Below are 288,358 nucleotides of genomic sequence, written 5' to 3'. Positions count from 1 at the left end.
TTGCTTGTTTTATTTGTTAATAAACCCCATGGATCTCAGCGTTTTAAAGATGTCTTATGTGGTTGTTTTGGGTCAGTGGTGGAGTTTTGTTTGTCCCATAGGGCCACCCAAGCATGGGGAGTAAGAGGGAAACATTTGAAATGGGGAGTTTGGGGATCCTTCCCCAGGAAACATCCTCAGACACTTCATTTCCTGCATTGTGGTAAAATTTTATGTAACAATTTGTGATTTTTCCACATCAGTTTATGGTGGAAATGTGTTTTAAATTCATCAAAATTAAAGTTTCCTGCCACATTGATGTTTTTTTCATTTATATTTTATGGGGAGTATAAATGTACATGTTTTAAATATTGAGACAGACCAATTAAATCGATGCCTATGGGAAGCAGCATATTACCTACATCTCAACAAAAAATTGTAAAAAGTATTCGAATTATAAGGTGGAAATCCCAAATGTTTCCGACACTTAATTATAACTTACTATATCCATTTCTTTCCAATTGTTATATTGTATGGACCAACACATTTATCACCCGCATCAAGTCACCGTTTCTTCCTCTACATCTTCTAACTTAAGGCAGCCATCTATCCCACTCAAAAACTGAAAATCCCAGCCCTGTCACCAGAAGAAAAATGTTCATGATGTTCGTTCCCACAAACCACACACATGTTACATTACACGTTACGTTTCCAGTGTGTCTTATCAATGTTTCTAATGTGACGTAATATATAAGATAACATCGTCGTCAAGAGATGGACTGTAACGTTTCCCGGCAGCATTTCAGCCACTTCACGTGGGTGTTTTAAACCAGAACATATTTTTCTAACTATGACCAGGTGGGTTTTGTGCCTAAATCTAACCACACCTTCACCACAGTGCTGTTGAAAAGTTTCACTGTATCTGCTACAAAATAATACCCAAATGTGAAGTGGGTTGCAGAAACAGACAGTGCAAACTTTTTTCTGGCACAATTTTTAACATTAATAGAATTTAAATGTGTCTTTGTTTACAAAGCTGTTCATAAGATTAAAAGCTTGCCTTAATTTTCCTGGAAATGTTTTCAGTTCAACTCAGATCCTCCTCTTATCAGACCAGACAGCAGAATCACCCTCACATTCTTCTTGTTAAAAACCGGCTCAGTCATTTTTCTGTAAGATATACAGAGCTCAATGTGGAACACTAGCCATGTTTCCATCAGCCTGTTTAGATGCGCATCTAGAAGTATCGCATCGGAAAATTATGCTGGAAACGCCACAATTCGATTTAAGATGCCCTGATTCGCACAAACTAAAATACGCTCACTTTAGCTGGGTTTTGGTTGATTCGAAAAAATGTTGATTCACAAAACAGAGGATGGAAACAGTTATGTTCGGATTAAGTCTGACGTAGCGCACCTCTCTCCATGGTGATATCCACACTCCGGGTCGGGAAGGCAGTAACACATTTACAAGCTGGTTGCCAACCGCCAGAAAACGTAGAAGAGGAAGAATGCGAGACTTGTTTTGTTTACGGTTCTGCGGAAAACTCGCGCGAGTTCGTAGTTTTCACCAAGGTCTGTACATTTAATGGTAACACAGGATTCGTATTTCTTTTAATACGCATTTCCCAATGATTCGAATCACTTTTGGATGGAAACATAGCTACTGTTAGCAGCTCTAAGGTCAGTTCCTGTCAGTGTTTAAAAAACATCTACAAAAAAAACACACACTTTTGAGATAATCCTGGAACTGGCACTATTCCATTTATAATTATTTAGGTACATATATCTTTTTATAATGTGTGACTTTTTCTTACAGGACAATGCCTTTATTGAATTCAAAGGTATATACAGTTTACGTTTCCTCTATTTGATTGTTAAAATCAAAACGAAGGAAGACCTGTGATGACAACCCAGTTACCAGGAAAAGTGTTAGCATTATACTTTTCTGCAAACCACAGATACAATACATTTGCATGTCATTATGTAGCGGATACATTAAAACATAGTTGTGTTTAGGCACAAAAAATACTTGATTTTTGGTAGGAAGAGATCACGTTTTGGCTTATAATACACTGTTTGTTGGGCACAGCACTTGCCAGGAAAGCAGCGATGCGCCGGGAAAAAACAAACACTTTTTGTACAACTATCCCAGCTAGAACACCAGTGATATCTCAGCAAAAAACAATCGCTTTTTGTGCCTTTATCTCAGCCAGAAGAGCAGCAATGTCTCAGTAAAAATAACCTTTTCTCACGCCTTTTAAAAGCTGCTCAAAACACAGTGACAAGTCCTTAAAAAACCCCACACTGGGGGCGGAAAGCTACTGGAAAAAAAGTACATCCACATTTTGTGTCAATAAGGCCACTGGGAAAACATCAATGATTCACTAAATCTCAACCCATTTTGTTGCTTATTGGTCATGAACTGTGGTCTGCAGCTTTGCAGTCATCTTGCCAAAGTAACACAAGATCCACTGACATCATCATCACATATGAATCATGTAAATGTAATGTATTCAGGGTTTGCATAAATGTACAAGGCTAACTTTTTCTGACCAGGCTTTAAGGCTTTTGGCTTTTCTTGCATCTTCTGTTATGTTTGTTTATACTGCTCTTTTTTATGTGCTACACTAAACAGATCAAATGCATCTATACGTCTCCACAACAGCCACGTGTCATGGCAAAACTGCCTCCTCATTCTTTTATAAGCGGCCTGCTTTCCGTCATCTGCCAAGTATCGAAGGATGCAGGCAGATTTTTCTCCTCTCGATCACATATTTGTAAAATATGCCAGGTGTGATCTCATGGTTTGTGTAAGACACCTGCTTCTATCCAACACTTCACATCATGCTGTAATCCTCCTGGCCTCTGACCTTTTTCCATGCTAGTGTTTTCCGTCCATCTGTGGACTCAATTGGAGCTTCTCTAAGTCTGTTATGAATTACTTCAGCCCCGGGTGACAAAATGCAAGTTAGCTAAGGTCATTATTTTCTACAATGCCCTGAAAAAAAGGCGTAGTGCTTTTAAAATAAGAGTCTTCTTAAGGCAGAGATGGACCGTTTCAACACACTCTGGGACACCACTTGTGTGGTCTGCCCTTTGCCTTCCTTTGGGAGAGACAGACAAGTTAAGGGAGGAAAAGCAAGGCAGGATGAAACCTGCTCTTTTGCTATCTGATCCTTTTTAGTCTTGAAGAGAGAGTGAAAGACGAGAGAAAGCAGAGAAGAGAGCAGCCGAGGGTCTTTCTTCCAAGCTGAAACTGTCCTTTTGATCCGAGTGGTGATCAAAATCAAGAGCTTAAGAAGAAAAGTGCTGAGACGCTGATGTTTGTGGATCAAATGGGATTTAGAAAGATGTCACTCAAATGTGCCACCATCAGTTACTGCAGTTCATGACACACATCCATGAGTGATGAGAGTATGGAAACTTCAGACTAGAGAATAGAGATTACTAATACATGTATCATCATTTCCATTCGAAGTTCAATAGTTGGTTTAATGACCCAGAGGGAACTACAATAAGGAAGCAGATAGAGGCCGGGACTTGCTCGCCAACTGAACACATGGCTGCTGATGGGAGACATTGGCTTATGCAGAAGTTAAACTTGTGACCTTCCTGCAACAGCACGACACGGTCAAAACACTCAGCCACCCCCGACTCCTTCCAGTCACGATGATAAGGTGAGGTCTGGGTCGCTTGAGGTTAAAAAACAGACCCCCGCCACCCCCACACTTGCCCTGATTGGATCCAGCTTTGGCAGGTTCGGTCCAGTCCAGCAAGCGCAAAGTCCAGATTCAAAACACTTCTACTTATTGAAGAATGAAAATAACACACGGTACATTTTTTAAAAAGCAGCCAAGTGTCCCCATACACTCATCCATATTGCTCAAGTCTGCACCTTGTGATTTCCGTCCAATGCCAACATTTAACAGAGGAAGTGGGGCCCTTGTGACTTCTATTTATCCTCACCACAAGGTCAAAGCTTTCGCTCATCCAATGAAATATCTCAACATCCATTATATCACTTAACTGAAAAATGGTACACACTTTAATGGCTTCCAGAGGATGGATCCTGATGCCTTAAATGAACCCCTGACTTTTCCTCTAGTGTCACCACGAGGTGATTTTGGGTGAAACATCTAGAAAACTATCAGAAGGATTCTAATGAAATAAGGTACAAACAGTCATGCCTCCCCTTAGGATGATTTGTCATACCATTTGTGACTCCCTGACATTTTATTTAGTGGCATCATCAAGTAAAATTTTCCATTTGTTCAATACTTGTTTAAGATGTAATACCTGCAAAACTAATGAAATTCCATCAACCACAGATGAACTTAGTGCTAGTTAAGAAATCACCGACTAAAAGCCTTAACAACCAAGCTCGGATTTTTCACGTGAATTCGTGGCACGTTTAAAAACAACCTCACATGCTATCAGTCATGTTTAGACACTATTGAGGTTTCCATCCACCTATTTTTATTCACATTTTCAAAAATTGTGGAAAAAAACTTGCATGGAAATGCCAGAAATTTGAAAAAAGGACGAAAATTCGCAAAAAAGTTTTTTACGCTTGGAGGGGGTGGATTTGTCAGCATATCAGTAAAAGGAAAATGCAACTTTTTGCTATGGAAACAGGTTTTGCGAATAAACGATGACGTACCGGATATCACGCCGAAAGTTTCACAGACGACCCAGTACTCCGCACATGATGCAAGCATATATACAGCAATGGCGATCCTTTTCTCTGTTGGCACAGGTGGTCGATGGCTTGGAACAAGTGGTCCTACAAATGATCCGATTGTGGCACACAGATCCTCAAATGTGGCCCTTGACATACGGAAATGTTTCAGCCAGAGTTCGTGAGTGAAATGCTGCTGGACAACTACTTCCCAAAAGTCCTTCACACACTTACGTTCCCATATACACGGAGTACCACGTGGTGGTCTCCTTCCAGCTATTTCCGACAGTACTCTTAACATTAAACTTGTTCTTTGTGGTCTCTTCTTCAAGACGGTTAGGTACGTCGTGAACGCTGACAAAATGCTAACCAGAGTTCTCCCAAGAGCCGACAGGTTTATCAGTCCTTTTATCTATCCATGGTCAGTTGTTGAGTGTCAGTTGGTCAGTTGTTGAGTGTCAGTTGAGTGTGTTGTTGTTTATTAGTGGGCATAAGACGCTCTCTTATGACGTCATCTCATGGCGCACTCTTCTTCTACGGGGGTGTTTTTATTTTGTTCATTTTTCACGAGAAGCACCACCTACTGCTCTTCGTGTTGACTCCCAATAATTGCAAAGCAATAACGAATGGAAACGGGCATAAATTCGCATTTTCTTTTGCGCATTTTCACAAAACTCGCCAGAACGCTTCCCCGCCATTGACGAGATATTCCGGCAATCCCTGTTTTCACTGTTGTAAGATAGAGGGCGCTGTTACACTTTTTGTGAAATAGAACAACACTGCCGTGTCCAAAAACAAACAAAGGTGATGGAAATGTAGTAGCTTGTAAACCACATGAAAATGCCAACTCCGACGGAAATGGTTATGGTTGCGCAAGCCATGAAAATATTGATGGACCCAGACTCCGACAATTCCTGTTTTGATCAACATTCAGAATTCCATTTGGACGAAGAAGTAAATGAGTTTGGTGGGACGAAATGGGATCGCCATGATGGTGACAGTGACACACGGACAAGACAACCACAGAGAAGGCGGAGACAATAGAACACTAAATAATCACTGAATGTGACAAAGTGTTCCGCTATACCTCAAAGAGAACAGCGTTAATAAAAAAGGAATGATATAATGTTTTTTTGTGTGTGTGTGTGTAAAAACAGAAGGTCTCTTCTTTAGTTTTATGTATATACTGTTCACATATTCATAGAACAAATTATTGGTCTTGAAAGATTAGTGAATACGATCAAAAATGCTGGCGGGGAAAGTGTTAAAGTTTACGGAACAGGTTTGATTTTCTGCATTTTTTTTTTTACACAAAGCCTTTACAGAGCTGTTTGACCAAGAACCAGTGAAGAAAATGTGGCAGCAACAAGAGAGAAGAACGGGGTGTACCGCACGGTATAATTTCCTAACTCAGATAATCTACCAAGATAGTAATATTCAGGTGGATGATGATAACGAGAAGGATGTAATAGAGTATGAAGACCGCAGAGAGACATACAGACAGAGAGAGAATGACAGTGTTGAGACACAGAGGGAGGACAGCTCAGCCCATTCAGGTGGCCACAGTGCCAAATGCAAGATGTGGGCAGAGAGTGGCAACAGCCAGGGAGGTAAGTCCACTGGAGAGGGAAGAAATGTGTCTCTCCATTTTGTCTCGTACTGTAATTTTTTTGCAATTAATAGAACACATTCGACTTGGGGTGAAAGGTGTCTGTGCATAACAATTTTTATCGGATTAAAAATCACAAAAAAACATCAGATTTGGTGTGAAAAGGTCTTTAGATGGTGAACATGGTGAACGTTATGGCCTCTAAACATCAGCATGTTAACTTTGTCATTGGGAGTATGGTAGCATGCTGACATTAGCATTCAGCTCAAAGCACCACTGTAGCTAAGTACAGCCTTACAGAGCTCAAAGCATGGCTGCAGACTCTTATACCGCATTTGTAACACATTCTCACTGCAACCTCGTCACATATTGACGTTTGGTCGTGGACTTTCCATGTCCAGATATAAGGTGAAAAGTATCCCGGGTGCGTTGGTTGTTGATGTTCTGGGATGCTGTGTCAAGTTCTGCCTGTTACATGCATTGTCTTCTTTCAAAGTACATTTACATACAGTCAGGTTGGGATTTCCATTGCATTATACGAACAACTCAACACTACTTGATTCAATCATTTTGGTTTTCAATTAGCCAAAGTTGTGGATAGTACCTGGTACTTACCTGGTGGATTAAAAAACTGCTGACGATTGACTGTTTGAAGAAAATCATCACTTCTTTGACACAGGACATCCTGTATAACCCTCACATTTTTGAATAGCCAAGCTACCGTGACTAGCAACCACTATTCTTTTATTTACATGACGCAGATTTTTTTTTTTTTTTTTAAATGGCAGCCTGTACACTAGGACATACACTACACCCTGTCATTGACGAAGGGCAGACGTTCTTCTGTTTGGCTGCTGATGAAAGGATTCAGCGAGTGTCGCATTAAAGATGATGTCATGGCAGATTTGCGCGGTCTCTCTATCAGCTGAAATTCCACTAACACTGAGGGAGTACGATCCGCATTGGTAAACGAAGTTGAGAAAAGGACCTGGTACCAAACCTGAATTGAAATGAGGCATCAGTCTTATTAACCATAACAACAACCTTTTCGGCGATGGTAATAGCCGCATAAATCTTTAAATACCAGTGTTATTTTCTGGTGATACGATTGAACAAAACACCATGAGGACTACCTTCCACATAGTCCCCCAAAATGCCTCCTTTGCTGTTTCAGGCCAATAAATGCTAATAAACCCAGGACTCCATTAAGGCAACCTAAACAACCTTAATCAAGGTTTGGGGAATGGGGTTAAAACAGATGGAAGTTTACTGAGAGGAGGTGCCAATCTGAACAGATTAGACAAAAGTGTGTGTGTGTGTGTGTGTGTGCGCGTGTGTGTGTGTGTGTGTGTGTGTGTGTGTGTGTGTGTGTGTTTTTGTTTTTTCCTGGGGGTAGTCGGTGTCGAGGCTGAATGAGGATGAATGACAGAGAGAGTGTGAAAGAGGGAGAAAGGGAGTTTGTGTGCAGCATTCTCTGCAAAGCTCCACACAGGACCTATCATTACCAGATGTCACAGTGAGGGTGGCTGCCAGCCGAATCACTGCTTATTGCTTTAAACTCCAACTCTCTGCCTCTCTCTTTCTCTTCTTCTTCTTCTCCTTCCTCTTTTCTTCTTTCCCCCCCTCCCTTGTCTCTCATCTCCTCCTCTTTCTCTCCTTCTGCCTTTTTTTTCTTCTTCCTCCCTTCTCCATTTCCAGCTGTTTTTGGAGCACGCAGCGAGAACGGGGGAAGTTCTCCACCAATTGTTTCGGTCCTGAGAGGAGCTCGGCGGTCGGACCCTCCCTCCTCCTATCTCTCTCCCCTCTCTCCTCCTCTGTTTCTCTCTCCTCCCCTTGTTGTGACAGAGCACACCTGCTTGATCTTGGCCGCACGCGCTCCGAGTCCAATTACCCCACAGGCCCTCGCAGCCACTTCACAGTCTCATCCCCCCACTCGACTGGATTTTTGGGAGTCAAGCTCATCTCGCACACTTCTGCTCTCTTCGCCTTGCTTCTACTGAGAACAGGTAGGTTGATACTTTAACTCTGAGAGAGGAGGAAAGTATGGGTATCATGGATGAAGTGTGGTTAGGAATAAGAAGATAGGTGTCATTATGGATTCATTTTTACAGAGATAGAGAATACTCTTGAGAGGATTGCATGCTTTTTGCTGGATTTTGACTTTTATCATGATAAAATCATTCAATCATTGGTGATTTTAAAAAGTCACATAATTTGCTGATGATGTTATTTTATAAAGAAACAAATACTGCTTGTCTTTTGTTTGCAGTTGAGTTTGTTAAGCTGGATTTGCTGACGTCTGACTCACTTCGTCACACATTCATTTATGCTGTGTATATTCCAGATATGTTGCCAGGTCTTGTTCCCACAGCTCTCTCTGGCTTTGTGATGAGAGACCTTTAATCATTTCCAGTCCAATCTGCATGCAGCTCGGTGAAAAGAGCAGCAGGCTGGAGAAGGGGGTGTGGTAGTGCAGTTGATGCTGGTACCTCACTCCTCTGCCAAAAAAAGACTTATTCTCCTGGCCCATCATTAATCTCCTGGGTATTCACCTTGGTTCCATGTGATCTTTTCAGGGCTTTGTACGTTTACAATTTCAGCTTGTAGAGTTTTGTAATTTGTTGCATTTAGTGGCAGTAGACCAAGTGTTTGGACACTTGTTTGTTGATTGTTTGGATGTAACCCATATGGAGGTGAATTGCTCAAGCTAGTTTTGTGGCAAGTGACTCAGATTTGTAATGCTTACATAAAGAGAAGGGGTTGGGTAAGGGGGGAGGCAGAAAAATTTTGATTTTGTGAAGTTGTTTGCTTCTTCTGCTGGTCAGCATTTGCTAACGTAAGTGGAAAATGCATTAATTTGTTCCTTTTCTCTCTTTGTTTAGCTTTCTTTCCCTCTCTTTTTTTCTTTCCCTGTGGCGTTGGGCAGTCTACAAACAAATGAGGGGGGAAAAAAGCTGAAACAACAGTGAGGATTTCTTTGTGTTGATTCAGCCCATTATTGCTTGTCAAGACTTCGATTTGGAGGAGTTGTTTCTGCTGCTTCTCACACTTTTCCATTTCAGCAGTTCATCTGAGACCGCCACCAGACCGTTTTAACCCCAATTTCTTATCTGTCTGCTCTGCGGGGCCTGTTTCTTCTCAACCTCCTCTGCCCACTGTGGCGTTTGCTGCTGTGTTTTCACAGGAGCAGAACAGGACCCAAATTGCTAGGGGCAACTTAAAGTGAGAGGCTTTGAAGAGGAGATGAAGAAGAAGGAAAAAAAAAAAAAAAAAAGGCCGTACCTGGCAACGCACAGCGCCATTAATCCCGTAATGGTACAGCTTCCTCTATCAAAGAGAGGTCTGAAGGCTTCCCGGCAAGCCACCACACAACTCTTAGCTAACTCATTACATCCTTTTTGCCAGAAGGGGAAAAAAGCTAATAAGGCTCAGCTGCACTGAATTGCATTGAGTGGACTGGAGTGAAAAGGAAAAACAAGACAAACAAAACAGAATGAAAAGTGGGACTTAGAATAGAATAGACGCTAAAAGAGGCATAAACAGTGCACTGACATACATTCAGTGCAATAAAAGTACTTCAGCAGTTCATATTTTTGAGTTCAGCTGAGCAGATGTTGAACCAGAGAGGGAAGGTTAGGAGGAGACAAGGCCCAGATTTGCACTCAGGGGCTGCATTTTTTCCATCTGGACTTCAACTCTTTGGGTCAAAAAGAGCAAAAGAACAATGGAATTGAATGGACATCAGCCATCCAGTCATTTTCCCCCCTTTGCTCACTGGAATACCAGAAAGTTCCACGTCAGTCTTTCAAGCCAAAGTTTTAAGGGTCAGACAGAGAAAGAAAATACCATAAGCTATGGGAGAGAAGCCGGGGAAGGAAGGAAAAGAGCACAAAAAGGGAGGAGGAGATGGAAAGAGAAGAAAGGGCGAGAAGGTTGGGCAGTTCGTCCACGTCTGTGCAGCGCAGACTGTTGATAATGGGACTGAGGTTGATGGCAGGCCGACAGCTCTTCTCATGGAACAGCTGAAATGTGGTTAAACCGCTCACTGGCTTTCTCGTGCCATGGCTCCAAACAACATGCTTTCGAGACCCTAAAATGATTTTTCAATAATAGTTATGGCTCTGACACGTATTCCCTTTTTCTGCGTTGAGAAATGACATTGATTGTAGTGGTCAAATAAGTGTCTCGGGCATTCTTTGGAGCCAAAAAACGCCCCATGCAGACATACGTGGGAGCATGGACGGCTATTTTCCAGACGAGACTGATTTCGCCAAAGTCCTATTACGAGAACGTTTTGGCTCTGAAAATGTTTGTTGGCCGTGCCTTTGCATATTTTCAGATACACATGTTCTTGCTCCCCAAAATCCCCTGATATATCAGAAATTTGTTGAAAATAACGACTGATGACTCCTCACACCACCGCCAAAGGAAGAGCATCACTCGTGTTTTTACATTTCAGCATCGTTATCGATCATGCTTATGTGTGCAACTGTGTGGGAGGGGAGCTCACATTCATTTGCTGGTGAGTTAAAAGGGCCACACGTGTTTTAAACGTCCTGTGGCCTTGTAAATACCTTCCAGTGATTCATTGCTGACAGACGCTCTGCAGAGGCAGACGAAGGCCTGTGGAGAGTTAGAAGGGAGGGGTGTGGGGGTTGCGGACAGAGGTGGAGGGTGGGATGGTAGTTGGTGTCTGCTTTATATTGTTCCTTTCACTGCAACATGGTTTGATTTCCTTAAATCACGACACTGTGGTGTGTTCCCTTCATGCTGCAGAAGTTCAAGTGAAAGAATTTGTTGATATGGTAATGGTGCTACGGGTATCTCATTGATTTTCTAAGCTCGAACGTTTCAATGAAAGGCAGTGACAAAGAGGAGAAAGTGACAAAGCAAAGGAGGGAAAATTACTTTACTCCCTCATGCGAGCTCTGCTTCCTGTCTGGGAATCATTAGTAATGCTGGGGCCAGACGTAGGGGGAAGAGTGTAGGGAGGGAGGGAGGGAGTAAGAAGGATGAGACAAAAGAGGGACACTGGAGAATTGACAAGGATGCCGCCGCCACAGGAAATGTCAACCTCCACCCCTTTTTTCTTGGTCTGACATGGGATGATGAATCGCAGGTTTGGGAGACACGAGAGAAGAAGATAGAGATGGTTCCTGTGCCATGTACCACATGTCCTTTTCTGGGATGCGGTAGATTGTAAATCTTTTTGAAAATACAGACTAAACTTTCTCACAGCGTCTTGGGCTTTCATACTTTTTGATAGATCTTTTGTATACCCACTATCACTCTATGCACAGTGCTTCAACCAGGGCCCCTGACAGTGTGTCAGGCTTTGAAGCCAATTTTCGTAGTGGCCAAACAGTGGAATTACAACTTCCGTGGTCTGTTATGTGATGCCACTGAGCCCTGAAACAAGACTTTTCCCCACAGACTTACATTGTGAAAGAGATGTCTGTTTCTTTGAACATCACAACCCCTGCAAATGACTTGTTTCACTTTCTGAATTTGATCCATTTGGTCTGACAACAAGTCTAGAAAAGCCTAACAATTAAATCATTCAGTCATTCAATTAAGCGAAGGGCTAAACCGGAAGTTAGCTGCTTGGCTTGCAAACGTCTGTACCACAGATCTGACAAATTTTACACCCAGGAAGTCAAACTTTTTTTTTGGCTTATTGTGCCACTGAGCAACTTTCACAGAAATCAATGGGGCCACGCCTTGAACTCTGTATCCAGCTGTCTATGTATCCATGGTTTCAACAAGCATCTGCTGACCATTCAAAGCCCTTTGGCACTCTTTGGAAGGCCTTGAATCTTCATTTAACCTTTGTTTTCCTGGTTCACCATTGATTAAAGTTCAGATAAGAACTTTCGTGAACTTAATTCACTAGTACATGAACATCGTCACCCAGATTTCACAGAAGTCACCATATACGTCTTTAAAGTTAAGTCAAAAATGGCTAAATGCATCACCCTAAAAGTCCATCAGTGGGAAGCTGAATTAGGTATAAATGTCTTCCACGTTTGCACTGATTAGTGTCAGTCCACTTCTTGTGAATAAAGCCTGTCCAATTTTCGTCTTGTAAACTAGCATACAGCTGTACCACAATGTGATAACTGGCCAAGTTCCCCAGTGAAGCCATGCTGACTTGATACATTGTAAAACCAACTCTGGAGACTGGAATTTATAATGGTTCAATGGGTACACCCAATTGCCCAGTTAGTGAGGTATCAGGTGAACATGCTCTGTCTGAAAGGTTATTAAAAAGAAGTGGGGATACAAACAAGAATCATCTGCAAAAACAACAAAGTTTCATCTCAGCAATGAGTCAGTTTTGGGAAAAGGTCGTAAAGAGTCAGATCATGTTCCTGAGCTGCAGGGCACCAAATGAAGTTTGATTTCCAGCTTGGTGTGATCACTGAACATGAAAATGATAAGGGGAATACCTTTAACCCATAACACAAATCGTCTTTGAAGAGATAAGCAATGCTGATACTGGCAAGGTGTGAAGTTTGCATGGTCAAGTCATGTTCCAGCATGCTCTGTTGGCAGCCCTCTGGATTCAGCACACACACAAACACACGTGTGTGTTTGAAGAGCTTCAGGTGTCTGTATGAAGGTGGGGGCATCTTTTTAGAGCAGGGCCGTCCTGCAGGGCCGGTGGACACATCTGAGCACACTGGTAATGAAAGAACCGACGCCTGGGGCACAGCAGGTTGTCTCATGCATCGTCCTCAGAGGCTCATACCTGCTGTGAAAGGCATTGAATTTCAACTTTTTAAGAAAAGATTGCATTTTGACCACAGTTCCTTGTTCTGTTTTGAATTTAAAGTGACCCCCATGTTCGCAAAGAGCTGTCGGTTGCCCACTATGTTGACACACGGCAATAAATCTCCACAATGTACAGCCCTCCATCTCCAAATCCAAAATCCCCTGACCCAAAAATATTGATACCAATTATAGTTTATTGTGCAGCTGTGGTTACAAATTGTTAGTTAATGTACCCAACAATAATTCCTGACAATCCCTTATATCCCTTTTTCCTGGTAGTGTTTCAAAATCTTGTTTCAATCTCATCATCAACAACTCCTGGGCCTGATTATGACTCACAAAGTAGCAGTAATTCTTGTCTTTGCAGTAATGCTGCAGACATTAAATGCCCATAGAGCTTAGTTTAAGTTCACTCTCTTCTTCTTCTTCTTCTTTTTGCCCGTCTGGCTCACATTAAAGCTGCTGAAGAGTTTATGGACAAAGGTTGATGGATATATGGCAGGACACCTAAAGGGCCATTTGAAATCCTGCACCAATGCACATGTGCATGTACATACGTTTATGTGCTAGTGGTCATGGGTCAAAGCGGGGAGATAAGGCTCAGTAATCGGCAGTGAAACTTGTGTTATTTTGTGCACATTGCTGTGCCTTTAAACAGAGCTGGTACACTTTGCTTTGAAGATAAATCTGAATGTTCCAGCCTGCAAGATGTGCCAGATGTGAGGAGTTCACAACACTAGTACCTCCTGTGAAAAGTGATAAACTGACTTTCAAATACTTTCCAGTATTGGCGATTAACATAACATACTACGAGACGAACGCATCTGGCATCCAAGCAGGATAAAACACACCATCAAAGGCATCTACAAGCACTTTTTAACCCAGGAGTGCTTTGCATCCCTAAATCCAAAATGACGGCAGAACAGTTCTGCCAAGTCTGCAGACAAGGTTTTTGTTGGATTGAGCTTTTTGTTGCGCTTAGATAAGAGAACTTGACACAGCCAAGTTTACTCAGTCTGTCGAAGACTGGAACAAAGTGTACTCTGGATCTACTGTATGTTCAGAATCTTTGTCTCAACGCCTCCCGCTACAGTACGTACTCCATGTTTCCAAGTGAGACAAAATGGCAAAAGTTTTACACGGAAAACTGCATCTACACATAAAACATGGTGTGACACAATTCCAGGCTCTAAGTGCCGACTTATGAAATCACCCCTTTTGAATGTTTTTCAGGTTTTTCCACTTCGTAGCGACAGAACGAGTGAAAAAGAAACTAAGAGAGGCAGAGCCATTCCATCCAACACAATTCCCTTCTGAATGGATGTGATTTCAAGCTTGGTCGTACTGTATGCAAGCACTGTAACCACTGGACTGGAGCTGTACAGTGTGTCAAAGTGGTGGCTGTTTTGTGGACAGGCACTATAATTACTGCTTGTGTTGAGAGTCCCTCTGAGCCGTGATCCCGTGACCTGACGTAACCCTAACCTAGATTTACTCTAGCATCAGCACATCTCTTTCTCTTGCTTTCTCTCACTTTTTTAAATATTAAAACCTTTTTCATTTACTATTTTTATTCGCACATGCAGACTGTACAATTTAAAGGTGCACATACAACATGTGCACTTGCTTTAATGCATTTAAAAACACAATTTATTGCTTTTTTTTTACACCTTAAAACATGCAAATGTACACTCAAATGACAGAAAGAGAAAAAAAAAATACGTCACATAAGCATCAAACACATACACACAGACCATATAAACCAGCCCAGAGTCACTTTCAACTTTGGCCAACTTATGGTTTTGGGTCAGTTTCATCATCCTGGTCAAGATGTTCAGGTCAAGGTCCGCTACAGACCAGCTACTCCCAAATCATTTGTTAGCAGCTGCGGCTCCAATCCGCCCTTCAATTATTGTGGCACCAAGAGGGAAGGAGCAACTTTTGGCTATACGCATGACAAGCAGATTGCTGGGTCTTTGAGACTCTGTGTGTGTGTGTGTGTGTGTGTGTGTGTGTGTTGCTGTGTATAAGGTCAGGGAGTTTTGTGGATCTCCACTGTTTGAGTATGAGAGAGTGCGTGGATGTGTCAACTGGTTTGTGGTTGTGTTTAGAAATAGAAGACAGCATAAGGAAGCAGGATTCTCCCAGTGACTCCACGAGTACAGTTGACGCGTCCTCCTTAAAATACTTTAATGGCAAACAAATGATACTGTGATTTATTACTTTTGAATAGAAAATATAGCACAGTGGTGTACAGAGTGGCAGCTGTGAAATTTCCCACGATGCATCCCCTATGTAACACTAAACGCTGACGCAGATGTTTTTTGTGCATTAGTCAATGTTTCATTGTCTTTTCCAAAAGCAAATTACATAGGCGCATTGTATTATGGAATTTAGCTCAGTGGACCAACAACAAAATATATGAACACTGTTATAGTACAGTGACTTCCGAACAGGGGTACGTCTCCAGTTGTAGGGGGAAGGTGAAAAGGTTGTTGACTAGATTGAAAAAAAAAAAATACAATTTTGATTAAAAAATGTACCTGTAGTCACCTATTGTGATTGAGAGTGTTTTAAAATGACCATATAGAAAGCAAAAAAAAGCTAATGCCGAAGCTAAAATGATAATGGGTAAATGGTTAAAATAGATAATTACAAGTAGACTAATGGATACATTGTTGGATTGGTTAGCTAAAGATTGATACATGGTGACTAAATGGTAACTAAAATGAATGGACAAATGTTCAAATAGCTAGTTAAAAGTAACGTACAGTATAAGTGGTTGAAATAGTTAGCTAAAAGAGATGGATGGTTGAAATAGTTAGCTAAAATTTACAGATAATTGGTTGTAATAGTTAGCTAAAAGCAACAGATAATTGGATGAAATAGCTAGCTTAAAGTAACAGATAACTGGTTACAATAGCTAGCTAAAAGTAACAGATAACTGGTTACAATAGTTAGCTAGAAGTAACAGATAACTGGTTACAATAGTTAGCTAAAAGCAACAGATAATTGGATGAAATAGCTAGCTTAAAGTAACAGATAACTGGTTACAATAGTTTGCTAAAAGCAACAGATAATTGGACGAAATAGTTAGCTAAAAGTGACAGATAGATGGTAAAAATAGTTAGCTTAAATTAAGAGATAAATGATTTAACCAAGAGTAATGGACAACCAGTTACAATAGTTAGCTAAAAGTAACAGATAATTGGATGAAATAGTAAGCTAAAAGTACAGGATAAATGGTTAAAACACCTAAAAGTAGCCTAATGGATTCATTCTTAAATAAAAATGGATGAATGGTGACTAAATGGTAACTAAAATTAATTGATAAATGGCTGAAATAGTTAGCTAAAAGTAATGATTGATGATTGAAACACAGTAATATTAGATATCTAATGGTAGCTTAATGGACAAATGGTTAATAGTGAAAATAAGCTGTTTAAATAGTGAGCTAAAAGTAATAATAAATGGTCGGAACCTCCAGCTTTTGCCATTCCAATGCAAATGGTAAGAATGTAAACTGGCCGTAATGTTGACAATGGTTTCTATTCCTAAACATAATCATTAGGCACCCCTGGGACTTGTCCCTTCTTGACTGAGTAAAGTCGTGTCATTTTCTCATTTTTCTTACACTGACCCCAGCTTTATCACCTTTCACCTTCTGCCTAAAACTGACCAGTTAAATAGCTTATTTGGCCAACCTCATTAAATTGTTACACCCAAGTGTTTAACCCTGTAGCCTTTAGCCCTCCACCTCTCACCTTTGCCCTTTGCTTCTCTAGACTTCAATCAATGTCTCTTGTTTGTGTCTTTCTCTCATTGCGTCCTTCTCCCTGCCCTGTGAAAATCAACCTACTTTTCTCCTGAATATCACAGTGAAGGAGAAACGAGCAGTTAAACAGAAAATGGTAGTTTCAAAACTAATCATAGACAGACTTTTTTGAAAGTGTATCCACCCAAATCTTTGAACTGTGTCTTCTTGTCCTCCAGGCTTCCTGCTAGCAGCACCATGAGGTCAGCCTGTCTCTCTTTGCTCCTGGTCACGGCCTGCTGGGCTCTGCCCTTCCGCCAGTCCGGTTTCCTAGACTTCATGATGGAGGATGAGGCAGGATCGGGTTTGCCTGAAGATAAAATAGATGTAAGCTTCCCTCCCATGCCTGAAGGACCCAAGTGCCCCTTCAGATGCCAATGCCACCTGCGAGTGATCCAGTGCTCTGACCTCGGTAAGAGAAGACATTTCCCATCAGTGGTTCACATGGTTGTGCATAATTCAACATGTTCTCACTCCCAACTTGTCAAATGTGGCAGCTTGGTCGGTGGCCCTACTCTGCAAACTATGATGCTCTAGGTCAGTGGTTCCCAACTTGTGGGCCGTGGTCCAAAAGTGGGTTTGGGGTCCATTTTAAATGGACCACAAGTGACTAAAGTTTGTAAAGAAAAAACACATTTTATTTTGAAGCTCAGCACAGCTACTTGACAGAGGGGGCAAACTAGCTCAACGACATCACAAGTATGATGCTGAATATATTAAACTATGTGGAGTTTGAACAACAGAGAAATCTAGACCCCGTACCTAGACCAGTTGGGTACCGCTCTAGTATCAGTTTTGGATGCTAAGGGATGCCGTGTCAATCTCTGCTTGTTACATGCATAGAGTATTTTCAAAATAAATGCCTGTGTACACAGGAAATGCATTTTGTCACCAAAATGAACTCAGGTTAAGGCAATAAGACTTCTCACTAAGGTTTAGAAAAATTATGGCGTGGGTTACATGACTTTAGCTTGTTAATGATTATGTGACACATGTAACATAACACATATGTAATGTAGTTTGAAAAAACTCAGCGTTTCACACAAACAATTGTCACTTAGGTAAATTTAATACATTGTTTATATTGTGAAATGGTCATGTTTAGGCAATAAAACTACAAAAAAAATCAGGTATTGGCTTAAAATAAGTGTTTGTTACATAACGTTGCGCAAATATGTCAGGTTGTGACATCAGAGCCCAACAACTATACGTAAATCTGTAACATTATGTTAAAACAGTGGTGACTGTTGGTACGTAGTTGCTAAACGTTACGTAAACAGCGCATTCTCATTCCCACCTCGTTAAATATCTTTGTCTATCCATCTACTGGGCGGGCGATACCAATGCAGAAAGGAACCTTTTGAAGCAATGTTTTATGTTGCATCAGCTTGTAACGGCACCATAACTATGCAATATGAATGGTGTATTTTGAAAAAGACTGTACGCATCTATGAAGTGACTTTTGAAAAGACACAATTCATGTAACAAGCGTAAATGGACACACCATCCCATAACGTCAACAACAGACGCAGTAGGTAACCTAGCATGTCATATTTAGACCTGAAAGTCCACTGACAAAGCGGCATTATTTGACGAGTTGGGACGAAAAAGTGTTGGTCAAAACAACACTGACTTGTGGTTTCACATGTCCCTCTTGGGTGAAAGTCTGTTAATGTTTGACCAATCCACCTCCCCTTCCTTGCCAACCGGAATCAGGTACCTACGGCCACTGTGCAAGCGGCTAATTTTGACGTCCTTGGAATTAGAACAAGCTGTAATCCACGGTCATCATCACCATCGGTTATCATGGTTGACTGTACAGATGCTGTACATAGCCAGTAATTCCTACAGTTACTTCAAACTAAATGTAACAAGCTTCTTGTTCACATCCATTTTCTTCATCTGCTCCATTTGGTGTTCTGGCCTGGATTTTTAAACAGATGAGCTCACTTTGAGGATAAGATGAGGTCAGATGGGTGTCTGCAGTAGTTTTACTGTATTTTTATTGTGCTGAGTGATTTTACTGGTTGTTAAGAGCAGAAAAAAGTCCCTGACTTTACTAACCGTCTCCACCGTCCACCCAAACCCACTGGGTCATTCCAGGGGTATGTTATGTTACACATTATTGCAAAGTCTTCCAGAGAACATGACGCCGGTGTCGACACCTTAAATGCTCGCAGATGCTGTGAGCCTTATGTCACTTCCTGTTACAATTACATTACTTGCTCTTTCTGGCCAAACTGTTTGTCAAGCAGTGGTGAAGATTAAAGGTTAGATTAATCATATGAAAGTCCTGGACAAAACTTCCAAATCTCAATGTAAAGCTTGCTCACCAAGGTTTGGAAGACTACAATTACTTTATCGGCTTTTAATTCAGCACAGTCACAACAATTTACTTGGCTGTCGACTTCATTGTTTGGAGCGGATCCACTCTGTTTGTCTAATCTGATGTATAGCATATACAGCCACTTGAGTCATCTCACAAACCTTGACACAGAAAAGTCCCTGACCTCATTTATTCTTCTAGACTGCGCAGTTGGATTTGATAGTTTTTTGGCTCTGCTTTTATTTGGAAAGGATGGGGCACAAGCTTCAAGGAGGCAGATGAAGGAGTGGGGGGAGTGACACAGATGGACAAACTGGGAGGATGAAATAAAAAGAGGAGCAGACAGACAAAACCACTTTGGTTTTTGTAAGCTTAACAGGACCGGGGTTGAGCGTATCGCAGATTCAGGATGTAGTATAAGCACAAGCAGAGCACGCAGACAGGCAGGTGGCTCGACAGTCAGAACGACAGACAGTTGGAGAGAGTGATGTTCAGGAAAAGACCGGTTCCATTACATCAGTCCTCCAGCCGGGGCCCCAGTCAGCAGCGGCACTTTCCCCAGAGAGGCAGCTCCATGGCTGGATTCTCAACTCCTGCATCAGCACTGTTGGCCCCGCGCCTCCATCTGTTCTCCAGACCTGCTGGCCTGCACGCAAACACACACACTCGCACGTTGAGACACACACAGGATTGATACTTATATGTATATATGTGGGCACACACACACAGGCCCGGGCATGAAAGAAGAGTCTGCTCACCATCCTGAAGCACCCTGTCATTTTTGTAGATGTGGATTTTTCTCCCTGCAGCTGGTGGGATGACAGCTAAAATATTCAGGAGAGGAAAATTCAGCACAGGGTTCAAATGAGTTGTGATTATATTTGCCAACTCTGTCAGAGTTTCTTACACAGCGGCCTTTTGTTCCTACAAGTACTACAATTAATTGCACAATCAGCAGCTCCTCTAACTGAAACATTATTTTTATAGATAGTGATTGTATAAGGTGTGTAGCTGGCGGGTGCACACATCATATCTACCCACACTTTCGAACTGACTTACCAAAAACTCCAAGCTTACTCACATCCCATGAGGTAATCAGGCCTTTGATGATGCAGCCAGGTCAACTTTGTGCCCGACCACAGCGCCAGACAACGAGAGGACATTACATAAACACTGTCATTAATACTTGGAAGTGCTCAAAATGAGTCCAGTCCAATCCAGAGCAATCATACGCTTCATATCCCAATCACTTTGCTTTAAACTGGAGTGATTAATAGTGACTGTAATATTTTGGGGGGGCAAGACTTCGAGCCCTGTTTGTCTTGTTCACTTCCTGCCAAGTGGCTATCAGCTGAAAAGTGAGATGCTGACCCAAACATGTCATTCGAATAGTTTATTTGCACTTGTCAGTTTGTGTTATTATCACCATCACACTGATTACAGCGCTAATCGTTTTGCTTCATACGACCCACCAAAAGATAGCTTTCTTTGTATGAGACTTCCCCTTTGTCATACCAGAGGGAGTATTACAACCAGGTGGGTCTTGGTTTTGGTTCTTAATTTTAAAAAATGCAGCAATTATCTCTTTTTTAATGCTAGCAACCTTATATTTAAATTAATCTGAAGCATATTAAGTTTGTTTTTAATGTATTTTAAGAAACCCTGGGGTATAATCAACAGCTCATTTGTGTTTTCCACCAATTCTTCCCCAGATTTCCTGTTACAGGAAGCAATTTTGGAGCCATGTTTGTCACAAGATCATTTAGTTTACTGTGAAACTGTTGTGAAGAGTGTGTTCTTGCATCAGGAAATGCAATAAATTGGATGTAAGAGGGCAAAAATCTGGGTGAAAAATTGGTTGTAAAACATTTTTCTTTAAAGGTCCAGTGCGTAGGAATTTGGGAGGATAAATGGAACATAATATAATGTTTCTTTAGTGTATAATCACCTGAAAATAAGTACTCTAGTTTGTATTTACTTAGGTTTGGAGTCCTCATCTGCAGAGATCATCATGTTGCACCGCCATGTTTGGTTGGTGCACTGGCTCTAGATAGGGCCATTCTTGTTAGTTTGCAGCCCCTCCGCAACAAGCAGTGTTAAAAAAAAATGTTGGTGAAGATTCTCAGTCATCCAGGTCATGGTAATCATAAGTGCTAATATCGTAGGCAACTGGACTTGCTTGCGTTTCTTGAAGACGTTTCACCTCTCATCCAAGAAGCTTCTTCAGTTCTAAATGACTGGTACGAAGTTGCAGGCTTCAAACCCTGTGTGGGTGGGAACCCTCGCAGAGTCGTAGGGATCACGTGAGCTCTTCGTTTCAGAGTCGTTAAGGTCACCATGTGAATCGTTGACCCACCTGGCCACCAAGTAATGCAAGCAAGTCTAGTTGCGTACGATATTAGCACGTACGATGTTAAGTGAAACTGCTTTGTTCAGTGTTTTTCCTGGTTTAAATCAACGGATCCATGTTTTTTTTTGGAGAGGACGAAACCTCTGCAAATAATTCAGCTCATGGTAAAAACTCCTGAACGTATGGATCCTAAGTTATCAGAGCAAAAAGTTGAGCGCACATTAGCACGTGCTAAGCTAGCAGCTCAGCACGTGTCAGAGAAACACTAAATAAAGTAGTTTCACATTACATATCAGTGTTTTTACTGGCCTAAATTATTGAGTCCATTTGTTTTGGAGACTTTCACCGATAATTCAGCTCCTGGTGAAAACCTCCTGAACATCTGGATCACAAAAAAGAGGTTAGCTCACATTAGCAAGTGCTGAGCTAGTGACCTGTCTGCGAAGTGCCAAATAGCATAAGAGAGAGTCTGATTTTTACTGTGAAACTACTTTATTCAGTGGTTTAACCATTTTTTAATCACCCAGTCTGTCAGATTTAGAGAGGAAAAATTCTAACAGGGAGAAGTTTCAGCTGGTTGCAATCTGCAGTCCTCACTGCTAGATGCCTCTAAATCTTACACACTGGACCTTTAAACAAATGAATGAGTGTGAATGTGTAAAAACTGAAACAATTACCCATAAACCCTTAAAAGGGCATTACAGCATTTACTTTTGCAGGGTGGTGCAAGCTGGGGTGGTTGCAATACACACATTTTTAAAAGTGCATTGAAACTGATGTAGCAAATGTTGAGATAGTCTGACTTTTATAGATGAAAGTTAAGAAAGAATGTGTGTGCAAGTATAGAGGTGTACCGCGTGGTGCTGCAATGATGGTGGCAACCACAAACAGCTGTGATGGTTTGTGGGTCATTCACTGCTGAGTTGGAAAAGCTGACAGAGGAGCAAACCTAGCTGGAGGCAATGTTTGGGTGAGCCGAACAGACGTCGTCGTCACCAAGCTTTTAGGACAGAATGTGTGCAGGCGTACGTATGCGGACTGGAGATGCAGAATGTAAGCTTCTTTGTTAAACAGTTTATTCTACGCCTCTTCCTCTGAAATGTAAACTGCCCATTATGAATCTCAGTGTATTTTTTGGGTTACCACGGATGCAGAGAAGCTTACACTATGACTCCCAGCTGTCTTCGCTCATGTTTTTTAAAAGCAAGTCCACTCAACCAGCGAGTCTGCTCACTGCAGATGCCATTTTCTGTGTCACATTAGCCATTACGTGCCATGATAAAGACCCAGCAAGGGGATTCAGGGTGAGCTCAGTGTCCAGGTATGCAGTCACTTACTTTCTCTGAAAGGAAATTTGTTTTAAAGTCCATTTCCACCATGTGCGCCCCAGAACACATCAAACACTTATTTGGTCCCTTTGGAATGTCACTATAAACCCATTCTGCCCTACGTCCCTATCATTGAGACTTTATGGAGCATGTGTGTTAACAAAGCAGACTTTGTTATTTCAGAGTGTCGCTACTGTGAACTTGCTTTCTCTTGCCTGTTTATTCAGCCTTGATTTGCCATCATAACAGTTCTCAAGAGCTTGTTGCCTCTGAAATCTTGGTTTCACAGCATTGAATATATTTATAACTTCATTAGCAACAAACAGTTTAAATACAGAAAAAAAGGTCCTTAGTTACTACTGGTTTGCATTAAAACAAAAAAAACAAAAAACAAACAAAAAAAAACAACTGTCATCAGATTTTGACCCGGATGCTGCTGAACTCTAATTGGTGCACAGGAAATATGTGACATCATCTTTTTTTAGCTGAGAACTGCCCTCTTCAAAGTGGTGTTGGCACAATATGAGAGTTTTACAAAACGATTTTCACGGCCAAAAGAATTCATAAGGGCAATATAGCAATATCTATTGATTATTAGAAATTTTGGTTAACTTTATATATTGTGCATTTTGTCTCTCTTTGGTTTATGACTTACACTTAACATTCGAATATGGGGAAGTAGAGAGGAAGTGGAGACAAAGTGACAATGGGAAAAAATGGAAATGATTTAAGAGGTGCTGGATTATGTACACAATATTACCATTTGTATTATAAACATGATACGATATTTTATTTATTAAAATAACATATATCATACTGGTGTATATGGCGACACCGCTACTTCGAACCCAGTCCTCAGGAACAGCGCTGGGCTTTGAAGCCAAAAAGGATGTAGATGCAGACTTGCAGACAACTCACTTTACAACATGACATTCCTGCCCTGAACATCTTCTCCTAACCCGAACAATAGTGTGTCTGCATCCGTAGCTAGACGGACATAGTGGCCAATCCGTGGAATTACAACTTCCAGATCCGTCATGTGATGCCTTGGCCCCAAAAAAGACTTTTTCCCATAGACGTACATTGTAAAAGAGATGTCTGTAAATCAGCAGATTATTATTTTCAACTTCCTCGTGCAAGTGCTCAATTAGCCCTTATTTAAATCATATCATAAAAGCTGTGAAATTTATTAATAGCCGAATGCAGAGTTATTTCCTACTGTCATTCATGTGAAAGAGCCTGAGACCAGAGGCTGAGAACTGAGTTCTGTTCGGGTCTGATTTTCAAGACCCGCTCCCAAACCAGAATATACCGTAACTGTGCTACCACCCACACATATAACCAATTCCTTCCACAACCCAACTCGCCAATACAAGATCTTCAGCCCAAAACCGCCAATCCTATATTAAAAGCGGCACAACTAAAGTCATAATTTTGGGACATATTATACATGTGAAACTGGAAATATATTCTATAAAGCGCTGAGGGCCTTGCCTCCAATGCTATCCAGTTCTAATACATCCATGCTTTGAAGTAATGAGGTGAGGACATAAACACCATTACTAAAACATCTTAAACTAAATCCCCAAAACTGTTCCAACTTCAGCAAATGATTTTGTGTTTGAGGAAATGGGTTTTCAGGGCCTTTAACAAGAGAACTGATTTATATCTCTTCAGTATCTAGTTTAAACCCCACAATTGACGGAAACTGACCATCAAACACTCTAACTATGGTCATAGAGACGAGTAGGTAACCATTTTGTATCCATTTCCTGTTGAGGTCAGAGTGTGGTTACCCAGGACTGTCATCACCTCACCTCAAACTCACTTTCCCATTATCCATCATTCTGATAGATGTATTACTTCTGCATGCTTCTAACCTTCATACCCTACGTCTGATTGAACAATGTCTCATAAAAATTCCCTGTCAGGTCTGAAGGCTGTTCCTGGAGACATCCCAGACGACACCACTCTGCTGGACCTGCAGAACAACAAGATCACTGAGATCAAGGAGAATGACTTCAAGAACCTCAAAGGCCTGCATGTAAGACACATTTCACTCCATCTGCAGAGCTTCATGTCTGTGTATTATTACGAATGTTATGTAATGTGTTGTTGCGTAACTGTAACACCAACTGCAACCCTTCTTCAACATGAACCTCGGCGAGCCTTTTGGGGAAACATCTTGTCTTTAAATGATTTGTTGCTTATTAGGTTGTTTCTAGTTTGTTCCCAGCTCGTTTCTTATTAACTAACTCATTGCTCATTCTAAAACCATGGACCGTGCATAGACTCCCATCCCAAAACCCTCTTCCACATATCCTCCACTCCCCCAGTCCCCAGGTGCATGGAAACTATTCACCCGAAGGCCTTACACCATCCCGCCTTCAAACTCCTTTAGCTTTCTTGTTTGCAATAAATACCTCCGTCTGACGGCCAGAGCTGTTTCCACTGTAATGTAACTGGCCTCTCAAGGGAGTGGACCACATACTTCACATAACCTCATGTCTGCCTTACATGAGAGTGGAACAGCAGGAGTGAGAGTCCTCTGAAAATGCATTAGGGATCACTCCAGAATGGACTTGAACTTGGCCCTCCATCTTGACAGCTCAGGCACCTGCATGGCTGAAACAGCTGCTGAGCTCAGTGTCCTGTTTTCATAGAAACTCATCTGGAAAGTACAGATTTTTAACTGTCCCATGATGCGTTTTGTAGCAGGAAATGTTTCTGAGTGGAAGAAAAAACAGTGAAAGCCACCACACTGTAAAGTTTCGAATAAAGTTCAAATTCCATAGGAAAAGATTTTTAGACACTGATGTGAATTTAAACAAGAACAGACATAAACAGACTAGCACAAACTGTGGTGGAGATGGTGGTCAATGCTCTACTTCAACATGCAGCAAGAATGAAATCATATTTAAAGGTCCAGCGTGTAAAATTTAGGGGGATTTAGTGGCATCTAGTGGTGAGAACTGCAGATTACAAACAGCTGAAGCTTCCCCTGGTGAGAAATCCTTCAGTCTTCACTGTTCAGGAGGTTTTTAGCAGCAGCCGAATTAAGCTGTTTGGCACATTGCAGATGGCCTGCTTGCCCAGCACCTGAAAATGTCTGCTCTGATAACTTAGTGTGTGCTCACCTTATTTCTGATCCGGACGTTCAGGGGAGTTTTAGAGGAAGCCGAATTATCCACAGAGGTCTCCTCCTCTCCTAAACGAACAGACCCAGTGACTCAAATCAGTTAAAACACTGAATAAAGCAGTTTCATGCTACAAAAGAATGTTTCACCAAAGCTATTTGACGTGTCGGAGATAACCTAGCTCCAGCTAATGTGTGCTCACCTTTTTTCTCTGATAACTTAAGAACCTGAGGTTTAGGAAGGTTTAACGGAAAAGCCGAATTATCAAAACCTGTGTTCTTCTGAAACTCTGGTCGCAAGGAGCTGCTAACTACTGTGCCCAATGCGAAAATGCGAATGTCCCTATCTAGAGCCAATGTTTAGTTTGTCCATTCTGGGCTACTGTCGAAACATGAGGGTGCAACATGGTGATCTCTATAGACAAGGACCCGCTCCCTGTGTAGATATAACAGCTCATTTTAAGATAACAAAACGACAATTCTTATTTTCAGGTGAACAAAACTTCTTATCGTATTACATTATGTTTCTGCCAATATATCCACCAAGTCCTACATACTGGATCTTTAACATTTGTATCTTATTCCCCTGGTATTCTTCCTTAAAGGCTCTGATCCTTGTGAACAACAAAATCACCATCATCCACGCCAAGGCCCTCAGCCCTCTGACCAAGCTGCAGCGTCTCTACCTGTCTAAGAACATGCTGAAGGACGTGCCCGCCAACATGCCCAAGAGCCTGCAGGAGCTGCGCATCCACGAGAACGAGATCACCAAGATCAAGAAGGCCTCCTTCCAGGGCATGGGCCACATGATCGTCATGGGTATGACAATAAAAACACTCTCTGACTCCCTTAAAAATGCAAATGTTTATTTGGATAGCACTAGCGGTTTCAAGAGGTATGAGGTGCATTTTTCAGCAGTAGGTCACATCTCCGGATGTGTGTCCGTGACTTTGCGGATGGCTGCAGAGTTCTGCTGGAGTGATAAAAATATTTACCCAAAGTTAAACTGGTGTTTAAACTTAATGTTTCCACAGTCTGTGCTGAATTTTCTAGTACTATCATGAAAAACAAGATTCTCTTCTAGCGTTTGTTCAGTGTTGATCAAAGTGCTGCAGAAATAAATTGAAATACACCTCTAGGTACAGTCAGAGGTGGGAGTAAGTTACACATGTGCAAGTCATGAGCAAGTCTTAACCCTCAAGTCTCAAGCAAGTACCAAGTTTCTGTGGAAAGAATCAAGTTAGTCCCTGTTAAAAGGCAAGCAATCCGTAAGTCAAGTCATGAAATTCTGATGATCTGAGCCAATAAGCTAATATGTTAGCTAAAAAGACACGTTTGTACCTTTCTTTGTAGTGACAGATGAAGATGGATGTTGTGATGGTTGTGCCATAGATTTTTATAGCTGCAGACCTTGTATACTGATCTTCTCTTCTTACTATCATCATCAGAACATGATCCTTAAAACCAAATTTTATCATTTTTAGACTACCCCCTCAGTGATATCTGCTTGGAGCATTGGCCTCAGGCCCCCAGGCTTTGAAGCCAATTTTTGTAGTGGCCAAAAAGTATAACTACAACTTCAGAGTACATCAGGTGATGGCAGTGGGCCCAAAAACACTTCCACATAAATCAGATCGTGAAAGAGACGTCTGGAAATCAGTGGACACATATTTTTTTTAGCGTCACAACCCCAGCAAAATTAGTTGTTTTACTATCAGAATTTAATCCACTCAGTCTGATAATTATTGGAAAGTCTAGAAAAGTCTAGCAAGAATTTAATCATTGATAATAATTCAAGTTAGCGCAGAACTAAACCAGAAGTAGCCAGGCTCGGCCGTTGGAAGTCTCCACTGTACCCAATCAATGGGCCCAATGATGCGGAAGCAGAACTGATCATTCATGTAACTTTATACGTTACAGTTAAACGTTTTTTGGCTTCAATGCACCACCTCGCAACTTTCATAGAAATGAATTGGATCCCGCCTCCAATACTAGCCTATATCCACTTCTCTTTATACATCGTTGGTCTCTTCTGGTCTGCTGGCCCTAGTAGGTTGCCAGGTTTTCGTGCAGACCTGAAGGCCTGAAAAGTTGCTACTCAAATCTGACTTCTGACCCCCTCCTCTGCATTCAATAGAGCTCCAAATTTACCAAAGCAAACAATGGACCCACTCGACGGGTGAAAATAAGTGCTTGGAAACACTGTGCCTCAGGTTACAGCGGTCCCTCCTCACCAGCTGTGATGGATGAAAACTGTCATTTTATTCAGTAATTTTATTTATTGTTTCAGTGAGTGTTGTGTGGGAAAGATAAATTTAATTGATTTTGATTTGGAAAGACCAGAGGGAAAATCTGCTTTATGACATTTTACTGTTGAGACAAGATTTACACATCACAGTCGGGTGGTGATGAGACTGGTATAGCCTGTTAATGCATGATTACACAGCACATGTTTTGGATTTCACAAAAGAATGAAAGATTATTTGTCCTTCATCCTCCCACTGCTGCTTTTTGCTTTACTTGTCACTTTGACAACTCATCTCTGACTTGTAAAACTTCCTGCTCCACAAATTAAAAAGTGTCATTTTGTCCTTGCTAAGCTAAAGCTCAAAGTTTGGATTCAGTCACTTAAAATGCAAAATGATAAAAGAATTGTGATCCGTGACAAATCAGGGAATCTGGCGTGGAGAATGGTTATGTTGCAAACACAAGCTATTCTCTTGCCCAAGACTTTGTTTACTCATGACTCAGCTCCGTGTTCCCGTAACACACCAGGAAAGGAATTAACTTCACAGACGTGATCCAGTACTGCTGTTCTCTTTCTTTCTCTTTCTTTTTGTCTGTGTTCACAATTCATTCATTTTTTTTCAGAGCTCGGGTCCAACCCTCTGAAGAGCGCTGGAATTGAGGCCAACGCTTTTGTTGACCTGAAAAGGGTCTCTTACATTCGCATCGCAGACACCAACATCACAGACATTCCCAAAGGTAGAGCTCCGATATCTATTTCCACAAATAATTTGGCTTAATCCAAGTTTTATCCAGTCAAGGTCAGCCAAAAACAACCTTCATCTATGAAAAGAATGCATGCTTGGATTTAAGTGTACAGCAAAACAATGAGCTCAGTGTGACAAAAACAATCTGTGCTGCATAGTAATTAAAAAACTAGTCTATTTCAGGGTGGGAACATGTCTGGTGTATTTAGTAAAATGACACATGGAATAATCTTCTGGATTTCATAGACTTGGAAACAGCCACTCCTTGATACTTGATCTTTGCTAACTATCCATTTATACATAAAAGTGCCTTCTTAATGTAATACAAGCTACAAAGGTACATTATTACTCAAGTCATCAAGTAATGCTTGTTTTGTGGGTTGTCAGGTCTGCCCAGCTCTCTGTCTGAGCTCCACCTGGATAGCAACAAGATCACCAAGGTGACGGCTGCCAACCTCCAGGGCCTGAAGAACCTGGCCAAGTAATAAGAATTATGAATCACTCTTAACATTAACCCATATTAACCCTATCATTTCCTTTTTTGTTTAGAAGTAAAGCAAGACTATGAGCCTGTTTATACCCAGTATTAACATGCGTTCTGGTGATCTGAACACAAGTGGACAGTCGTGACACATCACCCGTCACACCTGTGTCTATCATTGGTCTCCAGCTGGCCACTTCAGATTTTGCTACACTAGAACCATGGTTCCCAACAGGTCCAGCCAAATTTCTCCTCAGTCATTAGTTCAAGGTCCACACAGTTAAATATATTCAGCATCATACTTGCGTTTGGCCATGCATTTGAGTCAGTTTGCTGTCTCTGTTAAGGAGCTGTCGTTACTCAATCCCAGAAAACAGTATTTCAAAATAAAAGCTCTGTGCCAGAAATTCACTCTACTTCAAAATAAAGCATGGTTCATTCAGAATGGACCAGCGACCCACTTTTGGGCTGCAACCCACCAGTTGGGAACCACTGCACTGGCACGTCAAAGGGCCCCACACACAGTTATTCCATTCCCTCACCAGTCACGTTGGCACAACTGGAGATATCACTGTCAGCAGAATTTAACACGTCTCCTTCCATAGGGCAAAACGGATGGTCATGCAACACTTTATCCAAATTACTGTAAAACGGACACGTTATAGTGTTAGCACTTAAACAACCACCATGTCCTGCAGTGATGTAGTCCTTGTCTGGGCTGCAGCAGGACACAGTTACACTACATAAGATATGTGGACAAATGTGTCCTAGTGGCTTGACTGATCAGATCACATCTTGGTGGTTGTTTACCCCTGTATAATGCTGTCCACTCAAGATTGGATCACAGATGCTGCATGTTAATATGAAGTTTAAACAAGGTCTTTGTTAAACAGCAGCCACTATCGCATTAGCAATGGCAATTACAATAGCACTGTGCAGTATATTTCCCTTAATTTATTAAGATTCCCTTGAGTCATGTTTCCTGGTGACATACACTGTATTAACTTATTATTTTTGATATTACCATTTAAATGTTGCAGTGGGAAAAATTGTTGGCAAGAGGAAAGTCTATGTAGCAAGTTGTGTTTTATTGCTAATGAATTTAGCCTTTCATTAGGAAGACTGCCTTTTTTCACCTTCAGGAGTTAGCTTACATGGTCTCCCCTTTGAAAACATGAGCTACATCTCTTATTCTGTTAAGTTCTTCATGCCGTACTGTGTTTTCATTCTCTGGTTTGACGTGTAGTAGATATACTTTGGTATTACCATTTAAAGGATTAACTGTATAAAAAAAACCTGAGACCTAAACAGTAGTTTTTAGATAATCAAAATAAGTGGTTTGCTTATAAAGTGTGGACACACTGTATTTATAAGATTACTGCTCAGATTGAGCTGAAGATGGCATACCAAACCAGAACAAAGACGGCTTTGATGCATAATGAGTGGAGTATGTTGGAGAGGATGTGAGCAAAGGATGGTTTTTATTTTCCACCCACTCATAATTAAGAAATAGACTGGGAAAGTACTGGCCTTAATGGCAGGTGTGGATTCTTTTCTGTATCCTCATTTCCTCAGATCTTTTTTTTTTTTTTTTTCTGTACTACATGATTGGCGAATGTGAATTTTGGCAGCCGGAGAGAAACACTGATGTCACCATCTTGGTTTCTCCGCTCATGCAATTTAAATGCTCATGTTCCTTGCTCCTCTACATATTTGCATATTTCCATGTCTCATGCTTGCTGATTTTTCCTGCAGGCTGGGTCTGAGCTACAATGAGATCAGCTCTGTGGAAAATGGCACTCTGGCTAACGTCCCCCACCTGAGAGAGCTGCACCTCGACAACAACGCTCTGACCAGCGTTCCCGCTGGCCTGCCTGACCACAAGTACATCCAGGTACATATTGGTTTTATTAACATTATAATTACAGCTCTTTGTCCCAGCGTCATTAATGCAGGTTTGAATCCCCTGGAGGAATTATTAGTGCAACCATTTAGTTCCAGCACATTAACCCTGCTTGAGCATTATAGTTACAAGTCTCATTTTCTTATGTTCAAACAAACAGTTCATTTTCTCTGATCTCAATCATACTGGAAAAGTTTACTTTGTCGCATTCTTTGCGTTTGGTGTGTTTAGGTTCACGCTGCCTGATTACAAGTCAACCAAGGCTTCCATAACAAAAGTCACATGGATTCATTTAGATTGTTTATTGAGAAGTGTGTTGGTAGCCTGTCATACGATAATGTTACATATTTTGGCAGCAGGGGGGAGTGTAAACAGACCTGATTCAAGACCCTTTAACTTTAGTGTGGCCTCAGTTTATTTAATCATTCATTTGGCTTCCCAAGGCTGAGTAACTGAGTCCCCAGAAACCCTTTATGGGGTAATTTGTTGGAGTTGGTGGGGATTAAATGTTCACTCTGAGTGAACCGCAGCGCTGTACACCTGTCAGCCATTTTTTTAGCTGGTATATCGTGAGCACCCATGTGTTAATGGCAATGGGCCTCATTCACCAATCATTCTTATAAAGAAATATCTTCTTAAAATCCACTTATCTGCACCAATGTTTTCTTATTTGGGATTTGTTCTGGGTAAGAACAGAATCCCAGCACACTTGTGCACAATTTGTGCTGACATGTTTGAGCAAAATAACTGGTTGTTGTGTTGTCTTCAGTTAATAACAATTATCGTATAGTTAATTGAATTAATTGCAATTGTTGTTCAGAGTTAGAAATTGTCACACTCTATTCAACAAAAAGCATCATGGTTTTTTCGAAAATAAACACTACATTAACACTTCAGCTCACATCAGTTATGTTAACGGGACCATGCCATATAACAATTAGTGAATGATTATGCTAGAAAATATTACGGCAGGTCAACTAGGTGGGGACAAAAAGTGACAAAGCACACAGAAACATTGTGTGAAATAGTCCACCTTCCACCTTCTCTCTGTTGCTCTCTGTCATTCTCTCTCAAACACACAAACACATACACACACCTTGGACTGTAATACATAAAGTTTTTGGTTCATGGGTTGGGGGGTTGATTATCACGTATTTTTCACATCCAATGCATCTTTTGTTATTTTATATCCATTCCTGACGCTACCTAATATTACAGCTAGTTTGGCGTTCACTTCCTGCAAAAATACTTCCACTGTAGTTTAGGCATTCTTGACAAAAGTCTCTCATCTTTTCTTCTTAATGATCAATTTCTTTGTGCACACAGCCCTGCAGTCTCGGTCTCCCCTTTCATGGGGATTTGTAGGGCTTTTTACATATGCTAATTACTAGCTAATCAACTGGCAAGGGCTTTAAACTTACAAGGACAATGGGATTCATTGTTATTATTAGAGCGCAGGTGCGACCAATTCTGCAGTTTAAGATCGTCATGAATCTGTTGTAGACTCGTATGACCTTTGATATGAACACATTTAAAAAGAAACTAACTAAAATAGCGGTGAATGAGGCCCATTGTTCTCAAAAGCCATAACAACTAAATCTATGGGAAGAAAAATTTGGAGGAAAAGCTCCCAACAAGCTGATGTGCTAAATTTAAGTTTGTCCCCGTACAGACTGGGTCACTGCAGTAGAAGTAACAAGATATACCAAAAACAGCAGGGAATATTAGTATATAAATACTAACACTTTCAAATTTGGGATGTTTTTTAAGAAAACAAAAGAATATAAAACTTTAAAAAAGAACGATGACATCATAATAATAATAGTGATGGTCAAGTCTCCCCTAAGAGACTACAACATGCTCATTTAATGTAGGAATTACAAACCAAAGGGACTTAATGAGGTGCTTTATTCAGGTTTTCATGCCTTTTTTAATATATTTTTAGGTCTTTTTGTTTATTGTCTTCTGTCCTTTGCATGTTCTATTGTACATAATGGCCATTGTAGTTCGTTAAGACCTGTGTAGTTTGGTGTTTTTGGACTTAGCGGCTTTGGAATCTGTAATTATTGTCTGACCCAGTGAGTTCCCTCCTTTTGTCCTTACTTCTAGGACAGTGCTGCATGACAAGGGCTACTGCCCTCTACTACTGCGCTCAGATGCATGGATGTTTTTAGCCACTCTCATGTTCATGTATGCTTTTTATATGCTTCTGTTTTATATGCATCTAAAGCTGTGCTTGTCCTCAAGTACCAAGCAGCGTAAGCTTGTAGTTATTTTTAAGTATGATCATATAGGAAGTCCTTTTCCCCTACTGTTTTTAGTTAAACATCCTGAAGAGGGAAAAAAATCTATTTGGCTGTCCTGAGCTATTATTATTCATTTGGTGACTTATGATTATCTTTATCTGCTTTATTTTGGAAAAACTAAATTATTGCCATGCACATCCCACTCAGTGACCAAAGGTTGTCATTATTTAAATCCCTTCTCTAGGTGGTCTACCTCCACGCCAACAAGATTGCTGCTGTGGGAACAGGGGACTTCTGTCCTCCTGGCCTCAACCACAAGAAGGCCATGTACTCTGGCATCAGCCTGTTCAGCAACCCCGTGCCTTACTGGGAAGTCCAGCCCATCACCTTCCGCTGCGTCTTCGACCGCTCCGCCATCCAGCTCGGCAACTACAGGAAGAAGTAGAGCGACCCTGCGCGCCTCTGCGAGGAAGTGTGTGTTTGTAAATGAGTGTGTGAAAGTTTTCTAAGTGTGCGTGTTTGACCGCAGCCCCACAACACTGACGCCCTGCCAACACTGCCTCCCCGCCCCCTCCACAAATGATGATGTCATTAATCCACGCGCTCATTTCAAAATCTTAGTGGACATGGACCTCAAACGCAACATATCATTTTCATTATTTAGCTTCAAGGTTGGTGCAACAGTAGTACACACGGCTTACAAGCACACACCAGCGTACGGCGGTGATGCTCTCACACACAGCACATCATTTCATAGACACAGTTTAGCAAAGTATTAACAAACAGCCATTTTTATTCAGTGGACAAATTAAAAATCCTGAGGTGGTCCCTAACCAAAAGGATTCGACACCTCACACAGTGGAAAATCTCCCAAATCCCACGTTGATAAACTTCCTCCACCTTTAGCCATTGTATGAATTCTAAGAGAGCTGGCCTGTAGAGCAGGCAGCAAGGGGTTAACTTGTGTTTTACAATACCTTTAACAACTGGTATCCTAGAATGTACTAGATATTACCTGTGTACTAGGATTAGCATTTAGAGTGTAACATTACCACGCTGCACTCCTTGAAAGAACTCCTAGTTTCTATTTGTATTGTACTCAATTCAAGTAGAGATAAAAAGCAACCGTGACTTCTCTCACATTGTGATTTCTTGTGCTTACTTCAGTGTTGATTTAGTCCTGGGTGTTTCCACTCTTTCTTTTCATCACATTTCCTCTCCTGTTCCTAGTGTATGTTGTTCAATTTAAAAAAAACAAGGTGAAAATAGCTTATAAAAAAATGTAGAATAAACCATATATGTTTTAAACAGAAGCCATTCCCAAAGATTTATATGCATGCTCTTTTTATTTTATTTTTTTCCTTTCAACTTGAACCTGGTGCTTTCTGGAATCTCTTGTTAATGCGTGTATGTATTTCTCTCCATGTTTCCCTGCCCTTTATTTCTTTTTTTTTCTTTTTTAAAAGTCAAGAATAATTGGACGGTGTATGTGGACCGGCATGCCCACTGCAACCATGTTGGTGTGAATGTTGTATGTATAGACGCTGTATATAAATGCTGTATAAAAACCTCTCATTTGCTTAAAGGCACAAGCACTTATCATAGCTCAGACTTAATATATCAGCAACAAAAGGTGTTCCTCTTTTTTTTTCCGGAGCAGGGGCTCCAGCTAAGGTGTCCTGAACAAAATAAAAATACTAATGGAAAAAGTAGCCGTTTTTGATGGGTGTAATGACAAGATCTTGCTTTATTATCGATAATGTAAATGGAGATTTAAGCTTGTGGTCACTGCAATGGTGCGGCAAAAGCTACAGCACATATACAAAGAGGGCAGCAACATTCTGGCGAACAAGGTCAAGAGGAGGCACAGGTAAAAACAGGTGAGGTACCGTTGCCATTCACATAATAGGTGAAAGTTATACAGGCACATATTAATGACAGAAAACCTCGACAAAGACTTGAAATATCCGAAAAAGTTGTCCTTAATATTCAAATGTTTGGAAGACTTCATGCAAATTCATGCATATAAATGTTTTAGTTTGGGTAAGGACTTGTTTAATGCACCCAGATAACATCTATACAGTAGATTTCTTGCCATATTTTAACAGATATTTCATGAAACGCCCGGTTCAGTGCCGGCCATAGCACATTTGGTGCCCTAGACAAGTCTCCCCCCAAAAAACATGTCACTTTCTGCAGCTCAGCAGTCAAAGTACTGCACATGAATTACCTAAATGCAAATAAACTACCTAGATAATGAAAAATAAGATTTATATATGTGCTTATTTGCTTTCAGTAGCATGTTATACATGTGCTATAATAAATATATAAATTAATAATTAAATTTAAAAAACAATCACAAATTAACTTTTTCAGAAAAATAAACAATAAGCTCATAAATGACCTTGTAAAAAATAATAATAATAATAAAATGTACAAATTAACTTTGTAATTGAACTAGGGATGCACTGATTTGAAATTCTGGGCCGATACCAATGTTTAAAATAATACTTTCGCCAACATTAGATACTGCTGTTTATATATTGGTGTTTCTTTTGTTTTTAGTTTTGTTCTTTCTTTTGTGCCAAGGAAACACAGAAATCTACACTATAAAAAATATTAACAGTTTTAAAGTGATTCATTTCTTACCTTTGAATGAGCACAAATTCAATAATACACATTTATTAAACAACCTTTAACATGACCTTCTCTCAAATGGAAAAACATATTTTAGAAAATAATCAAAAAGCCTTTTTGCTGCATATGACACATCATAATTCCCTCTAATATATATTTTATAGTGATGTGAAAACATCAACAATTTTCTCCCTCAAACAGCTGATTTATTCACGTTTCTTGACAAAAGCTACGTTTTACGGAATAACATTGAACACATCATGAGAACGTTACAATTTACCTTCGCTCAATGCTCATTTTTACTGAATAGAGCTTGAACGCTTCACAATATAAATCAATCAATGATTTTTTTTAAAAAAATTTTTTTTACTTACCCCATTTGTGGCACCCCCTATGGACGATGGCGCCCTTAGCATTCGCCTGCCTATGCCCAGGGCCGGCACTCGCCCAGTTGATGGCTGCACTATGAAATAAATGCACACTCAAAAAACAGGCTTTAAACATTTGCACGGAGCCCTTAAAGTCCTGAAAGGTGATATTATTTTCTCGTGTGCACAAGTTATTTTCTTGTGTGACAAAATATTAACATGCGCTCAAAAATAAATCACTTTTTTCATACATTTTATCCGGTTTCTCTTAACAAAGCAGTGGTTTCCTGTCATCTGGTGGCGATGAGTCACATCACAGATGTTAAAAGACACAATCAAGGTTCCTGTTAGAGAGTAAATGTGGGTCTGATTCTTCTTCTATGTATGTAACACAGGGGCCATTCATCAAGTTTATCTCTCAGGATGTGAGTGTCATGGAGCAGCAAGTATCAGTCCTGTCAGCAGTGGCGGATCTTCCTGTGGGCGACATAAGCACCCTCCCCACCAAAAATAAATAAATACTTGGAAATGGAAATGGTGGATAGAGTCTATGATGAGATTATTACAGGAAGAGAAAAATTAAAAAGCAAAAGTCATTCAAGGCACAGTATACTAACTAAACTAAACTATTTTTCATAAAAGAATAAATAATGAAAACATGCAGTTCTTGTTCCGAGCCCACCCTCCCATTTATTTTCTATTTTCCCTTATCCTGTGCAGGGTCCAGGGGGTGGAGCCATTCCCAGCATGCACTGGCCAAGAGACAGGGTACATCACAGAATGTACTGTATACATTTACAGGACGTATATGCATCTATATATACAAACAGACACACAACGCATTCAGTTTCGAGTCTCCAGTCTGCCGTGTCCATGGTTTGTGGAGGCAAACCGGAGCTCCCTGAGGAAATCACACTGACACAGGGAGAACACACAGGTTTGATAAGCTAATAGACTCTCATGGTGTGAGGAGACAATGTGAATCAGTGAGTCATTGTATCAACACATTCAGGTCCCATGTGGAGTGGAAACAGCTGGGTGGGGGGTCGAGAGAAAGTTATAAACTCAGACTTATGGTGGATTAATTTGAGTCTAGCTGCCTCTGCAGCCTCCAGCTCATATTGATGGGTTTGTGGTCTGAGGTAAAGAAAAAAATATTTGCACAAGCACCATTTCAGGCCTCTGAGCCACCAGTGATTTATAATCCTGCAGTCATTTAAGAGACTGTAATGGGAATATTTAGGTTAAAGAAATAAGAACTGAACTCCCTGGAGACCTGTAGTGGCCCAGACTCCTGCCTGTGGAGGCAGGTTGTAGCCTACGGTGTCTAATGATCAATGATAAGAATCTAGTTTTGCAACAGAAAAAATGTTCATGCTACCTGAAGTGAAAACAAGTAGAAAACAGTGATGTACAGAGTCATGGTCAGGAATTCATTACTAGTACATATTGCTCAAGAGAATATTAGAATATACATAACATATTGAGGAACTATAATTGAGTTGAGTGTTTGTATATTAAGAAAAAAAGTGTAAGAATCAAACATAACTTTGGGTGGATAATTAAATATGTTTTATACCCTATTTTCTTAGAATTAAATATGTGAAAAATAAGGATGAATACATTTGTTTTATTATTTTATTTTATTTTATATTATTTGTTATTTAATTTAATTTTATTTTATTTATTTTATTTTATTTTATTTTATTTTATATTATTTTATTTCATTTGTTATTTAATTTTATTTTACCAGGAATAGTCCCATTGAAATTCAAAATGTCTTTCAAGGGAGTCCTGACCAAGTAGCATGAAAATTTTAACATAAAAGAAAAAAAAAAAAACAGACTAAATACACCACAGCAAAAAGTTAAGACAATCAACATGAAATTTTCACAAACAAGACAAACAGACTTAAAACAAACAGCCAATTTACAACAAGCATTTGACATTAGCAGCGTTCAGTCACCTGACATGCTGTGCATTCAGTGATCAAAAAGTCCCTAATCCTGTTTTTAAAATGTCCCATGCTTACAATACAATCCAGTTTAAGGTGACTCAATATATGTATAATATAGTATAGTAATAAATTCAAGGTTATTTAGACAAGGTTTTATATTTATTAAGAATTGCTTGTTAAGAAGATCAAAATCAAGTCTGTTATAAATTCTTGAGGATTTGGGATTTATTAATAATTTTGTGTTTGGCTTAATGTTTGCTACAAGGATGATTTTGTTGTTTTTTTCATATTTTATGTTAAACCAGTTTCCACCATACCATATCAACCCCTGTTTCTATGTCATCATATAAATAATTAAAATTAAACTTAGCAGAAAAGGGAACACGAACATGATAAGAACTACCTAACACCAAAGAAACCGTATTTGGGAAAAATTAATTTGACCTGTTGGTATTTTAATCTTTTAGTTCTGCCCACGTTCCATCTGCTAACATGGAAGGGGCAGGATTTATGAGCTATACTGCAGCCAGCCAACAGGGGGCGACTAAGATTTTTTGGCTTCACTTTTGTGGAGCTTTTCTGTCATCCATCTTTATTATACAATCTATAGTTTGCACGTGGCAGACATTTTCCTTGTTGGCTATTCTCCAAGAAAGCCCCTTCTGTCAGAAATCTATTCATATTAACCGAAACCACAGCTTTTTTACCTAACCTTAACTACGAGATACCTTTCTGGTAGAAAAATTCTCCCAACTGTTTATGGCAAAGACCTTAGGAAATATAGGCAATGCTTTTTCAGGTGCTAATGGAGATCCTAATGGGGAAAGAAAGAGTAGATGTGCAATTTAAAACAATCACAGTCGACCAAAGTCTTGAACAAATTAAAAGAATGAAAACACAAATGTATAGCAATATATCAAGTACACAAATATAAAACAGAATAACACAAGTATGAACAATTACATATGTAAAAAGATTATAAATTACTAAAATATTAAAACCACTACAAACATGTACAGCTTAAGATTTGTTTTAACAGTGCATTACAGCCACCAGCTGTTTAATTTCAACACACTCCTTTCTGTTTCTCTATTTTTTGTATGACACTTATGTTACAGACACACTAAATTTACACACCAATTTAACAACTTTTAGTATCATATAAGCAAGAACAAAGTTGGGAAGTTTGAGATAAACTGAAAGTTTTAAGAGGAAAATGTGGAAAATAAATAAAACAAATGCTCAAATGTGACCTTGGACCAAAAAGAATACAGTTTTCATTAATTTAATCGACTGTACTGATAAAATAAGCAGTGAATGTTGTCACTTTGGAGCCTCCATAGAAAAATGCTCTCCTCACTTAAAATGCAAACTGTGTGGCATTAAATTACAAATAATGCAAACAGCCTCCCCCCAAAAAAGACGCTATGAAAAAAACATTTAAGAGTTATGATTGGCTCACAATCCTCCCCCTCTGATATGACTTTTTTTCAGACAAGGACAAACTGAAAAGCATCAGTGTTTGAGCGCTGGCTCCCATCCCAGCACCTCCGAGGCAGTTTAACACAGCGGCGTGAATGTACTTCAATCTGTTGCCCCCATGTGGTGGATACTAGTACTGCATTTTCTATTCTTTGTCTCTGCCCTGCTCAGACACACACGCAGTGCAACTTGATCTCCTCAACAGACGTCTATCTTCTAGACCATGAGCACTTAGATGTATTGCTGTAGGCGTGTTGCCAGTGTGTGTGTGTTGGTGTGTAGGTGTGTGTGTGAGGTTTCAGTTAATGTGTAAAAAGCTTGAGAAAAGAGACTGGAGAAAATCACTTGTGTGCAAATGTGTTTCCATTGACTTAATTCAGAGCATATTTGCACATACCGTACGCTCATTGCTTAGTGTGTTCTCACATGCACATGCGAGTGTGTGTGTGTGTGTGTAGGTGAAGAGCCTGTCTTGTGGCGCTTATGCAACCAAAGTAAGCTGAGCTGCTTCACCGTGTCGAAAGCAAAGAGTGGTGCTGGAGAGCAGATGTGTCACAGATTTATCCAGAAGGTTGTTTCAATCTTCAAACTACATTAATCAAATGTAGCCTGCGCTCAGACACCTGAGCTTATACCTGTTTAACCTGCAATATGATACTTAATTCGTCAATCAAATCCTCCTATCAACACCACGACAGCGTCTTAAACCCTATTATTACCATGCATGAGACGTTATATGAAAGCAATACACTTTAGCTTCATCCTTTAATTTAGGGGCTGTAAGAAAATGTGATTTGTGTGATGCAGGTAATTTAACACACATATACAGAGCTCTGTTGTGTAAAGCAGATCGTAGTGCCGCTCCATTCCTACAGCACATGTGAGCCCATGAGAGACAAGGTGAGAGAATCACTTGGCCTGCCTTGGGGATGAGTCTCTCTGGTTTTAAGCGCACTGCTTATACCACATGGCCACATGGTAGGAACAGAAGGTGGTGTCTGGGTGCTGTCTGAGATTTTATTAGCCTGTGTGTGTCGGTGCCAAGAAGTCCAAGAATATCCCTGTTTGCTAATATGCTTGCTTGGATCTCCATCTGTGTACCTCTGACAGAGCGTGTGTGTGTGTGCGTGTGTTAGTTGTAAAGGATTTTTGTTAACTCATGTGTTGGTATTTATCTGTAGATGTCTGTGTGTGGTGCTGACAAGAAAGAAGAATCTGGAGGAGGTAGTTTGCACCGAGCTTTTACACGTGCCAGATACAGCTTTATTTTTTTATCTTTTATGTTTCATCTATATATAAACCTTGCAAAACAGAGCTGCATTGAAGCAGATGTGTTTCACTGGGACAAAGGTCAAACCTTTCAGTTGAAATCATCAGATGGTGATGTTTTGTTTAAGGACAACACATTCCCACTCCAGTGTCCTCACATATCACTGCTATGTTTTGGACTTTCCACGTCGACATATGACGTGCAAGGTAGCCTGGGTGTGTCTGTGGTTGGTGCTCTGGATAGCTGAATCAGCTTCAGCCTGTTACATGCATTGTATCTTTTTAAAATACACCTCTGTTTTCATAGGAAATGGACAGTTTGCACACAGTCTCTTACAAAATAAACACACTGCGTTGGTGCAGGTGACGTTTTTTCCTTCAACAACACAACAACAAAGTGTAATCACATTTACGCCTCGTTTCCACTTCTGTATGTGACTAGGGTCCATAATATGGATGATGCCTCTAGTGTCCAACGCAAGGAAGTGCATTTCTTCACTCACTTGACCTCCTCAGCTGTTATTGGCTGCGAAGCTATGATTGGTTGCTAAGTTAAGACTGGCCAGTTGCTTCTCAGATGAAGGATTAAATTGACGATTGATAATTCAAGCGGCAACCTCCAGAGCTGAAAAATGAAGCCAACATGGAAAAGTGCAGTTCTTTGAATGGCCACTTGAAGCTGGTTCAAGAGCGAGTCAATCCCCATAGACCCCCATGTTAAAATGCCCAAATTTACAGCAGAATTTACAGGTCTCTATAGCTTATTTCCCAAATCATGACAGGAGATGAATTTTGATTTAAAGGCGCTGTATGTAAAATGTGGCCAAAACGGTTACTGCACTCAAATTCAAAATATTGCCGCAAGTCGTGTCCGCCCCCCCTCCCCTACAGATTCGAGGTTGTTGGACAGCGGCACGCGTCACCGCGTCCTTGATCTTCGGTTTTCCAGCGGACCATTCGAGCAAGTCTGGCTTCTCTGCTGCTAACGCTGCTGCCGGGATGCAGCTGAGGAGAAGCCAGCTGCTAATGCTATGTACTGGGACACTGCTAACGCTGCTGCTGGGATGCAGCTGAGGAGAAGCCAGCTGCTAATGCTATGTACCGGGACACTGCTAACACTGCTGCTGGGATGCAGCTGAGGAGAAGCCAGCTGCTAATGCTATGTACCGGGACATGTACCGGGACACTGCTAACGCTGCTGCCGGGGTACAGCTGAGGAGGAACCGGCTGCTAATGCTATGTACCGGGACACTGCTAACGCTGCTGCCAGGATACAGCTGAGGAGAAGCCGGCTGCTAATGCTATGTACCGGGACACTGCTAACGCTGCTGCCGGGGTACAGCTGAGGAGGAACCGGCTGCTAATGCTATGTACCGGGACACTGCTAACGCTGCTGCCGGGGTACAGCTGAGGAGAAGCCGGCTGCTAATGCCATGTACTGGGACACTGCTAATGCTGCTTGCCATGCTGCTGTAGCTCAGTCCTAACTGTAACTGATGCTGAGACTCTACTGACTGTGTGACTGGTAGACGGCGGTGGGTGGCGCAACAGGCCAAAACACAAATTTAAAACATAAACATGATTTGCAGACTGCACAAAAAAAAAAATTTAGATGCAAATATTCTGGCTGTACTATTGTTGTCGGTGAGATCAGTATGTTATATGAACATTATTCCTTAGTCTCTGTGACATATTAGGAGGATTTTACGACTATTTGTTTTAGATTTCTTACATATAGCTCCTTTAACTCACCCATTCACATTTTATTAAGGCTTAAAGTTACACATAATTAAGGGTGTGGCCACTTTGAGTGACAGTGCTGTCTGCCGATAGTGTCATCGGCTTCTCAGACAGATCCACCTCCTTGCTCCTCTACGGCGCCAGCCTCCCGTCGAATTATGGTCTGTTCTGGCTCCAAAAACCAAGATGACGACGGCTGAATTGCCAGACTTGAGGCTTTAAAACGGGAGTCCACAAACTAATGAGGGATGTCACGGTGACTACGTCCATTATTTTTAACAGTGTATGGACCAGTCATATTTACAGTATAGCTCTGTGATGTTTTCTGCCTTTGATTACAATTAATTGAAAAGGTTTTTCCATTTCTTTTTGGGTGAATTTCCCTGATTATTTTTATGTTATGTAAGTTTATTGTTTTTTTCTCAGATGCTTCAATCTATAAAATCAATATTTTGCTTATAATTTCAGATATATCACACGTATTTTGACTTAAGATGATAAGTTTGCAATCAAATATGTATTGGAGAATATAACAAAAGTGGATTGCTGTGAGCACAACTCTTCATCTGTGCAGAAAGGATGGCAGCAATCAGCCTTGAAACATGAGTGGGTTTATAACCCCAGAAATGTAAACCTCTACCACTTTATTTCGAGGGTGTCATCCATTACTTGGCGTTATTACAAGGGACTCAACTAAATTACTGTAATACGATGAATAAATTACGAGAAAAGCGGCGGTAAAAGTCAGTCAAAACACACATGAGCAGAGTAAGCAGGATGACTAAGCGAAATGTCAGGATGTGTGTTTCCCAGCCTCCGCAGAAACATTAGTTTGGAACAAATTCACTCTGGTTCACAAAAACACTGCCAGGAACACAGTTAAATACCACCACCCCTCAAAGAAACAAACATTCTGGGCAAGTTACAGAGGAAGGGCAAAATGTGGACGAGTGTACACTAGTGGAAAACACTGTCTTTTCTCCTTTACCTGAAAGTTTTGTCTATAATTTACCTCATTGCACATGTAGAACATGTAGAAAAACAGCTCCTAGTCAGTGTTGTCCAATTTTAAGAGTTGATTCAAACATGGAAATCATTCCTAAAATCATGAGGAAATTTGCAACAGCACCTTTTGTATTACTGGACATTCTAGGACACAGTTAAAGTAAAATGATGTCCTTTAAAGGGGACCTCTTGATCTCATTTCAGTTTTATACTTGTATTTGGGGTTTCTGTGAAACAAAAACACTTTATTTTCCTCATGCTGTCTGTGCTGGAACATCTGTATTCACCCTTGTCTCTTTACGTCCCCATCCCAAAAAAGCCCAGTCTGCTCTGTTTGATCAGTGTTTCCAGGTCTTGCGTATCTCTGCGTCTGTGCACTGTCATTACAGCCAGGGGAATGACTATAACAAAGTAGAGCTGCAGTTTTCACCGTTAAAAATAACCAATAAAACCCTCCTAAACCAAAACCTTCACAACCAGATGTTTTCCAGCAGGAGTATCATCTGAAGTCTGAGAGAAATTGACATTGGTTACCAAGTTTATGTGTTTTCCTGATGTTAGCATGGAGCTACATGTAGCAGTGTCATTACAGCCAGGGGAATGACTATAACATAGTAGAGCTGCAGTTTTTACTGTTAGAAATAACCGATAAAACCCTCCTAAACCAAAACCTTCACAACCAGATATTTTCCGGCAGGAATGTGATCTGAAATCTGAGAGAAATTGACATTGGTTACCAAGTTTTTATGTTTTCCTGATGTTAGCATGGAGCTACATGTAGCAGTGTCAATGTAGCCGGGTGAATGAATGTAACAGAGTGTAGCAGTAATTTCTACACTGAAAAATCAAAAATAAGAGCTTCTAAACCAAAGCAGGAATATAATCTGAAATCAGGGAGAAATTAAAAACACTGGCAACCAAGATTACTTGTTTTCCTGACGTTAGCAGGTAGCTACAAGTAGCAGTGTAGCCTACTTGCAGCCAGGGAATGACTGTAACGGAGTACAGCGACACTTTCTACCATGAAAACTCACCAATAAAAGCATCCAAATAAAAGTCTTCACAATTGGACACCCTACGCAGGCGACCAAGTTTACATGTTTCCCTGATGTTAACATGTAGCTACAAGTGGTAGTATAGCGTTCTTGCAGCCAGGGAATGACTATAACGGACTAAAGCAACACTTTCTACCATGTAAAATCACCAATAAAAGCTTCTAAAGCCCAGTTCAGGCCAAAGATTCACGACAAGACGAGTTGAAACAAGCAACTACTTGCAATGCACTGTTCTGCAACATTCTAAAAACCTGCCGGTTCACACTAATGCAACTAGATGAGACAGTGTATCATCTCTATGCAACAATTCTCTGTACTTCCGTTCTGAGTTGCAGGTGACACCATCAGCCAGTGGAGCTCAGACCAGCCATAGACATATTTCAGCAGGAATATGATCTGAAATCAAGGAAAAATAAAATATCAATCAAGTTACCTTGTTTCCCTGATGTTAGCATGTAGCTACATGTAGCAATTTAAGCTACATAATATAAACACTTGCAGTAGCATGTCTGGAGCAGATGCCCTTATATAGAAATCAGTCACGAGCTGACGTCAGCTTGTATCGTAATTAAAGTATTCAGTACAGTCTGAAGCCTTATTGCTCACAGGGATTCATTTTGCATATGTTTACCTCATTATTTGAAACTTTGTCCATGTTTAAGAAGAACATCCAGTATTGTAGCATTATATTTATGACAGTTTATGAAAATAAGGAAAAGCATATTTGGTACTTTAAAAGAACACAAAATTACTACAGCCAAACTTCACTTAATGATATACACTAACAAGAAAAGCTCCAACACTAATGACTTTCATGCATTTCCTGCTTTTTTTGGTTGATTTAGCTATTATGGTCTGAAGTTGTCGTGTGGAAAAGCTGGCCTCATTTGACCTCAACATCCCAATTTTGTTTTCTCTCTGCAGATCACTGGTTAAAAGCAGGACACCACATGATTAATGCATCTGTTTTTTCTTTTTCACCAGCAGTTAAAAGTTGCACACAGCTGCAGACTGAGATGTTGATTCTCAGTCAGTACTACCCTCTCCTGTTTTAGGAAGTTATTTGATTTAATGAAATATATTGGACAATGTTTTAAATCATATCAGTAACATTACAGGCCTTCTTTTAATTACCAGTGATAAACACACTTAGGTCAAAAGAGAGCAAAGAAGGGCTGATGACAAACTGCTTTTATTGAATATTACTTATGCTTTGACTTTTAAACAGCAAAATAAAGTGAAATAAAAGTCTAAATCTATGTGGGTCAAATATTTTCATTGCATGGGAAACAGCTGAATCCATGTTTTCTTGCTCCATGAATTTATGTTTTAAAGTAATTCATTACTTGGCATTACTTTGGGGAAATTAAACAAGTTACAGTTGAGTACAAACAAAAGTATTAGAAAAACAGCGCTGGAAGCCAGCGTCTGCCATCTGGCCTAATGGAAAGGACGTGAAAGCATAAGGCAGACATCAACACACTGGAGGAGAAGAAGCACAGTGACTAAGCAAAATGACAAAATGTCTGTTTTCCAGCTTCCACTCTACGAACAGTCTGGAACAATTTAAGTCTGGGTTGACACAAAAACACAGCCAGTAACAGAGGTAAAAACACACCAGCCTCAGAAAAATAAATATTTTGAGCAGTGTCCTGATGAAGGGCACAAATGTGTGTATGGACTGATGAAATGCTGTTTTTATTCTGTATGAGGGGTTTGTCCATTCTTTGCCCTTCAAAATGCACTGGGGGAGGCAGTATTTAGGGTATTTTTATACTTGTGCACTTAAATTAGAGATTCCTGCACCTAAAGTGGCTCTAATCGGTAGTTTGACAACAATGGGTTAAATGTATAACAATAAAAGTGCGCAGTGTGTTAAAACATTGGGAGAGAAAAGAGAGAAAGAATTGCTAAGAACCTTAATGAGCCACCTGTGCAGCGTGGTCCTGTGAAACCAGGTGTGGCTCATTGATTATAATGAAAGACTAGCTACACATGCAGGCAGCATATCTCTGCATAGGTGTATATCAAGGGTTAGGGTTGTGAAATTTACCCTCCTTTTGCCTTAATTTGGAGGATTTAAATTCAACAACAATGCATGCTTTGCAGCCTTTAGTATCCCACAGTCCAATGCGCGACAAGATATTAAAGTTGTAAGTAATAGCAGACATGAACACCACTGTGGGTTCTTGCCCTTCGAACATTGAAATGGTTTTGAGTCGGGACCAAATTCACCCATGCAAGCTTGTTGCCACGTCATTATTCAATGTGACATAGCATTATTGTAGTACCAAATGTACTTCCCCACATCCCCATGGACCAGTGGTTCCCAGCTGGTGGGTTGTGGTCCAAAAGTGGGTCACTGGTCCATTCTGAAAGGACCGCAAGTGACTGGCAAACATGTCAAATTTCTAAAAAAACAAACAAACAAAAAAAAAACAACTTTATTTTGAAGTACAGTGAGTTTCTGGCATGTTTTAAAGTGCCATTTCTTGCTGTAGAGTGAGTAACTAACAGACAGCTACTTGACAGAGACAGCAAACTAGCTTGACAACATGGCCAAACACAAGTATGACACTGAATGTATTAATCTGTGTGGACCTTGAACTAATGACTAAAGAGAAATCTGGACCCTGTACCCGTTGGGAACCACTGCCATAAGCCATGTTTCCATCAGCCTGTTTAGATGCGCATCTAGAAGTATTGCATCGCAAAATTATGATGGAAACGGCAAAATTCGAATTAAAATCCCCTGATTCGCACAAACTAAAATACACTCGCTTTAGCCAGGTTTTGGCTGATTCGAAAAAATGTTGATTCGGAAAACGGGGGATGGAAACAGTTATGTTCGAATTAAGTCTGACATAGCCCGCCTCTCTCCATGGTGATATCCACACTCCAGGTCAGGAAGGCGGTAATACATTTACAAGCTGGTTGCCAACCGCCAGAAAACGTAGAAGAAGAAGAATGCGAGACTTGTTTTGTTTACAGTTCTGCGGAAAACTCGCGCAAGTTCGTAGTTTTCACCAAAGTCTGTACATTTAATGGAAACACACAGGATTCGTATTTCTTTTAATGCGCATTTCCCAATGATTCAAATCACTTTTGGATGGAAACACAGCTATAGACCTCTGTCAAAATGCCCAACTTTACAACGGAACAGTCTTAGCAATGGATTAAATGTGTAACATAAAATTGTTGCTCACAGTGTGCTAAAACAGAGTGCAGTGCATGGGAATAAAAAGCGGAAGAATCGATAAGCACCTTAATGAGCCACCTGGGATGCATTGCCCTGTGACACCAGATGTGGCTCACTGATTATAATAAAAGACTAGCTACAAATTTAATTTATTTGACACTTTATACTGACCAGGCAGCATGTCCCTGTATCGGTGTATATCAAGGGTTGGATCTTTGAAAGGGCAGCCTTTTCTTTAATTAATTACGAGAATTTAATTCAATAGCAGTGCATCCTTTGCAGTCGTCAGTGTCCCACAGTCTAATGTCCAACAGTCAGTTATTTAAGATCTTAAATCAGTGAATCCACTGCAAGTTGCAAATAATAGCAGACATGAACTCCATTGTTTTTTCCTGCCATTCGAACACTGCATTGGTTTTCAGTATAGAACAAATTAACCTAGGCAAGCTTGTGGTCTGCGGCTACCTTCTTATGGTTTTATAGGCCTATCCCAGCTGACATTGGGTGAGAGGCAGGGTACACCCTTGGCCAGTCGCCAGACTATCACAGGGCTGACACATAGAGACAGACAACCATTCACACTCACATTCACACCTACGAACAATTTAGAGTCACTTATTAACCTGCATGTCTTTGGACTGTGGGAGGAAGCTGGAGTACCTGGAGAAAACCCACACTGACACGGGGAGAACATGCAAACTCCGCACAGAAGGGCTCCCCCACCCCGGAGTTCAAATCAGGAGCCCTCTTGCTGCACCACCATACCTAGTTAACCAAAAAGAGCTTGAGAGTCCCAACTGATTGCTTGAGGTGTGTCCAGAGCATCATACTGTGGCTACATAAGGCTATTTGAAGAGTTGGGAGTGAGATTGTGTTGACCCCAGTGGGTTTTAGGGTTTGCCTATATTCTAAAAAAGTTTTTGGCACATGCCTTACTGTATGTGACCTAAACTACTGACCCAACAATACTAATGGCTTGTTTACACAGCCTTTGGGGCATTTACTGTAACTCTAAAGTCATCTATCACTGACTGTCAGTAGAGACACACGGGGGAGTAAAAGAAGGGAGTTATCTCTTATCTACAGTATTTTTCAGAAACAAAGCTTGCAGGAGAGAAATGACTAAGAAAGAGAAATAATACAGTAATACAGTAAATTCAGGGCTTTGGTGAAAGGGCCAAAACTGGCTACAGAGAGAGGAAATAGTTGTAGGACATTTTTCACTTTCCCACAACAAAAATCTGAGACGCATTAAGTTTGCTTAGATGACTAACTGATGGAAATGACTACTTGCTTTCTCATTGTGCAGGTTTCTGAATGTGCTGTGTACTTAAATGACAAACTGTTTGTTTTGGACTTCATATTGTTTCCATCCACTTTTCCCGTGTTTGAAAAATACCCCGTCTACATTAAAGTAACATCGCATTCTCTTTCATCCCCATTGGTTTGTGCAGTTTTACTCAGTGAGGCATGGGTAGTCTACAAAAGCATCATTTGGGCCAATCAACACAAGCCCTAAACCCTCCCTTCATGCCTCATTCTTCTTCCATTTTGTTTCACTCTATCTGTGTATTCAGGTTAAAATAAGCGTAGGAGGCCATGAAAACGAAATGACTCATGAAATTCCTTGCAGTGCTGTGTTGGATTATTAATCACTGCATCACTTCGACTAAGATTTTGAGCTCAGTAGACCCAATTGTTAAAATGTCAAAAGATCGAGTGAGTAATATGTTATCAAAACCAAGTGGCCAAAGCTACAAACTAAAGACATTTTGTTCTTTTAAATGAAACAAAACTCCTCAATAAGGTGTTTTAAGATCGATGAGATTGAGGTTGCTATTTCTTACAAATGCAAAAAGATGATCCATTGGGTTAAGCGAGTCTGCAGATGCAATCAAGGACATAGGGACTCTAAAAAGGCAGTCCAATAACTCAAACTGTGCTAAACTGATTGTCTGCTGTGGGAGAAATATTTTGGAAATCAGATATGTTGAGTTAGAATGTGAGGTATGAAAGTTTTCCACACACAAGAAATGCATCCAAAAAGGTCTCTAAGAATGTTCTGTGAGTAGAGTAACAGACCGCACTGCGACCAATTAAATCCAGGCGTCAATTCCCGGCATGCTGTGATGGTGTGATGGACGTCCACCAACAAATGAGAGAAACATTTGGCCATTTATCTCCCCCACCCCCTTGCCTCATGTGCACCTATCAGAGGATCCACTCGGGTCATTTGTCTCCTTATTTGTATAGAGAGAGGTTTATAGTACATAGGGTGATTTCGGGGTTGTGGAAGGGAAAAATGTTGAGGTACAGGAGTGAAAAACAATTCATAGAAAGACATATGGGATGAATTTGAGATCTGCGTTAACCTACCCTCACCCCATACAGGGCCATGCCTTTGGTCAAAAAACAAAGGCAGGAGAAGAAATGTTTGCGTCAAGTGTTATGCAAGTCTTTTCTGGCCGTCTTATAACCTTCTTGTCAGATTTTCCAAAGCCTTATTCGCAGCTCAAGAGGTACGGCTGAATTTATTCCTCTTCACAACCAGCGTCTGGGTTAAATGGCTGCCAGAGATCGTTTTCACATTTTTCCACCCATAGCTTCTCCTACTCTTTAGATTTTTCCACAAACAGCCTCCCCAGCTTTGACTTTAAATTCCTGCTTGCACACGATTTAGGGTTGTTGTTTTCGGGGTAATTACTAGGAGAACTCTGTAAAGGTGATAAACATTAGAAAAGGTGGGGGTAACATGAAGAGCATCATACATTTTTTATTTTATTTTTTAAGTGTAATTGCACCTGCTCTTGGTTAGATAACAGCAGTATTTGGATGATGCTCATACTTCATACTAATGACACCTTTAATTTACATGACGTCCTAACTCCTTCCAGTATGCTGAAGAAGCCTCCCCTCCTCCCTCTTTGTCTCTCCATCTACCCCCTCTCCCTTTCTCTCTCCTCCCCCTCTCTCCTTCTCTCTCTGTGTTTTTCTCCAGAGACCTCCAGTTTTTGAACACCACACTGTTCTTACCTACTGGCCCTCCACCCCACACACACGAGAAGAGAGAACCACAGGTAAGCTTGCATGCGCAGGCATGGATTTGTGATTTCCTGTTTGATTATTCCTCTTTATTTCTGTTTTCCGGATGGGATTATCAGCTGTCACTGGCTAGGCTTTTGGGGCAGAGGCTAGTGCTGCACAGAGCAGGCAAGAATAGCAGAGCAACGAACCAAAAAATAAGAGGTGGAATTATTTAGGAAAATCGTGTATTAGCCTAGATTTTACATGTTTATACAGATCTGCTGTGCCTTTTTAGGACGGTATTATAGATTTCAATGACTTTAAGACTCTGGAAACAATCTGTTGCACTTGGATCAAGTTTCCGTCTGCATTTTTCATGTGTCTGGAATTAATCATTCTGGTTTTGCATTGTCTGCAGGGTCGATGTTGTACAGTCATGATCCTAAACTAGCTGCTTTTAGTTCCTTGCTTGCTCAATTGTTTCTCAACTTAAAAGTTGAATACAGTTTAGTGTTTCAGATACATAACACATGCTGAGCTCTTGTGTATACTGATGTACCGGTATGTGTATATATACTGTGTACTCTTGGAACATCTGTGTTGCATTATTGCTCCCATTGCTGGTTTATGTAAAAATGAAGTTGACAGATGAAGTGGGAGCAATGCAGTTTGTTTGAAGCTGCAGCTGTATCGATGTGGCTTGACAGAGATAATTGAATCAAGGAATCTAGGACTCATAGGTCTCCAGTCAGTTGACATGAACTCTTGACCGATTATATAATACTCTGGGGGGTGGGTGTGGTGATACAGTGTATGCATGGGGACAGTGGGGGTACAACTGACATGGTTTTAGCATAATAGTTTAAAAGTTTTGTTTTATAATTCCTCTGTCCTTCAGTTTCTTCATTTTATTAATAAACCCCATTTAACATTTTGTTGCTCTTGTATCTTATTCCCTGCCTCTTCTTCCCTTCTTGTCTGTTGGCTCTCCAGAAGTCATGTTCCCTCTCCGTGTACCCCTGTTGATTGCATTGGTCGGTGTGGCCCTGTGCCAGTATTATGACTACGACTACCAGCCTGTTTCCATGCTAGGACCCTCAGGGCCCAACTGTAATCAAGAATGTGACTGCCCAATCAACTTCCCCAGTGCCATGTACTGTGACAGCCGCAAGCTCAAGTTTGTTCCCATAGTCCCAACAGGGATCAAGTACCTGTACCTCCAGAACAACCAGATAGAAGAGATCAAGGGCGGAGTGTTTGATAATGTTACTGACGGACTTCGCTGGCTGGTACTTGACAACAACCAGATCACCAATGGTAAGATAGCAAAGGGCACAATCGACAAACTCACAGGTCTGGAGAAGCTATTCTTCAGCAACAACGAACTGACAGAGCCAGTCATCCCTCCCTCAAAGGCCCTTGATGAGTTGAAGATGATGCACAACAAGTTGACCAAGTTCCCGTCTGGACTCTTGAATGACAAGGAGAACTTGACCTCCATCAGCCTCCAGCACAATCAGCTAAGCTCCGACGGCATCAGTGGTGCATTCAAAGGCCTGAAGAAGCTGCTGTCCCTGGACGTGAGCCACAACAAGCTGAAGAAGCTGCCGGCCGGTGTCCCAAGTTCACTGGAAATCCTCTACGCCGACTACAACGATATCGACAGCGTAGGAGCAGGATACCTGAACAAGCTGCCTGCGCTGCAGTACCTGAGGATCTCCCACAACAAGCTGGTGGACTCCGGAATCCCTGCGGGAGTCTTCAATGTGACGTCACTGGTGGAGTTGGACCTGTCTTTCAACAAACTGCAATCAATCCCTGAGATCAACCAGCAGCTGGAGCAACTCTACCTGCAGGCCAACGAGATCAACAGTGAGTGGCAACCAGCGATCTTTACTCTATTAAAAGTATTGGCAAAGCCTACTTTTTCAGTACTTTAAACCAGGCACTGTTTCCATCCATGGTGGCTAGCTTGCAGTCTTCTTGTTCACCACCTTTGCAGGCACTTTGCTGCACTTTGAGCGTTATTGCCAACAACTGTCAGAATAACCTGACCACGGGAATGTGTAGTGCATGCGTCCTTGTACTAGTGGTCAAAATCTTGAGGTTGGAAGGTATATAGTGATTTTTGAGTATTGTTTTTCTTCCAACTTTAATAACTTTCTCTCAAATTTTGATTCTTCGTAGAGTTCGATCTGGCAAGTTTCTGCAAGTACGTCGATCCCCTCAACTTTTCCCGCCTGAAGCATCTGCGTCTGGACGCCAACAATGTCACACACAGCAGCATGCCCCCTGAATACACCAACTGCCTGCGCCAAGCTGCAGATATCATGTTTGAATAAGAACGTCTCTCAAATCGACGCCCCTTCCATGACCCCTGCTCTCTACTACCATAACACAGCCCAGCCCAAAGCCTTCTGGATTTAAATGGCCTAATATCCCTCCTGTCATAGTACTCTATACTCATATGTCCTTGCACATAAGTAGTATGCAAATCTGAGGTACTGTAATGGCATCTTCATCAATTAAATATATATCTTGATTGAATCAAGAGTGGGCCAAATTTGAGATACGATGAATGGCAGGACAAGCTATCGACAATTTTGCAAATCTTTTCACAACGTATCTCGACAAACATGCAATTAGATTCAACAAACATCAAACATCTGGCTCTAGATATGAATATTCACATAGTTCACAAACACATGAAGGAAAAAAAACAATAAAAATTATATAAAAGAGACCAAAAGTTTTATGAATAAAAATAAATTCATATGCTTTGATTAAAACCACACACTTTAAACATTCCAAACTTTTATTTGATGGCATTGAATACAGACACAATGGGGTAAACAATGGCTCCAATGTCTCAATTCAGTCATCATTTTGTTGTCTGTCTTGTATGTTCCAGTGTTTAGCATGTATAATATAATGTGGGTACAATAATTAATCCATTGCTGTGCAAAGGACCAGCAAAGAAGGACTGCATAGTCTGATTTCAGTGTATAATGCCTAATGTGAGATGATGGACAAATGTAAAGTAGCAGTTACATAGCAGTCACATTTTTCAACATCTTCGACGAATCAAAGTGGCTTTAAGGAAAATACTAACGTCATTTACTCCTGTGTGCCTTTTTCACAAATGGTGCCTTGGTGCAAATAGCACTGATTGACTTCTTTGAGCTATAAAGTAAAAAATAATAATATTGGGAGAAGAAATAACTTCCCAATAAAAGTAGGATTTAGCTGTAACTGAAGTATATGGTAGTATGAAGTACAATGAATTAAAAAAGACATTGGTATGATCCTTAAAGCTACTTTCTCTTCTCAGTTCAACCTTGAGATGATAGGATGATGTTTTCTAGAAATCACGAGTCAAATTGTTTCTTTACGTTACCTAATTCCTAGCTGTCATGCGCATTGCTGATTTGTATACATTTGCATTACTTGCATGCACCCAATGGTACCATTCTTTGATAATAAACTACAGCTTTTGCAGTTAAGGCGCTCTCATTGTTACGTTGTTGTTCACCATGTTTGATGAATGCTTCTCACAGGTACAAAGTCGACGTGGCAGCAGTGTCATGTTGACTGAAATTATGTTCTTAGAATATCACATTTTGTTTAGGTCATTTTATCGTGATTTCTTATGTGGCTTTTGACTCGGTAACTGCTCTTGGATTTGCTGTGAGGAAACCAAACACAGTTGAATAAACTATGTTTCCAACATATTTGTATGATATCGCTTTTTAAGCCTGCTGCAATTAATTTGAAACGTGTATGGAAACAAGTAGATAAAGCCATCTCGTTACGGTCAGGATACATGTAATTAAAGGGGACCTGTTTTGCTTTTCCTTATTTTCTGTCACATGTAAACATGGCCAAAATTTCAAATATCGAGCTACTTGTATCGTAAAACTACTACCTGTCAGTAAAAACTTCAGGCTTAGACTGTTCTGAATATTCTCTTTCCAACATTTTTCTACTTTCAAGACAAGCTGACAATTATTTGTGATATGGTAATCTTCTCCAGGCAAGCTATTGCAAGTGTTGACATTATGTAGCCTACACTGCTACATGTAGCTACATGCTAACGTCAGGGAAACATGTAATCTTGGTTGACAATGTTGTTTATTCCTCCCTAATTTTGGATCAGACCATTCTGAATATTCTGGGTTTTGGGTCCATGTCACTGGTTTGACAGCCCATTGGTTCGACATCCCATTAGTCCGACTGTCCGCGGTGCTGAACGGCTTGCGGCGGGCGTATGGTGCACCGCGACCGGCTTGAGGCGGAGCAGGTTCACGGTTTATGTGTTTGTCACTTTCTTTTTCATTTTAACCCACACCATGATATTTTCCTGACCCTAACCAAGTGGTTTTTATGCCTAAACCTAACCAGAACTTAACCACAGGGCATCATGATGATTTCGGAACGGACTTAGGAACAATGGGTTTAATATGGTCGGAACAATGGGATGTCGAACCAATGGGCAGTTCCCTGGGTTTTTTCCTACTTTCAAGACAAGCTGACGTCAGCTTGTTGCTACATGCTAACATCAGGGAAAGGGGTTATCTTTGTTACCGATGGTAATTTCTCCGTAATTTTGAATCAGACCATTCTGATGAGTTTGTTCCAAAATTCTTTAGATGGTCATCTGCTCCAGGCACGTCATAGAGAGTTACATTCACTGCTACATGCAGCTACATGCTAACATCAGGAAAACAGGTAATCTTAGCTGCCAGTGTTGGTAATTCTTTCTGATTACGGATAATTTTCGTCTGATTTTCAATGTAGAAAGTGCAGCTGTACCCCAGCTGCAGGTCCACTGCTACATATAGCTACACACTAATGTAAGGGAAACTTTAGTCTTGGTTGCAAACGTTTTTAATTTCTCTCTGAATTTTGGAACATAATCTTGCTCGAACATGTCAGGTTGTGAAGATTTTGGTTAAGAAGCTTTAATTGGTGATTTTTTTCACAGTACAAAGTGCTGCTATACTCTATAACAGTAATTTCCCAGCTGCAATGACAGTGCACAGACACCAAGAGTGCAAATGTGTTAGATCCGGAAACACTGACCAATCAAAGCAGAGGTAAAAAAATAAGACATTTTTTGGACGTTAAAACATCTAAAGACGTTCTAGCAGGAACCCAAGCCCAAAGTAGTAGTATGAATCTAAGTATGAGTAGTATGAATCTAAAAAAAAATAGTGTAATAGGTCCCCTTTACGGATGGCCTTTTATATTGAATTTATTTGCTGACACAAACATAGTGTTTAAAGGAAACTGAATTTCTGTATTATTTTCCACAAGACATCCTGTAGTAAGGGTTTATATGATTTCTTTGTAAATCCATATCTAATAAAGACAACTTGGGATTGGAAAAATAATTTTGGTGGTACACTGTATACTTTTTTATTGAGTATGGTTTATTATAAAGTGATACCTGCAAAGGTATGCTGTAAATGACATAACCGAATTTGGGTATTACCTTCAAATCTCTAAAGTCACACACACAGACTACACAGTGAATTCATTGTACACAAAGAATATTAAGAATCTTATTGCTTTATCATGGTTCAAAACACATGGGTGACAAGATGACTAATAAAAACCAGGAACAAGCCGAAATCAAGTAAAAAGAGCAAAGTTAAAAAAAAAAAAAAACACACACACAATGTATAGTCCTGTCCACAGAGATAATACAGTATATCAAGCTATTTGTTGAATATTATGTTATATCAGAATTCTCCTGTGCATTATGAGAGAGCATGATTAGTTGCAGATTACTTGCTCTATGAAGTGTGCAGTCACATTTGGCAGCCACCATTTTACTTTCTGGCCTTTCAGATGAAGTCACCATGATTTACAAAAGGGGGAAAAAAGTGTTTGTAAGATTGATAGACAATGCCTGTATTTATTCTCCAGGGCCTGGTGGTGTGTTTCAGATATACTGTTTACACTTGTGGTCTTCTTCTGTACCTTGAATTCCCCACTTTGTGTCTCTCGACTCATTAATTAACCGTAGTTACACAGTGAACCTATCATCTTTGTTCTGTCCTGCATTTCCATGTAGCTGCGGAGTGAAACAAAACCCTGCTGGTCCTGGAGGGATGCAGGGGTTGCAGGGTTCTGCTCAATACCGCAGCTTTAAGATATTTTCTCCCTAAAAATACCCTTCCAGCTGTCTCAGACAAAACCACAAATATCCCCTGATGATTTCAAAGTACTTTATTTTGCAAGATAGCTTCCCCGTGGAGCTTCAAGACAAACACTTAAAGTTTCCTTAAGAGAGGACTATCCTAGTGTACTGTTTCCAGTAAGATACTTTTTAGTCTGCATATTTGGCTTGTCAGGCTTGTTGCCACCACTTGTGGTCGACAGTGAAAAAATGTTATCATTTCTCAAAAACCCTCTGACATTTACAGCCAATATCGGACTGTTTTTGAATGTACTGTTGACTGTACTAGGACTTTACAAAGAAAAACTGTGTATAGACTAACATACAAAATTAATCCTTAGGCAATCATCACTGATGATCCACTAGAAGTGTGTAGCGGTGTATTTATCTGCAAAGACTGCCTGTATTTTCTTATCTTCTTTTAATTTTGCTGGGGTGTTTATGGGCATGTAGCCCCCACCCAATCACACATAGCTGCCAACTCTCACACATGGTAGTCATTCCACTCCTGTACGGTAGGTGGCGCCACTTTACATAACTAGGCTACTACTACTACCTACAATGACGAATTATGCCCTCCTGCTAGTAAGAACTTGTGAGAGCATGTAAAGGTATTTGGAGAGCTTTGTAAATGTCAAAAATGAAATGAAATGGCCTAGGTCTAGGCACTCTCCCCTAAACCAACCAGAATGCAGGAAATCACATCTACAACTTCCAAAATTTTCTGGGGGAGAATGCCCAGGCCCCCACTATACCACCATTGTCTCTCTCTGTGTGGTATTTGTATGTAAGGTATTAGGCCCTATCCATCTCCAGCAGGCGTCCCAAAACTCCGTTAGGATGCAGGGGATCAGGATCGCATCTACCAAATCAGTTTACAAACAAAAATTTTATGTGTAGGCCTACACGACGAAATTGTGGTCGGCCCCGCCGAATCTCACTCCAAGGTTTTTTGAAAAGTTGACAGCCCTGATAACAACATGTAGTATAAGACAGGAATTTATAAGGTAGCAATCAGGTAGTAGCACAATCAAATCACCAGAATACATGTTGGCATTGTGCATTTTGCAAACCATGGATACATTACATTTGTACATAATTATGTAGTGAATACACTGAATGCTGTGTTTAACATATGGTTACGTTTAAACACAAAAACCACTGGACAGAGGAAGCAGTGATTCATTTTTGGACACGTCACCAGACTATCACAGGGCTCATACATAGAGACAAACAACCATCACGGTCACATCCACACCTACGGGCAATGAGTCACCAGTTAACCTGCATGCCTTTGGACTGTGGGAGGAGGCCAGAGTACCCAGAAAGAACCCACCCTGACACAGGGAGAACATGCAAACTCCCCAAAGAAGGGATCTCCCACCCCAGGTTCAAATCCCCCACCCTGAGTTTGAACCAGGAACCCTCTTGCTGTGAGGCTACAATGCTAACCACTGCATCACTATGTAAAAACAGTTGCTTCTTGTGTCACTACCTGACAGGAAACACAGTGATGTCTAAGTAATAAGCAACCAGGCAAGACACAGTGACAGGCCACTGAAAATGGGAACTGCCCATTGGTTCAACAGCCCATTGGTTCGACATCCCATTGTTCCGACCATATTAAACTCATTGTTCCGAAGTCCGTTCCGAAATCATCATGATGCCCTGTGGTTAAGGTCTGGTTAGGTTTAGGCACAAAAACCACTTGGTTAGGGTCAGGAAAAGATCATGGTGTGGGTTAAAATGAAAAAGAAAGTGACAAACACATAAGCCGTGAACCTGCTCCGCCTCAAGCCGGTCGCGGCGCACCATACACCCGCCGCAAGCCGTTCAGCACCGCGGACAGTCGGACTAATGGGATGTCGAACCAATGGGCTGTCGAACCAATGACACGGACCCACTGAAAATTACCCACTTGTTGGCTAAAAAGCTGCCGGAAACACAGTGATGCCTTGCTAATAAACAACCATTTTGTTGCTGTTGTTGGTCTTGAACAGTAGTCTGTAGCCTGGCAGGTGTCTTGTCTAGGTGACACGCTATCCACCATCCCCTTCACCTCTAGATGACAAGGTAAGCTCATATACTACATGACTTTCAGCACATTGACATAATACTATGAAACATGCAAATGTGATGTGTCTGTGCGTAGCAGAAGCGGACAATGCCAACATTTTCTTCTGGCAACTGGAACGAGTAACAGCACATATCCAAGAAGAAGCTAGGAAAATCACGGAAACATGAATAGAGTGAGACTCCAAGCAGACAACGCTCGCTCCCAAATGAGAGTGAATCTGGACTTGGAATTCACTTTCAGTTTCACTGGCGAGCACTGAAGGAGAGGATAAAGCCAGTGATTAGCTTAGTTAGCTTGATTAAGTACTGGTTTTTCCATTACAACAAATGTAACATTCAATAGTGTAGAGAGAGGCCAGGTTGTTGTGTTGTTGGTTTACAAAACAGTAACCAACAATTCCTGCATGGTATACCTTTAAGAATGATTCATGCAGCTTCATTAAAAGGCCTTTTGGGCTATTTTTCTGCTAAATATTTATTTCTCTACTGTTTTGCAATAGATTATATCAAATCAAGATAGGAATAAGACTACTAGAGATTTCTGATCAGGATTTTGGCTCCTTCGTAGGAGTGAAGTTCTTTTAGTCTGATGATTGGAGGAGACTGAGAAATGTTTCCTTGTGTGCCAGAGGGAAATAAAACTATAAAATCAGCACATTCCTTTGTGTTTCTGCATCATCTTTCAAAAATTACCATCCAGTTTATCAGAAGGCCAAATCTTCACATGGATATGATGCTGGTGTTTGGAATATTTTTTGGCTTTTTTATTTATAAGACCACAGTGAATTAGGGATGATAATGCTGTCCCATATGTGTTAGCATCTGTATTTCAGACTTTTTATATACATTTATCCATAATGTTCCAGATCCTTGGCTCAAAAAAAGCTATTGTGCATGCTGTGTTGTATTATTTAGTAATAATGGCCACTAAACTGGACCATATTGTGCCTACATCATCAGAAAAAGGCTCTGGATACTGTCAGAGCTTAAAAGGTCTGCTACTCATTATCAGTCCATGTGCTCCAGTAAAGTCTGGGAGCAGCAGACTATTCCCAAAAAACAAGAGTGCAAGAGTTGTACACTTTTTGGAATCATAAGATTTGAAATAAAGCAGTTTGCTTTCTTTAACTGTGTTCTCTACTTGCATAATGTCATGTGACGTATCTTTTCTAAAAGCTACACGCCTTTTTACTGCCTGTCAGTGCTAACGTTACCTTCACCTCCATGCTTAGTGAGCACATTGTTTTTCATCCTTAAGTTAGCTAAAGGTACTTTACTTTTCAGTTAGCTTCGTACATATTGTTCAAAGTATTTACCATTCGTTTTTTAACATTTTGTTTATCACCTCAGTGTCCTAGATAATCATTAGCAACGTTAGCTAGTCACTCAGTGTAGCGCCAACGTGATTTTCGGACCTTAGCTAACGTTGGATTGATATAGCTCTTTTTTCACACTTAGGCAGTGCTTAATTTGAGCTGGAACGTACAGGAATGCATACCAGGAACTTTTCAGAAAAGGCCCTGGTGCATTCCGGAACTAATTTGCATGGGTCGAACTTTTCACATCTTAAAAACTACATACAGTATTGGCTTATGTCACTAGTGTTGCAAGGTGGAGGGGTCCATGTCATTGGTTCAACAGCCCATTGGTTCGACATCCCATTGGTCCGACTGTCCGCGGTACTGAACGTCTCGCAGTGGGCGTATGGCGCGCCGCGACTGGCTTGAGGCTCATGGCTTATGTGTTTGTCACTTTCTTTTTCATTTTAACCCGCACCATCATCTTTTCCTGACCCTAACCAAGTGGTTTTTGTGCCTAAACCTAACCAGACCTTAACCACAGGGCATCATGATGATTTCGGAACGGACTTAGGAACAATGAGTTTAATATGGTTGGAACAAAGGACCCGAACCCTATGTACATAAGCAGCTCATTCTAAAGTAACGAAAACACAAGGTGATTACACACTGAACAAAACCTACTTATTATATTATATTCCATTTATGCTGATATATCTCCCTAATCCTGCACACTGGACCTTTTAAGGATGAAAAAGTACTGTGATCAAAAGTAGGAGGCAACAGCAGGAAGTCTGTGGAAGTTTATAAAACAGATACGTCCAACTACATTGTCCAAGTAGATAATATAGTAAAAGACAAGACAGCTAACTGTCATCACTGCAAGAACTTAGAGAGAAAAATATGCTCCTATGATCCCCTTTTAAATGTCTTTTGTGATATATGAATGCACGGATTCTGTGGACAATAAATCAGGAGCCAAGATTCATAGTCACTGTCTTTCGGTGTATTACTCGACATTTACTTGTCACTTCTCTTTTCAGTATCAAGAGCGTCTTTGCAGAGCTCTGCACTAACTGTAACATCACCACTAATCCTGACTGATGTGTACCACATGTGCTGGAACCACTAGTTTCTTCTGAGAGTATTAGTCAAGAGTTCCTTATTAGAGCAGACACCATTTAAAGACCGTAGGTTAGTTGATTAGATTCGTGGCATTTATAGTTATTATGTTAATGGCTTCCAGATGTCCCATTTGATTCCTGCTAGGTGTTTGTAATTAGATCCAGCTGTAAAGTTCAGTTATACTTACAATTTGACCCACTTATGTAAATGAAAGTCAGGAGTCTGCGTCTCTGTAGGTGCAGGGAGGTAATTTATATACCCAGCACTTCCATATGCCATCCAATACAAGTCGGGAGGTAAAAATATTAGCAGTCTGCTCGCTAACACTGCCATTACAACGTGTTACATGTTTGTTTTAACAGCTTTTTTCTCATTCCACGTGTTTTTATATGATCATTTGTACCGATTCCCAATCTGGGACAATTTCCTCCTCTTCCTCCTGGGTCGCCCTTATTTAAATCCTGAGTGGAGCTCCCGCTGCCCGTGTCTAGACAATAAAGTCCTTTTATAAAGCCTTAAGCTTCACATCCTCCTGCTGGAGACGGTGAGTGAAAGTATAATCAGCTGTTGCAGCCTGGCGGCCCAACTCCAAAGGTCATCCCTCAGTCCAGACCGTCTCCAGCTGTTCTATCTTTTTATCTCTGTTTTTCCTACTCCATGTTTTTTACTTTTCCCTACAAATTGCCGCTCAACTGACACTTTTCAGTTCTCTCCTAATTGGTGCTGGGTATTTCCCTTCCTTCTTTAATTTCAGTGTCTCTCCCCATCTCTTCTCCATCTTTCTTTTTCTTACTCTTGCCTCCAGAAGTGTAGACATGGGCTCCAGATGTCCCATCTGTGGCCTTAACGCAGACATGCACACCGCTGAGCTGAGAAAGAGGGCGAGAAGACAGGGAGGGGTGGCAGACGGAGAGACTGCAGTATTAACCCAATCCATCTTTTAAGGTTCTTTTTAGATGTAGTGAAAGTAAATTTGTGGCCTACAAGGATACATTCATATATTTGTGGAGCAGCAATGGCTACGTCACACCAACTTTAGTCTTTATAAACATGGAATTTGAAGGCAATGGGATTGAAAGATTCTGGTATCAGAAGCATTCTGGTGTCTGTTTGTGGTCCATTTGTATCAGTGTAGTTCTGACTAATCACACTTGAGCTGGCTTTTCTTGCATGCAGGTTAACAGTCCATGTGGAGAGCAAAAAAAAGGAGCACACATTGGCTGAAATGTAATCTAAGAACTCACCATCGACGATATAGCTTTTTGTTATCTTTATTTATTTATTTATTCATATGCAGACATGTTTTTATAGGGATAAGTCAACCATGACCAGCACACGAAAGAGGAAGTCTTGGCCCAGATATCTATTATACATTATCTGGGTATCTGATGGTTCCACCAGAACCCCTGAAATACTGGTCCCAGAGACTTACTTGTGGTTAGGCTAATGGCCGATGGTTTTTCGAGATTGCACCAACGTAAGAGTTTCTCTGGTTCGATTCCGGGTAGGAGAACCAACAGCATTCTAACACATACAGCTGACTGTGATCCTGAGCTCCCCCAGGAAAGACACTAGGCTGGGAAGTAAATTTGGTGTAGTGACCATATTCATCAGCCCAAGAAGTACTGTTGCCATTCACAGTCATTGGAAAAGAAGCAGCTGTAAAATGGTCAGTAGGCCTTTTTTAGGGTCACAAATCCCCAAAATGACTCGTTCGTGATGTTAGGGCCAAAGGTACTTCTATTTCAACCACAAATTGCCATAGACAACAAGCTGTGTCATGAACTATGTGCTGTGTATGTTACCAGAGGATTGTATTAGCGGGCACACCGCAGAACTCAGACTGTACAGAACTTTCAGATTTGCATGATGTAAACAATAAACATGGCGATACTCAAGGAGGTTACTTTATTGTTAATTCTGAGATCATCACAAATCACAGCAGAAAAAGCAACAGCGGCTCAATTGTAGATGGTATGTAGGCCTATCAGCAAGTATGTTTCTCTCAATTTGCAGACACTGGCCCAACCTTTCATGTTGCAGACCTGTCTCCTTAATTTCTAAGGAGCGTAACCAACACTGCAAACGGATGCAGCAGACATGAGGCAGCCGTCATTCACACACAAACACATAGTTGAGAGTAAGTACAACGACAGTAATACTAATACTAAGTCAAGATGACAATACTGATACACTTCAGCAAGTATAGTGTTAGTCATCTTAGTTTGGTATGTTGGCATCATTTATCTTGAGGGGAGCAGGTATGTCTACGCCAATTTTGTCATTTTTGACATTAGAAGAAATGTCCGATCACCAAGTCAGTAGGAACTGTTAGCTGGGAACCATTAATGTCAGTACCAAAATTTAAGGGCAAACCATCTCATTGTTTTTGGGTTTAGATTAAACTCATGGACTGCCATCTCAAGCCTTGTACAACCCAGCGTCCTCATGAGGACATTTTGGGTTTGCTGCACCTTATATTTAAATCTGCTTAACTTAGACTTGTTGTCCTCATTTGTGGAAACTTTGTATTGTGCTACCACTAGATGGCACACTACTTGTTCATGTAAAAACAAGATGGCAGCATCTCTGTCAAGTCAGTCTACAGCTGATCCCGACAGAAAAGTGGGCAAGGTTCAAAACCTGATCAAATTTAATAGTTGAAACCTTTTTATTTATGTTTAAAATAGTGTTTTAGTTTTATATGGCAACAAATTTGACCAATTTTAGCAATAGTCACAAGCTAAAGCACTGTTAATTAGAAAGTACTCAGCTGACGACTTCAGGAATTCATTAGCTTCTTGTTTGAGGACACTGGGACAGACCAGCTTGGAATATAGATCAAGGAAAAATTATTCAGCGTTTTAAAATAAGGAATCACAGCGCTTTCAAATATGTTGCAATTTTTTTTGAAATATTATTTTTGCACAAAAAACAGATTGTGTTGAAATGAACAGTTTGGGACTTTAACAGTGACCCTAAACCACAGACTTACAAAATACTGGACCAGTGTTGCATTGTCTACAATCTTATTTTTACACAATGTTCAGGCATTTAAATAAACGGTTTTATACTTTACTACACACTTGTGACTATTAAAAATAAGCAATTTTCCCCAAATAAGGACAGAGTTTGTTTCTCAAATTGGACTTAATGTTCAAACACAGTGCGCAGTTTTTTATACTAATCAGGTCCTTCTCATCCCAGATAGCTAGGAGAAAATACAAATGCATACCAAACAAAGGCTGGGGTCTCAAAAGGGCTAGAGCAACACAACTAATGTGGCAAAGATCGCAAGGAGCAACCTTGTTCATATGCAGGTATGCTTAAAATATAGATATGCACACATCCAGCTCTTCATCTTTGTCTTTGGGTTTGGATGTTTTTGGATAAACATCACAAACATCAAGTTAATGGTGCACACAAATACTTGTACTAGTGGTTGTCTACAGAGCCAGGTTTACTGGAGTTACAATTTTCCATGATATCTTACGACGGAGCCACTACAACCCTAATAAAGTTTAATTTTTGCTTCCAAATACGTCTTTAATAGTGGTCTGGAAGCTCCTGCTCTACCACAACAGAAAATGTTATTTTGTCAAGCTGTTTCTGGCAGTGACCAGGTGTAAAAATTCTCTACAGTGACGTCAGTGAGTAATATAGTACCCCAGATAGGCATGATGGGAAAAACAACAAAAAGAAGATGTGGGTTGTAATAAAAGTGGGAATTTTCCTGTAAAAAGTTGGGTGTGAATGTCTTGGAGCAAACCCCTCTGAGCTCCTCTCTAACCTCACCTGACAGCCTCGTGAACACACCCCAAGGCCTGTGAGCTGAAATGAGCCATAAAATGGTCTTGCACCCATCCCCCCGAGTGATGGGTGAAGAGCAAATCCTCCATTGTAGCCCAAATGGTTAAGTTGGGTGGAGTGACAGACGTTTCACCCCTAACACCACACTGATGACTTCAATCTCTACAAAAAAAAAAAAGGAGACCAAACGAAAAAGAGGCGGAAAAAAGTGCTGGGCTGGCAGAAAAGTAGGCAACACAAACCCCGAGAGGACATCCCAACTCACACACAATCGTCCTCCCACCAACAACACATGCTCCATCCTCTCGGTTCAACCGGTGTCCAAGGTGCAGCCCTGGGGGAATCAAACCAACAACAATACTAACTGAGCTGGCTTGCAGCACTGACCACATCACAGCCACTGACACCGGCGGACAAACATCAGAGCTGTTGGTTGAAGAGGCAGAACAACTAAACCACACCTGGCTACATGCAGACCACTCACATCAGTTGGAGGAGCAGGTAAACATGATCTTATCTTTCTTTTGTAGCCTAATAAATCTGTTGGAGAGGGGGAGTGAGTGCTTGGACAGTGAATTTTTCAGGTGGTTTTCATCTGATTGGATTGATCTTTCTCTTTGATGTGGTGTACCTTGCCAAACTCTGCTTCACAACTTGCCAGTGTGAGGTAACCATGCAATTAAAAAGACGCTTCCAAGGTGTTTCTGTAAATGTCTCAGCTATTACATGCAGGTTTAGCTTCAGTCACACTTTATTTTATGAATTAGGATGCTTAACATCAGGATTAAAATAGATTGATTGACACTTTTATAATCAAGCAATTAATAATTTTACAAGAAAGCCTGGAAATTAGTGAACCATGGTGAAATAATTGTTGCTGTTTGCAAATGAAACACATCTTGGAAAGTCACTTTCACTGCCAAACCTGTTTTTTTCCACACAATAATTACCCATAAACACAGTTACTTTCTCAGCTCAGGATGCAGTAAGCCATGCAAACTCTTCCAAATCTTTCAAAGTCATGAAGTGGATTTTCAACTGGAATCGATCCCGTAAAAACCCATGCAGTTCAAATACAACCCGTTGTATAATTAACATAGCTGGCTCAGACACAAAGCCCCTGGCAGGAAATGAGCATTATCATATTCCTCAGCATGTGTTTCTCCTTAGTCTGTCAGGCAGATTGTGGCCAGCATTTGTTTTCGGTAATATATGTTCCATTTTGCAGAGATCTGTGAAACCCTGAATCACCATTTTCAGCATTTTGGGTAATTTGATTGTAAATCTTGACACACATTATTAATGACTATTGGTTGAAATAAGACTGGAAGGGTAGCCCAACTGTTGTGTGTGCAAGTCAGTAACTGTTTCTATCAAATCACACCCAGTTTCAGTTAAGTATTTTTTAAAACAAGATCTATTTACACCTCATTAATTGTATTTTAAAACTTTATTGACATTTCTGTGGTTTGAATAAGTGTGTCTTTACTTATTTTTAAGGGCTTGTAAAAAGACACGTGTCTACCTTTTGGTGTGACTGCTGCACTAAATGCTTGTCAGATGGACTGACATTTGATTTCATCCCAAACCTTTTTACAAGGCTGCACAACGGCCGTAGTGGAAGCACATTCTTAGTTTAGAGGTTACCACCTGGCTGTCCTGTTGCTTAACAGCCTGAGTTTCGTGCCAAGTATCTGTAACTGTCAGTAGCAGTGGTAGAAGACGTATTCAGATCTTTGACTTAAGTAAAGGTAGCAATGCCACAGTGTAAAAACACTTTGTTACAAGTAAAAGTCCTAGCATCCAAGTATTAGCATCAAATATACCTAGAGTATCATGTTATTAGACGGATGCATTAATGTTTTCACCACTTAAATGTTGCAGCTGATAAGGGTGGAGTTCATTTTTAGGGTTGAGCCAAATACTCAGACAAAACAAGTACCCAATACTTTTTACTAGTACTAATATCATCAGGGTGTGTGTCAAATGTGTCTGAACATGTGATTAAGGGAACTTCTGATCAATCCATTTCAATTTCAAGTTGAAATAACAACTTATGACTAAGCCCCACCCATTTCCAATATAAATCACACCCACCCCAGTTAACTCCACCCATTTCAGATACATTAGAATTTCATTGGTTGAACAGATATAATATATATATTATATGATACAAATATGTTATACACATATATTGTACGACTATTTATGCCATCGTAGTTATGCCATCATATTTGCATTTACATCATTTCGCCAGAAACATGTCCCAAAAACTGAGTTTTGGGTCCCCTGAGATCAAATGGTCCCATGTTGGGGTGCTCGTTATCAGCTTGTGATGGCCCAAGGTATAGGCTAACAGGAAATAATAATAAACAAAAAATAGGTAGCAGAAAACATCATGACCTGGCTCCTGGCCTAATACAGATAGTGGTGTACTTGCTTGTCCCTACTTATTTACTGTATATGTTGCTGGGTAGCTCAACCTATAATATTACATCATAATCTATTAGTTGATTAATAATTTGTATTAATAATCTAAATTTGCATATTAAATAGTAATTTAAGATTCTAATAAATGTAGTGGAGTAAATTGTCCAATATTTTCTTCTGAGATGTAGCCTTGTGCAGTGGATGTATAAAGTAGCATGAAATGGAAATACTCAACTACATCTACCTCTAAATTGCACTTGAGCACATCACTTGAGTAAATGCACTTAGTTACACTGCACCACTGGTCGGTCACCTTTGCAGCCTGACGGCAAACTACATCAGAGATGTGCGAGGACATTTGTCTTCTTTAATTTACTATGAGCTCTAAAAGCCATTATATGCATTTACTTTAAGAACAAGGATTAGGTATATCTGTTAATAGCTAGACACGCTGTCATTAAAAGATAAAGGTAGAAGAATGGCATGCAAAGAAGAAAATTAACTTTAGGCTGACCATCCAAGCTTGTTAGGACAGTACAGTGACTGATGCAAACATGTGTCCAGTCATGCAGATAGTAAATTGTCTGTGACGCACTGTTCCTATAAATGTCCTCAGGACTAACATCCGGACGTGTAACCGATCACACAAGATTACAAACATATGTAGGAGAATAATCACCATTCCCAAGCACACCTTGGCAAACAGAGGAGGAGCTCTGATGGGATTGCATGGCTGATCATGGATAAGTGTTGCCCCTATCCTCACACAACTCAGCTGGGATTATCCCTGCTGCATTCAAGCCTTTGCCGTCATCACTGGAAATTAGCGCAATCTCACGCTGGCATGTGGAAAGGTCACCAAGCCTCGCGCTGGCTAGCTTGTACAAAAACAATTTGCCTGACCAGCGTGCTGTAAAATCCCCCTCAGATTAGCCTGACCTCCCTCCCATAACAGCATCACCTCTCATGTCTGCAGGCAATGTTTTGTACTTAAGTACAGTGCGTTATCTTTGTGCTTCAGCAGTGGAGGCCGATCATAGTGCCCTTTCTCCCAATAATGTAAGCTGGGGTACTTCAAGATCCTCATTATATTTCATAAAAAAGAAATACATAACGTATAAAAAGGCAATTAAACTTACCGCACTGCACTCCATTTATTTCATCAGGCACAGATTGTTCACAAGGACTACCTTTAGCGCACCGTCTATGCTCTGTGTCAACTTAAATAGCTTCTTACAGGTCCAGTAGATCTTTCTGCAAGATATTACCTATGCTCCAGTTCTTTCCAAAAGTGTTTTGGAGTAAACTGAAGCCATTGAGTCCGTAGAGCTGCCCTCAATCTGCTTCAAGATGGTATCATGCTGGAAGTTCTCAGAATGAGTTCATCCGTGGTCACAATGAGACACACATTCCTAGATATAAGACTTTGGGCTCAGACACACCAAACCAACGTTAAAAAAGTACTGGCTATGAAGGCCGACTGTCGCCTCACGTCGCCTCATGTCGCCTTATATCACCTCATGTCGCTTCCTGTCACCTCTGTCTTGGCCAAAACACTGCACCTTAACTCACCGCAAAGACAACAGACAACTAGCGCATACAATCTGCGCCTGTCCAAGAGGGAATAACTCTCCATAGCAGCAGTTGGTGGTAGTCTGTGTTTGTCATTCAAAAAGGGAAACTGGAAGACCAATAAGACAGATTCAAGACGCGCGCTACATAGCCAGTTAGTATATTAGCAACACAACCCTTTGTTAAAAGAACAAATGATATTAACTGTGTGCTCACAAACAATACCACAAATAATAACAAACAGTTTCTGCTAAAGAGCTCAATGGATAAAAAAACAAAATCTTACCAAAAAACAAGTTTGTTTCGATGTCTTGCCCATTTGACTTTAACTTTTTTGTTTGCTTTCCTCACCTCCATTTCTCTGCTTAGGCACTGAGTTCACCTGCCAATCAGAATGGTTTCATTAGCTGATGGGCTTCTCCGACACCAATTCACCATGTTGAATCAGCCAAAAAAAAACAACATGGGCTACCAAGGGCCAACAAGGGCCAACAAGGGCCGACTAGTGCCAACAGCGCCACTGCCCAATGTAGGGCGACGGAAGCTCACTGACGGCCCATCACTGACGACTGACGACCGTCTGCTTCTTGTGTCAGGGCCCTTAAATATGCTGATTCAAGGCAGGATGGTCCATTTACATCATTTACCTTCCAAGATTTGTTAGACCAAGGCCTCATCCTCCAATGTAAAAATAGTCAGATTTTGTGCTTACGGTCTTGGTAAATAGGTTTGACCCCTCCTGCTGTCATTTGGGGACAGCCATTTGTACGTTGCAATTATGCTGAGCTGTATTTGTGTGTTTATCCCACACTCTATTGACTGCAAACACTGTAAGGCTATATAATTTGCATAAAGTAGATTAATGTATCCTGATCGCATCTTGGATGGCAACATGAAATCAGCGCAAAAGGTCGTCAAAAGGACTCTAAGGGATTTGTGAGTGGAGTTAAAAAGATCAAGCATGCAAACCAAGGGAGGACGGGTTGTACATGTGGAAGCCAGCAAACAAAGAACAGGTAGGCTTGTATTAGCCTGTTTGTAAGTGGGCCATGTCTCAAGAGCTGAAAAGGTTTAGCACACTACACACCATGGGATTATGACCTTTGATCCTGGGAGGATCTCACTGGACAAGAGAGGCTTAGTTGTCATCTTGAGTGACAGGTTGGCACAGGTTGAATGAAAAAACTCGTAGTACAAATACAGGGGAGTGAGAGCTACAGCCTCATCATTTGGGACTACGCTTGGTAACTTGCTGACAAAGGGCATAAGCAAGAAGGAACTTCAAGAGTTTAAGGTAAGACTGGCTTCTGGAAGGCAAAGGCATTGATACGTCTGGATGACAGGTTTGGTAGTTCAGTAGTCGTTTGTCTTTAGTGATTGGGTTTTATCTTTATGGAGCTTTTGTCATTTGCACCACTGCACCATTTGTAAAGATGGGTCAAGAAGCTTTGACCCCTGTACAATAAGAAAGCAGCAGCACATCTCTTTAAAACAGGTGTGCCGGCTTTTCCTTTGGAGTGCACCCATCCGTGGAAAAGCGTGGCCTGCCCGAAATGAGTTCCAGACAAACGTGGAGTGCATCAAGAATTTAAACAAGCACCAGATGGCAGCTGAGAGGACTCAAGTAGAGGCTTAGGAGATGGGTGGATAGAAGATAATAGAGCTGACATCAGATTTTGCTCACTTTATCTCTCTTTTTTTTTTGTTTTTGCATTTCTTTGTTCACACAGCAGCTGTTGTATCCCATTTGTTGCATCTCATTTTACCCGTCAGTGGTCAGTATCAGGCCATCTGCCCTTTCGCTGAACTGTCATCCCTAAGGGTGAAGAATTCAGTTTAGTGAAGGTGTACAATGCTTGCATATGTGCATATTGCATGCATCTTTGTATCAGCTGTGCAAACCACTGCAAGTGGACTTCAAGATGTGTGGCAGGCTCAGCCATGCCTGTTGCAATCAAAGCCTCATGAGCAGTGCATCCTACAACTGACATGCAATGTCTTAAAGTCTGAGCTTCAAGATAGTCCTAATGCAATTAAAGTTGACCTGGCCCGGCATCCTGTCTTTGGAGCTTTACATGCGATTGACAGGCAAAGAAATGACCCGGAAAGAGGCGGTTACCCTGCTCTGTTGGCAGCTACAATTGGAATTTAATGATAAAGACATTAGTGGTAGTGTAGGTGACAGACAATGGGGGTTGCTAATTTGGGCTCGGGTTCAAACACTTAGTCAGCTAATTAATTTGTACTTGAGGCTACCCACATTAGTTACTATATTTAAAGTGACTGTATCAGCTTTCTAAAGTGTGAAAGGCCTGACCATGACTTTTGTTAATCATGAATCATGAAACAGACACGGATTCTAAAGTGCAATCAAATGCATGGATCATTTAAAGAACCAAATCCTTTGCCAATTCTAACATCTCATCTGACCTTCTTTACCTTGGATTTAGATGTCTATTTGCTATAGCTGGGACAATATGCTTGCCTTCTGATTCAACACTATCCTGATTCTTAAGTGTCAATTCTACATGCATTGTGATTTTTAAGGTGAAGGTCCATCCTTCACCTCTTCCGCTATTGTCTGCTTTCTTGCTTCAGTTCTGTCTTTCTTGGAAAAGATCTGACGTCATGTTACTTGTTGACTACCACAATAGAAGCAGCAACTTCCTTCCACCTTTGCACTTAAAATTATATCGACTCAGGAATTAAAAAATCAATTTTGAAAAATGAGAAAAGGAATAATTGTAATACTTGATTTTGTGTCGCACATTACTCAGCTGTCTATAATAATGTTTTGTCTCCCTCTCCATCGTAGGTTGGGAAGCAAAATGGCACTTCTCCTGAGCGTCCTCTGCACCTTGTGCCTGGTTGGGCAAGTTCTCGGCCAGGCAGACATGCCTTATGAAGAATTCCTGGCCCAGGTGACGGCCTGCCCTAAAGAGTGTCGCTGCCCCCCTAACTTCCCTCGTGCTGTCTACTGTGACAATAAAGGCCTGAAGACCATCCCCAATATCCCTCCACACACATGGTATCTCTACCTGCAGAACAATCTAATTGAAGTCCTGTCAGCAGACCCTCTGCGTAACGCCACACAGCTGCGCTGGCTGAACCTAAACCACAACAAGATCACCAGCGAGGGAGTGGAAGAAGGTGTCTTAAGTAAAATGTCTCACCTGGCACACCTCTACATGGATGACAACCTCTTGTCCTCTGTGCCGTCTCCCCTGCCAGTCACTCTGGAGCATCTACGTGTCTCTCGCAATCGCATCTCCAAGATCCCTGCCGGTGTCTTCATCGGTCTCGATAAGCTCAACCTGTTGGACCTCCAGGGGAACAAGCTGATGGACGATGCGGTGACTGAGGTGAGCCTAAAGGGTCTCAACAACCTGGTGCAGATTAACCTAGCCAAGAACCAGCTGAGTAACATGCCTCTTGGCTTACCACCCACCACCACCCAGCTTTATCTTGACGGCAACAACATTGAGAAGATCCCAGCCGGCTACTTCAAAGGTTTGCCAAAAGTGGCATTTCTGAGGCTCAACCACAACAAGCTCGGCAGCAATGGAGTTCCCACAAATGTGTTTAACGTCTCCAGCATGTTGGACTTGCAGCTGTCCCACAACCAGCTGACTGAGGTTCCCCTCATTCCTTCAGGCCTCGAACAACTTCACCTCGACCACAACAATATCAAAAGTAAGTCTGGGACATTTTTCCAGCTTTTCTCTAATTATGATGATTCATGCGAGCTGTAGATGCAGATGAGTCTCTTGTCTTTGCATCTATTGAATAGGACTGTTTATCAGAGACATATCCTGTCTTGCCTTTGTAAATCATTATTCCCTTTGTGTATTTACAGGTGTGAGTGGCTCCAGTGTCTGTCCTGTTGCTGTCGAAACCGTTGACGACTCCGTCAATGACAGCGTTCCTCGTCTGCGCTACCTCAGACTGGATGGCAATGACATTAAGCCACCAATTCCCAGGGATGTCATTCTGTGCTTCCGTCTCCTGAGATCCATCGTCATATAGGAAAAAATCATGCACATGTTGAAGACGAATTCTAATTTCCCACGACTGAAGATGACCTGTGAATCTATGCAACAAAAATGATGGCATGAGAAATATTTGCATGTTTGTCAAGCCCAAATATTTGACACTTGTTGACTTAGGAAAAAGTTTCTTTTAATTCCTGAAAACTTTTCAGTGGAATTTGAGTAAAATTTCAGAACAATATTGACAAGGAACTGACGGGTTAGAAGCTTTATTGATGCTTTATTAAATCTGTTGACCACTAGTTGTGCCTTATATTTATGTAAACATCTGCATGTACAAGTCAGTGAAACTCTGATTATAATAGTGTGACATTGATTTAGACGGATAGGAGAACAAAAATGTGTTAATAACATGTGGAGGACTCGTTGTCATGATGCTTTTTGGATCAGGAGACAAAGCTTATGATTATGAATGTGTAGGAATATATCACTTTTCTTTTTTTCTATAATTTCAGGTAAACCTTTGCTTTATACTTGTAGACTTGAAGCCAAATGAATGGTCTTGTGTTCTAGGTTTGTCTTATTTACCCTAGAAAATTCTTCTAAAAATAAACATATTTACTGTAGGTAATTTATTTTTATTTAATACTGGAGAAAAAATAAGTAGAAACCTGTGAATATTCATGGCCAATATTCCTTAATGTTTTGTATACAAAAGAAATGTGATTATCTGTTTTTAAAAGATGCCAACACACTTTTTAATTCTGGACGTTATTTTTCTGAATAAACTGAACGAGAGATTTCATTTTAATTGTCTTCAATTTGAATAAAATATCTGAAAATTAACATGTGCCCTGGTGTAATTTTGTTTTTTGTTAGTTTGTTTTACCAGCACAAGCATTTAGATTATATTTGAATGCAACCTAAATTGAAACATACATACACAAATAATAATGATACTATTTCTGGTATGTGGGAGTTTTTCCACCACATTTTATTCTGGATATATTGAATAATAATTTAAGGGAACCAATCTTATCACTAGAAGATGAACATACAATAGATCATCATCCACATAGTATCGTCAACCAATCAACCAAGTAACAGAAGAGTCCCATTAGATGAACAATATAACCAGGGTCACTGATGAGAGGGTAACGCTGAGTCAGTTGCTCCAAGCCCTGGGTCAAGGGAGGACTTGGCTTTGGAGATCATCTTGTCCTGGACCAGAGTAAGCCACGTTGCCCTGTGCGTAGCTATAACATAAATCTTTTGTGTGTCAGTCTGGAATCATTCGTTCACAGCCTTTTGAGTTAAGAAATTACATTATTGTGAAATAACATTCATGGATCACTACTTTCCTCTCCCAATCATTTGTTCCTCTCTCCAAACGTTTGAAGGCTCCAGACAGAGCTTGGTGATAAGGCCAAAATATAAAATCTCTTTTTTTTTCCCCCAAGTCTGGGGATGAAATTAAACACATGTCAGCGTTTCATGTGCAAAACAGTTGAGCAAGAATAATAAAAGACCTGCACCATCTGCCAGGCTGTCATCATTATGCATATTTAAAACATACAGGTTATCACATACCTCTAAACAGTGACATTATCTATTACTCTGTGGTCCTGTTTACATGTATGCAAACATTTTTGAAAAGAGATATTTTGTTCTGTGTTTTGGCCTCTTGTCTACACGCAAAAAGAGTTTTAGGTCACTAAAAAAAAGATTCATCACCACTACTTCATGGATGAACTAATAACACTGCTGCACCGTGTTATTAGATTAACCTCAGTGTCTGTGGTTTTGAATCTGCCAGAAACAACAGTTTTGGATCATGCCAGATGTTGGTGGGACAATTTTGAGAGTGGGCTACTTATCAATGAGGCATGGAAGGAAATTTTTGCATGTCCACAGTATCACTTGTATGTTTGAGTGAGCTCCTTCACCCTTATATCACAGGGGAATCAACAGTGATGAGATCTCCAACAGGTGTTTTGAAAAAGGTAACGTTAGCCTGTACACTAAACTACCTTTGCGCCAAGGGGAGACTGCTGAGGACAGCTGGTGAGAGGGGGAATATCCATTTTCAACAATACCTGTGTGTAGTGTAGACAGGGCCTATATGTGCACCTGCCACAGTTTGCAGGACTGTCATGACTTAGAACAAATAATGTAGCCAGCTATGATCTACAGACTTTGGACTAAAAATAACTTTTTCAACATGTTGTAATAAAGCCATATTCACATAGAAATTTTTCATGACATTGCGCTAACAAAAATCACTTCTTGATAGAAAACTGGAAATTGTTTTGAATTGCGAAGATATGTGAAATCGGCAAATGTGTTGATTTCTGTTGTCATTTCCAGCCATAACTCTAACACTTGAAGATATATCATTAAACATAGTGGTCAGACTTATGTTTTCGCCAGCGTTTGTTTGTTTGTTTGTCTGCAATATAACTCAGAAAGTTCTCAATAGATTTTGATGAAATTTTCAGGAAAGGTTGATAATGGGACAAGGAACAGATGATAAAAATTTTGGTGGTGATCGCTTGAAGCAAAGTGGATAAAATAATAAAATGGCGGAGGTCTGCGCTCTCCGAGTGCTTTTCTGGTTTGGAATATTTTCACTGCTTTACCTTACACAAGAATTGATTGAGACAGTCGTAGACCAGCAACTCCACCTTTCTGTGAAGTAAGATGACTGTCTTTGTCAATGTGGTCTAGTGGCTTTGAGATAACGGCTTCAGATCCCCATCAGAAAGCACTATGTGACAGCAAGTTACAGTATCATAAAAATATCATAAATATAGTGTTCACTCAAACTAATATTGATTTTTTTCAGGTGGGCCTTTTAAGGTGGCTAAAAATGAAGTAACTGAGGCAGCGTTTCCTCAGCGCCATTTGATTTTGTGTACATGATGCAGGGGTTTTCTTTGGTCCAGTGCAGCACAGAGCATTCTAGTAGTTACAGGTTTTCTACCTCTTGAGCAAAAACGAACACCAAAGCCCCGTTGCTCTGTTTTCTCTGGTCATGTAGCACCAACGTCAAAAGTATTTGCACATTTCTACTGCAGAGACAACCTAGTTTTATGAGAAGACCATTATCCCAACATACATTTTTGACCAAAAGTCACTTTTTCTACATGTCTGACATTTGCAAAAATACCATGCAAAATAAATACTTTTAATTCAATCAGTTATGCAATAAATGTCAGGCCCCAGCTCTAGAATTAACGCTCAAACATAATCGATTTTTCTACATCTATAAAATGTCCATCTCACTGTCAATTACCATATGAGTGTTTCAACAGAGGGGACCAACTCTGCCGGATTTCTCAGGCTTGTCACAATGAGCTGTGTCATACACTGTGGGCATCAATCATTGTGTCAAGATTTTTTGGGCAATATTTCATTCAGTTTGAGGATACTTGGCAGAGGAAAAGCCCTGAATATAAATCCTAGCCTATATGGCAGGTGCAGAAGGATTTCTGGCATTCCCGCTACGTCCTTTTCCCCTCACTCATCAAACGGTCTAGAGTTACCATGGGAGTGTGAGGGGGGGGGCAAGTCAAGACAAAATCGTGGCCAAATAAAGCTGACAGAGCAAAGCAAGCCACAAGCATCCTGTGTGTCCTATTTTTGGTTTAACAATGGACACTGAAGACAGCCTCTGAGTGTGTGGAGGATCCTTAGCATCAATACAGAGCTACAAAAGAGCCACTAGCTCTGGGTCTCTTCTGCTCTCACCTCATTCTCCGTCATGTTACAGTATCCCACGACTGAGCTCAAACCTGTAGTTGAGGCGGAAGGTTTAGCGAGCGACGGTGCAAAGAGAAAGCAACCAAAAGGGAGGGCAGAGGCCTTCCTCCAAGCGGGGACTTCCTCTCAGCACCATGCTAACAGGGGCTCCTCACAGAGCTCCCATTGTGTACAAGGGCCCCGTGGATCCCCCCCATACATGAAAGCAACACATGCCAGAGTTTCACCTCAGGAAAAGGCAGACAAATATTCCAGTCTGATTGAGCCACACTGTTAGAAAAATAAAGGCTACTCATGTAGAGGATAAAAAGGTATTATGCCATTGGGGGGCCTGTGCTCTCTTTTCCTCTCTGTGTGCTGTCTGTGTGTGTGTGTGTGTGTTTGAGAGGGTCGCTCATGTGGGTGTACGGTGTGGGGTGGGTGCAATGCAACTGACCAAAAGCAATCTGCTCTGGTCCAATCAGCCTCAGTGCCTACCTTCACACATAAGCGGCAGGGCACTCAGGTCTGCCAGAGCGCACAGACCCTACACATACACACACACACTTGTCACATTCACATACACACACACACACACCTTTCACACACACTCCACACACGCCACCCTCCCCTCTTTCAAGGCACCCTGCGCGACCTCTCACCATTGGCCAAGTCCCGGAGCCCTCAGCATCTCCATCACGGCTGAAGGGACCATTCGGGAAAGCAGGAGACAGAGGTAAGCGTTCTTGGTGCTATCTTCATGCTGGCTCAATGGCTCTTTGGTGCGGGGGGATTAGGCAGGCAGAGGGGCTTCACATGCACATCCAAAAACACTGCTAGTCAGGGGTTTGCATAGGAGACGCTTTGGCTAATTGGTTGGTGGTGCAGCTGATTTATTTTCACACAGGGATTTGCTTTAGTGGCTGAAATATGAATGTCTTTGTTGTGTTTTGGCAATGTTGGTGGCTGTTGGCTGGACGTTTTTTAAGCTTCTGTGGATATGATTCAGGTGTGAGTGTCCAACAGGTGTTTTTTGGATTAGTGACAACCTTGGCGTTATGATTTATTTTGCAGTTTTGACAGCTGTTGTTGTCTTAATCATGCAAGATGAAATTTGCCTCTTGAGGTTTAATGAGTTGAACTTTATTTGCTCGAAAAAAAGAATCTTATTTGTTGCTGATATCATTTTTACACACTCTGAATTATGTGCACATATTATATTTCTTACATTTTGTCCAAAGACACAAATATACCCGTTGCGAGGTTGTTGTCCAGCCTGCAGCAAAGGGACGACTGTCGAGTTTGTTTAAAGGCAAAGAGGCTAGAATCACTGGATATCAGGAATGCCCAACGCGGAGCCAAGCATAACACGGAGGTAGTCTGGAGGCTACACACATACACAGTTTCCACACACTGTACACTGTGATGGCCTGTATAAGCACACCTCTGTCTCTAGCATAGTCCCTCTTTCAGTATGACCATGCTGGATTTCATAGCCTCATGACACAAAGTCTATTTCAGTGAGGATGCTGACCAGTCGGCTCACCTTTTCTCCACAGGGTGCACTCAGTTCACGTGTCCAGGAGATAATGGCAGAATTGATTTGCATAATTATCCCTCTGATATCAACAGAGATTTGATTCATGGCTCAAATAACCCGTGAAGGTGTTTTTCCCTTTTTTTTGTTTTATATCTGTCCTCATCCCAAAAATAGCAGCAGAGGTTTCTCAGTTTTCGCTCTCTGAAAGATAGGTGTGTTAAGACAGAGTGTGCATCTGTGTGAGAGGATGTGTCCTTCTGAGTTGTGTGTTTGTGTGAGTGTGTGTGTGTGTTTGAGCACCCTCACTGCTGAATGAAGCTTTACCTTGCAGCCGTAACTCACTGCCATCCTGTCCACAAACCTCGGTGGAATTTGGAGTTTGAGTGCTGAGACAGGCAGCGACCGGGCCTCATAAAGGCCCTCTGTAAAGGGCGAGGGGTCGGGTTAGCGGAGAAACCTGTCTCTCTTTCTCTCCCTCCCTCCCTCACTCTCTCCATCTAACCCTGAGGGCCAACATCTTGTCCACGTCTCCCACCCCCACCCCCGTCTCACTCTTTTCTTCTCTTCCCTCGCTCTCCGTTTCTCTGCCCCGGCCTTGAGGACTCTCTTTAAACTCTTTGATTTCACATCATCTGTCTCACGGCTGCTGACATGTGGCTACACCTGCTCTTAGCGTGCATCCACTGACACATGATTAATTCCTACGCCTAATGTCTGCAGTGCAATTTAGCGGTAATTAACGTATGCTAATCTTATTAGTACTTCCCACTCAGGATTCACATTTATGAACTCAATCCACCTCGTTAAGCTGAGCAGATCTGTGCTGCCGAGGAAATGAACAAGATTATGAATAGTTGTTTCTGGGTCAGGGTAGCACATGGTGGATCTGCACCCAAAATCATACACGCTAATTTTAGTTTCAAGTAAAAAAGACCCTCTTGTCTTTGCCTTCATTTCAAGTTTGATGCCAAGAATTTTGCTGCGTGTTTCTGCCAAAGCCATTTTGGATGTGATTATGAGAAATAATTGAAGCCAAAAACAGAAATTGAAAAGCAGCTTTAACAGTTTTTTATTGGGTAAAGAAGAAACTCCAAAATCCTCCGTTAAATACATTTAAACCCAAAAAATCCTTCAAGCCGAAAGCAAATTTCTTAAAAGTGTTCAGCGCTGCAGACTCATGAAAATGTTCCCATGGTTTCTTATCAGATCAACTCTGACTTCTGACCTTTGACACGCCACAGGCAAGTGCTGATTTGAGCCAAGATGGCTGCTCCCTGGAACAGTGAGCCTCTGGCTACAGCGAGGCAAGACGCCCTCATATTTCGGTCCCTCGAGCTGTCTGCACCTCAGTAATGAAATCACTGACCTTAGTGATGTGACTCAATGTCAAATCCTGGTCTGTGGTACCGTACGCTGGTTATGCAGCTATTATCATGAAGACATGCCTTGTTGAAGTGTACTTACAGTATGTGGAACTATGTTTTATTGCACAGCCTGTCCTCATTTCTGACAGGGGCGTTCCTAGGATTTGAGGACAGCGGGGGCTCAGCCCGTACCCCTGTAGGGAGGGGAGGTCCAGGGAGGATGTTTGCTGGGAAGATTTTTTATGTACAAGCGCTATTTTGATGCTTTTTTATCCACTATGGCATCTTATAATCATTAAAGCATTTCAAAAACTGTTATTATCCCTATTTGTAACGTATGCTTTTGAATTGTAGTGGTATAGTGTATTGTAAAGGGTCAATGTTTGCATGTCCATTCCTTTTTCACTGCAGCATTTTACTTGTTAAATGGGACAAATGACAATCAATACAACAGTGAACAAGTAAAAACTCACCGTCAGTCTTGTACTGCATGTTTGATTGGACATCCCCATTTTGACTCTACATCTCTCTGTCCATGTCAAGGTGGACGACACTATGAGGATGCTCGTGCGGCTCGTGTTGGGACTCTTCGTCCTCAAAGCGGTGGTGGCGGGCCCCCGATTTTCCCGACAAGCGGACTTGGACACGTACGACAGCGCCAACTATGATGTGGATCTAGACAATTTAAATTTGGAGAACCAGGATATCTATGACTATGAAGATGGGCTGACGATTGATGATCCTCAGGTAAGAATTGTGATTGACATATAGTTTTTAACTTTTATCAGTTAACTGCTTTGACATAGTCTGTTTTATGCTGTACTTATAATAATGTTTTAAGGGACACTTAAGACACTTGTGTCAGCCATTTGAAGTTGAGTGGTTGCTGGAAAACCAGCCCAGTCGCCAGAATAAGTGTTGGCATTGTATGGTTCTGTAAACCACTGATATGTTACAGTTGTACTTTTCATACATATGACATAGTTCAGATTTCATGTATATGAGCTGAGTCCCTCATCAGAAGGAGGAGGGGATGGTGGATGGTGTGACACCTAGGTGATACAGCTGCCAGACAGCAGACAGCAGACAGCGGCTGACCACTGCTGAACAATAGAACCAACAGAAGTGGCTGCTTTTCATCGGAGTTCAGGACATGTCCAGCCTTTTTTCGACCAAACCAAATATTTTAAGCCGAAACATGATCTTTTCCCTAACCCTAATCAAGCACTTTTTGTGCCTAAACGTAACCGCACGCTAACCACAGCGCTGTCACAACATAAAATTGAAAATTTAAACAAAAACAAAAGTACAAATGTTACATATCCATGGTTTGCAGAAGTGTACAATGCAACATTTATTCTGGCAACTGGGTCGAATAACCTTCTGGAGGCAGACAAAGAATATAAAATCTATCATCAACATGATATACAACTCACATTTAAAAACATGCCGAGCACCATAATTCCCAGAAGTCTCAATTTTCCTCCAAATACACAACTCAAAGTCGTAACGTTGTAATATTGGCAGATTTGCTTGTTTTGAACCAAGGTCACCGAGTTCACGGAGCACACAGGCATCCTGCTGATACCAACTGTGCCCATTTGGAAACTGCTCTCCAGCTTTATGTTTCGTTGTGGCCAAAATATTTCACTCTTATACCTTGGCCAGCCACGATATAAGTTAAATGGCACAGAGTCTAAACAGGCTGAAATCATCTGCATCTGGAGTCGTTTTATACGTGGAATCAGACAATATTTATGTCCCAATGATGGATATATTTTTATATACCTACATTTAATAAATCACTATATGCATACATATATCAGTAACAGGTAAAGAGGGAAAATACAGGAAACACAGATGGAGTATTCAAAGTAAAAAAAATAACACGCACACAGATCTTTTTTTAGGGCTCACATTGACCAATTTATTCTGGCCATGTCAAACAAAATATGCTAACGTTTTGGCCTGGTGGCCTGTTAGCATGTTGTGTTTGACATTGCCAGAATACACTGGTTGAAGAGATAAGAGATAAGTTTAAGCCACCTGAGTGGTACAGCATTAGCACTGGCAGTACCAACCCAGTCCCACTCCAAAGTCATCGAAATCCGACACTGATGAAAAAGCTGTCCTTTCACGTCGGCATGATATGTCACCATTATTGTTTAACAGCACCAGGGGGAATGTGGTAGGACGACAGTGAAAGTTGAGGCAGTGGAAGTGCAAGGGCGGAAGGGTCGCACAACCACGGACTTTCACCCAGGAGGCCGGTGTTTGCTTCCCTTAAGATTGTACAGCCAAACCCTGTTGTTTTTTCATAAACCCAACCACATGCGTGTGTTGACTAAACGTAACCACATGCATTTTTGTTGAAGGAAAAAAACCATCAATTCGCAGTGTTGTACCGACGTAGTGCGTTTATTTTTAAAGAAGTTGACACAGCGTCCCAGAACGTCAACAGCTGACCCACCCAGGGTACCTTGCACGTCATATCTCGTCATGGAAACTCCATGACCGAACTTCAAAAAGTAACGAGGTCAAAGTGGGAATGTGTTTGCGCTAGCTAGCATCATAAATTGTCACTACATGGACTAGCCTAGCACTAGCAGTATCACCTGCTGAGAAGTCATGTCACTGGTCCTCAGCAGCAGGCAACAACCTCTTCTCCTTGTTCCTGGCTCATGTTAGGCTTCTCTGTTTCTCTGGCCCATGCTCTGGCCTGACGATAGATCGATCTAGAGCTAGATAAATCTGCTAGCTCTGTTAACACAGTCACATGGAGGCCCTTGGTAGTGGCCTCTGCTTGCCCATGTTCCTGCTCTTTATTTGATGTCGACAGCAGACTGTTGTTATCGTTATCACTGCTGCTAACGTTAGTAAGATTTTCCTTGACACTAACAACATCGACAGTTGCGTTATTTCTGAATACTTGTGCAATCTTTAAAAAAATGCAGCATCAGCCTTGAGTACATTTTTTTTTCTGCTCCACCTTTTCATTTTTTAGCTCATTTATCCATCAAATTTGTATTTTGATTCAACTTTCTCCACTCTTTTTGTCGTGGTTTCATCTAATCCACTTGAAGGGGTGGGGGGAGGTGACGACAGTCAGTACCACTGCACCTGCCTTATTGGGACCAAGTAACCCCTGATCAGATGGGCTGTTTTAACACCTTGTGGTCCACAGTTGGCAAGTCCTTTTCTTTCTCCTTTTCTTTCTTTCTTTTCTTATTTATTGCCCTGCGATATTTTTTCCAATATTGCTGGTGGCTGACACGGTGGGCAAGCCCATCTGGCATTTGCCAAAGTTGCCGGATGGCCAGTCCGAGCCTGGTCCTGATGATCTGTGTGCAAGCTACCTTTTTACCTTCTGGTATTCAACGCTAGAATTCTATGAACTTTGGTTTAGCAACACAAACAAATACTGGGAAGATGCATCCTCTCAAATAAGACCTAACCACAAATGTAGCATTCTCTCCACGTGCTCAAACTCAAGGATCACTGTGTTCTCACTCAAATCCTGCAAAGCACCACAGCTTCTAAAGATGAGTGGAGAACAGAAGCAGAAAGGGTTACCAGCTGCATGATGGACTCCAGAAGAGCCCTCTAAATCAGCTCAAGTTGACTGTGATGTGGCAAGGCTGCAGGGCATGCTGGGATGGCGAGCTTTAGCCATATTTCATGTTCCCGTTTATACCTCTTTGTAACACGGAAATGAGGCCAAGGCGATGTCAAGATGGCACGATGATCCACATCAAATTTTCAGCAGGCTTCTTCTAAGCCAGCGGTGTAACTTGAACCTGATGTGGACTGCACTCACACCACTGCTGTTTTCTGAGAACAATCCCACAATCTGACGCAGATTTAGCAAATATGACAGGATGTAGTAGATTTATTTCCATCTACTATTGCAAAAAGGTATAACAGCATTTTGCCTGCAGTTAAAAAGGATTAAATTCTGTTGTGCAAAGTTTTGCAGCTGAGTGTCAGACATGACCGTGTTCAGTGTGGGAAAGTTGTAATGTGTTGAAGGGGAACAACTTTGATGATGTTTAACAAGCCTGGATATGACACAGCACATTGCATAAGAATTTGTGGGCGTCTGTGAAACAGTACGGTTAGAGTTACTAGATTTTTTCCATCTTGTTGTTCACACAGAAAAAGAAACACAAAGTTTTGACTGATGACTGTGTGTTGAGAAATATCGCCCTGCTGTCGACACAGTTAAAGGTGAGAGGGCAGCTCCTCACATAGGCCGGTTGCTAAATAAAAGTGAGGATTAAATGGATTTTATTCACACACACACACACACACATCAGATGTCAGGGGAGAAATGAAGCGATGATGAGCTCCATGCCTCTGGAATGCTGACTCCTCACTTTCCACATCCAGTTCTCTGTCGGCATTTCTCTCCTTTCTCCTCAGGGCTTGTCTCTTTTGAGAGAAGCAAAGGCTCATCTGCGATGTTATCCAAGCAAAACGTCCTCAGTCTGCTGCTTTCAAAAGTCTCTGCAAATGCTTTAATAGCCGATTTAGATTCATGTGGGCGTCTTCTTAGTTTCACCAACACCTTAAATCTCTCTTTTGTCATTTTGATACACCGGATATTAGGCTCTGAGGTAGTACTCTTTATTATTTCAGCCACTTGAAGTTCTTCTTTCTATGCCTAACTTGGAATATACTTGAATAAATACAACATACATGTTTCACTCTTATCCAGTAATTAATATCAGAATGGTGTTTGCTTATATTAAATAATGTTACTTGAATATACAAGGATTTTTTTGTCTGTATTTATCTTTCTGGGACTTAGATGAGAAAATTGATACCGCTTTCATGTCTATGTGTGTTAATATAAAGATACTGTTACCTTAGCTTAGCATAAAGGCTTGAAGCAGGGGAAAACAACTGGCCGTGCATTGTCCAAAGCAGTGGTGCCCACAAGAGGTGGCCAGGGGGGGCCATGGCCTCCTTATACAATTTTCACCTTGTGGTGCTGAAGTCAGGTCTAAATAGGCCTCAGTAGTGGTGGCTAACCTTGAATCTAGCTATGGACTCCAAATCAAAAGTGTAAAAGTCTTGGAGGAAAATAGAGACATTAATAATAGGTGGAAAGATTAATTTGCTTTCACCACCAGCTCTTGAACACCAAATTTTCATAAATAGCCCACTGCAGAGTCACCACCTTGTGCTACAACTTATTAATGAATGCTCATTTAGACCTGTTAGTTATGTTAATAAGCTATTTTAGACGCAATAGTCTGTGTTATCTTCATAATAAGACTCAGTATGTTTTGTGGCTCCAGACAAATTTTTAGTCAAAAGTGTCTCTTTTGATAGTAAAGGTTGGCGACCCCTAAACTAGCCTATATACCACAAAAATAGAATTCCTGAAATTCAGCTATGGCTTTTAGTTTTGATGAGCCACCCCAAGATTTTCAGTGGCTCCATGTGGCCTGGCCCTTAAAGGAATCCTTACCTACAGAATGACCATTTATTTGTATGTAGTTACTCACGCGCTGCATTAAATTTGTAAAGAAAACTTTTATTTTTTCATATGCCTCCACGGTGAAAGAAGAATCCAAAAAAGGCGAAAATTCTTCATAAATTTAAGAAAACAGGGTCTGCGTTTAACAACAACAAAACTATATCTAAACATCCATTTGTATAGTCCAGTTCTCATAATCCACTTGTATGCTCAGTAGTTGCACATGCATTGTCACTAAAGCATTACAATTTAAAACATGTCCATACAAACAGTCTCACGCGTGGCTAAGTAGCGTGCCTGGAGATACATGCGGAGACAGAACTGTTTAATATTGTAATGTTTCATGCATTATGCTCAGTTGTTCTTATGTCCCATGCATTTTCACTAAATAAAGATATTATTAAAGACTGAAACTGGAACTTCTTCATGCTCTCTTCAAAGCCAGACTCCGTTGACAAAAACAATCACTTTACCTTGCAGATCATGGAAGCTTCTGGTCTGCCACTGCCTTGATTTTATTTTAATTCTGTGACTTTGGTGCTTAACAGTGTTAGTTCAGATTCTCCAAAGTCACACAGTAACACAAACTAAGTGATCGAGGCAGCAATAGACCAGCAGCAGCTCCAGTGTTCAGTGAGGTAAAATTACTGTTTTTGTCAATGGGGTCTGGCTTTGAAGAGAGTGTAGAGGAAGTTTCCCTTTCAGTTCAGATCCTTGTCAGAAATGTCTGTCTGTTTGGGAGGTACTGAGCATACGACTGGATAAGTGACACCTGGATTATACTGCATGAATTGTGTGAGAGTTTTAAAACAGATTTTTGATATAGTTTTGCCGTTGTTAAAAGCGGATCCCAGTGACTTCAGTTCATGAAGAACCTTTTTTGGATTCTTCGTTCATCAAGGAGGTTAAGTATTCTTTAAGAAAAATTTCTGGGCGCATCTGTGGTCCAAAGGTAACCAAATCTGCCTACTAGCACCTCTAAAGCTCACTGATTAGCAGGATATGTCTTGCTTGCTTAATCTGTACAAAAACCAAAGTGTAAAAGCAAAGTTACTGCGGCGTGTGTACATACTCACAGTACAGTGTCGTCAGTCTTCTCATCCAGATCATTTCCCAAAATGTTGAACTGTTCCTTTAGGTTACAGAGTGCAGAGATTCTGCTGGCATTCACTCTGGGCTGGAAATGTGACTCATAATTTGCCACATGGTTTTTTCACTGGACTCAAGACTTTATATGTATTAACATGATATTGTACATCATGTGCAGTATCTGGGGAGAAACCATGAGACGGGTGATTTAGTTGTGTCATTTTGTTTGTTATAAAGGATGCAGCTGAGCCAATGGGAGTCTGAAACTGTACTTACAGTGCTGAATGCACCTACTGATTGATACACTGTATGCTGTAGCAGCAACATAACATTTGGCGTCGGCTTGATGCTCACATTCAGCGTCTCTCCCTGTGCATTCTGTATTCCCATGCTGTTTCCAGAGCTTTTTTTTCTCAGTATTTTTGGTTGCCAGCCTTTCGCCTCTTCTTTCCCCTCGGGTGTATATGTTTGCTTTGGGGAAAGGGGGAAATGAAGGGAAAAGCTGCAGCGAGCAAACTGTCTGTGCAAGACTTTTCAAAGGCCTACCTTGTTGTATCACGAACTGTGTCTCTGCCAAGCTTTAAAATGTGACTGGACATCTCTTCACTGCTGCATTTTAAGTCTGTGCATGACTTTATTCGGTTATACCTCTTCTAACTGTCACTTAAAGGCTGTTTGACTTGAATTATCGTGCAGATTTAAGTTCACTTTTGGTACCTCTTTCACATCTGATTACTGCGGCTGAGAGTAGCTGAAAATATGGATTCTTGCAGCTACCATGTGTGTCTTGGTTCCACAAGGACCATTCCCTATTTGGAGGGTTGAGTCAGCCGTGTTGGGCGTGAGAGGGTGTCAGGTATTACCTGTGGCGGTGTGTGGGGGCTCATTGCCCTCGTCTGGAGACAGAAAGAACTGCATGTTTGATCAAACATCAAACAGCGACTGCAGTGGCTGTAAATGCAATTATAATACCAGATGGATATACCTGAAGCTTTTAATGAAGGAACCACAAAGTACTGTAATTCTTGGTCGGTTTGGCGGAGCTTTCTTTTAATTTATTTCCCAACATAAACCGTGCATGCTGCTAAGCCTTTGTTTATAAAGTAATATGATACTTTGAAATGAGCTAGAGAAGACATTAACATGGTTGTGTGCTGCAGTTTGTCAGAGGGCACTAAATGGACTATAAAGAAAGAGAAAATATAAAATGCTTCTTAATATAGTGGGATGATGTGAAAACCTTTCAATAAAGACGCCATGATTTTATGTCAGACATTGATGTTGGATTGGAAACAGCCTTTTTCCTGTCCTCAGTTCATAACCAGTGAGACAGGGTGTGAACCACAGGGGAGCAGGGGGAGCTCAGCTTTGGGAAATTTTAGGGGGGGGGGTTGATATTGATACCTGAATCATGCATGAGTGTGATTCATCTCCAATTAACTCTAATAAAGATGCCCACATCCATGCTATTCATACCATCACCATCGGCTTAGTATCACACACTTCACTCACTTTAACTCAAAGCAAAAAACAATGTGCAGACAATAAGCAAGTAAGCATACATGTTTGCAGCTGCGAATGTTTCATTGCATTAAAAGCCACAATCAGTCTTCTCTTTGAGGCACGACTCCACCCCAGCCTCGCCGCCATTAACAAAAGTGAGCTCCCTCAAATGGCCATGGTATAAATGAGATAAAAAAGATATAAAAAGAGTTCCTAATTGGATCCATATAAAGTTAAAAATGAAACATTTTTTCCAGGTGGCACGATTTCTGTCAGTGTTCTTTTGCATATATGTGTGCAAATAGTTTTGCTCGCTGTGCACTTTTAACTACGTGGCTCACATACTGTCCTATATTTCTTGTTGTATATTGCTCTTGTGAAGCACTTTGTGAAGACTTACTTACTTTTTACTTACTTACTGATATTTGTTGTTATGATAAAGACATTTCATATGCAGATGTACATTCAGATAGTGCCAGTAGTTGGTGGCAAGTGAAAAAGCTCATCACTATTATCACTGTGGTCACCAGCTGGTGTCTGTACTACAGAAACTGTTGGATCTGAGTGGTCATTGCTGTCTCTACAGTGGTTACTAAAATCTGTGCACTTTGCTGCCATCCAGTGGTGGAGATGCTGATCATCCCCATGGGTTGTACCATGGTCCTTGGTCAATACAGCAGTTGAGGTGTGCCACCTTCTCCTGTTTTTGTTTTGTTTTGTTTTGTTTTTAACCTTTTGACTGCTTTGAATCCATCACAGTAGAGTGAGAGAAAAGAAGACCTGAGAGGTGATTATAAAGTCTTTGCATGTGCGGAATCCATCAATAAATCCTCCATTTTCTGTATCCACTTATACACACATTACAAGATTGTCATGCCAAATTCTATATATTTGTGTTTGTCCTAAAGTAAGATAACCACAGAGGTCATGTTTTTCTTTTTCTTTTTTAACCTGGCATCTACCTACATGTAGATCTACATGTAGATAAAAGAATGAAAGATGTATAATGGATGGGATCAATACTTTTGCTTAAGAAGGACTAAACAAAAAATGGTATATCAGGAGACACTGGTGCACTGGTGCTGGTATAGTATGAATAATTAATTGCATGCTGCCTGCATGATTCAGTCTATGCCTAAATATGAAGTATTGCTTTCAAATTCTGAAAACAGTCAAGAGATGATTCAATAGGATCGACACTATTGTCCCAGTGGGAAATTTGCCTTTGACATCACAGTGTCTGCAGTTAAAATCACTTGAGGACTAGGATGTTGATTAGGTCCCATAATCTTCCTGGCTGTCTGTAAAGGTTGGGTGATCTGGGCCTTTGAATGTACTGTCAGGTTAACAAACCATACAGAGATACTCTCCACTACTGAATGATAGATCAAAAGACTAAATACTGTGACTACATAAACTCAATTGAATATAGGACTGCCAGATTTCTAATCATTCTCTTGAAATCAGTAGTAGACTCTGAATAACCGGGCTGTATCATCTGCTCATAATCATGGTTAATTTTACAGTAGATTTTACCGTATTGTGACATTAACTTCCAACTTCCAGTCAGTTTCTTAAGGTGGCATCTAAATATTTTATTTTGGAATAGAGTCAAAGGTCATGGCCTTTATTTTCCATGTGTACAGTAATATCAGGATAAACTTCGCCTGCACCTTGCAAAATTAGTTATCAGGATGAGCAAAAATGGAAACACACAGCGAAGTGCTTACTTTGACTAGTAATTGGGGTTTTATTTCATGTATTATTTTAAAAAAAAAACACACACACACACTCACTAAATATCACTTTTCTGATGGTGTCAGCTGCTCTGTGACACTCTGGTATAGTACAGTTGCATGAGGGTAGGCTATGTAAGCTCAAAACAATGTTCAGGAATGTCACTGACCAACAATATTTTGCTCATCGATGAGCAAGTAGCAGATGTTACAGTGTCTCAGTAGCCTTGTGCTGTATTCATGCAGTGTCGGAAAAATCTGAATAATTAGTTCCCAGTCATATTTGCTGGCTCACCTGATCCATTTCCTTTACTCTTCATTGTCAGTGTGTTGTATTTTATTGCTCAAACCATTTAAACAACACATGTTCCATGTGTTTCAACGTTGCCACTTAACGCTCATGACCACACCGAAGACCAAAGACCAACCATCCACAGGAGCATACACATTGGTCTTGGTTGGTGGAGGTCTTGACTCAAGTCCAATTCAGTTGCTTCTTGTTCACTCACTGCAGCAGGCAGTGTGAGCACTACCCTATGATAACAGCAACGTCAGGGATTCAGGAGCTTTTGATGCCCAGTATCATCTCAAACTCACAGACTCACTGCTGCTGTCTTTTCCTCAGATAGAGATTGGAACACTGGCCCCACCTGACTATAACTACCCTGTACCTGAGGCCTCGTTGGAAGAACAAGTAGAAGAAGAGGAGGAAGTGGAAGAAGAGTTGCCCCTAACACCCCAGCTCATCCCTCAGGGTTCAGGGGGATCTGGGGTTCTCATGGGCCCAGAGACACAGAAAGGTCTGAAAAAGCACACACCCATATGCATAGAGACATTTGATAACCAAGGTTCACTGGGTTTAAGAGAGGGTCCTGTTCCTCCCTGGGGCCTATGGAGCAGTAAAAGCACCCAAAAAAACATCCAAAGCAAAGACAGACTAATCTATTCTCTAAACCCATTGTCTGCATCTTCAACAATCATCTTTTCCATGTGCATGTGTTCCATTTAACTAGCTGTTAATGGTTAAATGTGTCCTTTTCAGTCACTGTGTCCATTTGTCTTCGTCTACTTAACCTAATCATTGTGAGGTCCAAACCTGATTAATGATCCATTTCATCTGTCTGTTTATTAATACCTAATCTTGTCTCTAACAAGAGGTGGAGCTGCGTCTGACGCCCATTGACATCCTTCATGTGTCCGGGGATTTTGGGGGCTCCGTTGGGTCTGGGGCCTCGGGTGCTTCTGGGGCTCCTGGGTCTGGAGGCTCAGGAGACCTACTGGTCTCCGGCGGCTCTGGGGGTTCTGGTGATATTATCCTGATCTCCGGAGCCTCTGAGGAGCTCCTTACCTCTGGGGGATCTGGGGAGTTCTTGTTATCTGGGGATGTCTTGATATCTGGGGATCACTCAGGATCAGGAGATATTTCCGGAGCTTCTGGGGACCTTGGCTCTGGAATTGCTATTGAATTCCCCCTGGGCTCTGGGGACCAGTCTGGCTCTGGGTTCTCCGGAGATCTGTTGATCTCAGGGGCCTCTGGGGTTTCTGGGGACTCTGGTGAGTCCGGTGACTCAGGGATAACATTGATATCTGGAGGTTAGTACAAAAGTAGTAAGGCCACTCTGTGTCTTCATCAGTTTAGATATAACCTGTCATACTCTGTGATTTATTGTCTTAAATTCCATTTAACTGCGTCATTTTTAAGTGTAGTTAAATGTTGATGTTGCTTATTATTTATTTTACTCTGTGCTATCATATTTGTGTTGCTCATAATCAATGTTCTTCTAACTTCCTGTCTCATCTAAAATGTGAGTGTGATTGATTAATGGGTTGATTGATTGTCCATCTCACCCCTCCACCTTCCTAATCTCGTGTCTCCTAACCTCAACCCTTGGCTCTAACAAGAGGAGGAGCTGCCCCTCATTCCCGAGCCTATCCCTAGCGAGGCATCGGGTGCTTCAGGGGAGTTCTCAGGAGCTTCAGGAACCTCAGGGGCCTCTGGAGAATCCGGAGACTTCTCTGGGGTTTCTGGTGTCTCTGCCTCAGGAGACGCAGAGGTCCCTGAGGTAACTCTGGTGACTGACACTGATAAAGGTCAGTATCTAATCTAGACTTGCGTGAGATACGTTAAAGGCAAGGTAATAACTTAAGTATGTACCTCACATGTATACACAAAACGTATACCAAAAACAAGGTGCCACTGCCGATGCTAGACCAGGCAGACAATGAATCCTTTTAGGTAGATGCCATTAGCACCCAGGTGTTAATAGTCAACAATGCTATTTACACCCTGGTGAAAATATCCAATTTGGCTATTAACACCAAAGTGCATATTCCTGGGCGTCCTAGCAGTGTTGAAATATGACGTCACAACAAGTCTATTCATCTGCTCTGCTAAAGTTTATGTACACAGTGTCCATTCAGCAGCTACATACATCCAAAAAATGGAAAATAAGAAGCCCACCATTGACGGAACTGAAACCCATTTGAACTAGCTTCCCCAAAAAGTGTATTTTGCTCTTTCCTAATGAGCATATTGTTTGTGAACACTCAGCAGATCACATTTCACCTTATTAACCCCAAAACATTTTCATTTAACTTCCATCAATCAGTTAAATGCCACAAACATTTGGTTAACACTGCTAATATACTTTGTGTGACTTATCACTGCGGCAAACAGTGGGCTACTGATTGCCAGACTTCCTGTTCCACGTCCATGCTGACCTAACCTGTTTCTTTAACGCCTAATCTTGTCTCTAACAAGAGGAGGGGCTGCTTCCGACCACACCAGAAACCCCTCAGGAGGGTACTGGCGGTGTAGAAGGGTCAGTGAGCTCTGGCGAACCTGACGAGCCTGATGAGCCTGTGATTGACAGGAAAGGTCAGTATTTAACAACAAAGGCATTGACTTCAGAGAAGGATGATAAAAATGTCACTTCCCTTTGGAACTTGTTTGCAAATCCTGATATCCTGAATCCTGATTCATTAAATTTTGTCCAGTGTGTTGCTAGAGGCTGATTTAATTACAGGTTCGGTATGCAACTTTTAACCAGTATTAATCTTGTGTTGTTGCCAGTTGATGAACAGGCTGCAATGTTACTTAAAAACCTAGACTTTCCCCAACGTTCTCTGATCTCTAGCAGCCTTAGGACTGATTTCTATGGAAACTACTTCAGTACAAAGAATATGATGTTATGCACATTTGCAAGTGCCTTACCTTTCTTCAGCTCCACTACAGCTCTAACAGTGTGCAACAATAGCTTGCATTAGCTAAGAAATGAAGTCACGCCCACTGCTACACCGAGTCCACACCTGCTGTTTCTGTTACATACCTGCTAACATTGGGCTGGGAAAAGGAGAGAGATTTTCAGGGGTTTCCACAAATGGTCTTTCCTTCCTTGTTTTGCCTATATCACCATGAAATCGAGAGATTAGTGGGAAAAATAACCAATCGGGGGAACGGAGGGAGAAAAGGTCGAAAATTGGAAGAGCCATCTCTGGCAGGTATGCCATTTTGCAGCAGCGGCCTGGTAGAGATGGACCTTCACTTAGCGACCTATAGCAACTCAAATTCAGCCAGAGCAAGATTTAGCGCCCAAGTGCCAGGAGTCTGACCCCGGACCACCCTAAGTACCTGCCAGATCAGACTTTGTTGCTGCTGCTGACCACCAGCCTGCTGTGAACTTCAGGGCTGGGGTTTGCGCTGGCCGAACTCGAGTTGCTACAGCGCTGAAGGTCTGGGCTATCATTTGCTCTTGTTTTGAGGAAGTAGCCAAGTAAATTCATCCAGACTCAAGGGCTAATCTGGCTGGTAAATTGGCCACCTTGCCCAGTGGTGTATATGTGGGTATACCCATCTGTTCTACTGGCTGTTTACAGTAGGCTATACCCTCCCATCAGCCCAAAAGCTATTGGAATAAATAGAAAAGTATACCCACTTCCTCCACAGTTACCTACACATCTACCTCGTATACCCACCTTATCAACTACACCACCACAGTGCTGATCTTGTCATTTGTTTGTTGTCAGTCGTTTGCTTTATCAGCTAACGTTATGAAGCAACCAACTCCAAATCAATGCATTGTGGCATAGTTAGGTCTACAGCTAGCTGGCTAACTTAGCTTGATTGCTTGCCAACGTTATCGCTAGCAAAAAATACTATCTGAGCAGATTTGTTAGTTGTAAAATTACTTCCCAGTAAACATGATACATGATGCCAACTTAAGACAATATTTTTTTTTTCATTCAACAATATCATTGTAATTTATTTCCCAGCTTTCTATCAACATCAGGATTGTCAGTAGGCCTCATGCTGGCTACTGAGTACGAGCCCTGGAGCGTGAGCAGCAGTATGCTAACTGCAGTTCAATTAACAGCCTCAGAGAGAGGTGTTACCAATAACAAGGATTTTTTTAAAGTTACATTAAGAATCTTTTAGCAGCTGTCCTCTTAAATACATTCCACCTCTTACTGTTACATATTTTATTCCCTCCCTTTTTGCTTCTTCCTCTTCGTCCTCTTCTTTTATTGCAGGTATGCCCACTTGCTTGCTGTGCACGTGCCTCGGTGGTTCGGTCTACTGTGATGACTTGAAGCTGGATAGCGTTCCACCTCTTCCCAAAGGCACCACTCACTTCTACGCTCGCTACAACAGAATCACCAAGATCAACAAGTCCGACTTTGCAAACATGAGTATGTTTGGATGAAAATGTATAAATATGAGACAAAAGATATTCAGAGCCAAATATGAAGTTGATGGTTCGTTTGTTTGATTTTTTATTTCTTTTTTTATCTACTTCCAGGCAAGCTGAAGAGGATTGACTTAACCGCCAACGAGATCAAGTCTGTAGATGACAAAGCATTTTTGGGTCTGCCTGCGCTGGAGGAGCTGGTGATTCGAGAAAACCATGTCTCACAGCTGCCTGCTCTCCCAGAGACCATGAGCCTGATCGATGCCAGCCATAACAACATTGGCACCAAGGGTATTCACAACGAGGCGTTCAAGGTATGTACATTCTTTATACTTACAATCTCTGTCACATGCTCAAACCCAACTCAGCTGGCACCGGATGTCTATGTGACGTCAGAAAGGCAGGGGACACTTACATCAGGACAGATGTTAAATTTTGTTTGAATGAAAATCAGGTTGACGATATTTTGTAAGACTTTGATGATATGTAGATATAAGGCTGTTATTCTAACTCAAGATGACGCTGGCATTAAACATTTGGAAGACGTTGAATTTTGGTTACTTAACTAAACAACTTAAAACCAATAAAATATCAATGTCATCCATCGTCTGTATACTACATCAAATTGACATTGGCATTAGACGTCCTGAAATTAAATTTTGGTCATCCAGCGTCACGGCCTAAATTGGACCAAACATCTAACCAACCAATAAAGGATGATATATCTGTCATTAGCTTGTTGCAGACATATTTTAAAGCACATGTATTTCCACTGTTAAGTTTATTGTTATCTTTTGCAGTGCTCTTCTTGGTCACAAGATAACAAAACAAATGTATAAATAAACATCATATTTATATCAACAAAATGTTTCAAACTTTAAACTCATGTGATGCTGAAGTGGACAAATAGCGGCCATGTTTATTTAAGTGAGGGATCTGTGTATTTTAAGTATTTAAATGTATGGCCATATGTAGAGAAGGCTTTGACTTTTACAACTTCCTTTCACTACCTTAAAATGTAAAATGTGTACCTAAATGTGTTTGTAAAGGCCTGAGACTTATATATTTTCTGTTTGCACACAGGATATGACGAACCTGCTGTACCTGTACCTAACAGACAACCACATTGACTACATCCCCGTGCCTCTACCAGACAGCCTGCGATCTCTACACCTACAGGTACATACGTATGCCTTAGCCTCATGTCCCATCACTCCCCACAACTGGTCAACATTAAAAGTCTCTAATAAATAATAATAATAACTGAGAGGGCAATCTGGAATAATTAACCACAGGTGCTGTCCACCCACACAGGTGTTTCAATTTGGTCTGATTAAACCTCTGCTCATGTTTAAGAAGGTGGAGCTATACTGAAATGAGAAAGGTGCAACACAGGTGCAAGACAATCAATGTTGAGCACACATACACACACACACACACACACACTCACAGGTAGTCTAATTAGGCAAAGTAAGTGAGGACACCTGTGTGGGAGGATCATGGGCATGTGCATGAACTTTAAGTAGCCAGCTCAAACAGCAGAATCCTTTCAGTTAGATTCTCAGCACAGAGGCAGCAAGCTCCTGTCACTGAACCGCTCATGAAACAAGATGTATTTATTTTGCCACCAAAAAAAAGGAAACCCTGAACCTAGAGTGGCCTGTGTGGAATATGATTAGGGTTTCTGATGCTGGTGTCCAAACCAGAACCCTACTTAGGTTGTTCTTTGCACATATGAAAACAAATTGACTCTGATAAAGGCCACACACCAAAACATGTCTGTCTGACAATAAAGCTGCTCTGTATAGCACCAAGTGTTGCTGGACTTTTACCTCCTCAGACTTTTTCCCCTCTCCGTGCACCTTTTGAAGTAGGTGAAGTTGAGCCAGAAATCCCTACACTGCTTCACAAACTGAAATTTAAAAAAAAAGTCAAAGTTAGGCTTTTCAGGATTAATGAAAATACTGACTCTCGTGAAAGATGTCTCCTGACACCTGCAACCCATGTGCATATGTTTTGTTCATGTACATCCCTGCGTAACTGCTGGACTGCAATTTTAAATACAGTGTCAGAGGGAGAATGAACGGGCCTAATGCTGTTGCTGCTCTGTTGAGCATCTGTCAGTCTCCTTTGCCTAGGCTTCGAGCAGATCTGGTAGCTTTCACAACTTCACTGGCCAGACCAGGGGTCAGTAACCTTTGCTATCATTAATTAATTCTAATTCATTTTCTGTAAGCGCTTATCCTGTTAGGGGACGTGTGGGTGCTGGAGCCTATCCCAGCTGACATTGGGTGAGAGGCAGGGTACACCCTGGACAGGTTGCCAGACTATCACAGGGCTGACACATAGAGACAGACAACCATTCACACTCACGTTCACACCTACGGACAATTTAGAGTCTGACTGTTGGACTGTTGGAGGAAGCTGGAGTACCAAGAGAAGACCCACGCTGACACGGGGAGAGCATGCAAACTCGGCACAGATGACATGTTACTTAAAAGTATTTAATGTATTTTTAAGTATTTAAATGTAAAATTCAAGCCACATGCACTTGTCAATTGGTTCCCAACTGAGGGTGCCCAACGCCCGCCAGGGGTCGCCAAAGCTTCACTGGGGGCTGCAAGGACGTCTTGATTTTAAGAGGTGTTAAAACTTTTTTTTAAAATGCACAGTAGGCCTATATCTCAGCATTTCACTCATTTCTCTGAAGAAAACTAAATGACATTGTTATTTTTTAAGTTGGATTATTATTGAACAAACTTTTAAAAAAATCTAACAGGATAAGACCTGAACACAAGCTGTACTAACAGAGCCTTCACTCTTTAACAGCCTTGTCCTGCATTAGAAAAGGACACAGTTAAAACAAGCAAAATGCTAATAGAACAATTGTAGAACAACTGTTCTTTTTAGCCCCTGCTTATTTAATATCTATGTATCGCTTTAAAGTCATCCCGCCGAACTTGCCACCTGGTGTATTGATTTCCAGATGTGTAACACTCTCACTGCTCCGCACAAATCCAGAGCAACAATTGAAGCCTTGTCTGTACTTCGTGATGGATTTTGGCCTAAAATGCACCTTAGGGGCTCTTTTAAGGTCTGAGATGCTTTGTGAATAACTTATCTTTACAAGGACCTAGTTTAAACTTTAAGGGGAAATTCTAAGAAAACGTCACAATTCTAAGAGTCCTTGTCACTAGGAGCAACTCTTAGCGCTAGGAAGCTTTGTGAATATGATACCTTGTCTGTTAACACCTCAGTTGCTGTCAAAAAAGCACCACAGTCTGGTACACTGGCCGAACAGCAGCAGACAAAAAGGCTCTGCAGAGGGTAATAAACACAGCACAAAATATCATCAGCTGTGCTCACCCTTCCCTGGAAGAGGTCACTGACACCTGCTACCTCAGCAGAGCCTCGGCCATCATCAAGACTGTACTTACCCAGGATACCATCTGTCTGACTTGCTGCCCTCTAGAGAGCACTACAGATAAATCAAAACCCAGACAAACAATATTCAAGCAATATTCATGAACAATCTTTGTCTAGTTTTTTACCTATTACACTTATTTATTGCTGTGTGGATTGGATGGTTGAATGGTCAGCACTTTCAAGGAGTAGCACCCCTTATTTTGTTGTTTTTTAAACGCATCATGGTTCTGACTTTGATCAAGTTCTCTCTTCCGAGAATCAGTTTCACCAAATCAAATCTATTATGCACGGAGATTATAGCTCACTACGTGTCCTCCTCTGTCTTCTATTGCAGCGTAACAATATTCAAATGATGCACGAGGACACGTTCTGCAACCTGAAAGACTTCAACTACATCAGGAACGCGCTGGAGGACATCCGTCTGGACGGCAACCCCATCAACCTCAGCAGGACCCCGCAGGCTTACGTCTGCCTGCCCCGCATACCCATCGGGGATCTCGTTTAACCACACAGACACATACCTTACACTCTTGCACACAGACTCCCACCAGTACAACCACATGCACACATCTTTGTACATATTGACACACACACAGTCACACACACAGACATGCATACCATTGATCTCAAACTATCAGTTAATTACACACTGCCGTACATGCTGCTGACACAATTTATGTTTCGTGAACATCCACGAAAAATTCTGCGTCAGAATCTGGTGATCAAGCACATACACACTGCTCGCTCTATGTCTTCCTGTTTAGACCAGGTAGAACACACACACACGCACACACACACACCGGCACCAACCAAAATGCATGTACACACACATACAAACACACACTCACACACAAGAACTTTGTCAAAAGCCAAACTGTTCCGTAACTTGATTAGGAGTAAACAATAGGTGGCATTCAGAGAAATCAGTTTATTAAGAACCCTCGGATGGCATGTATGTGTCTGTTTAGTGTCTGTTCATGACTGGCAGAGAAATAACAAACCAGTAACATTGTTTTAAATATGTTTGTTTTGTAAAAATAATAATAATAATATTAATTTTAATGACAAATCTAACACTTTTGGAAATGTATACTAGCATAAACTTATTGAAGCTTAATGGAGGTAAATTGAGTATCTAATGCAATAAAAGACGCATTTAAACACAATCATTTGTTGTAAAGTCTGTACTGTAATATAAAAATATATATTCTGGAAAAAAAAAGATTTTTTACATGAACTGCAATATTTGGTATATTACATTTTCAAAAAGTGATGTTTTAACCATGCACAATAGCAAAGACTCTAATGTCTGGAGTCGATCAAGTCAAGACTATTGTTTGATTTGGGAGGGAGGGGTTGTTGATTTTGATTGTGGATGGGGTTAAGAAGAATAATGCTAATAGCTTGCTATTGTGTGCTCTGTATGGAATAACCACAAGTGAATAAAGTTGTTTTGAAGACCTCTCCGAACCAGGAGTGGCTCAACGTTTTCATTGACGACTTGTAGGTGGAGTATACGGTGCATTTTAAAGGATGTGCAGTGGAGGTCGACTGATGGCGGATTGTTAAAGGCCGATATCGTGACGATAGTTTGGAGCAGGAAAAAGGCGATAAGACAGTTAACTGGCCGATATGTCTTTGCCCCAAACCCCAGGAGGTTTTTTTTTGTTTTGTTTTTTTTAACCATGTCTGAAACAGGGTTGCAACAGTAGATTTTCACAGTATGATAACCGTCTATCAGTCAGACAAACATTTTATTACTATAACCGAAACTTGAAACCATTTTCTTAATGGAAGTTTGTGTAAAAAGTCTCGCCTTAACTAAAATAAAGGGGAGATTCTCTGTCCAGTTGCTTTTTTTTCAGTATCATAGATAAGCAAACATACTACTAAGAAAATGAACTGAACAATAAATACGTAAGTAAAACTATGTTATATCTGGATCTGAAGATCAAACTTGAGGTAATTCATAAACACATCTCAAACTGAGCGCAAAATAAAAAATGTATGTGATTATTTTTCTCAATCAGCCTGAGATTCTCTGGTACTCTACATTTCTGTGTAAAGACTCAACACAAAACAGTAATCAGAGATGGGCAGTATTTCTGTTACTTGTATTTGAAACACAAACTTCAATTACTTTCGAGGACTTTGTAATCGGTATAAATTCAAATCTAATTTGAAACAAGATACTTTAGAGCAGGGGTCTCAAACTCACGGCCCTCCAGACCATTCTGTACGGCCCGCTATTTGATATGAATTTATAGTGAAATCCAGCCCGCTGTGGCCTTGAACGCAGCCTTGTGCGACTGAGGAAAAATTCCCGATTCTGTTTTTGATCCTTCAGCGCATCATCCCCCGACCCTTCAACGCATCACCACACCTGAAACAAACATTTGGCACACTGCTAACACTATCAAACATTGTAGCTTACAATGGCCAAAAGAAAGGTTGACGCTGAGTACAGAGTGTTTCAGGAGAAGTGGAAGACTGATTATTTCTTCGTCGAGTTTAAGGGGAATGCCACCTGTCTCATCAGCAATGAGAAAATTGCCGTGTTTAAGTAGTACAATCTAAAGCGGCATTATTCAGCTAAACATGCAGAGCAGTATGCTAAGTACCAGGGAGATGAACGGACACAACGAGCTGCACAGCTAAAGAAAGGACTGTCAACACAACAAAACTTCTTCCAGAGAGCAAGAAATGAGTCCGATGCAGCACTTGAATCAAGTTACGTTGTCAGTGAGATGATCGCCAAATCGGGAAAGCTGTTTACTGAAGGTCTGTTTCTGAAAGACTGCATGGTACAAGTTGCAAATATTGTCTGTCCAGAAAAAACGAGTCAGTTCAGCAACATCAGTGCGACAGCTAACACAGTGGCAGAGCGCATTACTGAGCTATCAGGTGACATTTATGAACAGTTACGTGACAAATGCAAACGTTTTCGTGCATTCTCTGTGGCACTGGATGAAAGCACAGACATTAATGACATGGCTCAGCTTGCCATTTATGTCCACGGTATTAATGACCAGTTCCAATTCTGTACTCAAAGCCAAGTTCAGCGAGGCAGGTGGAAAAGAAGACAAGCTTGGTCAATTTCTGAGAGAACTACCCCCATCCTTCCCAGAGCTTTCCAGGATGTTCAAGAGGACCATGTGCCTTTTTGGAAGCACATATCTCTGTGAAAAACTATTCTCCACTATGAACTTTAATAAATCAAAGACTAGGTCCAGACTCAGTGATGCTCATCTTCAAGCCATATCGAGGGTTTCAGCTGAAGTACAGTTGTTCAAACAGTTGAACGTTTGTTTGTTTTTTATTTCAACTTTTTGTGGAATACTTGAAGTGGCCCCCTTGTGACAAGACTGCATGCTCAGCGGCCCTCAGGTAATTAGGGTCCGGGCAGCTAAGCTGCCAGGACACTACGGTAATCCTAGTTATTCTTCTTCTTTCTTCTTCTGAGGAAATCATACTTCCCATGGGTGAAAACGCACCAAACTTTGCACAAAGGTCCAGTCCCATGCCAGATATCCTCAGCTGTAAACTCAAGCCAATAGTCCTGATGGTGGAGCTACAGCAAGCGTCTAAAGTTCAAAACTTTGAACAAATCAACCATACCTGCTACAGCTTCACAACTTTCATCAAACTGTAGCCCCAATACTGAAGAAACTTTTGTACATTAAAACCTATTGCAAATTATGAAGTACATCACTGTTTTTTTTTTCAAAAACTGTAAAACTTCTTAAACCTATCTCCTCCCACAATTTTTTCTCAATTGACACCAAACTTGCTACAGAGCATCTTCAGACTGTCCTACAAAAACTACGTTTCTCAGATTTATGATTTATCAAAACTTGAGCCCACAGTGCATCAAAATGTTTGACTGTAAACGGTACTGTAAACATTCATTCATTCATTCATCTTCTAACCGCTTCATCCTCTTGAGGGTCGCGGGGGGGCTGGAGCCTATCCCAGCTGACATCGGGCGAGAGGCAGGGTACACCCTGGACAGGTCGCCAGACTATCGCAGGGCTGACACATAGAGACACACAACCATTCACGCTCACATTCACACCTACGGACAATTTAGAGTCACCAATTAACCTAGTCCCCAATCTGCATGTCTTTGGACTGTGGGAGGAAGCCGGAGTGCCCAGAGAGAGCCCACGCTGACACGGGGAGAACATGCAAACTCCGCACAGAAGGGCTCCCACGCCCAGGATCGACCCGGCAACCCTCTTGCTGTGAGGCGAGAGTGCTAACCACCACACCACCGTGCCGCCGGTACTGTAAATATATACATGCAAATTCTTGCTAAATAAATCTTCAATATTCATGAAAAAAATGACAAAATTGCAAATTTCAGAATTTTATCTCAAAAACTGAATTTTTGACTGCATTTTGAATTTTGCTCTAATGTGAACAATTGGAGTCAATGTAAAAATGGCAGTTTTTCACTAACCAATAACTGAATTTTTTACAGTGGTTTTAAATCTGCTTTTCCATGTATGGACAGCTGTTAAACCTGCACGTCTGGCTTAGTCAATTTGTGAAGCTACACATGAATTGTCACTGACTAATTAGCTCAATGAGCTAGAAATTGATTCTTAGTCTCAGAGGTTGTGAGTTCAAGCCTCAGCTGATGCAAAAGGCAGATTGTGTTGCTAAACGTCTTCCAATTCTTCTGCTTGTTGCTCAGAATTGCCTAAAAATGCCCGCACCCGACCCATTGCTGCGCAGCAGCTATAATTTGAGTTTGAGGCCCCTGTTCTAGAAGGTCATTGAAGGAATGAAAGAAGAAGGTTGTGTTACCACCATGTTCAACAAGTCTGAAGTCTGAAACTTTGAAAAAAATCCTGTTTTGATGCAAAGAAGCAAAATGACAAGCAGCTCCAGTCGTTACACTTTTCCATATTGCTAAGGCACATTAATCAGAGTATGCAGGGCGGCGTGTAAACGGGAATATTAGTGGAATATTCATTTTCATTAGTCATGTAAAATGCTTAGTAGGAATACTGTGTTTCAGAATTCGGCAAAAAACTGAATATTTTGTGCGTGTAAACGTAGTTTAGGATTCATACAACACACAAACAAGACTTGGTCAAAACCATAGACTGTAAAAATACTGCACATAGCTACTGTGATGCCCCCCAGTGGTGTGTGGACGCCTATTTTGAAGCCTACAGTTCCGCGGTGTGGCCGTCGCCATCTTGGTTTTTTTGGATTTATAAGTGACCATATTTGGGTGAGAGGGTGGCGCTGTGGAGGTGAAGGGGTGGATCTGACTGAGAGGCTGAGGACGCTATCAGCAGACAGCCTGTCAATCAGAGAATGGTGAGTCTTACAAACATTTGCACCTTGTACAGTTGTCATGAATTTTAAATTAGCGTTAGAGAACAGAACCATGTTTATGTACCAGGCTGTAAACATGTTTGATTCTGCTGTAAATTTGGGCACTTGGGGGTGCATGGGAACTGACTGGCTTCTGAGGCCAGCCTCAAGTCGCTGTTTGAACTAGAGTTTTCGTCATTCTCATGTTGGCGTTATTAATTCATTAAGCCTCGGAGGCTGCCACTGGCTTGACTGTGTATGAAACACTAGAGGGCTTTTATTTTGAAACAACAGATTTTAGTTTGAACCAGGAAGTGGCAGCCATCGTCCACATACCACACGATGGTTTGTTTAACGTCCTATCAGCCAAACCAATACATCAGTCGACCTCTAATACGCAGATGCAACCAGAAGTGTGTTTTTGGGGGGAAAGTTTGGTGCAAAAAAACAAAAAAACAAAAACATAAATCAAACATTTTCAATCAGTTTTTCAAACAGGTTGAGGAACCTCTCCTTCCTGTCTGTGACGTCTGAGTCGCTCACCCCGCTGCTCTCTTCTGTCACCTCCTCAGTCCTTTCTTTGGGTGCAGACATTCTTTCCAGTCGTGCTCTCTCCTGCTGCAGCGCCAGCCGCTCCCTGCTCACAGCATCTCTGTCCCTCTCCATCGCCACCCTCTCCCTCTCCATCACCGCCTTCTCCCTCTCTATCGTCGCCCGCTCCCTCTCCAGCGAGGCTCGGTCTCGGTCCAGAGCGGCAACCTCCCGTTCCAGCACCGCCCTCTCCCTCTGCAGCACCTGCCGCTCCCTCTCCATCACCTGTTTCTCCCTCTCCATCACCTGTCTTTCACTGTCCATCAAGCTCCTCCCGTGCTCCATCTCTTGCATGGCGTTATCCATCTCCTGGTTTCCTTCCTCGTCCTCATCTCCATTCAACGACACCTCGATCTCTGGCCCGCCTGTTAATGAAGGCACGGGGGAGGTCACCACCTTCCTCCTCTTGGGTCTGGAGATGGCTACGAAATCGCAAGTGTTGGAGAGGGCCTTGAGGATGGGGGCGTTGCCTTCCAGCCGACCCTCCATGGCGTCGTCCATCAGATTGAAATAAGGCCATGCATCAGGGAACACTTTCACCCCATCTGGAGGGTTCTTTAGGTCCTGAGGAAGAAGAGAAGTGGCAATGAATCAGGATGGAAATGTGTCAGAATGCTTAATAAATCTAAGTGATTGATTTAAACTGTACCTTGTATCTCTTCTTCATGTTCTCCCACTTTTTGGATGCTTGAATATGAGTCATCTTGTTTTGCAGGCCCATGTGTTTCAGGATGGCCCTGAAAAATATAATCATGTTAACAGCACGCAAAAAACAATAGAAGTGGAAAAAACATGTTGAGTTATTGATTAGTTAAAGCTGGACTAGGCAGTTTAATTTTGGTGTCACTGGGCAAAACCCCATAATAAATTTTAAGCGTTGTAATTCAAGTGGTCAGAGCAGAAACTAAACTTCTGCTCCTCCTCTTTGGTCTGTTTTCAGGCTTAACACCTTTTCCAGATTCCGGTCTATCCCAGTTTCAATCCAAAAAAAACGTAATCAACTACACTTCATATTGATGCATCTACATATTTAGACCTTTCTCTATTTTCACACATTCATGTTTCTCACAGCTTTAACTAACTGGCATACCTCCATGCCCACATGGAGGTATTTCTTCTTCCAGAGAAGAGGTAATTATTTGAAACCCTCAGCTTCACAAACTCCTCGATTTCATTGGTAGTCACTAAGAGAGGAAGAGAGAGAAAGAAGTCAGTTAGAAATGCATGGAGGCGGCTGAAAAATGTAGCGCTCAATCCACAATTGTCAACTCAAATGAAACAGGGTTGCAACTAAAGATTAACATTGTCAATTAATCAATTAATAGGTTGATGTACAAAATGTCTGAGTGTTTCCCAAAGCCCAAAATCACATCCTCAAAGGACTTGTTTTGTCCACAGCCCAAAAATATTAAGTTTACAGCAACAAAGGCATAAAACAGAAAATATTCACATTTATGAAGCTGGAAACAGATCATTTTGACCTTTTAAATAAATCATCAAATTAGTTGGCAATCACTTTAATAGTTGACATCTAACCGATTCGTTGTTGCAATGCAGTGGGCAGACTGTATTCAGGGTGTCTACAGGTATCAGACAGATTAATATAATGCTTTTTAAGACCCGTTCAAGACACCTGTCCAAATTTTTTGGACAGGCAAGTATTATATATGTGGTCTTGTGCATTAACCAGTTATTAGAGTGAGTTACGTCTACATTTTGCCAACTGGTAAGTGCCAGTATGAGACAAAATGACAGTATTATAGTGTTTTAAAAATTTGTAACATTAAAAATGGACTTTTACATAGAAATGCTTCACTTTTTGTCACAAAAAGAAATTAGAAAATGGATTAATGAAATTAGATAAAACGCTAGTAGCAGTTAAGACCTCACAAAGTCAAATTTAAGACTATTTAAAGACTTTTTAAGGAGCTGTAGACACCCTATCAGCTTTGTGTGACCTCCAGTTTTATGGAATCAATGGGATTGCTCCCCTTTTATGTAATTAATAAATGTACAGCATACTTGCAACTAAAAAAATCAGGTGAGAAACCAACACCACTTCAACCAGGTCATCCGTTTAAATTACAATAACAACAGGTGTAAGATCACAGTCAGCCACTTGTGTAATTATTAACTTAACGGTTAGTTTATTGCCTCATGGTTGGTCTGCGCTCATTTACACACATTACACGACAAATACAACATTATATTACCAGTGGAGGTCGGCTGAAGATAATGTACGTTAACTAACGTTACAGTCACTTTTTATTGTTGAATGAAAAGGTGCAAATGGGTACTTTCCCTGTGTAGTGGCGCCCACTTGCTAGGATGCTAGTTGCCCAAGCTAACTCCAGTCTAACTGTGAGTACGTCAGCTAGCTTGATTAAAACATGACGTCTCGCTGCCTTTACTTACTTTTATACGTGAACTCCACGGATCTGGTTTTGTCATAAGTGGTGCTGGTGTAAGCGTGATCCTCAAACTCCATTGTTGTTTATTTTTAGTTCTTCGTTTTAGTGTTTTTGTCAAGTGTCCTTCGAAAGAAAAGACTGCTTGGTCGTTCGTTCCTCCTTCAGAAGAGAAGGACCCTATGTTCTTCTTCTTTTGTTTTTATTAGGGGGCGCTTCGCTGTGACTTGTAGACGTGGAGGCGCCAATGGTAGAGTCAGCTCACTATCGCCACCCGGCGGTGTGGAGGTTTAGCACATTTGCAGTATGTTCTGATAGTTGATTATTTTTTTTAATTTAATTTTATTTATTTATTTATTTATTTGTGTGTGTGTAATCTAACTTGTAATAAATAATAAATTATTATTTATTTTTAAATTATTATTATTTTTTTTTATATACAAATTCCTGCACTTTATGCCCTCCCACTTGCACTTGCAATATTTGTAAACCTATATTCAGTTCAAAATTACATTTTGACCTTTTATATATACATTCTATCTTGTTGTCCATTCGAATACATGTTTATCTTTATTTATTTTAACCTATTTTTACAACACATGGTTGCAAAATGAACTGTAATTTGTAGCCATGTGTCTGTTTATCATCCTGTGCACTGTTCTGGGCACTGGGCACACATACTTCCTCAAGACAGCTATTTCCCTTGCATTTTTGTTTATTATTAAAAGTTTTATACAGACAAAATGCCTTGTTTTTTTTAAATGTGTGCTGGTTACAGAATTACTAGTTAATTCTGGGTGCTGGTTTTCAGAGACAGATGCATCTAATATCTGTGATCACTGGTGCCTCCATGATATTATCCCCTCTTATGATTTATTTATAGCCCCAATATTTTGCATGTGCAGCAGTCTGTAGTCAGACCATCAGATTTACCCCAGCAGGACCAGCCTCTTGCCAAACATGTGGGTGTGGCTGTGTTTCTAAAGTGGGGTAATGAAAACGAAAGTAGTGCAAAGTACAGAATGGCGGCTGCCTATGGTGAGTACATATTTAACATCACTCTATTTTATATGGTTTGACAGTGATTATCTGCGGTGTTAAACCACATGCTGTGGCACTTTTAATGTCCTCATTAAAGTTTGTGTTCTCTGCATGTTTGTATGTATTTATATGAGACATATAGAGTTGTCATAGATCCTGATATCAAACCAAAACCCGGTAGTATGGCTGGTTTATGCCACGGCAGGAGAAATAAGCTGTTGTAAGATGCAGGTATGAGCTGTCAGTCGGCTACATGGATTTATCATAAGTGGCAATCAATGTTTTTACAGAAGTTCATAGTTTCAGTTTCGTTTCTTGTGAAGCTCCCTGACAGAGACTGTGTACAGCTATGGCCCCAAACTGTATCATAATTATTTTATTATTCAATTATTTTTTATTATTTAGTTATTTATTTTTATGTTACTTTATTCCTTACCTCGTTGACTTTCCTAATCTGCTGTTATTTCTCTATCTTTGTCTGTAAGGCGACCTTGAGTGTCCTGAAAGGCGCCTATAAATAAAATATATAATTAATATTATTGATAAAAAATAATGCTTTTTATTAATTCCTTGTGCATTTCCAGTTAAATATACGCTTGGCTTATTATCAAACATTTATATCAGCAACTTTCCAACGTGTAGCTCACGGCTGAAGAGCATACAGCTTGTAATTTTATTTATCCAGCAGGGGGCAGCAGATGAACATAAATTATGTAGATACACCTACATTTAAACTTAAAGCTTTCTTTAAAACTGTCTCAAAATGTGTGATAAAGAATATCATCTGATATTTTGTTTTTTAAAAAAGTGAGGTTTAATTATTTGTTAGTTTCCATGAACAAACATCTCTACAGAAAACGGTTGCAACATACTATAACAACTGAAAGTAACACCCCAGGTACTATGGCTTTAAAACATATTTTTCTTATTTTTATTTTCTTTCGTTTAATTTTATGTCATTTTTATTTTCTTTCATTTAATTTTATGTCATTTATTTTTTATTATTTTTTAATTATTATTTTTTTTTTTTAGTTATTTCAGGGTCTTTAAGTCAGACATCTTAAACACCCTCAAAGGGTTTATAGCCCTGTCTTTCCAGGCCTTCTGTAGGACACAGTTACAGCAGATGTTAACATAATAATGTGTAATACAGAAGCTGAAATGGATCGATAAAGTAACTGTAAATAATACAAGTATGAACATAGAAAAACTAATACAAGAAAATAAACCGAACCCCACATATGAACCAGAATGTTGGGGTTGGGTTGTGTCTTAATGATACTCTAATCACTTTACAAACAAGGATAATAAAGAAAAATTAAGAATAAAATAAAATAAAATAAAATAATAAATAAAAGTAAAGATAATATAATAAAGTAAAGATGATAAAGCAGAATTAAATAAAGTAAAATTAAAATAAAATACAATAAATAAAAAAAAATAACTAAAAAGGACATAAATATCACCTAAAACAAATGAAGAACAAACAGGTGTAATGTACACCGTCCAATTTCCTCACCTTTTAAAAAGCTTGTCTTGTTGCAGTCTAATAAAAAAGTAACCCTTTCCATCCTAAAGATATCATATATAATGTCCATCTAGTCATCCACTGTAGGTATTGCTGGCTTTATCTACTTTCCAGTCATGGCTTTCCTGCTAGCTGCACTTAGGATCTGACATAGATATATCTCTAATAAGAGGTAACATTGTCCAAAGGCAGGGTGCCCAAATACAAGACCAGAATATGTGATACTGGATGGCATTGGAGGATCCACATTGTCTCCAGCAGTTTGAACATTTGATATAGTGACTAATTGAACAGGAGTAATGAAGAACCTAATGACGTTTTTCTAGACATAAGCCTGTATGAAGACTCTTAGTGTCATATTATCCACATACTTTTGTTTTTTTAAGTCATTAACTGGTCAATATGGTGGCAAACTTCTATAAAAATCACAGTTATTCTTCAGATTTTCAAATCTTTTGATAGATCCTTGATTGAAAACGTGTTTTTCTTTACATTCAAAAGTACCACTGCTCTGTGCGGGCGAGTCAACGCAAACTGGGAAAACTTTCCTTACTGGTCCTCACTTTGCACAGAGGGGCATTGTCACATTGAAACAGAAAATGGTCCTCCCTAAGCTGCTGTCACCGTGTTGAAGATGTGCACTATTGTGTGGAATATCACTGTGTGTTGTAGCTTTAAGAATTCCCTTGATTGGAGCTGTGGGACCAAACAATGAAAAACAGCCCACATCAAAAGTCTGCCTCATAGTTTTGGCCATATAGTGATCACTCAGATTGTATCTCCGCTGTGTACTCTTCATCACTGGGGATTATAGATAAGTGTTCACTGTATAAACATTTGTGTTGTTCCAGAGTCTGACGAGGAGAACCTGTCAAAGAGTGACAGTGAATCTGGCTTAAGCTATGAGTCGCGCAGTGACGGGTCTTCAGATGAAGAAGCGGATTGTCAGGTTTGTTCCTGGACAGAGAGGATGTTGAGAGTCCATCTATTTTCTAATTAACATAACTATTTACCTCTCCAGTAATAAGAATCTTTATTTTCATTTTCAGTTTTATGGGAAAGAGCCCTGCAAGTATTACAACCAAGGCAAGTGTAAGGATGGTGATAAGTGCTCCTACCTGCACTTCTGCAAGTATGCCCTGACAGGAACCTGTCGCAACGGCTCCAAGTGTAAGCTGAAACACCCCCGAGGTGGAAGAGAGTCCTCTGGTTCAACCAACGGGGCCTCGAACCGATCAACGTCTAGAGGTGAGGAAGTGATAGAATGGATGGTCTTTCTGATTCACAGCCTAATTTTAAAAAACATAGCTCATCTCCGCCAATCAGTCTTCCCCTCTGCTGCTGAAACTCTCATCCATGCCTTCAGCACATCCAGAATTGACTACTGTAAACAGCATTCGTTACGGTACTCCATCCATCCATCCATCCATCCATCCATCCATCCATTTTCATCCGGTTATCCGGGGGCAGCAGGCCAAGCAAGGCACCCCAGACGTCCCTCTCCCCAGCAACGCTTTCCAGCTCCTTCTGGGGGACCCCAAGGTGTTCCCAGGCCAGATGAGATATGATCCACCAGTGTGTTCTGGGTCTGCCCCGGGGCCTCCTACCAGTGAGACTTGCCTGGAACACCTCCAATGGGAGGCGCCCAGGAGGCATCCTGATCAGATGCCCGAACCACCTCAACTGACCCCTTTCGACACAAAGGAGCAGCGTCTCTACTCCGAGCTCCCTCCAGGCCTCCTCCTCACCCTATCTCTAAGGCTGAACCCAGACACCCCACGGAGGAAACTCATTTCAGCCGCTTGTATCCGTGATCTCATTCTTTCAGTCACTACCCAGAGCTCATGACCATAGGTGAGGGTTGGGATGTAGATGGACCAGTAAATCGAAGCTTCGCCTTCTGGCTCAGCTCCCTCTTCACCACGACATCACTACAGAAGCCGCACCAAACCGCCGATCAGACTCTGTTTGTTTCTCCAAACTGGGTCATGCCAACTTACATCTACTTTATGGAATACACTGACTGTGGATAAGTACGTCATATAGCCCCACTTCAAAAGATCTGAGCTATTCCTTTAATGATATGTACATGATGGATATATGGATATTACATGTCAATTAGTCCTGAAACAGGGATCCCTCATCTGCCACTACAACCATCGCCTTTCACATTACACATTCATTTGATCCCCGATTGTTATATTAAGTATTGATTAGTGCAGCTTTATTGCCCCTTACAGATAAAGTTATCATTTCCGTGGTTCATTGCTCGATTTTATTTTTTCTTCTCACCCAGACCCAAAGCTCACTGATGGCCAATTCTACCAGTGGCAGCTGAATGATGGAAACGGCTGGATGGATGTCAGCAACGATCACGTTCTCGAGAGCCAGTACTCACTGCCCCACACCAAAAGCATTAAAATCTACAACACTCCGTATGGGTAAGAGCTGATCACACGGTGCTTAATCATCATCTAAGCACAGACACACAGGAGCTGGTTGATAATGTATCTCTGTGTCTCTCTGCAGGGCTGTGAGTATAGACTTTAACAGGATGAGAGTGTATGGAAAGAGTCTGAGAGTGAGACGTTTGGATGATGGGAAAACCGCGTGGATCTGGTACTGCACACTGGGCCGCAAGTGGATCAAGTATGGAGACAAGGTCAACAACTGAACCTCTGTTTTGTCCAAAATGCCATTTATTTTTATCTTATTGTTCAGTTTGTAAATAAATATTGATCTTTTGTTTGGGACAGGATGCGAAGGGGAGCCCCAGTCCTGCAAAGAGCTCCGACATAGAGCAGAAGTTCCAGAGTAACCCGATGAGCTCCTATACTTTCAGCATCGGCCCTGAAACATTTGAGATTAGATTCAAAGGTGAGGTAGACTCTCAAAACCTTCACAGAATACTCAAACTAAACTCCACATGTCCACCACCCTAAGTGTCATCTCAGATACCAGCTGTGTTTTCTTTTTATTTGTCAGATATGCGACAGGTGACTGCAAAGAGAAAGAGGAAAGTTACCCGTCGACCACAGTACCGACAAAAGCCAGCCGGAGCCAGAGCCGGAGCAGGAGCAGCGTGAGTTTGGAGTTCAGTCCGGTCAATAATGAATAGTGATTGGTTGTGATTTATAATACAAATAATGTATTGTAAGTAGTAAAAAAGACCAAATTAATCTTTAAAAGCCCTGTTAAAATAAAAAATAATGCAAGGTCAACTGGGCCACTGGGTAGGTCAGCAGAGGGAAGTGATATTTTAACCAAAGTCCTCCAGCCTCTAAGGGTCTCTTACCCCTCATCCAGGGCTGCTATAAATTGAAAGGAACAAGACTGAATTTCAGTGAAAGGATTAATAAGTGCTTAAAGGATAAAAGTCATTAAACAAGTGCTAATAAAAGGAGCAATTAATAAAACATGCATAAAAAATAAAAGCAAACATTCATGCATAACACTTAAAACACTCGGTAAGAAATTAAAATTAAGGTTAGTCAAAAATTCATAAACTTAACTTCAATGAAACCTTGCTCTGTTAAGATATGATAAATAAAAATAGCACACCCCGGGTTTTCATACAGTTTATTGAGCTTGTAGATTTCAATGAGGGCTCCGGCTGCAGGCAGAATGAATGTTTAATTAAATAATTTAAAAAAGATTTTGAATAAATGAATAAATAAATAAATAAATAAATAAGAGTAAGAATAAATAGAGAGTTGGATTTCATAGTAAAAGAAAGCAGTGTTTTTCCACCATGGATAAATAAGTGCTTATAAAATAATTTAAAAGTGCTTAAAGTCACAATGAATTAATACAAAATAATAAACATCAAACATAAATAATAAATATAAATAATTATGAAGAATATAAAACATGCGTAGATAAGTAAAATATATACAAAGACGGATAAATTCATAAAATCCATGGAAGAAACTGCTCCTTAATTGTTTTTTATAAAAATCAACAGTTTAAATGAAAAAAGGAAAAATGAGTCATTCAAATTAAAATGCATTCAACTGTTAGTACCCCGCAGCCAGAGCCCTCCTAAAAACCTGTGGAGGAGAGGCCCTGGAAGGTCAGAAGGTGAGCACTTCTAATAAATGCTATAAAATTTGCTGTTACCAAGTGGAAATGAATTCATCAGCCATATTTTTCATTCAGGCCAGTAGGGTCTATTGTCTTTAATAGATGAATCCAATTCCTCTCCGCTGCTCGTCTCTGACCCGTGGTCCAATCTCTGTTGCTCTCCAGGCCCATGCTCTGCACATTGTGTTGGCCATGGAGTTTAAAATGTGCACATAGGACACTGGTGCCACTCCTGTTGTTCATTTTATAATGATGATGATAATGATAATTCTCGTTTGAATTCTGTTTCTGGTCTCCCCACATACAATTCGTGGCAGGCCTTGCATCTGATAGCATAGATTGCATTTTCCATTGTAGGTTTCAAGGCCTGCCACGGGTTCACACCAGTTTTTGAGTGGGGGTTAAAAATGTGGGGGAGAGAAATAAAACCAACTGCCGAGCCTTGAAGCGCTTCCTCTTTCTGTTCTCTGTTTAAATTGGAATGAACTAGTATGTGCTTTAGATTTTTACTGCGTCGATGGTCAGAGACCAGCTGACACTTCCCCAGCGAAGCACAGCCCTCCCTCGCCTCCTCAAAGGTGGCCCGACACACAGAGAGGAGACCTTTGATGGTCTCTGAGTATGTGACCACCAGGGATGATTTGATGGTATACATCCTTAAAGGTCCAGCTGACCTCCGCCTTGACAGTTCTGAGGAAGCGCTTCAAGTAACCCCTAGGTGTCAGCGCACTAAAGAGGGTGCTTATAGCTTCCTCCACATGCTGCATGGAAGGTGCAGATTCTATGGAAGCGTATTAGCTGGGATTTTATCAGACCTCTGTACGTGTGCCATGGGTGGTAGCTGGTTTTATGGAGAAGTGCATCACGGTCCGTGTCCTTGAAATGAACTTTTGTGGCTACCTGTTTGTTCTGGTCACTAGAGTCACGGAAGAAAACACGTGTCCCGAAATTCAACTGTTGAAGGTTGTAGGTTGTATTTCAATTTGATTTTCGGGTGATGTGAGTTAAGTGTATGGATAAATCTGGTGAATTCTTCCGGTGTGTTGTCCCAGAGGCCAAAGATGTTGTCCAGGTAGCGGAAATATAACAGTGGTTTTATGGTGAGTTTGGTGAATGCTGTTTCCTCCCAGTGAGCCAGATAGATGTCCGCGTAGGATGGCACATACTTCTGGCCCATGGCACAGCCGCACAACTGGAGATAGTGTTGGTTATTGAATACAAAGTAGTTTCTGGTGAGTGTAAGTTCTAGCAACTGTAAAATCTGGCGGTCAGGGTTAGGGTTAGTACTAGCCAATCACGGCACAGTAAGGGCAGGACTAGGCAAAATAAATCCGTCCTGGTATTGCTTCGCCTTGACTTAACCTGAGCTCAAATTTATCCAACCCAGTCTCACTCCGAAGTCGGCTTGCGGCATCAGACACTGACGAAAAAAGCTGTCCTTTAACTTTGGCATGATATGCGGCAGGTTGCTGTTAAAGTTTGACAGCGCTCAGCGGTGCAGGGAGAAATGCAGCGTGACAAGAACTTAAGTTAAGGCAACAAAAGTCCAACCTGTCACCTTGATTCTAATTTCGGATACATGGATTAGCCTCACTGGATTAGTTTAAAGTGCACGGTCTCACTCCGAAGTCATCGAAATCCAACGCTTGGGCAGTGACTTGTGGCGTCAGAAACCAATGAAAAACATCAGCATGATACGCGGCCAGTTGCTGTTATAGTTTAATGGCAGCCGACAGCATCGGGGGAACGCAGCTGGACAAGGGTGATATTAAGGCGACGAAAGTCCGAGTGCGGCAGGCAGGAGGGGTGGTGGATGGGTCCAACAAACACGACTTTCACCCTTCATGTCCCGTAAGATTCTAAAGCCAAACCCTGTTCCTGAACTCAACCACGTCCGTTAGTTGTTAAAGGAAAAAAAACGTCAATTTGCGGTGTTGTACCAACATAGTGCGTCTATTTTAAAAAGAAACTGTACGTAAATGTTTGAAGTTTCTGTGAAAACAGAAGTTTATTTTGAAAGAAGACAATGCATGTAACAGGCAGAACTTGACACGGTGTCCCAGAACATCAGCGTCCAACGCACCCAGGGTAACTTTCACGTCGTATCTGGACGTGGAAAGTCCATGACCAAACAACTACATGTGGTGAGGTCGGAGTGAGAATGTGTTGATTTATCCCTAACCAAAACCAGTCTTAATGCTAAGCTAAGCTAACTGCTGCTGTCTCCAGTTGCATATTTAGCACACAGGCGTCAAAGTTGTATCAATCTTCTCATCTGACTCTTATTTTCCAGAAAGTTAAATTGTTCCTTTAAATGTTGTGACAGAATGAGTGATGTTCTCGTTCCAGAGTTTCTGAAGCAGCCGCGGCTCTCCAGAATGTTTCTGTGGGCACCAAACCACAGTGGCAGTTTGAGGGAGACAGCGGAGCGTGGCACGCGTTCAAACACAGGGTAAGTCATCTGATTATATTTAACTGAGAATCTTTGTGTGCCTTTTAAATAATAGTGTAAAGACATGACCATGATATTTGTATTGTTTCAGCAGAGCGGCACCCAAACTGAATGCTCAGTAACTAGCGATGACATTGAGAGGAAGTACAATCAAAATCCCAAGGGCAGCATGACCTTCAAAGTGAAAGGACACTCCTACAAGCTGGACTTTGGAGGTTGGGTTATATTTTGATACTGTGATGAGAGAAAATGGTCAAGATTTATTTTACTGGGTCACTATTTCCTCATAAGGTCTTCAAGATTTTCTGGAAAGGTGCAAATTTTATTAAAAAAATAAAAAATAAAATAGAGAGTTATTACAGTTTAGTTTGTTGAGTCAGGCAGTTCTGTGAAAGAACTTCATTTAAACATAGAAAACTTTATGGGAAACTAATGGCCCTCTAAAATAGAAATACTGTATTTTATCATCTATAATATACTGTAACGTCCTTGAATAGCATTTATTTATCTGTTTAATTTTTTTTCCTGCAGCAATGATGCAAACCAACCTCAAAACCAAGCATACACGCAAGATCAGACGTGTCCTGGTGTGACTGATTTTGAAGACCTCAAGAAGAAAGTCTACAGACACTTGTGCAATACCATATTTATGCAATCATTATAATCTGGGATTCATATATTCTCCTGAGACCTGATCTTTTATTTGGTGTTATTTTTAATTTGTCCTGGCTATTTGGGATCAGTAGGACCTGATGAATATAAAAAACTAAAGATTTTCAACCCTTATAAAGTCCCAATCTTCTCAAACGAGACGATAATGAAGTCCCAATGTCCTCAAACAAGACGATAACAAAGTCCAGATGTACTGAAACGAGGCAATGATTAAGTGTCAATGTCTTCAAATGAGACGATGATAAAGTCCCAGTGTCTTCAAACGAGACGATGATAAAATCCCGATGACCTTAAACGAGATGATAATAAAGTCCCAGTGTCCTCAAATGTGATGATAATAAAGTCCCGATGTCCTCAAACGTGACGATAATAAAGTCCCAATCTTCTCAAACAAGACAATAACAAAGTCCTAATGTCCTTAAAAGAGACAATAACAAAGTCCCGATGTCCTGAAACGAGACAATGATTAAGTGTCAATGTCTTCAAACGAGACGATGATAAAGTCCTGATGTCCTTAAACAAGATGATAATAAAGTCCCAGTGTCCTCAAACGAGACGATAATAAAGTCCCAATGTCCTCAAACGAGACAATAACAAAGTCCCAATGTCCTCAAACGAGACAATAACAAAGTCCCGATGTCCTCAAACGAGACAATAACAAAGTCCCGATGTCCTGAAATGAGGCAATGATTAAGTTTCAATGTCTTCAAACGAGACGACGATAAAGTCCCGGTGTCTTCAAATGTCTTCAAACGAGACGATAATAAATAACCAGTGTTCTCAAACGAGACGAAAGTAAAGTCCTAATGTCCTCAAACGTGACGATAATAAAGTCCTAATGTCTTCAAACGAGACGATAACAAAGTCCTGATGTCTTCAAATGAGTAGGCTACTGTCTAATTAACAGCATCTTGTTACTGTTGCTAACATTGGTCAAATCTGTTAGCATATCAATCTACAAACATTATTAATCACAAAATTCATAACATGTGATCAGGTTTTGGACCTTGTCCATTTTTGTGTCAGGATCAGCTGCAGACTGACTTGGCAGAGGTGGCTGCCATCTTGTTTTTACATGGATTACTGTATTGTGCTCTTACTACCACTAGATGACACAGAAGTGTCCACGTACGAGAACAACAGGTCTAAGTTAAGTAGAATGAAGTATAAGGTGCACTAAACCCAAAATAAGATGTCCTCATATGAGGACACAGGGTCTCAGGAGGATATCTATACATGGCCTAATTTATACAATCTTTAATATTGTTTACACGAGACAGGAATTCAGGATGAGATTAAATTGTCCTGAACATGGCTGTGTCATTTTTAGTAATGTGGCTGCCACAGGGGATTGTTTACCAACACAAACACTGCCTGACTAACTTGTGCTCAGATTATGAACTGTACCAGCTTGCCTTTTAAAAACTATTCTTAGACACAGACAGTACACGCTGCCATACCAGGGGATGCACTTAATTTTTGTAGTTAAATCTGAAGAAGAAATTGAGAATATAAGACAAAGTCTCACGAAATGATCAAACAAAATATTTCATGTTACAGTCAAGCTGCCACATATCTACGCACTGCCTCGTCTTATGTTATAGAACGGACTATTTAAGAACCAAATCTAATTCAAATGAATGCCAATGAACTGTTTTATTTGATTTTAATGGTTTTTATATGGTGGTTACATTATGTAATAAAACACTGCAGTTTTTCAGCTCAATTCATATCTTTTTATTTCAAGATTAGAAGTCCAGTATTAAGTCTTAAAGATTGCTCTCCTTCATACCTCTGCTTTGCACTGAGATACCAGTGTGATACAGAGTATATTAAATAGTATGTAATAGTAATTTGGGTAACTTGTGATTGCAAGTTGGGAAAAAATACATCCAATGTTTTTTGTTGTTGTTTTTGTTTGTTTTTGAGGCAATAAAACATGATGTGAGTAAAACAAAACAATAAAACATGATGTGAGTCTCCATTTGTTTCTGCCTTTTTAATTTTAATATTGTGAGTATTAAGTCTAGACCAGTGGCTCCCAACTGGTGGGTCGCGGTCCAAACGTGGGTCCTGGGTCCATTCTGAATGGACTGCAAGTAGTGTTAATTTCACCAATGAAAACTATGATGAAAATTTTCCATCAACAAAGAGAGCACGATCCCAACACTTGACTAGCAGCGTCCGCAACCAACGAAAAAAGGCATCCTTTAACGTCGGCATGATACGCAGCCGGTTGCTGTTATAGTTTAATGACGCCCAGCAGTGTCAGGAGGAAATGCAGCGAGACAAGGACGAAAGTTAAGGCAGCAAAAGCCCAAGTGAGGCGGGTGGGTCCAACAAACACCGACCTTCACTTGGGAGAGCGGCGTTCACGTCCCATAAGATTATAAAGCCAAACCCTGTTGTTTTTGTTGCCTAAACTCAACCATGTGTGTTTGTTGTAGAAGGCAACGTTGTACTGACGTAATGTGTTTATTTTGAAAGAGACTGTACGTAAACTTTAAATTTCCTGTGAAAATGGAAGTGTATTTTGAAGGAAGACAATGCATATAACAGGCAGAACTTGACATGGTGTCCCAGAACGTCAACAACCATGCCATATGTGGAAGTCCATGACCAAATGTCAATATGTGACGAGGTCGGAGTGAAAATGTGTTGGTTTAAAGATTGAAAAAACATACAGAGAACTTAATGAGTGAAAGTTGACAAATGGTTTGAATTTTTGTCGACTAAAATTATGAAGGAAAAAATAATAATAATAAAAATGAAGTAAATAAAATTATGAAGGAAAAAAATAATAATAATAAAAATGAAGTAAATAAAATTATGAAGGAAAAAAATAAAAATGAAATGAATAAAATTATGAAGGAAAAAATGAAATGAATAAAATTATGAAGGAAAAAATGAAATAAATAAAATTATGAAGAAAAAAATGAAATAAATAAAATTATGAAGGAAAAAATGAAATAAAATTATGAAGAAAAAAAAATAAAAATGAAATGAATAAAATTATGAAGGAAAAATACTAGTAATAAAAATGAAATAAATAAAATGATGAAGAAAAAAATAATACAAATGAAATAAATAAAACTATGAAGGATAAAAAATAATAATAATAATAATAATAATAATGAAATAAATAAAATTATGAAGGAAAAATAATAAAAAAAATGAAATAAATAAAATTATGAAGGAAAAATAATAATAAATGAACTAAACAAAATTATGAAGGAAAAAATAATAATAAAAATGAAATAAATAAAATTAGGAAGGAAAAGAATTATAATAAATAAAATTATGAAGAAAAAAATAATAAAAATGAAATAAATAAAATTATGAAGGAAAAATACTAGTAATAAAAATGAAATAAATAAAATGATGAAGAAAAAAATAATAAAAATGAAATAAATAAAACTATGAAGGATAAAAAACAATAATAATAATGAAATAAATAAAATTATGAAGGAAAAATAATAAAAAAAGAAATAAATAAAATTATGAAGGAAAAATAATAATAAATAAAATAAACAAAATTATGAAGGAAAAAACAATAATAAAAATGAAATAAATAAAATTAGGAAGGAAAAAAATATAATAAAAATGAAATAAATAAAATTAGGAAGAAATTTTTTTTTTTAATAAAAATGAAATAAATAAAATTAGGAAGGAAAAAACGACTAAAAATACAATATTTTTTTTATCAAAACGAACCCTTAATCTAAAATAGCTGTCAAAATCAACACTGACCACAAGTGACTCACAAGTTTGTTTGATATTAAGCTGCTGTAACTTAATGACATTGTCACAAAAAAATGTTTTAATAAAGATTTAAGTGGGGGAAAAAAAGAATTGTAACCATTTGTTTTTATTTTTCACCCTTTTTTCCCAGTTTTTCTCTTCACCATTCTGATTGTGGAAAGTATGCTGTAAGTTGTTATAAAAGACACTTATGGTTGTATTTTAAAAAAAAAAAAAAAAGAATATCCTGTAAACAAATGAATAAGTTAACTCAAACAATGATAATGTACAGACAGAGCACAGGAAGCTTAATAAATTCACTGACTCTTAAATATATAGTTACAAAATATATAAATTCCTCGATATGTAACTAAGCTATAAGCATCATTATGTAACTTTTTAACGACAGATAATCATACTCATGTCGATCATCTTTCAAGTTTAATTGCGTGAGCTGCTGACATGAGCGCAGTCTGTGCGTGATGACGTCATGAACCGAAAGTGAAAGACGAGCTTCTTGTGAAGTGAAATGAAACCTTCACATCGTTGAGTTAAAGCGAGTCAAGAGGATTTAAACTTATAAAGTTTTATTTAGCAGCATTTACCTTTGTTTAATCTGCTTTTAGGGGGGTCATTGTCACCATGTATTTCCCTCATCACAACATGGTGAGTCTTCATCACGGAGTCACTCTGGACTACAGAAAGTGTCTTTATGGTGTTTACAGTGTTTATATGTGTTTACAGGACAGTGGATTGCTGATGGGCGGCTGGCAGGAGACCCCAGGTCCAGGTCTGTGTGACTCCATGTTTTCAGTTCCTTCTGTACTTTTATTAATATTAAATTCTGACTTTATACATGTCTGCATTTCAGCCTTTTAGCTGGTAATGCTCCAAAATATAAAGTTGATGAGTTAGTCTTAAAAAGGATGAAGGAGTGGCCTCAGGAAAGAGTTATTACATGTGTATTTATTAAGTTTAATATGTGATTGAAAACTGGATTAATGTGTCTGTTTGGTGCAGTATTTCTAAGATGGAAAACTGGTGATGTTTCCCACTCATGGCTCAAAACCTTGGTCACAGGTCGAAGGAAAATCCAGACCAGCAGTGCACTGGGACTGACTCAATCAGCTCCACTTGTTTCAGACAGTAAAGAAATAAACAGTCGGTCAAACATTAACCTGACTGATTTCAACAGGCCTCTATTGCTGTCATTAAAGGTTCTGAGTGTGACATTCAGAGCATTAATAAAGCAGCACACCACTATTTGCTCTGTAAAGATAGAATCTAATAATGGTGTCCTGAGCAGAGAATGAAGTCACACTATCTCTGTTTGTACCTTCTCTGCCCAGCGTTGGGGCAAACAGTCCTGCTTTGCGTGTCAGTTCGTGTGAGTCGTGGGTGTGTGTCCCACTGGCTGCTGCAGGGATGATGTTTATTTGTAGTCCACCACGGAAGTGATCATTGCCCTGGTTCCATTGACAAAAGCCTAATAGCATTTTTGCATTGGAATTTGGATTATTGCAGAGAATAAGTAAAATAATGTTCACAAATTAACACCACCTTTATGTTTTTTTTTAAATATAAATGCAATCGCCCGACATGAAAAGCTAATGTTTGGCTTTAAACAAACTACACCAAAGTCAAATGATTTCAACGTCGCATGTTGATGCACTTGTTAGCAACCGTCTTTTTTAAAGACATGTAAAGGCTTCAAAATTTACACATAGGGTATTTACTGATGTGTTTTATGTCGTAGAACAAACCGTAAAAGTCTCCTAAGCTTGTTTTAACCTCAGACCTTATTTCAGACATCTAACTAAAAACCTACTGACTTTGAAACGAGGGAATCACAACTCATTTCCAGCTTTCAGGACTCATTAGTGCACCACTATATCATATATGCATAAATGCATATTTAACTCACATATTCTTTTATTTTACAGTTAATGGGAAGCATTATGAGTGGCAACTGTCAAACGGACGCCAGTGGAAGCCAATTGACAATGACCATGTGATCGAGACGCACTACTGCCAACCGGGAGCTAAAGGAATCACCATCAACTTTGACGAGATGTCAGTGTTTTGATTTTTATTTTATTGGCCTTGTTTTCAGTCACAGAAAATTTGTCTCAAAATTCAGGGATTTTATTTAGAAAGCTACAATCCGGAAATAATTGAATGCAAAGTGGCATATAAGGTTTGACCAAGAACGGATTTTGAGAATTATAGTGAAAATAAGTTGATTTTTTTAATGAATTTTGAACAGTTTTAAATTATTACAGGAATAAAACTGTTAGAAACAGACATGACAATATTAAGAGGATAAACAACATATCGATACAACACTGAGTTTTGTTTTGGTGCAGTTCAAACAAATGTTACTTGCCAAAGAAGTATAAAATCAAACTGAATCATGTGCCTCCACAGGAAGGTGTCCATAGACTTTGATAAGTTAGAGACTCTGACTCCAGGTCTGAAGGTGCAGAGACTGAGCTTCCTACCTCAGGGTCAGACGGAGGACGTAGGCTGGTACTTCAGAGATGACCAGCTGTGGTGTGAATATGGATCTCAGGTGAGGACAGTGTCAACTCTCGAGTTCATTTAATTATCAGGTATTTAATTCTAACACACTGAATTCCGCTTCCTCAGAGCTCCAGCACGTTGTCCTCCTCAATCAGCAGTCGGGATATTGAGCATCAGTTCAGTCTAAACCCTCGGGGAACCTTCAGCTTCACAGTGGGCTTGATGACCTACTCACTAGACTTCCCCAGTATGTGAATTTTATCATTTTGTGTGTGTGAGCTTGTTAAAGTCGATAAATGTAAAGCTAAATCTAACTGTTGTTTTACTCTGCAGCCATGACCCAAACAAACTGCATCACAGGCCTGAACAGGAATGTACGCAGGCGTCCTAAATTCACTTCCAGTGCACAGAGGTGAGAGATTTCAACTGTAGGATCCATTTTTTGTTTTAAAAATGGTTCTTTTCTGCATTCAGACCAGCCTCAGTCTGTTGATCTGTCAGCTTAAAGGAATACTTCACCCCAAAATTGTTGTTTTGAATTTGCAAAGAAAACTTTTCCTTCTCTCTCTCATGCCTTCGATAAACAAAGAATCCACAAACAGAAAAAATTATTGAGGATTGAAATCACCGGGTTCGTGTTTAACAACAGCAAAGCTATATCAGAACATCCGTTTACTCTCAGACAGCTTGTGCAGTATAACCTCCTAACATCCCAGCGTTTGTTTTGTTCATATTTTAATTTCTCCTAGCTTTTTGGGATCAGTGGGACCTGATAAGTTTAAAGAACTAAACATTCTCAATGATAATAAGGTCCCCACATACTCAAACAAGACGATAATAAAGTCTCTCGTCCTTTAACGAGCTGATGATAACTTCCTTATGTCTTCAAAGGAGTGGTGTCTCATCATGTTTCATCCATAGCATGTGATCAGGTTTTGTACCTTGTCCACTTTCATGTCGAGATCAGCTGCAGACCGACTTGGCAGAGATGGCTGCCATCTTGTTTTTACATGGATTATTGTATTGTGCTCTTACTACCATTAGATGGTACATAGTGTCCATGAACAAAGACAACAGGCCTAACTTAAGTAGAATGAAGTATAAGGTCAAGTAAACCCGAAATGTGACAGGGTTCCTACGCAAGTATGGAAAGTATGGAAATAAATTTGATCAATTTCCAGGTATTAAAAAGTATGGAAAATGAAAAATAAAGTATGAAAAAATATTTATGTTTCCAGACTATTACCACTGTTGTAAAATACTGTTTTCTAAAATAGAAAATTAGGTATTTCCAAAAATAATTTAATCAATCAATTCACACACAGAGCTAGATGCAAGCTTTGTGTGAAACCGATTGACATCGCCAACATGGGGGAGAAGGCGATTCTGAGCCACATGAAAGGAAAAAACACCAACGTCTCGTTACTGCATCGCTTGCACCCAGAGTCCCAACCTTTTTGCCTCAGCCCAGACATTGAACTTACCTGAGTTTTTATTTGCATGCCATTATGGTACTTGGCTACAATCGTCTATTAAGAATAATTAAATATGATGTGAAATATGATACACTGATATATTTACTCAGATGTCACATATTATCTGGGGAAAAAAAAAAACATTGAGAAGTCTGGAAATTAGGGTATGGAAAAGTATGGAATTTTGAAATTCCAAATGTGTAGGAACTCTGATGTGATGTCCTCCTATGGGCACACAGGGTCTCAGGAGTAAAATCCAAGTCTCATTTATCCAGTTGTATTCTCAGTACCTCCCAAACACATGCATTATTGCTAAAAACCTTGAGACAACAAACTGTGAAACGTATCCATGCTGTTTTAAGGGTTCCCACTGTTATGGAAAACCGGGAAAAGTCATGGAATTTCACAGTCAGAATTTCCAGGCCTGGAAAAGTCATGGAATTTTGTTGTGTGTAGTGAAATTGTCACGGTAATCTTATGTGGTTAACCATATGTCACATAGCTGTAAATTTATTTTCTGAACCTTTTGACATAACGTAGCTCTAATATGCATCTATGCATGGCGACATTTTGTTTACCATCACTTACGTATCTTAAATTTCTCCCTCTGTAGGAGCCAAAATGTGTGGGTGTAATTTCACATTATTTACCTGTTCATTCACTGGCATGGCGTTTCTTTAGACCAAGAGATCATATAACATATTTCATTTGGACTTCAGCATGGATTTCTTTGAACGAGTCACAGTCACAGTTTTCATTGATAGTACTCCCTATACCCTTCATGTAACTTAAAATATGTTTGATTAACATTTGAATCTGATATGTTTGAAAAACTTTGGACAAATGGGACAAGATTTTTTTTTTTTTACATTTTTTATTATGGGTACTTGAAAAGTCATCAAAATGTTTTTTGTCCATGAAAATCTGTGGGAACCGTGTCTCTTCCAAGCCAGACTCCATTGACAAAAACAGTAATTTTACCTCACTGAACAAAGGAGCTGCTGGTCTGCTACTGCCTTAGTCAGTTTCTTTGTGTTATTGTGTGACTGTGGTGTTTTAAAGTGTTAGTTCGGTTTCACCAAAGTCACACAATAACACAAACCAATCCCCTGTATTGAAGCTTGTTTTTCTCTGCAGCCTTTCCTCCACCTCAGTGTTCCCCGCGGCTTCCTCCTCTCAGCTCTCTGATGGAGGCTACAAGTGGGAGTTCATGGGAGACGAGGGGAGATGGACAGAATACAAAGCACATGTAAGTAGGGCATGCAGCTATTTCAGGTAGCTGAGGCAGAAGCTTATAAAGAAACCCTACTAAACAATATAGTCAGTTTATTTTCAGATAGAAACTCTTTTTACTTGTGAATAATGTCAGCAGTGGTATCTGGTGGTCAAATTAAAATTACATTAGATGTGCATTCCTCTATAAGGACTTATTGTTTGTATTTGTGTGCAGATATGTTCATACGACAGCGCTGCCATTGAGAGACAATACCAGCTGAATCCACGGGGCCAGATAAACTTCAGGACCAAGAAGTTCTCGTACACGCTGGACTTTTCAAGTAAGGAACACGTGAACAACTACAAACACCCCTCACCCCCCATTTTGCTTTTGTTGAGGACAGCAGTTTAAATCTGTCTGTGTACTCTGTCTGTGTAAATGTCTGTGTACTCTGGTTTATCACAGAAATGTGTCAAGTCAACGACAGTCTCGGGACAACAAGAGCAGTGAGGAGGACAGCTGACAATGGGAGTCAACAGAACAGCAGGTCAGGAGATAAGAATCCCTTAAAGTGCCCCAAATTAATCCTTAATTTACCCCAGAAAACATAACAAACATATAAAATGAATAGAGATATTGAGCCCCATATTGCTCCTGATGGCTGTTCCATTGGTGTGAATACCTACTGAGGAGCAGGTGGCGCCTTGTATGGCAGCCTCGGCCACCAGTGTGTGGATGTATGTGTGAATGGGTGAATGTGACGACGTATAAAAGTGCTTTGAGTGGTCAGAAAGACTAGAAAGGCGCAATACAAGAGCAGTCCATTTACCATTATGATTGTGTTATTAAAGTAAATGGGGTGAATGGGTTGAAAACCCCTTGATTTGATTGTAAGACTTTGACTTTTCCCTTATTTCCCCTCCCATTCTAAACTAATGTTAAGTCTATGTTCATCTTCTTCTTCTCTTCAGTTTGGGTTCAGTGCCACGATGGCAGTTTCGGGATATTGGGAGAAGTTGGACAGATTATTCCAAAGCGAATAGCACCATTTCCAGTCAGGACATCGAGCTCCAGTACCAACAGAACCCATCAGGCATCATCACGTTTGCCACCAGCGAATTTAGCTATGAGCTAAACCTCGCAGGTGAGCTGGAACCATGACCTCCTTTCCCTACATAAGAGGTGATGTTACAATGAAGAAGTTTACTTTAAATCTTTAAATCTTTTGCAGCCATGACTCAGAGGAACCTGTCCACAAACACCACCAGACCAGTGCGAAGACTCAACCAGTGACTGCAGGACAACAGACTTGGAGGTCTGGAGTTCACTCAATGTCAATGCTCACAGTTACCTCACTGCCTCCCTCAGGTTGTCTTTCCATATTGGGATGATTCAGTACTGTCTCGCCTCTTAAGTGTTCAGATGACGTAACACGACAATATTTGGGACATTAAATAAAAGGTGTGAGGGGGCGTTTTAATATTTATTAATTGCATTTCTTTATGTTCAGGTTTACCTTTTTACAAGATACTGTACCACTCTTGTGCTTAAGTGTGTTTTCCTGTGGTTGGGTTTAAGGTTTGGGTGAGGTTAGAGTTAACCAGTTACCTGGTTGAGGTTAAGGTAAGGTTAAAACAAAGGGGAACCTGATTTTACACATCATATGTTTACAGGTCTTGGGCAGCACTACTGCATATGTGGAAAAAGTAGTATACAGCCGTCTGTGGCTCCTGAGGGAGCTACGAGAAATGTGCTAATTTGCCTCAAGTGATGTCACTTAAGTCTGTGTCGGTTGGCGCTGAAGACTACATCTCTAAAAATGGTTAAAAAAAAACAAAAAAAACCTGGAGTTGCAGAGTTAAAAAGAAGTGAGGTTACCAGACAGCCTGCAGCCCGCTGCTCATCTTTTGAAGCTAGCAGCTCGAGGCTACGTTAGCCGCTACTAGCATAATATACTCAAATCTCCTGCTGCCTTTAAATGGAACTTGTGAGCTTGTGTTTTCGACACGGAAAGTCATGAATATGAAGTCAAGAACTCAGAGCTAAAAGAAAAATTCCACTTACGAGGTTGCGTTCATATGGGCTCTTGCCATGAACACTGATCACGACCCCAATAGAGTGCCCTAGGAATGGGTCCAAAAACCTGAAAAAGAATTTAACATTTCAGCACTCCCAGTTTCCTCGTTTCAAGGTCAGTGGGTTTTTGGTTTAGACGCCTGAAATAAGGTCTGAAGAGACTTTCACATTTTGTTCTACGACATAAAATTTGTCAGTAAATACCCCCTTCATGAATTTTGAAGCTTTTACGTGTCCTAAAAAAAGCGGTTGCTAACAAGACTACAGAACATCATCACGCCGAACACAGCTTTACAGCATTGTCGTGGTAGGGGTGTGAAGTCAAGGGTGTAGTTCGTTTATAGTCTAACGTTAGCTTTTTACTTCTGACAAAGCTAACTTTTTTTGTCAGCCTACAGAAAATTTCATCCCTTGAGTGCTCTATTGAATTCAGCATCCAACCAAATTGTCAGTGATGTCAATGCGGATTCCGTCTTGGCCGTGGAACAGTGAACCAGCTCTTTACCCTTGTGAGGCAGCTGAAAGAGGTCATGGGACTTTGCCCATCCAGTCTATGTTTTGTGGACTTGGAGAAGGCTTACGACCACGTCCTTTAGGGGGTCTTGTGGGGCATACCAGGTTCGCTGCTACAAGTCATCCAGTCACAGTAGATAGGGGGGCAGTAGCTCAGTCCGTAGGGACTTGGGCTGGGAACCGGAGGGTCGCCTTTTCGAGTCCCCGTCCGGACCAAATACGGAGTGTGGACTGGTGGCTGGAGAGGTGCCAGTTCACCTCCTGGGCACTGCCGAGGTGCCCTTGAGCAAGGCACTGAACCCCCCAACCGCTCGGGGCGCCTCACCAAGGGCAGCCCCCCCACTCTGACATCTCTCCACTTCGTGCATGTATAGGTCCTGTTTGTGCATGTGTGTGTCTTTCGGACCTGTGTGTTAATGACAGCAAGAGTGAAAAAATTGAATTTCCCTTCAGGGGGATTAATAAAATATAGAAAATTTTAAAACATTAAATTAATTAGATTACATGGGAAGGATAGTGTAAGGACGTGATGGTGCAGCAAGTGCCTTTGAATTTAAAAGAAAAAGGGCAGTGCTGTGCCCCATGCGGTTTGTAACCTGCAAAATGTTTTCTGTGTGATGTTTCTTCTAGCTGGGGGCTAAGAAAACGGCACAACCCTGACCCATCTCATGCGGGTGAACCCCAACTTTAGTCTAGGGCTTGTTGCCCCTGCTCCAGAGCAGGATAAGCCCTAAGTTTGTTGGGTTATCACCTGAAAATGGACTTAACCAGGGGCTAAAAGTTGCCAGTGTGACGCAGGGCTAGAAAACAATTCAATTTAGGAATGTTAACATGAGCTATGTCTGCAACCTGATATGTAACCCAGAGCTAGTAGAAGAGCAGTGTGAATCTTAAAGCCCTGGGCTCAGGTTAATCCTAGGTTAACAATGTGTGTATGTTAGCTCAGGGCTAAGAGAACGCTGTGTGAAAAGCCTAACTGATGGGGAAACACACTTTGACACACCTTTTTTAACCTGAACCAAAGGGATGTTAGCAATGTCTCATTTAACCCAGACTGTTTTTGGTGCATCTTAATATGTCGATGAATCTGCTTTTGTCATCTGAGAACTTTTTAAAAAATGTTTTTACCTTTTGACAAGATACCTCTTTTAACCTAAAACCAAAGAAAACTTAACTTGATGTTTCATGTATCACTGCCTATTAACTGTGCATGACAATCTTAAAATGTTCATTAATACTGCCGTGTAATCAGTGCCTGTCTTTTCTAAATTAAAGTTGCATACCCTCCACTGTCTGATGTAATAAATAACGACCACCCTTTGAGAGTATTAGATTGTGTACTTTCCTTTATATGTACAGATTTTCATTGAACCACCTCAGAGACCAGCACCTTAACACATAAAACAAGGGCCACACGACACATACATTGACAGCAGTGGTATACAAACAATCTTGTAGAAGAATAAGCTTTTTAGTTTTCTGCTTTGGGGATATGTGACGCACGCTTCACAGTCAAAACTGCACTCCACAGATGAAAAAGCTCCCATCGCGGAGACTTTTGTAGTCTCGTGTGACCAAAAAAAAAAAAAAAAAAAAACAAACAAACGGGGAAATAAACAGAACCTGAAGAGTCCAATTCACTGCCATGCGGCTGAAAGGGAGCTCACCTCGTACAGGTGGCGTCATTACACAAAAAAACAAAAGTTAATCCAGACGTTACACTTCAGCATGTTAACAACAATCATTGTCAGCAGAAACAGTGTGACCATGGTGCATCTAAAAACCCTAAAACGGTGCGATCCTCTTCAAAAATGTAAGATTCAGAATGAGTACACGTTAATGATCGGCTGTTTAGAAAATCTGACATGTAGCTATTGTAGGTCGGCGGACATGAAGGTAAGGACACATCGACGGCCGCTCGAGCCGGTCGACACGCAACCAATAATGATTATTGCACACGACTCATCTAAGGCCTCTTAACCATTATCACAACGACATACAAATGCCAAGGCCCTCGCAGAGCAATCCATCTTTAAATAGCTATTTATTTACACTTCATAATAACATGTCGCCAGCACAGGTCCTTGGACAGCTGAAAAGTGCTGAAATCAAAATATATAGTGATAATCTTCGTCATTGTACAAATTGGTCAAAGGAAATTTGCATTTTGAGACCCTCAAAAACCTCATCCGAGCAAACCCAGCTGGATGTGAGAAAGAAAAGGTCGCTGGAATCATTAGGAATCATCGTTAGAAAAGATGCTAAAAATCTAGCTTTAGATCTTTCGTGGTCGAGTTCAGTAACATGCAGCAAAGCAAGTAATTTGAGAAGCAGACAGCTGGTTAAAAAGGGAAACTATTAATACTTGAGTAACAGATGAGCGCTGTCCGTCTAGTCCTACACGTGTACCCATGTAAGGCACAAAAGCCTAAGCAGTGCATACGGTCCTCGTTTGTCGCCTTTAGCTTTAGCATCTTGTTAAAGGACACTGCTGTATTTGCTACTCCACACGCCCTACTCCGCTATAAGACACAGAGAAATCATTCATACTGCATTTACAGAAATTGATACCAGAGGAGGTGAAATGGTCGTCATCAAACTTTGACCGGACGAAACTAACCCTTCGCTTTTTAACATGCTTAGATGTCAAATTAAGCAACTCAAAGCAGAAAAGAATGAGACCAAAGATGACCACAATTCAATTTGTGCTCACAAAATGGGGGTTTCTGGTGCTGCAGAGAAACCGTCACCATGGAGACAGACTGCAGTGGGGCTACTTGTACCGAACCCCCCCACCCACCCCCAATCTGAACCTCAAACTGTTGGGCTGTCAGCTTCCTACACCCCCTTTCAGATAGTCCCCACGGAGGAGCCTCCTGGATGCAGATCAGTGACTGCAGGCTCGTCAGTGCTACACGTCAAGCTACCTCCCACTGGGCTCACACATCTTTGGTGTGTGTGTGAGCGGGTTTTTGTTCTTAAGCCAACTCTCTGATCACTTTAGACATGCAGCAAAGCCTAAAATAGTCCGGAGAAGCAGTAAAGATGCAGAAGCCTGAAACCCAGCAGATGTGAAGCCTTTTTTTTACCTTGTTTTTCTGCTAATTCTGAAAGGGAAAGTGGTGTTTTTGCAACCTGGACCTTATTTTCTCATGTTTTTGTGTCATAGTGACGAATAAAGACCACAGATTTTGACATTGGTCCAGTGTTGAGACTGACCGCTGCAGCCACAGAGGTGAAACAGGTTCAGTGTAATCCCTATCGCCACTTGTGCACTATCAATTTAAGTCCATTAACAGTGCTTGTTTGGGCAAGTATGCCTATTTTTTTTTTTGTTGTGTCACATTCAACCTCCCGGACAAGCCAGGAAACAGGTTAGTATACAGCAGAAAGCAACATGGAGGCCATTGGATACTTCTTTTTTTATATCTCTACGCACTCTGGCTCTCTATCAAACTGGATGGTATTTTGTGGCACAAAGTGGCTAAAATTAGCACGTCCTTCCAATTGCTGTATTTCCATCATGTCCAATCGGGGCTAGAGGGGATTAACACCCATGACTGCTACAGAGTCATTTGTCCTGGAGGTGAATGCCAACTGTAACCTTTGCCATCAAGTACAAAAGCCCTCACTCAAGGAGAAATCTCATCCTGGAATCTCGAAGATTTTTCCCTATCGCCAAAATCAGCTTAATATTCAGCCATGACACTGAAAATCTTTTAGATAACACTAAGCCAGTAGTTCCCAACTGGTCCAGCCACGGGGTCCAGATTTCTCCTTAGTCATTAGTTCAAGGTCCACAGTTTAATGTATTTAGTGTCTGGCCATGTCAGTGAGCTAGTTTGCTGTCTCTGTCAAGTAGCTGTCCATTAGTTGCACACTCTCAATATAAAGGGTGTTTTTCACAAAGTTCACACACACATTCATGAGTCACTTGTGGTCCATTCAGAGTAGATCCGTGACCAACTAGTTGGGAACCATTGCACTAAGCTACATGTTCTGTACTCTAACACAACAAATTCTTCCAGGCACTCCTCTCTCCAACTCTTACTAATGATTGCGCCATTGTTTTTCCTGCAACAAGTCACCTCTTGTGAGATCTCAAAACCAGACTTCTCCTTGGGTGAGACTTTGTCACTTTAACTAACAGACCAGGGGAAGGTAAGACACTTCTAACAACAACTTGAGCCTGTCAGTGGCAAAAAAAAAAAGCACTTTTTCTGGACGTAAATTGACGGTGCACAATTTCCCATGGGGACTACATCACGGCCTGTTTTGACGCCACAATTGCAGTGGTCTCTCGCAATACTAGACCAGTTTCAAAAACTGTTGTTCCCATTACTCACTCAGACACAAAAACTCAGGAAAACAGGGTCCAGGTTGAGAGATACCGAAGTTTCCCTTTAAGGGGTGATTCTGATGCAACTTGTTCAGGAAGTGAAATCCAGTCATTCATCAAATGAACACAAAACCTTCCTGAATAAACTGAGTTGGGATTCATCTCAACCCACGACATTTGGACTCCCAAAGAATGTCAAGTACAAAACAGTAGGAAACCCCCAGCATTTAAAGAACAGCATAGAAGAAGTATTTCCCACCCCAACCGTTTGTCCTTCTGGTCAAGTAGAAATGGAATTCAGGTGCAGGTTAATTTGCCAGCTGAATGTGAGCGAGAGTCAGAATTTATACCAGGTCAGATTAAAAATACAGACAGCAGCGCCTTTGAGAGGAAATCTTCACATTCAATCAGTGTCTTGTTCTGTGAGAATTCAAGGCTCTTCTGTCCGAAGTTATTAAAAGAATATACTCAACTTAGCATCTACTTTTTAATTAGTTTAGCCGAATAAGTCTTTCAGATCGTTGTTGACAGACGCACTATGTTTAACTCCACTTTGGTTCAGGCTTGGGGCAGCAGGTTGAGCAAAGTTCTGTGGGCTGAAAAAAGGGTTTGCTTGCATCCCAAACCCGCTGGGCACTCCTCCCATGCCCACTGGTGCACCCTGCATCTGAGTCTGAGCGTTCTGGGCTGCACCAAACTGACTGATCCAAGGAGTGTTGGTGCCAGGTGTAGGCTTGGGACCCATTTGGTTGAGGGTGACTTTGGGCTGGCTGGGTGAGAAAAGACTGTCCAAGGCTGACAGGTCGGGGGCTTTACTTGTCTGCCCCATGGGTCCTTGGTTCTGTGAGAGGGCTCCAAAGTTTGGGGTGCTGGTGGTGGTGGCCATGCCGCCGTAGAGGCCGGGGCCTGTAGGCCGCATGCCCATCCCCATGCCCATGCCTCCTGTCTGAAAGCCCATGGGTGGGTTGAACCCATTGGAGACTGAGGCGCCCATGGAGCCCACCATGGGGCCAGGGGAGGGGAAGGCAGACATGGTGGTGCCCTGCACCGGAGCTGGTCGTGGTGAGTTGGCCAATGACAGGCTGTTTAGAGATGTCATGTTGTTGAGCAGGCTGCTTGTCAGATCCTTAGTCTGTGACATAAGATGGAGAAAATTTGATCATCACAAGCCAGAGATGTTTGAGCACGTGTCTGTGCACACAGATGTTTTAAGCCATTACCTTTGTATTTGAGGTGTTAGCTGGTTTGACGCTCTGTGGTGCTAACGGCTGCTGGTTCCTCAGTTTGGCTGCCTGCTCCTGCTCCTTAGCCAGTCGCTGTTTCTCCTCTAGAGTCAGAGACATCTAGGGAAAGAAAAGCAAGAGAGACTGTTAACAAACTGGTTAGGTCTCGAAGTTAGGCCTGTGTGCAATACAGAGAGGATATGCTGTATCATAAGACACAATTTGATGGACCAGAGGAGTCAAACTTTTTCTCAAAATCCATAGAAAAAATAAATCCTACTCCTCCTGATTCATTTTTTCTTACGCCCACACTAATGCTCTTCTGTAACATGCAAAATGTACAAAGGTGCAGATTTTTGTAAAATGAGGTATGACATTGTTCCCATACTCTATTAGGCTGTGGGGCCGCTGCTGCTGATCCATTCTCTTTGCCATTAACCCCCGAGCTGCTGAAGATATCATCAATCTGAAAGAAGGAAAAACAAAAAATGAAACACTGCAGCAGAGAGACGTAAGACAGAACATTTCCAGTGCTGGTACCTGGTTGCCACTGCTTGGTGGGCCCTTGGTCTCCTCTGGTGGGTGCCCTGGATTTGAGATGTTTATACTCCTGTTAGAAGAGACACAATGAACAAAATCAGAAAGCGGAGGGAATTTGAATAGAGGCATTTATACAAACCTGGTTAGTCATGCCATTATCATATTCATGTGGCTGGTATCAGATGCTAATTGTTTTCTAAGACAGATCTAAGCACCCTATTTGATGTTCTCGCTAATTTGTACAAAATCCCCACTAACATGTGAAACCATTTTATATTTAAATGACAAACCTCTGCTGCTCCTGCATGATGTGCAGCTGCTCCAACTTGGTCTTGTGTTCAGTCTCCATGCGAGTCAGCATGTCCCGTATGACCACCATGAACGAGTTAAACTGAAACGTGGAAAAAATCAGATAACATTAGAAGAAGAAGAAGAAGAAACTAAAAAAAATTGGAGTTAAATTAAATATGAGTCTATAATGTGCGCCACCTGATTAAGGTTGAGGTTGTTGTCTATACTCAGAGAGACGAGGTGCGGCAGGCTCTTGGTGGCGAGGTGCTCTTTGGGGATGCCAAGCTTCTTGTGGCTGAAGGTGCACTTGTAGATTCCTGAAGCGAGGAGAGGGAGAGTCAAACAACCAATCATTGACTGATTTAATAACACCAGCAGGAAGTGGAGTGTGTCCAGATTATTTACCGAGTATTCCCATGAGTACTGCTGGTTCTCTGGAGGGGATCTGTTGTAGGAAGGGCAGGATCTCATCGATGACGTACCACTTGTCCAGATATTCCAAGATCTTCCCAAGACACACCAGAGAGTTCACTCGTACCTGCAGAGCAATAAAGAAAGAGACAATTCAGCCATTAAAGTTGGTGGTAGACTGTGATGAAAGATTGCTGCCATTAAGAAATGGATGTCTTGTAATTGTCTGCAGCTTAATTCAGACAAGACAGAAGAAATAATCTTTGGCCCTGGCAAGGAAATTACGACCGTTTATTGGTCCTCTGGCAACTAATATAAAATCTACAGCAAGAAATTTAGGCATCACTTTTGATTCTCAATTGAACTTTGAACCACATGTCAACAATCTCATTACACCCTGCTACTTCCACCTACGAAATGTTATCAAAATTAAATCAGCTGTGTCTTTTCCGGACCTAGAAAAGCTTATTCATGCTTCTGTATTCTCGTGCCTTGACTACCGTAACACATCGTTTAGATGCCTTAGTAAATCTTCTCGGCTTCAGCTAGTGCAGAATGCTGCAGCTTGTATTGTAACTGGGACAAATCATGGTATCACCTCCCTCCATTGGTTGCCAGTTAACTTCAGAACTGGTTTTAAGATACTTCTAATAACTTTAAAGCTCAACATGGTTTAGCGCCAAGTTATCAAGCTCAACTTCTGACTCCTTTCGCTCCAAGTCGTGACCTGAGATCCTCAAGCCTACCCTCACGAGTCGTCCCCAGATCGAGGTTGGTAGTCAAAGGTGATCAGGCTTTTGCCATCAAGACCCCGAGGCTCTGGAACTCTCTGCCTGAGGAGATCAGGCTGGCTTGCACATTACCCGTTTTTAAATCATTGCTTAAAACGCATTGTGATTTGTAACTTTTGTGTTTTATTTCCTTTTGTTCTGTTTTTGCCTCTGTACACACTATAATTTTCTTGGCTCTTATATATATATATATATATTTAAATATTGTATTGTTGTCTTATTTTCATGCATTTTGTGAAGCACTTTGTAACCTTGATTAGCTAAGTGCTTAAAGTGCTTCTAAAAACTTCTTCCACATGACCTAACATACATGTTTGCACAATGTCTTTCCTACATATAAACTCAATTACTGCCATGGACGCCGCTTTAGTTCAGTTCTGAAAATCACACTATATCAAGCAAACTACACAATCAAGGCAGCAACATGTGCTGCTAGCTAAAATAACCGTTTCTGTCAATGGAGTCTGGTGGCTTTGAAGAGGATGACATAACGGCTTCAGTTCCCTGTCGAAAATGGCTGTCTGATGGCGAGGTAAAGCGGTGAAAATAATCTAAATATAGTCCACACTTAAACTGATGTAGACTTTTTTAGGTGGTGCTTTATTTAGGGGGCTAAAATATGTTTTGCAGCTGCTCCCGTCTACAGCCACCAGACTCCTCTGACAGAAACTGTGATTTTACTGTACCTCGCAAAACACAAGGAGTTGCTGGTCTGCCGCTGCCTGTGATTGGTTCTAAAAAGCACACAGTAATAAATAAACCAAACTAAATTGACATCAACAGTATGTTGCTTATCTTTTGTGCCCCTGTCTGCTTCTTCAAACAGCGCATGTACCGACTGCTTCTACTGTGGGTAGACTATGGAGTGCAAATGCAGTATTACACTGAATCTCAATGTGTCTTCGACTGATTAAATAAAGGTTTGATAATAATAAAATAGCAGCATCCTCCACCTCCAAGCTCAAATCTTCCAGGCCAACACTTTCCTCACTCTCTGTGCTTACACCGTCAGCTACCGCATGGGTGTGTTGAGGGAGGGGAGGGCATTAGCGCTGTAATCTACGTCAGTTTCCATTTGAAAAACACTGAAAAGAGTGCAGATTGACCTGCCCTTTAAGAGTGCAACAGTTCAAGAGATGGACCAGGGATAAGTAGAGGCATCTAAGAGGAATTAATATAGACAGATTTCATTCATGCACAGGCAGACAGTCTGAAAGGTAAAAAGTGAGAGCAGAAACGACTGACGGAGACTCACAGCGAGTGAAGAGGTCTGCAGGCAGGCTGATTTGATCCGAGGGATGAGGGAGTTCTTCATGGACGGGTAGTCAATCAGGTTGGCAAACGTCGGGATGATGTTCAGGCACAGCTCCTGCTCGGCAACAGATAAGACGTTATGAAATGTGACATTTTTATGATGCCGAGAGCGTTCACTCTGATGGTGCTCTAAAGGCAGCACTGAGAGGAGAATGAAGAGTGCAGCGACTGGGGGAAAATGTGACATGTTCTCTATGTGGAATGCTAAAAATATAAACCATTTTGTGGTTTACAGGGTTCACGACTAACTGAATTAAATTGATCACAACAGCACAGCTCTGTATACCTGGATCTGTACAGAAGGTGCCTCCACAGCTCTGTAGACCATCGGCAGCACGCTGTTCTTAATTTCCTCCGAGGGTGTTTTGGTCAACAGTAGGTCCATCTTCTGCAGGAATATCAGCAGGATCTGCATGGCACAGGGACCCAGTTAGGAAAACAAGAATCAAAAGCTCTCCGATATTTGCTACACGAGTGAGGTGGTGGAGGTTAACAGAGACGGTGCTTTCAGTGGCTTTAGCTTAGCTGTTAGTGCTAACAGACGACACAGACTAGCTGATGTGACCGGAGCATATTCACAGCAAAGACCACTCACCATGTTACTAGCCTGAAGAAGCATGGGAAGAAAAATACAGAGAGAAACTTGATAAAGTGACAGATTAAACCCTTTAGTCGGTTATATTTAACTAATTATTCAAATCTCAAACACACAAATGCAAAAAGGGAGAAAATATCATTGCAAAGATTTAAAGAGGAAAGTCACACGTTACCTGTCATTACTTGAGTGCTAGCTAGCTTAATATCACATGCTTTATTAATGCTGAGCAGTTGAACAACCAACACTGTTTCAGATACTGTACGTGCGCCTACCTGAACGGGCTCTTGCTGCTTGAACACAGGCGTGAGGTCAGGCATGATGAGACGAATGTACTCCTCCTTGGTGCACTCCTCGGCGATCAGCAGCACGTTGGGCAGCACGAAGGGAACCATGTCCGGGTTGACAAACTCAGAGGTGAGCGCCGGCAAGATTCGATACACCACCACTCTCTGCAAGGAAAGAAAACAGAGTGGGTACCAGAAGCCATGAGAGAGTGTTCAAACTGTAACACTGTGTGTTCGTGATGACTTCATTAGGGAACACTTTTAACTAGAAAATATAAAAGTTGTGAGAAAAAGGAAGACGAAACAGAAGAAAAATAACAGGAAGGCAGTTTCTCAGTAACAGTGTCTGAACTCTCATAATCGCTCGTCTGTTTGTCTTTGTGTGTGTGTGTGTTTATACACAACTAAACAGAGAGCATGTGAGGCATGTGTTCTGATAGATATGGGAACACCTAAAGGATTATTTGACAACAACATGAGCACTCAGTTATTGAAAAAGGTAGTGATGGGCGAAAATGAACGCCAAATCTTTTTGAATACCAATTGAAACAGACGAGTCTTAATTTTATTTTTTTTTATTACCTAATTATTTATTTATTATTTTTTATTTTATTTTATTATATTATTATTTTATTTACTAATTTATTTATTTATCTATTTTATTTTATTTTTTTTTTATTTTTACAGTCTATGGTCGCGACTTCCATCAGTCAAGGCCCATGGTGCATTCTCATGCTCCTCAGATACTGTTTTTCTGACTTAAGTGAATTTGTGAGCTTCAAGTTGTAATGTGAAACACAATGTGGACGCTACAAAGATGTGTTGTATTTTATTGTTTAGAGCGTGTAAACAACACTTTGATAACAAGGAGCAAAGGACACAGATCAGATGAGTCATGACCTACGACCAGAAACAAATTTTTCAGATTATTCTGACACCACGTGAATGTAGCACAAGGCTGTGGAGGTAACCGGGACGTCTGCTACTTGCCCCTACTCAGATTGTTTGTCAGTGACATTTCTGTGACATTGTATTGAGTTTACACAGCCTAACTACACACAAGTAGGATCTTGAATAAATGCATTAAAATTAGTATTTATCTTTATCAATACAAACGTATACATGATGGCTGGTGATGCATCGGCGAGAAGTTTTGTGTGGCAGGTAGTACTAGTTGTCAGATGTTTTATAACAGAGTGTCACAGAGAAAACTGTGACAAAAAACCCTTAAGGTTCAGTATAAAATGTATCAACTCAACACTATGAAAAGAATCAGTCCTCCCATCACTAGAAAAATGACTATTAAACTGCCCTAAACATACACTACACATACAGTAAACAGATCATGGAAAATATTCATACATACTCTCTCATATTTTGAACCTACCTGATTTATAATGCATTTCTTATACAAAATGTACGAGCACTTACCTTGGGGAGTTTGGGCAGGACTTTGGGGAGGCCTTTGTAGAACTGGGACTTCTGCAGGTTGTCTCTCTGGAAGAGGGAGTCAAAGTACTGCAAGGTCACAGCACCCACGTCGTCAAAAAATGGAATCTGAATTAAAAAAAAACACACACACAACAAAAGGCATCAGATATTACCAACATTGGCACAGACTATGAACAAATGCTATTCTTTGTATCTTCTTTTCTTTTAAATGTATTTTTATAAAGAAATATGGCAATAATTGTTTGGAGGTGTATCAGTTAAAGTATAATGCCAAATACGGCAATGGAGAGAGACATTTACAGTTATCAAAAGTATTTCTGTCATAGTAAAGAAGTGGTTCTGCCAAAAGCAAAATAATAACAGACAGGATTAGAACATATGGGTTAGACTGTAGGATAAAGCTTTGTCACAACTGCCGGTGGCATTGGGGTAAAACTGTGACAATCAAGCTTTGGAAAAATGAATCATTATTTGTATCTTTATGCCTGGGGTGAAAATGCTGACCTTTGTCATCTGGTCTGCATCTGGCCGGACGGTGGATGTGACGCTGAGCAGCATCTTGACATGCTCCCGAACCTCCTCTGGGATCTTGTTCAGCACTGCAGGACTTATGCTGCTCAGCTGCAGTTGGATGACACAGAGAAGAAGAACAAAAGAGAGAGGAAAAGAGGAATACAAGCAGTGTTTGAAGAAGAAGAACGGAAGAGAGAGGAAAAGAGAAATACAAGCAGTGTTTGAAGAAGAAGAACAGAAGAGAGAGGAAAAGAGGAATACAAGCAGTGTTTGATTAGTAACAGCAACACACTCTTGAGATATTCTTAAAAATCAACTCATGCAGCAGACAACTAAAAATGGGCTGCGACTGAAATTAGCTTGAAGCAGCTGATGCTGGAGTGCGTCCAGGCACAATCATCGGGATTATTTCAAACATGTTTTACCGCTCAAATCAAAAACAAGACATCCGCCTACGCTACGAGCCGGACAATGACACAAATCTGAGCAGACAGCTGTGCTGCCGGAGAAAAAATACGCATGTGTGGGGAAAAAAATAGTCGCATGGCTGTGTAGTGTAGCAGCGCGTACAATTGTTCTAATTCTATAAATGATTTATGATCCTTTTGTTGATCCAGTCATTCGTCACGCTCCCACATGCCCCACACCTCCACCCACCTGATCCAGCTGCCTGCTGAAGCTCTTAAAAATGTCGTGCTTGTTGACTTGGAAAACAGGCTTGCCCTCGTTGAAGACGGCATGCATGACCACGCCCAGCGAGTACATGTCGGAGGCGGAGTCACAGCTGACGGACAGGATGTATTCAGGAGCCAGGTACTCAGGGTTGGGGAGGCAGAGCGGAGGAAGGTTGGGCTCCCATTCTTTACACGAGTACTTGGGCTGAAGAGGGTGAGAACATATAAAGATGTGACAATACTGCATTCAATTATTTTGTTACAGCGTTTTAAGGGCAGTCATCCAGCACACCTCAGCTTCCGAGGGGTTTGTGGAGGAGATGCTGAAGTCAAAGCCCATGATCTTCCAGGCTCCACTCTTGTTGAGGATGATGTTCTCTGGACACAAGTTGCCGTGGACCATTTTCACCCCGCTGTGGAGAAAGGACAAACCCTCCGAGATCTGAAAGGGACAGAACAATGAGAGTGTCAGCTTTGGTATGAAAGAGTGGAAGCAACTGCAGGAATAGTACACGGTTTAAAGCTGCAACACTTGTTCTTTAAAATATTCAAACAGATTCACGCCCAGCTCATTCTTCAGGGAAAAAAAAAGATGGATTCGACACCATCCAGTGATGACGACCTTGTCCTTCTCCTCCTCACAAAAGCAAATTTTGAGTACTTCCAATGTAGAGAAAGAGAAGGAGAGTGTCTCATACGGGAGCTGAACCTCTACAGTAGCTGGTTTTGGACATATTTCAGGATCTCGGTAGGACAGCTGCATCTGAGGAGGCAGAGGACCAACTACCAGGATCCTATAGACCAGAGGTGTCGAATAAATGTTAAACAATGCGTGGTCTACTTAATGTATCATGCACATGTAATGACAGTGAGAAGTAGACTGAATTATTGTGGGAAATACTGTTGAAATTGCTTATTTTTCTTAAGACATCTCAGGCTGTTCATTTGTTTTGTGAAAGGATGCACGTCTACAGAATGTACTTGTAATTCTTAACACACAAAAAGGGAAAATATTGGAGCTCATACGTTCTTGTGCAATGGTTTTATTGGTCTGGCCCATCTGAGAACAAATTGGGCTGCATGTGGCCCGTGAACTAAAATGAGCTTGACCCCCCTGCTATAGACCCAGAGCAGCGTCTGGCAGTCTGTCTGAGGGAAGCTATTGTACAGCCAAAGCTAGTATAAGCTATTTTTATTGGCTGTACTTGTCATGACATTGTGACGTGACATCCATTCCAGACAACGTGACTGAATGATACATTTATTCGCAGTGTGAAAGCTCTGTAAAATCAACCTTGTTCTTTTTGCCACGTAACATCTAGAGATGTCCCAGTGCCATACAGTGCCGACACAGATCCCTGAACTTGCGTATCAGCCAATAGCGAGTACTAATCCGATAACACTGCATCAATAAAAAAGAAAAATTCAAAGCGGCAAATGATCAACGTTTTATCCAGGTGTGAAACTTCTGGTTGCCCCAACTATGTCCATGGCAATAATTGGAGCAACTCTTCAAGATGTTAACTTAAAGCAGAGCCCAAGTGGACATTGTTTCTCTTTGCTCACTTCTGGCCAGAAGGCTCATCCTATGTAAATGGAAGGACTCTTCACCTCCAACATAAGGACACTGGATTAAGGATGTTATGTACGATCAACTGCACGCTTCTTTGCCACCTGGCTGCCAACAATTTTTAACTTTTGTGGCAAATATGGAAGCTGAAAAATTGTAATAAAACATGCTTTATTCTCCTACTTATGTCCTTTTTTCTTCTCTTTTGGATTCCCTTTGACTGATCTGGCTTTCTCTGTTTGTTCTTCTGTCGATGGGTTGTCTTTTCATCCTTACTGGCTCTATATTTATTTATTAGTACTCTGTATCTTCACTGAAGAGACTTTTGTACTTGCTAATACCTGATGCAGCATTCTGGGCAGTATCAGAGGCATTTCCAATTCCAGTATTGGTATCAGAACAACTCTAGTAATATCAGCATTCTGCCTCTAAGTACTTGTGACAAAAACAACAGTTCAGAAAAATATACTGATAAGGGAATCAATCACAAGACAGAAACTTCTCTGTGTAAAGGCCTTAACACCAACAGGTGAGGCCTGAAATGGAGCTGGTTCAACTGGCTTTGAGAGGTACTGATGTCGATTGCGTTGTACTAAAACCTGCCAGACAACCACAATTTGGTATGCTCATAATAACAAACAGGCAAGCTCATATTCAAATATGTTTCATTATACATCCAACAGGTGAACAACTAAACTGTTACTTATAAAAAATAAATAAATACATAGCAAATAACTGGTGACTCTTAGTTGCAGCCCTGCATCGAGCAAGCTAACCTGTCTGCACTCTCACCTGTAGCAGGCCGTACTTGGTCTCCACATCATAGAGTTTGTACTCCTTGATGTCACTGGGCAAGGGGCTGGGCAGATTCTCCCACTGGCCCAGCACGTTGGCCAGACTGGCAAACACCGGCTCTGTGCAGAACGCCAAGCAGTCTCTGAGGTCCAAATACAGAAATAACATCAGTAGAATTTAATGCAGCTGCCTTTAAAATGTTGAGTTATTCTGAAGCCGACAGAGACAAACGGCAACATGAGCAAAGTCAAAAACAAAGACAGAGAAGCGCTTTGAATTTAGAGCTGCCCTGGGTGAAAGTTTAAGAAAGACACAGCGGTAAAAAGAAAGTAAGCACAAGACAGCCTCGACCTCTGGGGCCATAAATAATTCAGAGCCCATTCTACAGAGTCGTTTGATCATGACAAGCTTCTGCTCACATATGCACAAACAGAGGCAGACAAATAGAATTATTACGCAATTTTCCCCCTCAAATGTCAAGCTGCTCTTTGAGCCACAACTCCCTCCAATTTGCCCTTGATACACATGTTTGTGTGTGTTTATGTGGGTGTGTTAATCACCGTGACTCTTCCAGGGGATGCTGCACGGTCAGGAGACGGGGGTGACGCAGTCTGGTCAGCTGCTGCACCCCTTTTTTTAGCGAATCAACAATTTGGTCCTTCTCAAATTTCTGGTACTTATCGATCATCTTCTTGTCAAACACAAACACAGCCACTTCCTGAAGAGTCAGAAAACAACAAGGCGCTGAAACAGCTACTAATGGTGAGGAAAGTCCTTGTTGACAAATATAATCAGTTGTTTGTCCATTTAAAGGTCCAGTGTGTAGGATTTAGGGGGGTATACTGGCAGGAATGTATGTCAATATAATGAGTATGTTTTCTTTGGTGTATAATCACATGAAAATAATAATTGTTGTGTTTTTCGTTACTTTAGAATGAGCCATTTATACACAGACAAAGAAAACGCTGGCTCTAGATATAGTTACTTGTGTGTTCGCATCGGCCACTGCGACAACAATGTCAGAAAAACACTGGTTTTTTTTCATGTGAAACTGCTTTATTCAGTATTTTTATTGGTTTAAATCAGTGAGTGTGTTGGTTTTGGAGAGGAAGAGACTTCTCCGGATAATTCAGCTCCCAGTAAAACCCTCCTAAGCAATGAACACTGAAGGAATTCTATCCAAGAAAGGTTTCAGCTCACTGCTACATGCCATTAAAACCCCCTAAATCTTACACACTGCTCCTTTTAAATCTAAACTTCGGAGCTGGTCTGGTGAAGTGGAGGATATTAACACTCACGTACCTGTTTTGTGGACTTCTTTGTGCCATTGTAGATCCTCCAACACAAGCCAGGACCCCCGCTGGCGATATGTCGTCCAACCTCAAACTCCCGTGTCACCGGGTTGCCCATGACAGCACTGGTGACATCCGCCGTCACCTTGGTGACAGTGCTTTTTAGCTTGTTCAGCATAGACTCCATATTCACGCCTGACCTGGCAGCTGAAGTGAGAAAGGTGGATGACAGACCACCCAGGACAGGTGAGCAGTTACAAACACAGTACCTTCAAACCAAGAGGTACAGACCGGTCACTCAAACGCCAAAACAACAAAAGTCTTTGCAATCACTGAAAGAGGCGGCTGTAGCGTGAGCCTTTATAGCGAAGCAAAAGCCTTCAACAATCCATTCGACATGCACTTTAATGCACCTGCTAGGAAATTTACACATCAAAGTGCCCACCAGCGTCCTGCCTGTGCCGGCAGAAGAGAAAAGCGCCACTACAGCCCAAGCTGTCCACTGAAATATAAAATGACTCAGAGCAAGCTCAGCCACACCACATTAAGCCTGTCTTACAAAATCCTTCAGAGTGACTTGAAAGCATGTTGGGCAAGAGGAAGTCAAACAAAACAACATGGCTGACGGTTACACAGCCAAATTATTTCTACGTGAGCAGTTTCTTAAGGGCTTTATCTGTCTCGGGTGGGCTTCTGGTGCTTTGATGTGTATTTCACCGTGCTGCAACAAGGCTGAATGAGGTTTCGTCTATAAATTGAGATGCACAGGCGGTACACTATGCATAATTAAGAGCTTCCTTCCCGCATTTATAAAAAGAATATATATGAAGCATCAGTATTAAATGGAGCAAAGCAAATTGGATCTTAATCAAAATTTGAAGGCACTTTGCCAGTACCCTCCCTGGCCAATTTTGCTAATGGGAATCCCTGCTTGTACTGTATATAATGCTGTTATACACTATTACACAGCACCTCCCTTAGGCTCAGTCACTTATGTATCCTCAGCCGATGCCAGCTGCTGTAGCAGCCAAACTGAGGGTGCACAAACATATGAAATCTATCAGTCAATCAGCATGGTTCAATTTGATGACGTCAGTGTGTCAATCCTGCAACAGCCAGTTTTACTTGAGCCAAACCCAAAACAACATAGCTTCATTTACAGATGACAGATATTGCAGGATGTCTGGCCTGCAAATGAATCATAACATTGAAACCACACCTGTGTCATAGCTCATTATTTATGTCGTGAAATGTCAAAGGAATCAATATATATCAGATGCAAATCTACGGCAACAAAGTCTAATTATTACAGGATATGCGTCACTATATATTTCCTCTAGTAGGAGGCTGTTTTAAGCTTTTAGCTGCAACAGGTTTGCAGGGAATTTGCCAAGAGCACCGACACTGTTATAACGTTGTATTATAAAGGCACTCAGTTCACTTTACACTTACTAATCAGTCGATACTATAAGCTAGTTAGTGGCCAGACGGTCAGAGGTAAACTAAGAGCAGCGTTCATCTCACCTAAACCACCTGCACACAGCCTCTTAGCATAGTCTTTAGCTAGCTAATGTCAGCTAGCCATCGGCGTACCTGACAGTTCAGTAACACCAGCTTACTAACACGGTTATTATTTGACAGGTTATTCATGTGAGGTTAATAACACAATATTAACGTTGGGTTGAAACATTTAAGTGTCATATTTATCGCTAAGCGTGAGTGTCATGTCTGGTTGTGAGACAGCTTGATGCTAGCTTGGTTAGCCTGTGCGCACACATCAAAACTAGCACTGTGACACTTACCGTTAGCCGTTTACAGCTACCTTCTTTTAACCCCTTATCTACCCGTGTAGCTCAAGAAGGCTGACATCATCGTTGCAATCTGTTGGCTCCCGCGAAAGACTTTTTGTACACGAACAGATCACGGTGGCTACCTACCCAAGCTAACTGGCAAACAATGCGCAAGTAACGTTAGACAGTGACGTTAGTCATAACAGCCAAACACCGATTGTTTGTTGAATCCAAAACTGTCCCCGATACCCTCCGGCTACATACCTTGATATGAAAAGGGCTCTCAGTTGTATTTCTTGTTATAAGTGGACTCTCAGCTGTGCCGCTGTCAGTGATGGCTGTGAAACACAGCCCCCATGTCTTCCAGTAGCATACGAAATGAGGTAGCTTAGTGCGCTAGTGAGCGAACAAGCCTACTTCCGGGTTGTCAGGTGCGTCGACGTCATCAGAGGTTTTCAAAACTATTTGGCTACACTGCATGTACAAATAAACTGTACGTTAAATGTCGTGATTTACTGTTTACAAAGAGTGACAGGATTTATTTTCAGTGTGTTGAACGTCTTATATATTTTCATAGGGACACAGACTCAGGGCAAATGTGACGTCATGACAGGTCACAGATTTTTGTACAAGGACCAGTAGCAGGGCCGTGGTCACCTGTGTAATTCTGGGGGGACCATTTTGAGTCAACACCTCCTGTGACCCAACTTTCCAGGGGGTTTGGTTATCCAGGAGAATTTTTTTGACACTTTGACACAGCTAAACTGACCATTCATAGTATTTTGAAACAAAACTCTGAGGGACTGTTCATTATTTATGGAGGGGAGGGGGCCATGTTAGCATTAGCATGTTAGCATGTAAAAAAAAATGCCATTTATCAAAGCCCGAAACTGTGAAAACAGATATTCTCAATGGATTTTCACATTTCCAACCGTCCTTTGACACATTATGTGTGACAAACACTTCCGTTAGAAAAAAAAAACATAACAAAATCTGTGTTTTAAACCGTGATATTTAAGCAAAATAACTTAATTCTACATCTAATAAACCATGTGCACTAATCAACCAGCATGCACGACAAGAGCGGAAACCTGAGGCTTTTTTTCCACTCCAGGATTCCTAACGTTCAACTTTCAAACGTCAAAGGATACGTTTTAAAAATCTAGTAACTTATGGTGTGTCTCAAATCACATACTTCCGTTAGTACACTTCAGTGTAGTATACTGTGTGCACTATATGTACTCATTGGCGTAGTGCGCAAATTTCAACAGGGTAGTGTTGTCTCAATCCAAACACAGCCGTTGTGCACTCGCCAGAAATGACGACCACAAGTTAGTGAGTTGGCAAACTAGCATTAGCGTACCATATCATCACAGACCGCTAAATTAACCCAATAAACATACTGCTGGCTTCCGACAACAGTATCGTCGTGCTTAGTGCAAAAATCACATGTATTTATACAATGCAGCAACGTTCACGGTCGCACAGTCCTCAGCCGCTATTTCCAGTTTGAAACGCTACGTAGCCAAGATGGTGAACATTGAGGACAAGAAGTGTCCATAGTTCCACACTCAACTTCTTGACAGTTTTGAGTGCACCATCTGGGTACTCATAGTGTACTGCATTTTTCCATACTTCTCAGTGTGAACGCACTTATGCACTCAAAATTGTAAGTGTAAGTACAGAAGTGCGCGATTTGAGACGCAGCATTAGTTTAAGTGGAGGGAGGTTCATGTATTTTCCGCCAGTCACTCAGGTTCAAGGAAAAATATTTGTAGCTTCAAGGGTAAAACAAACGAAGCCACACCCCAGCCACCTCCTCTGATAAGTAAAGAACAGTCTCTTAGATCAGGGGTTCTCAAAGTTTTGATGACTGAGTGCCGGTTTAGGGAGCCAATATATGATACACCGTGATACTCAAACCAATAGTAATAAAATGGCAGTTTGTTACATTTATTTATGATTAAGATAACATTTGCTAGTAATTATTTTGGACAGTGGCGCATGGTTGCCCCCCCCCCATACTTTAAACACACTGAAATGTGGTAGCTAGGACCAATAAATGGCCCCTACATATTATTTCCAGGAGTTTAACAGCTAATAACGAAATTAGGACCCTAATACCCAGGTTGGGCCACATATAGACAATTGTGATGGTAGAAACTATAGTTTAAGTCCAAATTTGTGACCCTGTCTAACTATTGTACACTATTTTTATAACAGCTATAAATATTGAGCATGCAGTAAAGTATAATTTAAAAACATTTGCAGTGGCAATACAGCTGAAATTTCCAATTAGGCAATAAGGAGGGATCTGAGGACAAAAAAGTCACTGCAGTTCTTAGTTACCTTAGTGTCTGGAGGGAAAAAAAAAAAAAAAAAACTTCTTTAACTGTCTCGTGATAAGGGGCCCTTTACAACCACATCAAAAACCACTTAAGATTCACAGAAAAAAAAACAGCAAAGTCTTGTTTGAGAGAACATCAATTAAACTTTTATTAGACGTGTTATTCTGACAGAAAATAAAGCACGTTTCAGCATCATAAAGTGCAATCTAACATGATTTCAGTGTATGTAAAGAACAGAAGATGCTGACTGAATTGAGATTTGCCTGTAAATTACCTCTCTGCCTGCAAAGCATGACCATGGCTTCATGAGTTAAAAGGATAATATCCAACTGAGGTATCATGCTAAACCAAAGTTTTAATTAATAGCCTAAAATAATATTAAATCATTATTAATTACACACCTTCCATAAAAAGGAATATGTCCAACTTTTAAGTAAAATCCTAAAAAGTTACAATTAAAAAACACTTGACCAAGATACTGGCACTAAATGTTGGTTAAAACATCCTGAAAATTAAAACATATAAACCTGAGCTATGCTTAGCCTAACACATTACTGTACCCTTTCTGCTTTCATTTCATATTAGTTTTATTGAAAAAAAAAAAAATCCTCACAGAGAGATCAGTCTTCGTCTATAACACAAACAAGTCAGTGTTAAACCTCATTAAGCTACATTAGTGTTCCCTTCACCTGTGTTTTTCCTTCAACACACTACAGCATGCTACAGTAAAACTAAAAAAGGCTGCCATGATATTATTAGTCTTCATTTGGCATGTAGAAATATTAATGCCTGATCAAAGTGCACAGCATTACATCTGCAAACTTTCCATTTCTAAAGCCCCAGTCAACCTCACTTAAATAGCTCTTAATGATAACACATTAGTTTATCCAAGAGGTAAATCAATTAGTGCACAAGCTGTTCACTGATCGTAACCTTAAAACAGCATGTTAGATGGCTGAGAGTATTCTTTTCCAGTAATCCCTTTTGTTTTCATACTTTGCATAGACTAGTATTCTACAGTAGGACAATCTACTGCACATAAGCCATCTTTAAACGTTATTAATCTTTAAAACATAAAGTTAGTGTCATTAATGTAAAATTAAAAGATGTGTCCTAACTTAACAAAAAATGTCAACTGCCACAAACAGCTGAAGCTACTACAGCTTACTGAGTACTGCTGTTTAGGCACCTGATGTCACAGATGAAATGTTACAGTACAAAAACCATTCACAAGTATTATTCAGCCTGCGCCTTGTACAAAGACACTTTTATCTCAACAATGCTTTATCAGACAGCGTTAATCTGATAGTGCAGCGGTTCCCAACAAAGGGTCTGGGGAATACATAGGGTCCTTCAGGGAGTACCAGTGGGTCGTCAGAAAACATGGGGAAATTTATTTCCCGTTTATTTTCATTAACTTTGCTATAGAAGTGAGCCCAGTGTGACTAAGAGTCATAAAAGTGACTGCTCACTTCCTCCACGGTAACATCCTCAACTGTAGGTCATATCTTAAGGATTCTTACCCAATATTAAACAGCATTGTCATTCTGTCAAAATACGTTTCCATCTACAATTTGACACTGCATCCACTCTAACAGATTTCCATGGGGGAGAGGGATTCACTTTCCCTACCCAATTACTAGAGGCCAACATATCCACCTGAATCTAACATCATTTTAACTCCACACTAATGCCTGTTTTGCCAGGATTTACAGAGTGGAGTGGAGCGAAGTAAAACAAACTATGATGTCGGGCAGTACTGAAAAGACATGCTGATGTAGAACAGCCTCAATAGCAGCATCTATCTTGTCTACAGCGCTAGCCGTTGTTATTAATACTCATTGGTTCTGCAAACCATTTAACAGCGCTTGACAACAGCTTGACTACAGTACTAGTCCCACCTGTGGCACTGATTGGCTTGTTTTTTATTTTAACTGAGAAACTGCTGTTTCATGTCACGAGGCCAGATGAAATCAGTCAACTCAAACTCAGGTCTGGACACAGGCAAATTTCAATCATATCTAACAACCAATATCTTTTAATATGGAAGTAGAGCTGCAACAATAAATCAATTAGTTGTCAACTATTAAATTAATTACCAACTAATTTGAAAAAAAAAAAAAGTCAAAATTCTTTTATTCCAGCTTCTTAAATGTGATTTTTTTTCCCCCTGGTTTCTTCACACATCTATCTCACTAAACTAAATATCTTTGGGTTGTGGACAAAACAAGACGTTTGAGAACGTAATCTGAAGCTTTGGGAGAATATTTTTCACCGCTTTCTGACATTTCAAAGACCACACAACCCATGGATTAATCGAGAAAATAATCAACATATTAATCAATAGTGAAAATAATCGCTAGTCGCAGCCCTTAGATGGAGTTTTGTGGTGTGAAATCTTATCAGATGGGGTCCGTGATTTAATGCGTATCCATTTAGGGGTCTCTGACACGAGAAAAGGCTGAGAACCATTGAGATAGTTGCATCCAGTGCTACAAGACTGGAACAAACACGAAAGAACAAGACTTAACAGAATATCTACAAATAAAGCCTCAACAACTGTGGCCTCTTGTGACTTCATCACATCACGTCAATCACTAACAACAACATGTTTAATCTGAGCCAGATTAATGTGCATTAAATTATTGCTATTCTTCAGTGTAAGCGCTGTACCACTGCAACCTGGCTCTGTGAAGTGCACTTGGGAAGTCAAACCGATAAGCCTTTACATGTATGATTCAGAAGGTGCTAGATAAATGCTGGAGGAAGACCACGGGGTGATGTTTCTCAAACTCTCTGAGCAGCCTCCTTCTCTCCTTGACAGGTAAGGTTTTGCTGGAGGAGATGTCATGAAGAAGCTGTTTGAGGCTCTCCAGGGTGGCAGCCTCTCGCTGGTCCTCGTACTCCTCTGGCGACACCTGCTGGCAGAAGGTGAACGCTGCAACAACAAAAGGGGACAAGGACAGTTTTGACCAAAGCGTTGTGGACATAAAAAGTTTGAAGTTTTCTGTATATGTATGATGGTGATGGTGTAATGTGTGATGTCAGCTAGTGTATGCATGTTTAGTTGTATTTAACTTACTGGCAGTTGAGTCAGGGTCTTTTCCCTGCTGCATAGTCCTCAGTGTTCTCCTCACAGCTTCAATAAGGGATGTCGGAGTCTGTATTCATTAGGAAAAGAGAGTAAAAGGAATTTAAAATTGTTTAATCAAACACTGATTGCTTTTATTTTTGCTGTACTGACAAAAGAGCAGCTTAATAAAAGTTGCTCTGATTAAAAAGTTAGGTGATGTGAAACTTTTCTTCTGTCTTTAAAACAGCATGTCTGTGTTACCTACATTAAAAAGTTAAACTGTACCTTGAAGAGCTCAGTGTAATTGTCCATGAGAAACAGCACCAGGGTTTCACTTTGGGTTCGAGTCAGTTCATGATTCTGGACAATTGCTCTCTGAAAAGCGCGGCAGACCGAGGCCCTGTTATCAATCTGAAAGGAAGCACACATTCAGATTGAAATTGAATTACCGCCTCATGGTTGCAGCTAAGTTTGTCTGTCCAGACTTTTATGTAGCCATGACAGAAGACAATGCTTCAAATATGGATGTTGCTGCAGAGAAGCTTCATATTCTAAAACATGGATGCTGGAATCAGAGAATTGTGACTTTTTTTTTAATAGTCACTCAAAAGGATTAATCAATTATCAAATTAGTTAGCAATGTATTTAATAGTTGACAACTAGTTGATTAATTAATCGTTTCAGCTCTAACAGCATGAGCTATGAACACCAAAGTCTGCCTAACATAAAACACATATAACGTTAAAACCTACATTTTATTATTGTATTTCTTATCATGATGCTTCAAGTGCTGCACATAAAAGCACTGAACTGTGGAAAGAAGTGTTGAGCTGACAGTGTGTTCTGGTGAAGGACACAAATTACTTGTTTCTGAAGACGGCAAGCGTCTGGGTGAGATGCTGTGGCCATAAAGGTCAGCAGTCTCCTGAGCTCATCCCTCACGCTCGTCTCCAGCAGTCGAAAACACAGCTGAGATGCTTTGATGGCATCCTGCAACTTCCCTTCATCTGGAAAAAAAATAAATGTGCAAGACTGTAGGCGGAAAAGGATGAAGATCTTCAACTTTAAGACAGGAACAAAACTATGCCAAACAATGAATTATAAATCACAGAGGAATTGTCGCTTATCGCTTCACGTGTACACACACTTGTCACCTGATGTCAAATCTCTCTCCATAGTTTTCAAGGTGGCAAAAACACTGTAAACTTTCATAAGTCTCACCCAGCAAATCCAGGATTGCAGCGTGTATGTCCACGTGGTGTCCTGAAAGAAGGGGAGCTTTCTCCTGTCCACTGTAGTACTTGGCAATAGTGTCAAAGAGCAGCCTCTTTTGGCTCACCATCTGCTCCGACTGGCCGTCTTCTGAAAAGGTATTTTCACCTTGTTGGCTGAGCTGCTCCCCTGCAACCACGATCAGCTGGTCGGGAAAGAGCTCCAAGCAGTCTGCCGCTGCCGACAGCCACCCATCCAAACTGTAAACACAGCATAATGTGTTTTTTTGTTACTGTAGAGGAGGTGGAATACATGTGCAAGCATCTGCTGCTATCAAAACTGCAAAGCTTATAAATCATAGGTCATTCTCTCTGTACTATCTGAAGATGCTGGAACAGGATCTCTGAATGCAGCAATTCTAGCAGGGTTCCTACAGCTTGAGGCAAATTAGACTTATGACTTTTTAATGCCACTCAAAATGAAATTTAAGACCAATTTTGCAATAACCAAAACTGAAGACAATCTTATGAAGGGTTAGGTCAATTTTGGCCCAACTTTTATTGTAAAATAAAACATACTTTTTCATCTTGCAGCTGCGACAAAAGTAGAACAGGGGTCTCATTTATAAAACAATGCGTAGGATCCATTCTAAAAATATACAGACCGACAAATCCAAAAGTGGCACATGCCAAAGACTATTAGACAATTTCTACAATCAGGCTTCCACCTCACGATCTGCATCACCAGTGTCCCGTCTCCTATATGTTTGGAAGCATGGTTCAAAGCTTCTCCTATCAAGTCTGTTTTTACAGAGCACAACGTTAGGGTGGGAAGTGAAATACGCCTCTTTCAGGCCTCGTTATTTGCATATGCAATATTTATAAATGAGACTCCAGAACTGGGAAATCTCTGGCGTTTGTCGGCAAGTTATCTTGGCGATTTTGTGTTTCTCACTCTGCATGTGGGACTCCACTGCTTTCATTAACATTGTGCTGACAGCCTTGTACCGGTTTGCCATGCCACAAAATCTTGGTTGAACAGCCAATATTCATTGAATTTGTGATCCATAAAATCCTGTTTTCCATGTCCTAGCATTTAAGACTCTTGAAAGATTGCTTCAAGAAATTATAATACAGACCCCACGAGTAACAGCAAAGTGAGCTCCAATTCATCCAATCCATCCAATTCAGACAGTTGTTGGAGAAAATGTGGCCCACAAACTGGAAACCACATTCATGTTTTTTGGTCTTGCCTCATGTTTAGCTACTTTTGAAAGGATGTGTTAGATGCCCCAAGAGCAGTGTACCATCAAAATAACCCCAAAGATCCAAGGATGATTCTCCTCTGAGCAATCCCTGAACGGTTTGAGGGGAGGGCAAAACTTTAGCCATTACAAATCCTCTTGAGGGCTGCGATTAAATGTGTCACAGTTAGATGGTTGAATCCTGAACCTCCATCACACAACATCTGGATTAAAAACATATCGGAACTGTATAAGATGGAGCAAATCACATATGCACTGAGGTTGCAAAGACCAGAATTTATAAAAAAAAGGTGGAGTCCTGTTATGAGTTTTTTTTTTTTTTTTTTTTTTTTTACAACTTTTAAGACTTGCAGGAACCTTGTCTAGTTTTATATCCACTGTGCAAAAAAGCTTGAAGCAGTATTTAGAGTACTCACTGGGGCAGATTAAGAGTGTCGGGCAGCTCTCTCTCCAGACATGTGTTAGAGATAACCAGGTCCTGGGTGGCTACAGGAGCTCTGCAGGCCTGGAGCTGAACCCTGGAAGGAGACATCAGGATGCAGTCCAGCATGGGCAGCTCTACTATCTGCAGCAGCTGCAGTAGCGTCTGCTGCTTCCAAACTTCATCCATCACTGGGGAAGGAGTAGAAAGAGGAAAAATCAACCATAAACTGTTGTTCTCTACCGTACCAGCAAATACTGACAGATGAGCTCAGTCTTACCAGTTTTGGACAGAAAGGCAGGAGTAGTGGGGGTTGTGTTTAAAGCTGTAGACAAGGTTGGTCGCAGGTTGATGGTTCTCAGCAGCCTCTCAACCCTCCTGTCTGATGGTCCGACAGCAAGGGGATTAGAGATCGTCCTCAGTTCGTTCAGCCTCCTGAAACAACAAGAAGCTTTATGGTGATTATTGAGCACTCAGATCAGACAAGAGAAGATCAACTGTGATATACAAAAGGTGATGATATTTGGGGCGCTATCATTATTATATCACATAATGCATCTCCCATGTCTGCTGTGTGTATGAGTGTCACTTTACTTTACAATAATGCTTCTATATGAATAAAATATACATCCAAAATGCGATTAGTAACACCAACCTGGAGCTCTTCTTCCTCTTCAGCCCCTGTTCCTCTGGTGGCACGTTTTCTGTGTCACTATTGCACTCTTTCATGGCAGAATTTGGTACCACTTTATATTCCAGAAAACGGTAAAGGCTGCAGCTGCTGTCCTCAAAGGTCACTTCCTTGTCTCTGCGAAACAGCTTTGTACCCACTGGCTCGAACACCTTGGCCTCCATCAGCGCCTGGCACAGTCGGGCAGCTTTGAGGCGAGACACTTCACTCGTGCAAAACACCACATTCTGCATCAAGTAACTGAGGACGGCATCCACGGCGTCCGAGCCTGTGAAACATTCGGTGTGAACGCGGAGATGCCTTCTACAGCGGCGAACCTCCACCTGGGTTTGCAGGGCCTGGATGATGTTGTGCCACAGCTGGGTGGCACCGAAGGGCCCCGAGAAAACTGTTAGGAGACAGGGTTGGAGAAAAAGGGGTTGAATACAAAAGCTAAGATGTTATGGGTTTTCACACTGGTTGTATAAGTCCATTATCATTCCTTGAAAAATGTATTTATACAATTTAACAATTAACATATCCTGCTTCAAATTAAAAGGTGGACATGAAGTCACAGTGGCAGGTGGACAAGAAAGTTAATTTCCAACCCTGAAAGCTGATACACTGTTAAAGATTAAGGCAAGACATCCCAGGTGAAAACTGTTTTTCTTTCATGCACTGGCCAGTTATAAGAGTGTGGGCTATTTTGCTTCAATAGCATGTCTTCTTTTAAAACAGTGGAAATAAAAATACACATTCAGTGTTTATTTTGGTTCAGATTTCTGTTCTGGAAATGTTTGCAAAAAGCACACATTTAATTAGATAGTGCCTTTTTTGCATATTTAGACATACAATTTCAGAAAACTTGTAACACAAAAAAAATAATCTTAATGTAGGCTAGGTAATCAACTGGGGAAGTTTCATAATGATATCTTTATGTTAAAAACACATATGGTGTCTCACCTAAAACGACCTTCTTGTACATTATCTAACTAAAATTAGCTCCACGTCGACCAACAACAATAAAATGCTGCTTTCACATCAATACATTCGTAATAACAGCCCCATAATATACTTTTCCTACGGTTTCGTACTTATTAAAAAGTATATAAAGCAGTTAAAGCTTACTTAAATGTTAACTGATAAAATATGACGTACTTTGTGACGTTTAATGCAGGACTTTTACTTGTAATGGAGTGTTTTTACCGTGTGATACTGATTCCTCTCTTAAGTAAAGATTCTGAATACTTTCTCCACTACTTCTGTAAATTATATCCTTGATATCTGCTCTACAAACATTTTAATAAACATATTTCCGTAATAAACAGCTAGCACGGCCGTTGGATTTATGTCAATGCTAACGTCCAGCGTCGTAGCGTTTATTTACACGGCTGTGCTTTGTTTGCGGCGTTTTATTTAAATAAACTGGAGATTAACTAACTTATAACTTATTAAATTTTAATACTCAAATCTTACCATGTTGTGTATTTTCTCGAAAACTCCTCGTTTGGCTGTTCAACCGTCTGAAACGGGGAGTCAAATCAACCGCCATCATGAGCTCTGCGTGTGACGTCAACACGTTCCCCTTCTTCTTCTGCGTCTTCTACACGCAAGTGACAGACAGCGCTCTGCTGCCAACTAAAGGCAGTAACACACACTGCCAGCTCTGGCTACTTATAGCTCACAAGACCGGCGCTTAAAATAAAATAGATAGTAAACAGTGAAAAGTAAGATGACACACCAAAGTATAATTATACATATTTTTTTTTTTTTTACTTTTTTCTGCTGGAAAATACGCTGCATAAGATTTTAACAACACATAATAACAAACGATTATAATTAACCCTGAGCAACTCCCTGTGAACAAAAATTAAATTACACTATAAAACACTATAAAAGCCCTGCATCGAAAATGTACTGCAGTACAAGTACAATCGGTAAAATGCATTTAAGCATTAAAATAAAAATACTACATGCAGAGAATTACAGATCAATTTAATACTTTTGAACCATTTTTATTTTAAGAAATGTAAATGCACCGATAGTGTATCTTTACCCCACAACTTTAATAATCCAATCATTATAAATACTCTAAAAATAATAATTAAGATCTGATTTGACGATATTCATGCATTTTTTTATGTTCCTCCTTTTAAAGCTTGTGTTTTGCTGCATCTGAATAATTGTGGACTGTGAAAGGCAGATGTTAACTTGAATGTTCGAGACCACTCATAAAATTATGTTTGAAAGTGTTCTAACACACTGTCTAACAGCCTGGTATGTGAACTGTACAGAGGCAGACTGGAAAGGTCTCCAGAGAGTCTTAAGAAAAGATCACTGGACTCAACAACATCCCGAGAGATGCGACCCAACCGTCATCACCTGTTCTCTCTCTTACCCTCTGGTGGCGCTACAGAGCACTAAAAGCCTGCACCTCCAACCCGCAGGACAGCTTTTATCCAAGAGCTGTCACTGAACCAAAGAGCATGGATACCAAGAGGCGAAGCACAATAGAACGCCCCATAGCAACAGACTCGCCCGTGGTTTCGTCCTACCGCCGCCATTTTGGACTGTCAGCAGACCGCAGCAGACCCGCTTGCTTACAAAAACACACAGACAAACTGAAGTATATCGCTATTAATTATGCTTACAATGCTACTCACCTCGTGATAGCTTGGTCACAGTTGCTTTTTCACGTTTTTATAAAGCAAAATATAGACTTTAAAATAAAAAAAAAAGAAAAAAAACGGCCTAGATCGCATCTCTACATATTACACCCACTTATGAGAAGAGTAAATATTTATGGATATTAAAACACTTTAAAACTTACACCTCAGGAGTTCTTACCTGTCGGGATCCTTCGGGAAACGGTGGAAGGCCAGGTGCGGGGTGTTCCACTGATAGTTGCTGCAGTTAATTGCACTACACTGTTTTCTTTTACTCTTTTCTCCTCTCTCCTTGACGTCATGCGTGTTGTCTGGCCGCAACAGTCCAAGCTCAACAGTCCAAAATGGCGGCAGCGCTACCGCAGCGCCCCTAGTGGCTGTTGGCAAAAATTCAACGGAGCTTCGCCTCTCGGTATCCATGCTCTTTGACTGAACTGAACAGAATCGAACACTGCTTCACCATTGTGCCATGAGCTATATTGAGAATCATTCATCTTAACTCAAACGTGCAATATTTTGACCACCAGAGTGATGAATGTGTGAGATATGTGGAGAGAATATTTGAAAGGTTTGATATGAAAGGTTATGAGCGACTCCCTGTGAACAAAAACTACACTGATGATGCAGAAATGATGAATTAGGACAGAAAACACTGAGAGACAGTGGGTAGCCAAATCTATCTGACTACATGAACCAGAACTGATCTGAGTTCTGCAGGATGTAAACTGTCACAGTATTAACTCAACACAATGGCCGACTGTAAAACATGTAGGCCTAGTGAGATATCTGTAGATTGTAGAAAGAGTTGTGTTACAGGAAATGCGACAATGAGAAACTGGGCCTACAGGAATACAGTGTTAAAAATTGGCCCAGTTATTGTGTTTACTCAATGACTGGTTTATCAGACATTGTGTTTACACGACAGCACAAGCCTAATCGAGACAGGTCCTTTGATTTCATGGAAAAACAAGACGCAGACCACTGTTGCACTGACCACTTAGGCAGAGTTACCACACCACAACCACACAAGAGTGTATGCCATACACACCATAAGGTTTACAAGGATAACAAAGGTACAATAGCACTGGCAAAGAATCCTGCATGCACAGGTGTGAGTATACTGACGTAAAGGGTAACACTTAACAAAAAGGTACACAAAATACAAGTAGTTCCCTCTCAATCATTAATAATCCACTAATTATCAACTAATGATTAGCTACTGTGTGACGTTCGATGGAGTTACTCAAGAGCTCACCATAAACTAATGGTTACTTTCTCATTCGTCATTCATTTCTCATTAGTTCATGAGATCACTACTCATTTTCTGTGTACCATATTGTAAGGTGTGACCACATAAACACATCTAGCTGTGAGGATGGTAGATTGCAACGAGCTGAAACTTCCTGGTTAGAATTCCTTCAGTGTTCATTGTTCAGGAGGTTTTTACTGGGAGCCAAATTATCCACAGAAGTCTCTTTCTCTCCAAAACAAACAGACCAGGGGCCTCATTTATAAAAGAGTGCTTAGGATTCATACTAAAAGCTGACCTGCACCCAAAAGCTGAAAATGGCGTGCGGCAAAAAATAATCTGATTTATAAAACCGCAATGTTCTCTTTATAAATCACAGACCTCCTGGAGTTGTGCGCACCCAGATCCGCCTCATATTCTGCCCTCTACACGCCCTACTTCAACCATAAATGGTCGTGCAAATTACCTGGAGGACTGAAGAAAGATTTTATTTGGTGGCCACAGCAGCAGGATCACTAATAAAAGAAAGTGAAAAAAGTGGCAACACATCAACGCTGCTTATGCTGTCAGCTGTGTCTGTGGGACTGCACGGACAGTGACAGAGGAAAAAAAAGTGGTCTGATCTAAAGGTAGACCAAATATTTCTACTCCTTTACCAACATGTAGTTAATGTGTTGCTTTTAAATTTGAGGATGTTTGACATTGATGTGCGACATAAAGAATCACATTTATTAAAGGAGTATGTGCCAGTGCCATCGTGCGCAATTATGCACGAGGGTCACCGCAGTATTTATATGTTTATGGCAATCAGTCTGATCAGACACCCGGCCTGAATTACAGCATGAACCAGTGGTATCCCTGTCCCAAAATACAACGTGTAATTTGAAATACAATTCAAAGATGAAAGTGTAATAGGTGAACACGTTTCTTCATGCCGGTTTTGTCATGAACAGCAAATGTCTAAGTAGGGCTGATGAAATGAGTGTAATGGTTGTGCTTAATGGCTGTATTTTGAGACATGATAAATGCACTGGAAATATTTAGCTAAATAAATAAATACATTCCATGCAGTCGCGCCGTCCTCTCCCCCTCCTGCGCTCACAGAGTGGACAATGAGACGTTAGAGGCAGTGCGGATTAAATACGTATTTAGAAAGAATTTCAATTCAGGATTTGAGTTGGATTTTACAACGTTTTTATGAAACAATTATCACTCACTCCAAGCGCAAAATAAGGCTGCTGGATTTAATTTCAGTGATAACGTGGATCTAAAGTGGATATAGCGTGACATTAAATTTGTGTGAGACATCAATAAAAATCTGACTCCGCTTCTCCACCTCGTCATCTGCGTCGCCACTTCCCAGTGTCTTCCAAAATGTGCACACGCATGACTCAGAGTTTGCTTATAGGTGTGCACATTCTCCCGCCAAGTTTATTTTTATAAATCACAACCTTTGCGTGGTAAGTGGTGTACGCCACGCCATGGCCTGGACAACCCAGCAGGCCAACCACTGCTTGGACAGAGCGTGGCCCAGCCTGGCTCCCCTATAGCAGACAAAGAACTGGTCAGTCTGTCTAACTGGGGCCGTACAGGTGATGTACACCCTCAGGGACCGAACTTGACAGAGCAAGTGTAACTGAGCTGCCTCCACCGAGTCATGTGGTGGAGGATGAAAGGGCTCCAGAACCAAGGGCTGCACCACGAAAGATTGAGGGAGCACCTTTGGTAAGAAGGCTGGATTTGGCAGGAAAGAGATGGCAGAGCCCTCCTCCCCCAACCTCAAACAAGATGGATGCACAGACAGGGCATGCAGTTCAGAGATACGCTTCGCTGAAGACATAGCAAGAAGAAAAGCCGTTTGATGGAAAGAAGCTCCAGCCCCAAACTGGACGTGTGGAACGAAGCCACAGGCAGCGTATGACCTCCCGGACGCAGCGGCCCCTCTCAGCTCAAGTGTGTGTGTGTGTGTGTGTGTGTGTGTGTGTGTGTGTGTGTGTGTGTGTGTGCTCACACCTTTTCCTCTGATAACATAAGACCCAGACGTTTGACAGGTTTTTAAACAGAGTAAAGCAGTTTAAAAAAAAAAATCTTTTTCTGGCGCTCTTGTCACAGAGGGGCTGCTAACTAGAGTGGCTGATGCAACAGCAGACGCACACAGTCCTATCTGGAGCCAATGTTAAGTTTGTCCATTCTGGGCTACTGTTGAAACATCGCATAGAGACTCGCCCCCTTTGTAGATATTAACAGCTCATTCTAGGGTAACGAGAACACAGTTCTTATTTTTAGGTGATTATGCACCAAAGAAAAAATACTGATTACATTATATTCCATTCCTGCCAATATAAAATGTCTTACATTGAACCTTTAAGTTGATTAAGTTTGCCCAGTTTATGTTCAGAGATTAACAATGTCACATGATGTGAGAACTGACATGATGCAAGGTAGTAAACCCTACGATGTGTTTTTTTAAAGATAACAATGTAAGAGCAGGTGGGGGGTGTTGACATAATAAAAATGTGCTCTTAATTGTGAAAATGAATCTTTATTTTGTATCTTTGCACATGCTAACATGATGAGTTCATGCACTGATACTAGACAATGAGATGCATGTGTACGTCAATGGGCATGTGTCGCTGAGCTATGTCTCACCGCTTCAGACTGGTTCATCTTCATTCCTGTCTAAAATCATGAGATTCACGAGCTCGTCAGTTTCCGTCACGTAACAGGTCATGCATCTCCCCCTGAGAAAGAGACAACATTTAAGCTCTCCAGCCATAACTCAGTTTTTAAACTACCTGGTGGCATGCATTGCTCGACAGGTAGGACAGACAGGACAGGTTATAAAAGATCAGTTAAGGAGTGAATGAGATGAAAGAGATGTGACACACAGTAATCCAGTGACTTCACTCACTGCTTTGGTGACTGGTGTAAAAATAGTCCTCCAGTCAGATGAGACAGAACCTACAGTCTTTAGAGATGAGTCTGAGAGTCCATGGAGTTGTACCTCGGGAAATGAGCAACGGCACTCTGAAATAATGTCTAATTAAATGGGTAAAACTAAGGAAATAGTGAAGGTAACTCTGGAAAGAAGCCCATCCATGAAGCTTTAGAAAAAACTAAAATCACTGATGACATCCTCAGACAACATTTTAGTGAAGTCACATATTCACAAATGCCTATGCCTGATTTCCACAGCGTAGTCATAGAACAGACCCCTGACTGTGGAGTACTGGCTTCGCCTGAACGAGGCCGTTGGTGCAACCGAGGTAAGCTTGAGAAGGCTCGGACGACAAATGGAAGATCCTTGCCAGGAGGTGGCCATGATGTTTGTTAAACACTGCCCAGATTTCACTCATGCTGCTGTTTTCAAGTTTAAAGCATCAAATGCACAGCCAGTGAAATCCAAGAGCACTTGAGCACTCTACCTTTGCACACTGCAGGCAGAAGAACCCATGTCTACCATGCTGTGAGCTAAACCATATCATGAGGAACTGTCCTAATCGGCAGCCTGGCCAAAGTCAGTATGCCTCCCAGCCACAAAACACCCAACCTTTAATCTAGCTGGCACACATTTGGCAAGAGAATGTGTGGACGCAGCAACCAAGCAGAGCTAGGAAGTTAAAAATGTTCTTTCAGGACCAGTTCCTTTGACTCTGGAGGTTGTGCTAGTAGACTGGGGAGGGACACTAAGCAAACCAGTGTGCATGTATGAGGTGGAGATGAAACTGTATGGTCCACATGGCAATTTGATCATAGGTGTTAGTATGTATTTTCCACTGACCAGTGGATACTTGGTCATGACCCCATGTTCCTTTATGACAGACGTCATGGCGTCAGAAGTGCTAGGCTCACTGATGAATGGACAACTCGACTACTTTTAGTTGGCCCAAGGTCAAGATACATGTGTCAGAGCACCATTTTAGGTAATAGTATACATGCCACCATCCTATATAAGCGGTGTCTCTCTCTCCGTTCACTCTCATCACATAGCTTCTGCATGTAGCCATATTGATCCAAGCTCGTAATTAGCCGTGCATTAAGAAAGAATTCCGTGATCGGCCTCATCCTTGAATTCTCCAGATCACCACAGAAACACCTACTCTCAGTAGGCACAAATGTCATCAGAAATCTCATGCATTGGCTGAAAAAAAACAGTGAATACTGGTGGTTTGTCTTAAGTGGCAACCTTTTTCTAGAGTGTGTTTGTTGACCTCATGGCAAACTCATCCTGGTGGAGAGATAAGGAGCTTCCAGATAGGATAGGAACCATCAGCCTCCAGCAGTCAGTCACCCAGCTGGCCAGCCAAGAATATCTAGTCGGGGGTACATTGCCAAATTATGTTCTCATGTCAACAGGCAGTACAGTAATTACTGAGCCCACCTCTTCCAGTCCAATGCCTCAATATCATGGTTGGTCAAAATGTCACACCATTGTGTAATGTTATATTTAAGACCGCCTAAATCGAGACCAAGTTATGACCAAGACCAGAATGTATCGAAACCAAGACAAGAGCAAGACTTTGAGGGGTGAATGAAAACCAAGGCCAGACAAGTGTGGGTACCACACTGTGTGACCCGCTTACAGTAAAACATGGAAGATGGAAACCATAAGCATTCGTAAAATCGATCAATCGACCATTAAAACACCCACAGAAAATGAAAATTTCTCTTCATGCACATACATTTGTATATGTATGAGAAATGTCTTAACAAAATAATTAAAATGCACTGCAGAGATGAATTTCATGTGTGTTTTTCTTTCTATGAGCAAACAAATAAAAGCAGTAAGAAGCTGAAATCAACTTAATCATCTTTATTCAACACTTTTTTGCACAGGCAATTTAATGACATCACCACAGTTGTGGCCTTGACTGGTCTTGAAATAAATAATCCAGACAAGACCAGATAAAAGTGTAAGATTTAAAAGTTAAGTTAATTTATACATTTGAGTTAATTTACCAAAAATATATTTACAGTGTTTACGCTGTCAGTTAGTCATATATTTGTGCTTTATTATCTACATATTTACAGTTCAGATATTTACACCAGCATCTTTTGAAACAGTTAAAACAGTCTCTTGAATCTGCTTCTGTGGTTTTACCTCATTTCAGTTATATTTACCCTGGTCTAGGTCATTCCTGGTCTCTGATTGGTTGGGTTAGTCACATGGGGGTTAGAGACAAGGAAGTGTAATTGTTGTTGTGATTCTGATGCCGGGAGCTTCAGTAAAGTTCTGCTTAACAGTCACCTGTCTCAATCTTGCTGTTTCCTCTCATGAAGAGTGTCTAAATACCACCTATCGAACCCTCACGTTACAAAAGTATGGTTGATCCTAAGCGACCAAAACCTTCAAAAAGCAGTCTTGAGATTGGTTCAAAGATCAAGATTGATCTCAAGTACTGCAATACTGCCATTGTGAGGTGATAGATCCCATGAAAGATGTCAAATGTCAAACAAGCCTATCACCCTGAAGAGGAACGGCAAGCTGGCCGATGTGTCTCCCTGTTTAACTGTGGAGGATTTTGAAATTTTCCAGGGCGCCAGCCAACCTTAAAAAGCCATGATAATGCCGAACGTACAGATCTCAAACAGCAACTACAAATGTTTGGGCTCACTGACATTGATATTGGCCAAGTCCAGAAAGAAGTTGGTCAAGCTGCTTGAAAAGTATAATGCCATTTTCTCCAAACATGCACTGGACTGTGGTGAGCCAAAGGTTTTCTTGTATTACATCCAGCTCACTGATGAGAGATCATTCTGCCTCCCCCAGTGGTGGGTACCACCAGCCCAAAACCAAAAACTGTGACAGGTTCTCTTTTCGAAAAGGTAGAACAGGAGTTAATAGTAAGAGTGTCAAGCCAGACTGCCTACACCCTGACTTCATCTGCCACACATTAACCATATGGATATTTGCTCATGATTTTCGTAAAGCCAGGCTATAATGATCCAGTTGTAAAGTTAATGTAACAACCCTCTCCCAGCCCTGTCTTATCTTTTAACAGACTCCTGTGAAGAAAAATATCACCTACCTTTTTGTTCTGTCAATGATTTTTTTGCCTTATCTACTTCTTCACATGAGACAATAAAAAGCCTTTTTGCATTTCTACACTGGCTGGTGCTAATCTTGTTCTCTGGTGGAAGAGCAGCACACACCCCGAGTCAATGGGGCTTGCTGGTGTCTGCCTAGGGGCTGTGGGATAGAGCGTGGCTCCATGGAGTATGCTGGAGGTTTTACCAGGGCTGGAGAGGTAGTCATAGTGGGTGAAAGGAGAGTCAGGACCTGTAGAGCATGTCAAAAGACCAGAGGGATGGCGGGAGGTCTATGGGGTCGGCGTCTACACTGTCTTTCAGTGTCCACACACCCCTAGATGTGGAGCCTCCACCATGCTCCACAGGCCCTGGTTTGCCACCCAGCTGTCTGGCTCTGTATCACAGCCCCTAAGTGGTCCCTCCACCCTGACGTCAGACCCTTCATTTTTGCATAAAACCCTCAACACACCACCCACACTGTTTCAGACTGGTTCATCTCCATTCCTTTAAAATTATGAGATTCACCAGCTTTCAGTTCCACTCGCATAACAGGTCACACTGCTTTCCCCCCTGAGGGAGATACACTGTCAGGCCCTCCGCCCACAACTGACGCAGTTATACTGACAATACTGACCAACGCCTCACAGACCAAGTCGGGAAAGAGAAGTTGGTCGAGCTGCTTGAAATGTACAATGACATATATTACAGACAGATATTTGCTCATGATTTTCATAAAGCCAGGCAACAATGACCCAGTTGTGAAGTTACCATGACAACATTCTTCCAGCCTTATCTTTCATTTTAAGAGACTTTTAACTGACACGTGGTCAAATCTGCGTCCTGTCCAGAAAAACCATGGCACGCAGTGAATCGCTTCTTGAACATCATCCTCACAGTAAACGGCCTTGTCTTCAAAGTCTTAACTAATTCGCTATGACAGACTTGTAACACAGCTTCATGCTACTTATGTCTGTCCTTTAGCAAATATTTTAAGTGACACCAAGGCTCCATCCACAGAAATTCCTTTTTACATATCTACCAAGTTTAGTGAAAATAAGAAATTAGCTCTCTAGCGCCCCCATTTTGTTTGATCGGGTCAATAATGGAGGGGTCCCCTCAGATTATGTGTGGTCATATGCCTACAAAGTTGCGTGGTGATGGGTGAAACCCTTGAGATGTTATACACCTTTATGTGATGAGCCACGCCCTCTGCAATATTCATTGCCTTATAGAAGCTCAGTTTTAGTAAGTTTTCCAACTTTTGCCAAGAGGGAACTTTAGATAATGGTCCCTAGATTATGTTCACCCAGTTTCATGCAGATCAGTCAAACTTCCTGTTTTTCAAAAAATTCAAAATGGCGGAAAATCTATATAACCGGAGGTTATGGGTTCTTATACAACAGTTAGTTCTGGCCCTGCAATCTGATTGGTCGAGAGACAGTAAAACCGTGATGATATTGGCGTACAACATCACGGTTATTTCACTGTGTATGTATCACTCCGCCTCACAGTTGATTGCAATCAACAATCAAATCAAAACTGACGGTTAGTGTTAGTTAGGTCAGCAGTTGCGTTGTAGGCTAATTAATTCATCCACTGTCAAACAGCCAAAAATATGGATTTATTTCCTAAAATAAGTTTTGAATTGAACTATGAATGGTCATCAGAGGAAGATGAGGGAGAGGAGAAGCTGAATCCATCTGAGCACACATCCAGGTTTGTCAGTGTTTCATCAGCGGAGCTCAATGACTTGGAGAAAAGCAACATACTGTCAGATCAGAAGGCAGAGTCGGCTGTGCCTGTGAAGCAACAGTCCACCATGCAGTCACCACAGACTTATTTCACCAGCTGCACAATTAATGGAAATGTGCAGATAAATGTGTATAAAGAGTAAGTGCCTGGCGCACCATGTCTGTGTTACATAGCAACAGTGACAGCGGACTCCTGAGGGAACTATTTTTGTTGGTAGAAGACAAATAAAATGCTTAAATTATCTATTTTGTCCTCATTTTTCAACATTTCTTAATCAGCCTTGCTTATTTAACTGTTGAACTGTTGTATAAAAGCAATATAACACTCGAGCTCGTGATGTTGTACTGCGGCCTCGTGCCTACGACCGAATCACAGCCGTGACGATATCACAGAACAACATCACTCCCTCTCGTGTGATATTGCTTAATTGAGGCAAATTTCTTCCTCGTGAGGAGAGGCATCTCTGCAAAGTTTCATGTCTCTACAACATACGGGGCATGAGATATGTCCATTCAAAGTTTGCAATTTCAATCGGTTGCTATAGCGCCCCCCTTTGGCCAATTGATGTAATATTGCTTAATTCGCATCCTCCCATGACCCTCTACCACTGTGCCAAATTTCACATGGATTGACCAAGTCAGTGAGGAGAAAAACATGGAACAGACACACACACACACCCCCATAGACAGACAGACCTGTCTGGTTCCTGGTTCGAACCCCAGGGTGGGGGAGCCCTTCCGTGTGGAGTTTGTATGTTCTCCCTGTGTCAGTGTGGGTTTTCTCCAGGTACTCCAGCTTTCTCCCACAATCCAAAGACATGCAGGTTAGGTTGACTGGTGACTCTTAAATGCTAGTAGGTGTGAATGTGAGTGTGAATGGTTGTCTGTCAGTGCCCAGCACCAGTGGTACAATGCATCAAAGTGATGTAAGATGAGATTTATTTTCAAGAGGAGGCATCCAGTAATTGTCTTGTTTTTCTCTGTTCAATATTTTGCATCTACATCATTTAATGTTAACTATATTCATATATAGTTTACATATTTTATTTAGCTTTTAACATTAATTTTGGACCGATTTAATATTGTGCACATTATGTGCAGGTAATGAGAGATATGATTAAGTTTGGTGGAGTGATGTATATAAGATGTGAGATGCCACTATTGTTCTTTTTTGAACATTAAAGTGGATCAAGTTACACAGAGAAGATGTCCCCGTGCTCCTTCTTCACCCACAGCCCTTTAGTTAATTCAGTATCCAGTAAGTTTATAGGTCAGACAGGAGAGAGAAACCCGCCCTACAGTAATAATGCTTCATTACAGTTGTTAAGTATTTTTTGGGGAGTACGTGTACTATACTTGATTTTTTTATATGTCAACTTTCACTTTTACTTCGCCACATTTCCTGAATAAAATGTATACCTGTACTCCAACATATATCCTCTAAACAACTTAGTTACTTACTACAGCAAAAGGAAGAAAGGAAGGAAGGAGGGAGAAAGGGACAGACGGGTGAATAAAGGAATGGTAGGAAAGAAAGTCCATTGTTCTCCCTGTGTCAGCGTGGGTTTTCTCAGGGTACTCCGGCTTCCTCCCACAGTCCAAAGACATGCAGGTTGGTGACTCTAAATAGCCCATCGGTGTGAATGTGATTGTGAATGGTTGTCTGTTTCTATAGCCCCTTTTACACTGCCAGATTTTCCGCGAATGTTGGGCAGTTTTGCCAGCAAGCTGCGAGTGTTTAGACACACAGAGCCGGATTGGCGAGTTGATCCGAGGTGCCCAATTTTCCGCCTCGTAGGGTAGTCATATTGGCGGAACCTTTTTGGTTTAAACAGACCGAGGCGCCCTTCCACAACGAGAGGGGCTGTTGATGACCTGTGGGAGGGGCTGTTGATGACGCTGCACATGCGACCCACTGACAGTGGATAAACAGGAAACAGCTGATAGCAGGAATCAGCAAGCAGCTAGTAGCAAGAGGGAAACGCAAACCTGACAGACTCTGTAAAGATGAGCAACTGGGGAGACAATGAATTGCACGCCCTCCTTGTTCTCGCAAATGAAGAGACCATTAACCGTCAGATGATGGGGACGGTGAAGAACAGGGCGACTTACAAGAGAATTGCTAAAAGACTGACCAGCCGCGGCTTCCCTCCCACGTCACTGTTTACGTCACACGCTGAGCTACACGTTCTGTTACTTGCTCAGACTCCCCATTGCCCCGAAAAAGGTGCATTCTGTATCAACAAAAGTAGGCAGGCAGCATTTTGCTGCACTCCCCGATTTTGTTTTTATACTGCCAAAGCTGAAAGAAGACTGATTGGGCTTTCCTGCAAATTTGCACAACTCATTTCTAAAAGGGGCTTATGTGTCAGCCCTGTGACAATCTGGCAACCTATCCAGGGTGTACACTGCCTCTCGCCCAGTGTCAGCTGGGATAGGCTCCATCACCCCTGTGACCCCCAGCAGGTTAAGCTGTTGGGGAAAATGAATGAATGAACATTACATGTGCATTAAAAGGAATATTCCCCAGAAAAAAAACAATATTTGTACCATGCATGAAGTTCATTACAGTGCATGAATCATATTATACTTAAATTATATAAGTTGTCAACTCATTAACTTTAAAAAGGTTACAACACAGGTTGACGCCTACATCAGCAACACACAAAGGAAACATTTAAATAGAGCACTACAGTATCAGGCAAGGAGGTCACTGTTGACATTGTGTCATCACCCTGAGGAAATTTGTGTGTTGTTAACTGCTCCAACTGGCATTGTTACACTCACTTTAAGTAAACTGCAACTTCTACCAGTTGATGAAATATTCATGGTTGATCATAAGCTGATGGCGTGGTGCTTTTCCCCCATTTTATAATGTTTGGTGATTTTTTTCCAGTTGCATCTGGTAAAAGGTCACTGCATGATGACAATGTAGATGTTAACCTGTGGTGTAATGTATTTTAAAGTCATCCAGACAGAGACTACTACTGTGCGGGAAGATGCTGTGTTTGCAGAGTCCTGACAAGACAATGAGGGCACATGTGAATGTTAAAGGAACACCACAGACAAATGACATAGATTTGTTGAAGAGGTGTCAAACTGGTGGAGACAGTTTGTCTTTGTACATTTTTCCACGAATGCTCAAGTCATAGCTCAGAGCAGTTACGGAAAACATGTCAAGAATATGTGGACAGACTTCCTTGGGGGCGTGCTTGAGGGCTGGAGGCTGAATGGAGGCGTCGGTTGAATGAGGGGGCTAGGCCTTAACATGGAGGCCTGAGGTGATGAGGGATGGCTAAAGCATTTCCAGGGACGGAAGCAAGGTGTGCATGGATAGCTTGGTTGGAGCCAGAGATTGAATGGTGGCAATCAGGTTGTCACCTACACAAAACATCCTGGAGTGTTGCCGAAACAGGGGGACGCAAAGGAGAAGAGATTTTTTTTTGTGCTAAAGTATCGGACCAAGAAGAGACTGGAGAAAAAGACAAAAAGGTAAAGTGATTGTTTACCTTGCGCAAATGACTTTCACACTGGCAACATAATCGAGTGACAGAAATTATGGCAAAATTTGATAAGTTAAAAATTGTTAGAAATCCGACAGCCCACCAACGGGCCCTCATAAAGCCATTTTGATTATTATGATTTATAAAACAGCTGCTGTATTTGTTGTTATTCACTTGATTCACTCTTGGCCTGCAGTTGGAAAGCTGTCCATAAATGCTGACCATCACAAGATACAACCACCACAGCAGGCTCAGTAAACACTTTTGTCAGACAAACAAACAGTTATAACTCACCTATGAAGCCTTGTCATAATCCATGGATCCATGTTATCCATTTCACTTCTTATAATCTGTCAAAGGTCCAGGTGATCTAAATGTGGAGCCCAAACATCCATAGATATCCACAACAAACTCTTGCCTCGTTTCAAACGTTCATATTACTCCACATATTATCCATAAGTCCCCTGCTGTGTGAATGGGTGGATTGATCCTGAAGTATAATACTCTGAACAGTATGTTTTCATTTTGAAGACTGATCATAACCTCAGTAGGATAGGCATCAGTGTCTCACGCAGCACGCGCCATGCGCAAAGCACCAGTGGCACCGGAGAGCGCACCAAGGCGGCCCAATGTGATTATCATCAGTTACATGTATTGCATTAACGCTCCCAGTTAAGGCCCTCTCAGGCACAGCACAGTGCGCTGCGCTCGCGCTTATTAGTTAATATTAGAGTTATTAATACAGCCAGTTGCCTCTGCTGAGTGAAGTCGTTTCAGGTTCACCAAAACATACCTGCGCTCATGTCTTCAGCATCGATGCAGAACTCGCTCAGAAGCTGTTGTATAATTTCCCAATTAACGACCTTGCAGCCAGGTAATGCAGACACTCTGCTTGCTTTGCTCAGGGGCCACTTTTGCAAACTCTCAGTAGGCCAGGGTCCAGATAATAAAGACTGTATCATTTAAGATAAAAAAGGCAAATATAGTGGCAGCATCCGAGCATGGATCATGTGTGCGCAAGTTTCTAAGCCCTTACGCTTATTTGAATGTCAGGAGTGTGTAACTCCTGACATTCAATAAGGGCTTTCTTTGGCCAGAACCTAGAAACACCCTTGCGCACACATGATCCATGCTCGGATGCTGCCACCATATTTGCCTTTTTATTTTAAATTATACATTGTCAGCACAACCAGTGTATGTACTGTTCCTGCCTACTGTTTGCTTTCCATTTTTGTGTTGTCTCTCTACACGCAAACAACTTACTTCAGAGCTAGCAGCGTCATCATTAGTTTCATCCTCATTAGTTTCAGTCTCACCCGATGTCTGCAGGAAACTCACCTCCCGACCCCCCTGTTTACTGCTGAAGCGGACCCTCAACTATAGGTCCACTATAGAAACTTAAGGGATTCTTATCTTGGATACGAAATGTGTAATCACTTAATAAGAAACGGTATTACTGGAAAATGACACTAATTTGATAAACAAATTCAGTTCCAACGAAACACGAACAACGAAATTATGAACATTTATGTTTCTAAAGAATGAATTAGAGTACATTTTAATACTGATGATAATACGTGCTCATTTTGTAAAAACTGTATTGAAACCACAGACTATCTTTCTCCATGTATAGTGTAATAGCCTACATGAGCTACATATTGGCGTGATATTCACAATGCATAAATAGAAATATGTCGTCATTCCTGGCTTGTCCCTGGCGACACTATTACATTTGATATGCTTTGGAAAAACAAAAATGATTAAGTGATTCTCTGTATGGCAAAAATATTCATACACAAGAACAGAATCCTGAAACTTAACAGTACATAAAGTCTTTAAAACTGATAGTAGTAATAAAAGCACCGAAATTTTATTTATTTATTTGCTTATTCTATTAATTAAGTATTTATTAATTATTATTTTATATTTGTTTCCCTTCTTTGCATTTAATTATACATTTCCATTCCAAACTTACAGTTAAAAACACTTCCGTTGTCATCAGTTTTCGATCTCAAGGCCATGAAATATTTACATTTATCTTCGATACTTCTGTTCGCTTTGGCAGTTTCCTTACATTTTTTATCGTAGCCTTAATTAATTTAATTTTTCCCAAAAGATGCTTCTATTGATTCTCAATAAAAATCAATGAAAAGCATAGACATAGATATGTGCGCATCCGCGTGTTCAATGCGCAAAGCATGTCCAAGCCTGATAAATTAATTCACACACATAATATCAGTGATGGATTAATGAATGAGGGAACACGTGAAAGAGAAGGTGGAGCTGCGACTGCAAAGAAAGGGGGAGGAGGGAAATGCCTCTGATTCCAGACCTGTGACACACAGTCTGCTCAGAGATGCTCAGAGGACAGGAATATGCACATAGTCATTTACCTAATACATCATGGCATTAAAAAATCGCCACCTTTGATAATAAAAAGTATTGCAATGGTATTGGTATCAGTGATCCTGGCCCTGTATCACCTGCTATCTGATAGAAATCAGATTGTGGTATGGGGCCCACCCCTGCTGCATGTGAATGAACACAAACCGGCCCAGCCAGACCACAAAATGGAGGCGAGCTTCACTCAGGCCTGGTGCTAGACTGCTTTAAATTTGGGGAGGGCGTAAGAGATGTTGGTTATTACAGGTTAATATGAGTGCTCTCAAAGTGGGTTTGTATGGGGTACTTATCCATAGACAGTATATTACCTACAGTAGATGTCACGCCTCCAGTTGGAGAAGCAGGCTTGAGTCCAACATGGAAGCTAACCAATGTACTGCTGTGGATGGGGTCAGCGACAAAACATATTTTAGCTTCTCCTGAAAAAGTCAAGTTACTTTAAAGCCAACCAAAATCTTTTGGTATATTACTTTTACAACCAAAAGTAACCCCTACGGGGGTGCTGGTGGCTTAGTGGTAGAGCAGGCACCCCATGTACAAGGCTGTTGCCGCAGTGGCCGGGTTCGACTCCAGCCTGTGGCCCCCTGCTCCATGTCACTCCCTCTCTCTCCCCCCTTCACACTTGTCTGTCCTATCAATTAAAGTTTAAAAAGCCCAAAAAAATATCTTTAAAAACAAAAGTAACCCTACGGAGATGTACCTAGACCCTGAATCAGTTTAGCATTTCCACTACAGACAGTACTCTTAAATGTGGGCGGAGTTTGATAGATAGATAGATAGATAGATAGATAGATAGATAGATAGATAGATAGATAGATAGATAGATAGATAGATAGATAGATAGCCTTTATTGTCCCATGGGGACAACACAACATTTGGGTACACAAAAACATTTAAGCAAACATTCTCATTTTACAGCTAAACAGTACACTAAAATACAAGTCGTGACAAGGATGAAATTTAAAGCGGCAAATGTCTGAGTGGGGCAGGTGGGAGTGGTGGTGGATGGGTCCAATAAACACTGACTTTCACCGGAGACAGCGATGTTCGCATCCCGAAAGATCCTAAATCCACCCATGTGTTTTTGTTGCCAAAACCTAATTACGTGTTAGTTGTTAAAGGAAAAAAACATCAGTCTGCGGTGTTTGTAGTGCATTTATTTTGAAAGAGACTGCATGTAAATGGTAAATTTCCTGTGAAAACAGAAGTGTATTTTGAAAGAAGACAATGCATGTAACAGGCAGAACTTGACACGGTGTCCCAGAACGTCAACAACCAACACACCCAGGGTACCTTGCATATCGTATGTGGACGTGGAAAGTCGTGGAAAAATGATTCGGAAGGCACCCTAGGTATTATGATAGATCTATGGCCATGCCTGGTGCTACAGTCGACTGTATCTAACATGGTGGCCAGGTCACAAACTCTCTCATTTGACAGCTAAACAGTACACTAAAATATGTTTCTGAAAACACTTGAGGTGAGAAATAAGTCACTGTAGATTCCCGCAAATGACATTAGAGGCAATAGGAGTAGGAGGAGGGACATGATTCACTGTGTGGACGTAGTGACAGTTTCAGCAAACATGACAAAAAGTTATTTTCATAAACAGCAACAAATGAAGCTGTAAGAGGGTTTTTTTTTTCACAAATAATTCAGCGAATTCTATAGTTTCCTTAACTGTAGTTTAGCACTTTTCATGCACGACAACCATACAGTAAACTCATGAAACATTGTACTTAATCGCTCCTGTCTGATAACTCCATTGTTATCTCATCATGTTATCTCATTTACAATCTGGAAATCCATCGGTTAAAAAAAAAAAAAAAAGAATCTGTCTTGAGAGATTACTGTAAAAGTGACCTTTGGATTTAATGATGTATGTGACTTTACATTATATCTTTTTACCTCACCAAGAAAGGAGAGAAAAGTCATTTGTGTTTTCATGGTGTTCCTTCTTTGCTTTATTCTCTGTTTGTTAAGTTGTGGTCAAACAACATTGCATTGAAATACAGGACATAAGGATCCAGAGCAGATTACTGTTATTACTGTAGCAGTTTACAGATCCTGACATTATGTGTTTGCAATGTCTCTGATTTAATTCAAAACAAAATAAATCCTGAATTGATTGTATGATTAGTGTCGTATGGGATGATGAATCAAATTAGAGGATGCCCACATCACAATCATGTGGAAATAGTGGTCATGTGTTTCCCTGATTGGAAGTTTCATTTCTTCTCCCTGACTGCTCGGTCAGGTGAGCTTTAAGAAGGTTGTGTCCTTCTGAAAGATGCCAGAAAAACTAAAGGTCTGACAGGAACATTCACTTCTAGTAGTACATGAAAACTGTAAAACATAGTGAAGCATGTGACAGTGGAAAACGTGCCTGTAAAACCTTAAACATCTAAGAATCTCCCTTTGGAAACTAGATCCTTGTAAAGATAAATATTTACAAAGCGTCTCAAACCTTTACCCGTTCAGAAGCAAACTCATGTTCCAAACACACACAAAAGATATTGTAATGGTGGATTTTTACTCTAAATGCACTTAAAATATTTTGTGGGAGGTTTCTGTCCATTCCAGTGAACAAAGAATCTTAATGCAGAAACCACTTAATGGTAAAAAAAAAAAAAAAAAAAAAAAATGACAATAAATAGCCTTAACATATCTTTTCTCAACCAAAAAACATAGATTTATTTATTTTTTATGAATGGTTAACTCATACCAGGGAAAAAACATATGCGTTTAAACACATTGCACATATATTTTGCAATGTATTCGTCATTACTACTCAAAATATCCTTCATTTCTAAAGTAACTCCAGAAAACAGTATGTTGAAAAACTCCTAAATTATTTAAATTTAGATTTAAATAATAAATAATTATAAAAAATAAAATAAAAAATAATAATGTAAAACTTATTAGAATAATAATAATATATTTCAAATAATTAAATAATTAAATAAAATACATTTTAAGGTGATTGTATCTTTAGACAATTAAATGAAAACAGCATTTCCCCTATTCAGTTTTCGGTTACACTCAGAACCGCTGTCTGTTCCAGTGGACAGATGGGTTGTTGTTTTTTTCAGTTAGTAAAAGCTATAAATCTTTCACATGATTTTTTTGTCATGTCCCAATGATATAACATCTCATGTTTACTTAAACAACAGTTTTAACACAAATCATCTACTGTAACAATATGATTAATAGACTGAAACGTGCCTTGTGCTTCCTCCTTGCCTCTCAGTTGGCCATGTGAAGCCCCCAGGAAGTGCTTTGGGCTTGGAAGCCAATTTTAATAGCAGCTAAACAGTGGTGCTATTTCCAGGGTCAGTCAAGTGACGCCCTGTGGCCCAAAAAGACTTTTCCCATTGACTTGCATTGGGAAGGAGATGTTTGTGAATCAATGGATACATTTTTTGAGCATCACAACCCCCACGAAATGAATTGTTTCACTAGAACACTAAAGCAGAAGTTAGCCACTCAGCTGCACTCAGTAAAGCTTGGCTGCCATAAGTCTTGAGTGCGCTTGCTCTATAGGCTGTACAATGGGGAAGTTGTGCCGATCATCTGAGTAATTTTATACACAGCAGTTGACCCATTTTGGCTTTATGCCCCACTGAGCAACTCTCATAGGAATGAACGAGGCCCCTCCGCCAATGCTGTCCAGTTCTTTCTCTCTAGTACATCCATTTGCCGTGCTTGTTAACAAAAAGGGGGTGTGGCTCAACTGCAGTCCACTTAAGATGATGTGGAACACTGTGACTGGTTTATACACACCTCATCAAATAAGTCTGTGAACTTAATCATAGATCTCTACATCCTAGAAAAGTCACGTCCATTGGAATGGACGGGGGATCTGGGATCGGAGTAGGAAGGAGGACTCTTAAGAGGCTTAAGAGTTCTTAAGCAGAGGAGACAATAAATAATGTTGACACTGAGTTGTTGTGCAGGGATAATATGTGCGGTTGATCTCGTTAGAGAAGTGCTCACACCTCCCACCCAACCAACACATTCTCACTCCAACCTTGTCACATACTGATATTGGGTCATGGACTTTACACGTCCAGATACGATGTGCAAGGTGCCCTGGGTGCGTTGGTTGTTGACTTTCTGGGACACCATGTCAAGTTCTGCCTGTTACATGCATTGTCCTCTTTCAAAATAAACTTATGTTTTCACAGGAAATTTACCATTTACATACAGTCTCTTTCAAAATAAAAGCACTACGTCGGTACAACACTACGGTTGGGTTAAGGCAACAGAAGCATGTGGTTAGGCAACAAAAAAAGAACAGGGTTTAGCCTTAGAATCTTCCGGCATGCAAACACTGCTCTCTTGGGTGAAAGTCGGTGTTTGTTGGACCCAGCTGGACTTTCACTGCCTTAACTTTCGTCCTTGTCCCGCCATGTTTCCCCCTGATGTCACCAGACACTGTTAAACTGTAATGGCAACCGGCCTTATATCATGCTGACATTGAAGTACAGTAAGTTTTGTCGCTGGTTTCTGACGCCACTTTCTAAAGTCACTGCCCAACACAGTAATGCCATAACACCAGAAATTAAAGTGGTCACAAGACTAAGATTTCACAGTGTCATCTTTTAACACAGGTCATTTAATTTTCCCTGGGTGACCTTTACAGGCTAACAAAAGGGCATGTTTGTGATAACAAATCACACCTTTTAAAAAAACACATCATACTTAGTAAAGGGATCGACCACACCTCCTCATTAAGGTATAAGTGTCTGTGCCTTCCCTGCTCACAGTTGCTGAGACTTTTCCTAAATCACTCCTAAGATAGGACTCTTTACTAGAATTTTTCAGGCTAAATTAGGAGCTCTCTGAGAGTGTTATATCAATGTTTGTGCGGCCCCAGATTATTTGTTTCTTTGACAAGGACACATGCATTAGATATTGCTTCAAAAAAACAAAATAGAGAGAGGACATGTTAAGGAAGTCAAAATATCTAATTTTTTTTTACAAAATAAGTTTATAAAATAGATAAAAATAGAATACGTTTAATCTAGTTTAATATAAAAATAAAAAAGTAAAATAAGCTTAATCTAGTCTAATATATCAAAGTGTACATTTCTAATCGCAGATCTATATATGGATTACTCCTTTTCTTTTACTGAGTCTTCAGAATATAGTTTAACATATACACTATCATTCTGTATGTCTGTGTCAAGACCCATTGCTGTGCTCATTACCAGCTGCTTTTAATTTCGTTTCATATTGGAGGGCTTTCTTGTTATCATGTTTGTAGCTCTTATTCCTTTTTTTACCCTAAACAAACTATGTTATCTTTCTTTCATCCAATCTGGCTCTGGTGGCTGTCCTGAGATCAGTGCACTTCAAAAATACTGAGTCAGGTGACAGTGTCAAACACCCTATGCCCACAGTGGAGTGCGGCGCTTGTGAAATAATGAAGGACATTTGAGACTAACCCAGGGTTACGGGAGAGAAAAGGAGAAGGGAGTTTTCTTATGAATGTGCCATTTACAGGAGCTGCTATAAATATAGTTTATTTCATCACAGCATCAACTTTCAGGTGAGATTTTTGCTCTGTGTTTCCTTATTACAGTATTAAGCAAGCCTCAGTGGCCTCTAATGGTAATTTAAAGTTGTTTAAACTAACTTTTATTGGTGTAAAGTTAAAAGTACAGAGTAGTCTGTATCATGTATTAGCCTGTGAGTAATTTTAAACATCTCTCGTCCACTGTGTAACAAAGACACACATTGGTGTGCACATTTCTATTAAGCACTAAAACTGATTAAATAAAGCTCCAGTAATTTTGATCCAGGCTCTGCATGGGTGGCATCAGAGGGGCACTTTTCCCTTTAGATAATAATTCATCAGTAGAAGGAAATTGTAGCACATATTTTTCTTTAATTATCCACCAGGTACAAAAATTGGAGCAAGGGCTGTTTGGGTGTAAAAAAAAAAACTAATGAAAACTGATGGAAATGTAGCTTCACTATTTTTTTTATTGACCACAGCACCACCTCGATCTATTATCTTTCTCTTGACATAGAGACAAGTATGCTTAATGTTTTTTCTGAACTGATTATCACAGCTCTCTGTTTGCCTACTGGATGGTTCTAAATGTTAACATGTTTCATGGTCATGGTTGTCCTGGCAATCTCTGTATCTCATTCTCTCAAAGCAGAACAAAGAAAAGCGATCACCTAACTCCGATACTGGCCCTTTCTTTTCTTTTCTTTAAAAAAAAACTTGAATTTGAGTGGATTAAATGATTTTACTTATTTGTTTTAAAGCAGTTTTATATTTCTTAAAGTTCCAGTGTGTAGGATTTAGGAGGATATATTATCAGAAATGTAATACAATAAAATAAGTATGTATTCTTAAGTGTATAATCACCTAAAAATAAAAATTGTTGTGTATTCATTACCTTAGAATGAGCAGTTGATATCTACATAGGGAGCGAGTCCTTCTCGCTCGATCTACAAAGATCACCATGTTGCGCTGCCATGTTTCTACACTAGCCCAGAATAAATAAACCTAGGTAGGGCCATTGGCAATTTTATGTTTTCGCATCAGCTACTGTGACTAGCAACCCCTCTGTGACGAGAATGTCAGAAAATTTCTAATATATTTGTAATATGAAACTGCTTTATTCAGTGTTTTTACCGGTTTTAATCACTGGGTCCATTTGTTTTTGGAGAGAAAGAGAATTCTGTGTATAATTTGGCTCCTGGTAAAAACCTCCTGAATGTCTCTGTCAGAAGGAGGTGAGCACACATTAAGTTATTAAGGAAACAAAATGAGAACACCTTACTAGGTGCGAGGCTAGTAAGGTGTTCTCATTTTGTTTCCTTAATGAGAACAAAATGAGAACATCTTACTAGGTGCGAGGCTAGCAGCCCATCTGCAATGTGTCAAACAATGTAGGAGAAACACTGATTTGTAACAAGAAACTGCTTTCTTCTTCTTCTTCTTCTTCTTCTTCTTCTTCTTCTTCTTCTTCTTCTTCTTTTTTAACCACTTTAAATCACCCGGTCTGTTTATTTTGGTGAGGAAGAGACCACTGGTAAAAACCTCCTGAACAATGAACAGTGAAAGAATTCTAACCAGGAGAAGTTTCAGCTGGTTGCAATCTGCAATCCTCACCACTAGATGGCACTAACCCCCCTAAATCTTTCACACTGGACCTTTAAAGCATGTATTGCCCCAGTATACATTTGAAAGCTTTTATGTCCATATGGCATCTGCACAACAATCCTAGAACCTGCAGCTACTACAGCTTTGTTTTGCTTTATACTCTTAATTTTAGAGCTGGGCATTTTTATGATTGTGTTGATACCAGTCCACTTATCAGTTCTGCTTATTGGTCCATTTCTTTATCTATTCCCTTACTGATGCCTGATCAATGGTCTGTGTGGAAAAAAGAAGGCCCACACAGGTTTTATCATCTCTTGGCTTTTTTGGTGCCCAGTCCTTCAATATGTGTAACTCTAAGTCATAATAAAATGTTAACAGGTGAGTTATATAAAAATTAACCCCCAGACAAATGTCATTAGTGTTGAAATTAGCTATAGAGACAAATCTTTTAGACCAGGCTGTAAACGTGTTTATTTCTGCTGTGGACTGGGGCATTTTAACATGGGGATCTATGGGGATTGACTCTGTTTTGGAGTCAGTCTCAAGTGGCCATTAAAGGAACTGCAGTTTTTGACACTTCAACACACTGTAGATAAAATAAGAGAACATTTGTCTTTAGGTTTTCTCTCTGTGTATTTAGAGACATATGATGGATCATAAATCCTTTCAGACATGTAGGCAATTTAACAGGTTGGTACCAGATAATGAAACAGAATTACAGTAACTCTGTGAACATTACTTTTTAAAGGTTTTGGATAGCAGAAGGAACAACCTGTGTTTACATAGATGATTGTCCCATAGAACAGCACTTACTTACAATCAGACATCTCAGTGCATTGTCTAATGGTGTTCTGTCTCCAATCATTTTCTCTTTAAGGGTGAACCATGGCCCTGCCTGCCTGCCAGTGGACTTCTCTGCGCCCATTTGTCTTCGGCAGCCTGGTGGCGTTGTGTTTTCTAGGCCTTTTCTTCACATACTACCAGCCTGACTTCAGGTTCCCCAATATTGGCCTTTACTTGGGGAAAGGCCAACAAGTCTGCCCAAACGTATGTGCAGAGGGGGCAAAGACCCAGAACCCAAACAGTTCCACAGAGCTGCAGATCAACCCAAATCCTAGTGACGCCCAGAAGATAGCAGAGGTGGACACTGAGCCTGACACTATTGTATTGATCTGGATGTGGCCATTTGGCCAGAGATTTGATGTCAACTGCGGTGTTTACAATATCACAAAATGCCACTTGACAAATGACAAGACAGTTTACCATAAAGCCCACGGAGTTCTCTTCCACCACAGGGACATACATGGAAACGGAGGGAATATGCCACAAGAGCCGCGTCCCTTCTTCCAGAAATGGGTGTGGTTTAATATGGAGTCACCTGCAAACTCAGGTCGAATGCCTTATCTTGATCGTTTAGTCAACTTGACATGCAATTATCGTCTTGATTCCAGTATTCCAGTGCCTTATGGATATTTGGAGCCACTGACATCTGTAGATGAGAGTTTTAAACTACCAGCAAAGGACAAGTTGGTGTGTTGGATTGTGAGCAACTGGAACGCACGGTATAAGAGAGTTGAGTACTACAACGAACTGAAGAAACACGTCGAGATTAATGCATATGGAAATGCCTTTGCTAAAGGTGTATCTGACAAAGAGTATTCAAAGATAGTTTCTAGTTGTAAATTCTACCTCTCCTTTGAAAACTCTATCTTCAAAGACTACATCACAGAGAAGTTATACCTTCCTATGATGAAAGGAAGTGTACCAGTAGTTCTGGGCCCTCCAAGGCAAAATTATGAGGACCACGTCCCACCTGGGTCTTTCATTCATGTTGATGACTTTTCCTCTCCAAAGGAGCTGGCAGAGAGGCTACGTTACCTTGACCAACATGAGTCTGATTACATGAGCTACTTTGATTGGACAAGAAGCTATAAAGTTAAAAGGTCTGCCTTTGGAAAAGAACATGCTTGCAGAACTTGTAGATACTTGCAACACCACAAAGAGTACCAATCTTTTCATGACCTCAACAAATGGTACTGGAGTTAACTGTACTCCAATAAAAAGGACATTTGCTATAAATTGTGTTTCAGTCTGGGACACAGGCAATAATGGACTCAAGACGCCACATAGACGTCACCTGAAGTGGCTCAATTGTAGCATATCAGAGTAATTTGAAGGATGTTTTGATCACACTTATAGAAGTTAAACAAATTTTGTCTTCAATTTAGGTCTTGCCAGCCCAGTCTCCTGCTTTCTATCTGTTTTTGGAGCAGCTAGCACAGGACTTAATTATTTGCAAGCAGCCAATAAACTGCATTTTATAGCCAAGACAAGTCAATGATTTTCCGTACAACTGCTGTAGGTAGTTTTTTTGTACTATCAGGGACATTCCTTTCTTTTGCACAGACAGTGTACTTTGTTTCACGAGAAAAAGAATGTTGACAAGTTTATCCAGTTTTTAGGAAGGAAAAACCTGATTTTCTCATCTGTTATGTAGACTCAGAGGGGCCCAAATGGGGTGTTGGAAGAAACTACAATTAAAAAAAAAAAACAGAACTAAAAAGACCCAATAAATAGTCACATAGAAACATCCAAACACCTTAAAATATGGCTACAGGATCTTGAACAGGATCTCCTCCAGTATCAGCATTCTTCTCCCATGTCTATCTATGCAATCGTGATCTTTGTCTCTACAAGATCAACAAGTTCTGATGAATAAAGAACAAAGAGAAGAACAATAAATACTGTTAGTTTTCCATCACAGAATATTTACCAAATGGGAATTTTGTTTTTTGTTTTTTTTTGTCCCTGTATTTATTTATTTGTAACAAATTGGCATGTTTTGTGGGAAATTGTAATTAAAACTTAATTTTACACTGAACAGACCATTTGTCTTGCAAAAATATATCTAAAGTTTCCTTTTGAAAATTGCAATACATCCAACTTCTGTCCACTCTATGCATTCTGATTTGTCATATATGTACCATAATTTAAATACAGTTCATTACTGGGACTAATGGTCCACATGTTTAACATCATATAACAAAGACGCATCCTGTAATACATCCCTAGCTAAAAACTCTTCAGTGCAATCTCCCCCATACGATACAATACAATACAATAGAGTTTCATTTGAGGGTAAATGCACTACTTTCCATTGTGCTTTGTGGTGTAGGATTGTTGTTATCATTTTTATTATAAATTTAACCTTAAGATCACCTACAGAATGCCAATCACAGGCTTTGTCCTCAGTTTGTCAGGTGCTTTACTGGTTTTATGGTTCACGGTGTTCTTCCGGATTCTGTCACCTCTGTACTGTTAGTGCCTGTCATTAAGGACAAGGCTGGTAAACTAAAAAGCACAACTGGACTTACTGCCCTTGCCAGTATTCTCTCTAAAGTGCTGGAAAGAATTCTTCTCAGGGTTGGAAATGTTTGTTCTCACAACTGATAATCAGTTTGGCTTTTAAAGGAAACATGGCACTGCTCTAAAGGAAATAGCTGTTAAATATGGCAGCTGAAATTATACTGTATTTATGTGTTTTATTGATGCATCCAATCCTTCGAAAGGATTAATCCTGAGTTTTTTCTGTTTTTTTAATGTTTATTTTCCATATTTTTTCCTGTGTATCAAATTATATACTTATAAATTACTCCAGGGTTCGAAGGGACAATGTTGTATCTGACTTGTTTCATGGAAATAATGGTGTTCGTCAATGTGGAATGGTTGATCACTTAATACATTACATTTGCATGTTTTATACATATCACCCAATCATTTGAAAATGGACGTAGTATATGAGCGACTTTGTCATTAGGAGGTGGGGGTGAAGGTGGATGGCATGACACCTGGGCAAGATGCCTTTTGTAACAAACCATCACTGTTTTTCCAGCAGTTTATTAACCACCAAACATGGGTGTTTTGTAGAGACCCATCACTATGTTTTCAGTGGCTTTTTAGGCACCACATACGGGTGTTTTGAAGTGACCCATCACTATGTTTCCAGCAGACTTTTAGGTATCAAATGTGGGTGTTTTGTAGCAACCCAACACTGTTTTTCCAGTGGATTTTCAGGCACTAAATATGGGTGTTTTGTTGAATCTCATTGCTGTGTTTCTAGCAGCTTTTCAGAGATCAAACGTGGGTGTTTTGTAGCCACCCATTGCTGTGTTTGCAGCAGATAATTAGGCACTAAACCTACACGTTTTGTAGAGACCCGTCACTGTGTTTCCAGCATCTTTTTAGGCACCAGACGTGGGTGTTTTGTTGCGCCTTGTCACTGTATATTCAACACCTTTGTAGGCACCAAATGTGGGTCTTTTGTTGCACCACTTGCTGTTTTTCCAGTGGTTTTTCATGGCACCAAACATAGGTACCTTGTAGTTCCCTGTTGCTGTTTTTCCAGTGGGGAGAGTACCATGAAAAGCGATTGTTGCTTTAGCACCCCGGACCAGGATATTTTCAGCCAAAACATGGTATTTTCCTAACCATAACTGAATGTTTTTTGCACCTAAACCTAACCACACATTTACCACAGCGTTGTTGAAATGTAAATTTTCAATGTATCGGCTACATAGTCCTAATAACATGCAAATGTAATGCATCCATGGTCTGCAGATACGTACAATGCCATTATTTTTTTCTGACGATTGAGTTGGACATTATGTGCAATATTCCTCTCTTGATACACAAGGAAATAAAATAACTTGGCCTTTTTCTCACTGACGATTTGAATGATAACAGAGAAATTCACAAACATTATTGTAAACTATATGCTTAGGCCAATATGTTGCTTTCACAGGTTTCTGTTCTGTTGATGTAAAATGTTCATGATTTAGAGCTACAGGAAAAGCCATATGCAGAGGCTTATAGTGGCTTGCAATGATGCAGTGAGGTTGATGCTTAAGGTTCCCAGATGGCATAGTGCCAACCAGTCAACTGTATGCATTTTCTGGTGTTCCTACATGCGAGGCATGTCTAAGACATCTGATGTACAATTTTATGTGTCGCTTGGATGAGTCAGAGTCTAGACAACATTGGCAAGATTGCTTACAACTGTTTTTTATATTATTGAAAGATTAAGATGGTTTATTTTGTATGTCATGTATGTCTTATTTTCTTCTTCTATAAATTTCTATGGACCCTCTTGTGAGTCTGAAATAAAGTTTGAATTGAAATAATTATGGTAAATGGATAGAGTTGTACTTGTATAGTGCCTTGCTGGACATCTGACCACTCAAAGTGCTTTAACATTATTTATCACATTCACCCTGTAACAGATGCTCACACACTGGTGGTCAAGACTACGGTGTAAGGTGCCACCTACTGCTCAGTCAAAGTAAATATTCATATGCATTCCTACACCAACAGCACAGCTATTGGGAGCAATGTGGGGTTCAGTGTCTTGTCTAAGAACACATCATCATGTGGACTGGAGTAACTGGGGATTAAACTGCTGATCATCAGTTTAGTGGACGACTCTCTGTACCTCCTGAGCCACAGCACTCACACGATACATCCTTAATAAACTAAATAAATATAACACATATACTCTCACCACAAAAATTTGCCATTTTACAATCTGGAAAAAAATGATTCACATTAATAGATGCTTAAAGTTGAACCTTTAATTGTTTAATGTACTTTATTTGATAATTCAGTCATAGAAAGTTGTTAAAATGTAAATGTTGCCTTGAAGCAACATCATGCATTTATGGAATACTACCATGACAGTTTTTCGTATTGTCTATATAGGTTTATATTCTGTTCAAACGCATAACAGTCATCATAATCTTTCATTTTATTAATTTTTAAATATACCTACACACATTTAATAATGTTAATTTCTACTTTAACAGTGCACTCTTTTGGTCCTCTCTGCAAAACATACTATGGTTTAATTTTACAGACATTTTTCTTCTATTTGCACAATGAACGCAATATTTTTCAATGATTCTTCAAAGAAGAAGGAGGTAAAATTAGCCCTCCCAGTTGATGTTAGTGTGTTTTAGTGAGTATGAGTCAGGATTCAGAAGTTTGGAAGACAACAAGCGACTAGCAGCCTAACAGCAACACAGCAAATGGTGGCAACATACAATCTATCAGGAATCAGAATCAGAATCAGAATTCCTTTATTGTCATTGTCACAGATGTTACAACAAGATTGGTTGGGCACCCACACACCAGGAAACAGAAACAGGCTCTTAAATGTAAAACAAAGGATCAAACACTGAAATATAACTCACTATCTTGCTTTACAGAGGGTTATGGTGGTTTGATTGGAAACGTAAAGTTTGCTGAAATATGCTTACACTCTGTAAGGCATTCATGGGTTGATCCACAGTGGTACGATGTTGTCTGAGGGTAACATTCAGACAAACAAACTTAGAGTAATTTTTTAAAAATGTTTTTTAATGTATGAGTATTGCATAAACATGTATTAAAATTTTAAACAGTGTTGCACCCAAAAGTGTACCACCCCCACAACAAAAAACGTTTTTTGAAAATGTCTTTAAACTGTGGTTAGTTAGAATATTTTGTGACAAAAAAACCATTTCAAACATTTTCTTCTGTTTCTCTCAATGATATGGACCCTCTTGTGAATCTGCAATGAAGTCTGAATTATTATTATTATTGTATCATATGATTATATAAAAAATAATATAATAACAACAACGCCACCATCATCACCGCCAGCAATGATAACGATAATAATGTATTGTTATTATTATAATTATTATTATCATTATTAGAATTTTAATTTAATTTTATTTATTTATCTATTTTATTTTATTTTATTTTATTTTGAATGCTGGCTGAGTCCCCACAATGTTCTTCAAACAGACATGACTTAATTACACTGCTGTGAACCCACTGAGGTCACATCCGTAAACAAAGACGGCCCACGTGAAGAAGAACAGTAGAGCGTACCATTTCTGCCAAGGGTGGTGCGGCACGGAAAAAATCTTTAAAAATATATATCAAATTGCCTTTCGTGGGCTAGATATGTGCATTTACTTGTCTGTATACTAGTTTAAAACCTATATTTTGTTATCGAAACACTCGAATATTCGATTATAAACCTTGTGTTTGCTTTTCTTCAACCGTTGATGCCCCCTATGTATGAAATGGTTTCGCCTGTTTGTCCTAAGAGCCAGCTGGGGTAACAAGGACCTTTAAACAGAGCCACGAGCGTTTCAGGACGACGACGAGTCTTCCCTTCAGAGTTGAGCTATTTTGGGTCTCCGCTTCCGGAGACTTGAATGAGGTAAAAGTCGCTTTTAACTAGCTCATTTTACTCTATTTTACATCGTGAATCACTCGGTTTGTTGTGTTAGCAACTTTTTTTTTTTTTTTTTTAGCTTTGAGTTTGGCTTTGTTGTGAAGCGGAAACTTGGCTACAGTCGTCGAAGGATCCCCTAGCACGCTACTGTCAAAGTGTAGCTGCTGTGTAAAATTAGCCAATGTCATGATTTACACTCGGCTGTTAACGTCAGAGCGTTTTATTAAGAAAGAAAGACTGTCGTTTAGCTATCATGTAAACAACTGTCGTGAATTTGACGTCTCTGCTGCACACGTCACCTGCTGTCAGATCCTAATGCACTTTGTCTTACTGTACTTCTTGTTCAGGGTCTGGTGTTTATATAGACACAGAATCTACTATATTAAATGTGCATGGGGTTCTTGTTTTGGTCTGCTCCTCAGATCACGTGTACCCACTTCTTACGCGTGTGTGGATAATTTTTTTTCCATGTGCACGGCTGTGTAACCAAAGACTTTCCATACAGGGGTGAGAGACAGGCAGCTGCAGCCAATGACGAGAGTCCCTGTGCAGTTAGCCCAGCCTCTATGATCCACTGCTTTGTTTACATTGTACTGCAGCAGAATCTGGATCCCAGAAGGCTGTCTTTGTTTCTGCATGAGTTACTGTAATAGTATGTGGCCTATGTGCACCTCATGCATTGATTAGAAACACCTGGGCAAGTCATAGAGGCAGATATATTGTTACCAGCACATTGAATTCCTGTGCTGTATGGTGTGGTTAAAGAAACAATCTAATTATTTTAATCCCCACATGTTTATGTTTTATGTCTCTGTTTTTTGCATACTGCCTTTTACCTTAACTCTATCTAGTATGCAGACTACTTTAAGAGGATTTCTTATGATGAAGCAGCAGATGACAGAGTAGACCGTAATCCGTAATCAGTTTTCTGGACTGCACTGCTCCCATCACTCTGGATAATCTCTGAAAATTGGCCTGCTGCGTTGCTGTGACCTAGCTGTCAAGTCTAGCAGATGATGTAATGAATGAGCAGGGGGAACATGGAAGTCACACACACGCTCCCCGCACCCACCCTCACCCCTTGAGCTATCTTTAAACCAAAAGAGAAGCGAGAGGGGGTGTGCACTCATTTTTGGCAGCAGATAACTGAGACCAGGGACAGGAACACCCAAGGGTCACCCTGCCAGCACTGTATGTCTGATACAGTGCTGTAAGATAATATTAGAAGGGCAAAGGCCTACTTAACTGGAGGTGTTACAGTAAACAAGATGCATTTTTGTGTTTTTATTTAACAAGCATGTATGTGTTTGTTATGCGAGAACATGCACACAACTTCCACAGTACTGTTTGGCTTTAGCTTGTATGTATCTTACAAATAGTGTCTTTTCTGTCTTATTCTAATGTGTTCATATTTGCGTAGAGGACAGACAACAAAGGGACAGGTGTAACAGGATCGCTGCGGCGGTTGAGAAGCCCTCTGTTGTCCCATGTTGCCCCGGAGACACAAATGATCTCAGATAGGCCTGGACACAGCGTCCCTTTTGTCCTCGAGCAATACAAGCTTTGTTTAAACCTAGTCATGGAAGTTGCTTCTGTTTGTGTCCTGACTTCGGAGAGTGTGTGGCAGTAAACACACACTGAATCATAAAGCGTTTTTCCAAAGATTGCTTCATGCACCATCAGATCGAGATGTTGATACTCAGAATTGTGCAACAAGGCAGCTATCTCTGTTTCCATGGAGACTGGCCTGCCAGCTGTTTTATTAAGTGTGACTGGTGTTTTTGTTACAACATATTAACTGCCTTAGCAACAGCTACTGCTGCTAAAGTGAAAAATAAATGCTCTCTCACACACTGACAGCGACACACGCTTTCTCCAAGCACAGGTAAAACTAATGTGAAGACTTGTTGTTTTCTTCTTAGTGAATTAAATTTTAGACATCCCCTTTAAAGGACATGGCAGCTGATAGTTTTGTTATTGACAGTAAATCTGTCTCTCAATACCATCTGTCTTTGGCTCCCAGCCCCAAGCCCTTTTTTCCTACTGAAGATATAAACATTAAAGGTCCCATGTTATGCTCATTATCTATTTTGTCTCTCCACTAGAGCATGTTCACGTGGTTTGATCTTCAAAAAGCACTTTATTGTCATCATACTGTCTACCTGAATGTACCTGTATTCACCGTCTGTCTGAAACGCTCCGTTTTAGTGCCTGTCTCTTTAAGACCCCATCCAGAAAAGTCCAGTCTGCTCAGAATAACTCAATACGTTTACATGACAAAAGAGAAAACTGATTAATTGTGTTAGTCTGACTAAAGCCGCACTTTTAAAATACATTTATACTTGTTAGTCCAACTGAAATCATACCCAATTGAATGTCTCAAAGTTGGACTAACACACCCAGATAATGTGATTGGGAGTTGAAGTGCTCCTGCATGTATACAGGCAATCTGACCCAAACCCTGGGTGCTCTGCACAGGCTCCATAGTTTCTGCCCCAGGCTTTGACCCAGAAGTCGAATAGCATTAAATGTGCATCAGAAGAAAATAAAATAAAAAGTAAAGCATACAGCATGTACAGAGCTGTAACGTTGTCCAACATGGTACCAGTTTGCTGCTTGCTAGCCATAGCAAACTTGTCGATTGTTTGGTCTGTGACGTAATAGGTCAACCGGAAAAAGGTCCAACACTAATAAACTAAAAGGGGGCATATTGCCACTCATCATAGTGGAGTCAGACGTACTTCAGTCAATAAATGGACTCCCTTCCCGTGCTTGTATATCAAGGACAGTAGTCCAATTAGATAGCGTAGTAAAGCTGTAACTGTAGAAATTGGCAGACTTGTCTATTTCTGTTGTTATTCTGTTGTTGAAAATGTGTACCTTCTGAATGGTTTATGGACACAGATTCATGGTTGTTTGCATTATTTTCATTGACGACTCTAACGGTGAGAAATAAATTGCACATCAAAGAAGAAGAAGAAATGGACTTTGTTTTTGTTTGATCAGCAGCGATCAGTCTGGTCAGGCGAGCGCGTTAATTAATAGGTAGCCTGTCAATGCAGCCCCTCAGTGGCTTTAAGTTTAGGCTTAACCGCTATAGTTTCCTTGGTTTTTTTTACCTACAAGTTATTGTAAATAACCAATGTGATTAGGTCTGTAGTGTAGTTGTGACATCACAACTTCACAGAAGTCTTAAGGGCTCCTTTAAAGGCACAGTTTCTGAATATGGACTGTGTGCATTTCTCAATGGATTGACGTTTTGATCCTTTCACAGTATCTCTATTGCATCTATACTCACTTTACAATTAAAATATAACATGGAAATTATTATTTATTTATTTATTTATTTTTTTTTTTTACAATGTTGGACCTTTAAAATGGGCACATTATGAGTATATAGTGTCATTACATTTAAAAAAGGGGCAAAGTAATCCACTAAAACAACTACTAGTACTGTAGTTTTAATTAAACTTAAATAATTTTTACATGTGGAATAATACAATTTTTTTAAATTGAATATCTATGGCACCATGATGGTGTATGTTTTGTCAGTGTGGCACATTTTTTCATTTTTAAAGTTTTTTTTTTGGACAGCAATGGTGGCCTCTGCCACTGACAGAAAGATATATCTGGCTTTGGCGACACAGACAATACTTGATAGAAGAATTAATTGTTTGTTTTGGTCATTTCCATGAAATTTGTTGCTAATAGACTAATGCAGAACATCACCAGATGTCAAATGTCAGATGTTTTACTGTTTCTGTGAGGAACTACAAAGAACAGCAGCTCCCAAACAAAAGGAGCAATGATAATCTTTCCACTTAAATTCCAAGCCTGTTGCTGTGTTTCTGTGAAAGTACTTTGATCTATCAACTTGTGATTTGCTGAGCAGGTTCAGTCAGACAAAGTGTTAAGAAATCCTTCTGCTGAAGTTGTGGTCAACAAGCTAACCAACTTCTCATGTGCAGCTATAACCCAAGATGCCTCTAAACGATGAGCGACCCACCTCCACATCCAGCGGTGAGGACCAAGGCAGCGATGTGGAGTCGTCGTCGGAGCGCTGTGACAGCATGACGTCGACCAGCGACCTGGACTGTTCCCGTGAAAGCTTCACCAGCGACACCTCCAGCAAGCATTGCACGCCCTCCTGTGAGTTTGTCCCCCTGCCATTTTTGTGGTCTTTGTATAAGATCACTGGACGGCCTCTGACTCACCGCGTTCATCTTTGTATCCATGCTTGTTTTCCTTTTTCAGAAAAATGACTCAGACTGAACTTTGAGAATTAATATTTGTAATTCACTCAAAGCCAGAGACAGGGAAAACCAATTTAAAAAAGCAATTTGACTTAACAAAGCAATTTACAGCAAAAGTATTTTTTGAAGTTGAGGTGTCAGAGCCTTGCAGAAACCTCACAACCGTCACCATGCAACTTCAACGGTCAATTTAATGTTCCTGGTTTTTTTGTTTTAACTCTAATTCATCTATTTACAAAGCTTGTTTGCTATCTGGTTCCCACAGCAAGCCCACCCAAAACCTTAACCCTGGATGAAGTCATGGAGTCTGCCAGAGACCTGTCCAATCTCAGCTTGGCCCGAGAGATCATTGTGAACCACAATTTCCATGTAGAGACGGACAGCCTACCTCAGGACAGGTATACTTTGAAAAAGATCTTAGATTTCAGCGTTAATTTCTTTGACGTGTTAATTTTTCTGTGATTAATTCAAGTTTTGCAGTATTTATGGGTAGGTACGAGGTAGCCTCCGGGTCTATAAAAGTGAAGCCAATGTGGAACTGCTTTAACCTGCATTCTTTCTAATGGCCAGCAGGGAGCGACCCCACTGGTATAAAAAGAAATTTGATTATGTAGAAGTCTTTGAGAAATTACCCTACTTCTCACTTGATTTATTACCTCAGTGAACATTTTTCTGTTGAGTTTATGGTCTCAATCTCTAGTTTCAAGTTTTCTTCAGTACAGCATGATGTTCATTTTGTAAATAATGGTCCCATTTAGAGTAAAATACATGATAAAGCAGGATATACTTTAGGCGAGGCTACCTTGGGATTGAGAAGTTGCTACCACAGCGGTGTCCTCGGCTTCTCAGTCAGAGTCACCCCTCGCTCCTCCACAGCTCCATCCTCTCGTCCAAATAGGGTCATTTCTGGCTCCAAAATAAGCAAAGCCAAATTGCCAAACTCAAGGCAGCAAACCACTGGGTGACATCACAGTGGCTATGTCCACGTTTTTAAACCATCTATGTGTGTGCTGTTGTCTCACACTTTCCACACTCTATTATTATCTTAGTTTAGACATATTTTCCCTGAAAGAAAGCAAGCTGCTTGTTGTGTCTGTACTTTGTATAGAATATAGAGTTTCACAGGACTGACAATTTTGTGTGCACCTCCTGGAGGAGAACAGTTGTCATCAAACAGAAACTTGAAACACTGATGTGTGAGTTTTCAAAGCAATGTGAGACAGCGGAAATCCAAAGAGACCCCATTATTTGCTCCCAGACATCAAGCGACTGAAACCAAAACACTGACGACTTATTAAACACATCAAGCTTCAAAACTCATGACAGCCTCTGACAAACACAAACAGCATCAGTCACATGTTTAAATACACCAACAGGGATATAATGTAGGGGCTTGTCTATGACTGCCTGGCATGACCAGCCATTGTGACACTGTCTGTAAAGTTTATTTAGCTACTTCATAGTTTAATGACTTCAGCTAAAGAGATGAAATAATTCAAAATAAAATGCAAAATAATATAAAACACTTTAGTCTACATATCTACATATAACATTTAACATTACCTTCTTTCACATGAAAAAACTGCAGCAATTGAAAATTATTTTCCATGCTCAACAAAAGTAGTGACATTTTTTTAAATAATATTTCTTAATATGATGTCAGTTATCCAGCACCTGAGTCTTAAACAGGGGGTCCATGGCCCTAAGGGGTTCCTCAGGGTTACTTGAGGGGTCCTCCAAATTCTTGTTTGACAATTAAAGTTATGTTCTCTTTTTTTTAATGAAAATATGTATGAAAATACACTTTAAAAAGTGAATCCAACATATTATTAGCTAATATAAATTGTCCAATTTTACAAAACTAACTGTTACATATGAATTCCTGTGCAATCATGTGAGCTAGCTAATGCTAAATCACCGTGCGGCACCTATCCATATTGGCGAGGTGAACTACTAGGCTAACATTTACATACTATTCAAACATACTGGCTAATTACCTGTTTCGTGATTCAGTGTACGGACATTCTTGTGAGTCACGATGGATTGTTTGTAACTTCAGCAAAAGACTCTGACACAGTGTCCACCTAAGAAGAAACCACCAGAAAAAGTGCAGAGGGTGAGGCTAATGGACCTAGCCGTGCTACAACTGCTGCTGACTTAACACCTACAGGCCAGCACAAACAAGAGAAGACCAAAAAATATTAAAAGATGCAATGTATGGGGAAGGGTCCCAGCTCTGTCTCTCTTTGAGCTAAGGGGTCCTTGTGAAGATCTCTGATCAAGTACTTTGTGCACCATTCTTGCCAAAGCCCATTTCATACATGACTAGTTTTCCTAGAGGATGATTGACTCCGCTAAACTAAATCTTTCATCTCTTTTTTTTTTTTCCTAGCTTATGGAAGGCAGTCAGAGATAACCTCCACAAGGCCTTTTGGGACATCCTGGAGTCCGAGCTGAACGACGACCCGCCGGAGTATGGACAAGCCATCAGATTACTGGAGGAGATCAGAGAGGTCAGCACACACAGCATGATGTGATGTGATGTTAACAGCGTCACTAGACTTAACATAACAGTTAAAGATTCTTCAGTATCTGCTTCTCTTTATGACCATTACCTTTACTGTGACTGGTATATGTAGAAGAACAACAGTGAACTGATGCTCATTGCCATTTTCCTCTTTGGACAGATTTTACTGTCGTTCCTTAATCCGGGCGCCAATCGGATGCGGACCCAGATTATGGAGGTGCTGGACATGGACCTGATTCGTCAGCAGGCTGACAACGATGCTGTAGACATCCAAGGGCTTGCTTCTTACATCATCACCACCATGGGCAAGATGTGCGCACCGATTAGGGACGAGGAAATCAAGAAGCTGCGCGAAAGCTCAGATAACATTGTGACACTGTTCAGGTAAATACACACAATAGGTTTAAAGTATTTAAATACTTGTGAAAGGCGTCTAAAAACAGCACAGGAAAACTGTATTGAGAGAGTTCTCTCATTTAGCTATTTTTTTTAAGGAGCATTTTAATAACAGTGGCTTTTTTTTCACACCAGGGAGATCTTCCGTGTGCTGGACCTGATGAAAGCGGACGTAGTCAACTTAACAATCAATATTATGAGGCCTGTGTTGCAGAGGCAGGGTGTCGAATATGAGAGGGCGACGTTTCAGAGTATCCTGGACAAAACACCCAGTGAGTGAACAAGTACACGACTTTCTCTAAAGCCTGTAATACTGTGTGTTCTATCATTTCTGTTGCCAGGTCTTCACAAAATGTGTAATCTGCTGTGTGAGGTGAAATATACTTAAGTCAGATATTTGGTCAGTGGAATCAGTTAATGATCTCAGGCCATTATAGTTTATCGTCAAAAAGTGTTTGAAAGGGACAGTTCAGATTTTATAAGGTACGACCATCTACTGTACATAGCACACTGACTATCGATGTTGGCACACTCCAAGTTTGGAGAAGCAGACAGAAGTACAGCCACAGAAGCTCAGCGATGCACTGCTGCGGACTGTTACAGCAACGGCTTCAGTTCCCCATCTGAAAGGGCTGTATGACGGCAAGGTGAAGTGGTGAAAATGTTCTAAATATAGCGTGCACTTGAACTGACTTATGTTTTTAGTTTTGTAGCTCCCCCCGTCCACAGCAGGACATTGCGCACCCTTCGTGGTGGTACTCCTGCCTGCTTCTTCATACTGACTGACATCACTGACTATCGATAAGAACCTCATACAACCCCACTTCAAAAGACTCAAACTGTCCCTTTAAGAACAAACTCCTCAACCGGTATTCCTGTGATAAACCTCTTCAGATGCTTTGAAGCACACCACGTCGTGGATCAAGTCAGCACTGGAGGAGCTGTTGGCCATCACCCCCAAAGACGGTCTGGAGAAAGGAGAGCGACTGGTGCCTGGGCCCTTTCAGGTCCTCAACACTGCCTTCCTACGCATCCTTACATGGGAGTACGACAAGAGCCCGCTGCCTGAGGTGAGTGCGTTTTTTATTTTATGTATACTGTCACATGTGTGCTGATGATTATTAAACATTTCATGTGGGTGAATTAATTTTCCAAACTGATTATTTTTAGACCTGGATGACTGATGAGACACGTCTGCGAGAGATTCAGTGGCAGCTCCAGCGGTGTCAGGCGGTGAACGAGGTGCTGCTCATTATCTACAGCACCATCGGAGGGCCTATCCAGGGTCTGTCCTCGCTGTCTGACCGCCTGAAGAGGATGATTAGTGTGCTGCTGGATGGGATGCACGGCCGGTCAGTTCACTTTTCTTTATCCATTTTAAACCCACATTCAGTATTTAGACATACAAGTAATTATCGCAGGTTTTTTGTAGAAGTCCATTTCCACCACTGTGATGGGGAAAAAATCCCGTTATTCATTATAATGAGAAGTTTTCTCGAAATAATGAGTTATTGTCTCAAAATTGAGAGAAACGGTACTGAGTCATTATTTTTAGGTACAGTGTCATCATTTTGAGATAGTTAAGTCATGATTATGAGTTCCTCAATATTTTAAGAGACTAACATGTTTTGAGACACTAAGTGATTATCTTTGAGATGCTGACTCATTATTTTGAGATACTAACTCATTATTTTGAGATACAGTATCTCACATAAGTGAGTACACCCCTCCCATTTTTGCAAATATTTCATTATATCTTTTCATGGCACAACACTATAGAAATGACACTTTGATATAACTTAAAGTAGTCAGTGTACAGCTTGTATAGTAGTATAGATTTACCTTCCTCTGAAAATTACTGAAAACACAGCCATCAACATCTAAACAGCTGGCAACATAAGTGAGTACACCCCACAGTGAACATGTCCAAATTGTGCCTAAAGTGTCAATATTTTGTGTGCCAACCATTATTATCTAACACTGCCTTAACCCTTTTGGGCATGGAATTCACCAGAGCTCACAGGTTGCTTCAGGAATCCTCTCCCACTCCTCCACGATGACATCATGGAGCAGATGGATGTGAAGACACCTTGCGCTCCTCCACCTTCAGCTTGAGGATGGCCCACAGGTGCACAGGTGAGTTTAGGGCTGGATACATATTTGGCCAGTCCATCACCTTCACCTTCTTCAGCAAGGCAGTTGTCATCTACTAGGTATGTTTTGGGTCATTATCATGTTGGAAAACTGCATTGCAGCTGAGTTTCTGAAGAGGGGCGATCATGCTCTGCTTGGAATTCATGTTTCCCTAAATGAACCAAGCTCCCCAGAGCCGGCAGCACTCATGCAGCCCCAAACCATGATACTGCCGCCACTATACTTGAGTATAGGCATGGGACAGTTGTCTTGGTGCTCTTTCAGCATGTGTGGCACCTTGGTGAAGAGCACCAAGACAACTGTCCCATGCCTACACTCAAGTATAGTGGTGGCAGCATCATGGTTTGGGGCTGCATGATTGCTGCCGGCTCTGGGGAGCTTGGTTCATTTAGGGAAACATGAATTCCAAGCAGAGCATGATCGCCCCTCTTCAGAAACTCAGCTGCAATGCAGTTTTCCAACATGATAATGACCCAAAACATACCTAGTAGATGACAACTGCCTTGCTGAAGAAGGTGAAGGTGATGGACTGGCCAAATATGTATCCAGCCCTAAACTCACCTGTGCACCTGTGGGCCATCCTCAAGCTGAAGGTGGGGTAGCGCAAGGTGTCTTCACATCCATCTGCTCCATGATGTCATCGTGGAGGAGTGGGAGAGGATTCCTGAAGCAACCTGTGAGCTCTGGTGAATTCCATGCCCAAAAGGGTTAAGGCAGTGTTAGATAATAATGGTTGGCACACAAAATATTGACACTTTAGGCACAATTTGGACATGTTCACTGTGGGGTGTACTCACTTATGTTGCCAGCTGTTTAGATGTTGATGGCTGTGTTTTGAGTAATTTTCAGAGGAAGGTAAATCTATACTACTATACAAGCTGTACACTGACTACTTTAAGTTATATCAAAGTGTCATTTCTATAGTGTTGTGCCATGAAAAGATATAATGAAATATTTGCAAAAATGGGAGGGGTGTACTCACTTATGTGAGATACTGTATACTCATTATTTTGAGATATTAACTCATTATTTTTGAGATATACTCATTATTTTGAGATACTAAGTCATTATTACCTCCACCAAGGAGGTTATGTTTTTGCCGGTGTTGGTCTGTTTGTCTGTTTGTTTGTCTGCAAAATAACTCAAAACGTTATGAACGGATTTTGAATAAATTTTCAGGAAAGGTGGATAATAGGACAAGGAAAAGATGATAAAATTTTGGTGGTGATCTGTTGAAGCGAAGTGGATAAAATAATAAAATAGCGCTAAATAGCACTGTGTATTCACCGAGTTTTAGAATAGACTCAGACCAGACGTGCGCCACCGATTGGCAGTGGTGAGGAGGCCTACTTGGGCCCGTCAGGAATACATAAAGTCTATCGTCTGACTGAATGGGGGTTTTCCTGACTCAGTGAATACATAAAGTCTATTGTCTGACTGAATAAGGGTTTTCCTGACTCAACGAATACATAAAGTCTATTGTCTGACTGAACGGGGGTTTTCCTGACTCAATGAATACATAAAGTCTATCATCTGACTGAATAAGGGTTTTCCTGACTCAATGACATGGTATGTACAAAACATTGCTGTTGATTAAAAGTGCCTCCCAACTTGATGTTTTGGTCACGCACATAATGTTAGCGATTGACAAACGTTAGTGGTTAGTGAAAGTTAGCTAAACGTTAACAATTAGCTAAAGTTAGCAATTACATTGACGACATCTTCAGCTGGTACTAGAGCCAGCACAATTTTAAACAGCAATAAACGGCAATGTTGCCTATTTCCTTCCTACAGGTGTGTTTATTCCTGCCATTACAAAAGGTAGCATAACGTTAGTGATTGACAAACGTTAGCGGTTAATGAAAGTTAGCTAAACGTTAGCGATTACCCGACGTTAGCCAACGTTAGCGATTAGCTGACGTAAGGGGGGGAACGCGAGGGGGAGGGAATATCACCTACTTGGCGGAGGTCTGCACTCTCTGAGTGCTTTTCTAGTTTTGAGATACTAACTCATTATTTTGAGATATTAACTCACAGTATTTTGAGACATGAACTCATTATTTTGAAATATACTCATTATTTTGAGATACTAACTCATTATTTTGAGATACAAAGTCATTATTTTGAAATATACTCATTATTTTTGAGATACTCATATTTTTAAAATTACACTAACTCATAATTTTGAGATATAAAGACATTATTTTTGAGAGTTTCTTATTATTTTAAGTTACTAACTCATAACTTTGAGATACTGAGTAATCGTTTATAATAATATTATTTAATGGTAACATAATAAAAATGTAAATATACTCATTATTTTGAGATGCTAAATCATTATTTTTGAGTTTCTTATTTTAAGTTACTAACTTACAACTTTAAGATACTGAGTAATTGTTTATAATAATATTATTTAATGATAACATAATAAAAATATAAATACACTCATTATTTTGAGATGCTAATTACTTTAAGAGACTAATTTTTTTAGATACTGTGTCATTCAATTGAGATAAGTAAGTCATCATTTTTAAGGAAGCTTGTCGTTATTTGAAAATACTAACAAATTTCTTTGAGAAGTTTCTCATTATAATGACTTATAAGATCTGTTTTTTCATTACATTATTAGAAATGTGTTTTCAGAGCTATTCTTGATCTTCTTTATGTTAAATAGGAGCCTAAATGAGAATTCTCCTCTCCTTCTATGTGTAGGGACTTTAACCTAGAAGAGGCACTAGAGGGCGTCAGTGCTCAGATCTGCTGTGAGCTCAACAAGTCATTGACAGAGAGGAACTATCCTGCACTGAGCCCGGCGCTGCAGGCCACCCTCAGAGGCCAGATCTGCAGCATCACTCAGGAGGACAATCCCATCCGCACTCTCGTTGGTAAGACTTATGCCAGATTGTAAAGATGTTTTCATATCATTTGAGAGTAGAGTGCCCCAAATTCTTCTTTTACTGAGACATTGAGGTTTGTTTGGCATTTTTCTAACCTGCTATTTTCTCTTGTTCTCTCTGTGTGCAGAGGATCGTGTGCATCAGTACTTCATGGCACTCATCTGTGATCCCAAACCCCAAGCTAAACTTGAACAAGTACCAGCTGGCTTGACCGCCATCAAGCCTGAACTAGCATTGTTGGGAGCAAAGTTTGTCTCCCTGGTGAACTACAACAAGGCAGTCTATGGACCTTTCTACGCGGATATCATCAAGAAGCTGATATTCAGCAACATCAGCCCACCACCAGCAGCAAACCCTCCTCAGGACACTGCTCAGGACTCCGCCGCCTCCAACTGAAACACAACTTTGGCTTGCGCCGTCTAAGGAGTCTTTTTGCTTCTAGAAGTAGCTAAAGCTAAGGAGGTACTACAGCAGCTAGGCAGTGCAACTGCTTCGCTCAGGCCAGTGTGCTCCAATAATTGGGGTTACCTTTGTTATATTGTAAATGTAGTTTTTGTCACTACATTTGGCAGTGACGGCACTGCAGTGTAGGCACCATGCAAGAGACATTTAATGTGACCTGCATCCTTTGTGATAAAAAAATACGCCCTTCTTTGAATACCTACAGTTTCAAACCGGAAAACCAGTGTTACAGCGACCCATGTCTGAACCTAATAGTGATCCTTACGCTGTAAATTTGACTCATGTTATTGTGGAAGGAGTCCACAGGGAGAAAAGGGCAAAACCTTAGAATGTCTAAGGCCTTCATTTAGCTTTATAAAGCAAGGAAGAAGAAGCTTATATATTGAGAAAGGTAGCAGAGTAGCATCGCAGATTTCTTATGAATAGCAAGTTATTTATCACTGATAAGTTTAAAGGTAATCCTAACCGCCTTTGGACATCAGAGAGCCCGTTTCCTTTGGAGTTAGTCCTTTTGATTGTTCTCACTTTGACGTCTTTATCAGCCAGAGAACTAAACTTTCTGTATTTTTTTTTAATCTACTGATATTACTATACAGCAAAAAAACAAAAAAAAGGCAAAAAACTGTTTGCAACAAAAGAAATAACCGTTGTCTGCATGAGTAGCTTTGTGTTGGGGTTAAATCATTTTAGTTTTTCTTGTCACATGTTGTCTGTTCTTTACTTTTACTTACTCTCTGCCGATGGATTACTTGTTATATTGATTTAGTTATGTTTGTTACATTTTTGAGGTACCGTTGTCGTTGCAGTATTGCTGTGTTGACTGTTAGAACCTGTGGGGAAATGAAAGGTGCTGAACTCAAAGAGATTTTATGTCCAAAATTTCCAGTGGACCCAACAATGCACACAAAGAAAAGCCATTGTGCACTTTCAGAGGTTTACAAGAAAATGTGGGAAGTTGTTGTTCTTTTCTTCTGTACCACAGTTAATATAATAAAACTGCAAAAAGAAAATTGCCGGTGTCTTCATTTATTTGAGGACAGATTTTAAGTGGTCTGACAAAACATTAATGTGCTCTGTGTGCCAGAGGTCAGAGGAGAATGGTCAAACTGGTTCAAGATGATAGAAAGGCAACAGGAACTCAAATAACCACTGGTTACAACCAAGGTCTGCAGAAGACCATCTCTGAACCAACAACACGTCCAACCTTGAAGCAGATGGGCTACAGCAGCAGAAGACCACACCAGGTGCCACTCCTGTCAGCTAACAACAGGAAACTGAGGCTACAGTTCACACAGGCTCACCAAAACTGGACAATAGAAGATTGGAAAAACGTTGCCTGGTCTGATGAGTCTGGATTTCTGCTGCCACATTCAGATGGTAGGGTCAGAATTTGGTGTAAACAACATGAAAGCATGGATCCATCCTGCCTTGTATCAACGGTTCAGGCTGGTGGTGGTGGTGTAATGGTGTGGGGGAGATTTTCTTGGCACACTTTGGGCCCCTTAGTACCAACTGAGCATGGTTTAAACACCACAGCCTACCTGAGTATTGTTGCTGACCGTGTCCATCCCTTTATGACCACAGTGTACCCATCTTCTGATGGCTACTTCCAGCAGGATAATGCACCATGTCACAAAGCTCAGATCATCTCAAACTGGTTTCTTGAACATGACAGTGAGTTCACTGTACTCCAATGGCCTCCACAGTCACCAGATCTCAATCCTATAGAGCACCTTTGGGATGTGGTGGAACGGGAGATTCACATCATGGATGTGCAGCTGACAAATCTGCAGCAACTGTGTGATGCTATCATGTCAATATGGACCAAAATCTCTGAGGAATGTTTCCAGCACCTTGTTGAATCTATGCCACCAAGAATTAAGGCAGTTATGAAGGCAAAAGGGGTCCAACCAGGTACTATTAAGGTGTGCATAATGAGGTCTCATATGACCTGACTTCCAGGATGGTCCAATTTAGCTGCCATGCTTTCCCTGTTCTTTTGCTGCCTGTTTCCTTGGTACCATATTGTCTACAATAGATGTGCATGTGTGCTTGACTGTGTGTAACAATGACGGACAATTCTGGACTATTGTGGCTGACATGGACTCGCTGCATCATCTTTGATATTTTTTTTAAAGTAAAAATATCTGTAATATTACAGGGTAGCACATAATAGCATAAGTCATGATTTGATGGCACCTGGTGGTAGCCTAAAAACAAGTTAGTTTCACTTCAGAAAAATGTCTGATTTAAGCTTTTTTTGGTCTTATTTTACCTAAATGCATTAAGCACTCATTCAAAACCCTTTGCAATTAAAACAGAAAGTGCACTGCGACAACTGCTATATATATATATTTTTATCTATATTAAAATATTTGCTCTGCATCCTGATTATCTCAGACCTATCAAAAATGATTGCTTCATGTTAAGCACATTTATAGTAACAATGCAATAACACGTTTAGTGACTGACTGCTGATATTTTTCATACTTTTTTTTTAATCTGTGGACCAATCTTGTGTCTGAAATAAAGTTATATATATTTAAAGAGCCCAGGATGTAAAACCTTATTTGCCCCATTTTACCTGACATCCCACATTACCTCATTTCACCCTAACAGTAAACCATGATACATTATATTAATGCAGAATCCAAAAACTTAGATTTTTCCCTGAGCATCCATGATTAGCTTGCATCCTTACTCATTAAATAGACACCAAATTAATTTCAGGCAGCTAATAATGTCTCTAAATGGATATACAATGGTGGAAATGATACACAGACTTTTTATTCAGTTATACTACAGAGCTTTGCAGGTCTGAGAACAAGCTGATTTATTCACAGCATATATTATCAATCTATTTACGGCTACTTATAATTGCATTATCAGCGCATCCTTGTACTGTGGAATAAACAAGATGCGCTCATCTCTCGCTGTCACTAGGCAGCAATGTTACCTTCAAATGCAGTGCGAAAATCTCGTAATTCGAGACAAGGAAACACAAATGGACACTTTTGGGATTATCAAGCGCTGTAGAATTTATTAAACGGAAACAACTTAGACGTACAGTTGTGACGAAAAGTGTTTTGTTTTCGGTTAAGATAATTACAGATTAATAAATTATTAAATTAATGCGAAGAGGGCGATATAAACGAGTGAACACTCTTATATCCGAGCAGATGAGTAGTCTATGAACGCAACATCTTTTGCCTAGTTACACATTCGGCAAATGCATGACCTCACCCATCACGTGGTTCAAACCTCGCCACGCCATTGGCTGCTTCACACCGGGGCAGTTGTTTTTGTTGTGAGTCAGGAAGCTCTCGTCTTTCAAAATTGGGTGTGTAGTACAGCGTCAACAGAGAAGGAAATTGACATTTAACTCATTGAATCCGTTAAAACGCGACTTCAGCTTACAGCCGTATAAAATTCAATTAATTCCCGCCTCGGTAAAGAAGAAAAGATATTCGTAAGTATCTACTGGCGGTTACTTTCTTTGTTTCATTTACCTGTAGGTCAGAGTGAGTGAACTTGTTGAGACAAGTGTTGGAAAGTATGTCAGTTTAGCGTGGGTGGGTGATAAGATGACAGGTCGAGATAAATCACTTTCACATTCACTGTGTAAATTTTGCTGTGTCACTCACCATTTTAGTTTGCAGTACATGTTGTTCAGGTGAAATGAACCGTTAAATGTTACATTAATTAGCTTGGTAAGCTACAAACTTTGACTGTGTTACTGTAAAACAAAATATTAAGGAGCCTGTGACATGTCACTTCTTTGTTGTTGAGTTGTACTCTGTTACGGTCTCTGTGAACAGCTGATAAGCTCTGCCATTTCCACTTTCACAAACTGTTCCTCTTTTTATTTTTATATTTGCAACACAAAGTTACAAGTGCACTAAATGGCACTTACATTTATCTGAGGGCTGCTTTTCCATGTAGGTCTGCATGTTTATTGCAACATATTAAAGAAACACATGACAACAATACAACAGTTTGGAACCAAAAAATAACTTGCAATACACAGACATACACATCTACATACACTCACACACTCTACTTGCACAGATATCAGGTAACGTTACAATACCAATAAACCAAATTACTTCCTTACATTTTTCCTATCAGGTAATGCCCACACTGCACTGTCTACACACAACACTGCAAGAAAAGAAAGCACAGAGCTTCATTAGAGACACACATCACCCAGCTCACACCCTTTTATACCTTTTTTTGTGCACTTCATCTTTGACTGTTTATTACCTGTCTATTTCTTACTACTACATACTACTAGTGTTTTTTTGCACAAAATTTATATGTACCCAGACTTTGTCCAGGTGTACAAATAGCAAATTAAGTTATCGTATCGTATCTTAGAACATGGCACTCTTAAATACTTGATCCTGATTGATCAATCAACCAAATTCTGCGGTGTTTACTTTACTTCTTGAGGTATCACCGCTGTTCTGCTGCTCTGTTGCTAGGGACACCATAGCAATGACCTTAGACTGAGGAGCATCGAAATCAGTTAACGTTAGTCCACACGGGCCAAAGAGTGGCAAAATGCAGCATTTTCAGGACATCACTTTTAACATTTTTGGAGAGGACAAAACGCTTGATGTTTGGCTCAAAAATGACATGTCCCAGTAAAAGAAAAACAAAAAAAAGAAAGGAAGATAAAATCGCATGGATACAGAGTAGAGACACATTTCTTTTTGCGAATTTGGCATCAATAAAATGTGCTTTAATCATTATTTTGTGTCACATCACTGAATGTTTTAGTAGTAAGCCATGTTCTAAGCAGGATAATGTATAGTGAGCCGGTGACAGTTGAAAAATAACCCCTGACAGGGGAATGGATCCACGATGCGCAGCAGAGGTAACCTGGGATATCTGCGCAGAGCGAGGAAGCACCAGCTCACTATACATTATCCCTTACATATAGTATCGTATCGTATCATATTGTATCTTACATTTCCTCCTTTCATAATGTCCATAAATGCTTCCCAGAGCGGATAAAAGTCTTTCCGCTCACCCTTAGAAATATAAGTTAGTCTTTCCAGACTTCTGCTAGCTCCTTTATCCTTGTTCTAAATGATGGAGCGTCCATACTATTCCAACATAATGCAGTAGCTCTCCAGAGTCCAGACATTTCTCTGTTTTGATGTTTGAATGAAGTCCTCTGGATACATTACAAGCACACACAATTTGGCATTTAAAGAGACTTTGGTGTGAAACATCTCTGACAAACATTTTATAGCATCTTTCCAGAAGTTTGAATTTTTGGACAGTCCCATAGACAGTGAAATCAAGCACTTAGTACAATCATGAGGGATATTAGCAGACATATGCTGAAGTTTGACAGGAGTTAATGTACATTCGCATTAACCATTTATGTTGAAGTAATTGTAAACCTTGTATTTATCATCTGTTTTTGTGTTTGTCTGTTTTAAGCAAGCCACATTCCAATCTGTCGCATCATTATCTTCTTTTATGTCACTTTTCCATGTTTAAATTTTGATGGCATGTAGCTTCTTTAATTGTAGGTCTGAAGGATTCATTAATTAGTCATGAAAATAATCTGCGCATCAGTTCAGTGGTGTTCATTATGTCTTTAGTTTCTGATAATGACTTTAGTTGTTCTTTTATCTCAGACATGTTAGGATGTTACATACCTCGACATGTTTTGGCGGAAACTTCCGCCTTCCTCAGAAGGGACTGTCCTGTCAAAAACTGAGAGGATGGTCAGTTGATAATGAAAACAAAAAGCGAGTATACACCTTTATCAAAACTGGAGGAAATGACACTTGCAAATTTGAAAGGGAAGGGCCTTGTACCTAAATGTTACAACACATTAGTGGCATTTAGCACAGAATTCTTGGTTCTTTTCTTGGTTAGTGGCAGAGAACAACAGAATAACTGTAGTAAACATTGAAAATTATTAAGACTGTTTTACATAAATAAAAACAATATTCTTGCAGTGGGGAATATGTTGAATAGCATCTGAGATTGTCACACATTCAACATTCAATAAAGTGCAAGTAAAAAACAACTGTGCCGCAAAGCCTGAATGCAACCGGAGAGAAGAGAGAGCGAGAAAGTAGTATTGATAGTATCAATATCAGTAGTTGTAACAGTTACTCATAGCTGGGATGTTTTGGTATCCACATTCTTTTGGCTGTGTACTGTAGCAAACTAACATGTATCTCCTCCATTCATTTATAGTGCGACAGAGTCCTGCATGGTGGCCGTGTTGTGCAAAGATGGCGTTGGAGGAAGGGGCGCGGAGCTGTCTGCTGCGCTTTCGCCACAGACTGGAGGAGGACATCAAGCCCTCCTTCCTGATGGACCACATGATCAGTGACGGTGTGCTGACCGTGGATGAGGAGGAGAGGGTCAGGACGAAGGTGAGCTTCTGCTGAAGGGGAAATATCCATAATTTGGAACCAACTAGAGCTGCCACAGAACTTGAGTACAATTGCACATTTTTGACTCCACTACAGTTGTCTGAGAGCTTTAGTTACTTTGCAGGTTACAATTCCTCATCCACTTCCTGTCCAGTGAAAACCATGTATCTCCAGATGTGTTGATTTTAAATGTTTGTGATAAATGAGAAAATTCCCCCAGTTCTAAAGCTAAAGAAACTTTTGAAAAACCCTCTTGGACCAGATGGTTCATGCATCACCCTTTTGGTGACTTGCTGCTCAGAGTGAACTTAGTCAGCAGGTCAGGTGGAAGCAGCACCACAGCTTCTCTTCCTCCCTCAGCATGCGCATGCAGGCTGGAGTGTGTTACTATGGTTGGCTTGCAGCTTTCTCCAAAACCTCTCCAAACAACTTCACACTCGACTTTGCAGTTCCTTGGGTTTGGGAAAAGAGAAGTCCATTTAGAAAGTTACATTGCTGATGCCTGAGATGTTGAGTTTGCTACAGTGCAACATCTGCGGTCTTTCTGGTGTCACTGTCTTCATCTGTTGTTAAATATAGCAACCCACAGAGAAGTGTAAACCACAGGTCCCTGAGGGCCCTGCTCCCACTGCTGCACAGAGCCACAGAGCACTATTCACTTGTTTATTTAAAGTTTATTAATATTGAACGTGTCCCTTGTCCAAATTCCCTCGAACTCAACAATGTACGTTATTGGGTACCCAGCAATACACCTGCAGGTTCTTATTAATAAAATAATTGATTAATATTAGGGTATTGCTTTTATTGTATGACCTGGTGGGTTTGAGATGTTTTTATATATAAAAAACATACATATGCCTTTAAAACTTTCTCTGTCTTACATATGGCACACGGCAGATGTTTCACCAGCTCATATGAGAATCTTTAAAATAGCAGCAGCATGTAAAATGCAAATTATGAAGTCCACGTATATCTAATATCTCTCTGTGTCTCTCTCTTTAGTCCACCAGGAAGGATCAGGCTGCAGCCCTGCTGGAGCTGCTGCTGGGTAAAGACAACCGTGCCTACATCTCCTTCTACAATGCCCTGATCAAGGAGGCATACGATGATTTGGCCAATCTGCTTCACGATGACCTACCGCGCACGTTACCTGATCCACATAAGAGCTCCTCTGATGGCTGCACACCTTATGGTGAGAAAGCTGTGGGTGTTTGCACCAGTGGAGAGGATGGAGGTGTTGGTGTCAGTGTGTGGGTGTATGTTGACAGGCTGCCCAACTTCTCAACTTTTAATTTTAAAAGTTCATTTTGTGCATGTAGAAGGTGTGAAAACTTCAGCACTTGTTGAGTTTATCTACCCTTATAATACTTTCAATTAAGGTCTTTCCTGTTTGTCTAACAGTCCAGACAGTGCTCAGTGAAGGCGGCGTACCGCAGAGGCCCGTGGTGTTTGTCAACAGACCAGAGCTTGTGAACCGGGTCAGGGAGAAACTCTACCGGCTGCAGAAGGAGCCTGGCTGGGTCACTGTCTTCGGCATGGCTGGCTCGGGTAAATCCGTCCTGGCTGCTGAGGCTGTCAGACACCACGGACTCATCGAAGGTGAATAATCTTTGACTGGCTGTTGCTAATGATTGGCACATCTTATTGTGAAATATGAAAAGAAAAAACACTAAGAAATTGTAAACATTTGTCATAATCCTGGACTGATATTCATTCTCAATACAGTTAAAATCTCAAACAGGTTTGGCTGATTCTTAGTAGTGTCTCACCTCTTGCCTGTCTGACCTGTCCGTCCCCTCTCCTCCTCCTCCTGCAGAGTGCTTCCCTGGAGGGATTCACTGGCTGTCTATCGGCCAGCTGGACAAACCAGACTTGTTGGTGAAGATCCAGTCTTTGTGTTTCCGCCTGGAGCAGAGCCTGGACTCCCAGTCGCTCCACCGGCCCCCCAGCTCTCTGGATGAGGCCAAGGAGCGCCTGCGCTTTCTCACTCTGCGCAGATATCCCAGGTTACTATATGTTCAGATAAATATGATCCACTTTGTGCTTTTTTAGATGAACGTTAGTGTTGTTTGAATTCGACTGCATGGCAAGGCAAATTGACTTTTGGACTTGAAATGGAATTTTAAGCATAAACTGATGACACAGCAAGAATTTAAGCGATTTACAAAACAAATAGTAACATGGAGAAAAGTCAGCAGCAGCAACGACTTGATTCCACTCCGATATTTTATATAGACTGGAATCCACAAGCATATAAAGTCATTTGTCCTTTGTTTTCTGCATAATTGGTTTGATACCCAAAACATGACAACTATGGATGGCATTTCTTTGAATGAAGGGTATGTTCACATATACTCCTTTAAAAAAACAAAACAAAACAAACTCAGTCCTCTTAAAGTTGACCAAAAAGTGGACCATCAGAAAAGGGGCTCAGTTCTTTTTGTGTTCACATTGTCAGCTTATTTGAAAGAGGACTCAGTTCCCTGAAAACCTCAGCTTTTCTGTGCTGTAGACTTCAGCTATTTGATGTATTCCACTTTCCACATCTGGAGACGTGCAGTATCTTCCGCGGACCAAAGTGCTTCTCGCCCTGGGTCCTTGCAAGCGTTACAGGGTGACATGGTTTTGTCTGTTATTTTAAGCGTCCCAGTGCAACAGCATGTGATCTAGAGGGCTAATTACAACGGCAAAGAGCAAAGTGAACCTGTAGCACTTTGTCTTCACAAAGCGTGGTCTGAGTATGGTTTGCATCTGAGGGCGCTGAGTTCTCTTGGAGTGTTCACATATGTGCAAAAATGCTGAGTCACAGCTCTGAGTCCGTTTAGAAGACTGAAAAGGACCAAGTGTGAAAAACACCCTAAATGACAGATTTAAAGGTCCAGTGTGTGGGATTTAGTGGCATCAAGCAGTGAGGTTGCAGAACTGAAGCTTCTCCCGTGTGCCAAGCATGTAGGAGAGCTATGATGGTCAACATGTAAATGCAAATGGCTGTATCTTGAGTCAGTGTTTGGTTTGTCCATTCTGGGCTACTGTAGAAACAACACGGCGGACTCCTTGGAAGAGGACCCGCTCCGTATGTAGATATAAACAGCTCATATTAACGTAACAAAAACAGAACGATTCTTATTTTCAGGAGATTATAAACTAATGACATCATAGTTATGAATATTATATGCCATTTCTGCCAAGAGATGCAGGTGAATCCTACACACTGGACTTTTAAAAAAATAGGCACATATTTAATTATTCATTTGTTTATTGAACCAAACGCGTATGAAGGATGTTAAATTTGGTTCTGGGAGATTTTCCTGCAGATGACATGTGGATATTTACTGTAAATGATCAAACACAAATGGACACTTGAATTGAATAAATGGTATTGTTATAATGTTGTGGTAGACACTGTTTCATAATTTTCTTGCCTGGGATCTCTTACTGTTTTTGGTTTTGCTTCAGATCTCTGCTGATTCTAGATGACATCTGGGACAGCACAGTGCTGAAGGCGTTTGATATCCACTGTCGGATACTTTTGACCACCAGAAACAGAAGTCTGACTGATTGCGTTAGTGGTATGTGCCCTAGTTTTTACTACTCTGGACATTGTACAAATGCAAACTCAAATTATTTAAATCTTATTTTTTAGGTACACCAGAAAAGTTGTGCCTATAAAAATGTATGTACCGTGGTTTTATATTGTAGGTCCCAGATATGAGGTTGAAGTGGAGAGTGGTCTGGATGAAAACAAAGGACTGGAGATCCTTGCTCTGTACACTAAAACTAAACTCCACGGACTTCCTGAGGAGGCTCGCAGCATCGTCAGAGAATGCAAAGGTCTGTAAACTGAAACATTTTATATATGCATTCCTTATTTTCTTTCACAATATGAATTATTGTGATATGTACAATATTTGTAAGTTCTCCCCCTGCAGGTTTACATCTTGTGTTTTAAGGGGCTAATATGCCTTTGCTCACATGTTGTATCTTTAACACACACGCTTTTCTGCTCCTCTGTGCCACCACCCCAGGCTCCCCCCTGGTGGTGTCCCTGATCGGGGCTCTACTCAAAGAGAAACCCAACCGTTGGCGTTACTACCTGCGGCAGTTGCAGCAGAAGCAGTTCAAGCGTATCAGGAAGTCGTCTTCTTACGACTACGATGCCCTCGACCAAGCCATGGCTGCTAGCATTGAAGTCCTACCAGAGGATCATCGAGAGCTCTACAAGGACCTTACTGTGATAGAGAAGGACATCAAAGTGCCTGCAAAGGTTTGTCTGCACAACAAGAGCTATGGATCTGACATTATATTATATATTATATTTAATGATCAGGACCATCGGTCCAAAGATGCACAGGCTACAGTGTTATTCCTTCTTCCAGGTGCTGTCTATTCTCTGGGACTTGGAGCCAGAGGAGGTCGAGGACATTCTCGAGGAGTTCGTCAACAAGTCTTTGCTTTTTGTAGACAATCACAATAAACCCTACCTGTACTACCTCCATGACCTCCAGCTGGACTTCCTGGTGGAGCAGAATCGCACCCAGCTTGTGGTTAGTTTGGATGCAACCTTCCTTTAACTATTGGATTTCAATCTTTTTGTTAAAGCAGCTTCAAGACGTTTTTAACTGGTTATGAAACAGTCTTAATTTGATGCCTCCATATGACCTACATCAGCAAACAAGACCATCAGCGTGATTGGCTTTTTCAGTAGTGCACGTCCCCAGGTCATTCCCTGCTAAACAAGATGAAAGGATTTAGACACTCAAGGAGTCTATGTTTACATTTTCACAGGCAAAGTTTCGCAGTGAGTTGTATGTTAGTAAGCTGAAAAGAAGCAGGAGAAGAATTCCCTTTTGAAATATTTATTTTAAGTTGTACTTTGTGGTTATGGCCGGTACTGAGGCAAGATCAGCCAAGGAAAAAAAGAAAATAATTGAGCAAAAAAACTAAAAAAAAAAAAAAAAGCCACAAGGGACAGAAAATCTGGTCAACCATGGTTGGATGTGAAAATTTACATTTATGGCTAAGACAAAGTTGACTTTGTTTTACCGTCCCAACTTCCAGATGCCGCCAAGAAGTGTGGACGTGTGTTAGTGAACCCTTGGTGATAGGCCTCGACAACTGCTTTTATCCTTATTTAATTTCCTCATAACCTTGAGTAACAAATAAGAAAAGAGACACAGAGTCATCTTATGTATGACAAGGTACAATTTTCAAAAGAAAGAACGAAGTAAAACTACATCTCGGACCTCACATCACTTGCACGCTGGACGCCTGTTGGGAACAATGGCAGCTGGGCAAGAAAAAGCAGACATGGCCCTCTCTAAACTTGGAAGCTATCCAGGAAACCAATGACTTTGTTTTACCGTTGTCATATTTAGGTTATTAATCTTAAATAGCTACAAATAAACACAATACCTCATTGCTATGTGTCTGGCAAACACAAACTGATGCCATGTGGCCAAAAAGTTTCATCATCATATGACGAAAGTCTGTAAATCAGTGTCATATTTTAGGGTCACCAACCCTGCGAAATGACTTGTTCCACTATCAGAATTTCATTCAGCCAGTTTGATAACATTTGGAAAGTCTAGAGGAGCTGCCATTTAAATATTTTTTTCTCCCTTTAAGTCTTTAGTTAAGTCTTTAGGCTCTATGGGCCACACAATGTGGAAGCAGTGCATATCATCAGGATATTTCACACACAGCAGTGGAATATTTTTGGTTTCATGCGCCACCAAGCAACTTTCATATGAATAAATGGGCTCCCGTCTCAAAAGCTGTATCCAGGTGTCTTTATACATCCAAGTGTTGGCTACACAAGGCCATTTTAGCTGTATATATTTACGTGTGTGTTTCAGAGCCTCCACACTAAGATGGTGCGTCAATACCAGCAGTACTACAGAGATGGTCCTCCCACCTCAGGAGACGAGGAGTGTCTTTACTGGATCAGATTCCTGACGTACCACATGGCAAAAGCCAACCTCACCCAGGTAACATGCACATGGTTTTACAAATGTGTCCTTTAATTAGTAACTAGTGATAAATGTGCTTAAAAACTAACCAAAAGGGTTGTATGGTTTTTGCAGGCCTGTACAGAGCTTAAAACTGATGTAATGCCTAACAGTGGAACACAATTTTGTCTCTGACTTTGTCTCTGTCTCTGTTGGTCTCTTACTGTCTGTTTCTGTCTCTGTCCAGGAGCTCTACTCGCTCATGTTTTCTCTGGACTGGGTCAGCACCAAGGCCCAGATCATGGGTCCAGCTCACCTCATCAATGACTATGTGGAGTACGGACCCATTCTGGACAAAGAGGTCAGCAGACAACAAAAACTCGGTTATATTCTGGTTATATTGTGTTTCTGGTCTTCTACTGTCACTAGAAAGATTAAAATTGTAGCAGGTGAAGGTGACACTGCTTCCCCTTCATTAGAATATGAACTCAGATGTGTGTCCCTCTTCAGGGAGAATGCAGGTTTAGGAGTCCATCTGTCTGTCGTGCCATTGCCCTTCTCTGTTAAACTTGGTGAATTAAATCAAAAGTGTGTCCCTCTGTTATCTTTCCCCAAAGTTGTTTTTCATTATCTCTAATGAAAACCCAAGTTTATTGCCTTTCCATGTTTTTGCTGTCCCCAGTTCCCTTTCCAATTTTCATCAGTGTGAGGGCAGATTTGATAATTGCCAAACGGTTTATCAGACACCAGCGGGGAAACATGGGGCTATGATCCGTAACTCACACACCTGTTTTACCAGGACATTCATAGTAAGGCGGAATTGGCAACAGTAAGTTATGATTTTTATGCCAAAGTCACAATTTAATCTTCAGTCTAGTGGGACTGAAAGTGTGCAACAGAAAAAATGGATTCATTAATTAAAATTATGATTTATGTAAAAACTGAGTCAGCCGTGGCCGGAGCCATTATGTTTTTGGGTTGTCCGTCTGTTTGTCCATTTCGTTCTTGTGAACGTGATATCATAGGAACAGCTTGAGGGAACTTCCTCAAGTTTGGCACAAACGTTCACTTGGACTCAACGATAAACTTATTATTATTTGGTGGTGGTCAAAGATCAAGGCAACTGTGACCTCACCAAACATGTTATTGGCCATACCTCAAGAATTCTAATCCCAATTTTGACTAAACTTCAAATTTGGCACAAACATTCACTTGGCCTCGAGGTTGAACTGATAAGATTTTGGTAGTCAAAGGTAAATGGTCACCATGACCTTGCCTCCATCTCACTCTTATGAGCACAAACTCTCAAGAACAGCTTGAGGGAATTTCTTTAAATATGGCACAAACATCCGCTTGGATTCAATGATGACATAATTAGATTTTGGTGGTCAAAAGTTAAGGTCAGTGTGACCTTGAATCTGTCTCATTCTCTTGAATGCAACATCTCAAGAACAGCTAACAGGAATTTCTTCAGATGTGGCACAAATGTTAACTTGGGCTGAAGAATAAACTGATTAGAATTTGGTGGTTGAAGGTCAAAGGTCAAGGCAACTGTGACCTCACCAAACATGGCCATAACTCAAGAATTTCTGTGCCAGTTAAGACAAAATTTCACCTAAATGTCTAATAGGATAAAATGATGAAGTGATGACATTTTATATCCAGAAGGTTAAAGGTCAACTTTACTGTGGCATCACAGTGTTCTACAAAAACACTTTTTTGACTATTACTCAACACCATAACTCAGGAGGAGAAGAAATTTGGGTGGTGCAATGGTTAGCATTGTTGCCTCACAGCAAGAGGGTTCCTGGGGTGGGGGAGCCCTTCTGTGTGGAGTTTGCATGTTCTCCCCGTGTCAGCATGGGTTTTTCATACAGGTTAACTGGTGACTCTAAATTGCCCGTAGGTGTGAATGTGAGTGTGATGGTTGTCTGTCTCTATGTCTCAGCCCTTTGATAGTCTGGTGACCTGTCCAGGGTATACCCTGCCTCTTGCCCAGTGTCAGCTGGGATAGGCTGCAGCCCCCACACGACCCCCAACGGGATAAGCAGTTACAGAAAATGACTGAAATTAATCTTTGTTGTCCACCTTGAAGCTGTGCTGAATGCATAGATCAGTGGTTCCCAACTGGTGTGTCCCAGGTACATGCTGAATGGACCACAAGCGACTTGCAAACGTGTCAAGTTTGTTTATTTGGAAGTACAGTGAATTTCTGGCACAGAGCTTTCACTTTGAAGTGCAGTTTCTTGCTGTAGAGTGAGTGACTAATGGACAGCTACATGACAGAAACAACAAACTAGCTTGATGACATGGCCAAATGCAAGTATGACACTGAATCCATTGTGGACCTTGAAAAGTTGACGAAGGAGAAATCTGGACTCTGTTACTGGACCAGTTGGGAACCACTGGTATAGATCCTCTGTGCTGCTGGGTTAAAGATTTGTTTTAAGCATCCACGTTTCAGAATTTGTAGCCTCTTTATAGCAACATCCATATTTGAAGCATTGACAGCTGTCATGGTTACAGCTTTGTGTTGTGTCCTGTTCCTTTGGTAGTCCACCTTAAGCTCTTTGGTGTTGCTGATATTGAGCTTCATGTGATTGTTGTTGCACCATGTGATGAAGCTCTCTGTTAGTTTTCTATAGAAACAGAATTTAAGAGAACACAGCATTTTCTTACTGGAAATTATTCACTTGAATCATCCATGTCAGTATAGTGAAAACCTATCTTCGTTGTACACCAACCTGTCAGGTAAATGGCAGTGAGGCAGTAATTCTAGTTTTCAAAATATTTTACTGAAGCAGAGTTTGCAAAATGTCGAGCAAATGACTTGCAGAAGAAGAAAGTTAAACAAGCGCAGAAGAGGATTAGTACGCAACCCCGGGGGTGAGGGTGACGGTTATTGAACGGGGGACAAACATAATTATCACACAAACTGTGTTTACACCAATAATTATTGCGAGATTAAACTCCCCTCAGACTGCTTTGTGAGGAGCAGTTGTGCCCTGATGATGAGGGGCTGGTGTTTCTTATTAGCGTAACATGCTTAAGAGTGTGCTTGTTTTTCTGTCTTCCTCAGAACAGTGACGTGCGCAGTCAATTCCAGGAGTTTCTCTCTCTGAACGGCCACCAGCTGGAGCAGCATCCTTTCCCTGATGTGGTACAGCTTGCTCTGTCTCAGTCACGTACCTCTGAGGTCTACAGACAGGCTCTGCTGCAAGCGCAGGAGCGGGCCAGCAAGGGGAAACTCTACTTTGACTGGCTGTATGCAGACAAACAAATATTTTCCTATAGTGTTCTGATGTGTGAATGTTCAGATAATGATGTTAAAGGGATAGTTAGGATCTTTTGAAGAGGCATTGTATGGGGTACTTATCCAAACTCATAGTATTACATACAGTAGATGTCTGTCAGTATGCCCCACAGTTTTGAGAAGCATGCTGGAGTCCAACGTGGAAGTTAAGCAGTATCCTGCTGTGGATGAGGGAATTTTAGCCACCAAAAAAGTCCACCTTAAAAAAAAAATCAATATCAGTTTAAGTGTACCCTACATTTGGAATATTTTCAGGACTTTACCTCGCCATCAGACGTCGATTTCATGTGGGAAACTAAAGCCGCTAGATCACTCTCTTCAAAGCCGGACTCCATTGAGAAAAACAGTGATTTAACATTACTGAACACAGGAGCTGCTGGTCTTCCACTGCCTCAATCAATTAATTAGTTTGTGTTATTGTGTAGGCTGGGCTTTTAAAAGGGTTAGTTCAGATTTAGGAAAGTCACACAATTACACAAACTACCTATCTGATCGAGGCAGCAGTAGACCAGCAGCTCAGATGTTCAGTGAGCTTAAATTACTGTTTTTGTCAATGGTGTCTGGCGGCTTTGATGAGAGCGTAGACAGGGAACTGAAGCTGTTAACGGCTTCCCTGTCAGAAAGGGCTGTCTGACAGCAAAGTAAAGCAGTAAAAATATTCTCAATATAGTGTACACTGGAACTGTTATGAATTTTTTTAGGTGGGACTTTTTTTAGTGGCTAAAATATGTTTCGCTGCTGCCCCTGTCCACAGCAGTACGTTGCCTAGCTTCTGTATCAGTACTCCTGCTGCTTCTCCAAATCGGGGACTAGCCAACTGCCTTCTATTGTATGTAATACACTGACTATGGATAAGTACATCATACTATCCCAGTTCAAAAAATGCAAACTATCCCTTTAAAACCGAGTTATCCATTGGCCATGGATCAGTTATATTTGAAATTGTTTGCAGCGACTGGGTGCACAACTATGAAGAAGATTTCTGCAGCAATATTAACATTAAAGCTAATTAGATGCAGCGTTTTTGTCAATGTTTCTGTTGCAATTAACGGCCACTAGGTATAATTCATTGATTTGCCATGTAAATATGCAAAAATCAATTGTAATTTTCACTGAAAGCAGCAGTAATTGTGTAAACATTCATGACAGTTAAGTGCATCTGAAATGGAGTAATACAATAAGAACAGATTATGTCATTCAAAGTGCTCCCAGGTTGGGCAGATCTTTGTGTTTATGTTTTTTTTTTTTTGCACAGGAATAAGAGCAGCGTAGAGAGTCTGTCCCGTCTGGTGATCCATCCCCACCAGGGCTCCATCTACTCCGCCTGCTTCTCCCACGACGGAGCCAAGATCGCCTCCAGTGGAGCCAGCAAGACGCTCAAGGTATCAAACAGACATGTTTCTTTGAGTGTGTCTGTGTGTATAGGTGAGTGTGAGAAAATCATGAAGGGCAAATTGTTTCCATGGAGACCAAGCGCTGGAAAATATAAAGGGCAATCTACTTTTATTCCTGGGTGATGTTATAAAACGGAGAGAAAAAGAATATGCTGCATTTTTGTGAGAGACTGCATCTACTGGAAATACACCTGCCTGAGGTGTGCATGTACATTGTCTTGTGTAACCACGTCTGTAGCCAAAACACTGCAGGTTAAGGGGTCATGTTTTACTTTTAGTATTGTTAGTTTTCTTTTTAATTTATTTTGGGCATGTACAGCTAAATAACTATAACTATAACATTAAGAGCTTATTCACTTCAAAATTATGACGTTTAATAGTGGACTTTCTTCCTAATGTGTGATGCAATACTTTTACTAATTATCGTTGTGTAACTGCTGTCATCGTACCTTTCCACTCAGGTGTTCAAAAGCACCTCAGGTGAGAAGCTCACAGAGATCCAGGCCCACGATGACGAGGTGCTCTGCTGTGCCTTCTCTCCTGACGACCGTCTCCTAGCAACCTGCTCCAGCGACAGGAAAGTCAAAGTAAGCAGATACCTGTCCTCTCACCCATTGTGACCATTGTGCAGTGTTGATAGACGCCATTGTGAAACCAGACATGCCTGCATGGGAAGCTTTATGCGACCCTAACTGAAGACCAGTGCATTAAAGAACACTGTAACGTACAGAGGAGGAAGAGTAGTTGTTACTGTGGTAACGATCACAGCATTTTTGTGTGTAATTTTGTCATAGAATACTTGAAACTGTCTCCTACTACAGGTGTGGAACGTGGAGCGAGCCATGTTGCTGAGGGTCTTTGAGGAGGAGCATGAGGAGCAGGTCAACCACTGTCAGTTTACCAACACCACTCACCGCCTCCTGCTGGCCACCTGCTCCAACGACAAGTTCTTAAACGTCAAGGTCTGCAGGTGTATTTGTTCTGAACGTCTTGTACTCTGTCGCAGGATGTGTTTTTGCCATCCATTGCACTAACAATAAAATCTGCAGCGGCCCTGAAACACATACAAATAGACAGAATACAAACACATTAAGAAAACATCTTTACCAATTTGTGTACACATGCTCAGCTTTTAGGAAGAAGTTTTGCAAAGTGAGAAAACACAACCAAACATCTGTGCTACTTCCAGCACTTCTGTATTTGGTGGTGTTTTTTGTGGTTGGCATTGGGCAGCGGCGGCGTGTGACTGTGAGTCATTCTTTAGGATGAGGAAATCAGTTCACTTCCCTGTTAACTCCCCTCCTGCCAACTGCCTCCAGCTGGCCAGGTCGAGGTTTTGAAATGTAAACATCAGTAAACATTGAAGAAAAGACGGAGTGGATGGGCACCAAGCAAGACCATCTCTGTGTCCATCTCTCCATCCACATCTACATTGTAGGCGCTGTGGCAAAGGTGGAGGAATCAAACACAGCTGCAGTTCAGATTGTGTGGATCTTTGTGCCGAACTAGCATCCTGCTAGCCTTTGTGCAGCTGCTGGATAATAAACTGGGCAACCTCTGTCGCATCAGTTTCCAGCTGGATATCAGGACTTATACTATCCTTTGGTTCACTAAAGCTTTGCTAAATCCTTGGGAGCATAATTCAACCTCTTTATGAACACTCTGGATCAATGCTTTATGTGGTTTAGAGCAGAGTTGTTGGCCACATTCGGGGGGAGCAACCATGCGGCCTTCTTGTTTAGGTGAAGCTATAAAAACAAACTGCACAAGAGATGGAGCCAATCAAAGTCTGGAGGATGTTTCAAGACACCACCGTCGACATTGCAGATGATTTCAATGAATTCACTGAGTCTGTGGTGGATTTAATTCCCAAAACAACAGAAGTAACTACCCAAAGCTACGGTTAAATAAACCATCGATTACCAGAACCATCCTGGATACCATAAACACACACATAGCAGCCTGTCTGGACACACGGACAATCATAAAGCAGCAGCCAACAACAGAAGAAGAGGCAATAAAAGACTAAATTACAGTGCACAGGCTGAAGGAGCTGACCTTGTATGATTTCATGGGACAAATAAATGATGAATTGATGACCTCTCCCTCTCACTGTGTTTCTCTGTTTCTGCAGCTGTGGAACCTGAACAAGCCGACCTCCCAGAACACCATGTTTGGCCACTTTGAGCCAGTCAACCACTGCTGTTTCTCTCCTGATGACATCTATGTGTCCACTTCCTCCAACGATGGAACCGTTAAGGTGACTGCCATTAAACTAGATAATTGTAAAGCTCTCCAAGGTAACTTAGTGTTTGGGCCAGGAACTAAGTATAGAGATTAGTTTTGGGGAAATAACTTAAGCCTTGTCCACATTAATGCAGGTATTTTTTTAAACATAGCTTTTTCTACGTGCTTTGGCCTTTCGTCCACACGCAAACTGCATCGTACGTCACTCTGTGGTGAGGTTGTTCAATCAGTCAACTTCTGATTGGACAGCATGGCTTTAGGTTTAGGGTTATATTGCTGCCTGTTGGTTTTCATGCTTCTGAGAGAGCTTTATTTTCTTGTGTGTTCATGTAGATGGAGATTTTTTAAAACAGTGCTTGTGATTTTTTTTGAGAATGGAAGTAAGAGGAAAAACCCTGTTTTTAAAAATACCTGTGTACGTGTGGGCGAGGTCTAAGTGTCTTGGCTACTCTTGGGCAAATAACCAAGTATCTGTATATGTGCAGCTGTTTCAGGTGTCGTCTGCCAATGAGTGGAAGACAATCGATGTGAGAGACATGCTGACAGACAGTGATGACGATGTCTTCGTCAAGTGCAGCACCTGGACCGCAGACGGCAAACGCATCATATGTGCAGCCAGGAACGCTGCTCTGGTGAGCGTTTTGTGAATATTTGTTTCCAAGTGTATATTTTAATGAGTGGAGTTGTTGTTGTTGTTGTGTGGGGAATGTGTGATGCAGAGGGTGCAAATAAGTTGGAAGTGGAGCTGTCTTGTCGTACATGTCTCAGCTGCTCAACACTGCAGGGCTCACGTCATCCTCCCTGCCCTTGATGTCGGTGTGTCATTTCATTGAAGGAGACAGGAAAGAGAGGCTGTTTGTCACTTTGTCTTCCAGAGAGTCTGAAGAGTGTGTGTTCTGGTTGCAAATGTGAGCAGCCCCTCCCCTGCGGAGCTTTTCAAAATCAGTCAGTCTTGTCCTGTAATCAGTCTGTGTCTGTGTCCTCTGTGTCCACATTTGTTTGTATTCTGGGAAGCAACCCAGCAGAGATGTCTGAACTTGTTCATTTGACTTTAAGGAGAGGGAACATGACACTGATGGTCTAAGTTTGCTTCAGGTTTTGATCTCTAGGCACGACATTATACATTTTATTGTAGAGTACAACTCAATACACCCACTTAATATGGACAATACATGCTGTCTAGATTTATAGTAGAGCCAACCTTTACACTTGTGTACCTGATTTACACACATATTGGTATCAGTGTAAGCCAAGGAGAGACAGGTTTACTTATATAGCGCAATTTGTTTATATGGGCAATTCAAAGTTTGTTACAAGTGAGCAGATAAAATTATCATATAAAAATAAAAAAGTTAGAAGAACACAAGTAAATAAAGGATTAAAAAGATACTGTTCAAACATATTTGAGAGTTATTTTAGTCCTGTCCCATTTAGTGATTTATAAACAAGCAGCAGGGCTTTAAAGTCAATTCTGTGTCTTATTGGAAACCAGTGTGAGGACTTGAATATCGGATTCTTTTGGTTTTTGTAAAAAGCAGCTGCCTTTCGTATATGGTGAAGCTGTTCAGTTTTCTTTTTAGGAAGGCCTGTGAAAAGACCATTTAGGTACTCAACCCGTTTTCTAAAACATGTTTTAAAGTCTCTGAGATTGATGTTTTCGAGATGTGAAACAGCTGATTTAGTTACTGCGTTTACGTTTTTTAAAAACTACGATTGCAATCACTTAAGACACCAAGGTTTTAAACAGTGTCGCAGTGTTGCTTTCAGTCCTTTTGTGTCAAGATGACTGGCAATCTTAAGTTTCTCCTCATTTGTCCCAAATAAGATTATTAAGAGACACTATGGTTGTCCATTTATTAATAAAGGATTTCCTACTTACAATCAGATAGCCTGGAATGCTTCTCAGACTACCAACCTCTACCATGGACCTCCACATTAAGTAAGATGGACAATCGTGTTTGTTTTTTTGTTTTTATAAGATTATTTCAGTTTTGTCCTCATTCAGGTGGGGGCCATTTTGAGACGTCCAGCTGTTAATTTGGTCAATGTATTGGCAAAGACATTGTAGGGGACCAAAGTTGTGTGATGAGAAGGCAAAGTTAATAAAGGTATCAATAGCTATGATGAGAAATCAGAGGCCCTGTTTAGATCTGGTATTAACATGCATTTTGGGTGATCTGATCACAAGTGGACAGTGTTAAATACAAGTCAAAACACCAAGACGCATTGTGATCCAATTACTAAAACCACTTGCCAAGGTGGTCATGGACTCATTTGAACACATATCATTTGCAGTATAAACAGTGAGGCGAAGTGGATGGAGTGTTGCATAACTACCCCTCATTTTACCCCCAAAATAACATGTTAGTACCAGGTCTAAACAGGGCTGTATTGTCACTGATTTGTCCAAGTGGAAGCACAGAGCGTTTGAATAATGAAGGCCCTAAAGTTGACCCCTGGGGGACACCATGAGTCAGTGATATTGAGGTTGAGGTGTAGTTTTCAATGGAAACAACCAAAGTCCTGTCTTGTAAATATGATCAGAGCCATTTGATAACCATACCTGTCAAACATACTGTATACTTGAGGTTATTTAGAAGCACTGTTGGTGTTAATTATTTGATTTTTATTTATTTATTTTTTTACCAGGGAACACTGACAAGTTTATTTATCAGCTGTAAAATGTCCCAAGTTTTTTTTATGTTATACTTGTCAGAAAGTAGCCAAATTGTCACTGGACCAAGTGCTAATGTCGGCACTGGCCTAAATATTTGCATTGCATAAATAAAAAGTGCCTAAACTACAGATTTCAGCAAAGTGAATGCAGCTTGCTGTCCTTTATTGCCGTGTTATAACTGGTCTTCAGTTAATGCAGTGTTGAAAGGAAAGACTGATGTCATTATGTAAGGTTAATTATTTGTTAGATATGCCTGCAGTGAAAGAGGTAGCCATATTGTGCCTAGACTGAGTACACTCTGATTTGTTGTCTTTTTGTCGCTGTGTCTCAGGTGTTTGACGTGGAGACGTCAGACATGTTGTTGGAGATCAGAACGAATCGTCTAAGCACGGTGCAATACTGTCATGCCTGTCCTACCAACAACCTCTTGGCAATCGCATTCTCAAACTACGCTGTGGAGGTATAATGCATATGTCCTTTTAATGATGTGATATGTTCAAAACATTAGTAGATTATTTTTCATTTTATTATGTTGAAAAAATACATGTAGAAATGATTTAAATGTCAAATGTTCAAGTTTTTTCTGCAAAATTTATTTTCTTAATGCCTCTTTACGTTTTTAAAAATGTATTTGAATATACTGGTGAGAAAGTGCACAGTAGTTCATAATGTATGTGTGTGTCTTCCAGCTGTGGGACTTGGAGGCCAATAAGAAGATGGCCGACTGCAGCGGTCACCTGAGTTGGGTCACGCATGTCCAGTTCTCTCCTGACGGCTCGCAGCTGCTCTCCTGCTCCTACGACCAGACCGTTAGGGTAAGACCGACTCAGCGTGCGATGTTTTGTTTCTACATTAGTGTATCAGCTTGCACAGATATTATCAGTATTGTTCTAACTACCTCTTGTGAAATGAAAGCCACGCTAATGCTGAACATCACAAGTTGACTAATTGCCCTCTGTTCCCCCTCTGCCAGCTGTTTTGTTTCAGCCCCTAATGAGGAACGCTCAGAAATAATATTGTAGCTTCATTTTGTATGAATGAAAACATTGCATATGAACCCTTTTAGGCCACAATGTACAATAAACAGCGACTGTGTGTTGTGTTATGAAAGAAGCTGAAACACTGGAGTTCTATGCAGATGTTGCCTTGACTTGCCTCAGGCTTTTGTCTCTGTTATTGAGGTTATGTAAATATGGGTCGCTCCTTTAAACAAAGCAATGTGTACCATAAACAGCCTGGAACAAAGTAATTTAATATAATCTCTCTACAGTTTAGCCTTTTAGAATAGAATTGATGGCCTTTACAGATGCTGCATTATAACAAGGTGGTAAAAATATGTTTAATAGTATTTGGATGCAAGTGAAACAGGACTCATGAATCTAAAGCTGCAGTAAAGCATTCTGCACAAATAGATTCTCTATTTAACCTAAATTATTATTTTAGTGACAGTATTGTACAGTATGCTGTGTGTAGCACTTGTCAAAACCAGTGTTATGAACTATTACACTCTTTCTGGTCTGATTGTGGTTATAAACCTGCCATTGGGCAGCTATTCAGGTCGGCATTCTCCCTCCTCTCCGCTATCTGCCTGCTACTGTTTTCAAAATTCCTTTTGCTACTGAAAACAACAATTTCCGAGCCAAAAACCTACGTGCTGAAAAGTTTCGATAAAGATTTGGATCAGTATGGCACGCCTGCTTTGTTCTTTTGGTGAATTGTTGTAAAGATCTACACAAATAACAACTTGTGAACTCACCTTGGAAGAGCCCACACTCCGTCTCACAGGACTCTAATGTTGATCCGTTTTCTGCCGCGACAGTTGGAGCGGATTTGCCACATGTCTTACTGTTTTGCAAGAGCCACATAGAGCCAGCAAATCGTCTCGACTATCAGATTATTATCAGATTTGTCTTTTTTATCTCTAAAAGTTAAATCATAGTCAATTTTTGTTTGTTACTATTTTCTGTGGCAAAGAATTGGCCATTTTAGTGACAGTGCTTACCTTCCTGTGTGCAAATGTTTCACCACAGGAAGTTCCCTCTGTTAAGTCCCCGGTCTAGGGTGAACCTAGACATAACATGCTGTGACTTCCCCCTCTTCCCACTCAAAAGGAAGGCCAGTTACACAGTATTTCAGTATTTCAGCAAACAAAAATATACTCATGGACCCTGAACTTTGCTTACAAAAAACAAATGTGAAACAAAAGACAAGTTTCTAACCTAAACTCCTACCATATGAAACAAGAGCAAATGCATGAATGACTGAATAAATCCTTAGATCAAAGACAAATAAGAATTAAAAAGTAAGAACTAATCAGGGTGATAAGGCATCCATTACTAGAAACCACCTTTAGGGTGCTTTCAGACCTAGAGTTGTCTTGCTTTGGTCTGAATCAGGGACTAATTTTGTTCCAAAGTTGTATAATTGCCTAGAGTTGGTTCGTGTTCTCATGGCAGCATTTACAAGTGGACCAGATCAAACGCCTCAACCAAATGTTGAAAAAGAGTACACTTGCAAGATAAATGTGACACTTTCTAATGTCACAATGGAGGGACAACTACGCAGGTTGATTTTAGCGCTGCTCATCGTGGACTATATTGCTGTCATTGTTCATTTTAGTCAAACCATACAGTTTGAAAACGAGGCGCGGCTCCAACTAGAAAACAATGTTTTGATGCATTGGATGTGCTGAATGTGCATATTAAGGCAGTACAGGAGGAGGTGCACATTAATAATCCTCCAGGACTGTAACATGCTCATGTTTAACCCAAACAATGTGTCATGTGACTGCAGTTGGTTCACATCCAGGTCGGAACATGTTCTCACCACAAACTAACCGCACCAGAGTTCATTTGTAACTGGACTGAGACCACCTCTTCAAGAAGGTCTCAGTCCAGTTGTTTTAGTGCAAACCCGAGTATGATTGCTGTGTTCACACCTGCCCAAAGGAACCGCACTAAGGGGGCAAAAAAACCTTGTGTTTGATTGAACCGAACCAAACAGGGCAGGTGTGAAAGCACCCTAGTCTTGCTTATAAGGGTCATAATATGCTCAATCAGAACTACACAGGGAGGTGTGGGGGTTTCAGAAGTTATTCGACCATTTGACAAGTTCTGCTACAGTATACTGGTCATATATTAAACATTACCATTGAGGTGACCCCACCCCCCCACCCACCATCAGCAACTGAAACCATCCTTAACAGAACAGCTAATGTGGGCGGGGTACAATGACATTTAGGAGAAAATGTGGATTAACCTGTCCCATATCTGATCCACCAAGAAGAAAAGCTTACCTGACTTGTGATGTTCATACAGAGGGTAGGAAACCATTTTGAACTACTTAAGAGTTCCATTACCAGTGTTTATTTTTGAGCTGTCAGACCCGATCTGAAAATTCAGTTTGACGTGCCTAACAAAAATGTTTGAGACAGACACTGATGACTTATTTATTGCCACAGACAGGTTATTCCCAGCATGTCTCTGCAGCGAAATGATGAAAAGTCAGGCAAAGTATTAACAAGCAACACCACTGTCTATGTAAACTAATTTGATGCCGAGGTCTTCTCACCTGAGATGAACTCCTCTGCTTAAATACAAGTCACAAAGAAGTCATTTAGGAGGATGAAACACTTGAGAAGTGAATGTTGGCTGTAGCTCTCTCAGTGGAAGTTTACATTATGTTTGAGTCAAGCCTGTTTCCTGTCTTGTTTTTGATGTAGTTATGGGAGGCTAAGAAGGTGCACACCTCCTCAGCTGTCTGCCTGAAAAGAGACTCTGATGTTCTCTTCAATGATGAGGAAATCATCGTGTCAGCTGCAGACAACTGCAACAGACTGCAGGTGAGCCGGTGGGTGAAGGAAGAATGAATGAGTTAAAGGCGGCGGGCTGGTTGGAGCAGGAATGTGAAGCTGGAATGTTTGTTTGTGGTTTGGGTTCAAGTGCAGACAAGTATTAACACACTCTGATGATCAGGTTTTTACTGAAAAGTGTGTGTGTGTGTGTGTGTGTGTGTGTGTGTGTGTGTGTGTGTGTGTGTGTGTGTCAGGTGCGTGATGGCAGGACAGGATCCGTGCTGTTCCAGTCGGAGGAGATGTCGTCCAGGATCCGGTGTACGTGTATGTGCAGGCAGCCCTCTGCTGTGGCCCTGGGCCAGGAGGACGGCACTGTTCAGGTAGAAAACTCATTTAAACCTTCAAGACACACTGTATGCGTGTGTGTGTGTGTGTGTGTGTGTGTGTGTGTGACAAGATAGTAGACAATTGTCCACTGCTTTTTGAGAAGAGAAGTTTGAGAAGAAAATTAAACAGCACCATTGTTCATCAAGCGAAAAATTCGGAACATTTGGCTGTTCTTGCTTTTAAATTGTAGATATTTTCTGCTTTTCTTTGCTTTCTGTTACTGTAAATTGAATATTTTTTGTGCTTTGGACTGAGACAAGCAATTCTGAAACTTCACCGTGGGTATTTGGAAGATATTTAATCCTTTCCTCTTTAAAATGTCAGAAAATGGTGAAAAATCCACAATGAACAGTTGGACCAAACAAACATATTTAATCTCATAAGAAAAAATAGGAAATCTTCACATTTTACAAGATGAAAGGAGACGAGTAATTGATTATCAGATGAATTTTCTGTATATCGACTAATCACTAAAAGTTGGAGTGCATGACTTTAAATATAAATGAACATTCATTACATTAATGCTTTTGCCAAACAAGTTCACTCAATGCTAATTCAACCTATTGCTGCCAGGGAGATCTCTTCTTATTTCATAGTATGCCAGAAGAGTGCCAAGAGTGAAAGGGAGCAGGAAAGGGCAAGAGAACAAAGTGACCACGCAGCAGCTTGGAGTCGGGTGGAAGCTATGGTGGAAAATCCTAAAAAGCGTCCAAGAATAGTTTCTTAAAGTATGCTCCTGATTAAAAAAAAAAATAAAAAAAATGGACTGCCGTTCTAAAGCTTCACATTAGGAATTTTTGGTGTAAATAAGACAAAAAGAAACTGTGTAATTCTTAAAGCACCTGCAAAGGGTGAAACGCATCCCTAGCTGCCCTGCCAAGCAAGAGTCTTGGTGCTCCTGGGCTATTGGCACGTAATAGGTGATATGCATACATGTGGTGTAAAATTGGCCTCCTTCTATGCAAATAATCCTCATTGTAAAACAGTCCAGTTCACAAGGATTAGCACTAATAGCCACATAAAGCTACAGCGAAATTATTTGCAAGTGTTGGTGGTAACTTAACTCACTGACTGGGACATTAAATCCTGAAAACGGTCTCTCTCCGTCATGTTTAAATTCCTTGCCGCAAGTTTTGAGGAATGCCTCTGTGCCTCGTTATTCAATACTTGCATCTCACAATCTGAAAATGTCAGTTTTCTTCTTCTCTCTGCCTTTGTTCCGAAGCGGCAAGAAAAATGAAGCCAATGCACAAGTGCCAAAAACTGCAGTTCCTCTAATGGCCACTTGAGGTTGGCTCCAAGAGCGAGTCAATCCCCATGGACCCCCATGTTAAAATGCCCAACTTTACAGCAGAAATAGACATGTTTACAGCCTGCTACAAAAACGGGTTTGGTTTGTATAGCTAATTTTAACATTTATGACAACTTAACAGGGGGTGAAATTTTACATAACTCACAAAACTTACATTTTATTAAGGCTTAAAGGTACGCATATTTATGACTGGGGCCCCTTTGAATGACAGACTGTCTGCGAGGCTATCTCGCTCTTCCACAGCTCCACCTTTTCTTCTAAATGTGGTCACTTCTGGCTCCAAAAAAACAAGATGGCAATGGTTGAAATGCCGAACTGGAGGCTTTAAAGTGGCAGTCCATGTCACAGCAACTACATCCATTATTTTACACAGTCTAGGATTGTTCTGCCTGCTTTGTTCTTGGTCCAGAGGCAGTGTGTGTAGCAGCTGCAGTACATCCTTTTAGAATTTGCTCATTTGTGTTTATAAAGACACGATTGACAATCAAGCAAAAAAATCACATTTTTAAAATAAAGGTTGCAAATTCCCACTTTAGTGTTTGTGTGTGTGCAAGAGAATGTCTTTTTGTGTGTGTAACGTGTGTGTGTGTGTGTGTGTGTGTGTGTGTGTCTCCATGTGGCTGTAGGATGTGTTTTTCAGACCATGTTGAGTCATGAGATCTGACATTAGCACTGTCACCCTTTTTATCTGTGCTGTCAGCTGTACGTCAGGTCAGCTCAAAACACCTCTTTCATCTCCGTCCACTCCTCGCTGTTCTGCCTCCCCCTTTTACCTGTGATTTGTATTCTCTGCGCTCTTCACTCCCGCTCCCTATTTTCATATTTTACCGTCTCTGTCACATACCTTTTCATTTTATTCCCTCTTTTGTTTTGTTTATCTCTCTTCCTCCTTTTGTTCTGCCCGTCCCCCTGCTCTCTTCGCTCCACCGCTCTTTGCCTTGGTGATAAATCGTTGTTTGCAGGCAGAGAATGAGGTCCTAGTCCGCCGTGTGGCAGGTGTGTGTGTTTTGTGTAAGAGTGCATGTGTGTGTTGCAGGCTATGCACATATTGCAACTGTAGAGGACGTCGTCCTATATTTAAACAAACACATAGACACATATGCACACAGTCCCCTGAGTTATCCGTGCTGTGGCCAGGTGAGCGTCCTACAGCAGATTAATTAATTAATTAAAAGGCCCTGCAGTCTTATTGGATACAGGGGTTTAACAGGTGTTTAATTACAGCTCCTGTCCTGGTCCCAGAGATATACGAGGAAAGGATTAGTAGACACAAGGACTTAAAGTACAGATGATTTGTAATCTGAGTTCTTGAAACTAAGAGCCCAAAAACATCCTGGACACAGAAGTGGTGAAATACAGTTTAACGGTCTGACTCCACAATTCAGTAATATGTAGTTCTCAGTCTTTTCACATGTTCAACAAGTGTTTTCTAACATGTGTAATGTGGTTAGATGTAAATCTCAGCTTTTACTTTACCACAACTTTAACAACAGATCTCCGGAAGTTGACAAGTTAGATTACCCGTCAGTCATTGCACCTCGCTTGTGTGGCAAAAAGGACGCAGCTGATGTGACACCATTTAACATGACCAAACTCAGCTGAAAATGTCCATCATTAAACATCAGCATGCACAACATTAACAGTAAAAGCTCTATAAATCATGCCTACATTAACTTTTATTTGTGTGTAAACTGGCAAAAAAAATCAGATAATTTTGCTCGAGGATTTCATCATAAGTAATGAATCTCAGGGTCTTGTCCATGAGTGAGGATAAAATGGAGTGTGAGGTGGACATGCGTTGGACCAGACTGTCGTGGTGAAGAGGGAGATGAGCTGGAAGGCAACGCTCTCGATTTACTGGTCCCTCTTTGTCCCAATCCTCACCTATGGTCATAAGCTTTGGGTAGTGGCTGAGAGAAAGAGATTGCAGATACAAGCAGCCAAAATGAGTTACTTCCATAGGTGGCTGGGCTCAGCCTAAGAGATAAGGTGAGGAGCTTAGATGCAGAGGGAGCTCGGGGTAGAATCCCTGCTCCTTCGTGTTGAAAGGGGTCAGTTGAGGTGGTTCGGGCATCTGATCAGGATGCCTCCTGGACGCCTCCCGTTAAAGGTTTTCTTGGCATGTGCATCTGGTGGATACCCCAGGGTAGTCCCAGAACACGCTGGTGGGATTACATATCTCATCTGGCCTGAGAACACCTCGGGTTCCCTCAGGAGGAGCTAGAAAACATTGCTGGGGAGAATGTTGTCTGAAGCACCTTGCTTAGCCTACTGCCTCCACAACCCAGCCTCAGATAAGCAGATGAAAATGGATGTATAGGCACCGTTTTGAGACATCTAAATGATTTGGTATTCCTTGTTTAACATTCTTTTTAGCTCACTGACTGTTGTATTTTACACTTTATCAGTTCCCTTCAACAGACTTAGATACAGTTGAAGTGTTATGTAATCGTCATGGAGTCCAGAGCTTTTGCTGATGTAGTCCCCTGAACGAACACCAGAGGGCACCCCAGTGTCAGTTGGAGGTTTTCCTGCTGCCTGTGACCACTGCAGTGGAGGACAGTCATTTCCCTTTTCCCTCATCTGGAGTTATTTACAACCAGTTAGCTGGAGTAAAAATAAGTAACATATCAACAGCCTCAGTGTCTGACACACAAGATCTGTTCTGCTAATGTGAAGAATGTCTGACCTCATGTAAGACGTGCAGGCAAGGACCAGAAAGTTACCGTTTTCATGATTTAAAAAGTGCAATTGTGAGTGTGTGTGTGTGCTTGTGTGTGTTCTGTGCCAGGGAGCAGGGCTGACAGCTAGGCAGGTACTGAGGACAGTCGGCTGCAGGATCCGACGACTGTTGACCTCCTACAGGGGGTTGATGCTGGCTGTAGGGCTGAGCTCAGGCAGCGTGCAGGTACAGTAGGGAAAGAGAAATATCTGTTTGTATGTGTCTCAGACCCCTCAAGAATCACTCAAAATAACACACACTTGTACAGTGAGTACACTGCATGTGTGTGTTTTATTTGTTTAAGATGTCTCGTCATGCAGGACCAGCTTCAACACTGACCATTTTATTCCTTCACCACTTTTGTCAGTTTGTCTCAGGAGTTCTGCAACGCTTCAGCAACTTGTTTACTCCCTTGATAGTGGTATTTAAAACAACTATTCCCCATCATTCCTCTTTACATTAGCCTGCTTTTATATTTGTTTTTGTTTTTTCTTACCAAACACCCTCAGGCATGTTTCCTGACTGCACCATCTCAGAAATCCTTGAGCCGGACGTGTAATGCTCACCAAAGCGCCCTCTCTCCGGCTTTAAAACTTGCGTCTCAGTACGTGGAGCTTGACAAACATGGTCGGTGTGCCCCGAGGCTTGTTCTGCTCAGACATTTCAACCCTCTCCTCTGAGATGTAAATATTTTAGTGGCTGGTAAAATCCCAAGCGTTATGGGCCTCTCTGTTATACTTTGAAACTTACAGGTGCTGTGCTGTACTTATTTCGTTTTAGCATTTCTACCAGAGCTTTTTCTGCTTTATTTCCTGTTTTTAAATCAAGTTGCATTTCTGTTATTGTACGACACTCAGTAATTTATTGTTTCTGAAGTTTACAAAGTCACAGACGTGGCGGTGGCAAGGCTAAATTTGAGGATTTGTTTTTAATATCACTGGATAGATCAATTTGGGGGTTAATTAGAAAAATGGAAGGCTTTGATAAGTGCCTCAAAAGCTTTTATAATCGCAGCTGTAATCTATACCCATGGTCCACCTCATAATACCTTAATTAGCCTTCTTTATACTAGTCATTCATAAGGAGAACAAGTTCATTTTAGTGGTGAAAACACTTCTGTTTTTCCACACCTTACAAAAATACAAGATAAATGAATCCATGATTTAGATCAGTCCATCTGCAAATATATTTGTCCTGCTGTAATATTTTATTCCTGTCAGTGAGTGCTAAACATATTAACAAAACCGAGATGCTGCATCCATGCTACTGGCTCTGAGTTGTGCACAGCCAGTGGTGAAAGAAGTACTCAGATCTTTTACTTAAAAAGCAAATAAAAGCAGATATACCACAGTCTAAAATACCTCAATAAAAGCAAAAGTCCTGAGTGCAAAATGTTACTGAAGTACACAAGTTTTATCAGCAAAATGTGCTTGAAGTATCAAGAGTAAAGGTACTGTTTATGCAGAATGCCAGTGTTATTTAATTACACAATATAACATTATTCTGTTATTATCACTATCATGTAAGAGCCTTTTAATGTTATACTTCTTTAACATGGAGCCAGTTTTAGATACTTCCTGTACTACTGGGTACTTAATATCATATAAGCATATCATGTGTTTTTATATGTAAAAAGTAACTAGAAACTATTGTCAAATAAATGTGGTTGAGTAAAAATCGCAATACATCGCTCTAAACTGTAGTGAAGTAAAAGTTAACAGAAATACTCAAGTTAAGTACAAATACCTCAAAATTGTACTTAAAGTATAACTTTTTAAAGTGGGGTTGTATGAGGTATTTATCCATAGTCAGTGTATTACATAAAGCAGATGTTGGTCAGTACACAACCAGTCTGGACAAAATGAATTTTAGACACTTAAAACTAGTCCCCTTAAAGAAGAATCATTATCAGTTGAAGTGTACACTATATTTAAAATATTTTCACAGCTTTACTTTGCCGTGCGACAGCCTTTTCCAACGAGGAAAGCCATTAACGGCGTCAGTTTCCCATTTATGCTTTCGTCAAAGCCACCAGACTCCATTGACAAAAACAGCAGTTTTACCTCATTGAACATGAGGAGTTGCTGGTCTACCACTGCCTTGATCAGTCAGTTAGTTAGTTATTGTTTGACTATGGTGAATGCGAACTAATCCTTTTAAAACACCAAAGTTACACAATAAGATAAATAACCTGATCCAGGCAGCAGCTCCGTGTTCAGCCATGTTAAATCAATGTTTTTCTCAACGGAGTCTGGCTATGAAGAAGAAAGCGATATAATTGCTGTCTGATGTCAAGGCAAAGTGGTGAAAATATTCTAATATAGCGTACACCTAAACTGATGTTGATTTTCTTAGCTGGGCCTTTTTTAAGGTGGCTAAAATATGTTTTGTTACTCAGTTGTCTACAGCAGTGCATTGCTTAGCTTCCATGGTGGTACTCCTGCTACTCTAAACTCGGAGCACGCCGACAGACATCTACTGTCGTTAATGCACTCATTGTAGATACGTGCCTCATACAATCCCACTTCAATCAGGAGAGACACGTTTTTATGGTAAAAGAATATTTATTAACATGTGAATGAATGAATAATGGAATGTGGAAAGTCTTTGGTGATTAGACCCCGTAGAGATGGTTTGATTTAAGGAGGGTGATGAATCCATAGTCGAATAGGGACCCCCCCCCCGGAGTCTAGACGCTGGTGATGGTAGAAGTGGTGAAGATGAGATGAGAGGAAGATGGAGAAGTGACGATGATCCGGATGAGTAGAGGAATGAGTCTTTGAGAGCTTGTCCTGGACTCTGGATACGATGGCTGGAGGTGACTGGGGTGGAGGAGGGTGCGAAGATTCTGCCTAAAATGATGGCTGACAGCAGCAGAAGAGAGAGCAGATTTAAAATTTTGCAGTGGCATCCTGATTGGCTAAGAGATCGTGGCAAAGTGTGATTGGATTGATTGGAGTGAACACCCATAGTCAGCTGATTAGAGGGAGTAGTGAGAGTGGGATGGAGAAAATGTGAAATGGTGAGCACGAGATGGTCTTCCTGATTGAACTTACGCTGAGCTTCATTTCAAAAGACCCAAACTATCCCTTTTAGGGACAGGACTCAAGTAAATATACTTAGCTAAATTCCATCACTGGACATAGTGCTGTTTTTACTTAAATGCTAAACATAAGCATGCTAATGTACTGATATTTAACAGGTACAATGGTTACCATGTTCACCATCCCAGTTGAGCATCTTAGCATATCAGTATTTTCCTCCTGGTGCTAAGAAGGGGCTGATGGGAAAGTTATTATTTTTACAGGATGATGAAAAGTTAAGGGATAACCAAAGTTATGACAGTTCTTCCTGTGGGTAACGTGAACACCCAGAACCACATTTCATGACAATCATCTAATAGTTGTCAAGATTTTTCAGTCTGGACCAACTGAGCGACAGGCCATCCCTGGAGCCACGAAACCACAATGACTAAACACTTTCTTATTTTGCTACAGGGCTCCCTGAAACCCCCTCAGCAACTCCTCGAAGCCTCTGGGTTGTAGCGTTCGCACCGATCCAGTTGACCTTTAGAGGGCATCCACAAAATCTCTCTTAAAAACAGCTTTGAATAGTCTGTGAAAGATTTCCATCTCAAGAGCCTATTATAGCAGCTTTTCATGCAGAGGCAGCCATCTCAAGTTAGAACATGCATGATGACTTTTTTGTTTCTTCAAGCTGGGTCTTTTGAGCCTCAAAGCTGTTCTGTTCTCCCTCACTTATGTCTGCGGGGCTGTCAGACCCCTGGCAGCCTGTCGCAGTCTTGACCGGACTGAACAGTTGCGCCCAAAGCTCACATTTTTCCGCCTCATTCCACCTTCTTTTGATGTGCTTATCACCATCAAGCCAGCAGCAGCGCCTCACCTCTCTCCCTCTCAGTTACTCTGTAGAAATGTGACTTTGTGTCAGGAGTTTTACTTTCTAGGGGCAGCTTTCCTCTCTGAGTATATCTTGGCAGACGGAGCTATCATTTTAGGCTTGCATAGATATTCTAGACACCGGGTGTGAACCTTGTGTGACTTCTTGGTACAGTGGAGCTCTCAGTGCACTGTCTTCTCATTGTTTTGGCCAAGTGCTATCTTAATTACTCTGGAACATCTCAGGTTTTTGTTTTTTTTTTAAGATTTCCAAGGGATGTCATCAGTGGGCATAGACCAAAATGCCTCTGGACCTTATAGACCCACAACCAATAACTAAACACGTAACGAATTGCAGAAAAATCAGAATTTAAAGATAGAAAGTGTTTATACTTTGCCAGGTGACCAGACCAATCTACGAGCTCACGTTATTTTTGCTCTGGTAGATGCACTTGTGATTTGGTCTGGCGATGTCAGGCTACACACTAGCGGCAACATCAGAAAGTTTCACATCAGCTGCAGCCATCTTGTTTTCAAAAATGCTACAACAGCGCTCCCCTTTACAGTCACTGTCTGAAACATGCCCCTCATTAGTCAAACGGTTGTGCATCTGCCACTGCAAATAAAACGTGACCGTCGCAGATTCGTCTGGTTTCCATGTAAGGCTGGTCCACTGCACTTTGGTCTGGATTGAAATAAATATCAACAACCACTGAATGGATTGTCATGAAATTCATACAGGCATTCAGGGTCCCCAAAAGATGAGATCCACTGATTTTGGTGATCCATTGACTTCCTCTCATACCACCATGAAGTTTACATATTTGGTCTTCGGTGAAATATCTTAAAAATTGTCCAATATCTGACTGATCTGTATTTTTTGACCGCGGCCCAGATGTTTTGAAAAGCTACTAAGCGCTTTTCTACTTTGGCTACAAGCTAAAGTCAGATCGAAACAGATCCCTGTATATGGTAGGCTGCTCCAGGCACACTACTGCAAGTATGTCTTACACTGCTACATGTAGCTACGGGCTAACGTCAGGGAAACATGTAATCAAGGTCACTGATGTTGTAAATTTCTACCTCATTTTTTGGATCTGGTCCGGTTGTGTTTAGAGGCTTTTATTTGTGATTTTTCAGGGTAGGAAGAGATGCTACTCTCTGTTACAGCCACTCCCCAGGCTGCAATGGGTGTATTAGTATATTAGATTTGTGAATGCTAGGCCACTCAAAAGTTGCTTCTGGGCAGTGTGGCCACCAGTTAAGTAGGCCTACGCTAGTGTGGCTGTGAACTCTTGTTGTTGTTGTTTATTTGGGCACTTACGGTGCTAATGTTTGTTTCTTCCTCCCAGGTGTTGGAGGTGCCCTCTGGGAAGCTCCTAGCCACTCTGCTGGGACACACCAAGACAGTGCTGCACTGCCGTTTCAGCCAGAATGGACAAACACTTATCACGTCCTCGGAGGACACCACCATCAGGGTAGGCTAAACTCCTCTCCACCCAGACTTGCTCCTTTCCACTCTATCTACTTGGTTTTCCTGGTTTCTCCCATTCATCACCCTCTCCCTCACCCCACCCTCACCATCTTCTCTTGCCTAATTCACGGCCGTGATCTTTCACCTCCTCCTCCAACCCGCGTCCATTTTTCTTCTCTACTATCGATTATTCTTCTCCCTCATCCCCATCCCCATTCCTCACCTTGAGTAAAACTGCCTACTCTGCTGAATCGCTCATCCTCAGTGTTCCAGGTCTCTGTGGTGCTTTCACTTTCCTCTACCTGTTACACTCTACCAGCTTCTCCGTCTGCCTCTTCACCTCTCCATACTTCATCCCCCACTTTTGTCTCCTCTCCTTCCTTTTTCCCCTCTCTTTGCCTTCAGCTACGCCGCTCTCGATAGCTCTTTATCTCCCTCCTGCTCTTGCATTGACCGTGTGCGACTATCAGTGTTTGTGTGTGTGTGTGTACTTTATGCCGTTATGGTCTGTCAACCCCCACCGTTCATGCTCTGTTGCTCATTTCCCCTTTCCTCTCATCCCCTCTCATCTCCTCCTCCTTCATCTTTTCTTTTTGCTGACAGACCCGTCCACTGCAGCACTTCCTTCCCTCCCCGATAACGCAGCACCTTGTTCCGTATTCATGCGGCTGCTGCCTATGCCATCGCTATTCGTGGACCGTCCGCCGCTTATTCAGAAGCTATTCAAATTCATGCTATTTGACATGTGCTCGCCAGAAAATGGACGTGTGTATTTTGATGTTAATGCAGAGCGAATGTAAAGAGATCTGATGGCACTGATGTTAGCCGGTGATGGATTCTAACCTTTGGGCCCATGACAGATTCGATTCAGTGGTGCAAAAGGTGCAGGATTGCAAGCAAGAGCATGATTGACACGATGATCTGGATGATTCTGTCTGTCCTGCCAGTATCTTTGAGTTCAGTTGGACACCTGTTTTCTGCCCATTTACCTGCCTGTACACCGATACAACACGAGCAATCTGCAGACAGATGTGCAGGTCCAGAATCTTAACTCTGGACAGATGCACAGAAAGAGCATACCCAAGCAGGGATGTGATCAGCAAGATGAAAATTAAAAAAATGACAAAAAATAGGACAAAATGCTTTGATCTACTGAACAATTCGTGATGTTGTACAGTTGAATTTCTGCGCTCTCAAAGTCACTGAAATATTAGATCACTGTATATGTTACACAGTACAAGAGGCTCCACTGCAGCCTCCATAACTCCTGTCAAATGATTGGCTCCAGACTGCAGTAGCCATGTAGGATCCATCAAAGAAACGGCCTGTTATTGGAGTGCATTTCCTTTTTATTGCATTTATTTAAGAAGTTTGCCCCTGCTTTTATTTCCTGTTATTTTAATGGATCCTCCTGAGTAATGTTGGTCTTTAAAAGAAAAATAAGCTGAGTTTTATTGTTATAATTGTGTCCATTCCCACCTCTGCTGTAAAAATCTGGAAAATGCCAACGTGGCTGAGCTTGAAATTTGAAACTAGTCACAATTATGAGAGGACCAGGCGGAAAAATACACGGAATTTCCCTTAATAGCAGTGCAATAAAAACAAATACTCGTCATGAATCCTAAGAATAACCATATACGAGATATTTTTTTTATCTTTTCAAACTTACGTAAACATTTTTTGTTATTCGGTGTTCAGCATTTTCCAGCCCCAATGTCCAACGTAAGCTTTAGGCACTACAGACTTTAAAGGGGACTTACCATGCTTTTCCTTATTTTCTGTCATACATGTGATGTTACAGTGTTGAACGTTCATATTAAATGTGGCCAAAAGAGGGTGAAACAAGAGCTGCAAATGTTGCGAGGAATGAGACAGCACACACATCACATTTTACCTCTATATACAGAGTTATTTCGGTGGCCAGCAGAGTGTGAAGCTCCTATTAGAATGCTATGGATTATGAGTAATTCTCCTAAGACAGTCTGCAGGTTGCAAACGCACAGCACAAGCACTTTCTGATTTCACTCACTGGGACTTACCAGATGTGTGTTTCAAAGTCCGTGAGGGTGGATGTTGGAGACAGGCTGAAGTTAAAAGCATCAGTGTCTGAAGGGTCACTGTTTGTCTCTCTGTTGCCTCTGTAGGTGTGGAGGTGGCAGTCTGGGGAGTGTAAAGTACTGCAGGGTCACAAAGAACAGGTCAGATGCTTCTGGCTGCTCTCCGACTCACCAGCCGACACAAGACTGCTGTCCTGGTCCTACGACGGTACGGTCAAGGTAAAGCTCACACTCACACACATAGACACTCACTCACAGTTAGAGAAGTATTTTACTGCTGGAAAGATGGCTAGGATGTCTATGAGTAGAAAGATGCAAATACTTTTGAAATCAGTGCCACAAAACCGGAGAAAACAGGAAGATAACCTACAACTACCAGAATGCACAGCGCCACACTGGACCAATAAATGATCCCGCTAGCGGGTGACATAATGCGAACACGTCCAATTTGACAACAATGTGACCAGCTGATAACAAATGATGTCATGTTACTAGGGGTGTAAATCACTGTTTTCATCACAATACAATATCATATTGATTCTTTGGAAAATTATGCGATATTTGCTGATATAACAAAGTCTGCCATGATACGATTTTGATTCGATGCGATGTAGGGGCCTGTGATCGATATGAGGCGATATTATCTGCCCATTTAACACAATCGATTGCAGTAGAAGCTAGCGGACTTTTTGTCCTCTACTCATACATTAATACATCACATGAAATGTTATTATTTTTCTTACTCACCGTTGGTTCGAGTCACTGCATCTCCCGACAGAACAGCACGGTTGAATTTCAGACCACATGCACATTTTTTCAGCCCAACATTTTTGAAACAGAGCAGCTAATGTTGCTGTAGTGAGAAGTTAACACTGTGAAATGCCCATTGTTTCGTGTTCTTTGTCTGTTGACCAGTATTCTCTCTATAATCCAAAATATATCCACACTGCTGATTTATTCCTGAGTTAATAATGTCACCCTCTTTGGCTTTCTCTTGGCTGCATGCCATCTGCCTGTTGCTGTCTGACGGTGACACAGACTTTCAAAATAAAAGTGTGTCCTAAAGATGACGATATAGATTGATGTTTACACTTTACGTTGATGACACTGGATCATTGATCAAAACAATGGATTGTTACACCCCTATGTATTACAGTTTGACAGTAAGCTAGAAAGACATTTAAATAGGCAACTCAGTAACAGACTTTTGGTTTATATTTGATCAGCGCTGCTTAGTTTTACCATTTGATCAGGGGGGGTTTTTTGGCCTCCAGGAAAACAGTATGGCACCCACTTCCTGTTCACAAACTCACTATTACACCTAAACACAGCACTAATATATGTTTCTAAAAACATTGTAGGCGAAAAATAAGGAAAACAGTCACATAATCTTGATATATATATGTATATGATCAGCACTGCCTAGCTTTACCTTTTGATTGTATTTTGGTCAGAGTTAGAGAGAGACAGGGAGGGGCAGGTCTGTCTCTTGATCCGTGTCATACTCTTTGTGTCTGCATTGGTGGCACGCCATACAAAAATGCAGAAGTACAGCCTGTAGTTTGAGCAAGAGCCCGACAGTCAGACGTAAATGATGTCATCTGGTGAATTTTTGCCGGGAGTGAGGAGGTTAGATGGGGGAACTTTACCACAGTTCGTTTACACATACTGCCCACACTGTTTTGATTCAAAGCTTGTTGAAAATAGGCGAAGTGCCCTTTAAACAGCAGCATGAAATCAAATATAATCTCTGTCTTTTTTCTGCTTATTACAAGATGTGGAACCTAGAAAGTGGAGAGAAGCTGCAGGACATCGAGGCTCATCGGGGAGCCATCCTGTCCTGTCATGTCTCGCCAGACGGATCCCTCTTCGCCACCACCTCTGCTGACAAGACTGCTAAGGTTCAACACTTACACACACACTTACACACACACACACACACACACACACACACACACACGGGATGAGACATATCTGTTTGTGCTGCCAGTAACAACGTGACCTATTACACGTCAGCGTCTTCCCCCAGACCGCCTTCCAAGCTCATTACTTACAGCACATAAACGCGGACGCGTTGCTGCGGGTGATATCTGAGGCTAAGTTCTTTCCAGTAGGGAGGCGAGGGACCTTAGAGTTTAGCGTGCAGCAGATGGCCCCCGGGTCAGCCTGTCCTCCTACACCCGTGTCCAGTGATCACTGAGTCTGACTGCAGCTCGCGGACCTGCTGACCCACCGGCCTGGCAGCCTGGCTGGCTTGCAACAGACCCAACTCCATGTCTGGATGCAGTTTTTGCCAGGTTACCAACACTGCTGCGCTTGACTTTGGCCTGACTTTGACTGACTCAGTGGGCCGGAGATGTGTTTTTTAACCTTTCCCCAAGCAGCTCTTAAATCATCACTTTTCCTACTCATCATCCACAGAAAAAGAGGCTCCGGAGCACACGGTACACGCTGAACTGTGCAGAGACTGTACGCTCTTTGACACTGGCTGCCTCTCAATGTCATTTTCTTGGATCATAAAAAAACGGCTGTGGTTCGGCGTTAGATTTATACTTCTCTGTCCAGTATTCAACCACCGACTACAACTTCAGTTCCTGAATGTCCAGTATTAGAAACAACCCGGAGCCGCTCTCTCAGGAGTTTGTTAAAGCAGTTGACGTTGAGCCAGTGCCACCGAGTTTCACACGGGAATTTGGATTTGGTCGACACTTACTGTAGCGAACAGCCGCTGGGTCGCCGGCCAACCTGGCTTCTGTCAGTGGATGGTAGTGAGGGAGAATGTATGTTTTATGGATTTGGCAATGATGATAATTGAGGTGTGTGTGTGTGTGTTGTGGGGCTGGTTAGCAGCCAGTCACATAGTCCTTGCTCTCCAGACCGAGTAGGGGCTTTGATGGCTCGAAACACACACAAACATAAAGTCTCCAGTCTCCATGTATCGAGAGGTCAAACCAAAAGGCTCAGCCGTGAGTTTCTTTGTTGAGCGGCACAATAAGATGGAGCCTTCTCTGTTCTGCTCGTCCTTTTCCTCCAACTCTTTCTCTCTTTCCCCTCTTTCTCTCTTATTCTACTGACCTTCAGATGAATGGGACTTTGTGTGCAGACATAGTTAGCCGGCTGCCAAATGAAGTGTCTAATTATGAGCTGTGTTATTTCTATGCAGCGCAGGATGTGACCGGGGTATGGAAGAAACACAGAGAGGGGAAGAGGAGGAAGGGAGGAATAGAGAGAGAACAATGGATGAGAGGCAGAAAGTAAAGAGAGGGAAAGCCAAATAAAGTGAGAGAAATAAATACAGCAGCAGAGTGAGAGAGAGAGAGCGCTCATTAACGGTTTCATCATTCTGGTGCAGCGCTGTAACTACTCTGCATTTCACCCGATTATTTGTCCTCATAAGACCTATTAACAGATGATGACTCGTTTGAGCTACAGAAATAAAACATATTGTTATTACCTATTCCCAAGTAAACACTGCTGTATTTGTTTTTATAATTACATTTCATCTGCAGTGTATCACACAGGGTCGCTCAGTCTTCTTCTAAATGGGTAACTCTTGAATAAGTAAGGGTTATTTTAGTTATACCTCAATGTGCAAATGAAGTAAATGTATCCAGTACATGCACATTTTTTTCTATAATCAAGTCAGAATGTGAACATTTCTGTTTTTGATGGTCATTTTTAATATTTCATGCACAATTGATGTACCGATTTCTGCTTTTCAGTCTTCTTAAAGTGTTACTTTCTGTTTGTAGTTGTGGCACTGTGAGTCCTGGCAGTGTGTTCACACACTGAGCGGCCACCAAGACTGTGTCCGAAGCTGCCAGTTCACCTGGGACAGCCAACGCCTCGCAACAGGAGATGACAACGGAGAGATTCGGGTGCGTATCCAAAACACTGAGTTATCTTAACTTTTGCATTTCATCATATTGGTCACTGATCTATGAATTCAGGCTCATTAGACTTCTGAGCCGAGTGCCCGCATGCAACAAGGTGAAGAAAATGGGAAGCAGAACCTTTTTAGAGTCATCAGGACAGTGAGGCAGTTAATGGAATACACCCTGCAAATGATCATTTGTAAATCAGTTACGTCCGTGTTCAGTGTTGGGCTCCTTACTCTAAAAATGTAATATATTACTCATTACTTGTTATTCTTTTCAAAAGTGATAAAATTACTTAGTGTAGCTGAGGCTAGATAGCTTCTTGTTTACCTGTGATCAGTATTTTCCCATGACTCTGCCCCAAAGGAGTGCTCACCTTGGTTGGGGTGTCTTCCTGGAGCTTCACATTGTTGTGTTGTCGGTTGTAGTAGCTGAGGTGTTTCAGACCAGAGGTTTGAGGACATGTTTTTTTTGTGTGTTTTTATTTATCCAGTTGTATGCTCAGTACTTTCCAAACAGACAGACCATTCCAAGGGAAACCTAAACCAAAAAAGTAAACCTTATCTATGCTCTCTTCAAAGCCAGACTCCATCCACAAAAACAGTAATTTTACCTTGCTGAACACGGGAGCTGCTGGTCTACCTCTGCCTCAATCAGTTACTTTATTTATGTTATTGTATGACTTTGGTGAATTCAGACTAACCCCTAAAAACACTGAAGTCACACAGTTACCCGAACATGGTAACTAATCAAGGCAGTCGTAGACAAGCAGCTCCTGTGTTCAGCGAGGTTAAATTGCTGCTTTTGTCAATGGAATCTAGCTTTGAAGAGAGCGTAGATAAGTCTCACCTTAATAGTGTAAATAGGTTCATTTTGTCTACTCAAATTAGATTCAGTGTAGAAAGTTTGCCGCCCGGTGTTCTTTGGAGGAGGGAGTCCCAGGTGTCATCGGATCGGAAAGCAACAAGTTCAAACATTGGATCAGGGAGGCTATAGAGATCAGGAGGAGGGCCAGGAACACCATCAGCCGGGATGAGGGGGCTTTCATGCTGTCACACACCTGGGACTCTCTCCTCCAAAGAACACTGGGCGACGGGGGGCGTGACCAGCCTGGCAATCCGATTTGCCAGGCTGGTCACGCCTCCGGGACGCACGTCAGATGACGCTTCTGAAGAAGACTGCAGTGACAGTCGAAACATGTCAAGGTAAACTACATCTCCTTAAAAACTCATTGTCTGAAAAAAAGAAACTTTCTACACTGAATTCTCACCTTTAGTTCAGGTCACCAGTGGAAAGGGATGTCTGTTTGTGGAGTACTGAGCATCCTATTGGATAAAGGAAACTTTGATTATACTGCACAAGTTGTGTGAGAGTTTGTAAATGATTTTTTTTTTCATATAGTTTTGCTTTTGTTTAACGTGGCCACCGATCGTTTCAATTGATCAACCATTTTCTCCATTTGTGGATTCTTCATTCACTGGAGACAAAGTTTTCTTCACAAAATTAAGCATTACACAAGCAGAGTAATTCATAAACCAGTGATCACTTGGGGTTTGAAGTATTCCTTTAAACTTTGCATTTCTTCCCACTGGTTGCTGATCTAGGTGTCCAGGCCTCTCAGCACAGTGCCTTAATGCAAAAAGGTGATGTGGAGAAAATGGGAAGTAGAACATTTTAAGAGTTACGAGGACGGTGAGGTAGCTAAAGGAAGAGTAGAGGTGTTGATGGAGGTAATTTGGAAGAAAGTACAGAGGCAGCAGATTACAGGTGAGGACAGACTCCCCACTGAGCCTCCTGCATCAGGATACATCTGTGTGTCCACTCACACACACACACACACACACACACACACACACACCAAATGGCTTAATGTTACTAGTATGAAACCATCTAAGTTCCATCCAACATACAAAAAATGCAATTAGAGCAGTCAACATTTATTCCAGAGATCAGCCCATAATTACATCTCATCACTCATTTAGATAAAGTGCTTACTAATACATCATGATTGCTGCAGTGCACAGAGAAGGCACGAGATGAAAGGAAGGAGGCAGGGCTCCTTCTCAGATGAGGGAGTGGGAGTTGGAGGAGGTGCAGGTTGTGTGAGGAAGTTGGGATGAAGAGAGCAGGAAGGGGAGGAGATGTCTGACAGTGGGAGGTGAAGGAGAGGACTCAGGCTGCCAAATTGGTTCCCCAAGGCTTTGGAATCTGCAGCGCTGCTTGTATACAAACACACACACAAAGTAAATGAAAGTTAGAGTGTGTGAGGAGAAGAGAGGAAGACGTGGATTCTGCGCCGCTCAGCCTGCAGTCAACAAGGGGTTAATGCCCTCTGGTGGCCTCTGAGCTGAACTACTCCATTATCCAGAAATGGACGAATCCATCACATCCAATTACATAAACCACACTGAAATCTCACCCCTGTTTCTATGGAAACAAATGTGAGTCATTCCGCACAAAAGCATGCCAAGTGTTAAATATAGCTGTACGTGTGATGTGTCATTGTCAAATGGACATGGCATGTGAACAGTTGCATAACAGCTGCAATCGACATGATGTGCTGCACCATTGGTGATAGAATCCCTAACTGCCATTTCATTATTTATGCAGTGCATTATGGGTAGATTCACACTGTACACCACACCACAGATTCTCTTTATTGTCTGTTTTACTTAGCTTCAAGGTTCCTCTTGACCTTTAGAAACACCAGTTTGAGAAAAAAAGATAGTATGACCTTCATAAACAGATGGCGTTTGGTCGTTATCACCACGTGACCGAAGCATGGGGTTTTGGTCACATCTGATGCCAGAGACCGTCCTTGAACAGAGACAGAGGTCATGATCTCTCCTCATATACAGGGATACCACCTGTTATCACATGATCAAAAAGCCATATTTAGGTCATGTGATAACAACTAAACCATCTCCATAGCAACTGTGCAAACTCCAGCTGCTGATACAGGCTGATGTGAGCATGGAAGCGTCGACTTCATGATAGGAAGTCAACCATCATTTTCTCGTCCCTAGGCAGGATCAAACTGTCTGGAAACATTCCTTATGTAGGATATTTTAATATATTTTTCACATTCAGATTCCAATGTCAGAATATTCGTAAAAATTAAAAGTTCATTGCTCTTTGACAGGGTGTACTTGCGTTATTGTGCTATCGTATTATCGTTATATCAGTAGCTAAACTGGTGGTAAAGTTAGTGTAATAATGTGGATAGAGCAGGCGTCCCATATATGAAGGCAACATCCTTGCCACAGCGGCTGCAGGTTCAATTCCAGCTTGTGGCCTCTAGCTGCATTTCATTTTTTCCCTCTCTCTTCCTCTCACACCCAAATTATCCCATCCAATGAAGGCAAAAAGCCAAGAAAAAATCTTTAAAAAAATAAATAAAATAAAAAATTATCAGTCAATCAATCCGTTGTTTATTCAGGGAAACTGACTGAGCATTAAGCTCTTTTACAGCAGTGCCCTGAGTTCACATTCAGTGGGCTAGAAGGATACAAGTATATAGAAGCAATCACATTAACACAGTAATATGTAGATAATCATGTCTGTAAACTAACAAAAGCAAGAACACTGTTACTATTGTTAGAATTAGATTAATATCGTTGAATCATAATTATTTCTGGGACATATATCGTCCAACAAAAGTTATTGTGTCAGGCCTGGTTGGTCATAATGTGCGTTTGTCCGTCACAGCTCTGGAACGTAAAGGACGGCTCATTGCTGAGGATTTGTTCCCGTAATGGCAAAGACGGCATGGACTCACTCCATGGAGGCTGGGTGACCGACCTGCACTTCTCCCCAGACAACTCTCTCCTGGTCTCGACTGGCGGCTACATCAAGGTATGTCAACACAAACTATACATTCAGATTGACGTAAGCTGTGTCTCAATTCAGGGGCTGCAGCCTTCGAAGGCTGCATTTGAAGACTGATTGCGTCACATCAGCGCGACCAAGGCTGTCCCATTTCGAAGGCTCCTTCAAATGCGGCCTTCTTTCCTAGAATTTGGAGGATGGATGAACGGATGAATCCTTCGTGGCCCAGCCAATCCCAAGAAGTTAACGAAAAGTTATTAACTAGCTAACGGTTAACTGTTACTAACATTACTATTAGCTAAAAGCACACGGCTTAAGCAATCTTAATTTAATAAGTTTACCTGAAAACAATCCTCCATCAGCCTGAATTATATCAAACAACGGTGTCTCTGGCAGTGAATCATCTCTTCAAGTATTAGATTAAAAAATATATATATATATAGCAATCTCTGGGTCCATGATTTAGGGTGATCTAACTTACTAGCTTACTCCTTCTTTCATCAAGTTCAGCTGGATGCTAGGTAACAGTAATGCAGCCAGGAAATCCTCTGCAGACCAGACCGTCCCATTTCGTAGAGTGTTCAGTTTGGCTGATGCGTTCTTCAAAGGACGTGGCCGACGTCAACCGCGAAGGCTGCGTCCTTCAAAGGCTGCAGCCCCTGAACTGAGACACAGCTATGTTTCCTCAAACTAATGTAAATGTTCTGTTTCCTCACTACGAAAAAAACAAGTGGCGGCTTGTTGTTGTGGCATGCTTCGGCAGCTCTACACCAGTTCATGTGTAAAGTTCTGCACTCCATCTTTAAATAATGAAGTTTAAGTAGTGTGTTACTCCCAATGTGGCAGCAAGCAATGACCTCTTTATGTTTTACTGTATTGTTTCTGCTGCATCAGATTGTTAGCGATGCATTATCATTATGCAACAGACTGGTAGTTGGCACCTAAATGTACTGCGTGCCTCTTCCTGCCCACGCTCAAACTTGAGTGTATATACTGTACACATAAAGTCACCTCCACAAAGTTCTGCAGCATAATTCACCCTGCATGTCTCTTGCTGTTTTCAACAATATACCCTTGTTTGTGAGACGGAGAGTTGTTGATTGAGATGCGTTTGATGTGTCTCAGTGAAAAACAAAACAGAAATGCCCCCAACACGCTCCATTGTTACGTTAAGCAGAGGAGCACTGCAGTGGTGCAGGTTTACATAAAAACACTCAATACCTGAGGGAGTGATATCAGTGCCTCTTCGTGACGTGACCAGAATAGTGTGTGTGTGTGTGTGTGTGTGTGTGTGTGTGTGTGTGTGTGTGTGTGTGTGTGCAGCTCTTTGTTATTGCCTTTACTTTTACAGGAGATGGGGTCACAGAGCGGACAGTCTCAGCTGTGCTCTGATTGGCTATTTGCTGGGCAATGATGTAATCCTCAAGGGAGAGCGGTTCTGATCGATGAGGCTTTATATCTCAGATTACTCCTGATACTGTGTGTGGGGTCGTGCTGTGTGTGTGTGTGTGTGTGTGTGTGTGTGTGTGTGTGTGTGTGTGTGTGCATGCGCCTTTGTTTATACCTGCCTGTGTGGGTCGACAGAGATGTTACTGTTGAAGGCAGCGCTTCAGGCTTTTTATAGACAGATGGCCAGAAACACATCATAATCTCGTCTGCAGCAGATTTCTGTTGACAAGATCATAAAGCCTGGAAATGAGCTCAAAGTTAATGAGGGCTTCATGTGTTTCTTTTACTTAATACCTTCTCTTTTTATGTATTTGATAGCATTCAGATTCTGATTTTCAGAGAACTCTCAGCTGTCAGACGCATAATTGTTTCTCAAGGCAGACATATCACAAAGCCCTCAGCGGGCTATTAAAAAGAAAAATGAGGTGCTAGAAAGATCACCAGACACAGTAGCATGACATCATATGTGAGGATAGAGACTTAAAGGTCTGAATTTACTGCCTTTCTAACAAAAAAAGAGCTTAAGGTCAGACTTTAATCAATGTGAGGCTAACAAGCAGGCTGAGGATGTCGATAAAAGGGGCCACTTTTGGCTGGTTCCCAGATTTTTGATTGTCTACTAATAGGGTTGTCCGAAAATATTATTACAGTAATAACTCATGTCCATCAATTTGTGTTTATCTGTTATATCTCGACATAGATGAAGTCAGTATTTCTGCTGAGCTCAAGAGACGGTTCCACCTTTTGGGGAAATACTCTGTTTGCTCTCTTGTTGAGAGTGAGATTATCACTCTCATGTCTATACGCTAAATATAAAGCTCGAGTCAGCAGGCAATTAGCATAGCTTACACTCTTAGAAATAAAGGTTCTAACTAGAAACATAGGAGAATCCTTTTTGGCCCTTTTCAAATAGGTTCTACTGGGCACACACACGCAAACAGAGAGATACCCATGATGGAAAAACAGCCCCAAACGTGATGGAGACAACAGCTGGGAGCAGAAGCACTTGTCGCCCGGCGTGGAGAAATGCACGTTTGGTGTGAACGGGCTTGCGTGAGAATTTCGGTTCGGTGCGCCGCGCTGCGCTTCGCAGCATTTCGCTGGCAGTGTGGCCCTGACGTAAGAAGCCTCTTGGATGAGTGCTGAAACGTCTTCAAGAAACTCAAGAAAGTCCAGTCGCCTACGATACCGCACTTAAGATTACCATGACCTAGATGACTAAGAATCTTCACCCACTTTAGATTAATTTCCTGTATCTGTGTCATGTGGGTTTTGCCACTGTTCTGCCCCTTTGGGAGACCAGTGTCGCTTCTGAGTCTATTTTTTCCAGTGGGAGAGGTGAACATGAGCACAGATTATGGCCGCTTCTTTCGCCCAATAGTCACTGAAGTAAATATTGGACCCATTTTTTACAAGCCCCAAGCCTTCTAAACATTCCGACACTGAAATGGCATTTCGTCAGACAAAAAAATCAGGAAAAATTAACTTTGTTCGGGATATGTCTCTATTTTGGCAACACACTCTTGCAAGATTTGGACACAACTAGACGCCTCTGTGCCGGTCCAAATGTCTGTAGATCTGTACATCTGTACGTCCCTCCATCTAATTCTTGTGAACGCGATATCTCAAGAATGCCTCTAGGGAATTTGGCACAACTGTCAACTTGGACTCAGCAATGAACTGATTAGATTTTGGTGGTCAAGGGTCAATGGTCAAGGTCACCGTGACCTTGCATCTATCTTATTCTCATGAATTTCTTACATATGGCACAAATATGTACTTGAAAGGATAAACTGATTAGATTTTGGTGGTGAAAGGTCAAGGTCAGTGTGACCTTGAATCAGTCTCATTCTCATGTACATGATATCTCGGGGTGTCGGGAGCGCAGTGGATAGTGCTGGTGCCCCATGTACAATGGCGATGCCTTGCCACAGTGATCGCAGGTTTGACTCCGGCTTGCAACCATTTGCTGCATGTCACCCCCCGCTCTCTCTCTCTCCCCCATTTCACTCTATCCTGTACATTAAAGGCAAAAAGCCCGAAAAAATAATCTTTAAAAAAAAGGAACATGATATCTCAAAAACACTTTATGGGAATTTCTTCAAATTTGGCCCACACGTTAACTTGGACTGAAGAATAAACTAAAATTTTGACTTGGAATTTGGTGGTTGAAGGTCAAAGGTCAATGTCAGTGTGACCTCTCAAAAAATGTTTTTGGTCATAACACCAGAATTCATGCACTTATTATGACAAAATGTTGAACAAATGTCTAATGGGATATAATGATGAAGTGATGACAGTTTATATACAAAAGGTCAAAGGTCAGCTTCACAGTGACATCATAATGCTCTGCATAAAACACGTTTCTGGCCATGACTCCATGTCATATCTCAGGAACAGAAGGGGAGACATTTGGTCAGTTACTGATTTGGTGACGCTAATTTTGAAATTGCGCCGATTATATAGATCGGATGTGTAGATAATTCTATTTTTTTTTAATAGATTTGTGCCTGTTTTACCCTCCAAACTTAAACCAAACTGGACACCAAACTATTACAGCCGTTAATGTCCGCTAATATACCCATTAGTTTGTTTATTCGTAAACTTCACAGGCAGGGCTGCTCTCTGCTTGATGGGCTAATGTAGCACTCATCAGCTCCATTACATCATCATGACAGTTATAATTATTCTGGGAATGGGCTAACGAATCACTCCATTACTCTATATCACAGACTTTTTTCTGCTCCCTCGTCTTCAGCAAGATGTGTTGACTTGATGGATCAGCATGTTGGATGTGAGGAGCAGTGACGGATTATTATGCCTGTCTTAAAGGGTGAACTCCCCTGAGTCGCAGGCTTTGATTGATTAATCGTACTGTGTGTCGGCCGGACAGTGATGAGAGGCCATCCTGTCTGTCACTGTAATTACCATGAGACTGTGTGTATCTCCTATGACAGATAATATAGCCTGCAGAGTGAGGAATCATGATGTTAATCTAACTGTCTATCTGTTTTAATGATTATTGCCAAGGCGAGTCCCCAGGCTCGCCTGTTTTTGCAATCAGCAAATGTCTTGAAACTAAAACTTGGCAATTTCACTCGGACACAGAACTTTAAACAGACTTGTTATAGAGTAAGTTGATTTTAAGAAATCCTCTCTCATCCCTTAGCTGTTCCATTTCTCTGAGCTTTACTTGTAAGAATGAAAAGGGACTGGTATTTCCATGTAAATATGAAGCAAGAACACCAGTGTGCTCAGATAAAATATTTACTGACGCCTACAAAAAAAATAAAAATCATGGAATGTTGTAATTATTTTTCTGTCAGTCTTGGAAAAAGGCTTGGCAATCATCTGGACGTCATCATAAGGGTATTTGGTTTGTATTTATCCTCAGCTGGTGTAAGGGAGAGATTTCATTATGGAGGATCAGTGGGATTGAATTAAATGTGCGTTTGGATCATAGATGTAGACTGATTGATATTGAAGTTTGGCTTGAATACTAGAAAAGGCCGAACAACAGCTCAGCTGAACGGTACTAACTTTTTTTGCTCTTAGAAAGCAGAGACTAGGTTAGAAATCCATTTTCACAACATAACTTGATAAAATAAGAGGTCATGAAAATGTCTTTATTTTATGAATAAAGCTGCTGTTGACTTCATATTCTGCCTCTTCAGTAGCACACTGAGCACAGACTAATGACTAAAACAAAGATGTACAACATGACCTCAAATTGTTGTGCTTCTGCCTCCAAGACTACAGAAGTCTTTTGTCCCAACTTACAATAACTTCTAGTTGTACAACATAAAAATTGCTGTGAAAAATGTCTAATCTTTTGGTTTTGGCAATGTGTCCAGCACCTTTGGTATAGTATAGCCCTCGTCGGCTTTTTTCCAGCTGATTCAGCATGTTGAATTGGTGTCAGTAGCTCATCGCTGAATGAAATCACTCGGATTGGCCGCTCAGCTTTGTGCACGATGAGAGAAACAAAAGTGAGGAAAGCAAACAGACGGCGAAAGTGAAGAGGGGGTGAGATGGAAACAAACATGTTATATTAGGTAAAGATATTTGGTAAATTCGAAATGGACTTGCACTTGTATAGTGCGTTTTTAGTTTTCGACCACTCAAAGCGCTTTCTACACTGCGAGGCACATTCACCCATTGACACACACATTCATACACTGGTAGCCAAGGCTAGCATACATGGTGCCATTTGTTACTCAGTTTATAACACACTCACACACCAATGGAACAGCCATCGGGAGCAATTTGGGGTTCAGTATCTTGCTCAAGTATACGAAATCAAGGGGGGGGATAAAATCACTGATCTTCCAGTTAGTGGATAACCCGCTCTGCTGCTGAGCCACAGCCACCCTATTTGACTGAGCTCTTCAACAGAATCAGTTTGTAATTGTTTGTAATATTGTTTGCTATTGCACAGTTAATATTATTTGTTCTTTCAATGTCAGGTTGTGTTGGTAATGTGCAAGATATAGGCAGACAATCTGGAGATTGCCAATATCCTCTCTGGTTGACATAGGTTGCTAAAATAATGCTTTGACATGCTAATATAAAATGTTTTTGGCTATCTACAGGCATTTTGTTAGCATTTCAGCTCTTTGTTGTGGATTGTGGCGCCAATTGTTTTTCCCTCTGGTGGGTGTGGTTATCAGAGAATGACGCATTGTGTTGTTTCTCTATGGTTTGGGAGTTACTGTATTCAAGGTCAGCCGTCAGTCAATGTTGGGCCATCAGTTGGCCGCCTGTTGCCCTAGTTTTTGTGGCATGTCCCACTGGCACTAGGCCCTTGTCGGCTTTTTTTTCCCGTCCGATTCAGCACGTTGAATTGGCTTCGGAGACGGCTGAGCTTGTTAGTGAGGTAGATCGCTCTCATCAGCAGTTGAACTCAGAGGACAAGAAGAGAGATGGAAGTGAGGAAAGTAAACAAACTGCCAAAGTCAAGAGGATGTTGTTATTGTTATTTTAAGATTGAGCTCTTTAGCAGAAATTGCTTGTAACTGTTTGTGTTCTTCACGGGCGCATTGTAAAAATAATTTGCTTTTCAACTTGGGTTGTGTTGTTAATGTGCTAACTGGTTAACTAGCATCTTGAATCTGTTTGTCAGTCTTGCAATTTCCTACTTTTAATGACGAACACAGTTTATTACTGCCTGCTGGTGTGAAGCGTTAGCTTCTCTACAGAACGTATGTGCTAGTTGGCTGTTGGCTTTAGTCTTTGCGGTATGTTCAAGTGCAACATTTTGGCCAAGACACAAGCAACATGAGGCGACGCAACAGTCGGCTTTCATTGCCATTAGTTCTTTGATCTTGGTTTGATGTCTTTAAGAGGATTTAGGCCTAACTTTATTAGACGGCACAAATGAAAAATAACACACAGCTCTGCGCTTTAGTGAATTGTTTTGCATATGCAGAAGAAAAAACAAACTATAATTTGAAGACTGTTTGTAAATACCAGCAAGATAAGATTAATTTGGATTATGTGTTAACATAAAAACAAGCCCTTAAAGCATAGTTTGTAATTACTACAATGATTATTTCATTGATTATAATCTAGATCCACTGAAATTGTCTCTTTTTCCTGAAATACACACCATTCAGGAGAGGCACTACAGTTTTCTGAAAGCTCCTTACACAAATACTAACCATAGTATATGTTGCTGTGACATTATTCCTAAAGAGATCTGTTGGAAATATAAATAAAACCAAGCAGAACAGAGCAGAGAAGGCATGTTTTTGTTATCGTGATGTGATTCAGTGGAGTTTTCAGCTATCAGATCCTCTCTGATCGCGGCTCTAAACATCAGAAGCCTGTCTACAGAATGACTCAGTGTGCTGCTGCTGCCACTGCTGCACTGGGTGATGTTGTTATTGGTCGCATAAGAGCAGGAGAAGTGACAGCGGGTGATGTCTCCCATGGTTCTCTCTTAGTTGATGGGTTGATATGATGCAACGTGAGGCATGTAGCGTGTGGAGTCCTTATTGTTTGCCTCTTTCTATTTGTCTCTTTTGCTCCCTGTGTAGATGTGATGTTTTCTTGTTTGTCCCTGTGGTTTTTTACTCATCTCTGTCAGTTCTCCTGCCTTAATCATCTCTCAAGCGCCTTTTTTTCCCCCTCTGTCTCTGCTGCTCTCCGTTTTATCGCTCCTTCCCCCTCTGTATGGTCGGGTGAATGGTGTGAGTGTAATTAAAAGCAGCGGGCTATTGTGTGGGGGTATATGTGCTTGTCCAATCCCCTGTTGCGTGAATGTACCTGTGTAGAGTGTTTAATTAAACATTTCTTATGCTTCTTATCACAGATTTTCACTTTACATAATAAAAAACACAACACATGGGCTTGTATCGGTGCATTCGGTTGTAAAATTGTAAGCTTACATGCCTATGAGCAGATAAGTGTGTGTTTCCGTGTGTGTGTGTGAGTGTGAGTGTGTCAGGGTGTGATGAAGTGGTGTGGTCCAGCCCTCTGAGAGAGGCTGTTACATCCTACACTGATTCCCATCAGTCCTCCTCCCTTTTGCTCCGGGTCCTGCCAAGAAATGCTGTACCTGTCTCACACCTGGCCTTCACACGCACACACACACACATACACACACACACACACTTACAGGGCCATGCAGACACACTTTCCAAACGGCGATGAGACAATCTGTCACAGTGCCATGATCCAAGAGGGAGGTGGCAGGTGTGAAAAGGCTCATCCTGACCGCGCACACACGCCCAGCAGCCCAGAGTAATTCACACCAAGTCATCATGCTGCAAACAAAACAGCAATATAGATATTGACCCAGATCTTTCTATTTTTACTCCGTGAACAGTTTCTCAGATTCAAAAGTGTCTTTACTGAGTGAACAGAGACACAACAGGCTTGTCCTTATTTAGCCTCAATCAATATCTCTGGGTACCCTCAAGCTTTGTCTGTTTCAGTAAGCCAGCTGTCAAAAGCTGAGCTGAGGTGCCGTCTCATCAGCATCTGTTCTGTTAATCCTCCGATTTCAGTTTGATTGGACTCATGAGTCACTGATGCAACCACTTTGCCACTATTGATTTTTTTTTTTAAAAAAAAAAAAAGAAAAAGAAATTTAGAAAAGGAATCCTTTAAATGTGAGAAAATCCAAATGAGGTAAATTAATAAGACCTTGGACTACTGATTTGATTACCGATTTATCAGTTTGGCTGATAAATCAGGGCTGACAGACGTTTTATAAACTATAGTTATGGGTGGAACTTGACTCCGATCGTGGCTGATGGCTGTGCGGCCTTCATCCATCCCACTGGGACATACATCACCGTCTGGAGCTGAAGAGGGGAAGATAATTAGCTGTAGACACTAAAACCATTTTTGTTCCTACTGTAAAGTTGAGCATTTTAACATGAGGGTCTGTGGGGATTGACTTGCTCTTGAAGCCAGCCTCAAGAGGCCATTTGAGGAACTGCAGTTTTTGGCACTTGCGTTAGCTACGTTTTTCAGCCTTGGAGGTTGCTGTTCGGTTGAAACCTGAGTTGTAGAGTCATAGATGGTGTTCAGCCCTGTAAAGTCAACTCATAACTGGAACAGGACAGAAGCAACACACAGTTTCTTTTCTTGTCATCTTTGTTTTTCACTCACACACTGTTCACACACTGACATTTGTAGTAGACAAACACAGACACAGACACACACACACACACACACACACACACACACACACACACACACACACTTCCAAACAGTGTATCCCCAGATGGATGGGAGTGTTTTAGATGACAGTCCTCCCCTGCCACCATTGTTGTCAGACATCACTTATCAGCCAAGCCTCTGATGGAGGAGAAAGGGAGAAACACAATTTCACCTTATCTCACCTTCTTACGCTCCCGTCTCTTTCATTCTCTATATTTCTCTCCCTGAGTTCCCACCAGACCTGCTCTTTCTGTGTTCCCCTCTAACGCTATCTCTCTGTTTCACACCTTCATTTTTTTTTTATTTTCTGTCTGCTGTCATTTTCTTTGTCTGTCCACTTTTGTGGCCTTATGTTTAAAGCCGCCCTCCCTCACCGGAACCTAACACTCCCAAGGCGTACACTGTACTCCTCTTTAAAATAATGCTTACTTTGTACAGTAGGTCACAGTAAAGCCATTTCAGACCCCTATAGATTTCTCTCACCCATCAGGTCTATATCTGTCTCTCTCCTGCTTTCTCAGCCTGAGCCATCATCGTTAAGCTCATCCTAACGAGGCCTCAGCGGCTAATGAACTATTACAGCCCGTCGCCACTTAAAGCTAGACTCAGAGCGAAGCTGGGAAGGAGGGCAGGGAGTTGTGATGAAATGAAGGAGCGAAGGTTGCACTGACCTTCCCTCAAGAGACATTTGATGGACGGAGAATCTGTCAGAGATTAAGAAAGAGTTGCGTAGCAGCGAGCAGTGCGGAACTGAGCGAAAAGGACAGAGTGCAAAGTAAATGCAATCACCTCTCTGAGGGATGGATGGTGTATCAAGCAGTCAAGATTCTTGTATAATGAGATTGACTAAGCCATAAGTAAATGTGTCTCCATTCTCCCTCGCTGGCAAAGACCTCTGCGCCTTCTCTCGAGGCCAGACATCAGTCAGTCCAAGTATTCATTCGTCTTTCTCAGGCTGGAGTTATGTTGCCCCCAGATGCATTTGTCTGAGGTCTGTTTTTGTTCCAGAAGTCAGAATAGTAACTCGTCGCATATGCAACTTCTTTTGGTTGGAAATAACAACAAAGCAGGCTGTGTGTGCAAAAATACATTTTATTCTAGAAAACAAGTATCACAGAGTTGGTTTGTGATGAAGTGTCAGAACAAAGAACACAGAACAAACATCAGGCATTGTAGTTTATGTTTTAATTAACTGATGTTTTTCAAGTGTGTCAGGCAGAGTTTGAGGAAAAGGCTGCAGTGTGAAAGAGAACAGAGGTAGTGACCGATGAGACAATGCTGCATGATCCATCCGACCATCCATTTTCATCCGCTTATCTTGGACCAGGTTGCAGGGGCAGCAGGCTAAGCAAGGTCCTCTTCCCAGCAACAATTTTCAGCTCCTCCTGCGGGATCCAGGCGTGTTCACAGGCCAGATAAGATATATAATCTTCCAGTTGGACATGCCTGGAAAACCTCTAACAGGAGGCATCCTGATCAGATCCCCAAACCAACTCAGCTGACCCCTTTCGACATGAAGGAGCAGCAGCTCTACTCTGAGTTCCCTCCTAATGTCTGAGCTCCTCACCCTATCTCTGAGGCTGATCCCAGCCACCCTACGGAAGAAACTCATGTCACTCACTACTATCCCTTATCTCAATCTTTCAGTCACTACCCAAAGCTCATGACCATATGTGAGGCTTTGGATGTAGATGGACCAGTAAATTAAGAGCTTTGCCTTCTGGCTCAGCTCCATCTTCACCATGACAGCCCAGCACAAAGCCTGCATAATTGCTGATGCTGCACCAGCTACCTGATGCTCCATTTTACCCTCACTCATGGAACAAGACCCTGAGATACTTGAATTTATTTGCTTGGTGCGTGAACTCTCCCAACCCAGATGGGGCAATCCGCCATTTCCCAGCAGAGAGTTATGGTCTCAGATTTGGAGGTGCTGACTCTCATCCAGACCGCTTTATACTCGGCTACAAACCACTCCAGTACGTGCTGGAGGTTACAGTGTGATGAAGCCAACAGAACCACATCATCAGCAAAGAACAAAGATTGCAATTCTGAGGTCCCCATACCGGACACTCTCCTCCCCAGAGCTGTAGCCTGGATGCCACATGATCAAGTTCACATATTTATCATTGGTTTGCATCTTATTAACATAGGAACGCACCTGTTTACAGAATCAAATCAGAATAATGATCTAATACCACTATGATTGTAAAGTAGTGACAAAGTCAGCCTACAGATCCGTCCTTTGGTTGATAGCTTCATTTGTTATCCTGATAAATGCCAAGTAAATTTTACTTATTCAGCCCAAAGTCACAAACTCGCCTTCCCCTCTCTATGACGGCCAATGTTTCATCCCTCCTTTGAGTGTAACCAAACTGGACAACCAAAAACATTTTTGATTTCTGATGTGTTCAGATCGCACATCATTCATTAATTTCTGGTGTTGGGTGTCACAGGGGGGCTGGAGCCTATCCCAGCTGGGTGAGAGATGGGGTACACCCTGGACAGGTCACCAGACTATCACAGGGCTCACACATAGAGACAGACAACCATTCATGCCTACGGACAATTTAGAGTCACCAATTAACCTGCATGTCTTTGGACTGTGGGAGGAAGCAGGAGTACCCAGAGAAAACTCACGGTGACACGGGGAGAACATGTAAACTCCGCACATAAGAGCTCCCCCACCCCAGGGTTCAAACCAGGAACCCTCTTGCTGTGAGGCAACAATGCTAACCACTGCCCTACCATGACATCATTTAAGAACTAATTCTGATTGAGTAAACCCTGACCCTTAGACCCTTTACCCAAATCAGGAAAAACACTTCCAAAAAGACCCTCTAACAGGTTAACAAAGGAATCCTGTGCCCTTTTTGTTTGCTTTTATGCCACAAGTGGCCACTGGGAAAATTGGCAGCAAGGCTAAATAGCATGGCGTTTACACGTATTAAAGGCATCACTGATCTTTCATTTTTATAACCACTCAAATGCTTCAAGTAAAAGTCCTGTTTGCACAAAAAGACATTTAAGCAGCAAAATGCAACTATGCATATGTGCAGTTTTATGTGGTAATAACTCATTAGTTCAGAGTCTTTTCCCACACAGAGAAATGCCAGTTTTAGACTCCAGACAGTCAATCTTTCACTTATTCTGTCAGAGCACTTTAACAAGCTTTTACTTCAACAACACACACTCACATTCACACCCAAGTGCTTAAAGGAAAATCACGGCAGGCTTTTAAAGCCGGCTATACTGTAAAACTGTCACATATTCTGACTGAATTGGACTCACAGAGTACAGTTCACCTTTCATTGCTGTGTCACAGTTTTACAGTATGGCTGACTTTGAGTGCCAGATATATTTTATCCCCTCTGGTCTGAAGTGAGTGAGCTGTGCAGGACAGGCCTGCAGGAGAGTTTTTTGATATGTCTGGTGCTGTAGCAACAAAACCGCAGTGTCAAGTTTATTTTTTATTTTTAGTGGAACACACTGAACACAGGACGCTTTATAAATAGTCTTCTGATTATTAATAGCTGCGTCAGTTCTTGTGGCGACCGGGGAGTCGTCTGACTTTCTTGTTTTCTCTTTTTGTTCTTTTAATGTTTCAGTGCTGCTTTGAAGAAAACTTTCCGGACACTTTATTTGCAACAGCAATGACTGAATTCCCTCAAAGGGTTTATTAACCTTTCATCTGATCTCCCAGCAGCTTTTGCATTCACGCTGCAACATAAAGAACATCCTCATGGGCGTCAGTGCTGCTGTATGTTGTCTAACAGGCTAGTTGCACCCCTTGGCTTTCACTTTGATATTTGCACCCCCGCCTCCGTCAGAATTGGTCCAGAGATGGAAATAACACATTTTGATGACTGCTGTTTCTAAGGGGACCTGTATGTAAATGAGGCAGCGTAACAGGCCACCGCGTCGGTTCAGGCAGCGTTCGCACTTTTGATTTCATTCAATGCTTTTCTTCCGTCACGCTGTTTGAGAAGTAAGCACCCCGCAGTGCTGCTCCAGCGTAGCAGCAAGACCTGCCTCTAAAAATATCTACACACACACATGAGATGCAAAACAGCTCCTGAAAGTACGTTTATCTTTTTCTCTGAAAATTTCATATCATTTCCTGTCTTTTTTTTTTTTTATTATTCCACAGATGTTTTTCAACTCGCACTCAGTGTTCTTCCTGTGGTCAAAATGCATCCCGGCATATTTTCCATAGGTGCTTGACTCTGCTTTTGCATTCACGCCTCTGCTGTTACTCGCTTCCACATGAGACAAAGCACGAGCGAAGAACTTTGAAAGAGTTAAGCTCGGAGAATGAATGTGGCCTGGTTTCTGTGCTTTTGTTGTCAAGCTTGGGGTATAAACACAGGCTGGTGAAATATTTATCTGTCTCGAGGAGGCAGTTGTTTCCCCTGCGTTGCTCATTAAGCCAGGGTTAATTGTCTCTGGCTGCAGAAGAAGGGCCTTTGTGTGTGCGAATTACACTGAGACGAAATGGGGCAGAGAGGAGATGGGAGATCGGTGATAGAAGATGAGATTGGGGGGGGGGGGCTGCTGATGGTGTGTGCTTTGCAAAATGTGTGGATACACTCACACTGACTGACTTTTTCTTTCTCTTTGACTTTTCCGTTTCGCTTTTACACTCTTTGTAATAAACTCTCTCCCTTTGTCTTATTTTCCTAAGTTCTTTTTTAGTCTTATTCTGCTGTTTTCACACTGGACTCATTGATTTGAATCTCAGCCTCCCACCCTCCATCCCTGCAAACCCGCTGGTCTGCTTTCATCCTTTGTTTACTGTTGCTCTGATCTGTGGCATGCTTGAGTTCAGTTCGGCTGTTAACTAAAGAAAAGAGTCAATATGGAGAGAAATAAATCTCAAAACTGATGAAAAATACTCTTTTTTTAAAATCCACAAATAAAAACAAGATTTGCAAATGTGTATGAAATACCTGAATACATTATGACTTTCACATAAGCCTCTCATATGTACAAACCCACCCAAATTTAATAAGTATATAAAGTCATTTTACAAATAAAAACAGCAAGACTTAAATAAATATCATTATTGCACATATTTGCTTTAAATCTTCAATGAAATAATATTCAAAGTTTTGTTTTTGAATAGAAATTAGCGTAAAAATGTTATATATGAGTGCATGGTATAGTGAGGCTCCAGCTGCATATAACTGTCCGCACCCAGCCTGAGTCCGAGAGAGGCATAACCGAGCTGAACCTGAACGTAACAAGCATTCTATTTCTTATGTCTGAACCAGACACGAGTCGGACGTAGTTAAGGAAAACACTCTGCTCCGGTGCTGTTAGTGAAAGATGCAGGCGAACCTCTTTACACTGCCCTGTCCATTTCCTCGTGTCACTTAAACAACTAGAATTACCGCCCTGCAGTTGTATGCCTCTGTGCACCAGTCAGGTTCTCCTACATTTTACATCCAAGTCTGTGAAAACATGGCTGCTTCACATACATCTTCCCCCCGGCAGCGCAAAAGATCTATATAATCACCAGTTTCAAGGTGGCCGCACAAGATCAGTGTCGTCAATTCAGTATCTGACTGAAGCCCAGTTCAGACCAAAGATTTGCAATGAGATGAATTGAAACATGCAACTACTTGCAATGCGCTATTTCGCAGTGTTCTGAAAACCTGCTGGTTCACGCCAATGCAACTAGATGAGATGGTGTATCATCTTTTCAGGTTTATTTTGTGGCTGAATATAATTTGTAGCTTCTTAAAATCTGAATGAGGATAGTGATAGTGAGATACTGGCTACAGTTGCTTTTGTAGTAGTGATGAAATGGCAAAAAAGCACATACGGCGAGCAGCAGCAACCCAACGTGCGACACCGGCACACCGTGAGGACGGTGGGGTTTCTTTTTCCCCATTAAAGGGTTTTTCTGGGGGGAGTTTTTCCTTATCCGCTGGGTCCAAAGGACAGAGGGATGTTGTATGCTGTAAAGCCCTCTGAGGCAAATTGTGATTTGTGATATTGGGCTTTATAAATAAAATTGATTGATTGATTGAGAGGGCTTCGCAGGGACAGAGCACCTGCTGCAGCAAGCCAACATGCCATCTGTGATCATTTTGACTTGACCAACGGACTTCACTACAAGCTAATTGCCTGTTCAAACATGTGACATGCTTTACGTTCTAAAACCAGCTGCCGGCAGTTTGACCAGCTGAGTTGCAGGTGACACCATCAGCCGGCTTGAGTCGAGCTCAGACGGCCAGTTCACACCGCTGCAACTTTTCTTCCAAAACGGTTTCGTCTTGTCGAGAATCATTGGTCTGAACTGGGCTTAAGATATGACGTTGAGTAAGGGCCAGAAAAGTGTTTTAGCTGAACATTATGACATCACAGTGAAGCTGACCTTTGACTTTTGGATGTAAAATGTCATCAATTCATCAATTTATCCTGTAAGACATTTTTTGTGAAGTTTTGTCATAATTAGCATAAGAATTCTTGAGTCATAGCCAAAACATGTTTTGTCAGTTGTTTGGAGAAATACCCTAAAGGTGCTCTTGTAATATTTCGTTCACGAGATTGAAATGGATGCAAGGCCACAGTGACCTTGACCTTTGACTACCAAAATCTATTCAGTTCGTTTTTGAGTCTAAGTGGATATTTTGCCAAATTCTTAGAAATTCCCTCAAAGCGTCATTGAAGTATCAAGTTCAAGAGAATTAGACGGATGCATGGATTCTGTTACCTTCAGACAGAGCCAGGCTAGCTGTTTTCCCCCCTGTTTTCAGTCTTAATGCTAAGCTAAACTAAACGGCTGCTGGCTCCATTTACATATTTACCATACAATCTCCTAATCTGACTCTCTGCAAGAAAGAGAATAAGTGTTTTTCCCCAAATGCCCAAGTATTCCTTTAAGGGCAGGTGGAAAAACTTGTGGTCGATGATCTGGTTGTTAAGAAACCATTTTATCTGTTTGCGCTATCAATGTGAGAATGCCAAAAATATTGTCATGTCATGCAATAATCTCTCCATTGTCATATGGAGTGCGTTCTGAATGCAGATAAAATCACTACAGTTTGACTGAAACTTTTGGTTCCACCTGGTTCGGTGGTCTGAGAGCAGTTATTCTTTGAAATTGCTGAAATCCTGTCCATAACTCAGATAAAACTGCCGGTGTGAAAGCGCTCTTACTCTGCATCATCATTTCCTCCTCTGTGTCTCACATGATGCTTCTTCTCTTTTTATATTTCTGTATCTCTTTTTCCCAGCTCCTCTCTTCCCCATCGGCTCACTTTTTCTCCTTTTCTCTTTTGATGCCACTCTCTGTTTAATGTTCTCCTTTTATGGATCCGTCTCTCCCTTCTTCTTCTTCTGTGTGCCGTAAGGTGTGTGAGAGAAAGGGAGAAATAAATGGAAAGAGGAGCAGCCTCTCTAATCCGAGGGTGTAAAATCTCTGTTTCAGTTTTCCTGCTCTCTACAATCAATACTCATTTGTGTTTCCTTGCTTCTTTTCCTGGTCACATGTGCGATGAAAAGAGAGGTGCCGGTGGAAATAAAGGAATGCAGGTGGGAGAAAGTGAAGAAAGTGTGCGAGGGGGAGATGTGTAGAGGATTGTCTGAGCATCAATATTTCAGTGGATAGAACCTTGGATGAATAATTCAACCTCGGTGTCACACTGTTTCGCTCTCCGCAAGACTCTTGGCCTGGTCGCACACACACACACACAACCACACACACACACACACACACACACACACACACACACACACACACTAATTCCCCCACTTTTTCTTTCTGAAATGGAGGTGGCCTTACAAAATCGTCTGAATCTACTCCAGCTGGCATCCCCTCTTCCTTTAATCCCCCTCCCCTCCTACCTCCCTCCATTGTGTGCCTCCTGCTGGCTGAAGAGTCTTTATCATTTTTTATAAAGTGTAGAAACTCTACCTATTCCCTCCGGACTCTGTATCCGAGCTATTTATGTAAGAGGAAGATGAATTACTTCCCTCCACCTCTTATGAAAGATGCAACTGTGCACCCGCTCACATCCAAGCATCTCTCCGGCCCTCACCAGAACACACACGGACAGGTATTTCCGTTATGTAAGCGGCGCTGACTTCCCTGCAGGTAGCCTGAATGAGCAGACCTATTTAGCTTCTGGAGAGCTAACGTAACGACGGAGGGCCTGTCGGAGCAGATTTAGTGCTCCTCTGCTGTTTAGCTGAAATGAATCGGGGTTGCTCGCATTCACACGACAGCTATCCCGGCTTCCCCAGATGTGATGCTGACCCGTGTGTATGTGAGTGTGACGCTGAAAAGAAGCTTATCTGAACATGCAGAATGGTGTGGCGCTATAGATAAGGCCTCAGTGGCTCTTCTTGTTTTCTGTCATCATGTCTCCACTGAAGCAGATGACATATACTCTCCACTAGGGCTGGGCGATATGGCTTATGAATAACATCTTAATACTCGGAGGCTATTCTGTGATATACAGTACATATCCTGTTATTCTCTCGAACATAAAAACCGATTCTTATGGTCATACCAGTGTGATCAGTCTGGAAAATATATCTGAATTCAGAGGAAACAGCTCGTATATGACAGTTTCCAGAGGTAGCGAACGACAACCCGGATAGCTGCCTAGATTCAACTTCAGGTAAATTAGTAGCAAACACCTTGTCTCTCAAAACACAATGCTGCACTCCCAGAATGCATTGCATGGCTGCGTACCTAGACAATGAATGCAAAAGGTGGAAATGACAAATCCTGTGGGCATGTATCATTAGTATATACATGTACAACAAAACACAGTGGGGGCTGGTCTCTTTGGAAGTGGAGGCTTCTTCACTGGCTGGTGTTTTAACTGATTGAACAGATTTGTGGTACTGCCACCTTTAGCAGCAGTCGTTGTGTGGCAGACTTTGCAGATGATAGTGGTCTGTTCCACATCTGCTCTCCTGAAACTGAACCACCTTCAGATGATAGACATGCTCCAGGAACTTCCTCCATTTTGGAATGATGTGAACTCAGTGATTGATGTTAAACTGGCAGCTGTGGTTCATCAGTTTGGGGTGTGTGTGTTTGTTGGTATGAGAGAGACAGAGAGGGCAGAGCTAGTGTCCTAGACATAAATACGGACTGCATAAATGAATAAATGACTGAAATGAACAAAGAATATTTTGATATTTAGTATTTATTTTATCAACTCAGTTGCCAGTTTATTAGGCACACCTGCAATACATCCTACTTTCATTAAGGTAATATAAGTGCTGATGATCATATTGGTGGCAGCAGTTTGTGTGTTTTTGCTGCTGTTAAATTGCATATAATAATTCTTTTCCCACATGATTTATACCAACCTATAAAGCACAAACCTCCAAACTAATCTCATCTGACCAGTAGACGCCTCGTTACATGAAACAGCTCTGTCATGTTACCGCCGGGCTTTATTTTGCTATTCTTGTCTTTTCTTTTGTCTCTTTTATCTTGTTCTTGTGTGCTGGTGTATATTATTATTATACTTAAAGGTCCCTTGTTGATTGTTTTGTTGTTGTTGTTGTTGTTGTTGTTGTTGTTATTTTTCTCTTTTATATTCATTTTTACTCTTTTTTTTCCACTCTTGGTCCTATATTACCCTATATCTTGTCATTGCACTTTGTTTTACCTTTCACTTGTTCCTGACTTGAGCAATAAAGATAAAAACTTATTAGAATCGTTATCATTATGATATCACAATAGGCCAAACTTTTGACATATATCAAATAAAAACTAAAATCTAATTGACAGCTTTTCATAAAAGATAAATAAATAAATAAATAAATAAATAAATAAATAGATAAATACTCTGTCTATGGTGTCTTACATCAGTGCACTGTCCAGAAGGCAGGGCAGGTGACTGGAAGCAAGACTACCAGCACAGCACCAATGCCTATAATTTGTGCTGTTTAGAACTGTAAAAGGGAGACGCAAAGAAAAATAAATAAAATAACAGAGAAACAGTGGAAAATGTGGGTCAAAAACAAAACTGTCTTCAGTCTAGAGGAGCAGAGTCAACTCATGTCAGACGTTGAGGTAATTATTTATTTATTTTTTTAAAAAAGAATAAATTCAGAACAGGATTAAAACTGAATATTTCATAATTAAATGTTTCTAGAGCAGCAACAGTCATATTTAAACAGCAAAGTCACAATATAAACTCAACATCTCACTGGAAGCAAATCTAAAATCTCAGTAGAATCACAATACTGAGTCAAGTGTAGAAAGAAGAAAGAACAACAAGTGTTGCAGCAGCTCCGACGCACATAGAGCAGGAGGAGAGGCTGCTGCACAATAATAAACTACACCAAATCATATCCAAGTAAGCTAATAGTTAAAGAGAAAAGAGCCGGTAAGATGATTTAGCATTGTGGTCCGTTTACTACCGGTGAGATTAACAGGGTTAACGCTTCACACATCTGTGGGAAAAAGTGTATACTAAAAGATTTTATGTGTCGATATCGGGTCATTCAAATGAAGATCGTTTTGAATCGGACAAACCAAATATTTTAACCCAGCCCTAGCCAAGACCCAGATTTTTAAGTGTTTCATCAGATCTCTGGGAACAGTTGATTTAGTAGCTAAAGTTAGCCAACATTAGCTAGTAAGTTAGCTTTGCATCCATGAGCTAAAAGGAAGTGAAGTGAAGTGAGGTGAGGTGAGGTGAGGTGAAGTAGTCAGTTAGCTTTGCATCCATGAGCTAAAAGACGGTGAAGTGAAGTGAGCTAGTAAGTTAGCTTTGCATCCATGAGCTAAAAGACGGTGAAGTGAAGTGAACTAGTAAGTTAGCTTTGCATCCATGAGCTAAAAGACAGTGAAGTGAAGTGAAATAGTAAGTTAGCTTTGCATCCATGAGCTAAAAGACGGTGAAGTGAAGTGAGCTAGTAAGTTAGCTTTGCATCCATGAGCTAAAAGACAGTGAAGTGAGGTGAGGTGAAGTAGTAAGTTAGCTTTACATCCATGAGCTAAAAGACAGTGAAGTGAAGTGATGTGAAGTGAAGTGATGTGAAGTGAAGTGAAGTGAACTAGTAAGTTAGCTTTGCATCCATGAGCTAAAAGACAGTGAAGTGAAGTGAACTAGTAAGTTAGCTTTGCATCCATGAGCTAAAAGACAGTGAAGTGAAGTGAACTAGTAGGTTAGCTTTGCATCCATGAGCTAAAAGACAGTGAAGTAAACTAGTAAGTTAGCTTTGCATCCATGAGCTAAAAGACAGTGAAGTGAAGTGAACTAGTAAGTTAGCTTTGCATCCATGAGCTAAAAGACACTGAAGTAAACTAGTAAGTTTGCTTGCATCCATGAACTAAAAGACAGTAAAGTGAAGTGAACTAGTAAGTTAACTTTTTATCCATGAGCTAAAAGAAAGTGAAGTGAAGTGAACTAGTAAGTTAGCTTGCATCCATGAACTAAAAGACAGTAAAGTGAAGTGAAGAGAACTAGTAAGTTAGCTTGCATCCATGCGCTAAAAGACAGTTAAACTCAAGCACATTTACTCACACAGCCAAAAACAAGATGGCAGTCGTTTCCGTCATGAACCCAACTGCACACAAAGTAGTTTCAGTCCACTAGATACTTGTACGCTTTCACTGCCTTGCCGTGTAATGTTAGTTACATTAGGAGGTCTGTAGGACCCAGTAATTTGTAACAATTGTGTCCACTCTGGACAGGTTGGTCAAGTTTTGGGAAAAATCAGTTTTCTTTGTTTTGTATGGATCATATCCAACATAAATTTCAGTTTTCTGACCACACCTGCTGCCTGCACGTTCAGCCAACCCTTTTATGTTGTCACTTTCCTCTGTATCCAACTCACGTAGTATATCTATATATCACCTCCTGCCCTCCATATGGATTTCCCATGTCATAATAGTCACGTCAAACAAGCTATTAGTCAATGACACTGCATTCCACTGAAAGTCGGTAAACCTGAACCATCTCTCACTGCTGCTCACCATGTTTCCATGTGGGATTGGTGTAAATTTAATTAAGGAAGTCAATAATACCGGCTGTAATATGGAATAATCTCCATTATGCTGTTCCATTACATTACCTGCATGTGTCTGATGAGTTTTAGATCATAATCTAAACACTTAAATTAAGAGTGTGTCATTGTCATGCTAATGCATTCATGTCTTTTCTCAATATATTTCCACTTAGCTCCACCTGCGCGTGCCTCGAATTAGTTATTCACGTAGCACAGAGCTGAACGTCACTGTGAACTCATCTTCCGAACCATCATCTGAGTTAATTTCAGCAGGATGAAAGTGAGAATGATGCGCTGGATGTTTAGAAGTATTTCCATCCAGCTTAAAGAAAAACCAACTCAGTAAACACACCCAGGAGTCCTCTCAACACCAACGCAGAAACACACACGTATTGTATAGTAATTTAGTATCTAAGCCCAACACCCATAAATCAGTGGTCCCACAGTGAGGTGTTGATATCAGCACATCAGCCATCTGCTCTCAGGATATGGGCACTCGGTGTCACATGCAAAACGCTGCTGCGTATTCCCACAAGAGAGAAGAAAACCGTATGGAAAGAGACTTATCTGTTGTTATGATGAATGCGTTTTTCTGTTTACAGCATCTATACACCTTTAATCTATTTTTGTTTAGCTCACCTTCCTGTATCTCTTACCTCTCTCCTTCATTTTCATTCTTTTTCCTGCTTTTCTGTTTCTTAAATCAAAGAAATCTCTGTTTCTATATTTCTGTCTCTGCATTTCTGTCTCCCTCTCATGCTAATGCATAAATATGCATGGCATCCAGTCTCGTCTTGTCACCGTCCTCTGTTGTAAATGATTCAACATACTGATTTTATGGCCCGTTTTTCCCTCCCTTCATAGTAAATCCAGTCTCACTCACATCATCTTCACACTTGCTGTTCACACGTTTCCCTTCCATCCCGCCACCGTCGAGCCAACTGACGCTTTTAAACATTTATTCTGCGCCCGCTCTGTTCTGCATGCGTCGAATCTCTCCCTGCTAATCCTTTTTTTTATAACCAGTTGGAGTTGCGGAGTGTTTTCCCCCTTTTATTTTCTGTTTCGTCACCGGGTTTCATCAGTCGTCTGTTGCCTTTGTTTGTTGTGGGATTCAGTTGTTGTTCGACTCTCTCCCTCGTCTTGGTCTGTCTGTTTATTTCTGTATTTATACTTGAGTGTGTATGTGGGTGCAGGCATCTGAGTATTACTTCTTTTTTTTTCTTTTTTTGAGCTGTCAGTGTTTCAGCAGCCATCTTCCCCTCCATTCAGATGCAATTACACGTTAACTTTAAGTGTCTCATTCCCTCCTCTGATACCTGCTCTGTGCGTTTGCTTGTTATATTCCTCCACGATCGATCTCACTTTTATCTCATCTATCTTTCTTCATCCAGCCACACGTCTCTGCCTGGCTCTCCATCTCTGGACGAAACAATCCAGATTTAATCTATATTTGATGATCTGTACGAAAAAGAGTATATGTTTCAGCCTTTGATGTCTTGTGTTATCAACCTTCACATAGAGACCAGAGAAAAACGTACATGGCTCATATGATGCTGTAGGTATCTGTGACCTTGAAAAGTCCTTTGCTCATGCATGAGATGGAAACCAGCCCATTATTTCTCACTCAGATTCTTGATTTTAGCTCTTCGGTCGTTGCCAGTGCAGTGTCTTGGCATTCATCTGTGACCGATTCTGAGTAATAATCTGATTTACAATTGACCTTTCATACAAAGTCAACCTATAAATTGCAGATGTCACAGGGTGAGTCATTAGCATTTCAGACATGGATGCTCTTGGACATCAAACCTGTCTACATACAGGATTTTTCCTGGCCTGAAATAAAAGAGCTTTTCACAATAAAATCTGTAAACACTGCCCACACTGACCCATCCACCACACACAGCAACATTAACTTCAGCTTACATTCATGCCATGCTTCTGTGCAGATAAAATCATGCACATTAATAAGGAGTTTTCCAATTTCAAATCAGTCATCAAGCAAGCAGTTTAGAGTTATTGTATTTTTTTAGAGCTGCAACCAACCATTATTTTCATTGTCAGTTAATCTATGGATTCTTTTCTGGCCTTATTGATTTGTTTAGGCTATAAGATGTCAAAAAATTGCGAAAGCCCAAATGACGTCCTCAGATGTCCTGTTTTGTCCACAGCCCAAAGATACAGGTTACTGTCATAAGGGAGTAAAGACGGGGCGTCGGTGGCTTAGTGGATAGAGCAGGCGCCCCATATACAAGCAGCGGCCCGGGTTCGACCCCACTGCATGCCACATTACATTGTTAATTACCTTTAACAACTCCATGGAACCCATAAATATAAACCCATAAATTCATCCTCATGTCAGTGTCCATGTGAACTGCGATTTAATATTTACCATTTGTTCTTGATTTATGCAGTTGTGTTGTTTTATACAAGTTTTCATACTTGTTTAAGTTTTGTCCAATTTATTGCTGCATTTACAAGGTTTACACTTAAATTGTAATTCCTGGTATTCTTCAGATTTTTTTTTTTTTTTACCAAATTGCTGGTACATGATTCATTATTTTAATAATGAATACCAATTCATTAAATATATATCTATGTTTGTAATTGTTACATTTTGTTTTACAAAGTAAGAAAAGCAATGTTTAAGTCAAGCCTGATGTCGCCCTACACATAAAAGAATGCAATGTGGGAAAATCAAGAAAAGGTTTTACAACTTTATAAAAGTAGAGACACACAGCTTGATCAGTCACAGTCAGGTGCTCCAGTTTATGCCGTATGTATGTCAGCTTGTGGAGACAAATACAAGATGCTGAAACTGCAGCTGCAGCCCATGTAAACATACAGTAATGATTATGCAGTTGTTTTGCATGTTTCTCAAAGACCTCATGCTGTCCAGTAATCTTCAAGGGATTATGTAAAACAGCACAAACAACGATGATTAATCATGTTTATCCTCATGATTCAGTCTATATGTTTATGAACCATGTAGAGACATGACATTAATTAGTTTGACTAAATGTCACGTTCACTTCCGTCAGAAATATCACACAGATTCATTATTGCATTATTATTGATGCATTTATGTATATTAAATATTTTTTCATAGTGTGCTGTGGAAAATATTCTCATGTCTGATTCCTGGGTGATTGTGGGTGAAGAACCATGTATGAGGACAGAAAGCATGATTTTTCTTTGCACGGTGAATTATTAATGTCTACTTGTCAGAAGGCCTCCGACTCTTACAGTTAAATAGGTTCATTTTTAAATACACAAAGCATTTATATGGGTTTACTGCTTGATCAGAGCTTTGAAAAGATGTCAAACCAGTCAATAACTCGATGGCACTTGGCTTGCACATACATTTGAAAAACTCAACAGCAATGTCTCCCTCCAGAAATCATAACCTGGTTACTCAAGATAATCCACAGACCTTGTTGTAAGCAGTTTCGTGTAGGAACTATTTTGTTTCTACTAAACTACATCTGCCACCCATATCACTGTGCAGAAGGATATGTGCATCTACTCACTGACAAGAGGCTCATGCTAGTGACAGTGCGTAATATTAATGGCGTTCTTCTTGGCTAAGTTGTAATGTTAGCTAGCTTAGTTGTGCTAGGTGAGCTAGCGGTAGATGCACACTTCCCTCTGAGTGGTGATACGGATGGCTTGTGTACTGTTGTTTGCTGAAGGAGGGAAGCGTGCATCTACTCATGGACAAGAGGCTCATGCTTATGGCAGCATGGAATGTAAACATTAAAGATGTCCTCATCATCTGACCTGCAATGTCACTTAGCTCAGTGGTGCTAGGCAAGCTAGGAGTAGATGCACGCTTCCTTCTGCACAGTTATGAGGTTGACAGGTTTGGTTTGGTAGAAAGAAAACAGTTCCTACATGAAGCTGCTCACAACAATGTCTGTGGATCATCTTGAGTAACCAGGTCATGATTTCTGGAAAGAGACATTGCTGTTGAGTTTTCCAAATGTATTTTGGAAGCTGAGTGCCATCTAGTGAGAGTTGTTTTCAAAAAGAAAAAGTTCAGAAGCAAATTAATGGGACTGGGATTCATGTTACCTCATGAATAAGTGGCCTAGTTTTATAAAGGTGGTGCGCAGCAAACCATGAGGTAAAGAGTATTGTTTTAGACATCCGTTGGTCCCTGTTAATCCCTCTGCCCCAGAACACTGTTGTTACTTTCCCTCTCAATCAATGCCATTAAATATGTTTCTGTCTATTTTCTTTTTAGCGAGTCCTCAGTAGTGATTATGTGTTGTGACAGGGATGGCAATGTCACTGTGAAGTCTTTCCATTTCCAGTTAACCAGTTGGATTAATATGCGTGTGTGTTTGTGTTTGTGTGTGTGTGTGTGTGTGTGTGTGTGTGTGTGTGTGTGCGCGCGCGCATATGATATTATGATGGTTGCTGTGGAGGATGTCCAATCAGCAGAAGTATGGCCAACCCCCTGCAGCAACAGAAATATGCTGGGCCATTTTTCAGTGTACACACACACACACACACACACACACACACATACACACACACACACCAGTATATCCGAGGTATAGCATAACAATCAGGGGAGAAAAATGAAGAAAACCTCAGGCATGTGCGTTTCGATGCCATATCAGGAATATGCAAATGAGCTCTCCTTAATGATGTGGAATGTTTTTGCGTGATTAATGGGCTATGTGTGTGTGCGCGCGTGTGTTTATGTGTGTGTGTTCGTGCTTGTGTGTGTTGGGATTGGTCTGTAAGCTAGACATCTGTTGCCGCCACCTCGTCTGTCTGTCCGCCTGTCTGTCGAGAGACTCGGGAGTTGGCCTGCTTTCTTTCACAAACACACACACACACACACACACACACACATGAGTACACACTCGCAGAGTCGCTAAAGCTATAGAAAAATGAAAACACACACACACACACACACACACACACACTCACACACACACACAATGCCACTAAAGCTTCAATCTATTGATTTAATTCATGTCGTCTTTTATTCAGATGGAATAGAGACAATTTTGATGTGAAGTTATTGCAGTTATTGTCAAAGTGGGATGTGCGTGCACACACACACACACACACACACACACACACGTGCACACATACATGCCAGACTATAAATGATTGACTTGATGTGCCTTTGATGATTCCTCCCAGTGAGATGGAGCTTCAATGGAAAATGTCAACTTTAAACCGAGATTAAACGGAATCACTCAGGAAAGCTGGTGGGGGTTATATGTGTGTCTGTGTGTCTATGTGTTTGAGGGAGCTTGAGGGTGTGTCTGTGTGCGTGTGTGTGTGTGTAAGTGAGTTTGAGTCTGGTAATATAATACTATTAAATTCATCATGGTCTCCTTGGCAGCAGATATAAAGCTCTCAGTCAGTCCCCGTCTTCCTGTCTTTGTCTCAGAGTTCTGATTCCGATAAAGCTGAGTGCAGACGGCACGACTTCAGAGATCTGAGACAAATTACCTCCAGTTGGCATGAAATTCACACCTGTGACTGTTACGCTGGGTCAACTGGATTGTGCATCAGTGATCGTTTTTAGACACGTTTGATTTGTCGTAGCCAAAAATAAAAAGTTATACTTGTAGTCAAGCATCTTCAAGACAGACCTGGGATAAGCAGTATTCAATGAGAACCTTAGTGCTAAAAACCTACACCTGATTCATGAATGCCTTGGAAACCAGCCGTGTTTGTTCTTTCTTTATTAGTGGTGTGACAGGGACAGGTAAATCAAAGGCTAAAAAGGAGGTAAAGAATGTCGTTAACTGTGTCCTCTGTTGAAAGAACCATCCAAAAAGTTAAATGAAAATGGTTCAATATGAAACTTGGTACAAAAAAAATGCATAACTACATACAAAAAAACCCGACAGTTACAGAAGGACGATCTTCCCAGTCACAGCTGCAGATGAGCACATTGATAAACATTGTAATTTCTAATAATGACAAGCAATATTTATGTGCATTCCTTTTTGATACACAAGCACTACAAGCAGTCAGAAGCAGGCGTAGATTTTGTTAGTACCTACGAAAAAGTCTGGGGTTGCTAACATATTGATGAATGCCAAAATACATGTAAATTTCCTTATGCGAACCAGCCAGCCGTTAATTAGCTTATCTTAGCATGGAAAGTGGAAATGGGGGAAATGGTTAGCCTGGCTGTGTCTAAAGGTAACACAATCCACCTATCAGCGCCTCTGAACTTAACTAATTAACATTATTCTTTGATTATTTTTCCTCTGCAGCAGTGGCGTCTGTTAAAAGCCTGACACATTTTAATAGTCTCCCTGTCTTTCTCTCTCTCTCTGTGTTGTCCAGTGGTGGGATGTGGAGAAAGGCGAGGCCCTGCAGACCTTCTTTCCGACGGGAACTGCTCTGAAGAAGATCCACGTCTCGTCCGACTTCTCCATCTTCGTCACCATCGACAACATCGGCATCCTCTACATCCTGCAGAGGGTGGTGTGACGTTGTGAACACTGAAAATAAAAAAATAAAAAGGACAAGAACCAAGCATGATCTAACCAAACACTACATTTGTCTTACAACCCCTACAGAGTCACAGACTGTACACAGAAATGTAATGGACACTTGCACAAGGCTTAAAGTCAAAGCTGTGGCATCCCAGAACCAAATGCCTCTGATATTAGGTTTACATTTTCACTACATTCTCTCGACATCCAGGCCGACGCTAGTCACCAGCATTGCAATTAGGGCTGAGTATCGTTTATAAAATCATTATACCAGTAACCTTAAAATATGCACATACCAAAAGGTGCTTCATTTAAAATGTAAATAAGGTGGCAAACGTTTTGATGGCATTGCAGCACGCTGAACTCCGTTAAACATGCTGCACTTGACTTCACTACACCACAGACTGTATGGGTTGTAGCTGCTGCTGAGGGAATGTGAGCTCCACACTGGGGACAGTTGTCAGAGTCTGCGCAGCTGCACACACACAGACAGGCCTAACCATTAGCATCACAACGCTAATATTACCTAACTGTAGGCACAGTTCAGATTGTTTGAAGTGGGGTTGTGTAGGGTACTTATCCATAGACAGTATTTTACAAACAGTAGATGTCAGTCGTGGAAGCTAAGCAATATGCTGCTGTGAAGGGGTCAGCAGAAAACTGTATCCTAGCTCACTAAAAAATCCCACCTAAAAAAATCAATATCAGTTTAAGTGTACGCTATATTTAGAATATTTTCGCTGCTGTACCTTAATGTCAGACAGTGATTTCCATTAGGGAAATGAAGCCGTCATAATGCTCTCTTCAAACCAGACTCCATTGAGAAAAACAGTGATTTAACATTGCTGATCACGGGAGCTGCTGGTTTACTGCTGCCTCGATCAGTTAGTTTGTTGTACTTATTGTGTGACTTTGGCTTTGAAATGGTTAGTTTAGATACACTAAAGTTAGACAATAACACAAACTGACTAACTGATCGAAGCGGCGGTGGACCAGCAGCTCCCGTGTTTTAGTGAGCTAAAATGACTGTTTTTCTCTATGGGGTCTGGTGGCTTTGACGAGAGCATAGATGGAGTACTGAGGTCGTTAATGGCTTCCCCATCAGAAGGGGTTGTCTGACAGAAAGGTTAAGTGGTTAAAACACTCAGTGTAGCTTACACTTAAACGGATACTGATTTTTTTTAAGGTGGCTAAGATACGTTTTGTTTCTAACCCCCGTGTCGACTCCAGCCTTCTTCTCCAAACTGCTAGTGTGCCGACTGACATCTTCTGTATGTAATCCACTGAGTATGGATAAGTAGTTGAAAAAATCCCAACTATCCCTTTAATTGCTTGGTGTTTAATTTTAGTAGCTGCTGCCGTGTTAGCTCATGCCCACCAGGCAGACGTTGAAAAGAGGAGAGCAGCTCTGGCGATGGCAGCAACAGAAAGTTCGCGGATCCGGAGTGGAGTTGGAACAGTCTGGGATCGGACTCTAACGCAGGTATCATTTGACTGAAAACGTTTCGATACCACTTGGTACTGGCTTATTTTGGTCGATACCTTAAAGGTATTGAGCACTTATACCCAGCCCTAATTTTAGTAGAGCATTACAGACATTCACTTTCACTTTTGTACCGTTAAATGACTCTGCTAGCTACCAGTTTACACCAGCTGTAAATGAAAACTGCTCCAGCGACGATCAGCAGTTGGGAGAGAGGATGTACTAAGAAAAACTCCTGCTCCAGTCTCTCTGTTTTACAAACACGTGGGTTTTGTAGAAAGAATAGAGCAGAATCTTTTCTAAAAAAAAAAAAAAAGCAAAATGTGTACTTAAAAAAACGTTGATGACGATCAGGTCTTCGCAAGCAGATCTCTTAAATCATTAATATCTAATCAAGAGATTAATATCAACAGGATAAAGATATGTGATCCTGCATCAAATGTGAATAATGAGTGTTAATCCAAGTTGCATTAGGGCTGATGTTTATTGCATGTGACACGAGAGGCTTTCCACTCCGTTTTCTGTGACTGATATATGATATCGTGCGCGTCCGCCTATCCGTTACAAGTCATGAAGTGCATTCGTTCATGCTGTGATGTTTTGTTTTTTTTTAACCTTAATTTTTCATGTTTGTGTTTGAGAGCAAACCAAGTATGAACAGTTAGGGGCCTTTTATTTACACTGCAGCCTTATTAGTCTGAATGTGAATACTGTAGGTACTGGGGGGGGTGTATGCTTTGTTTACATTGGGTTCAATCCACCAGCACAGATAGAAACTTCTGGCACACTTTGATAAGTGCTAAATATTCAAAGTTAGATTAAGTTTTAATGATCAGGCATTTAAAATCCGAGATCTTTTTAAAAGCCTGCGAGTCTATTTATACATCCGAACTATTTGTACTTTTGAACTTGGATCAGAGGTAAATATTTTCTACAAGACAATTACAAGTGACTGTGATTTATAATTTATAATCAAATTAAGACTTGCTAATGTTGCAAGGCACTTTTTGTGCTTTAGTAATTGCTTATGTTTTTTTGGTTCTTTTTTAACGCTCTACACCACATTTTTATCTGCATGTTGTCTAACTACTGAGCCTTCTCTTGTTCGGAGCACTTTGAAGCAGGAGTTACAATCTTTTTATGAACTTTTTTTTTTATGTGGCCTTGTTCAGACACATTAAAATGGATCCTACCTTTGCTTTGAAAATACAGATGAGTGCTTATTCCTAGCTGTGTGGCAGAGAGGCTGCAAGGCTGTGATGATAGAGACTCCAGGTCCAGTAGGAGTAATAAGCACAAGATAATCAGTAGAAAAAGTAAGGATTCATTATGAATTTTCTGAACAATGCTGTTGTCATTTTCACGTTGTGCTCTTCCTGATTGGTGCTTTAAAGTCTCTGTCTAATGAAATTTTTGAAATATTGATGTCTGCTCAGGATGTATTGATACTGTTATACGCTGTGCTACAATGTGAGTGTAATTTATAAAAGATTAAACTACACACGCTTTGATGACTTGTGTCTGTGTTGATTTTGTTACCTGCCAGATTTACAGTGATTCGGTTTCCTGTTTGATGATGATTATATCTGTTTATTGACTGTAGAATCTGTGAATCTATCAGTCCTTTGTTTCCTGTCTCCTCCAGTGTTCCAGCTGCTGACTCCACATCCGTCTAGAACCTCCACACTGAGGGAAAGCCTTTCGATGACCTACAGCACATGTCCTGCTAGAGTTATTATAGTTTTGTTGTTTGTAGTTTCCTTGTGTTTGTATGCCTCCGCAAACCAGTCAAGTTGCAGTTACAGTTTACATGGATGTTTCGCACATGTTTCCACCTGGCAGCACAGAGGATATATACAATCAGCACACTTTCAAAGTGGACACCCAAGATTAGAGTCACCAATTAAGTATTTGAGCAAATGTCTCCCCTTCTGTTCCTGAGATATGATGTTAAATTAATGGTCAAACAAGCGTTTTTGCAGAATATTATGACATCACAGTGAAACTGAACTTTGACCTTTTCGGTATAAAATGTCATCACTTAAACATTTTATCATGTTAAACATTTGTATGAAATTTTGTCACAAATGGAGCATTGATTCTTCAGTTATAGCCATGAGGATACAGTGACCTTTGACCTTCGACCACCACATTGTAGTCATTTATTTTTGAGTCCAAGTGGAGGTTTGTGTCAGATTTGAAGAAATTCCCTCAAGGTGTTCTTCAGATATTGCGTTCACGAGAATGAGACGGATGCAAGGTCACATAGACCTTAGTCTCTATATACAGACTCTACATTCAGTGAATGTAGAGTCTGTAGGCAAACCCCGGAGATCTTGCCTCCGGAAGAAGAGCGGAAGAGCCCTGCTTTCCGGCTGTAGGCTGTTTGTAGTCCGCATGATATTGACCAATCACGTTTGAACCGGCTGCAGTTGTTGCCAGGGTCCGAGTGGTGAACTAACGAGGCGGAACATAATTGGCGTCACTGCAAACTCTGAATCCATCGCAATGGTTCAGCATATTTACTTATATATAAACGGAAGTCGGAAACGGAAATCCGCCTCCTCCGCCCAAATCAAACTGGAATGCCAAAAAATCAGGGGTCTGCCCCCAGATGCTGTATCGCCGTTTGCCGGAAGTCAGACGCTGAATACAGCCGATGGGTTCCGGGAATGCATAGACCTTGACCTTTGACAATTAATCCTCCATTTATAGCTATAAACATATTTTGTGAGGTCACAGAGACCTTGACCTTTGACTTTTGACCACCAAATTCTAATCAGTTCATTATTGGGTTCCAGTGGATATTTGTGCCAAATATGAAGGCACGAGAATGGGACGTAAGGATGTACAACCGGAAAACAAAATGGCTCCGGACCCAACTATATCTGGCATGGAGGCAGAATAAAGGTTGAAAATTAGCTGTCCGGATATTTAATGAAGAAAGCGAAAAAATTTTTTAACTATCTGGAATCAGACTTACAAGTTATTTTCCGAATAAATACGTTTCTCTTACATTTTGTTCCTGTGCTTTTCTGTATAGCTCTCCCCGCCACACAGGGGCACTGCTTTGGCAAGCCGTTTTAACATTTAATCGCTAAGTTTGGCTATCAGGAATTAACATTATAGATATCAACAACACCATTTTGACTAGTCGTTGAATGTCATTGTGACTAGTATGAATTTTAATTGAAGATTCTGACTAGTCTAAACTACAGTTACAGATATCTGTAATTAGATTTTGACTAGTCAAAACTCTAATTTAAGATATCTGGAATTCAGTTTTGACTAGTAAGATTCAAACTACTTTTGCCATTCATGTGTATGGGGTTTCTCCTATAGATATCTCCAATGTAGTTGCGGATATCTGTAATTCTTATTGCGGATATCTGCAGCTCAATTGGAGACCTCTCTAATTCCAGTTTGAGTTTTAATTTTGACAAGCTCAAGATATCTATAACTTAATTCTATCTTAAGATATCTAGAAAGGACCATGTAGATATCTTCAGTTGAATTAAAGATATCTTGAACTTGAATGATGACTAGTCAAAATTAAGTTGTAGATATCTCAAATTGGAATTAGAGATATCTCCAATTCAGTTGCAGATATCCGCAACTGCACTGGAGATATCTATAATGAGTAGTTTGAATCTTACTAGTCAAAACTGAATTACAGATATCTGTAATTAGAGTTTTGACTAGGCAAAATCTAATTACAGATATCTTGAATAGGCAAAATTATGTTGCAGATATCAGTAATGAATATCCAGTCTAGCTATTAAATGTTAAAACGGCTTGCGCTGCTGCGCTGAACAAACGCGACGTCATTGGACGTGACCGACGTGACGAACACTGCGCTCGTTCCGGTTGAACTCTGATTGCGCGTGCTCGCTAAAGCTAGGTTATCCTCAGATAACGGACTGAAAACGGTCTAATTTTTGGAGACAATACTGGATGTCAGCGGAGAAAACAACAACTACAGCAACACTACTGAGGAGGAAATATTTTGAGGACTACTCGGAGAAACGAAACAGCGACACAGCGGGAGAAATTAGTATCACCGTGACCGATATTCTGTGGTTCGTATTGATGCTAGCTAAGCTAATGCTGCTAAAGTGACAGCTGCCGTTGGAGACGCAATCAACGGACCTGTGTGCACCTGTGAGCCCCACCCCTCCATGATGTGGCCCAAAGACTGTATCCTGGATGTTTCTAATAAATATGCGGTGGAGACTCTGCACAGAGCAGGACCAGAGCCAACACTTTATTAAAGGTAAGACAGCTTGTTCTGTTACCACCTTGTAATGTTTGTTGTTGTTTTTGCTTATTTAATTGAAAGCTACTGCAGCCGGAAGGACTTACAGGTGACGTTACTAGTTACTGTAAGTAATTGTAAAAACAAACAAACAAACAAACAAACAGTAATTTATTGTGGATAGACAGTTGGCAATAATACAAAATTACAAATGCTAGTCCCCCTTTTTTGTAAACAGAGGAGGAGCAATGAATATTGTCTCTGCATTAAAAGATAAATAAATTATGTAAATATTGCTAATTAATTCAGATATTTTTCCCAAAATTTTACCGAAATTTTATCATGGGTGCTCAAAAAGAAAAAGTCATGGAAAAATTTTGAAATTTTGTCTATGAAAATGTGTGGGAAACCTGCACATAGATCAAGTTTTGGAATTTTACTGTTATCAGTTATATCACTTATTAGCCTAATGCTACAGTTGTTTATAAAGTTTGCGGTTGTGAAGTTAGCAGCTTGTATACTGTGCAGCTTTCTAATTTTTTTGTGTTTTATGTGTGACGTGTTTGCACCAGAATTTCTTCGTAAGTGATTTTTGTTGTCAAAATGCATGAATTCTTTATGTGCTGCAAGTAGTGGTGCTATGTGTTGGCTTACAAACCTCTGTGATGTTAATCTGTGCTTGCTGGCAACCTCATATCCTCATCCCAAAACCTGGATATTGCAGAAATGAAGTGGATATAACATGTTGAGTGTTTCTGTGCACTGAGTTCGGTCTTTGCAAATCTGTAGTTATTTGTGAAAGCAGGTTAAGTAGACCTAACTGTTGAGATATTATTTTATTGTTATAAATCCAAAGGAGCTGTGACTATTGGTGTGTTCTCTGAAAGATTATGGATTCCTTTATCACATTCTATAGGGTTACATTTAGGGGTGTGCCATATCATCTTGTTCATAATACCAGTATAATTTTTGTATAGTGTCACCCACGCCAACAGCAAGCATGGCTGAAAGCGAAATTATGACAGACTCTGTGGTGGATCCAAAAAGAGGAGCAGCTTCAGTCGTGTGGAATAAACTGTGGCGTCCTGAATGTTTTATGAACAGCCCTGGATTCTCAGACTCTTTTAGTGACTTACCACTCAGAGGGAACTCATTCAGCGGCTCCTCTGGCAGCAGCACAACATCTCTCCCTCTCCTCTCTCACTGTGCGCACAAGGGAGTTGGTGTCTTCAAGTGATTTTGTCACAAACCTTTGGTAATGTAAACCTATGTAATGCTCTCGGCTCAACAAAAAACTCCATATATGTGAATGTGTGATAGTTGTGGTATCATAACAGCCTGTCACAGGTTACAGCGTGGTGATTAGAGGAGAGATGGCAGAGCATAAATGTCCAGGTGGGAAAAAACCCAAATCAGTCATTTAGGATTTTACTAAAAGACGGAAATCACCTGTTGATTTATATACAGTACAGGCCAAAAGTTTGGACACACCTTCTCATTCAATGCGTTTTCTTTATTTTCATGACTATTTACATTGTAGATTCTCACTGAAGGCATCAAAACTATGAATGAACACATGCGGAGTTATGTACTTAACAAAAAAGGTGAAATAACTGAAAACATGTTTTATATTCTAGTTTCTTCAAAATAGCCACCCTTTGCTCTGATTACTGCTTTGTACACTCTTGGCATTCTCTCCATGAGCTTCAAGAGGTAGTCACCTGAAATGGTTTTCCAACAGTCTTGAAGGAGTTCCCAGAGGTGTTTAGCACTTGTTGGCCCCTTTGCCTTCACTCTGCGGTCCAGCTCACCCCAAACCATCTCGATTGGGTCTAGGTCCGTGACTGTGGAGGCCAGGTCATCTGCCGCAGCACTCCATCACTCTCCTTCTTGGTCAAATAGCCCTTACACAGCCTGGAGGTGTGTTTGGGGTCATTGTCCTGTTGAAAATAAATGATCGGGCCCAACTAAAAACGCAAACCGGATGGGATGGCATGTCGCTGCAGGATGCTGTGGTAGCCATGCTGGTTCAGTGTGCCTTCAATTTTGAATAAATCCCCAACAGTGTCACCAGCATAACACCCCCACACCATCACACCTCCTCCTCCATGCTTCACAGTGGGAACCAGGCATGTGGAATCCATCCGCTCACCTTTCTGCGCCTCACAAAGACACGGCGGTTGGAACCAAAGATCTCAAATTTGGACTCATCAGACCAAAGCACAGATTTCCACTGGTCTAATGTCCATTCCTTGTGTTTCTTGGCCCAAACAAATCTCTTCTGCTTGTTGCCTCTCTTAGCAGTGGTTTCCTAGCAGCTATTTGACCATGAAGGCCTGATTCGCAGTCTCCTCTTAACAGTTGTTCTAGAGATGGGTCTGCTGCTAGAACTCTGTGTGGCATTCATCTGGTCTCTGATCTGAGCTGCTGTTAACTTGCGATTTCTGAGGCTGGTGACTCGGATGAACTTATCCTCAGAAGCAGAGGTGACTCTTGGTCTTCCTTTCCTGGTCGGTCCTCATGTGTGCCAGTTTCGTTTGTAGCGCTTGATGGTTTTTATGACTCCACTTGGGGACACATTTAAAGTTTTGCAATTTTCCGGACTGACTGACCTTCATTTCTTAAAGTAATGATGGCCACTCGTTTTTCTTTAGTTAGCTGATTGGTTCTTGCCATAATATGAATTTTAACAGTTGTCCAATAGGGCTGTCGGCTGTGTATTAACCTGACTTCTGCACAACACAACTGATGGTCCCAACCCCATTGATAAAGCAAGAAATTCCACTAATTAACCCTGATAAGGCACACCTGTGAAGTGGAAACCATTTCAGGTGACTACCTCTTGAAGCTCATGGAGAGAATGCCAAGAGTGTGCAAAGCAGTAATCAGAGCAAAGGGTGGCTATTTTGAAGAAACTAGAATATAAAACATGTTTTCAGTTATTTCACCTTTTTTTGTTAAGTACATAACTCCACATGTGTTCATTCATAGTTTTGATGCCTTCAGTGAGAATCTACAATGTAAATAGTCATGAAAATAAAGAAAACGCATTGAATGAGAAGGTGTGTCCAAACTTTTGGCCTGTACTGTATATATATAGATCCTGGATATATAGAACTATACAAAAGCAAAGAGCAGAACAATAAGCAAACAGTATAAAAACATAAAGCAATATAATAAGGAAGCATCAAAGAGAAGCAGAACTGTGCAATTTTCCCTGTTAGATATCTTTATTCACCTAATCTCCTGATCTCTGAGTGAGTGATTAAATACATGTGAGTGCAGTACACAGATTGTGATTTCTCCAAATAACTAGAGGTAGTCAACAGATCCTGGAGCTGCCGCCAGTGATGACATTTAAAGTGTTGCTGAGTATTTAACTTCCCTCTCGACATTAGACACAACAGGTGCAGCTTTGATGTATCTTACATATTGCCATCACACTTCTGATTTATGCACAGGCTGAAGGACGGTCTGCACTGAGCTCCGTGATGACACGAGATGTTCACATTTACTGAGGCAATGTAGCTGATGTATGTTTTAAACACCTCCCTGTCATCACATCCATCAGTTGACTTAGAGTAAACTTGTATCCCTGGGTGAAGGTTGGGATCCCATCCTGAGCTGAGTTATGTGCGATAGCTGTGATTGATAAAGCTCCAGTGTGATTCATCAGTGCTTAATTAATTAGATCTCTATGTGATGACAGATATGTGTGCAGGGCTAACATGAAGGTGAGCGTGACCGTCAGTAGTTCTTGCACACTGGAGGAGGAAATAGTAGTAGTAGTATCAAGTCTTGCTGCAGAAGTGTTGATTATGATTCAGGTTACTTAATTTACAGAAGAGGGAAGTTTCCTGGAAAGAACATGTTCATGTTGTTTAAACCAAATTCTGACCCTACCATTTGAATGTGGCAGCAGAAATCCAGACTCATCAGGCCAGGCAATGTTTTTCCAATCTTCTATTGTCCAGTTTTGGTGAGCCTGTGTGAACTGTAGCCTCAGTTTCCTGTTGTTAGCTGACAGGAGTGGCATCTGGTGTGGTCTTCTGCTGCTGTAGCCCATCTGCTTCAAGGTTGGACGTGTTGTTGGTTCAGAGATGGTCTTCTGCAGACCTTGGTTGTAACCAGTGGTTATTTGAGTTACTGTTGCCTTTCTATCATCTTGAACCAGTCTGGCCATTCTCCTCTGACCTCTGGCACCTCGAGAACTGCCGCTCACTGGATATTTTCTCTTTTTTGGACCATCCTCTGTAAACCCTAGAGATGGTTGTGTGTGAAAATCCCAGCAGATCAGCAGTTTCTGAAATACTCAGACCAGCCTGTCTGGCACCAACAACCACGCCACGTTCAAAGTCACTTAAAATCACCTTTCTTCCCCATTCTGATGCTCGGTTTGAGCTTCACCATGTCTACATATCTAAGTGCATTGAGTTGCTGCCACCTGATTGGCTGATTAGCAATTTGCGTTAATGAGCAGTTGAACAGGTGTACCTAATAAAGTGAAGCTTAACCTTAAGTGCAATGGGTCTAAAGTTTGCTTTCACTCACACACAGCTGCCCCTCTCATCCATCAACCTGATCAGGTCTGATCAAATCAACTGTTTAATTATCCATCCCACAACTCAAAACACCTCAAATGGGTGCTGACGGAAAGAGTTCAGCCTAAGATGCGTACATGGACCTGCAAAAATCTCTGAATTTAGAGATGTGACACAGACTAATACACAAGGACGCACAGGCCAAAAACAAAAAGTGAAGTCAGCAACTTTACCCCTAGTCAGCCACAGCCAAACAGAGATTCTAATTCTGTGTTAAACACCGTTACATAAGCTTATAATTGTTTTTAATTTGCATACATATTCAGATATCTGTTCATAGAAATTAACTAAAATTACTGGTGCATAGTAGAGAGTGTCTTGGCTCAGTTATTCTCTGGCTACGCCTGGTCAGCCCAAAATATTGGTATTTAATAGCAGATGGGTTCCAAGATTATATGGGGATTGACTCACTTTTGGGGCCAGCCTCAAGTGGCCATTTTAGGAACAGCAGTTTTTGGCACTTCTGCGTTGGCTTCTTTTTCAGCCCTGGAGGTTGTCGCTTGCCACAAACTGCATACATCCTCCAAAATGATCTAAAACATCTTAAACAAAATCTGAACATCATCACTTTTTTGATGAAGGTAGGAGGAGTGCATGTTTTAGCTTGGTGTACCTAATAAACTGGCAATTGAGCATATGAGAAAATAGCCATGGTGGGTGTAGTGGCTAATAAGTCAGCTGACTTGACATCATAGTGGTCACAAATGTCAGCCTCTAGAAATGAGATAAATCAAACCCACCCTTTACTGGAAACAAGTCAGAAAGCAGCAGTTCAGTCTGAAAGCAGGCCACCTCAACTAAAAAAAACCTCAACTAACTTTGTACCATGATCTTTTCCTGGGTAAAATATGGCTGTCATGAGCTCACCACCTGTTTTTCATCTTGGGGACCAGCTCTGAATACTTGGTGGTAAATCTGTCCTTTTTTTAGATTTAGAATAACGAGGAGCTGCGGCGCACAACAAGAGGCCTTGTTATCTGGCCAAAACAGGACGACATTACCTACTTATCCTCTGACAGTAAACTTGAAACCATTTGTCTCGGGGTCTTTAGACATTCTGGGCGCTGCAGAGCATCATGGCTGCCAGTCAGATTTGGGAGCTAGTCCAATCACGGTGCAAGACTTGGAGCAGCCATATGACATGCTAATGCAATGTTGCCAGCTGTCAGTTAGACTTCAGTGCTTTCTATTTATACACTGCCATTTAGTGGGTGATGTAAAGGCGCCCTGATTTCCTGCTGCAGAAGCCTATGTATCGGGTAGTATATTTTCACTGACGTCTGTGATGGATATTTCCAGGATTTTAAAGTGGTTTTAAAAGAGGAAAGAAAACATTGGGCCATATTTAGGTGGTGCCTTTTATAGGTGGATGAATGCTGCGTGAAACAAATGATTTAGAGGAGGTTTTAGTCATGTTCCAGTTACAGTGACTCACATTTGCATAACAGCAGAGAAAGCTTAGCTGTCTGGTTTTAGCATGCAGTTAGCCACGGGCTTGTGTGAGAAAGGAGTAAGCATCTTGCTGATGTCATCTTTTTCACAATTAAACCTGTGCAGAGTGCTTTGCCAAGTTCAGATAATCAGCTGCACTAACTTTGCCTTCATGTGTAAATTAAACATCTAATAATCTAATACTTTCAGGCCTTGAAGGGGTAGATGAGTTTCAGGTATCTGGTTTGAAACAGAAAATGTATCTGCAGGAAACTCTGGGTTGTTATTGATGTTTAAGATAACAGTTTGGCAGATATTGATACTTATGTTTTTCTGTTGTGTATTTTGTTTTTGTTATTTTTTATTACCCCTTTTGTGCCAGATAAAAAAAGAATAACTGCATTGTTTCAATGTCGTTCAGTCCTATATTATTCTATCTTTGAATGAGCATGAATACAAATGTATAAAACAACCTTTAAAATAACCTGTTTTTACATGAAAAACATCTTAAGTTTTCCGATTAATTTACCTTCCCCAATGCTCATTTTTTTAATAGAGCCTGAGCACATCATAATATAACTCAATGCAACCTCTGTTAGCTGTTAGTTTCGGCCACTGGCTGATAACAGCTAACAGCTCATGTTAATTAGCTCTGCTGTTGTCGATTTGAACAGGGATTTGTTGCCTCACCTGGTAGAGTGTGCGCCCCATATGAGTCCTTTGCAGCTGTCCAGGTTCAATTTAGACCCTGCGTGTCATCCCCCTTCTATTTACCACCGTTCCTGTCAGTCTTCAGCTGTCCTATCAATAAAGGCAAGAAAACACCTAAAAATTATCTTTACAAAACAAAACAAAAAATTACATTACCAGGGACAAAACAGGGTGTGTCCTGAAGGTGTCCAGGGGAAGATTTATGTTAATCCGAAACACATTTTCCACTCTCCCTGGGACACTGTTAGGCTCAAGCCCTGCTTTTTAGTAGAGTTGAGTCGATTTCCACTTTTGCTGGTCCAGTCCAGTGGGCAAGCTTAAACCCGTTTAAATTAATGCAAACTGCTTGAACTGGCATATGTGGGTATGACATGTAATGTCAAATTTAAAAGTAGTCTAAATCAGCAACCTGTGCTGATGGTTTCACAGCGCTAAATCCAGCTAATATAGCATTACTAATTAGCAAAATGACAATGAGATTAACATAACATTATGTTTATAGATAGACTAATGGCGCCACTAGTATCTAACACACCGTGTGCAATTTACTGATTAGCCCAGCACCAGCGACAAACTGCTATGCTATGTTTGTTTACTTGAATTGTTTTTGTTTTTTGGGGTGATGAGGGGAGATAGTTTCTCAAGAAAACTGAAACAGCACTAATATGACAACATTTTGTATTTTAAGCTTACAAAGAGGAGTCCTCACTGGCTGCAAGCTAGGGATGCACCGAATATTCGGTAATCAAATATATTCGGCTGAATATTGCAAAAAAAACACACATTCGGTATTCGGTGGAATAAGTGAAAAGCAAGGCCGAATAATAGCGGCGTGTTTTGATAACGCAATCAAACAGTGTGCGGTGACGGACAGAGTAAAATGTCGGCAGTGTGGTGATATTTTACTCTGTCCGTCACCGCACTCGCATTTGCGACTAAAAATAGTTTTGTGCAGGCAAAATAAATCATTCAGCACGCTGTGTGAGTACAGATTTCAACCAGCAGCAGAAACGAAACGGCGAATCCCGCCGGTTGTGGGTTGAACGGGGGTCACAGACACAGTGAATAACTTGTTGTCATGACTGCCCAAAAGTACCTGAACAGCCGAGCCGTGGTGGCACACAGTGTGGCGTATCAGAGGAGAAACGAGCCATTCACATTTCTCTCTTTTAGTCTTTCAGTGGCAGGTAACGGTCCACAGACCTCGCCGCACTTTAGGGACTGTTCTTTAATTATGAAGGGACTTGTCAGGGGAGGAGGGTGGCTGGTTGATTTTTATTTCATTTATTTATTTTATTTCGATCCCCCCTATGTTAATCACTTATTGATGCTGTTTTTGAAGTATGAATAAGTCAATAAGTAATTTATTCCATTGAAATATCATTGATGTATTATAGAAAAGTGATTTATCTTTTTATAAATGACAAAAGGCACATCTGCCTCATTTTTGCTGTGGTATCGTGATACTACTCAGAACTGTGATACTTTCACTGGTATAGTACTGTGGGTCCCAATTTTGGTACCATGACAACACTAATCTGGAGGGGGTCCATGTGCAAAAACTAATGAAAAACTAAAAAACGGCACTCGGTATTCGGTACTTGGTATTCGGCCAAGCGTTTAATATTATTCGGCTTCGGCTTCAGCCACAAATTTTCATTTCGGTGCATCCCTACTGCAAGCTATGGTTTGAGCTTAACTTTAGTCGGACGCTGTGTTTGTGTTTCACTACGAAAACCTAAATACAATGGCAGGTGACTGGAGTAAGATCGCCAGGGGAGCTAAAAGTTTTTGGTAAATAACCATCGCTATTAAAAAGCTATGCTACTTGTCATTTTTGGTAAATTTAACAATATAAAGCATGTGTTTTCTCTTTGAAAAAGTAACGTTAAAAACGTAGGAAGGTAGCAAGTAAGCTACTCATCCATCTTTTAAATGGTAACATATCCAGTTTGATCTCGAGCACAAAGCTGATGGCTACATGGTTTGTTTACATTACATAACAGAAGTGCATATAATGGATTCAATGTGGACAGAGAGCTATGATGTCATGTAATACTATGTGATAGTCAGACTCATTTTCTGTTGGGACACAGCGTCATTATGTTTCACACAGGAATGGTGGCTGGGTCAAGGGTGACACTTGGTAAAATTCAATATACTTGTCCGGTTTTGGTGTTTGGCTTAATATCAGACTGGTTTGAAATTTCAAATCAGCCCACCCCTACTTTGTAGCCTGCGCAGAATTGATATGAAACATTGTTTGCCAACACTGATGAATGTCATCTTATTCACTGATAGGCTGATGGCAGTCAAGAAGGCATATATCAGTCTGTCCCATGTTTGGCCAGTGAATCGCTTCATCCCTTTTTATCTGGCTTTGATGCTTAAAACAATCTTACTCTTCCTCTGAGGACATGTTTGTCTAACAACATCTCTCTGGCTTTTTCAAAATGGAAAACAACTGAATTCCACGGCTTGTTTCTTGCCTCTTTGTGTGCGCCTCCGTCGCCACGTGCATTCACACACCCTGCTGTCTCCACGGGAATAGTGTGAACTTTTTAAAGTCTGGTTGAGGTGTGCGCTAACCTCATTAATTCTGCTCTCTCCTGCTTAATTAATCTTTGTCTGCTGCTGAAGTAATTACAGCTATCTGGCTGTCTGTGTGTCTACACACCACTGACACCACCTTCCCCTCTCGGTTGCAGCTGGGCCAGGGTTTCCCTCCCACAGTCTCTGGTGTCTGTCATACTGTAAGCACTAATTCACCGTGACATGACCGGGAGTAAAGGGAGGTGAGGCTTTATCCTCTGAACTCCTGAACACTGTTGGCCCTCATTAAAGAAATATGAAAGAAATATTCTGCTGCTGCTCTTGTGAGTTGCAGCAAAATGCTTACAGTCCCCAAAAAGTATTTCACTGTGTCATCTTGGTTTCAGAGTTATTGAGATTTAATGAATTTTGTCCTCAGAGTGAAGGCAGAGGAAGGACGCTGTTTATTTAATAATGTGTAATTGTTTTAATGATGAAAGCACAGAAAGCAAAGTCATGGTAAAAGATGATATCAGGACATTGTTTTGGATATTCAGATGGCACCCTGGATAGCAGCATCTGCTCTAAAAAGCCATTTAAAATGCAAAGTTCAGAGGCCTACTTGCCTAATTAGCCTGATTTAACAGCAGTATCGGTTTAGGCGTGTAGGCTAATGCGAGGCTGATATTTAAACCTTTCTAGTTTCCCAGTGAGGGGTCTGCAGTCGCACGTGGACTCCCAGGAGATTTTAAAAAGGTTCTGTTTCAAAAGAACTAAGCTCCCCTCCGGCTTTCCGT

The 288,358-nt window shown here is 41.0% G+C and overlaps 12 protein-coding genes across 16 annotated transcripts; 9 read left to right on the top strand and 3 right to left on the bottom strand.

Annotated features, from left to right (window-relative positions):
* The first annotated feature begins 7,990 nt into the window (after positions 1 to 7,990).
* On the top strand, positions 7,991 to 35,331 carry dcn (decorin). The gene is made up of 8 exons (XM_049566371.1): positions 7,991 to 8,274; positions 17,036 to 17,268; positions 24,792 to 24,904; positions 26,602 to 26,815; positions 28,868 to 28,981; positions 29,377 to 29,470; positions 31,226 to 31,364; positions 33,864 to 35,331. The coding sequence occupies exons 2-8, from the start codon at positions 17,055 to 17,057 to the stop codon at positions 34,062 to 34,064; spliced, it is 1,089 nt and encodes a 362-aa protein (XP_049422328.1). The 5' UTR covers positions 7,991 to 8,274; positions 17,036 to 17,054; the 3' UTR covers positions 34,065 to 35,331.
* A 15,922-nt stretch (positions 35,332 to 51,253) lies between these two features.
* Positions 51,254 to 55,086, top strand: lum (lumican). The gene is made up of 3 exons (XM_049566730.1): positions 51,254 to 51,408; positions 52,349 to 53,227; positions 53,543 to 55,086. The coding sequence occupies exons 2-3, from the start codon at positions 52,354 to 52,356 to the stop codon at positions 53,695 to 53,697; spliced, it is 1,029 nt and encodes a 342-aa protein (XP_049422687.1). The 5' UTR covers positions 51,254 to 51,408; positions 52,349 to 52,353; the 3' UTR covers positions 53,698 to 55,086.
* Positions 55,087 to 66,284: 11,198 nt separating this feature from the next.
* Positions 66,285 to 74,603, top strand: kera (keratocan). Its single transcript, XM_049566698.1, has 3 exons — positions 66,285 to 66,349; positions 72,666 to 73,543; positions 73,707 to 74,603. The coding sequence occupies exons 1-3, from the start codon at positions 66,318 to 66,320 to the stop codon at positions 73,874 to 73,876; spliced, it is 1,080 nt and encodes a 359-aa protein (XP_049422655.1). The 5' UTR covers positions 66,285 to 66,317; the 3' UTR covers positions 73,877 to 74,603.
* Positions 74,604 to 78,206: 3,603 nt separating this feature from the next.
* epyc (epiphycan) lies at positions 78,207 to 101,915 on the top strand. The gene is made up of 10 exons (XM_049567413.1): positions 78,207 to 78,316; positions 81,028 to 81,231; positions 90,923 to 91,097; positions 91,453 to 91,851; positions 92,200 to 92,388; positions 93,059 to 93,175; positions 94,828 to 94,986; positions 95,097 to 95,299; positions 96,069 to 96,164; positions 98,746 to 101,915. Exons 2-10 carry the CDS (start codon positions 81,040 to 81,042, stop codon positions 98,914 to 98,916), a joined length of 1,701 nt encoding a protein of 566 aa, XP_049423370.1. The 5' UTR covers positions 78,207 to 78,316; positions 81,028 to 81,039; the 3' UTR covers positions 98,917 to 101,915.
* Positions 101,916 to 102,063: 148 nt separating this feature from the next.
* On the bottom strand, positions 102,064 to 106,908 carry si:dkeyp-38g8.5 (uncharacterized protein LOC568385 homolog). Its single transcript, XM_049566544.1, has 4 exons — positions 106,749 to 106,908; positions 105,424 to 105,517; positions 104,983 to 105,070; positions 102,064 to 104,897 (listed from the first exon to the last, which is right to left on the bottom strand). Exons 1-4 carry the CDS (start codon positions 106,819 to 106,821, stop codon positions 104,211 to 104,213), a joined length of 942 nt encoding a protein of 313 aa, XP_049422501.1. The 5' UTR covers positions 106,822 to 106,908; the 3' UTR covers positions 102,064 to 104,210.
* A 761-nt stretch (positions 106,909 to 107,669) lies between these two features.
* Positions 107,670 to 118,497, top strand: si:ch211-244b2.4 (uncharacterized protein LOC541512 homolog). Of its 2 annotated transcripts, none has more exons than XM_049566542.1 (10): positions 107,670 to 107,779; positions 110,162 to 110,259; positions 110,360 to 110,558; positions 111,607 to 111,751; positions 111,840 to 111,972; positions 112,067 to 112,187; positions 112,296 to 112,392; positions 115,743 to 115,845; positions 115,940 to 116,060; positions 116,377 to 118,497. In XM_049566542.1, exons 1-10 carry the CDS (start codon positions 107,764 to 107,766, stop codon positions 116,436 to 116,438), a joined length of 1,095 nt encoding a protein of 364 aa, XP_049422499.1. In that variant the 5' UTR covers positions 107,670 to 107,763; the 3' UTR covers positions 116,439 to 118,497. The 2 variants fall into 2 exon arrangements, with proteins under 2 accessions (XP_049422499.1, XP_049422498.1); XM_049566541.1 differs by having other exon boundaries at positions 115,937 to 116,060.
* Positions 118,498 to 120,759: 2,262 nt separating this feature from the next.
* On the top strand, positions 120,760 to 129,666 carry si:ch211-244b2.3 (uncharacterized protein LOC557230 homolog). The gene is made up of 11 exons (XM_049566543.1): positions 120,760 to 120,924; positions 121,003 to 121,048; positions 122,202 to 122,331; positions 122,686 to 122,830; positions 122,908 to 123,028; positions 123,115 to 123,193; positions 125,394 to 125,505; positions 125,707 to 125,812; positions 125,938 to 126,019; positions 126,444 to 126,616; positions 126,704 to 129,666. The coding sequence occupies exons 1-11, from the start codon at positions 120,901 to 120,903 to the stop codon at positions 126,763 to 126,765; spliced, it is 1,080 nt and encodes a 359-aa protein (XP_049422500.1). The 5' UTR covers positions 120,760 to 120,900; the 3' UTR covers positions 126,766 to 129,666.
* On the bottom strand, positions 129,638 to 146,336 carry scyl2 (SCY1 like pseudokinase 2). 3 transcript variants are annotated; one of them, XM_049566523.1, is made up of 19 exons: positions 146,203 to 146,336; positions 144,159 to 144,355; positions 143,417 to 143,574; positions 142,854 to 142,998; positions 140,784 to 140,933; positions 140,475 to 140,696; positions 139,809 to 139,925; positions 139,284 to 139,409; positions 137,841 to 138,017; positions 137,566 to 137,577; positions 137,257 to 137,379; positions 136,912 to 137,025; positions 134,860 to 134,992; positions 134,653 to 134,771; positions 134,454 to 134,554; positions 134,164 to 134,233; positions 134,012 to 134,089; positions 133,621 to 133,743; positions 129,638 to 133,532 (listed from the first exon to the last, which is right to left on the bottom strand). In XM_049566523.1, exons 2-19 carry the CDS (start codon positions 144,333 to 144,335, stop codon positions 132,897 to 132,899), a joined length of 2,781 nt encoding a protein of 926 aa, XP_049422480.1. In that variant the 5' UTR covers positions 144,336 to 144,355; positions 146,203 to 146,336; the 3' UTR covers positions 129,638 to 132,896. The 3 variants fall into 3 exon arrangements, with proteins under 3 accessions (XP_049422480.1, XP_049422479.1, XP_049422481.1); XM_049566522.1 differs by lacking the exon at positions 146,203 to 146,336 and adding an exon at positions 145,951 to 146,189; XM_049566524.1 differs by lacking the exons at positions 137,566 to 137,577; positions 146,203 to 146,336 and adding an exon at positions 145,951 to 146,189.
* Positions 146,337 to 148,429: 2,093 nt separating this feature from the next.
* depdc4 (DEP domain containing 4) lies at positions 148,430 to 157,895 on the bottom strand. Of its 2 annotated transcripts, none has more exons than XM_049566526.1 (9): positions 157,774 to 157,895; positions 154,912 to 155,335; positions 154,537 to 154,691; positions 154,252 to 154,447; positions 152,581 to 152,831; positions 152,224 to 152,366; positions 151,645 to 151,770; positions 151,369 to 151,447; positions 148,430 to 151,224 (listed from the first exon to the last, which is right to left on the bottom strand). In XM_049566526.1, the coding sequence occupies exons 1-9, from the start codon at positions 157,892 to 157,894 to the stop codon at positions 151,025 to 151,027; spliced, it is 1,695 nt and encodes a 564-aa protein (XP_049422483.1). In that variant the 5' UTR covers position 157,895; the 3' UTR covers positions 148,430 to 151,024. The 2 variants fall into 2 exon arrangements, with proteins under 2 accessions (XP_049422483.1, XP_049422484.1); XM_049566527.1 differs by lacking the exon at positions 157,774 to 157,895 and adding an exon at positions 156,403 to 156,504 and having other exon boundaries at positions 148,431 to 151,224.
* A 22,644-nt stretch (positions 157,896 to 180,539) lies between these two features.
* Positions 180,540 to 181,700, top strand: LOC125883193 (4-galactosyl-N-acetylglucosaminide 3-alpha-L-fucosyltransferase 9-like). Its single transcript, XM_049567412.1, has one exon. It carries the CDS (start codon positions 180,540 to 180,542, stop codon positions 181,698 to 181,700), a length of 1,161 nt encoding a protein of 386 aa, XP_049423369.1.
* A 5,064-nt stretch (positions 181,701 to 186,764) lies between these two features.
* On the top strand, positions 186,765 to 200,635 carry tcp11l2 (t-complex 11, testis-specific-like 2). Its single transcript, XM_049566530.1, has 10 exons — positions 186,765 to 186,921; positions 190,905 to 191,085; positions 191,455 to 191,587; positions 193,582 to 193,702; positions 193,877 to 194,100; positions 194,248 to 194,384; positions 195,007 to 195,182; positions 195,283 to 195,464; positions 198,979 to 199,151; positions 199,291 to 200,635. The coding sequence occupies exons 2-10, from the start codon at positions 190,917 to 190,919 to the stop codon at positions 199,557 to 199,559; spliced, it is 1,584 nt and encodes a 527-aa protein (XP_049422487.1). The 5' UTR covers positions 186,765 to 186,921; positions 190,905 to 190,916; the 3' UTR covers positions 199,560 to 200,635.
* A 2,294-nt stretch (positions 200,636 to 202,929) lies between these two features.
* On the top strand, positions 202,930 to 275,542 carry apaf1 (apoptotic peptidase activating factor 1). Its single transcript, XM_049566521.1, has 27 exons — positions 202,930 to 203,094; positions 205,851 to 206,032; positions 207,035 to 207,224; positions 207,434 to 207,631; positions 207,849 to 208,038; positions 209,489 to 209,601; positions 209,732 to 209,863; positions 210,058 to 210,296; positions 210,409 to 210,576; positions 211,888 to 212,019; positions 212,228 to 212,341; positions 215,060 to 215,244; positions 216,549 to 216,675; positions 217,149 to 217,274; positions 217,509 to 217,649; positions 218,822 to 218,947; positions 219,420 to 219,566; positions 221,943 to 222,071; positions 222,301 to 222,426; positions 225,333 to 225,452; positions 225,659 to 225,784; positions 235,074 to 235,199; positions 237,340 to 237,471; positions 239,028 to 239,153; positions 241,005 to 241,130; positions 244,839 to 244,985; positions 272,397 to 275,542. Exons 2-27 carry the CDS (start codon positions 205,889 to 205,891, stop codon positions 272,541 to 272,543), a joined length of 3,777 nt encoding a protein of 1,258 aa, XP_049422478.1. The 5' UTR covers positions 202,930 to 203,094; positions 205,851 to 205,888; the 3' UTR covers positions 272,544 to 275,542.
* The last annotated feature ends 12,816 nt before the right edge of the window (positions 275,543 to 288,358 follow it).

The sequence above is a fragment of the Epinephelus fuscoguttatus genome, linkage group LG22 (assembly GCF_011397635.1).
Source record: "Epinephelus fuscoguttatus linkage group LG22, E.fuscoguttatus.final_Chr_v1".
Taxonomy (NCBI): domain Eukaryota; kingdom Metazoa; phylum Chordata; class Actinopteri; order Perciformes; family Serranidae; genus Epinephelus; species Epinephelus fuscoguttatus.
This window is presented reverse-complemented; position numbering and strand designations above follow the sequence as displayed.

Excerpts from the sequence above, each read along its gene's own strand:
- dcn (XM_049566371.1), top strand. The coding sequence starts at position 17,055 with ATGAGGTCAGCCTGTCTCTCTTTGCTCCTGGTCACGGCCTGCTGGGCT. Across the intron at positions 24,905-26,601 it reads AGAACCTCAAAGGCCTGCAT|GCTCTGATCCTTGTGAACAA; the intron begins GTAAGACACATT and ends TCTTCCTTAAAG. Across the intron at positions 29,471-31,225 it reads GGCCTGAAGAACCTGGCCAA|GCTGGGTCTGAGCTACAATG; the intron begins GTAATAAGAATT and ends TTTTTCCTGCAG.
- lum (XM_049566730.1), top strand. The coding sequence starts at position 52,354 with ATGTTCCCTCTCCGTGTACCCCTGTTGATTGCATTGGTCGGTGTGGCC. Across the intron at positions 53,228-53,542 it reads GCAGGCCAACGAGATCAACA|AGTTCGATCTGGCAAGTTTC; the intron begins GTGAGTGGCAAC and ends GATTCTTCGTAG.
- kera (XM_049566698.1), top strand. The coding sequence starts at position 66,318 with ATGCAGACCACTCACATCAGTTGGAGGAGCAG. Across the intron at positions 66,350-72,665 it reads CACATCAGTTGGAGGAGCAG|GTTGGGAAGCAAAATGGCAC; the intron begins GTAAACATGATC and ends TCTCCATCGTAG. Across the intron at positions 73,544-73,706 it reads CGACCACAACAATATCAAAA|GTGTGAGTGGCTCCAGTGTC; the intron begins GTAAGTCTGGGA and ends GTGTATTTACAG.
- epyc (XM_049567413.1), top strand. The coding sequence starts at position 81,040 with ATGAGGATGCTCGTGCGGCTCGTGTTGGGACTCTTCGTCCTCAAAGCG. Across the intron at positions 91,098-91,452 it reads GGGCCCAGAGACACAGAAAG|AGGTGGAGCTGCGTCTGACG; the intron begins GTCTGAAAAAGC and ends GTCTCTAACAAG. Across the intron at positions 91,852-92,199 it reads TGGGGTTTCTGGGGACTCTG|AGGAGGAGCTGCCCCTCATT; the intron begins GTGAGTCCGGTG and ends GGCTCTAACAAG.
- si:dkeyp-38g8.5 (XM_049566544.1), bottom strand. The coding sequence starts at position 106,821 with ATGGAGTTTGAGGATCACGCTTACACCAGCACCACTTATGACAAAACC. Across the intron at positions 105,518-106,748 it reads CGTGGAGTTCACGTATAAAA|TGACTACCAATGAAATCGAG; the intron begins GTAAGTAAAGGC and ends TTCCTCTCTTAG. Across the intron at positions 105,071-105,423 it reads ACCTCCATGTGGGCATGGAG|GGCCATCCTGAAACACATGG; the intron begins GTATGCCAGTTA and ends TATATTTTTCAG.
- si:ch211-244b2.4 (XM_049566541.1), top strand. Across the intron at positions 110,559-111,606 it reads GAACCGATCAACGTCTAGAG|ACCCAAAGCTCACTGATGGC; the intron begins GTGAGGAAGTGA and ends CTTCTCACCCAG. Across the intron at positions 111,973-112,066 it reads GGATCAAGTATGGAGACAAG|GATGCGAAGGGGAGCCCCAG; the intron begins GTCAACAACTGA and ends TGTTTGGGACAG.
- si:ch211-244b2.3 (XM_049566543.1), top strand. The coding sequence starts at position 120,901 with ATGTATTTCCCTCATCACAACATG. Across the intron at positions 126,020-126,443 it reads GGGAGTCAACAGAACAGCAG|TTTGGGTTCAGTGCCACGAT; the intron begins GTCAGGAGATAA and ends TCTTCTCTTCAG. Across the intron at positions 126,617-126,703 it reads CTATGAGCTAAACCTCGCAG|CCATGACTCAGAGGAACCTG; the intron begins GTGAGCTGGAAC and ends AATCTTTTGCAG.
- scyl2 (XM_049566523.1), bottom strand. The coding sequence starts at position 144,335 with ATGGAGTCTATGCTGAACAAGCTAAAAAGCACTGTCACCAAGGTGACG. Across the intron at positions 143,575-144,158 it reads CAAAGAAGTCCACAAAACAG|GAAGTGGCTGTGTTTGTGTT; the intron begins GTACGTGAGTGT and ends CTGACTCTTCAG. Across the intron at positions 133,533-133,620 it reads CTAACACCTCAAATACAAAG|ACTAAGGATCTGACAAGCAG; the intron begins GTAATGGCTTAA and ends CTTATGTCACAG.
- depdc4 (XM_049566526.1), bottom strand. The coding sequence starts at position 157,894 with ATGACGTCAAGGAGAGAGGAGAAAAGAGTAAAAGAAAACAGTGTAGTG. Across the intron at positions 151,771-152,223 it reads CTTGCCGTCTTCAGAAACAA|ATTGATAACAGGGCCTCGGT; the intron begins GTAATTTGTGTC and ends GCTTCCTTTCAG. Across the intron at positions 151,448-151,644 it reads ATTACACTGAGCTCTTCAAG|ACTCCGACATCCCTTATTGA; the intron begins GTACAGTTTAAC and ends TAATGAATACAG.
- LOC125883193 (XM_049567412.1), top strand. The coding sequence starts at position 180,540 with ATGGCCCTGCCTGCCTGCCAGTGGACTTCTCTGCGCCCATTTGTCTTC.
- tcp11l2 (XM_049566530.1), top strand. The coding sequence starts at position 190,917 with ATGCCTCTAAACGATGAGCGACCCACCTCCACATCCAGCGGTGAGGAC. Across the intron at positions 193,703-193,876 it reads TACTGGAGGAGATCAGAGAG|ATTTTACTGTCGTTCCTTAA; the intron begins GTCAGCACACAC and ends CTCTTTGGACAG. Across the intron at positions 195,183-195,282 it reads ACAAGAGCCCGCTGCCTGAG|ACCTGGATGACTGATGAGAC; the intron begins GTGAGTGCGTTT and ends GATTATTTTTAG.
- apaf1 (XM_049566521.1), top strand. The coding sequence starts at position 205,889 with ATGGCGTTGGAGGAAGGGGCGCGGAGCTGTCTGCTGCGCTTTCGCCAC. Across the intron at positions 206,033-207,034 it reads AGGAGAGGGTCAGGACGAAG|TCCACCAGGAAGGATCAGGC; the intron begins GTGAGCTTCTGC and ends CTCTCTCTTTAG. Across the intron at positions 225,453-225,658 it reads ACAACTGCAACAGACTGCAG|GTGCGTGATGGCAGGACAGG; the intron begins GTGAGCCGGTGG and ends TGTGTGTGTCAG.